The 243,793-nt window shown below is 37.3% G+C and overlaps 3 protein-coding genes and 1 long non-coding RNA gene across 8 annotated transcripts; 3 read left to right on the top strand and 1 right to left on the bottom strand.

Annotated features, from left to right (window-relative positions):
- The first annotated feature begins 243 nt into the window (after positions 1-243).
- On the top strand, positions 244-20,062 carry CASP8AP2 (caspase 8 associated protein 2). Of its 2 annotated transcripts, none has more exons than XM_026726724.2 (10): positions 244-436; positions 2,826-2,901; positions 3,738-3,815; positions 6,023-6,120; positions 6,557-6,631; positions 7,056-7,171; positions 8,454-10,600; positions 12,436-15,658; positions 17,665-17,764; positions 18,633-20,062. In XM_026726724.2, exons 2-10 carry the CDS (start codon positions 2,850-2,852, stop codon positions 18,687-18,689), a joined length of 5,946 nt encoding a protein of 1,981 aa, XP_026582509.2. In that variant the 5' UTR covers positions 244-436; positions 2,826-2,849; the 3' UTR covers positions 18,690-20,062. The 2 variants fall into 2 exon arrangements, with proteins under 2 accessions (XP_026582509.2, XP_087770340.1); XM_087914214.1 differs by lacking the exon at positions 244-436 and adding an exon at positions 906-995.
- Positions 20,063-23,380: 3,318 nt separating this feature from the next.
- GJA10 (gap junction protein alpha 10) lies at positions 23,381-26,581 on the top strand. 3 transcript variants are annotated; one of them, XM_087921925.1, is made up of 3 exons: positions 23,381-23,456; positions 23,781-23,950; positions 24,963-26,581. In XM_087921925.1, the coding sequence occupies exon 3, from the start codon at positions 24,981-24,983 to the stop codon at positions 26,577-26,579; it is 1,599 nt and encodes a 532-aa protein (XP_087778051.1). In that variant the 5' UTR covers positions 23,381-23,456; positions 23,781-23,950; positions 24,963-24,980; the 3' UTR covers positions 26,580-26,581. The 3 variants fall into 3 exon arrangements, with proteins under 3 accessions (XP_087778051.1, XP_026582319.1, XP_087778062.1); XM_026726534.2 differs by lacking the exon at positions 23,381-23,456 and having other exon boundaries at positions 23,752-23,950; XM_087921936.1 differs by lacking the exons at positions 23,381-23,456; positions 23,781-23,950 and adding an exon at positions 24,160-24,176.
- Positions 26,582-42,892: 16,311 nt separating this feature from the next.
- On the bottom strand, positions 42,893-218,807 carry BACH2 (BACH transcriptional regulator 2). Of its 2 annotated transcripts, none has more exons than XM_026726723.2 (6): positions 217,977-218,807; positions 121,604-121,746; positions 81,081-81,335; positions 57,028-58,575; positions 44,362-44,568; positions 42,893-43,686 (listed from the first exon to the last, which is right to left on the bottom strand). In XM_026726723.2, exons 3-6 carry the CDS (start codon positions 81,321-81,323, stop codon positions 43,207-43,209), a joined length of 2,478 nt encoding a protein of 825 aa, XP_026582508.1. In that variant the 5' UTR covers positions 81,324-81,335; positions 121,604-121,746; positions 217,977-218,807; the 3' UTR covers positions 42,893-43,206. The 2 variants fall into 2 exon arrangements, with proteins under 2 accessions (XP_026582508.1, XP_087770323.1); XM_087914197.1 differs by lacking the exon at positions 217,977-218,807 and adding an exon at positions 216,423-217,490.
- LOC148127757 (uncharacterized) lies at positions 49,973-199,433 on the top strand. Its single transcript, XR_015739712.1, has 3 exons — positions 49,973-50,019; positions 183,730-183,785; positions 199,366-199,433. It is a non-coding gene; the product is annotated as an uncharacterized LOC148127757 (long non-coding RNA).
- Positions 218,808-243,793: the final 24,986 nt, after the last annotated feature.

Below are 243,793 nucleotides of genomic sequence, written 5' to 3'. Positions count from 1 at the left end.
TAAAATACGCGAACAGTGCAAGCTTTTTAAAACAACCCCTTAGGAAAATGCTCCCGTACAATTTACACGGCTCGTTTCAACACTGCTCTCCAGCCCAAACGTACACACATACACACGCCCACTCTCGCGTAAGGGCGGGCTTAACATGACCGTGATGCTTTTTGGCGCCAAATCTTTTCCTGGCGGAGGTGGGACCTAGTGACGTCACGCCAGAGTACGTGCTCCAGCGTCAAGAGATTGGTTACGCTTTTCTGGCCCCGCCTATTCCCCCCGCCGGTTTGGCCTGTTGCGGGTGGGGAATCGAGGGGGGGTGTAATCTTGCGAGAAAAGCGAGAAGATGAAGTCCCGGCGGGTTTGAGGGTGGTGGTGGTGGGGTCGTCTCCGCCACGCCCGTTGAGCCTCGGAAAAGAACGGCAGGACTCGCCGCTTCACTCCGGTTCGTGAGAGGGATAGAGACTTGATGGCGGGGTCTTTGGGGGAGCTGTGGCGGGCTGGCAGGGCTTCTTCTAAACCCTCCTGTCTGCTCGGAGCATCCGCTTTCGCCTTCCCCAACCTGCTTGCCTGCCTGCTTGGCTGATGTGCCGGCCTCAGAACACCCGTCAGTCCAGCCAGTCTTAGGCTCCTACCGGCATCCGGAGGGCACCAGCTTCCGCAAGGCGGACGTACTACCCCCACGCTTCGCCCCGTTTTCCGTCCGCTTGGTCCGGTCAACCCTGGGCCTGGCCGACGAAGGAGAGGGATTTCTGAAGTGACAAAATGGGGTTTAGCCTTCCTCATACTTGAATGGGGGCCCTCTTGCGCGACGTAAACAAATATTCACGGTCCGTGAGGAAACTGACACTTGAGCAGATCGGGTCGGGCCCGTCATCTCCCCATTTTCCCTTCTTCTGTTTTCCATATTAGTTCGGAGAACAATTTGACAATATAGCTGCCTCTGCTTCGCTTCCAAAAACAACCAGCCTCTTAAGGCTCAGCTTTACTTCATTCTGTTTCTGGTGCGATTTATTTATTATTATTTTCAAATCTAATCCTAATCCCAAAGGTGTTTCTCCCCCTCCCCCAAAAGAGAGTTTGTTTTTCCTTGAAGACATTTCGCTTTCCAAGAAAAGCTTCCTCGGTTCCACTCAGTTCAGAACTGAAGAGGCTTCTTGGATGAGAAGCCAGAAGGTCTTCAAGGAAAAACAGTTGTCTTTTGAGAGGGGTGGGGGGGAAACACTTGGGATAATAACCATGACCTGGATGACTGAGAATATCATAGGCAAACCAAGTTCTAGGTTCACAAACAACATGTACAGAATGCTGTGCTATTTAAGGGGAGGGGGAGATGACTTCACAGCTGTCAAACTGCAGCTTTTTGGAAAGTGCTTTTCTTTGCATCTCTGGCAAATTAAGTGTGATAGGTAGGTATTAGAAAGGATTTGGGGAGTGAGAAGCAGAATTTTCAAAATGCTTATTTTCTACTTGAAAACTTTAATGGTCTTATGACTGGGTTTCCTCCCCCACCCACGTATACTGATGTATCAGAGTCTACTTACTGATCTAGCTAATATTATTTGCATATTAGATTTCTATCACTGTACATTTTTCATTCAGGAGCTCAAAGCCACACAGTGCTTTCTCCTATTTTTTTTTAACACCAACATATGGTTGATAGAGACAGAACCAAAGTTGCCCAGTGAGCTTCTGTGACTAATGGTGGACTAGAATCTGAGCCTTAATGCTCCTAGTCCAACGCTACAGTTGATAAACTTTTATGAAAGGATCTGATTTTTAAAAAAGATATTTATATACTTTTTAGATCGATGTCCTATCTTTTGTTCAGGAGTTCAATATGGCATACATATTGCTGTGTTCTTCTTTTTTCTTCTATTGCAATCCTGTAAGAAGTAGACAGTGACTAGCCCAAAATCAAACCAATGAACTTCTGTAGTTGCCTTTCATATGAAAGGATGGACAGTTTGCAGGTAACATGTAGTCCCTAATCATATGAATATAAGCCAATAGTGTGATATGGCTATCAGAAAAGCAAAAGTGGAAGTTTAAGGCAACATCAGTAGAAAAACAGTTCTGAATCACAGGAAGTGATTGTTTCCCTCTGTTTTTCATTGATTCTTGAGTGTTGTGTTCAATTCTGGATGTCATGTCATAAAAAAATTCAGATAAATAGAACAGATGTAGGGATAGAAAACAAATATAATGGAGGGAAACTATCATATAAGGAGAGATTGAAAAAATTGGACATTTTAGTTTTGAGAAAAGATATCTATGGAAAATTATAGCACACGTTAACTTTGAGCCACACAGAAAATGCTATGACATGATGTATTCTCTATTAACCATAGAATAATGGTTCCAAATTATAAGTCAGATTCCAGTTAAAAGTGAAGGAAAACTTCCTGATGGGAAAAACAGATATAGTTCCAATCGTGAAACAGTTGCCCAGGAAGTGGTTTGCTCTCTTTTATTTAAATAGCTATCTGTTGGGGATAATTCATTTTTTGGTACCTGACTTAGATATGATGGCAAAAGCAAGTTTTTATTCTACAATTCTCTATTGGTTGAATTGCTAACAAATTATTCTTTCTAAATCTGGAAAAAAACATTAGACAGCTTGATGTTGCCAAGTGGCATTATTTTCTAAAAATCAAGATTCATGGAGAGAAGATGAAAATCTCCCCTCACACAGCTGTTATTTAAAGTGTGGGATGGAGTTATGTGCATGTGTACAGGCATTTTCTTTCATGCTGGGTCAGGCTATCTGATGTCTGATATAAAATGTGTATCTTGTTTAGGCTGATGTCCTAATTTTTTTCTGTCAAACTTAGATGGGGAATACTTAGGAAGTTATAATGGGAACAGAGGAGGATGAGGATGGAATGACATTTTCTAATCTACATGGCAGTAAGTAAATCTGATTATTTTACTTTTGGGGGACATTAGAAAAATGCTTTATGGTATTATCTAGAAAATAGAAAATGGCGGAAAAGTCATATAACAGACATGTTTCAAAAAGTTCTATTTAATTAGATTCTTGTGTATGTCTGTGCCAGGAGCTATTCCTTCCAATCATAACTTGTCTTCATGCTCTTTTGAAAGAAGCCAAGGAAAAGGAGTTTGCTGATAAGTTCTACAATATGTTATTTTAATATTTTTTATTCAAAAGCAAAATTGTGCTAATGTTTTGATTAATGGATCTGTCAGACTCCTTCTGACTTTGCATGCTTCAAACCCCAGAAATTTCCCTGTTTGACAGTTATTTTTACTTTACAAGATAAAATATATAGATATGTCTTTCTTTGGGCTTAATAATCAGAAAAAATGCATAGGTTAAAGTCTAGAAAGCTTCTTTTTCTTATGTCTCTTATATTCCCTTTAAAATTGGTGCCAATAACTGAATTGAACTGATCAGAGATTTAATTATTAATCATATTTATGACCCTTTTCTGATCAAACAAGCCATAGTGATCCACAGTAACAATCAAAACATCAGTAAAATTATAGTTACAAAAACATAAAGCCACATGCAATATGAAATCAATAAAGAGAGTGAAGCAAAGTAGTTTCTGTTTCAGTATGTTTGGATATAACCTCTCCAAACTGATGATAGATTGGATAAAATGTTTTTTATTGTATTGTAGATTTATTCTTTGTAAAACAACTTTTATCTCTTCTATATTACAATTATTATAATACATGAACAGCTAACATCTTTTGCGGGGTGTTCTTTCTATTTGCAGTTTCTTATGAAAGAGAAGATGGCGATGAGAGTTCTGTGGATATTTATGATGGCTTAGACAACACTCCAGTTGTTTCTAGTATGTTATTTGCCTTGCTATGAAATTTCTTTTTTATTTTATTCACTTGAATTAGATGATACAGATATTTTCTTTCCTCACATCACAGACAAGCTTAGTAAAAATGATGAAAACCTGTTGAAACAAGGTTTTATAAGCTTGATATCAGCTCTAATTTTGTAGTTGACTTCTCCAGGCTGTTATTGCTAGGGATTTTAAGTTTTCTTGGGTGTGTTTTAACTCATAATTCATTCCTGTCAAGACAGCTTGACAGGGTCCTGCTTATGGAATGGAGATGGATGGGCAACAGTGAATCTGGTATTTTAAGTATATGTTAAATGTGATCTGGTAAGGGAGACATTATCAGTAGGTCCTTGTACTAATGTATTACTTTTGGGTAACTGAGATTCATGTATTAAAGAGAGACTTAGATGGTCTACCCCATATGTTTTATGAATCTCTGATTTTAAGAAGCTTGGGGAATTTCCCAGAGATTTATTGGGCAGTTTGATCAGGCCTCTGGCATACAGATGCAATAAAAGCAGTAGATAGAATTACCTCACCTGTTATTAATCCTTGGGTTTTCTTTGCTTTAGTGGTAAGCTCCAGAATATGAAACAAAGAGGCAAGATGGTAGTGAAAAACAAATCGCAAATATTATAAAATATGGATATGAGCCCAGATTAGGCTATGTACCATGACAGTACGATCAGTGGAACATTGTTAAATTTCTCATACTGCATCCATGAAATGTCATTCAGATGTGCTATTTAAAGTGACCAGAACCTTTGGTGGAATCTTAAAGTGGAAAAACTCTTAATAGATCATTGTGATAATTTGTTAAATATTTTTAGATAAAATCATGCATATTCACTGAGAGTTAGATGCTGCCTAGGCAGAGATCAGTCGCTGGCAATTTACCCAACTATAAAAAGAAGCAAGAAATGCAGCACATCTCATTAAAAGTAGTTTTAGCTTTCATCTAAAAAGTGATCTCTTATCTGGTCTATCTAGTGGGATTTACAGGTGTAATCAAAGTGCTTATCACTTATAAAGCCTTATAAAGTTTGACTCCTTGTTGTTGCCTTTGAGATTGTCTACATACAGAAGACAGGATAGGTTGAAAACTCCTTCTCTTTAGGAAATGGGTAAATTGGGGGCTTAGACATTTCTGTTATGGCCCCACCCACTTTAATATTCTCCTGCTTAAAGTAATGATTGGTACTTTCTTATTAATACTCATAATGGCATTTAAAACACACCTCTTCCACAAAGCATTTGGGGAACAAATGTCATATGTTGTATCCAAACCGTTTTGTTATGTTCTTGTTAAAACAGTTTTAAAAACTTTTTGTAAAAAATTATCATTTTGCTTATTATTTGATATACCTACTTTTTAATGTACTGGTTGTAAGACATTTAGAATATTGCACTGAAGCAGAATACAACTTTTATTAAATAAATAAGTATTTCAGTAGAGATTTTAACTTAAATCTGACCGTAATGCATTGCATTAGAAGTGGTTTGCCATCCAAAGGTGTGTACATATTGGATATATTTATAAGATTTGGCTTTCATATGTAAGAAAGACTAAAGAATATGTAAATAATAATATTTAGCTAAAATTAGGATTCTGAAACTATGCCACCTAGTTTCATGTACAAAATAGGTTTCGGAGGTGTGGGGTATTTTATGTACTTCTTGCTTGCAGTGCTTCTTTGTCTCCACAATGAATCCCCTTTGAAACTGAGGAAATGTTCAAAACCACTTTAATGAATTGAATGAGTCTCTTTATGATGGTCTTTGCTCAGGACACAAAACTATAAAACAGGAGGAATTATATGAAAACTAAACTATAACTAGAAAATAGTAAGAAAATAATTTATGAAACTGAATAGAGGTAATAACTCTCTGTTAGGTATTATGATACTACGCAGTGTCAGTGAAGATGTATCACTGTCCTTTATATTTCTGAAGCTTTCATGGAACAACTACATTTGGAGTGTTGTGGATGATGTAGGAGCTCATTTTGTTGAGGTTGCAGTATAGGGCTGGGACTGAACAAGTGTGGAGCCACACAGTTGAAGACATGAAGCTTCTCATATGATTTCCAGAGTGCATTAGCTAACCATTGCTACCAGCTTAATAAAGTCTGGTAGTCTTCTTTAAAAAAAAACCAAAGGATTCTTTTTTAAAAAAAAAATTACTTTTCATTTCTCTTGCTTTAGGCAATTGTGCTTCAAAAGTGCCAATCGAAAGTAATTTAAACCTATTTGATGAAATCCTGATTGAAGAAGAAACAGCCAAGGAAGCCACTTTCAATGAAGTATGTACTTTACATTGATAACACATCAGGGAAATAAATTTCAGTTAGATAACTCTAATAACTAACATATAATTATATTTGTGCTTATACTAATTGAAAGTATCAAATTTCAAAATTCTCTGATTTAAAAATTTATGCAATTAAAGGGAAGTTGAAGTTTGGATCCTAAGGAGAAGGAACTTGATTTTTCATTTATTAATAATAAAATTTAATGTTATCAAAAACTGAAGTATAATTAACCATTGTAACTGGAGTTTGATTTGTTTTGCTTTACAGATAGTTCCATTTGTCCATGTTGCAGTTAAAATATGTATGTGTTTAGTAGGGGGTGAAAATACTTCCTTATAACTCAGAAAATATTTGTATGATTTAGTAAAACTATTTGCTGTATCCAAAGTATGTGTCTTTATATAAGAAGAAATTTTTGTCTTGACAGTTGCAGGCTGAACATGAGAAATGTAAGCAACAACTTCAAGAGTTGACGAAGAAGCTTCAGGAAATCCAAGAAAAGGTGATAAAGCAATAAGTATTAGGATCCAAGACATATACATACAGGTAGCAGAAAGAACAAATGGGAAGATATTACTGCATAAAAGTGGTTGTATTTTTGAAAATAGTAATAAGGTAATAGTTATTATAAAGCAGTTACACTTGAAAACTAATCTAATCCTATACATGCTAACATATTCTGGTCAGTGATATTCATTTTCAGGAAAGTATCAGTAAGATTAATGGCTAAATATGCAATCCTTTATGCACTTAACTACAAAGCATTACATTAAATATGTTTTGAAGATAACATTTTTTTTAGCTTAATACAAGTGAAAATGTAATAAATTTAAATACCTATTTCTTAAATTTTATCATGTTTTTGTTCATATGTTCAATTCCTTGTTTATAATATGTTAAATGTCTATGTGTTCTTTCTTACTTAGAACTCTCTTCTACAAAGTGAAAATCTGTCCCTTAAAAAAAATATTTCAGCACTTATCAAAACAGCCAGAGTGGAAATTAACCGCAAGGATGAAGAAATCAGTAATCTGCAGCGAAGGTACTGAAAGTTAACCTACACATTGTTTTTGGAAGAGTTTAATGATGAAAAAAGAAAGAAAGGAAACCTTAAATTAAAATAGAAGTGTTCTTTCCATGCAAACATTTCCAATCCCAGGTGAAAGTTTGCTATCTTAAAGATGAATATATGCTATTAGCATTTATGTATTTATATTTCTTTAGATATTTTTTTAGGATAAAAAACTTAATTTTATGCAGAGAAAATCCACTGAAATAAATTAATTGCAAAAGTATAGCGTGACTTCTAGTAACATACTGTTACAGTCTTGTCAGCAAAGCAGCAGTTTGCTATTGCTTCTTGGCATTTTTTTTTATTGCTTCCCAGCTTAGCTTGTAACTCTCATACTCTTTGGTGATCCTTCATTTAAGTCTAAGTATTAAGCAGGCTGTGTTCTTAATTTCCAAAGTCAAACAAGAAGGTTAGTTGCTGCTACTTACTAAGACAATCTATCCATAACTAGCATCAGCTTTTTATTTCTTTATTTCTGCTTTAAATATATAATTAAGTTTGGGTTTCATTCATCATTATTTAAAATATCTGGATAATTTTTTGGGAGTGTTTATCTGCAGCAATTAGCAATAGCACTTAGGCTTATATACTGCTTCACAGTGCTTTATAACCCTCTCTAAGTGGTTAACAATGTCAGCATATTGTCCCCAGCAATCTGGGTCCTCATTTTACCAATCTCGGAAAGATGGAACACTGGGTCAACCTTGAGCCAATGAAGATCAAACTCCTGGCAGTCAGCAGACTTAGCCCTCAATACTGCATTCTAACCATTGTACTACCATGGCTCCTTAATTCATCAAATGATTGATTGCTTTCCTAGTTTTATGTTTACTACACATGTCCCTGGGTATTTAATCAAAATCCCAATTTTAATGCCGTTCCTTGGTTTGTGTCTCCAGTTGCGTGGAAGGAAGAGTTAATGAGATACATGTATTGGCCTACATGTTTACACACTACGTAGTTCAGCATTTTTGACAATTCAAATATGGGTAATAACTGGTACTTACTATTGAATCTGATATATGGCCTTCTTAATGGTTACAAAATGAAATCAAAATTAAATTCTCTATCAAAATTATGTCAATATCATTAAAATATTATTTTAAAATAATTCTATTTATAAACATTTTGTATTTTTATTGATTGTGCTTGAGACTACATTGCCTTTTTGCCAGTCTAATCTTCTATTGTACTCAAATTTTGGATAGTTATTGTATAATGTAGCATATTAAAGTAGTGTTTTTGTTAACAGGTTAACAGAAGCTCCAGTTCATCACAATCCCTACAGTAAAATATATACAAGGAATATTGAAGGATCAAAACAAAAAAATAAATCCAGTGATTTCTTCCCAGATAATAATTCAAAAACAGATCCTAAAAATAAACAGGACACTCCTAGAGATGTATCTCATAACAGTCCATCTTGGGATACAGGAAATAAGAAAGTTCATTTGGAAAAAAAAGATACTTCTTATATATCTCAATCTCATCCTGAGCAGTTTCACAAAGATGGCGTTCCAACAAAGCTGTCAAAACTTGATAGCTCCTGTGATAAAGAAAAGGAGAAAAGAGAGATAAAAAATAACGAACATAGTAAGGATAATGATTGCAGACACAAAACAAAAACACAGAGAAATGTTGGAAGTGTTGTGGATTGCAAATTGGATACTCCTGGAAAGTCACAAGTTAACCCAGAAAAACTAGTCAGAAATGAAGAGTGGAATGATAGAAAGGATTTAAAGATCAAAAGCAGTTGGTGTACAGGAATCAAAACTGATAATATCTCTTCTACTAAGGAAAAACAATCAGTTCCTAAGAATAAATTAACGCTTAAAACTGAACACATTAATGAAGATAGGCTTGAAAAATTACAAATCATAAACCAGAAGGACTTAAAAAAAGAGAACAAAGAGGAAAGCAGTAGTAGACAAAAAAACAGACAACCTGATAAATATGTAGAACAACAAAGAGCTGGTAAAACTAATACCCCTGAAAATAATACACTTGTCAGAAATCTTAAAGAATTCAGTAAAGCTTATCTAGAAGACAAGAGAAAACATAATGATTGTAGGAAAACTAAAGGAATAGATGATCCTGGGCTCCAAGGTGGGAAATCATCACTGCCACACAGTTCTAATAGAGAGCGAAAACTTAGTAACTCAAACAAAGATACCAGGAAATGTGAACCTGAATGCACCCATTTCAAATCAGACAAATATCGAACGGAAGCAAAAAGGAAAAGTGGAAGAGACAAACATAGAGAAAGCAGAAATTCTCAAACTGAAAGACGAAGTTCAAAAGAAACTCCCCCAAAGACAGTAAAGGAACACATTAAACTAAAAGACAATGCAAAGCGAGAGAAAAAGAAACCTTTTCCACCAAAAGAAATTGCCATGTTAGTTGAGGCTGCAGATGAGCCTGTGCCCATTAAGGTGGAAAGGCACGAAGAGCAATCAAAAAGCAAAGACTTAAAATTGAGCTTCATGCAGAAGCTAAATTTAACTCTCTCTCCCGCTAAGAAACAAACAGACAAATCCAAAATAGTAGCACAGGCTACTAACGAAGGTGAGATGGAATTTCCAAGTCAGGAAATAATGTTAGTCCCAAAAGAACCAATTAATACCACTAGCGAGGCAGAAATGCCATTGGGACCATGCCATAATGGTCCCCTTCAAACTAAATCAGAAAAAACTATATCTGTTTCTGAGATTAAAGCAAATATGCAGAACAAGACTCCAGTAGAAATTTTGGATAGTAAGCCATGTAAAGCATTTCCACAAAATGCGACACTACAGCATGAAATTGTTGGTAATGAGAAATTCCTTCCACTGACTGAGACTGAGATGCAAGATTCTGAGGAAGTGTATGTGACACCTAGCCCCGCAAATCCCATGGATCCAGAGATACTGTTAAATCATTCTTTCCATGACCTGGAGACTGGGAGTTCTGTAGATTCTGATACATTTAGAGTAATAGATGAAGTTAATGGGACTGATTCAGACTCCTCCATGGCAAAAGAAGAATCCAGTAATTGTGCAGATAAAAATATCGTGGAGTACTCTGAAAATGAAAGTCTACCTCTTCCCAAGACTAGTACAGAAGATGATAAAATACTGTGTGTAAATAGTTCAATAACTGACCCCAAAGCTGCAGATTTGAATCCAAGCTCTCCCAAGCATGGAAGCCAAATGGAATCATTATGCAATAAAGGATTAAATGCTGTGTCTCAGACAGACTCAAATCCAATTTCAGTTGATGATGATAACTCAATACTGAGCATTGATCTAAATCACATGAGGTACATTCCAATAGCAATCAGCCCTCTTAACAGTCCAATACGACCCTTGGGTAAAATCTTCAGAATGGAAACCTCTTTCAAAGTGACAAATTATAACACAGGTATATTTATTATATTTTTGTTGTATTGTTACAAAAGTGTCCTTTTCTGGCTGGATTGTATGCTTTTGGAGGAAATATCTTTATGCCAAAAACAAAAAAGTTCATAGTAGATTACAAGGTACAGTAGAACCTCTGGTCATGACCGTAATTCGTTCAGTAATTTCGGTTGCAACCCGATTTGGTCATGACCGGAAACGAGACTGACTGAGCATGCGCTTACCAAAAAATGGCATGGAAGGGGAAATTGGCCATGGCCGTGTTTGATACTCGATTTTTGAATTGTGACCAGATTCAAAAATGTGAATTTTTTGGTCGGAACCCAATTTGGTCATAGTCAGAAGTGTTCATGACCAGAGGTTCTACTGTACAGCAGTAGCAAACTCATTGTTCCTTTTCTTTACTTCCAGCTGGTTGGAAGTTTGGACATGGGCCATGAGTTTGAGTATTGTACTTCTTACTGTTTAATGTAATAATTCCTCATCCAGTCAAATCGCAGTTTATCCCAGACCTGCATAATATAATTTGGTCAAGCCTCCAATAGGTTACCAGTTATAGTTTTACTCTGATTTGCAATACTGATTTTATAGGATTTGTTCAAAATCTATTTTGGTGATCCAGATGTAAAATAACTGACATGTTTGTATTAAGCTGTGAAGCATGTAGGAGAAAGTCATCACAAGGATAAATAATCCGGTTTCCAACTTTTCAAAAGCTTGGTCGGGAAATTAGAATAATTATTAATCATTCTCATACATACATACATACATACATATATATATTGTACACTGACATTAGAAACATGGCTTTATTTTTAAGTCTTCAAAAGCTAATTACAGAGGTTTTTATAGATGCTTCTTATAAAAAAGCAGTTTAGCTGAAGTGGGGGAATGTTACATTGCCTTTAATATCTGTTCAATCACCTTGATCATAAATTATTCAGTTCATGTAACATTTTCCATTGAGACTTGATGGGGAGATGCTAGTTTCAAATGTTTTATCTCAGAAGCCTTGAAGGATGGCTATTAGCAAATACTGGATCTGAGAGTGAATAAATAGTGCACTAATTATAGGAACGTGTTGATCCTTAGCATATTATTTTAATTCTAAATCTGGTTTCCAGCAAAATTAAATTGCAGATACTTCAGTATAGTTGGAATCTGATTCCAAGTTAGATGGCAGCTATTGTTGTACATTCCTATACAGTAAGTTTATCATACAGTAGGACCTCTGGTCACGAACAGTTCTTACCATGACTAAATTGGGTTCCAGCCAAAACATTCGCAAAAAGTTTTTTTTTCCTCCGCAGCCGATTTCCTATTCTGTTGCCATTTTTTTTTGTAAGCACCAAATTTCCAAAATTAGGTTTGGGTCACAATTAAATCAGGTTGCAACCAAATTGTGGTCGTGACCAGAGGTTCTACTGTATTTGCTCAGGAGAGTTTATTTTCACCCAGCTCTTCCAAAAAACTAAGAATGCATCTGTAATCACCCTTGAAGTTTGTCATCCTAACAATTCTGTAAAATAGATGCAGCAAAGTGAAAATGTGTCTAGGAAAGTTACGCATTCAGCTTTATGGCTGAGTAGGAATTTGTACAGTATATGAATATTTTTGATAATCTATTATATTAATCATACCACATGTATCGTGAAAGCTGCCTCTTTAAAATGTAAAACACAAAATTATTAGCAATTATAAGTGAAAATATTTAGTGGTGAAATAAACAGTAATTGAATGGTATTGTAAAAGAAGTTTGCTTTGACATTTCCTTTTTAGAAATGATATTTGCTTTTTAGAGTGATATTTTTCACTTACTAATTATTTTGTTGATTGTAGATTTTGCACCAGATAGTGCAGTGGATTATCTGGGGATCAACCATTCAAGTGAACTCAACAAAGAAAATCAAAAGCCACTTTGCAGTGATCACAAAATTTTAGAAGAGTCTCAGCTAAACATATCTCCAGATGAATTAGAAGAAGGAGAAATTGTAAGTGATGCTGATAATGAACCCCAAATAGAAAAAAAATCTGAAAATAGTAAAAAGTTGAAAAGAAAAATGTCTCCTGAGAGGTCTAATACATCCAAGAACACATACAATCACAAAGTCAAATCTCTATCTCCCAATGAAGGTCCTGGAAAATTGGCTTCTGGGAAAAAAAGTAAAGAAAAGCCTAAAGATGGAACAATATTCTCAAAGGAAATGAAGAAAAATAAAATTTTGAGCATTGACTGTCTTGAAAAAATTGTTCAAATTACTGCTGAGCCTTCTACTTTACATGAGTTTATGCAGATGCTGAAAGCTGTAAGAAAACAAGTACGAAAAAACTATATGAAATTTAAGATACAGTTTCCAATACAGCAGTTTCATAAAATGATAGATTCATCAGTTCTGAATTTTACATCTTTAATAAAATATATTGACTTCTCTAAAATGTGCAAATCAAACGAGGCCATAAAGGTAAATCTCTGTGAAGTTATTGAATCTGAACTTAATCAGATTAAAAAAAATACTGAAATAGAATATCTATTTGAGAAACAACAATCAGATATGAAGAAAAAATTATGGAAGCTTGTGGATGAACAACTTGATTATCTATTTGATAAAATAAAAGAAATCCTTCTAAAGTTGTGCAATTTAATAAGTTTAGGAACTGAGAATGATGATGGTAAACGTAAAAGAAAGAAAGGAAGCTCAAAATGCCTTGACAATAAATTTGTTAGACAGAAATCAAAGAAACCAAACTTAAGTGCTAAAGTGAAACGGTCTGAAAATCATGTCCTTCCAAAACCAGTAGTAGGTCGTCAACTGTCTAAGACAGATCACCAGGAAATAAATAAATTAGCTCGCCACAAAAATACAGTTACAAATTATAAACAGTCCCATACAGATAGCACAAGACCATATCTCCCTGAAGTTGCACATTTTAAGCAGAATTCCACAGAGGATACTGCTTTGAAAACTGGAAAATATGAAAAGGAGGGATTGGATATGATTGGAGATCCTCACAAATCTGATATTAGCTGTGGACCTCTCACAGAACAACAAATGTCTGGGCTAACATTCAATTTAGTTAATGATGCTCAAATGGGTGAAATGTTCAAAAGTTTATTACAGGGCTCTGGTCTTTCAGAGAAGAACATTGATTTCATTGATGAGAATCAGTGGGAATTCAGAACACCAGAAAAGCAAATGCCAGAAGGTCAGAACGGTAGAAATAATCCTGAATATGAGACTGAAGAAACGTCAAGGGATATCCAGGTAGAATCGACAGTACTTGATGGTATTAAATGGCCTATAGTTTCACCTGAAAGAGATTCAACATTTTTAGCTAGATTACAAATGCCCATTGATCCAAATATTCTCGATGAAAACTGTATGTTTGAAATTCCGACTAGTCCTACCTTGAAGAAAGGGGAGGTATATGTTTTGGAAAAACAAAAATCTCTGGTTTCTTCTATTCTTTTGGAAGACCTAGCAGTATCATTGACTATTCCCTCTCCTTTGAAGTCAGATGCTCATCTTAGTTTCTTGAAACCTGATGTATTGGGATCAGTTCCTGAAGATGTTCTAAATGCACACTTCAGTGAAGATGCTCATCTAGAAGAGGAGGATGCTTCTGAGCAAGACATCCACTTGGCTTTGGAATCTGATAATTCAAGCAGTAAATCAAGCTGTTCCTCATGGGCAAATATCCCTGTTACTCCTGGATTTCAGTATTGTCCAAGCCTTCCAATGCAAGCAGTAATAATGGAAAAATCAAATGATCACTTCATTGTTAAAATAAGGCGTGCTACACCATCTATGTCACCCACTGATCAAACAGCCATACCAGATGAACCATTAATCTCTATTATTGACAAAGGGAAAAATGAAATTATATATGAAGAAAATTTTGCTACTTTAACTTCCCAAAGTATCCCTTCAGGAGAGAGAGAAATATCTAAAGAAATTATAAATACTACTGACTCTGGAAAAAAAATGGATAACCATATTATGAAAAAGCAGATTTCTCACTCATTGGAGCCTTTGAAAGAGACGTCTGTCTGTCTAGCGATTGATTCAGTTCCTGGTCTTTTTGAACCTCAACAAGACCTCCACCCTGATACTCCTGGTGATGTTATTAATACCATAGAGTCCCTGCTTCATAAAAACAGACAAGAGCAATCTTGTGACATCAGTCTTGAAGTTCAGAGGCCATTTTGTAATACAAGCCAAACTCAAAACCCTCATTTAGTTGTTTCAAATCGAGCATCGCCTAATGATGCTGCCTCAGAAAAGCCGCCTGACTTGCAAGACTCTCCTGAAGAACTAAGGATATCTAAAGTGCCTTTGGAAGAATCCTCAAATAAAATAAATCAAAATGCAGGTGCATCTGAAGTTTTTAAGCTTCCTCAGACAATCCCCATGAAAGCGTTCCAAGAAAAAGATGTACCTTCTGCAAAAATAAAAGATTTCCCAATAAGGTCAATAGTAAATCCCCCTGTGGAACAGCTACCATCTCAAAATCATTTTGATACACATATTGACTTGACTGATGTGATTCCTATGGAAAATAAACTGAATTCAACAGATCCCATAGAACAGTCTGGTTTAAATTATAGAGTGAGAAGTATATGTAAAGATCAAGAGAAACCTAAAGCAGATAGTCACTGTGAAGTAGCTGATATATCAAAGACTGAAGTTGAAGAAAATGTAAATTGGCCAGACATGTCTACAGGAGATAGCAGTTTTGAAAAAAATACTACCTTTAATATTGATGGTCAAAAATGTCCAATTAAACTTAGCAAAGAAAGCAAAAAAAGGAAAAAGGAAACAGAAGAAGCCTCTAGTGCAAAAAAGCAACGAAAGGAAAATAATGAATTGGATTTTAAAAAAACAGGCAAAAATAGCAAAAACACTAAAGAGAGAACTTCTGTAGCTTCAAGTTTATCTAATACAAAGCCAGCATCAACTAGAGACAAAGATCTATTATCCTCAACATCATCTATGTCACCATCAAATCTTTGTGCCAAAAATATCATTAAGAAGAAAGGCGAAGTTGTTATTTCTTGGACAAGGTAAGAATACTGAAAATGGGCTAGAGTTTTGAATACATTAAAAATGCAATAGATTGAGATTATGCTTTGTTTTCTAACACACCACATCATGGGCATTAGAGCTGCTTACTTCTAATTAAAGGATTTTGGAACGCTGCATAAGAATGTAGCCCTGTTGTATATCTCATTAAACATTATGGCATTTCTTGTTAGTGCCTCACTAACATTAGCCGCAAGCTCAACTTCTTTAATCTTTGTTCTGGCAGAGGTAGAGTAAGTGTGCAGTCTTCCATGACTTGCTATAAAAATTATAGCATAAGCTGAGAGGAGAATTTAGAAGCCACTCTGAGCAGATGGTACAAAATTGTTCCCTCATCTGAATAATAGGGTTCTGTAGTTTGTGTCTTGCATTGTGTGTATCTATAATAGCTAGTTTTTGTCTGGAAATGTCAGTAATTGAGCATGGTAAAACAAGTCATTATCAAAGGATTTTGCAACATTTATGGTTCCTGCTTCAAAATACATTCTTGAATCAAGCCACAATGAAAATGAATGTGAAGGTTGTTGTTTTTAAACCATCCAAATGAATAAATGAAAAAGCCTTTGTCCAACAAAAGTTAAAAACGGGTAAACCAAAGCATGGATCTTTGAGCTGAGGACTTTGTGAATCTTTTGGTCCCAGCCATTAGTTCTACATCTGAAAAGGCAAAGGCATTCCAAGAAAGGATTCCGCAAAATTAATTTAAATGTATGAGGAAATAAACAGTCTTAATCATGCATGACTTTCCCAGAAGGTGAGCTGTTAGAGATAGTCCTTGATTTACGACCATAATTGAGCCCACAGTTTCAGTCATAAGCTGTAATGGTCATGAAGTGGCCAGGATCAATTTTATGACATTTTTTTCAGTCATGGCATTGTGAAGCAAATACACCATAGTTGTGACATGAACACATTGTTCACTATGTGGTGGTTTTTGTTGGAAATTGGAAGCAAATGCCAGTTTCCAGCAAAAACATCACAAAATGGCAGGCACAAGACCCATAAATGTGGGGCAGTTGCACAAGTGCCCAGAATGTGGTCAGGTGTCCGTGGGGTGTTTTTTGTGGAGGGATGGCAGATGTCAGAACTTCAAAATCAGACCACCAGTCACATTTTGGGGTCCATCATAACTTTGAACAATTGCTAAGTGATTGGTCATAAATCAAGGATCAAGTATATCTGTGATTGCTTTCTTAAACAGATCCTACAAATTATTGTTCTATAAATGGGTGGTAGAAACTTCTGACAGTTCTCTTGATTGCAAAAGAAGTTATCAGTGATCACTTTAAGAATTGAAGTATTTTACCTATGTAGCCTGGACATTGTTGGATAGTAAATGGAAAATACTTGAAGAGAGAAAGTGAAACAGAATGGGCACAGGGACATTAGTGAAATAAAGGAACAAAAAATGATTGCTTGGGTATTATTTGTTTATTAAGTACATTTATATAGCCACCCAATTCATATACAGTGACTCTTGGTAGCATAAGACAGATATAGAATAATAACATAATAGATAATCTGTAGAGATGTATTTTGTAAATATTGTGATTGAAAATGTTTTCCTCTTGGTTACAGCTTTTCTATTGTGTATACGATTAACTCAGATGTTCCTGAGATTCAAATCAGCTAGCCAATTTCTGCTGAGAGACCATTTTCTTAACTCTTTGCTAAACTTATTTCTGAATATGATTTTCCATAAATATCTAATCCTTTTAAATTAAGAAACTTGAATTCATAAGCACTCATTTCACTTTATTAATTTAATGTAATACAGTAACACCATTCATCATGATGATCACTGTTCTCAGTAGTTTGAGAATACATTATCTCATGAAAGGACCAAATTTTCTTTTCACAACCAGTTTTTTTATCTCTTGTTTTTATTTTAAATCCTTAACATGGATGAAATAATAGTAATTGATTTATTGTCAAATAAGTAGAAGATATTCGGTGACTAAAAATTCACTTTGTATGTTTGTTATAGAAATGATGATAGGGTGATCCTTTTGGAATGTCAGAAAAATGGACCTTCAGAAAAAACTTACACTTTTGTTGCTGAGCAGTTAAAGAAAACTCCAGCTCAGGTACGTCTTTGGATAAGAATCTGTATTTAGTTGGTTTCATGCTCCATTTGTGTATTTCCCTCAATGAATAGTGTATGCCATATTCACCTAAAAGAAATTTTTTTCAAAAATTAAGATAAATTCTACCCCACTCCAAAGATTAGTCAGAAAAGCGGTTATAAACACAGGCAAAAATTCTGCATACTGTTCAACTTCTCTAATTCAGCAATAGAACTACCAACTTCAGTTTAAACAAAAGTTAGTGCTGTGCCAGATATAGTTCTGTGAAGCTAACTTATTTCAGTTAGGATACTGGAAATTGGGGAAGAGATCCTTGAAGAACAGCTATAATTTCTGTTCACAAAGAAAAAAGAAAGAAAGAAAGAAAATAGTATTTATTCTAGTCTTCAAAACAAATGGAAATACGCAGTATTTGGGGCTGTGCTTGACTTCTTAGTGGGACTATGTTATGTAATAATGGCTTAGTTAATAGGATGAATGGCTGATGGAAGTTGGCTCTGAATGTTGTGGGTCTCCATTTGAACAGTTCTCACTCTTCACTCAAGGAGAATGAATAAATTACAGAAACATGGGAGTTTTTAATCACAATTTTCTTTCTCCATAACAAAATAAAATCCTGCTAAAGCAAGAACCAGTAAGGACATATAAATAACCTAGAAATCTTCGATGAGGCAAGTAGACATTTCTGAGTCTGGTGGCATTTTTTTTCTAATTTTCCCTAATAAACAGAATTCTTATAACTACCTGGTTGCATGTCCATACAAATGTGGGGGAGGGGGAATGGCTTGAGATACTCATGAATCCCCCGGGAAGAAAACCTACTGTATAAATTGTTTTAAAATTTCAATTTTATGTTTTCTCTCCATAGGTTGAAGAAAGATTCAAGCAGTTAGTGAAGCTATTCAAGATGTCAACTGGCAGTTAATAGCTACTACAAATGAAGGAATCTATGCACATCTTTGCCCTGTGTGCATGTGAGAAAAGAGTGCTTGCTTTCCAAGTCCAAATAGCAATTTGTTCCATATCTTTTTTACTCATAATTTAAATGTTTCATTTATTCTCATAGATCTAATGGGAAGACCCTGTTTTTTATTCCGTTAGTAACTGGTACTTGTTAAATGCAGCAAACGAATTGTAAAACTCTACTGCACATTTTGGAATACAGAGGAAAAATATAGTAGTATGAGCAGCTATAAATTTTCTATGACTTCTACCCACTGCAGGTGCCAAAGATCATTTGCAAAATATAGTACATAGAACAAGGTATTTTATTGCTTCTTCTTCCTCTGTGTTGTACTCAGAACCCTTATTTTCATTAAAACTTTGGGTTAACACAAGACCAGTTCTTAACACATGAGTCATTGTTCTGAGTTGAACAATCTGACTATAGTTTGTTGATCAGAAATAAAAGGAGTGCGTTAGCACAAAATAAGTCTCCAATAATTATGAGAAAACTTAAGGAGCATTGAGCATATACTTTTCTTTTTTCCCTCTTTCATTAAGTGCGAATATGAATTTTAAAGTTTGGTATATTTTCCAAATCCTCATATATGGTTTGCTAGTTAGAATTTGTGAGGAAATAGTGTATATTGTTTATTTTACAAATAAAACACCAATATTAAGAGTTTCCTCTGCTAAAAGTGCTGTATTATTTTACAGACTAATATATCATTGTTTTTCATATCAAACTTTCACTTTTAAAGCAGATTTGCCACAAGTTAACAAAATATTATTTCTCGTTTAAATTATATCTATCTGCAAAAATACTAAGTATTTTTAATGGAGTGTGCAATTTGCAATTTAATTCCATACTTTAATTAAGAGCTTAATTAAGATTCAAATTCATGATAATCCAGTTAAATTGATCCTTGTTCCTGTCCTGATAAGACCTTATTTTGAAGGGCAAAGATTTTATTTCAGCGTGGAAATATATAAGAGGCAGCACCCACATAATACCTCATTTTTTCAAAAAATTGTCAATATTAAAATTTGTCAATTAAAACTAATTATATGCCATACTGGCTTGGGAGAGGGAGAGAGGAGAAGTATAAAGATGTGCATGTGTGTAAATTGTAAGTTTTATATGTTACTTTCCTGTAAATAATAGACTGTACAGAATTCTATATTGTGTAAAATATTGTGTTCAAATACAATTTACCTGTAAATTTTTGATTAAACAGAACAAATTTTATTTTGTATATTTTAAATACTGCATTCTGTAATATGAATCTCAATTCTTGTAAAATGAATGTGTTTAATGTTAATTAAACGTTGGTCTGGAGTTTTTTAAAATATACCTACTTTGTCATCTTTTTGAATTGCTTATGATTAGCTAGCAGATAATAATTTGCTTTCCTGGTAGCAAACAATCTTGATACTAAAAGTGCAAGGCTCAATACTTCAAATATATTCCAGTGAAGTTGTGGAGGTTAGTACATCAAAATATCCTGATTTAACAAGGGATCTCCTTCAAGATTGCCTTCTCTTCTTGGACTTTCTCCAATGACTTTTGCCTTTATATTTAATATTTACATGTGCTATTATTACTGGATTTTATTGATATTGGTGATTACCTAAAATTTAAATGTATTAACACAGTACAGTACAGATAGCAATTAGATTTATTGATATTGAACTATCATCCTATATTGAACTATTCATTCTTGTAGTCCAAAATAGTCTTAATAATTGCATCCAGCCTCCCGGTTCAGATGCATTAATTTGTCTTCATTTCAATTTTTCCAAAGTTCCAATTTTCACAGCTGTCTGTTATAAGTGGAAAACCATAGTGTTGACAGTTGTAGGAGAACTTTTGAGTTCATATAAACCAGAGATCAGCACAAATAGTTTTTTGAAGTGCAAATAGTTTATTGATTGGTTCTAGAGGTAAAGACAAGCCAACAGAGGGGAGGGGATAAACTCCCTCTTTGTAGACTGACACAAATTATGATGTACATTTAATTAGTGTGGCAAACAATTTGATTAAGTTTAAAACTTAAGTCAGGATAATGGGGTGAATGCAATGCCTTACTTGTGCTAACAAAGGCGATCTTTGAATATGTTTTGTTGAAATTTCCCTGAGTGTCCTTGCTTCTCAGCACTGCTACTTCCTGAATCAGCATTTCTTGTGTCTGAGTTTTATTGCTGAACAAGGACTCTAATTCCCTTTGGACAAGGGCATGTTAAGAGGGTATGAGTACCTTTGAAGCTGTATGTTATTTGCTTGCCCTACTATCATTTTCTCCTTTAAATTAGTGTTCTTCGTGTCAAATTCTTGTATAGCTTAGCACTTTAGTTCCACTGAAAGATATAGTTTTAAGTTTGATCCCCAAATTCTACTTCACAATACATTATCAATATCCATCCGTCCAACTTTATCTGTCCAGGGCATACTAAAAATCATTATAGACCAATAATTTACTCTTATCATATCAGTGCCTACCAAAGAAAGATGAAGGTAGGTTTCCAAGATGAATGATTGTTCTAATGAGTTGCAGAAAACCTAACTGTTGATATATTAACTATAGGAAGGGTTGATATATTAGGCTGTGGTGTATTACCTACTAAACAGCATTATTTAACATGACGGGCATATGAACGTAATTATTGCTTGTTTAGCCAATTCTTTTTTTCCTCACGCATCAGCTTAATTCAATAAAAAAGGAGACTTAAATGTGAAATTCCTAAAGTAAAATTTATCAACAATTTGTTTAGGGTTTAATTATAACTGGCTTTCTTTCTAGCTCAGTGGTTCTTCAACTGTTTGACCCAATTACCCTTTTCTCCAGTCTTGTATGGGGTTAACTCAATTAAAAACCCCACAAGTGCTTGCTAGCAGCAATCCCAAACTGGATCCTTAACTCACAAAATAATTTATTACCAATTACCCATTGCCTCCAGGATATACCAAAACATCCCCTTGTTTAAGAATTACTCTTCTCTCTCATGGTTTAGAAGATAGTGCTACTGTACATGGATGACCATTTTGTACACATACTTGGGCTTTCCTAGCAAATGTCTTCAAATTATATCCAGAGGCAGAAATAAAGAAACGGCAAAAGAAAAGATGTAGAAACTCCAAGTAATTTTGAAGAAAAGCAAACCATACTTTAATGGTAGCAAGACACGGCAATCTATGATAACTCCCAAGGCAACTTCTGATGAATTGAAGAGAAAACCAGGTACTTTAGCTGATAGCAGCTAACTGCCAAAGGTAGTGCATTTCTTTAGCCCCGTTTCTATTTAGTGCAAACACAAAGTTCCACACTGAAAGATGATCTTAACTTCCTTTTCTTCCCCACCGTCTGTATTGCTGCTGCTATATATTCCTAAGGACTGTCCACTGACAAACCATACTATTAACACTTTAGGTAACAATGAATAGGTTAATCTTCCAAGCATCAGACAGGTTTTAGTTTCCATTATCATAAAGGCTTTCTTTGGGAACAGGTAATTGGGTGGTTCGTGTTAGTAAAGTTTGGTTTTATGATTGGTTTTATTGACTTTCTAGCTGGTTATGATCTCTGTTTATAATTTACTGGTTTGTTATGTGCCCAGTTGATGAAGAAATTGGATGGCCTCAAAATTAGTAAATAATTACCCTCCACGGGCAAGGTGATATTATGAATATCAGTTTTGGTCTTCAGCCTACTTATATGTAATAATCCCATGGAAGTCAGCAGGGACCTTCTCAGAAGCAAGCTTTTACATAATTATAGCTTGATTATCCCTTTTCTGTGTGATTTCTTAATCCCTATTTTATAGCAGGTCCTCAAAATATTCTCATTGTTGCAGACAGGCTTAAAGCAAATGAAGGGTTAATGGGATTCTATAACCATCACAAGGCCCCACTGAAAAGTACCTCAGGCTATAGTTAACACAAACAATTCCCTAAACTGAAGATTTTAATATGCTTCCTATCTGCTTCTTACTCAGCAGCTAAACAATTAACACTGTTGGCTTTGAAGCTCCTGTTCTTCTCTTTTAATTGCTATCTTTCCAAGCAGCCCAGAAAAGGGAATATAATTTATACTTGTTTATTCCTTTTTGTGAATGTTGTGTCCATCCCTTGAAGTAGGTAAGGGTCTTGAGTAACCAAAGCCAATGAAAAATATGGGAAATTCGATTTCTCCTTTCAAAACTTGTTCTAGTCTGAGCTGCTGTTTCATGTATTTTTCTACCCAAGAATTTTAATCTGACCCATCTATGCTGATGTGTAATAGACTATGAAATCGGGCATGACCGATTGATCTCTGAGCATTGATTACCACGAAAACGAACAGACTGTAAAGAAAACATCCAGAGCTGTGAAAGGAGACTATTCATTTCACATTACAAAATGAATTGCTTTACTTAGCATTTTGGCAAGAAGAACTAATGAAATCCTAATGAAATAAGCAGTCGCATTGCAAGGCAATGAGGTGGACAGGAAGGCTGGGAAGATAACTTGGTTGGTCTCCATTGCATGATCATTCCAACTAGTGGCTCTGACCTATCTGTCAGCTCATCAAATTGTTCGTATTCTTTGGACTTACTGATCCCAGCAGCAAACGAATTATGATTTACAATCATTACGTCAGTTGTAAAAATAGATGTAAGTTGTTCAGAGGAAGATGAAGCAATTAACAGCGCTGGAAAGCATGTGGTAATTTCAAGGAACAAGTTTGATGTATTCCAAGAGATCATGAGCATGGTAAGCAGAATAATATCTGAAGTTATTTTAAATGTACAAAGAGGAAAATGTTCTTATTTACAAGTTCAGTCGTTAGCATGAGTCCTGCATTCTGATATAAATTGCTCACAGTTTAGTCATATTTTCAGTCTGTCCATTGTTCAAATCTATAAAGGCACTTTGAATAATATAGGTTCTAAAGCAGTGGAAACAATACCATGAAAATAGTTATTACACAGATATTAGGGTAAATTTTAATAATTTTAAAACATTACTCCTGATGGCATTTTTTCCCAAAAAGGGGGGAAAAAACCCTCTCTTACCCTTCCTAAATTTTCTATCAAGGTAAACTGGGAAGTTGGAAAATATTCTGGAAGATGGCAGTGGCACACCACTTCTGTAGTGTTGCCAAGAAAACTGTACTAATGTCCATGAGAAGCAATCAATTCTGATTTGAGATCATTCTTCATTGGTTGTGCTGGTAATTGCAGCCTTGGACAGAAATCAAGGAAAAGGTAAGAAAACTTATATGTGTATCTTTGTCTGTGTCTGTGTGGTTATACACGTATCCTTATAAAAATAAATGTCTTTTTGCAGGGCAGTCTGTTCCCATCACAAGGGGATTCTCTTCACACACCATGTTGTCAGCTTGTGGAGTTAACTGCCGCAAAATGATTTGATAGTAACTGAAATGAAACCAGATACAAATACAAATACATCAGAATCTAACCATTGTGACAGGTAATAGAACATGCTGCAATGGAGAGGCGATAATTTTCAGAAATAGGGCTATGTACAAATTTAAATTAAATTATTAAATTTTTTATGCTTTCTTTGTGAGCCTTCGAGAAAAAAATGAAAAGGAATACAAAGTTATGGTTTTAATAGGACTCTTAACAGATTTCTAGATGGATGTGTGGAAGTATTCCTCAGTAATTGTGATTAAATATGTTACATTTTTAAACTATTAGACAGGATACTTGCTTTTTTTTTTTTTTACAGAGTTAGAAACAGGATCTTGTCCAATTTTTCCTTTTTAAATATTTTTGCAAGGAATTTTTTTTGTTCACCAAAGCCACTGGTTTTCATAGAATTCCATAGAAGTTATAGAGTAGGACATGTTCTGAAATACAGATTTTTAGTGATTGGCCACACCCTCAGGGCAATCATGTTTTCAGTGTGATTATTCAGAAGTTGCTCAACCAACATGCAAAAGTTGCATTGAACTAAGGAAAAACTTGCCCTATTTAGATGTTTTCTCGAGTTATTTATCGTGGCCCGGCTCAAGCTCCAATTATCTGACCATCTTCTTGATAGCAGTTCTTCCTCCTGACTTTTAACGCCATTCCGTATGTCCTCTACACTGCTTTAGGTGATGCTTCCTTTTTATAACAGTGGGTCCCTATTGTTTGCTCACTTATTTTAATCCATGTCAAGTCAATGAAACAGAATTGCAGGCAATTTAAATTGGTACTTACACAAAGATATAAATGACTCTTTTAGTGACGCACTGCTGTTTTATTTTAGAGGGATGATCTCATAACTATGGGGGACTGGAATTTGCTGGGCAGTATCTTAGAGGAAGTTCATCTCCATTCCACCATAGTGGGCAAAATCTGGCTCACCATGCTTTTCATCTTTCGCATGTTGGTTCTCGGTGTGGCTGCTGAAGAAGTCTGGGACGATGAGCAAGAGGAGTTTGTTTGCAACACCGAGCAGCCGGGTTGCAACAACATCTGCTATGATAGAGCTTTCCCCATCTCCCTGATCCGCTACTGGGTGCTCCAGGTCATCTTTGTCTCATCCCCTTCTCTTGTTTATATGGGCCACGCCATTTATAGACTGCAAGTCCTTGAGAAAGAGAGGCAGCAGAAGAAAGCCCACCTTAAAGAGCAGCTCAAAGAGATTGAACCCATTATAGAGAATCACCGGAGAATAGAGAGGCAGCTGAAGAAGCTGGAAGAACAAAAGAAAGCAAGCAAGCCTCCCTTGCAAGGGGCTTTGCTATGGACCTATATCTTTCATATCGTGACCCGATCAGCCATAGAAGTGGGCTTCATGGTGGGCCAGTATCTTTTGTATGGGTTTCAAATGAATCCACTGTATAAGTGCACCCTTCCACCTTGCCCTAACACTGTGGATTGCTTTGTGTCCAGACCAACCGAAAAAACCATTTTCATGGTCTTCATGAATAGCATTGCAGCTGTTTCCCTCCTTTTGAATATCTTGGAGATCGTTTATTTGGGGGTCAAGAAGATTAGAAACACCCTTTGCAGGAAGTCCAAGAAGAAGCTAATGACCGCAGAGGAGGAGGCTATCTTTAATTTCCCCAAGAAACATTCAATGATGCAGCAGATTTGCAACATGAGTGATTCATCCCACCGGGATAGTTACAAATATAGGTCAGAGGAGCAAGGGAGGCTACCCGTCTCCTTGAATCTTGAAGAAGGATATGTACTTACTGAACAAAACCAGCAACAGGGCAATGGGGAGCAACAGTGGCGCAGAAATTGCAGAAGCTGGCCCAATCAGTATCCAGATAGACTGCATCCTTCTTATGGTCATCTGGGATACCCCAATGGGAATGGAGAACCTCAACACAGGCTGTTCCCCAGGCATACAAACTACATAAGTCAATGCCATAATGATGAGCATCTGATTGCGCCCTGCAGCACCGACAACATCCCAATGGAAGCAGGGCAGGCTGTCGATCTCTACAGAAAGAATGAATCCAATGCTTCAGATGAGTCCAAGAACCTTCCACACGCTTCTAAAATTTCCATAGTATCCAACCCCAGGGAGAGCCCTCAAGCAACATTTCGGAAGTATAGCTGGGAACTTAGCAGCAAGGACTTAGGAGATGATAATGGCAGCCCTCCAAACACCATGCCTTACCAGAACCACAACTCCAGCCTTTTACCCAGAATGCTGTCAAAGAGTCAGCTGGATATCGACTCAGTTACCTCAGACTCACAGAATGGTTCGGTCTTGGAAGCTAAATGGCAAGATGACAGCAGCCCTCCTGTCACACCCTCATTTCCTTCCACAAGGGGACACAGAATGGCAAGTAAACCCAAGCAATCTTTCTGCTACACTGCTATATTCTGCTATAGTGTGAATTATTGCTCTTTAGTATCCTTTTAGCCTAGGCCTCGGGCTTAGGGGTTTGTCTGTAAAAACATTCAAACATGAGAGGTGGAAAGGTTCTTTCAGATCAAGGCAAATGTTTGAAAAATGTAATTGTTTCAGTAAAACGGCATTATTTATATAATACTGAATAAAATCCGCTGAGTGTTATTTGAAAAAATGGGTGGCGGAGAGAAGGCAAGAATAATTTATTTTTTAAAATATTATGACAGTTAAGTTGTTGGACGAACCTCTGAAATGTAGGGTTTCTGTAATGTCCACATTGTGTCTTAAAAGGTATATAATAATTTAATTTAAATACTTTTTAAAGGATCTTTTCTAATGGAATTTTATTACAAGTTTGAAATAGGCATAAACTATATCAAAAAAAAAGTGGCAAGTTTGTTTGCACACATTTCTTGATAAGGCTTTTAAACAATTCATTGCACAAACCTTTATAAACTATATGCAGGTAAGAAGAATTAGTTTCTATTTTGCATTGCTGAAGAGATTTCAGCATGGGTACTTTTTAAACTCTTCTTAATTTAAATTTATATCTTTATTTTCTTCTAATCTGATATTTACTTAGTTTCATACAGTAGAACCTCAGGTGACGACCGTAATCCGTTCTGAGAATTCAGTCATCACCCGATTTGGTCCTCACCGGAAGCGCATGCGTGTAAAAAAAAAAAATGGCGCAGTGCGGAAGGGGAAATCGGTGCGGAGAAGCAAATTGCCATGGCTGTGTTTGGTCACCAACTGAGCACCCGTTCACGACCAGAGGTAAAAAATTTTGGTCGTCATCCGAATTGGTTGTGAACGGAAGCGTTTATTGAAGAATGTATACTTGGTTTCCCCATTCTGCCCAGACAACTTTTGTTGGAACTGAAAACTGTTCTTTCAAGATTATGGTTTAATTTGGATGGTGAGACTCAGAGCCCAAGTTTGTAATGATATTCAGGTTCTTGAGCAAATCATGTATATTTCACAGTTTGCTCGTCTGTTATATTCAGGTAGTCCTCAACTTATGACCACAATTGAGTCCAAAATTTCTGTTGCTAAGCAAGACAGTTAAGGAATTTTGTCTCATTTTACATCCTTTCTTGTCACGATTATAAAATGAATCACTGCAATTGTTTAGTTAGTAAAATAATCATTAAGTAAATCTGGCTTCCCTGTTGACTTTGCTTGTCAAGATTGCAAAAAGTGATCACATGATCCCAGGACACTGCAATCGTCATAAATATGAATCAGTTGTCAAGTGTCTGAATTTTGATCATGATGCTGCAAAAGACATAAATGTGAAAAATGATCATGTCACTTTTTCAGTGCCGTTGTAACTTTGAATGGTCACTAAATGAACTGTTTTAAGTCCAGGACTACCTGCATTTGTGATTTACTGAATGCCTGAGGCAACCATATTTTGATTGTGCATCTTCAATGCCTAAAGCTTGTTACCCCCTAGAGGAGAGTGGATGCAAGCAAAGACTTGTCTGAGTTCATCCCTATAGCAATGCACTCTGGTTTGGCTACATAGCTGAATTAGGCCTTAAAAACCAAGGAAAATAAGCCTTTCTAGACTATATGTGCTGTGTTTTGTTGGGAGTGGATTGTGAGGGGGCATTTCAACTGTTTAGTCTTTCCCAGAATAATAATATATAAATGCATCAAATGACATTAGCAAGCCAATTTGGGGCTGTGGGAGCAGAAAACATGATTCAGTCCTAGTTAAGGACTTCCCTTTTAATAACACATTGATTTTAGTGGGAGCAGCATATGCATTTACCTAATGCTCCCATTGAACTCAGCAGAGATGTGGAAGCATCTAGCTATGGATGAATTGTGGCCTTTTAAATCATCAGTCCACAGAAGCATGCTTAAGCTCTAGCTAGCTATTTTTTTTTATTCTGCCAGGAGCTATTTAAGATGCCCTCAATATAGAAGGCACTACTGATAATCCTCTATTTGTAACCATAATGGAGCCTGTCCATTATGGCCATAAGTCATGATGGTTGTAAAGCAGGTCATTCACCTGACTGACCCGATTTTATGACCCTTTTTGCAATGATTATTAAGAGAATGCCATACGGTTATTAAGCAAAAAATTGTTCAATTTGATCCAATTTTGCCGAAAACTGAAAGCAAATGGCGGTTAGAAAAAAACGTTATAAAATCCAGTCATGTGACTGTGGAGTGTAAAAGTGGCTGACTGCAAATGCCTAATTATGTGACTGTGAGGGGGCAGTCATAAAACTTGGAAATCAGGCCATTAAATACTCCCTGGAGCAATCTGTTGTAACTCTGCTCGCTAAGCAACCAGTCATAACTTGAGTACCTGTAATACCTTGATTAGTGTCCATTATTGAGAGTCACTTTTCATGAGTTGGGTGGCTAAATTTAATTAATTAATAAATAAATAAATACTAATAAGCAGAAGGTTCAGTTTGCTTTTGGGTTAGCTGAGCATGATAACAAGAATGCCAATTTGCTTTCGGGCCCTGTAGTTTATCAGCTCAATTTACTGGACTTATTTGATCAGCCAGTGAGCAAACTATTGACTAGCAATATTGCAACACTGCTTGGAGACTGGACCAGTGCAAAACTACTCAGAAATTCACTTTTATTTTTAACTATCATTATATTAGTAGTCTTTCATCCTTTCCACATAAATGCTAGAACTCAGGTTCATCCAAATAAATTCAGCTGATGTATGATTCAATATTGATGGAAGATTGTGTTATTTTAATAACTGTACTGTAACAGTTATACAGTACCGACAAGGTAGCAAACGGTCTTTAGCTAGCTTCCAAGGGGAAGAAATCCATCAACATTATGGATCAATTGTGACTCAGTGGTGTCCACCAGGGAACTGTCATACCCAGTTGGGTATGAGTCCTGATTGTTGGGAAGCAAAGAGCAGGAGAATGCCAATACCTGTGTCCGGACACTATGAGGAATGGGAAACTGAGCTAGAGTAAACTTGATTTGATCAAGAAGGTTGGTTCACCTTCTGAAGAAAAACAAAGAAAGTCCAGGTTTTTTCAAATGAGTAACTGACTAAAACAGGGGTGTCAAACTCGCGGCCCCCAGGCCAGATGCATCATGCACTGGCCATGCCCACCCCTGGTTTAGCGAAGGGGGGGTAAAGTCATGATATGTCACGTGATGACAACATGATGCTGCGACTTTGACACCCCTGGACTAAAATAAATCGATCAAAGCTATTTAGCTTTAATCCCCGATTGCACTGGAGTTTGTGTTTGTCCTAGAAGCTGACTCAACGTCTCCCTGTTTTCTCTTTCAGAATGTCCTCTTAGAGCTTTCTTCTGTCATGAAAAAGTAACACTAGTTTAACTGCAATGTAATGGAACAGCAAGAATCTCCCTCGTCATTAGCACACCATTGCCAATACGAAGCTGAATTATTTCCTTTTTCCCCGTCCGATCTGATGAGAAAGCAACTGAAGGCAGTTACTTAAGAATTCTACAACTTCTGTTTTCTGGGCAGTCCATGCTGGTAGCTGAGAGTGAACCATAACTGTCTCTTTCAAGTTGCACTGTCTTCTATTTTGCATAAGTAAGAGAAGCTTCAGTGGGCATAAAACAGCTTTTTTTTCCTCAGTGAAGACCATGGTGGGGGGATAGTTGATTTGTAGCACTGCCACCTTCTTATCCAGCTCAACATGCAACTTCAAGGCTCTGCTAAGATACAAAACTTCAATAAAAAAATGGGCGAAGGAAGAAGAGACTGCTTCCTTTCTTCCCCTCGCTGGACTTGATGAATAAAAAATAAAAGCTCCTCACTAGAACTTTCCACCACTACATTGCACGTCAACAAAGATGTTTTAATCCAACCTGGATATGTGCAGCTGTGTTTCTCTTCCCAGACCCTTCAATGTGCTAATCTTATATTTTTCAAAGGGCAGTGTTAGTATTATTTTGTTTCTTGGCAGTTTCCAAATGTATAAATAGATATGGGCTGAACAATTTTAATTTTTTAAAGAGGGAATGCTCCTACTTCAGAGGAGAGGGGTGTTGTTTACTCCACTTACAAGATTTCCAAAGGAACAATTTACATTTTTCCCCTACTTTGGTGGCTCCCAGTATAAGCACTTTCATAGCCTTTTTTTTTTTTGCTGCTGCTGCTGCTGCTGCTTCCTAGAGAATTGGGGGTTTCCATGCACATAGGGATTGTTCTGGGTTTTTCAACCCAGAGCTATTCCTGTCCCCAATAATATATGGGAAAACAAGGCAGGGGAGGTGGAGGGTAGACTTGCATTAAAAATAAATTATCAATAATGCACCACAAGGGAAGAAAACAGTTGCCTGGGGAGAGGGCTTCCTTATACAGTAAATAATAAAACTGCATTCCAGATGAACAGAATTAGACGAGAAAAATATGCAAAGATCTGTTACTGTGTATATATATATATATATACACAGAATTTTCAATAAGAACAGATATATATATATATATATATCCGTTCTTATTGAAAATTCTGAACATCACCAGCTAGAGGTAAACAGGAAGGCTGTTCTTAATAAGCTCAAATTACCTGAGGAGCATAACTTGGAAAGGGCCTCTATTGCAAGAAAGAAAATATTCATTACAAGCAGTCCTCGACTAACTGAGCCCAATTTGTTAAGTGACTGTTCCTCCATTTTATGACCTTTCTTGCCACATTTGTTAAGGGAATAGCTGCAGTTAATAAGTTAGTAACCCGGTTGTTAAGTGAATCTGGCTTCCCCATCGACTTTGCTTGTCAGAAGGTCACAAAAGAGGATCATGTGACCCTGGAACGCTGCAACAGTCCTAAATATGAACCGGTTGCCAAGCATCTGAACTTTGATCACATGACCATGGGGAGCCTGCAAAGGTCGTAACTGTGAAAAACGGTCCTAAGTCATTTTTTTCAGTGCCGTTGTAACTTTGAATGGTTACTAAATCAACTGTCGAGGGCTACCTGTATGAGCTAGCCTTTTCCTTTATCTTTCTGACTTTCTTTTGTATGCATCTCTTCTCCTTTTTCTGAATTCTCTTTCTTAGCGTTTGCTCCATTGTGCTCTTCTCACTTCCCCTCGGGTATCTCATCTTTTCCCCCAAAGGTGGGTTTTTTTTGGGGGGCGGGGGGAGAGGCAACTAGACTTTCTTGCTTTTTCTTTGAAGATGTTTCACTTCTCACCCAGGAAGCTTCTTCAGCTCTGACAGGATAGTGGGAAATGGAAGGATTTATATTCCTTGTAGACAGTTAGTCAACTCTAAGGGATGCAAATGACCAGCTGTCTGCAAGGAATATAAATCCTTTCATTCCCCATTATCCTGTCAGACCTGAAGAAGCTTCTTGGATGAGAAGTGAAACATCTTCAAGGGAAAAAACCAAGAAGTCCACTTGCCTCTCCCCACCAAAAAAGCACCTTTGGGACAACCATGACCTGGATAACTGAGAATCTCCACAGAATCTTTTCCCTCAGTTCTTCTGTATAGCTGGTCCTCAACCTACAACTGCAGTTGGGACCGGGTGTAAATCATTATGGTTGTAAGTTGACCTGGCCTGCAACAGTCATTAGGTGAATTTACCACAGCCATTTAGTGAAGGCCATAATTGTAGGCGCGAATCCATTCTTCCAAATGGAAGAAACCACAGGACATTGCAAGGTGAGCAGTTGCCAAGTACCAAAATGCAGTGACCATGGGGAAATGGGCAGCATAACCTTTTACAATGACCAGAAGTGCTTTACCGGCCATAAAGCACCATGGTTCCATGCCCCTTGTAATTTCAAATAGTCATTATGCAACCAGTTGTGAGTGAAGAACTACCTGTATCGTTCCTTCAGTATCTCTTACATTCATTTTCAGCCCCTAGCTCCTGACTTAATATGAAGTCTGATGCCTACAAAACCACCAGGTAGAATGAATAGCCATGGGCCAGAAGACAGATGAAACCTGCTATTGGGCACCTCTGAATCTGAGACCCTCACAAATATCATGGGCCTTTCAACAGTGTTCAAATATGATCACGGATAGACGGGGAAAGACAGCAAACTCAGAATTTCCCACAGGGTTGGAATCGGAGAAGCCCAGAATTGAGCAGTTACCCTTCTATGCCTTGGCTGAAGAAGCTGCCTTGAAGGAGACTAAAACTTGAAAGTATCCTCCCTCTTGTGAATATGTACTCCTGATGACAATCACGACAACGATGCAACTAATTCCAAAGTGCAGGTCTTCATGCTGGCAGTCATACCGACAACTGAAATTCATGGTCAGGTATCCAAATTATTTAGAGTATCTTCTTGTGTTGTTTGTACACCTATTAATTACGCGAAAGGCAGCTATTTCTCCAATTTTGACACCTGCATTTTGTAACAGTATTTTTAACACTAAAATTTTTTTTTTCCTCCTCACAATTAAGTTTACAGGATTGCAATTTTATGCCTTGTTACGTGGGATTAAAGCTGATTTCCTGTAAACGAGAGCCATGGTGCAACCTTCAGCTTTTAATTAGAACATGTAAAGAAGTGTTACCTGTGAACCAACAAGTAAAGTAGGACACATATCCTTCTGATTTCCCCCTCCCATTCTTTAAATAATGTGTTTAATGGGAAAAACTGAATGCCTGGTTATTCTTACATACAGTTGTCAGGCAATTATTGTATATGCCAGCAGATACTGAAAAACAGGGCATAGAATTCTCATCCATTATAGTATTGAGAAGAATACATTATTTAAAAAACAAACAAAATAGGAACTTGATTTATAAAATCAAGTTTGTTGAACCTTTTTTTAAAAAAATCAAGCAATTGCAATTCAAAAACCACAGCAAAATGTACTGTGTGATCATCCACTATGGAGGGATCAAGAGTGAAATAAAAAGCAACAGAAGTCCCTTTTTGTTCAAACAATTTAGAAAGCAATACAGTATGCAGCTTTGGTCCTATCAATATTTGCTTAAAAATAGGTCAGTGGGAATTAACTTCCAAATGAACTGTACATAGAATTGCAGAGTATTTGTTCTGTTTGCTAAATTACTATTAGAAAATAATATAATTCTGTAACATCTTAAAAAAAATAAAGTTTCCTTGGAAATGAACTCAACTCCTGAGCATGGAATTTTCTTGGCATTAACTGAAGTCTTTTGCCACTGTCTTCTTTCTGACTTCCTAGTCTAGTTATTCAACTCTTATTTTCCCAGGAGTTCTTACATCCAAGCCCCTAATCAGGGCCAACCCTAATTAGCTTCTCTGGTTGACTAAGTACAGCCACCAACTGTAGCACAGAGCCTGTTCAAAATGAGTAAGGTTAGCCTAATCTTGATACATAGCTACAGGCAGCGTCTTTGGAGAAACAGCAGCAAAGTGTGAAGGGAGAAAATTAGTTTCGGGTCCATCTGCCCTACCAATGAGGTAACTTGCTGGATCCAGTATGGATAAGGATTCAGCAGTGGGCCTTTGGTGAAGATGGATATAACTAGCACCTCCTGGAGTGCTTTAGACCTGAAGTTGTGCTTATGGTCCCTCACTTGTGGAGTACCTCAGGGTCCCTATTTAGCTCCTCCTGCTTAACTTCTACAGGTAATCCTCAGGCTAAAACCAGAGTCATTCAGTGACTGTTCAAAGTTATGATGGTGCTGATTGAGGGGGCACCTATGTTGGTTCCTGCCACTGAAGCATCCCGGTGGTCACATGATTGCAATCCAATCACATGGTCCCTGGGTCATGATTACAACATTGCAGCAAATCATGGACATGTAATTGTGATTTCTGACATTCCCTGCCACGAGACAAGTCAATTAGAAAGCTGGCAAGAAGTCAGAAGTCACTCCCACTTAAGCTGCTTTTTCACCAACCCATGTCTCCTAGCAACTGTCCATGGCACCTCCATTCCCATGCCATCTGTGCGCCCACTCATGCTCTGTAGTGCCTGCCTATGGTACCCTTTCCCAAGTCACTCATGTAAACACCTGCACTTTGGAGCACATGTCTGTGGTACTCTTCCCCCTTCCCCCTGTAATTCTCGTTTACAGTACTGACTCCCCCACCCCAGTCTATTTGCCCAGGACTTCTGCCTTTTCTCATTTAATGACCCACATGGTCCTGTGGTTATGACAGCAACCAGGATTGTGGGATTGCTTTAGCTAAGTGATGCTGTAATCATATGACATTGTGTTTTATGACCACTTTGCATAGTGATAGAAATTCGAAGTCCCAATTGTCATCGATACCCGGAGGTTGCCTATACAAGGAAAGACCACTGAGTGAGGTCATTGGTCAATTCTTGTGATAACAAGAGATTGCAGGTAAAACTACAAAATAAATGAATTATCAGAAAATGTTTAAAAGAATAAATGGAAATATCACTGGGAGAAAAAATGTTACCTGGTTTCTATATTTGCCTGTAGGTTCTATACTAGGGTGTGTATGTGTGAGTTATAAATAAAACAAAATGGCAACTATAATTGGGTTTTTTTAACCAACTCCCTTCTGCAGATGTCCTACATGTCAGAACAGCTACAGCTATCAAAGATCAGAGCTGTGGTGGTGCAGTGGTTGGAATGCAGTACTGCAGACTACTTCTGCTGATCATTGGCTGCCAGCAATTTGGCCGTTTGGGTCTCACCGGCTCAGGGTTGACTCAGCCTTCCCTCTTTCCGAGGTCAGTTAAATGAAGAGCGAGATTGTTGGGGAAAATATGCTGACTCTGTAAAACACTTAGAGAGGGCTATAAAGCACTGTGAAGCAGATATAAGTGCTATTGCTATAGGCAATGTTTTCGTATTATGCTACTTCTGAGATGGTGTTTTTTTAAAAGACTACTTTACTTGCTCATCACACCATGGTTTCTAGCTTAACATGAAAATCTACTCACGTGGGCAGTTACACAAGTAACTGGAGAACATCTGAACCCTATCTTCAGAATGTCAGGCAAGGAAAAAAAACATTGTCTGTTTCAAGTAGTCCTTTAAGCCAATTTAATACTGTTAAGTCTCAGCAGTTGTCAGTACCTTGAATGGACTACGGATGTTTTGACTTCAGGTACTGGGATGAGAAACTGCAATGGATAAAATACAAAAACTAATCAGAGATATTACAGTAAAAAGTACAATAATAGCAAGTCATTTCCACATTACCGCCAACTATGACTGCATAGTTTTGTCTATATAGCTACCGGATAACCTTGACTTGAGGCTGTTTTTAATTTTTTTTCCCTAACATTAAATTCAGACGCCAGAGACATTGGTACAATACATATTGGTATGTCTTTATTTCATCAACAGAAATGGTGTCTAGACAAAATTCAGTTAACACTATCAATTCAAATGAATGGAAAAAAACTTTTTTGCACAATACTGTATTTACAATGAGTAACTGAAGTCTTTAAATTTATTAGTTCATAGATAGCAATGCTGTTTTTTTTCTCCAAAAAGGTAAAAATTCTTAGTAACAAGGAATAAGCATCAACAGCCATTTCATTTATACAATAAAAATCACAAGAAACCACAGTCACCTAGAAAAAATAATAGACAAGCTTAAGAACTAGTACAATAAAATGATGCGTTGAATTAAGTTCCATTAATCACATAGAATCTGTGTAAAAAGTATATAGAAAAACACCTGATGCAACTTGTTACAGTCATTGACCAGTTATGAGAGGTACAGAAGATTATACAGGTAGATATGTGTGAGAACTGTCCATACTGTCTGACCTGGGGAGGAAGAGGAGAGGGGTTGCATCCCCTTGCATACACTGATAAAACCCTGTTTTGAATATGGCCTCTGAAGTTTGTAAGGCATAGATAGTAGAGGTGCACTTGTATCCCACTGGTTCTGGAACAAACTCTCGGGGGATTTCTTCACCCTTGTAATTAAAGATGAGCCTTGAACCGAATGGTAAAAATCAGCATCCAGAGAGCTCCAAAGTACTGAGTGGAAGTTTTGCTGATCGGAGGAGTCCAGATATATAGATATAAATGGTATTCAGCTTTGTTTGGGTATTTTCTCACGTCATTATAGTTGTGCTTTTAAAGTTTTAGCAACATTTCAGCAGAATCTCATCTGCCATCATCAGGCTTAGATTCTGATGATGAGATTCTGCCAAAACGTTGCTACAACTTTAAAAGCATAACTATAATGACGTGGGAAAATACCCGAACAAAGCTGAATACCATATATATAAATTGCCGTGAAACAAAGCACTGAACTCGAAATGTGTGGATAACCCAGAAATTCAGTCTGGCTCCTCAAATGTGAATTCACCTGTTAAAACAGAAAACAGGGAATTGGGAAGTTTCTAATCCTGACTGCCTTCAAAATTAAATGGATCACTGATTTCAAAATCGCTTGAACCATTTCAAGTTTTGAGCGACGACAGAAATGGATTTTCATCAAACTCCTTAAAGTTTTTTTTAAAAAATTATTATTATTTATAAGGCTGCAATCCTATGCACACTTATCCGGGTAGAAGCTCTATTGAACTCAGTGAGACTTACTTTCGAGTAAACATGCATAGGGTCAAGCTGAACAAACTTTCATATAATTTATTTTATTACACTGCATAGGTGTTTAAACATTATGTAAACTGGACCTATATATAAAAGAGCTGATATTAGTGAGGCATTGATAATAAAAAGTTATCTATTTTTTTTCAGTTTGAAGAAATTTGAATAATTACTCCCCACTAGAAAAAGTGGCTTTCATCACAATGGTAGAACCACATGAGCATTATAATTTAAAAACAAATACATATCACTAGTTTTATTCTGATATCTCTCTATCTATCTATATATAATATTGGTGGAGTGTAGGAAAATACTGTAATTCTTTTACACGGCAAGCAATGACATTCTAACTTCCAGAGAAAGTTATAATAATTTATTAGTAGTCTACAATCCACCAAACTATAGATTTTTTTTTAATATACATAAAAATTGTTTGAATGGATTTAACATATGTACAACTGTATTCTGCAGCATTATTTGATGCCTGTGTCACAAAATAATTCAATTATAAATATACATAATATAAACAAGCAAAATTACACATACTGATTTTATATTGTAGATAGAAATTAGCTACCACATTTTTAGCAGAGCTTTCCTAAGGCTACATCAAGTAACATCCTTTCTTATCTGTCTTCACTAACTCAAACTTTTTAAATGTACACATTTAAAGAGATGGCAGTGAAATAAGCGATCAAACAAACACAAATCCTGATCTTTTGTGTGCGTGTGAAAACTGCCTCTTGGAGTCATTGGTCTGAGCTAGATTGTTGAGAATTTCATGCTTGCATAGGCTTCACAAAACTACTTACTAGCCTGCTGCTCAAAGGATACTGTTATCTGTGTAGGCTAAACCTGTTAGAAATTATAGAGAATATTCGTAGCTCGGGGAGAGGCTAAACCTGCCTGTTGGTTTGTTTTGAAATAGGAACATACAAGATGTATAGGTCACCAATAAAAGAAAAAGACTAACAGGCTTCAGAATTAGATTAACCCATACTAAAGGTCATAAAGATTGACTGGCACACCAAAGATAAAAAAATAAATTTAACCAGTTGCTGTGAGGTTAGTTATGCTCTATTTAGGGAAGAAGAAAAAGAGAGTTAAAAATGAAAAAAAATCACCTGAAATTCCACCCATGCGGCTTTTCACATCACAGTGATGTATAAATGAGAATAACTACAATTACTGAATGCAGTATTTTTGAGCATTCAAAAACACTTTTCTTTAAAACTCCCTATAATATTCTTTAAATTTTTGTGATATTGCAATAAGCTGAATGTAATATTCAGCTGCTACACTGTCAGCAGCTGAATTGACCTTATTAAGTTTAGATTGCTCCTATTGTCTTTTTTCAAGAGACAAAAATTGGAATACTGATCACAGTGGCTTCTGTATTCCATTTTTTTTCCTCCAATTTTTACTTCCTTGGGAATAAAAATAGATGGATTAGATCCAAAAAAAGTGCATCTTTAAAAAAGCAGCATATATTTCTTAGAAAGACTTCAAATAATTTAACTGTGTAATATATAATAGTTTTATACTACAGCATCAAACTCTGATGCTTGAGTCATCGTATATTAGGCCTAGGACATAAATATCAGAATATTTTGGGAATCTGACTGAATCTTTAAAAAAAAAATCTAGCCTTTTTGTTCCAGAATCAGGTTTTAATGAACTTCAACTTTATTCAAGGCACCCCCTAGCAAACGTAAATATTTATGTATGTGTAAATATTCACCTGACAAAAAGAAGATGCCTAAATAAAATAAGTTTTCTGGCAATAGAAAGCACAGCAAAGGCAAATTAAAAGGAGAGTATGCAGACTGGACAGGGCCAAACATATATTCTTTGCATATTCCTTGCTCAGTGCAGAAGCAGCCGCTGACTAGCATGGGAACGTAAAAAAAAGCCCTCACATTTATTCATTCCTTCATCACTTAACAGCCTATACCGTTCTTTGCCCCTCTACAATGCATGCTTACTTTTATCTAAAAATAAAATTTTTGGTCAGTTCTGTCCCGCCCACCCTAATGCAGTTCAAATGTCTCAATTTGGATCCAGTTCTGAAAGTAGTTCTCCTAAGAAGTTAACCCAAGAGTCATACGTGATTCTGAAAAACCATAAAACGATAGAGACTCCAATGAAGCTAATATATACATCAGTCACTTCTAAATGAAGAGGCAAACATAACGAAAGCAAAAAGGTTGAAACAACAGGGCAGTGGATTTAAAAAAAAAATCAGAAGGGGAGGTGGAGGTAGAGAAGGAGAAGTAGGAGAAAAAGGCTCTGAATCAGTGAGCGAGCCAGGTCAATATAATAACTGTAGAACATGTTTTGTCCATTACATGTAAACCAATAAAATGAGGTCAAAAGTACCATTTGCACGTGAGTTGGTATTAATAGTAAATCTCTATATCGTGGTTAGAATCTAGCATGAGATGCTGCCAGATGAGACTTTTATTTTGCAACTACTTAGCCCTACTTATGAAATTTTATTTGAAATGAGGGAATCTCTATGTACAATCATGTTTTCTGTTTCTTTTTTATTTTCCCTTCCTACCATTTCTTTCATTGTTCAGAAGAAAAAGGTAAAAAATAGCCAAATAGCGATGGATAGTAAAAAGGAGTTCTCCATCTGGAACATCCTGAATTGTATACCCACAAGAAATACAACTTAGAGGTCACTTAACAGATATTAAAACAAAAAAGTATTGAACAATACTGCCAATAGGATAAAAAATGAAGTATTCTTAATTGCTGTGAAAAATTCACATGTTGCTTGAATTCTTAGCTTCCATCACTGACTGTATCACTGAAATTAAGTTCTCTGAAAAGCAACCAAGGGTTCTGCAACATCAACTGAATTACAAAGCCTACCCTTCATATCTACATAATTCCTCACCCCAAATATTTTATTTGAAATCTTCTAGTATAAAGTTATATTTTCAAAGTAAGTCCCTATCTAAAACATTACTCTACAGTTTGAACTAGTATCCATATGCCATAGATAAATATATGGAGAGTTAGTTATATATGGAGAGTTAGTTATTCTTTTTATGCAAATGCTTAATATTTAAATAATATATGCTAAACATATAGTATCTCCATCTGACATAGGGATGCCCCCCACTCTTTTCAGTCAATAAATGTGGAATATGCAGTATATCTACTTCCTAGTTGGTACCCCACATTTGGAAAAAGATGTGGATTCCTCTGCTGGAAAAATAACGCAGCTTTGCTGAGTGAGGGACTGTCACTCAATGTAAACAGTATCTTTGAGGAATGTGTTGTCCACGGTATACAGAAAAGCTGTCTGCATCGACACTGTGTGCAGTGATTCAGGATTAATACACAATAAACAGTACCAAACAGTAAGTGATCAAATGCCACTTTAGTATACAGCCCAGAGAAGGTTATTGTGAAAGTAAAATGTAATCTGTAAAAACAGAAGGACGGAATCAATCAAAAACAAATATTTGGCATAAATCTTGTTGGTATGCATTGAAATTACATAAATGCTCCTTTCAGATGATTTCTGAAGTGTCATGGTGGCGCAGTGATTAGAGTGCAGTACTGCAGGCTATTTCTGCTGACTGCCGGCTGCCATTGATCACCAGGCTCAAAGTTGATTCAGCCTTCCATTCCTTCTGGGGTTGGTAAAATGAGGATCCAGATTGTTGGGGGCAATATGCTGACTCTGTAAACCACTTAGAGAGGGCTGCAAAGCATTATGAAATGGTATGTAAGTCTGTGCTATTGCTATTTCCACTTACAGGTATTCCTTGACTTACGACAGTTGAGTCCAGAATTAAATTGTTGCTGTCCTTAAGCAAGGCACCCACTATTCTCATGGCTCTTCTCACTGCAGGCATTATGCGGAGCATGGGGTGCCTCAGGAGGTGGGGGAGGACCTGGTTTGCTGAACAAATCGTTGTAAGTTGAGGATTACCTGTACAATACTTCAATAGGAAAAATGTTTTCATGAGTGTGAGTACTTACGTTTGGAAGCATAGAGTTGAGTGATTTTTTTAATACAGGTTGTTCTCAATTTACAACCACAACTGGGGCCAGAATTTCCATTGCTAAGCGAAATGGCTGTGAAGTGAATCACCTCAGATGTTAAGCGCATGATACGATCATTAAGCGAATCTGGCTTCCCCAACTGACTTTGCTTGTCAGAGGTGCCTTGGGAAGGTTGCAAATGGCAAGCCATGTGACCTCAAGACCCTGCAGCCACTGTTAATACATGCTGGTTACCATGTGCCCAAATTTTGTTTATGTGATCCTGGGGATGTTGCCATGGTTATATGAGGACCAGTGGTAAGTCAAGGATTACCTAGGTTTCACTATTTTTGCAGCTATTCCTTCACTCACGTTTCATGTCTTCTATTTTGCTCAGTATTCTATTGTTGATGATATAGATGATATTTTTCAACCTTTTAAGATTCATGATTGCTCTAAATATGGTTCTCTTTACCCTGCCATTCTGTGAATGGACACTGTATTTCATTTCTCAGAGCAACTGAATCAGCAGTGTTGAGCTGATGCCAGTAAAAGGCCTGAATAATAAATCCTAATATATCACTGCAATTGGCATCTGTGTTAAGGCAGCGTTAAGGGGGATTATACAACAAAGCCAGTAGAACCATTGGAGAAAAAAATAAACACTAGTAACACAAGCTAAGATCTGAAGTGGAGGCCTTGATTTAAGCTTTGCTGATCGACATGAAGCCACTGAATCTATGCAATTTTGCCTTACACCATCTTTCCTCAGCCTGGTATCCTTCAGTTGCACTGCACAACTTTCACTATTTCCAGTCACTATATCCAACATGGGGAAAGCTGCCTTAATTCTCAGCATTGGTAATATACACTCAATCTTTTCTTCACCACACATACCTTTTAAATACCTTTTGTGGCCATAGACTATGACCAAAGACCACCAAGACTTAACTCATGATTTAAATCAGAAGATTTAACTCATTCTTCAAGCCTTCATAACCACCTGTAATGACATAGCAGGCCTGCAGCGGTCCACAGACCACAGGTTGAGAATCACTGCACTCTACCATTTGGCTTAATTGGGGGGCGGGGGGGGGGGGAAAGATAAATGAAGATAAATACAAAAAATGCCCAATTCACACTATTAAGAGGAATACCATATTTGGCAAGACTAATAATTCATTACATAATCAACTCCTGAGGTTTGTTTTTCTTAGTTTGCTGAATTAAACATAATAATAAAAAAGCAATGTATAAAATATGTGAAATATACTGAAGTCACAACTTCATTTATGAAATGAGGTTTGATCCAAAACTCAGTGCAAGTGGCAAAATTGACCATTGCTATACAGTATCTGTGAGAAAGATAAGAAGAAAATCCACTTTGCTCATACGGGCACAAAAAGTTAGAGGTGCCACAAACACTGTCCCAGATTAAAAATTCAAAAAAGTTTCCAACAGTGAAACTTTATAAATAAAGTACAAACTAGATGGTATTGCTGAACAGTGGAGTGGTGGGGGAAAATATTAAAACATATACAAGCTACTTCTAGCATAGACCAAGAAAGGAATGTTGGAATTTTGTATACAATAGAAATTTAAAATTCCAGTTGTTTTCATGAGGAAATTCTGAGCCATGCAGGGTTTTTTTTTTTTTTTTGCATATGGATATATATTTTTATATATACTATATATGTATATATGTACAGTTTAGTTATAAAACTTTGATGTGTAAAGAAGCTGTCTTCAATGAAAAATTGAACATTCAGAGGAAATTCCTGAGTTAGGGTTTTGTGACATGGGCCACTGAGAAAAAGCTGCGTTTGGGTCCTCAGAGGTGTTATGTCCATCCCTGTTGAATATTGAAATTAAAATACAGTAACAATAACAACAACAACAACAATAAAAAAGAATCAGACAGTGTTGCCACTGCTTTGTTCCCCTGCCTGAGCATGGGATAGCACCATAGTGAAGAAGTTAAACTCCTGCTTTGTAGAGAGGATGGAATACTTAAAAAACAGTATTGCTGCTAAGACCACTGTAGTGTGCACCAAGTATGTTGTTCAATATAGACAACAAATGATCGTGGCCACTGACTGACTAACTGAAGAGACCTTGCTAGGTGTGATGTAAAAGGTATACCAAACACTAGGTGTACTCCTTCCTAGGCTGCTCATCTGTTGTACACTTATCTGTCATTTCCTGACAGAAATCCATGGTCACCGCTTGGTTGTTCTGCTCCAGAGGGAGCTCCTGCTCAGAATAAGTAACTTGGTCAGCTCCATCCAGTCCTCTTGCAGCACATTTGTCAGAAATGTTGTTGGGTAGCCAGTGGGCCCCCAGCTGCTGCACTGGGCTTTGTTCTGAACAGCACTGCAAGCCTTCTCCAATGCACTGGGATGTTACTACGTTTTGCTCCACTCCACCTGATGAAGGGTTGATACTAGCTGCTGTTGGAAGATCCATAGGCCTGAGCACAGGGCAGTATCGGTGAAGGTCTTGGATCTGTTCGGAGCTTTGCATATCTCGGCATACTTCTTGAGAAAGGCAGGAGAAATTATCTAATAATTCTCCCATGCATGCTTTCAGCTGATTCCTTTCTGACAGAAGCTTCTCTTTCTCACAAACCTGTGAAATACAGAACAGCGATCGTTTTTTAAAGAGAGGTTTGGCACATCAGGCTTCAGAATTTCAAAACCAGATCTTAATTGATTGGCACGTTATCCAGAATGAGATGCTGGAAGTCTGAAGTGTATCACTAGATAGTGGAAAAGCAAAGGCAGGAAATAAGATAATAGACCTTCAAATTAATAGGAGAACTGTGGATTGGAAGAACTAATCTCGAACAAAATAAAGAGCCATTCTTCTCTTGAGGCAGCATTCAGCAACCCAAAACACACATGTAATATGAACAGATGATGGACTAGAAAAAAGGACTAGGCTCAGGGAAAGAGAAGAAGCCAAGTCAATAAATACATGTTTGTGAACAGATATGACAGAATTGTCTTTAGAAAAGCTATGAATTATTAGGGGAACATTCGATCCATACAATTTTAAGCAGTTGACCTGGACTCAATCAATCCTAAATATGATCAGAAGATACTTGATGCATTTTGTTCAAGTTTAAGAGAATCTGGAGTGTATTAAATAGAAGACAGAACATATTTAATAAGTCTCAATATTTTGTATGAATTATAAAGACAAGGCAAAATAGATTAAATGGATTTTATTAAATTGGGTTAATGATCAGTATAAGGTGAGATATTTGATAAATAATGGTATTTAATATTTCTTTAGGCTTACCAATTTGCGAATTTCACATTCTAAATTCTGAATACAGTCCAGTTTTCTCTTGCGACAGCGCTGGGCAGCAATTCGGTTTTTACTGCGCCGCCGAACATCATGGATAAATTCCAATTGCTCTGAGGTTAATTTGTGCATCTTTATCATCATCTGGAAATCATTTCTTGGAAGATCTGTGATTTGATCTACAGGAAATGGAAGTTTCACCTGAGGTAAAACAAAGCAAAAGGCAGACTGCTTATTTAACAAAGAATTTAGCAGGTTCTTTGGAATAATTATCTTTTATTCAAATAACATAGTTGAATATAGTTCAAATATTAACTTCTGCATTGTAGGCAACTTTAAGAAATACCCATTCTAACTATTATTGTTTACTATTATACAATAAAACCAGCAAGACTATTAAGTACAAACAGCTTGGTGCAAATAAATGAGATTTTTCATGTTCTCCTCAAAGTACAGGCTCCAATTCAAAGAACGGATGCTAATTAAAAGTATAAAGAATAATACTTTATATCTTATACTAAAGAATAATCCTAAAATAAAAACCATTTTTCCTTAACTGACCTTATATATCTGTTATGCTAATTGTTGAATTTAGTTGTACTTCTTTCTACATCAATGAAACCATACATCATCTAATTTGACAGCCAGCAAATAAATCACCAGATTAAGATGTAAAGCATTTCATGGCAGATTCAGATGCTGATACAAATCCTGAATATTTATTTTGTTTAAGCATTCATGCTCTTCTATGTTGTGATAAAATGTATTTATTCAATTATTAACAATATTTTTTCTACCACTATAATCAGATGATCCTGGGTGGTAAGGAAAGTCAAGGCAGTTTCTCTAATAAAAGAATGATTCATACAAAATTAAATACCAAGTCTAATAAAATATTAACATATTACTTTATTGCTATCATTGTTTTTCATAAAGAAAACACTTTCTGTCATTAGTAATACATGCTTTCATAAAGGAACTATGCTGCTATTATTCTGAAACAGTCTTATTGAAACTGGGTACCCTGATGCTTTAAAAAGTCTGATTTAGAGGAAAATTGAAAGCATTCCAAAGCAAAAATCTAAATACATGAAGGACATTCAGAAGATGGCAGAATAACACAATGGATATTTTACATCCTCTTAGAGACTACTCTGGAAAAAAAATGTTGGGAATATAGATAGATAGTTCATTAAAAATGTCAGCTGAATCTGCAGTATTGATTAACAAGTAAATGAAATAATAGAAAATTCTGAAAATGAATATGTAGGTGGCATTGCATTTTTGAAATTGGGTTGCTCCATATCACAAAAATATGCGCAGGGAAGGAGAAAAATGTAGAAAAGTCCAACTAGTATGATCAACAAAAGACTACATTCATTGTGCTAGCTTATATACCAACCTGAGACATGCAAAGGTCTTAAAATAAAGAGGTGGATCACCCTACAATGTCTGATCAATATGTGAACTGACCGACTGAGAACAATCAACCAATGGAACAGCTTGTCTTTGGAAGTTGTGGGAGCGTCATCACTTGAGACTTTCAAGAGGAGATTGAACTGCCATTTGTCAGAAATGGTGTAGGGTCTCCTGCTTGGGCGTGGGCTTGGACTATATGACCTACAAGATCCCTTCCAACTCTAATTATCTGTTATGTGATAGCCGAGGGTATAATTAAGTTTTATTACCATGTCATATAGTGACAGGTTCTTGTTTATATACTTAGATATTTTTTAAACAAAATACAACTACACAAATTCATGGAGGATAGGGTTTTTTTAATGGTTATCAATCATAACCATTGGTTTTGAATACCTAACAGTAGAAAGTTATCTTAAAGCTTTATTTTGAGATTTACAGAGAAATTTACTTTGCAAATGTTGTACAATGGATATTAAATTAGTATGACTTCAGTTTCAACCTCTGTGGCTGTTATTCTTGCCTTTGATCCTAATTCAAAGAATCAATTAATTTTCAAAATCTCAGTATATCATAGATACATGTTGTCTACATTGATATGCCCAGTAGATGGCACCATGTGTTTTAAGATTTACAATGACAGAAGACTATATTCATGCCTTCTCTAATTCAGACTTCCCAGAAGAAAACTCCTTTGATATATGAGAATAGATTTTGATACCTTGGATACAAGTCTGCCCCTTACACAGGCATGAAAACTGGGATATAAGCAACCAATAAAAATCTTTCTGCCTCGTTTTGTTTGATAAATATTGCACAAGGCTTCATTCATTGGCATTCGTTCATTCACTTTTCCACAAACAAGAATACCCCCTCCCCCAACACACATATCATGAGCAAACAATTATATTAATTTAACTATTCTTGTTTGTAGAGAAATGAATGAATGAATGCCAAACTGGCCTTGTCTATAGAGATTCTCAGTTATCCCATGGTTGTCCTAAAAGTGCTTTTTCAAGAGGCAACTGGACTTTCTGATTTTTCTTTGAAGACGTTTCACTTCTCATCTAAGAAGCTTCTTCAGCTGTGACTGGATGGTGGGGAATGGAAGGATTTTTACACCTTGCAGACAGCTGGTCATCTGCACACTTCCAGCTGTTTGCAAGAAGTATAAATCCTTCCATTTCCCACCATCCAGTCATTGTCTGTCTGTGAACCTTCACCTTCTTGTCCCACCCGTGGAACTATATAAACACAAAGACATAGCACACAGGTCACATTACTGTGACATGAGTCACCAGAAATGGCTCACTGCCCCACAATTAAACAATGTTCTGTTTAAATATACAAAAACTGACCTTAGATATGGTGATGTGGACCATTATGCTTACAGACTGCTTTCTCTGATAGGAAGAGTGCCTATTTTCTCTCTTCATACATTTTAGTCTAAAACATTTAGATTTTGCCTAATTACGTGCGTGTTCAACATATGTTCCCTCCTAATTCTATGGGAGGTTAGTTACAGTAAACATATGCCATTCCAACTTGGTTTCCTTCACAGGATCTCTGAAATTTAGAAAAAACAGTAGATGGGACACTAATTATTTTAAAAATCTCAGGGAGGGGATTTCTACTGTAACACCTCAAATTCTACAGATGCAAGACTGCTTTTACTATTTACTGATTTTACTTTTACCATGGCTTCTGCCCTCTGCAACGTTGTGCCCTTGAGGCCGAGCTCGGTCCCCATGTTCTTGGCCTTCTGAAAAGGCCTCAAAACCTGGCTTGGCCAATTGGTCTGGGGCCCCAACCGGAGCTTTAAAGCTGGAGTTGGATTAGTGGGTTAAGACAACAACCCCCCATCCACTTGGTTTGTATACTGGTTCTTAATTTACCTAATTTTTGTTCATTCTTAATGTTTGCACATTTTAAGGTTCTTGTAGTTTTGTTCTTGTGATGTTGTAAGCCGCCTAGAGTTGCTTGACAGTGAGATGGATAGTATATATATTTAATAAATAAATAAACAAACAAATAAATAAATAATATACAGACGGAATATATTTCTAAGCACTGGTGATTACACACCTCAAAGCCTGTCATCTATGCACAGGAAGCCTTGCTTTTCAATAGTACAGAAAATAAAAAAGAACTCTCACCCTGCACCACAAAAGTCAACCCTTTGTCAGTGTTAACAGGCCTTAGCTAAATTTCAAAGTTTATGCAGTTTCTTATTACATACTAGGAACAGCTATGCTTGGGGTTAATTTCTGAGCAGACCAGCCACATAGTTCAGTCTGGTTGGTCAGTCATAATATGGTTTATTTTGGCCTAATACTGGAGCAACTCAGTTACGATGGCTGGTAAGTCATGGAATACTGTTTAGCACATTGTTTACACACAGTCAGTTGGGATTTAATCAACAAATCAAGGTTGCCCAAACCATGCAATATGTAGATAAGTTCACTAACTAGTGCAGGATTGGATATGTGGTTTACCACAATGTTCTGGCATTTTTAAGAGAAATTAGAACCTTAGGCTGAACTGATATTAAATAGTTTTGGGGTAGCCCAAAGCACATGGATGTATTTTTATTTCTATACTGAAGCTTAGTTTTAAAAAGCAGTATACAACAATGCAGTGTTATTATTTCCCTCTTGTATTCTTGAGCTGGGATGGAGTCTCTTCTGTGACAGAGTAGTTTTCAATGTCTCTGAAGTTGCTGGTCCTGATAGGGGCACAGCACTGGGTCTGATTTTCATTCCTTGAAAGTATTTCCTTACATCTACAATACATTTCAGTTTCTGCTGATTGCAGAAGATTCAAGCTGTATTAATAGCTGGTTGCTCTTTTGAATACCTGAACATTATATTCAGATTTCTATACAAGGTAAGAATCGAGTAAGAGCATATAGGCCTTTCTTTTATGTTTTTCCAGTCCTATGAGCTCTGATAACACACATTACCTATACACCAAGATGGTGGCGGTGGTGGGAGAGCACACTACAATATATGGGAGTCTGCTTAAGAAATCAGTTTCAATTATCCAGGATAATGTTAAATAACGCAAAGTGAATAAGAGAGCCAATTTAATGTAGTGGTTAAGGCCCCAGGCTAGAAAATGGGAAAATTCTAATCCTGCTTTAGACTCAAAGCCAGCTGGGTCACCTTGGTCAGTCACTTTCTTGCAGCCTTAGGAAGCCATTTCTGGACATCTTTGCCAAGAAAACTGCAGGGCCTAGTCCAGTGACAGGATCCAACAATGACTTAGAGGCACCAAATAAATGAATAGAAGTCAGTCCAAATCACAAAATTGCAATAAAAAAGGAATATTTATTCCAAAGTTTGCATCTTTATGAGATTCTCTTAAAAAAAGGTTTTGTGCTTAGCTCAATTATGCTTCCACTGTTATCTTTTGATTAGCAGTAGATCAATTCCTCTTGTTTGTACATGTTATTTACATAATCTGGCCTACTTTTTTGTATTTTAAAAAAAGATGTCAAACATTTGAAAGACCTTGAAGTCAGGTGCCTGTAAGCTAAATAAAGAACATGTTTGAAAAATAAAAATAAACTTTGGTCAATTTGAGCAAGAGTTTTGTCATGTGTCTAGCTGGAAAATAGTGAGGGCTAAAAAAAGTAACAGGTCTTCATGTCATTGTAAGTACCACCACCAAGTCAGAGAAAACAGTTTGTAAATATAAATGTTTTATATTTAAGTGCCTTAAAGTGTCTCAAGAAGAGATTGGACTCTTGTCAGAAATGGTGTAGGATTTCCCGCTTGGGCAGGGGGTTGGACTAGATGACCTACAAAGTCCCTTCCAACTCTGATTATCTGTTATCTTTGTATTCTTTTTATAGAAGATACAAAAATATTTTTCCGATACATTATCTTTTCAAATGCTCAGCTGCACATAATCTTGGGAGAATTTTCTTAATAAATACTTCAAATCATGGAAGCTTTGTATTTTATCTACATGCTTCCTGTATCACAGCTATTCTCAGCAGGTTGCGTAGGTGAAATACTACAATGATGAACAGATAGCTAAATCTTTTCAATCAATAAATTAAAAATGAAACTGAATAGATAAGATGATCTAGGGGTTTCCTCTCTTGGGAGACTGCTACACAAGAGGCAGTCCAGAACTTCCTGAAATATACAAACAGTGTTTCCAAATAGTAATGAACGTCGAGCAGCCATCATAGGTTATGCAGGTGTTTTCCCTTACCTAAATCAGGTAAGCTTTTGGCAGCATCTTATTATTATCTGTCTCATCTCTGACAAAGCATTGCTCATGTTCGTTTAAGGATGTGTTTAGGGATACTTTATTTACACGGTTCAAAAGGTTTTAAAGTTAAGATTAACTCTGTATTTGGAGAGAAGTTTTAACAACGGGGCGAGGGGAAGCATTTCAACCATAAGTTCTTCAAGTTTTACAATCTGAAGTTCTGAGTTGCCCTCAAAGACTAGGATCCTGGCAGTGGTCTAATTTGAATGTTGTGAGGCATGGAAAATGAATGAAAATCACGCAAGGAATATACAGAATTGAGCTACCTTCTAATCGAGCACACTGTGGCCCAAAAGAAACTTGACTTATTGGTTAGCTCAATTTGCATCCAAGGACAGACATGTTTAAAAAGGATCACCAGTTTAACTCCTTCATAGCAAGGGAAATCGCCCATCCTTTGAAAATAGCAGTAAATAGGTCAATCTAATTTATAGATTTCAAAGCCAAGATGGAGGAATGAATAATTAAACTACAGAAGTATAGCACAACCCTCATTCTGAGAGGTCCTTGGTTCTTTCTGAGCTTGGTTGTTTTCTTGCAGACATTTCATTACTCAAACTAGGTAACACCATCAGTGCTACTGACTAGCACTGATGTTACCTACTTTGGAGAAAGAAACATCTCCAAGAAAAAAAGCGAAGTTCAGAGAGCACCAAAGACCCCTCATTTCAACTCTTAGCTACAAATATTCTCCTTTATTGAAAACTCACTCTTTTTTTTTTAAACTTCCACTTCAGGGTGCATGTATGGTATCCTAAACTTAACTGTAATCTGGGAGTTCAAAAAAAGTAGTGTTGTATTTCTTAACCTCCTGTGTAAAAAAATAATAATTTCAGAAATAAACCTCCCCTCCATGCAGGTAATGACCTTACACTCTGGCCCAGAGACACACACTAATGTAAACCAGCTCACTCTGACAGAGTTAATGTACCCTTATTCTCAAACAATGCCAATAGGCATCTAAAGGACAGATATTTCTAAGGGGCTAAGGAAGGATTTCTTTGTGGTCTCCTGTGGGAAACAGCTGCCTTGATAGATATGGCTAGTCACAGAATGGATACAGGGCTGATCTGAGGGGACAAGTAATTTATCCAAGAGACTAAAGGCAAAGCTGAAGAAGGCTCTGATCTTGAAAAGCAAAAGTATATATTTTCTCTTCTAGATCATTCCAACACACTTACATAAACCATCTATACATCTAACCCAGGGGTGTCAAACTCACATCGTCATGGTATATCGGGACTTTTTCCTCCTTCGCTAAACTGGGCATGGCCTTGGCTAGTGCATGATGCATCTGGCCCGTGGGTCCAGAGTTTGACAGTCCTGATTTAACCACAGCCCACAGTTTTACACACACACACACACATTCCTTTTCTCTTCCTCCAATCTGTTCAGCTCTTTTCTTACTGATTCTCTGCTTACATTTCAAAGCTTGGAAAATTTCGGGAAGAGTCTCTATTCACCCCCAGTTATCCTGCAAAATGCACTGTTCCTCCAACTGTCCATCATCTTCATGTTATCAGTGTTTCCAACTCCTATGGGGATTCCTGTAAGTCTAGAAGTATTCTGGTAAAATTAGATTGATGGACAGCAGGAATCATTCCTCTGTAATAGTCTCAGCCTGGAGCTCATTTTTTAAGTTGCAAATGCAAACAGAACAAGTAAGTCTCATGACAGCCAAAGGAGAGATTCCATAAGCACTACACTGCTCATAGAGGAGGGAGCCATATTCACGAAATAAAAAACAGTTTGTTTGGAGAGCATCAGCTTTAAGAGTGAAAGGCTGAAAGCTGGTCAGAGAGGAATTAGGGTTTCCAAGCCAGAGATAGCCAGGAGATGTAAACATATCTCAGTGCATCCCAAGGTGCATAAACTGTGGTGAAATTCAGAGAGTGAAAATGAAGCAGTCCAGTCCAGAAGTGGGGATCATGGAAATATTTTTTTTTAAAATTGATCCCACTTTCACAGCTTAGTTAACAGTTTTGGCTAGGAACTTGCTTTCATAGTTTTCATGAATATGGTTTCATCTTGACTAGCATCAGTGATGCATTTTTGAAATTGGTGTAGTTCTCATTTAAATATGCCATTTATGGGAGTTTTGATAAAAAGGCATCAAGCAGCCTGTTAAATATCCATTAATTCGGAAGATGAATAAAATCATATATATTATATACAACTTTAGTTTTGTGCAAGTCTGCTGATGACCCTTCAGCTATTCTGTAAATAAACACTTCTGCCTTCAAATATTACAATATGCCCTTGTTTAGCAACTGCTTTGAAATTGTTTGAAATTACAAAGGACTCCTTAAAAGGTATTTATGACATGATTTCGAAGTTCCAATGGATATATACTTGGCTCTGTGGTTATGTGACTGCATTTTGGGCGCTTGGAATTTGGCTTGCATTAATGGATGTCTGCAGCATCTTGTGGCCCCGGGAACACAATTTTTGTGGGTGTTGGCAGTTTCTGGTATATTCTTCCAGGAAAAAGAAGGAGGATGGGGGGGGGGACGACGGGAAGGTGAGGAAAAAAAAGCCCACTGGAGTCACTCAACAACCACTGCAAAAAGGTCATAAAATTGGGTCTGCTCACACAGCGAACCTCTTAATGACCACAACAACATACTGGTACAACTGTAATTCTGGGCTCAATTATGGTTGTAAATTGAGGATTATGTGTGTAGAGGTAGCTAATTATAATTCTAGCTAACCCAAATGCCTTTGGATTGTCATTCAAGAGATCTTCTTTCTCACAGGCTAACTGAATCCTTTTGTAGTAGCTCTTTGGATCTCTCATATAAAAGAAATTACCAACCTTAGAGATGAGATTCACTTGAATATTAACAGTTTTTGGATGGCAATCTGCTAATGCTTTTAGCCATTTCTTAAAGTTCTCCATAAAGTCTTTGCTTTTACTGTAAACTGTCTGAAGTTTAGACTTCACTTATAAAAATCTACAGGGAATTTCATAAAAATACCACCTCTTCTTGTAGTTGCTTTAAAGTTACAAAAAAAGGTATAGAAGAATTTTTTAAAAAAGTGGGTCAGCAAGAAAAAACGAATTCCCACTTTGCATTAATTTGTAACTAAACTTTTGTCTTCAAAGTATAAATTATTTCTATTATAAAAATTGGTTGAAGTATGTAAGAAGTTGGATCACTGAATTTGAAGCTTAAAGGGTATTTCTTCTTTTCTTTTTAATCTTTTATTCCTGCTTTTATAGAAAGAAATGCTTAATTCAGATGATAAATGTGCAACCCCTTTCCAAAATCTCTTGCTCTCTGAAGTTGAAGTTCTTATTTGACAATTGCACATATAATTAACACATTGTTTTAATTGTTTATCTTTACTTGTGTCCAAATTTTGCTAGGTTGATCTGTTTTAGAGAATAGTTGAGTCTACTCATATATCATTCTTTTGCTGGAGTTGGAGGCAAACATGGACTATATAACAACTCTAATTATACCAACATTTACTCTACTGTTAATAAAAAGCTACGCAGAAAAATAGTATTTCCATTTTGCAAATTTGTTTTATAACACAAAAATGTTAAGAATTCCATTTCAGTCTTTTGATATAGCTAATATGCACCAATTTTAGAACATGTTTCTGTAGTGTGTTGGTTCAGCATAAACTATAAGCAAAATTGAAACCTTTCACCTATTTCACAATGTGCCAAATTACACATCATCACTGAATTCAGAAATGGACAATGTTTTACTGACTATTACTAATATCTGGGACTCAATAAAAAAGGTGTTTTTTTAAAAAAAGAACTATATCTATTTTGCACTTGTGGGTGATAGCTCTATTAGTACTAATGTTTACTTTATGCTCTCTCCTCACCTGCTGTTTTGCCACATCATGGATGATAGGATTTTCAGATTGGATGGCACTTAACATGCGACTGAAGAAGAGGATCTCTCTCAAGAGAACTAATGGTGTTTATAACATGGCTAGATTAAAATCTTCAGGACATCTAGTCACTGATGTTGCCATACAAGAAAACAAACCCAAAACTGTAAACACAGAATTATAGTAGAAATATGGCATGTAGGAAGCATGGACACAATAAAACTCAACACACCGAAAGATGAAATGAAGCAATTATGAATTGAATGGACTGGGATCAGACACTTTCAGTCACGCTGGTTATTATGGCAGGAAAGGTAAAAACGGTAAAGGAGTTCCTGTGGATTTTACTATGCTAGTTGTTGCAGAGTATGAGGCAGTTTCAAGGCCGTTAAGGCAGTGCTGTCAGAAGATATTTCTGCGGTCATGTGGCCAGTATGATGTCATGGAGTGCTGTTATTTTTCCACCAAAATGGTACCTATTTATCTACTCACATTTGCATGCTTGTGAACACATAGGAGCTGGGGTGAAGATGCGAGCTCACTGTCATGAGGTGCTCAGGTCTCAAACTAAGTCTGCTGGCTTTCCAGCCAACAAGCCAGCATCTTAACAAGCCAGTCATTGTGCTGCCCATTAGAGTATGAAAAATAAAGAAGAAATGATGTTGCTTTTATAATTATGAAGGACATAGCAAGAACAGTACTTGACTACAATGCAATCAATGATCAACTAATATTGACTGATTTTACTGACAACCATTTGATATAATGATCACTCAAATTTAGGCTGCAACTACTGATGGTCAGAGGAAGAGAAGGTGGATGACTTGATTAAGTTCAATTTGAGATTGAAAGAACATGTCAACAAGATGTACTGCTTGTGATTGGAGACTGGAATGTCTAAGTGGAAAAATGAAAGACAAAAATGTAGTTGGATTGTATAGCTTCAGGAATTAAAATGAAGTAGGATCCACCACTCCAATGATTTTTTCTTAGCTGTTCTTCAGACAACCAAAACCAGGTCTCTATACATGGACATTACCAGATGTAATACAGTATATAGAAATACATTTTACTGTGTTATTGCTAAAAGAAGGTAAAAGAACTCAATTACAGCATCAAAGATATGGCCAGGTGCTGATTGTGGAACAGATCATGAACTGCTCATGTGCAAACTCCAAGTTATGCTAAAGAAAAAGAAGAAAGCCAGTCTGTTTCCACAAGGTGATCTTGAATGTATACTCTCATTTCCAAGGAGAACATCATGAATAGCTTTGTAGCTGTGAACCCCGAACCTCACTAAAAAAAACTCAGAGGAATTATGGAATGAATTTACAGAAGTAGTTAAGGATTCATATGGAAAGTGACTGACAAATATGATGAAACAGAAGAAAGCAAGATGTCAGAATGAACTGTGGAAATTGCCAAGAGGAGAAGCCAAAGTTAGGTCATGAAGCCACAGTATGGACAGAACATGGTAAAGCAAATGGGCAAAGGTTGGGCAAAAGACTGTGTCAAGGCTGGACTGCATACTCTCCTTATTTATTGAACCTGTACTCTATATGTATATTAAGGGAAGCTGGATTGGAAAAAGATGCATGTGATTTTAAACTGGAGAAAGGAGCATATATAACCTGCCCTATGCTGATGTTACTATCCTGATAGTCAAAATGCAAAGGATCTGCAAGCTCTCAAACTAAAAGTCCAAGAACACAATGAAAAATTAGGACTAAAATTAAATATAAAACACAGGCTAAACTAATGACAGGAGGTAAAACTATCAGCCTTAGAATTGACAATGAAGATATTGAAGTAGTGGGTAGATTCAGCCTTTTAGGATCAACCACAGAGTTTTGTACACTGTGATGAAAATAAGATGATGGACCAATAACTGTTTCCTCAATTGAGCCTGCAAAGCAGATAATGGTACCTTCTGGTAAATGTGTTCCATAGTATCAGCAGCGTAAGTTTTAAAATTTGCAATAATTCAAGCTTACTTGAGGCAGAGTCAGTGTTTCACAATGAACAAGCAGTAACTGCACATTTATTCCTCAGTGAATTGACTGAAGGAATGGATTTCATGCTGATAAGTATAATAGCAGGCTGGCTAACACATCTGTGCAGATATTATCAGTTTTGTATATGTCCCTTATGGCTTCTCTTGCTCACTCAATTTCTCTCTGGTTGCTTTTCTCTCTGGTTGCTTATTAACCCTTTTAAGAGGTTTTTCGCTGGTTGCAGTTATCAAAGACATTACAGATGAAAAGCTTAACTGGGTACCTATTAGAGAGTCAAATCACTTTAGGAAACCATAGAGATCAAGGATATGACTTAAGGTATATGATCAATTCTCATTTTCCTTTCTCTGAACATACTATACAACAAGGTACACATAAGTAAAACAAAGATAATGATCTTGTTATACCCAAAGCAGAAGACTGCTCTCTCTTCCCTACCTTGTTTTGCATGGATATTCTCTTCTACTGAAATTTTAGAGCTCGCTCTGATCAGGATTATTTTTGCTCCAAAAGTCTGCAAATTACATCTAGTACCCAATCAGCATACTGAATTGGTAGATAAGCTGGTATGAATTAAATATTGTTAACAAGAAACGGAGTGCAATTACTAATACCAATGATCGCTGGTCCAAATCTTAAAGGGGCAAGGACACTTTTATGCCTCAAGTGGGATGAATATAATATTGTTAACAAAAAACCAGAGTGCAACAATTAATGCTAGTGACAACTGGCCCCAAACTTAAAGAAACAGGGACATTTTTATGCTTTAAAATGGGGTGGGGTGGGGGGTGGATGAGGGCAGGGAGAGAAGCAAACCTGCTATGAGGTATTCCCTATCTCTACAGTTTCCACTATAATTAAGAGATCAAGCAGCTTTAAGCCTTTATGGGACCTTTTTATATGATGGCTTCTTACTCTCTCAGACATATTTCCAGTAATCAATGAGCTTGACTCCATCATCAATAGAATATTGGACAAAAGTGACTATTCTCTGTATTTTGAATACAAAGAAGGCCATTAGGTTAATAATGACTTTCTGAATGGGTCACAAGAAGTGTTAGCAGGTGTACTTATCACATATCCCTACCTCATGTCCTCTGTCTTGCACAGGACATGACTCACTGTCTGCTTCAGAGAACGATCCAGACTCATCGCTAGAGTTTGTTCCATAGGATGGCTCACATTTTATCTGGGGTCTGACTTGGCTGTATATTCCATCTCCCATCATGCTCGGCTCCTGATGCTCAGTGGCCAGGAATCGAGCTCCTTGAGAACAGGGGGAAGATGAAAACTCACACAGAGGCAGGCTACAGGGAGAACCACCGCTGCCATCCTCTGCATAAGAGTAGGAGGAACATGAACTGGAGGTCCTTGTTCTGGTTTCCAGAGGAGGAGACCGAGGACAAACTTTAATTGGCACTGGGCAGCTGGTGTTGGGCCGCATCCGTCCTGGGAAGTGGTCAGCTGTTTGTCCAATATGAGCATAGGTCTGGCAACTGGGAAGAGATTGGCTGCTTCCTGCCCACAGACCTTTTGGCACAGTCTCGGTGAGGTCTTTATCCAAGCTGCTCATGCCAGAATATGAATGCACCGAAGTGTTTACTTGGTCACAAACATTTGAAGAGAATATAACGGTCCTCCTGTCCACCTCACCTTCCTGCTTACAGAGACCTTCAACAAAGCCAGGACCTCTTAGAGGTGATCCCACTGTAAAATTGGAAGCATCCTTCTGAACAGCTTGGGAGAGCCCATAACTGCCCACAAAAGGGACATAATCAGCTTTATGGTCACCCTGAGTTGTCCCCTTGTCAAAAGGGCATGCTGGATTTCTGGCAAAGTGCTGTTGAGAAGTACTTGGGAAGCCATCTAAGTCTACAGTTTTTGTTCGGTTGAAGAAAGATCTTAGGCAGGAAGGAGAGGAACTATTTTTAGACCTGCCAGTTCCATTGGGACTTGGTTGCTTTCGGTCCATTTCAACATCCCCTTCTTTATCCCTGACACCAGTCTCATCTCCAGAGAGGCAAAGTGTGATGTTTTCTTCATCATTTTCCTCATTCCTAGGCTCACTTTTAATTTGCCCGACAGCAAGTTCTGGTTTGAGGTCATCACCTGAACCTTTTTCATTGAATGTGCTTGTGAAACCTGAGGTACTAACATGTGATGCGTTGTAGACATTCTTGGTACAAGCTAGCTGGTATTTCTTATACCTGGGGTACCGTGTTACTACTTCTTTATCCAAACTATCCTTGCCATCATCCAGTATTTCCGGGTCTGGCAGCATCCCTTCTTCCTTACTGGCTCCAGACATGGCGGGTTCAAAGTCAAAGGGCTCCGAGTGCATTCTCTCTCTTGAGCAAGATATCTTTGAAGTCTCTGACTCCATAGTTTCTTCCTTTTCTCCCTCTGAGTTCTCATCTTCATGCATCCGCTGATAGGTGAGATCCTTTTTGCACAGGAACAGGCCATCTTCATTGTTCAGCAGCTGGGTCTGAAGGAAGCTGAAGCAGGAATCCTCCAGGTTGTGCATACGTAGAAATTCGGCACAATGGATGACCTCTTGTATGTTCTCTCTGCTGAGTAATAGCTTAGCAGTGTAGGCAAACTGCAACAACGGACCAAATCCCTTGGCAGTGACCTGCAATGAAAAACAAAACAAAACAAAAAAATAGGGAAATTGCCAGCATTAACCTTCAACATTGCTATTTTTCCAAGCCCGTCTAGTACTGGAAAACACCTCTGCTAATTAATTATTTCGTCTTTATATTTTCATGTAATAGAATGATCTAAACAATACATTCAACAAATGATTCAAGGTCAATGAGATTTCTAGCACATGCCAGATAGTATTTTGTCTAGGAACATCCTGGATGTCAAATGTTTCACAAGTGCATAACTGTCAATTTTACAATGTTTCTCTAAAGCAGACTTTGCAATTAGAATAAAGTACATCAGCTATTACTAAATTTATTCTTTGAAAAACTATACTTTTCAACAGAAATTTAAATTTAATTACAATATTTAATTTTTTTATTGTTTAGCTGGGTCAAATTCTCTATTGCTGGAAAAACTTTAATTAAGTGTGCCCTTCAAAAAAGTCAGGATCCTTGGGAAGCATGTGGAATTTAATCTGAGTTAAGTAACAAGAATAATTCTCACTTTGCCTGTGACATTTAATCATGTGTTTAGAAAGATAATTTGGAGGTCAATTTCTCCATCAGCAATATGCCTAGGTTGCCACAACCATTACTAAATTACTCTGGTGAGGCAACCATTTGGCAGACTGAGTCAAATCAGCCAAGTTTCTAATTTCACCCCCCCCCCCGCTTCCACCCCCCCACCCCCGAATAATTTTTTTTTTTATTCACGTTCCTTGTGGAGTTTTATTCCGTCCTGCGAATACAAAACACAGCCTTGTACTTACAAAGCATACCCACTAGGTGGAAGAACTGCAAAAGAAGTAAGATGTCCTCTAATGTATTTTTAAACAGTACTTTCTCTTGATGAGGTCTAGGCAAAACATTTCATTGACTCAGAACATTCCACTGTGCATTTTTCACTCAAGCTGAGTCAAGGCTTTCAGGCCCCTAAAACTGCAGCATTCCAGACATCTGCTCCTTGTGTTTTGCTCCAGAGGGTTTTGCATGCAATCTCTTTTGGAGGAATTGCCACACCATCGTCTCAGACACAGCTGCTTGCTTTTATACATGAGGCAAAAATCTGAAGGGAGGCGGGAGTAGGGAGCTACAATAGGCACTAGGTATTATTGTTATTATTTTGAAGCACTACAGTAGGAGAATTTACAGATTCAAGAGAAGCCTTAAGCAAGGATTGTTGGAAACAGCAGAAATCAGTGCTAGTGGTTCAAATATGTAACTTTCATAATTAAAGACAAGCAAGTCTTCCTGGGAGCTACAAATGTTCAAAGCTTTGCGAAAACTGATTTGGCTCTCACCAACGTGCTTGTATTTAGAATGCTAGAACAAGAAAACAGATATTTGAGGATTATCAAGTGGTTACAAGGGGGAAGTTTAAAACGGTACATATAACCAGTATATGTTTATAATATTACAGCTATACACTGGGTTGTTGCAAAAAGATCTCTACCTTACCAAGATAAGTTTTAAGCAAATTAAGTTTTAAGAAGCACAATTAAAAGTATGGACAGCATATAAAAATGGCCTACAGTATTATTCATGATGCAAATAAAATCTATGGATTTTTTTAAAAATTAAAACAATGCATTAAAACCAATACTTCAAAGGCACTGAACTGTTAGGTCTTTTATTAAATAATTCAGCTTTTGATGTCCACACAGATTGGATGGTTTTATAATGTAAATTAAATCAAAATATGATTGGATGATTTTTGTTTAGAATGTTGGACGAACCCTACCATTATGGTTGAGAAAAAGAATTAGCTGTGGCTTTATTCATGTAATTATGTGTAAACATGGACATTCTAACTTGGCATTTGAACCTTGAAAAGTGTACATTCAGGACCAATATGTCAAAAAGCCTCCTGTCACATCTTTTTACTGTTAATCTCTATGAATTCTAGGACACTACTTCTTATCTGAGAAAAAGAGTTCTAGGAACATTGGAATCTCCATGAACCTAATTTATATTAGCTATGGAGTCATAAATATCTACATGGAACCCATACAGTTCTTCCATCTAACTAGATGCTCTTTCCCTCACCAAGACATAGAAAAGTAGGAGATCAAAGTTTAAATTCTTATTCAATTCAGTCAAGAAAGGTTTTTGCTGTCCTGAACAAACTGCTCATTTTTTGCTTGCTTGCAAGGCAGCTGAGATGATTAAAATGAACAAATGATATAATGATATCCTAACACTAGAAGAGTTATAGAAATGCATACTTCTTGAGCAAAGCAAGTCTGATAACTTAAAGGGGTTAAGTCTTTCTGCCAGATGTTACTCTGATTCAGTGAAAATTCCTGCCTCTAACTCCTATCTCAATGGATGTTCCTCTTTTTCAAACATATAACTCTTCAAATTGCTTGAGTCATCTTTTGTTAATATTTACACAAAATGTGGCATTGAAGTACAAGTGGCTTTCTGGTGCAGATACTTCACACTTTACTTCATTTTTATGCCTGCATTAAGCCCCAACTTTTATTTTATAGGATAGATTTTGTACCAATGACCTGACAGGCATTATCACAAAACTTAATAAAAGAAAATTCTAGAAGTACCAGATTTAGTTAGAATTAACTCTGCTACTTTTCACACACTTCATACTTAAGACTTTGAATGTCACTTGCTTTAAAAATTCTTTCTCTTCTTTATTAAAAGGACAAAATGTTGATGTAAACTTGACATATATACATATATCTTTGTATTTTGTATTCTTAGTTTTTGAAGTTGCCATGTACATTATCAGCTCTCTAGTAAAAAGTGACAGACAGATGTGTCTGGCACTTCCAAATGCAGAGCTGCTTAGATGCAAACTTTATCACATAATTTTTGCAGATTGCAGTTAAATTGTTTGTTTTTAACAAATACAGGACATTTGTATCCAGAGGGAAAGAATACATAAACTTTATGAGGATGAACAAGCTACTTAAAAAAAAACAAATATTCATTAGGCTAGAACGGTTTATGGTGACTTTTAAATTATGCATCTCAAACTAAATTACCATCAGTTCCAGTATCCTTTGGCAAAAGCAAAGTGTATGATCATACTTTTTGTATAGATATAGATCACTTTCCTGAACCCATGCCCCCAAGACATGTTGGAATTGCAATTCCCAGAATTCTCAGCAGCACTGGCCATATGATTGCAAATTCTGAGTGTTGCAATGCCAATACTTCTGAACTAGGTTGGGCAAAGCAAATATATGGAAAATAATGAAGGAAAGCTTGTCAATACTACCCAATCAACAGCACTTCTTTCTCCTAAATTCAGAGGGTAGAGTAGTTAGGAAAGTCAGTAAGTCTTGATGGTTCTCAAGGGCTTATATTTTGGAATAAACAAATAGTCCTGTTTTTTCAACTTTTAAAGCCTAAACAGCAGGAGGTGTGCTGTCCAGACAGTATATAGTTAATGAGGAACTGGTATAGTTAGTTAGGAATTGGGGGCTGTCGCCTTAAGGGAATGCATCATGGGAAATGTAGTTAAGGTATCATGGGAAATGTAGTCCATGACATGTGGCCACATCTGTAATCCTGATTGGTCAGTGAATTGACCCTTGGTGGGTTGGGGGAGGTTCCTTCATTCTTGCCTGAACCCAGCAACATGCTGCTGCTTCACCCCTTTGCTCCATCATTATTGGAATGAAAGGAAAACTAACCTTTTACACCAGAAAGTCAGCTATGCAAAGAGTTGGACATTGAGATGAATCTCGATGTAACCATGAGTTATCTTGAGGATGCCTGATGAACCAATAAAAAGATTTTGTATGGATGCTTTGTGGCGTGATCTGTCTGCTTTATAATCAGTTTATGGTTGTAAGGTCCAGAACAAGAGGCTGTTTATCAGAGGAAACACATAATTTAACAAGAACCTTTCTGGATATTAATGATCTAAAATAACAGCTACTTGGTTGGGGGATCAGTAGGAAGCCTTCTCTCCTGCTACCTTCAAGAGTGTCATCCCTTTTGAGCCCCATGCTTGCCTTTTTTCAGAAACCAAGGTCAAGACCTTCTTCAGCTATTGGTAATATATCCTGATGTCCTTATTGGATTTAATGGTCTACATTTTAAATAGCCACATTACACACTCAATAAGTAAAATGAAAGACAAAAAAACTGAAAGGCTAAATAAGTAAACAAATTATGGATTCTGCAGATTAATTTCTCATAATGTACTCCTGCTTCTCAAGTTTACTTCTTTTACTTTTCCTCCCACTTAATTTAAATCTTGAAGATAGGAGCCCTTCTCTAGTACAATCTAAATAATCTTCAAAGAATCTAGTAATATTATATAGTTGGGGTAAGAATCAAAATAGGGGCCATAACATGTATCATCTGCGGAGCTACAAAGGAATATCCAAAATAGGTAGTCCTTGACTTACAACCATTCATTTAGTGCTGTTAAAATTGGTTTTGTGTTTTATCAGCAAAGTTCATCTGAATTGTTTATGTAAATTATTTGACACTACATTGAAAAATGCTATTTTTTGTGAAATTAGGTCTTCCAATAAAGAGTTGTCTAATCAAAGTCTGCTGGTAAACACTCCTTGAATAGTCAGGAAGATATGGATTTTTGTGCTGAGTTTTAGGGGAAAAATTACTCTTGTATCATCTCCATCATAATAAGCATATTAAGCTGGGAGGTAAAAGCTCAGTAATACAGAGATGATTAGGAAATATGCACCTATACCATTGAGGATTTTAAAATAAGTGTATTCTTTTGAACTTGAGAATGTTATCAACCTCGATTTTAACATTTTAAACAGGGGCAATCATGCCCTGCTATTGTACCGCAACACAGGGAAAATTGTTAAATAGCTTATAGAACATAGCAACATTCCGAGCCTGAGAAAATCATCTGGACTACAGAATTAAGATATTGTCAGAAAACATTTCAATGTTTTACTTCAACAGATAACAAAAGTGTTCAAAATAATTACTTGACTGCAGCCTTATATAAAAGTTCTGCCTTCCTTCAGATCCTCCTATCTTCTAAAGCAGAAATTATCAATAATTTCCAAATTCTATTTGGGTAAACGTGGAAATAAATAAGATTTCTTAGCTAAAAATCCTCACCAGCCATGAATTGTACTGCCATGTACTGCCTTTTGTTCTTAGCTGTATTCATATTGTTAGCTGCATACACATTGCAGAGACAAACAGAAATACAACATCTGATTTTGATTTGATTGACTCTGACTTTGGAAGAGTTCAAGAAGGATATTTCCCCAGGCTAGAATGTTAGGTGAATTCATCCTGTGATGTTTTACATACTTGTAGTCCTAATTTATAAATAAAAATAAAATATAAAACATAATTATCACAATTGGGACCAGTAACTCAGTTGTCAAGTGAAGCGGTGGCTAAGTGAAACCATAACTGTGCTTAGGATCTTACTGCTGCATTTCTTTCCTTTTCAGATCTTCATAAATGCAAGAACTTGAAGCAAAGTTATTTTTTCATCATCACCATAATGCAAATAGTCACTGTATGAGGCAATCGCTAAATGAGGACTACCTGTATTGTACTGTGGGATTTGGTTTTGTTGTAATATTGTGATTTGTTTTTATGGTCGTGTGCTGCCTTTATGAGTTGGATAGCTATATAAAACTTTATATAAATAAGTGTTCCTTGGAAAATCATTTGCCTTTCTTCTTGCATGTCGGTGTAATTTTTTAATCTAATGTTCATTAATCCTGACCTACTAGATGGTGAACGGACCAAAATAATAAAAATTACACAAACAAATAAAACCAAATCTAATGGCATTGCTACTAGATTTATCTCTTGCATGGAAATGTTCAGGAAGCTGAAGATCTCATATATTTATTTTATTTATATCCTCCCTCATCTCATTCAGAGAAGTGACTCTGGAATCCGAAGGTTGGTTAATACAACGTGATAATTTTGTTCTGTATAATTCCATGATTGAATATTATGTACAGTATTAGCTAATTACTACTGGAAAGGGCATCATTTTAGCTGAGTTTGCTCAACTGAGTGAGACTATTGTTCGGATAAAGGACAGCAAGTGTAGAGGACTGTAGATGTGTGCAAGGTCAGGTTTCATCTGCTTTGTGAAGATTGTGCTCACTCTGAATTTATACTTACAGTAGATTATTGCCGTAGTATAGTGAATCTCAAACAAGAGTTCTGGCAGCTAGTATCATTACAGCTGCTCATCTTATTAACAGCATAAACAAACTTTTTGAAACACTCAAGGAAAATAACTGCAATTAGTGCTGACTGAATGAAATATGAATAACAAAATGTTATTCTATTCATTTACTTCCATATGATGAAAAACATAACCTTTGGCACAATGAATCATCTAATGTTTAATAATTAGAAAATTAATATGATTTAGTACCTCTTAACTAAGAGAGATTCTCATTTGGCAAATTTAGTAGCTCCATAATTTACTTTCAAATACCCTTTATTTTCCAATATAAGAGGAGGACTATTCACCGAGTTATATGTACTGTGACACAGCAGGTGATGTCATAAAAGATGTTAAGTCATTTTCAGGAGTAAATTACTGCAAATCCAGTGAAAAAATATCACATCCATGTATATTTAGCTACATCTGCAAACTAGTTTAACCAGGCTACAAACACAGGGAGCTAGGGGGAGAGAAAGAAAGATTCAAGTCCAACTATTTAGTTCTAATTCATATAGAGTACAGACATTTTACTTGCTGAGTATCCTTCTCTAGTTTCTATAATCAAAGCTTTTTTGGTTAATTTTCCCTGCTTTTTTGGCAGATAGCTAGCTCCTCTCTGAAGTGAGCATCTTTTTCCTACACAGCTCCAGGAAAAATTGGCTCTTGTTTTTATGAACATAATTTATTATATTGCTATTTATGTCTGAGAAAGCTTTATTCTTCTTGTTTCTGCCATTCAGAGATGAAAAAGAATCAGGAAAGGACTAAAAATTGAACACATATGTTTTCAAGCAATCATTCTAAAGTAGTGCATGGAATCTGAACATATAAGCTGGAATAAATGTTAGGATAAGTTAATTTCATTTTTAAATACTTTGGAGGATTCTAGCAAGACACACAAAACTCAGTAATTAGTTATTTTTTTATCTTCTCTCATAACTTTAAACAACCTTGTGATACTTAATATTCTTTGTTCACAAAACATCCATTAAAAGCTTGCATAAGATAATATTTTAGGGACATGCCTGCAGAAGCAGCAAAAGGTACATGGCTCTTGAATCATGGATTATGAAGAAATGAATTGGTTCATTTTAAATTTATTTAGATATTTTATTTTGTCTTTTTAACACAGATAATATGAGTCATAGTATATTTATACCTGGACTGATTCTGAAAAGGAAAATAAATGGCTGATGTTTAATGGCAAATTGAGATATAATGGGTTTAAGAGGTGTTCACAGAAAAATTGGGTTATTTTAGAAGACACTGACAATAGATCTGTAGGGACAGCAACTTAGAACTGTTTTTGATAGTGAGATAGCAGCATATAAATTTAATAAATAAATACATTTTTAAAAACAAGGTGCTTCCAAATCAAGTCTTTGGGCTATCAAAATAAAGCCATTATTTGGCTATTTTCCCCTTGCTATTCTGTCCTAGAAAAATCAGAAGAATAAAAGAAAGTCAGAAAGAAAAATCAATTTATGTTCTCTCTTAAATACTCCTAAAAATCTGTAAGTGCTATGCTTCAGAGAAATTACCCTTAACTAGAACCACTCAACATCAAGACAATACAAGGCGCTACAGAACAAAAGTTCTCTGTATCAGCAGGACTATTTGATCTGCACACTATTGAAAGCAGAAAATGTATGCGGAGCTGACTTAGTATTTTTCTTCTAGTTTCTTTTCTACCATTTGCTCTATTGTTTTCTCAGTTCCTTCGATTTCCTCTTATTTAAGCCAGTAAATTCTCCACTGCTCTATTTTTTTTGCCATTGTTTCTTTTTCTACAGTTTTTGTACCTTCCTGTCTAATCTCACTGCATGCTAATAAAAGATCATGACAAACATGATACAGTCTGAAATAAAACCAAAATAGACAGTTTCCTTTATCCAGGCTGATTATACAAATATTTTACTATGAATTAGGATGCAAGTCAACTTCTTCTAAAACCTCACTGCTGCATTTTCTGCACAGAAAACCACTGAATCTTCTACATTCTGTGTGGCTTTCTTTCTTTCTTTTTACTCCCCTTACTTCAATCTCTTTGACAGCATAAGTAAGTAGGTCAAATATAGCTCATTCTGAACAGTCATTGTTCCAGAGTCATACTGTACTTGGGTTCAGCCAGCTCCGTGGCTTGCAGTTTTATTCCATTTGGGAAGTAACTATGTCACCACTGTAGATATTTCTAATTTTAGAATGCTAAAGTGCATTGAAAGTATACTTCTATTTAGAAAAGCAATGTATTTTTAATGCAAATACAGAAAAACTCTGAAATTATATATTTTTTCTAGCACAGTAATTTCACACGAGATCTGCTTGTGAAGTAGAAGCTTAGAATTTTCTTTAAAGCTAGGGAAATCTTTTTTTTAAGGCCAAAATAGGCATAATTTTAGAAACAGCAAACATTTATTTCTATCATTCTTTCCTATATTTTTTGGCCTGTGATTTCATTATAGCTTTTATCATTATGTGAAAGATGATACTATAACACCAAAATTTAAATATTTAAGAGTTCAGTGATAATTCTGTGTTCCAGTAAGGGCTGGTGTACTGATCTACATATTGCATGTTTGAAAGCTACTTTTAATGGCATCTCCCACTCAATGGAATTAGGAAGGCCCAAGTGCACAAGAATAACCTCCCAGCAGAAGAAATACTTTTAGAAGTACTGCAAAAGAATTGCTTTCAATGCGAGCACTTTGGTGGCAATTTAGTTTAGGTAATCCAATCTCAGCAAAACAGATCTATCAGAACTACTGAAGTTCCCAAGTTCAAGCAAAAATGTTTACATTTTCAGCAAGCCAGATCTAAGCATGTAACTCCCATTTCCCTGAAAGAAACAGTGTGTCCAGTAACTTTTAAAAGTATAACACATATTTACTCATAATCTCACCTGTACTGTATGCATTATCAAGGCAATGGAAGCAGTTAACATCACCACTTTCTAGTGTGGGGTGAAAAAAAATCCTATACATAAAAAAAGAAAAACAACATGTACTTCCCTTCATGATTAAATAAGATGAGATGGGAAGCAGTCCAGCAGTTACTTCAAAAATTTAAAAGAGGGACAAGAGCAGGATGAAGGGGCGGGGAGAAAGAAATGGATGTGGCTATGGCACTGTACATTTCATCATAGCAATTAACATTCAGAGATTCTATATATGGAAAGCATTAATATACAAGATGAGACGTGGTGACACAGTGGTTAGAATGCAGTATTGCATGCTAATTCAGCTCACTGCTAGGAGTTCAATCCTGACCGGCTCAAGGTTGACTTAACCTTTCATTCTTCTGAGCTTGGTAAAATGAGGACTCAGATTGTTGGGGGCAATATGCTGACTCTGCAAACCACTTAAGAGAGGGCTATAAAGCACTATGGAGCACAATATAGTGCTATTGCTATCTGTAGATACCACCACAGAAAGTGATACTAGCAAGATCCTTATTTAAGAAAGGCTCTAGCCAACTTACTGCTACAGGAAAGTTGTTTACAAGGAAGGAAAGAAGACATGAATGCAGGCTGGGCCAGATCATTTGATCAGGATAGTATTATAACTGTGCTAGTTGAAGCCACTCTTTTGGTACAAAACAGGAGCAATTAAAACACACACACACACACACATACACACACATCAGTAAATAGAGCAAAGTCACTGCTCTGAAAAAAAAAATCTTACTAAATCCGAATCCAGGCTAACAACAAGACTGTTACTAATAAATAAAAGACCTTTGGGAAGAGTGCTGAGTGTATACCAGATCTATTTTCAGCCTGCATCAGCAGCTGCTACCCCTGGATCACATCTTTATTCAACACTATACGTAATCACTGGAGTGCTGAAACCAGTAAGATAATGAAAGAGCCCAGCATAAATCTGTTCTTGAGTGGAATGCTAAATGAGAAAAATAATACAAAAAGGGGAGGGGGAAATAAACCACATTTTCAAGTCATTAAGAAGAAAGACTTTGACATATGAAGTGTTGCAGCCATTAATAGCACTTATCATATAGAGTGGAGACAAAGAGACAGATTAATCAAACTGACATAACCGGGACATTTTATGCTAATGTGGTCTCTTGGGTTTTCGTTTGTATTCCTCTGTGCCTGAAAAACTGATACTATTACAGGGGAAGAAACTGGAAAAACAACATGCAACAGATCATAAAAATTCATATGACACATAACTACACTAAAAATATTGAAAAAGCAAGTGTGGGACCAGGGCTGAGGAACTGTTTGTGATAAGGACACAAAGTCACAAACATGTTTAGGAATGCTTTCTATTCATATCTAACAACAGTTTCTCTTATTCCATATATGAATCACTGAAATGACAAAGGAAGGCAAGGGATCTGCTGGTCAAAAAGACGTACTGGGGGTGTGGGGGAAGCACAAGGGATAAGGCAGTTTTGCTTATATCAAATTATATCATATTCTATAATAAAGGAAAGTTGTTAAAGAGTTTTGCTATTGTTGTGTTTTGAGAGCTGAAGGAGGCCATAAGTGAGAGATAATGTAACTGCTTTGCATACAAGAAGTGCCAGGTTCCAGTCCCACTGTCTAGGAAACTAGTAGAGACTTCTGCCCATATTTTTTTTTTAAAAGTAGTTGTCAGAAAGAACCAACAACACTGAACTAGTTGAATCAATCATTTAATTTTGCATAAAGCAGCGCTCTCTCTAAATTGTACTTCAAAAAGCAAGAAAGGAAGTGAAAGGCAGAGCCAATAACGATCTGATATCGCAAAGTGATAGTATCTGGATTTGGTATCTTCTAAAGCAGGGGTCCCAACCCCTGGGCCATTATTGGGCAGTGGCCTATTTAGAACCGGTCCGTGTGAGCTGTGTTGCTCGCACGTGTATGTGTGTATGCATCGGCCTGCCGCTGGTGCAAGTTGAGCTGCACACATTGGCCTGCTGCTCACGTGGGCCAGTTCCCCTGTCTTCCTTCCACCTGAGGCTGCTAAGCCACAAAGATTGGGGCCTGCTGCTGCTCAAAAGGTTTTGCATTGTGATACCCATAATCCCTTGTTATTGTCCAAGTTGCTGGAGGGGGGCACTGGGAATTAAATTCTAAAATATTTCAGGAGGAATAGATTGTGCCCAATTGATCACATGCGTGGGATTTCAGACCATTCAATCCATTTATTTTGGGGGTTGTTTTTTTTTAAAAAAAGCTAAAGTTGAACTTTTTTGTGCAGCAAAATCCACAATATTGTCAGTCATGAGCCCCTACTGATTTTCATTGTATGCCATACTTATTCAATCTTTGAACAAAACAAAATATACACATTCAGACAGGTGAGCTTTATTGCTTTCACTTGAAGTATTGATGGAGGCAAACTGCCATTCTCTAAAAGCAAAGGGGGAAGGCAAGTAAAAGTAAGAATGAGCACCTGTCAAGTTAGTAGTGGGTTAAACAAATGGTGAAGACCTGAGTGAGCAATTGCTGCAGGCGCATGTTGTATTATGTTACGTCTGTAATATCAGCATCTAGCTGTAGCTAGTAACTACAGTATACTATGAACAGTGGCCTCAGGACTCATGTGGCTTTTGGCTCTCTGGAAATATCAAGTGTATTTGTTCTTCTGATCACCACTAGTAAAAATTGATGATACTATTCCCCACCACCGAGAGATGAAAAGCATATGAGATTTGTCCTATAAATCCTGTAATAATTTAACATACTTAAAAATAACCCCTCCCTAAACCAATTTCACTTTGCATCATGGCCCTCATATAGGTGTTTGGGAAAACATATTTTGCAGTATTTATATTCTCAATCATGGTTTGCATGTTCAGGATTCCAGGCTGGAGTTAAAAAGATTTTAAAGAATACAGATGAATGAGACTTAAGAAAGTCACTGCAAATCAGAGTACATAATACTCTCCATGGAGAAAGAGAACTAGGTCCTTATAGCCTATTTTGCTCTACTCTGTGTGTGTGTGTATGTGTGTGTATGTTTGTTGTATGTAAGACTTCCTAATTTACTTTTAGCCTTCTGCCTTCCTCTGCTTCCCAACATTTCCAGTCTTCCAGTGTATTTGTAATATATTGAAATTAGGATTCTTAGCTGCCCTGGACAATTACTGTGCTTTAATTCAATTAGCAGCTGAGTTAAAACAGCTTAAGTTGAGCTGGCAGCTTAAGTGTAGTTTTTCCTATGACTGCATTCTCACATCAACAACATTTTTTACCTAAGGACCACTAATATGTGTAACAGAAATTGAGCTGTTATTTCTCTTTCCCAAATATGTTACATCTCTGCCTTGGATCTATATTGTGCCTCCCTATGTGTATATCACGAGGGGTCTTGCTGAAGCATGGAAAGAAAAGTGGGTGTGAGTGGACAGATTAGGCTTGTTAGTACTATTCAGCATCAATATATTAATTTTAAGGTTTGATGCTTAAAACTGTGGCAGAAAATACAATTTCCCAGACTGTAGAAATTAATAGGACAGGAAAACCTGAACCTGCTCTTTTTATTGCTGTCCAATGTTTGACACTAAGAAACATGCCTTGTAATTTATAATGAAACAGTCAGTTTGTGGAGAAAATATCTTTTTCTATCCTGAATCATCTGCAATTAATTTCACATAATAAATATGAGCCTGGTGATGAAAGAGATTAGAGGGAGTGAATGTTGTGATTCAGAGCTAGATGTCAGCAAAGAGTTTGGCAGAATTGCCTCACATCACTATTTAAAGATCAAGCTGGAAAAAGATGGGACATTCCCCTTATCATCATTAAATGCAAAGTTTAATATTAGTGAATTGCACTCAAACCATTGAATACTCAGACTCAAGCAGCTTTCTCCAACTTGGGGCCACTTTAGATGTATGGACTTCGTCTCTCAGGATTGTCAGTAATGGCCCTGCTGGATGGCTGAGAAATTCTGTGCTACATTATGATATTTTTTCCAATCTCATGCATTATAGTAAACTTGTACACTATCATAACCTTAAAATTGTGTTATTTTCTAAATCAAATGGTTTTGGCAATAAAAGAAGTCTAGCACTGTGCTTATTATATTGATAAAGCACTATTTTAATATACTGTATTTTGTGCTTCGTATGTTGAATTCCTAGCTTTTGGGAAGCTGAACTTTCTTAAGTTCAGAATGGAACTATGAAACTATACATGGCAATTGTGTTTAAAATAATGTCTCACAGAAACACTAGTATATTTTACCTTTTATTTTTGTCCTGTATATTCTGCCCATTTATGAAATATACCACCTTTGTTTGATAGCAATCCCTCCCATCATGCGTGTTCCACCTATTGGTTTCCACTAAAAGACTAACTTCCTGCCACTTTTTCTTTCATCACGTAGACCAGGGATGTCAAAGTCAAGGCCACAAGCTGGGCTGGATCCGGCCCATGGGGTGCTTAGATCTGGCCTGCAGGGTCACCGTGGAAACAGTGAAGGACCGGCCCACAATGCCTCTGCCAGTGAAAATGGAGCTTGGGAGGGCTGCGTGCGGCCCTTGCGGGCTCTATTTTAGCTGGCAGAGGGCTGCAGGAGGCTGTTGGAGCCAAAAACGGAGAACTCCCCCCACAGGCACCCCGACATGAGTGACATTGAGCTGGCCACGCCAAACCCAGCCATGCTCCCTGGCCCTCCAAGGTCAAACACAACCCTGATGTGGCCCTCAATGAAATTTGAATTTGATACTTCTGATGTAGCCTGAAACATTCCCGGTTATTCTCTATTTGATATGGCCTGTAAATGTATTAATTCTTAAGCAAAAAGGATTCCTATATAAGGAAATTTGCATCCAATTCTAGTGTTTTGAAAAAGGCTTTCTCCTGCATGTAATAAAAACCTTGCAAGCTTTTAAAGGAGAAATATAGTCTTACAGATGTCACAGCAGGTAACATCACTAAGCTAACTTTGGCTGATCTTGAAAAAATTAAACAGAGTCAGACATGGATATTATTTGGAAGAAAGACTACGGCTGTAGAGTATTTTATGCTGGAGTTGGAAAATCCCTGAAAGAAGATAATGGCAAACATTGTCTATCATTTCTGTATTGTTGCCAAGAAAAAAATTAAATTGACTGATTGTATACATGAAGATACAATCACCTTTTATATGGATTTTAGGTAACAATGGCCCAGAATGTTCCTAAAGTGGTTAAGTAGTCTATGGTGTATTTACTCTATAATTAAGCATCAGTGTGGAAGACAAATATATTAGGAACAATACAATAAAATCTTGTAACAGTCAGATAACTAGTACTTTTCCTAATAGCATATTCTATGACAGTATTTCTAAACTATATTTTGCTGAATGAGTGTCCCCCAGACCAGGGATCCCCGTGGCCCATTACTGGGCCATGAGCCATTCGGAACTGGACCGCGGAAGTGACAGGTGAGCCTACTTGAGTGAGCATCTACGACCAAGTGCACTAAATTTGCGCGAGCAGCAGGGACAGTTGCCAGCTGCTGGTGCAAATGGAGCTGCGTGCATGAGTACTTGCCCATCACTCACACAAAATCATCTTTTTTCCCTCCCGACCCACTGCTCTTCAAAGCTGGAAAAGTTGGGGAACTTTGGCCAGACAACAGAGGTTCTTCTGCAAACTGATCCCAAGACCTTAGAAAGGGATTATAGATCCATCCAGTTATTTAACCAATAATTATCCTGTCACAGAATGAAAAAGAGATGTTAGCTCTTTTTTTCGACTGCTACATTAAAGTAGATAAAAAGATCACTAAAAGACTTTTGGATGACAGTTCACAGAGAAAAAGAAACTTTAATTGAAAAGGCACAGGAAGTCTCAACAGCTTTTTTTCAGCATATTTTAGTGAAAGTTGATTTTTAGCTCCCACAAACAAGACTAAATATCAACCCTGACCGAATAATATACACTGATTCTTAAGACTTGCTTTAAAAATGTCAGTCCATACATTGTTGAAATATAACATACTGTGCAATTAATTCATCCCACTGATTTATAATTAATATGTTAAAAGGGATAATAAAATTTATTGACATGCAGACTTGTTTATTGATTGCCTTCTTTAATGACTGTTCAAAATTATGGATGTTAAAAAAAAGCTTTGCAACGAATTGTTACATTTACCATTGTCTCATCCCTAGTCACATGGTCATCATTGGGCATACTGCAACGGGTACATATTTATTATTGTTCCAATGTCTCATAGGTACATGATCACTATTTGTGTGCTTCACAACCAGCTTTTGACAAGTAGTGTTAAGAAGAATGTGGAAATAAAGTCACATGTTTTGCTTAATGACCAAAGGGGAAATGAAATCATAAGCCTGTCATGGTTATGTGATTTTCTGCTTAGAGATCACAGCACTTAGTGATGGAGTTGCCAGTCTCATTTGGGATCACCTAAGCTAGGACTACATGCAGATACAATCCAAGTGCACAACGATGCATGGAACAAAGGCACCGTATGCGACTTGATAGGAATATATTCAATTGGGCATGGTATTGAATGTAGGAATGTAAGTTTTTCTCTGTCTCTCATAATGTTAAAAACCAGGGTCAATCATTAAACTAAACTTGGAATGGTTCAGGTTTGATTAAACAATAGGTAAATTATGGAACTCAGTGTAATTAGATGCAATGAATAGCAATTTATACTTTTTCAAAAGGCAATTGGAAAAAATTAGTCTATGAAAAGCTATTTGTTTTTACTGATTTTTAAAAATCTTTGGGGTCAAAAGCAACATATTTTAAGTGCTAGGTAACAATGACTTCTAGCTCTCCTGTCCATGTTTGTAAATTCCAAAATGGATCTGGTTGATCACTATGGAACAGACATGCTATAGTACATACATTGCTGATCTGACCCAACAGAGATTCATGTTTATAATTCTATTTATGCAGCAGGTTTATATAAAGATATTGATGTTTTATTTTCATTTTCCCTAAAGATACTCAGCACAAAAGTTTATTATTATTTTTACCTCAAATGCATTCTGATTCAATTAGCATTTTTGAAGAATTTATTTATTAATGTCCCAAGGTGAGGATGTATCACTGTCTGCTCAGCCTCACAACATATATCTCTAAATAGGATGTTTTGTCCCAATTTTTCTTACTTTACATGTCATTTTTCTTCTTGTTTCTTCCTAAAGTTTAAAATAATTTCCAACTCATTCAACTTTCCTACAGAGTCCATGATTATCCAGGTCTCTCATTCATCTGTGTCATGGACTGCTGGGTAATTGAGCTGCTTGATACCTTTCTCAAATTGCAGCAACTGTAACTGGATGTAATGTGGTAGGCAGGTCTGACTAAGGGAGATTCAAGGGGAATTATCACCATCTTTAGGCACTATAAAGATATGACCTTGTTTGCATTTGGGGGAGAAGGAATAGAACAGATAACTTGTTCTACTGGAATGCTGCTTTGATTGACAAAGGCACTTCAAGCTACAATGATGGAAAATCAAGGTAGTTAATTTCATGAAAAGCCTTCGTGGATTAAATTTTCAACTGCAGATAGTTTGGAAATGCAAAAACGTAGTGGTTAGTGCTTATTGTAAATAACACTACAATTTTTATTTCTCATTATCTCGACTCTTTGTGTCTGTTGACACACTCTAAAGCTGCATTAGCAGATGTTTACTAAACCTCCTAAAACTTTTTTTCTCATTTACTATAGTCAAGCCAGGTGTCATTCATCCTGTATTAATGTGATTGAGTTTCCTTCATAAAAGCATTTCTAGCTGATAGGATTTATCTTATTTAATTTGGGCATTTCTCCATATTGTCAAGTTTATTTTGAATCTGGCTTTTATTAGGCATGGGAACTTTCACCGCACACTGTTTGCACGCCTTAATCTCTTACAATATACTCAGAAAGTGATTTGTTATCATCTTCACTTTTGTAGAACTGAAAGCACCAGAGCAAAGAATACCAAAAGCCAATTAAGGTTTTCTCTATCTGCCTAGCAGGGAGAGCACAAAGGATGCTATTTAATCAGTTTTCCTGCTCCAAATGACTGCAGATCCTACAGTAATAAAAATTCTCTCAACCTCCAGCTCAATACAAAAAGAAAGCAAATTTTATTTTATAGTGCTTTATCTATAGCATGTGTTTGGCACACATTTAATGCATTTATCAGGGGATTTGCAAAACAAAACAAAACAAAAACCCCTGATTGAACACCAGGAGGGGAAACAAAACTGCTGGTATGCAATTATTTCACCATTACAGCTTGCAAGAAATTTTAAATTCAGGAGAAGGAATTATAGTGACATGCCAGCAGTTCTGCAACCAGATGCTTCTCCCAATACATATAATCCTGATTACGTATTGTGCAATGATTGAAGCAGGCTAGGGAATAGATATATCGTAAACAATGCTTATAGACTGGCACTAGGAGCAGTGAAGTCCTGCATCAAGAGAGGGAGAAGTAATAGCAGTTTTCTTGAGTCTAGGAGCAAAATGGACTTTAGCAAACTTTATGTTTACAGAAAATAGCATCTTGGTTTTGATTTGAAATAAACTACAGCAGAGCCCCACCACCCCAAAAAAACTTCAGCTCCCAAACTCAGCTGATAGTTTGCTATTATATACAGCAAGTTGAGAGTTGGTATAAAGCAGAGATGAATAATCTCATCTAGAAGGGAATGCTTACAGCTTTTCTATAGCCCACTTCTGACATGTTTAGACTACTACCCTTATTGTTCTTGAAGAGCCACAAAACATAGCTCTTCGAGAGGGCATCTGGAGACAGACGATCATAATATCCTGAATAGGTTGGTTGTAATTAGCTGTTACTTAATTGTTAGGAAGTTGTATACTACTCAGTCAGTTGACTGGAGCAGCATATACATACATACATACATACATACATACATACATACATACATACATAGGTAATCCTCGACTTAAGAGCACAACTGAACCTAACATTTCTGATGCTAAGTGGGTTTTGCCTCATTTTACCACCTGTCTTGCTACAGTTGTTAAAGTGAATCCCTGCAGTTGTTAAGTTAGTAACACAGTTTTTAAGTGAATCTGGTTTCCCCATTGACTATACTTGTCAGAAGAACACCAAATGTGATCACATGGCCCTGGGACAATGCAACCATCATAAATAGGATTCAATTGCCAAGCAACTGAATTCTGATGATATGACCATGGGGAGACTGCAACAGCTGCGATTGTGAAAAACGGTCGTAAGTCACTTTTTCAGTGTTGCTGAACTTCAAAACAGCTGCTAAATGAACTGTTATTAAGTCGAGGATTACCTGTAAATGCACATGAAAAAGTCCCTAAAACTTCAGGAGTATCCCTTCAATTCCTCTACATAAGCTTTTTTATAAAAAATGCTGGACAATGATGAAAACCAAGCCAAAACCCTGATCCATCTGTCACTTAGTCTATAGATTATTAGTTAGTTCTTAATAGCAGCACTGACACTTAACAGCAGTTTTAATTCATCAACAAGGTCAAGCTTTATTATGTGATCCCCTATTTGACTTGCTTAATGTCCTACACCTACCTTAAATGCAGTCTGGACCTTCTCCCCCAACACCCCCCCCCCCAACCTTACCATCTATGTCTCTAATCTGCATTCTTTTGCAATAACAGTCAACATGGGAGATAAGTATAAAATAGTGTTTTGTCTTGACACACAGGCAAATTGGGAGTGAAAGAGATTGTCAAGCAGCTGGTCTTTTGGGTTGCCATGTTACAGGCAGGGGTGTGAGATGGGTGTAACTTTTGAAACAGACATGAGGAAGTGTTCCCCAACATGTGGTAGACTACAATATAAAGCATGAAGAGGAGTCGTGGTAGCACAGTGGTTAGAATGCAGAATTGCAGGCTAATCCTGCCAACTGCCAGGAGTTCGATTCTGACTGGCTCAAGGTTGATTCATCCTTCCAATGGGTGGTTGGTACAATGAGAACCCAGGTTGTTGGGAGCAATACGCTGACTCTGTAAACCGCTTAGAGAGGGCTGCAAAGCACTATGAAGCAGTATAAAAGTCTAAGTGCTATTGCTATTTTATATAAGCAAATTGCAAAATCTTGGGATGACTTATGTCATTTTGTTCTTAGGCAGTGATGTTTTCTTTCCCAAATTCTCATAGAGCAACTGCTTCAAAATTCCCTTCTAGAACTGTGCTTGGTAGCCATAGCCCTCTGGTTAATTAGCAGGTCGTTTCTTCTTCACCTTCTGAAGAAGAGAAGGCCTGCCTTCTTTCAGCCTGAGAGCACTTCATTTCTGCTCCTTTGCTAATGAACCACTTTTATGTGGACAGTGGTTTATTAGCTTGTACCTGAATGACCCAAGACTATTACTTGCAATGGAGCTAATTCCTGTTGTCTGACTCTGTCAAGAGCAGGGGAAAATGAACCCAGTGTTATCTCCTTCCATTCAGCTTTCAACTCACTATGACTAATGCAGCTTTGCTTTAATTGGCAAAGGGAAGGCAATCCAATGACTCAGACACCACTATAAACAGTACTGACTATTTCTAAAATAAAAGTACCATGGCACCACAAATGACTCAATCATTTCCTAAGAATTATTACTTATAGTGATGAAGTCATGTTAATTAGATAATGGCTGGCTGCCAACTAATATTGGCATGACCTACTATATCCTTGGCTCACAGCCATGCATGTCTTTCTATCACATTTTTCCCCCTCTCTGGTAATCTAGATGGGAAATGGGAAATATTCCCAATTGCTACTTTAATTCTTATCATGAATGAAAAGATTAATTAGAATGTCTTGTCAAAAGGAATGGGTTCCACACGTAAATAAAGAAAAATGAAAAGGAACAGAGATCAAACCAAGGCTATAATTTTAATCTCTTTCTTAGAAAATGACTGATTGGAATTTAATAGGGCCCAATTTCAGCACGTATTTAGAAAAGGATGCCTCCTTTTCAGTGTGCACAAGGGTATTGTAAAATCATGAATCCACTTTTTTAAGGAGAAAGAAATAGACCAAGGTACATACCATGTATTTTTAATATACAAGATTAGGGTTTTATAAGAGACTTAGATTGCAATCTTATCTACCATGTAACTCCCATAGAATTAAACAGGGCTCAATAGAATAATTGCATTTTATATGCCTAATTGGGTTTGCATCCAACTCGCAAGACTAGCATAAAATATTAATTTATTGCACATCCTTAAGGTTTAATGCATTTAATATTTCTTATCCCTTTTGTATTACAATAATCTTATGACCTTCAGTTTTATTCTGCAGCTAAGACAATAAATCTTGTCAAGAAATGGCAAGGAGTTAACTCTGACTGAGATCACCTTTATCAATTTGAAGGAGACACAACTTTGCTAGTAGTGATACTTCTGATGAGCACTTTGTGATTTGTTTAAGGTGACAATTCATATCTGAACTGGGATACGAAAAGGTACAAATCTCGCTAATCCAGTTTCACTGACTAAGATTGAAAGGAGCTCTGATCAAAATATTCTGAAGTCACCCCAAAATTAAAAGAGCTTCCTACCCATAATCGTCATAAAAGGCCAAGTAACAGAGGAATTATTAGCTGAATAACAAAAAGGAATAAGCAAGGTCATTTTATTAAAAAAAAACCTAAAAAGACCAACAAAATCTATACATGCTCCAGACCAAATTCACTGGAAGCCTTGCTGAATGCCTTCTCCTCTTTTCTAGGTCTTCTAGAGAGAAATGCCTACTGATAGCAAATACAGAATGTTTATAACCTTCTTATTCCAAGTCATATTGCCAAAATCCAGAATATATCATTATGGAAACTGGAGTGAGAATCTTTCACCCGGGTTTTTTTTTTGTTGGTATGAGATAACATGTTGAACTTTGGTTCTAGCATTAGAGAGGATCTTCTTGACCTTGGGCAACAGATTGGACAAGAAGTGATGGTCTTCATGACCCCATCTTATCTTCCTGCAATAGTAACATAATAGCTATTGCAAGTAGATAACTAAGCCAGAGGCAGGATGCACAACTAGAAAAACTACAAAAAACTATGGCAAATGCATGAATGAGGGTAGAAAGGAATTATGGTAGGAGAATCTTCAGGTGGTTTTGGTGGGAAGAAATCCTGCGGTTATTTTCAGACCTTTGTTATCAATTGACTATGCCGACACAAAATGTGTAATATATTTTTCCACATATAGTAAATTCTTGGATAAAAATGAACAAATGCACAATAGTAAATTTACCTAATTTACATATATGGTGGCACCCTATTAAGATTGCAATTTTAAAAATCAGATGCAATGTATTTCATTGTCATAAAAATATTTTTATTTAATTGGGGAGTTTGATAACATGCTGACCTTTAGTGTGCCTGGTCTATTCAATTATCGAATCTGTCAACACATTAAGCCTATTGGGACCAATATAAAAGATATATTATGTACTTTTCAAGCAAAGAAGCTTAAGCAAGCATTCTTTCAAACATTTTCAAGTATTATGCAATTACATATGGGCAAGCAAAAGTGTCCCAGTGACCCTCTCTTAACCTGACAAATCTGGGCTTGCAAACTCTTTTCCTTGACAGAGCACTGAACTTGGAAAAAGATTTGCTGAGTGCACTGTTCTCTTTGATGTTTTTTATTAAATGTATCCCCCCCCTCCCCCCCAATTCCTCTTGTCCAACCTGCGAGGTTATTTTTCAAGGTAGGATTTACAAATCACTGGGCAAATTACACCTGCACAATCGTCAATTTCAACCCCAAATCTTAGCAAGCCACCTTCTTTCCTTTAGCAATGCACCCAGGCACAAAAACATCCCAAAGGATCCCAGCACTTTGGTAGGGTAAAAAATGGAGGATCTTTTGTTGTGTTTAAGTCTCACGGAGGTCTTTCAAAGGAAATCTGAACTAGTGAAGCAGAATTAATCATCCTGCTTCTGGTTTAGCTTTGAGATGCTTTCTTCCCTAAAGTGCACAGCAATTTGGCTTAGGGTGGTCATGTTTTTACATATTCTTTTTAAAGCACTGGACGAAGGATTCACTCCGTCCATTGTGCTGCTTGGACCTCTTCCTGCTTTCCCTCTTCCTTCCTTCTCGTTTGATGTTTCCTTGCTCCTGGCAGGCTGTTTCCTTTGCTTTTGCTCTCTAACCCTGCAGACCCGAGGGTGCTTGTTTCAGCATAGCGTCCCACTCTCCTTCTCAGGATTAACACACCCTCCAGCAGAGTCTGATTTGAGCAACATGCAGAGAGCTTTGGGGATTATATTTCAAAACCGTCAGGTTTCTCTGATTCCTAAGCAGTTGGGCACAAAAGAGAGGAGCTTGTTTTCTCTCCTAGCTACCCAGTTTGAAAGGTTCTTTTAAAGTGACTGACAAACAATGGCATACTATACCTCTTCTGGCAGACTGACCACCAGGTCATTTTCTGTTTGCCCGACTAACGCCTGCAAGAAGTATTCGCTGCATGCAGCCAGCACAGCCCGATGGGCTCGGAATTCTTTGCCCTCCACAATCAAAGTCACGTCACAGAGAATATCCTGCTTCCGTTGGTCATTGAGGCATAGGAGGATATTGGTACAATGGACTGTTGACTCATACACATACATGGGGGATTCAGGCTTCTCATCCACAGACATTCCGTTCACACCCTAAAATAGAAGCAACAAACAATAAGAGAGAGATAGAAGGCCAAAGTGAGTTATTACAGTGCTTGCAATTTTTAAAAACAAAAACAAAAAGGAAGATTACATCATGATTTCTGCACACTGCATAGTTGAGCCAGCTCTCTGCAGAACTGCTGATCAGCATTTTAATTCTTAGCTACAACAAAGAATTCAAGAAATCTCTCTCTCTCTCTGGAAAGACAATTGCATTATAGGGTTTTTACTCAGTTGGCTTTTTCTTCTCCACAATGCTGAATGAGAGGGCTGGATTTTAAGAAATATTGAAAGCTATTATTAAACACTGTTTCAATAGTATAAGCTGCCTGGAGAAAAGGGGGATAGGATAAAATATCTGAGACAATCTTTGTAAAACAACAGTATTCAACCTATCGTTTTCTAGTGTTTTAGAATTACTGGCGCTTAGTGGCATTACAGGAAACGGTGGTTGAAATTCTCAACATTACAGTAGGTCTCCAGTTTTAAGGACAACTTGGTTGGGGATTTTTACATTCAAAACACATATTAGACCCCTTAAAAATGACACATGAGCAGCTCACATCTTATTATACTGGTTCAGATAGCAAAAGCCAACAGAATTATGATATAACTATGCTTAAAACCCTAAAATAGAGCTTGCGAAGTTTATCTCAGTTATCTTATATAGAATCTGAAAAGTAGAGCTGCAATTACTCAGTGCGGCTAATGGAGGAGGCCTGAGGGTTAATGGTTTGCCCAACTACATCTTGAGAGTTTGTAGGAGATGAAACTTGAATTAGGAACTTCCTGGCCCAGAACAAATGCATCTAGGCACTGCACTAAAACACATACTTACAGAAATAAGCATCTTTGGAATTCTATGATATTTAGGCTGAAGTAGACCTGAAATGTACTTCTAAATGCAGAAATTTAATAGAAATAAATATAGGTAGTCCTTGACTTCTAACCACAATTGAGCCCAGAATTTATGTTTCTAGGTGAGAAATCTGTTAAGTAAGTTTTGCCCCATTTTATGATTTTTCTTGCCACATTTGTTAAGTAATCACTGCAGTTGTTAAATTAATAACATAATTCTTAAGTGAACTTGGCTTCCCCATTGACTTTGCTTGTTGGCAGGTCACAAAAGGGAATTACATTGCCCTAGGACAGAAATATGAACCAGCCGTCAAGCATTCAAATGTAAACCACGTGACCATGGGGATGCTGCTATGGTCATAACTGTGAAAAAATGGTCATAGGTCACTTTTTTCTGTGCCGTTGTAACTTCAAACAGTCACTAAAATGAACTGTTGTAAGTCAAAGACTTATCTGTACTTCAAAAGAAATAAATACCAGTCACTTGATATAAACTTATAAGCAAGTCTGTGATACTGACAAGAGAACAAAATACATTCGTACATGAAATCTCAGTTTGCTGTGGACACCTGTGAAGCACAATTGTGTTCTTGATTGTATTACTGTACTTCATCTACATAAAATAATATAAGAAGGCTAGATGATTTTCCCCTCAAAAAAATTAGGCAGATAAATGAAACAGATCATTAATTATTTGGAAAGGTCTTTATGAAACTGAAACAAGCTAGGTCAAAGATATTAACCTAATTGAAACTTATATAAATTGACATAGTCTGGAAAAAACAGGCTTATATGTTTTACAGTCATAGCTCTACTGGCTTATTTTACAATAGTATTAAAATAGATTCTATTTTTTAAAATGGAGCAAGACTATTTAAAGACTATTTAAAACTATTGCATCATCCTTGTGACTGTTTTCTTTTCTGCACCCTGGCAAAATGACTGAAAATGATTGATACAGGGAAGCTTCCCTATTTGCAAGATGACTACCATAAAAGGCATAATCAGTTACAAATACTGCCTTAACAAAATGCAACTAATACTTCTTCTAATTGTCTTTCTTCCTTCAAAAAAACTTCCAAACTCCCTGTTTAGGTTTGTCTTTTTCCTGGGAAATTGGAAAGCATCAGGCTGCAGCTATTCATCATTTTTATTTCCAAAGAAATTACGAAGGGCCAAGCCCATTCATGGAACTAAAAGTAATGCTGTAAGGCTAGCAACATGGGAGGAGGAGGAGGAGGAGGAGGCTTTGATAAAGAAGTGCAAGGAATGCTTTTCAAATTTGCAGATAATAAACTGGGTGGAGTAGCAAACAGAAAACAGAAAATAACATTCAAAACTACCTTATTAGATTAGAAAAATACACTGAAAGTATCTGAATGAAATTTAGGTAAGTCAGACAGACACTTGTGAAATGAAAGACAAATGTGTGAAACAAGATTTTGGCTTGGTAGTAAGCAAAGTCTTCTACTTGTAGCCATAGCACTTAGACTTATATGCCGCTTTTCAGTGCTTTTACAGGCTTCTCTAAGCAATTTACAGAGTCAGCATATTGTCCCCAACAATCTGAGTCCTCATTTTACCAACCTCAGAAGGATGGAAGGCTGAGTCAACCTTGAGCCTGGTGAGATCCGAATTGCCAAACTGCAGTCAGCCGGCAGTCAGCAGAAATACTATTCTAACCACTATGTCACCTTGGTAGTTGATTGCAAATTCAGTATGAAACAATCAAGTGATAATTTTAGATCTCAACCAACAGAGGTGTAATTTTCCACTTTATTCTAGTTTGGTCAAACTCCATGCTGAAAATTGCATTTAGCAATTGGTATGGTTTCAGAGAAAGTAATAGGAGATTTAGGGTCTAGAACCTGTGTCCTATGAAGATGGAGTAGGGTTTTAGCCTTGAGAAAATAGTTACTGATGGTGGATATGACAGCATTCTGCAAACTTTTGAAATGAGCTCACTCTTTTTAAATTCTCTTTGTTCTTAAGATAGGAAGATAGAAGAATGTATTTTAGAAGATAGGATAAAGAAGAATAGATAACAGTATGTTATCTTCCAAAAATAAGAGGAGAATGAGAATGAACCTGTTTAAAAGAAAGTATATTTAGATATACTCAAGAGGAGAATAGGCTGCCATTTCTACACTGGTCAAATAGTTGAATTAAGTGGCAAAATGACTTCTTCCAGCCCACTGACTTTATAACACCAACAGGAAGACAACTAAAATGCATCTTTGCATTTATTCATGCTTTTCAAGCCATGTAAAATTAGCTATATAACTAAAATGTGTAACTGAAAAAAAGGAAATAAAAGTTATTACACATTGGCAGGACAAAGACCCAAAAGAAACCCCCAAAAGAAAGCATTAATAAGATGTGACATCCTTCTATAACTAACAGACTGGAACTGATTTAATGAAAACTTTTTTCTTCTTTGAAAGTAAGTAGTACTAAACTATAATTAGGGAGCCTTGGTGGTGCAGTGGTTAGAGTGCAGTACTGCAAGCTACTCCTACTGCAAATCTGACAGATCAAATCCCACCAGGCTCAAGGTTGACTCAGCCTTCCATCCTTCCGAGGTGGGTAAAATGAGGACCCAGATTGTTGGGGGCAATATGCTAACTCTGTAAACTGCTTTGAGAGGGCTGGAAAGCACTATAAAGCGGTATATAAGTTTAAGTGCTATTGCTATAAGGGTTGAAATCAAGGACTCAGAATATGTAGTCACAGCAGCAAAGATTTCTATTCCTCAAGTCATTTTCTAATACCATATCCAATTTCACCTCTTGTTAAGTAGTGTTATTGTGGCTGTTTCCAAAATATCCAGAGAATTCAAACTGGGAACAGTTCAGAGTAACAATGAAGGCTTCCAGAAGGTAGCACATTGAACAAAAGACACCTCCACATTTCTGGCTGTCACCAAGACTGAAATGCTGATATCAGGCAACATCATAGTGAGGTTGCCCTAAGAACTTTTAAATTCAATCAGAAAAGAGAAATCTACTATTCTCTGTGTTAATGACAGTGGGTTCCGGGTAGATGAGGGGAAACAGCAACCACATATAAATGTTTGATTAGCAATGTAAGCCAAAATCCATGGATAAAAGGGATTGTGGGAAATTAAAGCGCAGCTTCCTTCCCATGGGAAGGCATAAGTAAAGGAATATGCTGAAACATTGACAAGCTGGTTGAGAAGGTCAAGTGCGAATATTGACTGAACCAGAGCACCTATCACAATTTATTAGCTAGCAGGCCCTTTGGTTTGAAGTTCCAGCAGATATCAGCATCAGAATGACTTTGGCTATATCAAAAAAGCTCTTCAGGGATGGATCTGGTTAGCACTTAGATGGAGGAACCCAGGAAATCTAGATTGTCACAAAATAACACAGAAAGCAGCTGTGGCAAATTACTTATGTACCTTCCACAAAACTGGCCAGTCATGTCCAGGTAATTGGCAGGAGTATTTGAGAGACTCACTTACTTCACTTACACATCTGGCACAGGACAGTCAACATATTATGGCATATAACTGGAGCGAATGAATGAAGGGATCTTTATGGCAGTTGTAGAAAGACTTTTCATACAAAATAGTTGGAGGCTGAAGAACATGTTAGAGAAATGTCATACATGGTATCTTGAATTAAGCAAATAGTACCCTATTTGAAATATTTCTGTCAGTTACACATGCTTATATAGGCTATTTTTAAAGGAAATTGTATTTTGAAATAATACTCCTAACACGTGAGTTCTCTGCACACAAACTGCTTTATTTTTCTTAACTCCTCCCTTCCAGTTCCTTTATACTGTGTCACCTCAAAATATGTCCCTCACTACTCTCTGTCTAACATTGGTTCCTCTTCACAGTTAAACATCAACAGGTTCCATTTACCCTACACCACATCTCCCTTTTCTAGAGAACAAAGGGTAGACTACCTTTGTCTCACCAGACCTTAGAGGATTATTCTGCCTCTTTTGTTGAAGGTCGGTTCCTATCTAAATCCTGTTGGGAAGAAAATGTTATCATATAACTATTTACTAATCCAATACACCTAACGGTGTTTAAACTATTCTGCATCTTAGATTTCTTACTGAACTACAGATCAACATTAACTCTTTTTCACTTTCTCAGTTCACAGATTCAGTCTCTCTGGTTTAACTATAGCTCTCCCAGACCTTGTCCTTGGGGTAGCTGTCACACTAGGAAAGTTTTTAAGTATTTTCCCAGGTGATGTAGAAACTTGTTCACTGTTTGCCTCTGGCAACTCCTGCTGCTCCACCACTCCTTGTTCACTTGCATGTGTGTGTAAGGGTATCAAGTGCTGACGATTGTGTCTCACCACACCTTTAGGTACATCCACCAGATATGACCTTGGACTCATGTGATTCTGCAGCACAGTCCCAGATTCTTTTGTATCAGTGACCCATACATGCTCTCCTGGTACCAAATCACTAAGAGGTTTTGCACGATGTCTCCTGTTGTAGTATTCAGTATTCAATTTCCTCTTCTCTCTCTCTTTACGAGGAAAATGGTCAACATCTGGCAATGCTGGGTCTAGCTGAGAGGGAAGAGTCGGCACAGTGGTATGAAAACGTCACCCCATAAGCAGCTGAGCCAGACTGAACCCACTCTGGAGAGGGGTAGCTCTGTAGGCAAGCAGGGCCAGATAAGGGTCGCTAGCCTTTTTCAAGAGACTTTTCACTGTCTGAACTGCATGTTCAGCTTCTCTGTTACTTTGTGGAAACTTTGGACTGCTGGTAACATGTTTGAACCCATATGTGGATGCAAAATGAGAGAAATCTTGGCCAGAAAACTGTGGTCCATTGTCTGACATCAACTCCTCTGGAATCCCATGCCGGGCAAAGATTGACTTCAGGTGGACAATGACATCAGTTGACTTAGTGTTCGATAGCAGTGCAATCTTGATATATCTGGAGAAATAGTCTATCACAACTAAGTATGATTTCCTTCCAAGTACAAACATGTCAGTCCCTAACTTTTGCCATGGTCTTTCAGGGCACTCAGATGTCATGAGTGGCTCTTTAGGATTCTGACGCTCTTGAATACATGTCCTGCATTTGAGCAACATTTCACTGACCTGCTGACTGAGTCCTGGCCACCACACAGACTGATGAGCACGTTCTTTGCATTTCACCACCCCTTGGTGTCCTTCAAGCAGCCTCTCCAACACCTCATTCCTCAGAGTGGATGGGATCACAAGCCTAGTGTCTTTCAGTAATAATTCATCTTGTACAGTGAGTGTAGCTCGTTCTGGCCAGTATCCTCTCAGTGCAGGTTCCTGTTTTGCATGCATTGGCCATCCATCTGCACACAATTTCATGACTCGAGAGCAAATACTATCAGCTTGCAACTGCTCTTTTATGATTTCCATATATGTGTGGCTACCAGGCAAGGTGTCTACTACACAGTCCACATATTTGTTAGTGCTTTCCATTAGCTCCAGTTCTGCTTTGGACATGTGAGAGTCCACAGGTGAACGTGGCAATCTGTCTGCTGTCCAAAGTGACTTTCCAGGCACATGCACAATGTAGTAAGAATAACGCATGAGCCTCATCCTGAATCGCTGAATTCTCAAGGGTAGAAGAGCTAGTGCTTGGTCTCGAAACAAACTGACAAGTGATTTGTGGTCAGTCTCCAAGCAGAAATGCTTTCCTAGGAGGAAATCCTGAAATCTTTCACATGCCCAGGTTAGAGCCAGGCCTTCTTTTTCCACCTGTGCATAGCGTTTTTCAGTTGGAGTGAGTGAACGCGACACGTAAGCCACAGGCTTCCATTTATCTCCCCACTCTTGAAGAAGAACGGCCCCAAGCCATATGACGATGCATCCGCTGACACTTTCGTCACTTTGTTTGGATCATACATGGCCAGCACCAGAGGGGAAGACAAAGCATCTTTCAATGTCTTAAATGCCCTGACCTGTTCCACATCCCAAACCCAACAGTTTTTCTTAGAAAGGAGATCACGAAGTGGCTTGTCTTTTTCTGCCAACTGAGGGATGAACTTCCCCAGCTGGTTTACCATGCCAAGAAAACTCCTCAGTTCATTCACACTAGAGGGCTCCTTAATAGCTCTGATAGCCTCTGTTTTCCTTGGGTCAGGTCATATCCCTGCATCAGAGATGATGTGACCCAAAAAAACCACCTCACTCCTGGAGAGTTCACACTTATCCATGTTCAGAGTGATTCCCGCCTTTTCCAGGTTTTTTTAGCACTGCATAGTCGATTGTCATGTTCTTCTTGGTCCCGTCCCCACACCAGTAGATCATCAATATGGCAAACTATACCTTCCAGCCCCTGTGTAACTTCCACCACCATACATTGGAAATGTTCGGGTGCTGAGGCAATGCCAAATGGAAGATGGTTAAAGTGGAACCGCCTGAAGGGTGTAATGAATGTGGTATACTTTGCTGAATCCTCGGTGAGGGGTATCTGCCAAAACCCCATGTTGGCGTCTAATTTACTGAACATTTTAGCACCAGCCAGCATTCCAAGACTCTGTTCTACTGATGGTAAAATGAATTTTTCACGACACACATACTTGTTCAAGCCAGTCAGGTCCACACACAAACGCACCTTTTTGCTGTCCTTCTTGGACACCACTACCATGCCTGCGCACCAGTCTGTAGGCTCTTCCACATGAGTGATTACTCCCAAGTTTTCCATGCGTTGAAGCTCATCTTTGACTTTCCCCATCAATGGTAGGGGAATCCTCCTTGGGGTTTTCAAAGAGAAAGGCACAGCATCAGGTTTGAGCTTAATACAATAAGGTTGTCGAACCTCCCCTAGGCCAGTGCATAATTTAGGGTAGCTTGACTTCAGGTTTTCAATGTTAATAGTGTCCACACAAACCAACAGACCAAGAGCTACAATAGCTGGCAGTCCCAGCAAAGGCATACTCAGGTTTTTGACCACATACACCTTCTCTGTAATTTGTTTTGCTCCTTTCTTTAGCTGTAGTTTGGCAAACCCCATCACTTCCAGTGGAATTCTCCCTGGACCCAGTAGAGGTCTCTCTGCTTTTTGCAGCACCAGCACCTGTGTGTTGTGAAAAATGTTGGCGAAATTCTTTTGTGAAACAACAGTGACATCTGCTCCGGTATCCAACTTGAACGTGATGTTTTTATCTATCATTCTGATTTCCACAGTCCATGGATCAGCATGTGATGTTACAGAACCAAGAAAGAAGCTTCTCTCCTCTTCCTCAATGCCACGCACCGCCTTGCTTGCAAAACATACACATTGATAAGTGACCCTTTTCCCCACATGTATGGCATTTAGCATCCTTAGCAGGACATTCCTGTCTAGGGTGAAGCATGCCACCGCATTTGTGACACTGGGGGTCTTTAGTGTTTTTGTTTTGCCTGCTTTGAGGCTTTTCTCTATCATTCTTTGATCTGCTGAATTTTTGCTTTTCCTTCTGATGCCTGCCTTTAAACAATCTGTCCAAAGAGTTCACATCCTTTAGGTTTACAGCACTAGCATCACTTCTCAATGTGGTTTGCTGCTTTTTAATCTCCTCTGATTGTCTTGCCATATTAATAGCTTTATCCAGGTCTAGGTCTTTTTCCATTTGCATGCGTTCTGATAGCCATGTATCGACCAAACCTACTACAATCCTGTCTCTGATGAGCTCGTCATGTAGTGCTCCATAGTTACAGTGTTCTGCTAATGCATATAGCGCTGTGACAAATGCATCAACTGTCTCATTTGCTTCTTGTTTGTGCATATTAAATCTTGCACGCTCATACACAATGTTCTTTTTTACTACAAAGAATGACTGAAAGCCGTCTCTTACTTTAGTATACTGACGCTGATCAGCTTCACTGAGTCTCAGGCCACGCAGAACATCATCTGCTTCGTCTCCCATACAATAAATCAAAGTGTTCACCTGATTTTCTTCAGAGCTTATTGTGAGATTGCTTGCTTGCCTAAATCTCTCAAATCGCCGTATCCATTTTGTCCACTCATTTGGCTCCAGTGGTTGGATGTTAAAAGTAGTGCTGGGTATGCTAGCCATTCTGCTAACTCCTTCTTCATTCTGCTCATCTGCACTGCCGCTCATTTTCCTCTTTTGGGTAGACCTCGTTGTTCCATTACCGTGCTACAAAACTTCTAACATCATGTCGTATTTTGTAATAATACTCCTAACACGTGAGTTCTCTGCATACAAACTGCTTTATTTTTCTTAACTCCTCCCTTCCAGTTCCTTCATACTGTGTCACCTCAAAATATGTCCCTCACTACTCTCCGTCTAACATTGGTTCCTCTTCACAGTTAAACATCAACAGGTTCCATTTACCCCACACCACAGAAATATGAAGCCTATACAATAGATTTTGAAAAAATAAGGAAGATCTATCTAATGTGCAAAGAAACTTTTTCTTTTTAATTTCATAATTTAACTTTGCAGCTCTGTTAGAAATAACCAAAGATAAAGGAAACTCTAATTGGATCCACTCATTTACAGTATATTGCTGCCCCACAACATACTGAAAACCTGTAAATTATCAAATTGAAAGAAAGAGTTCCCACAAAACAGGTATTCACACACTTCAGGTCAGTATATTAATCTGTTTCAAAATTCTAAATTACAAGCAGACTCCACTGCAAAATTCAATACAGCGTTTACTTCTCAAACATAAATGGAATTAAAAATCACTAAAGTATATTACATAGCTAATTAATTAGGAGGAACCACAGAGTTCCTCTTCTCAAAGTTGGAAAGTCTCATATGTAAAATATACTAATGTATTTATCTATTCATTAATTTCATATATACAGTGCTTTCCTGTATATAAGTAAATCTGCACATCATTTCAACTATTACTGTAATAGAGAGTTTTAAAAATCTTTTGTCCTAGATAGCTACATGCAAATGGTGATGGTGGGAAGGCATGGGGAGATCAAGGCAAAGCAAGCTATAGTTTTAATCATAACAAGAGTATCAGTATTGTACTTCCTGGCAAATCTCAGTCATATACCAAAATGCTTACATTGAGCAATATCATTCCTATCTTCAAAGAAGGAAAATGTAAATTTAAAAATGATCTTTCCTTGTGTTGCATTTTAAAAATCAATATTTCTTGTGGGGCAGCAGTACTCATCTGATTTCAAGAATGTGAGTTGGAGCTACAATTGTTCAGATGTAGTAAGATATGCTCTATATCAGCCTTCTCCAGCTACAGATGTGTTGGGGTTGAAAATTAGGATTCTTGGGCTGTTCAGAAGCTTTGGAAAGTGAGGAGTCCTTGGTGCCCTCTGAACTTGACTGTTTTCTTGCAGATGTTTTATTACTTAAACTAGGTAACATCATCACTGTTAGTCTAGCACTGATGATATTATCTAGTTTGGGTAATGAAACATCTGCAGAAAAACCAACCAAGCTCAGAAAACACCAAGAACCCTTTATTTCAATGTTGAGCTACAAATATTCTCCTTTACTGTATTTGGAAAATCTTAGGTTAGAAAAAGCTGATCCAGTTAATTCATCCTGTAGTATGTGACTGGAGTCTTCTTTTCTTCAGACGTTTCTCACCTCATTTATTGTGTGGTACTGTCTTGAAATTCATTACAAACTAAGTAACATGAGGAGTAAGCAGAGCATTAAAAATCACTAAATGTTGAACCACAATGTAATTTATAACCACGTGAATATTTGGGCGTACTAAAAACAAAAACAAAATGAATTACTGATTACAACATCCAAAAACACAAAAGGCAGAAATAATGAAATGTAATCATATATTAATATGACTCCTTAGCTGTTGCAAATATAAAAGAATGATCTAGATTAATAATTCATTCAGCAATAAAGTATCAGAAAGAGATAATTATACAGTGCTGCAATTCTCACGCTGATTTCTGTAATTACAGATTACAATAGTATTAGCAATTTTTAAAAAGGTTAGGGAGTGGCAGTAATTTGCCATGTCATCCTCAGCTGCATAAATCACTCTTGTCTAGAGAACCAGGGATAACTGGAAATGCAATAATTGGCCAAGAAGGACTGTATGGCCTTCATTTTATGTTTACTGGCAAATGCATGCAGAAATATATTAGCAGCCACTAATCATAATACATTCAAAATGTTTACCTAGCTTTTATAGGCTCTATCAATGATAAGTGTCAATAGGACTAAAGACAAAGAAAATAAGAGCTAGCTCAGAAGGACAATGGGACCTGATAGTTTATCCCTGAAACTTGGTGTAATGATACTTATGATTAGCATATCCCACTGAATGGCTACAATCAAAACAGACTCAACAGATAGTTGTCCAGAACAGACTCAACACAAACAGTGGAGATGTTGCATTGTAAATACATGGAGAAAAAAAAAGATAATTGGACAAAAAAAGAATTAAAACATGGAAATCTTATTCACAGTATCAAACAGAAGAAAAGGGCATCACTGTAGGAGCTTATTATAGACCTGTTGGAAAGATGCAGAATAGGCTTTTCATTGTTAGATGACCAATCTTTCAGAGAGGCATGCGAAAGGGTTAATGGGAAATTCCAATTGTTTTGACAGCTGCCTAGAATCAAAGACCCATTGTTGTCTTCCCTTGCTGACAAGTTTTGTCAGAAGGCCAAATTTAAGAGTAAGCTATCCCAAACTTACCAACAAGGGAGGAGTAAATTGAAGAAGCCAGGGAAAGTAATATATTGGAGAGAAAAGAGATCATGTTAATCCTCGAATTCATAATACCCAGAAGAAGAAAAATGGGGGGGAGGGAAACCTGCATGCTAGATTTCAGAAGAGTGGATTGTGAATGAACTCTGAGGGAAGAGAGTAGGACTGATGGCCTGAAATCTTAAAGAAGAAAAGTGTGTTAGCGAAGGAAATAGAATAGCAAACAATTCCTATGAGAAAGAGAACATGGGGAAATATTTGAAAAAAACAGAATAAATACATAAGGATTCTCTAAAATGCTGATCAGCATGATGAAATATATAAAAAATGCAATGAAAGTCTCCCAATCACAGAATGCAAGGTAATCTCCAGAAACTCTATCAAATGTGCCGGAAAATCTAAAGCTCAAATTGAGCTGAGGCTTGCAAGAGATATCAAAAACAATAACAAAAAGGTTATTTGGGTACAGCAGAATCAAAACAAAAGCCAAAAAGGGTGGATAAAGCAGTAAACTGATAATGGATGAGGGAAAAGCGAAATCTTTTTACTGCCTATTCTGTGTCTTGTTTTGTCTCAGGAGGGAGAAGTTAGACAATTTAAACGAATTCAAGTTTCCAGGATGAGATGGATTACATCCTAAATGCTATTTACTTTGCTAAATAATAGGAAGGATTATACAACTACTCTTGGCTGTATTTGAAACTCTGGGTTGACTAGTGATGTCCCAAAAGACTAGAGGAATGCAAATACCACTCTTGTCTTCAAAAAGGGGGATGTGGAGGATTTGGGAAATTATAGATCTTTACATATTTAATTTTGAAACTTAACAGGCATGATATTTCCCTCTGAAAAAAAAATCTGAAAAGTAGCCAGGGGTGCCTTTTCCTTCTAACCTCACCCTCCTCCCCAAATCTAATCACCCCCCCACCGCCGACAGGACCCTGGAGGTACCGGATCCTAATTATCAACGGCGGGAAGGGAGTAAAAAAAGAAAGGGAAAAAATTCAGAATTGTTAATCAAAGGAGCTCCAGTTCCAGTCGCCGCTCCAAGCTCTTTTTTTCCCCCTCCGCGCGACTTCCCGCAGGGGAATTTTCTGGTAAATGAACATTGCTTTCACTCTCTGGAGGGAGCTGCAGCAGTCTGGCTCTTTCCACACCTCCGCATCCCCGGGAAACCTCCCTCCCCGCCCCATGCCACCCCCATCTTCTTCCCTTCTCCCGCCTTCCCCTGCCTCTCAAGGTAGGTAGCCAAGCTGCTGTTTGGCTCGTCCGCTTTCTTAACCCTGGACAGAAGCACCATCATCGCTTCCCGCCAAAGAGGAGCGCGAGGTCCTGAGCTCTCGCCTCCTTGCAGTGCTTATCTCCCGAAGCCAAAGGGCGCCAGGTAATCCAGCGCCTCCCTCCCAGTTGCATAAATCTCAAGGGATAAACGCGGAGATCCAGCGGGAATGTCCAGGGGGGAAAGAATGAGGATTGGGTGGCAACATACAGTCATCCTAGCACCTTAGCTGAATAGCTCTGACCATTCACAATGAAGTCACACTTATCTGGGGTGGTGGGGGAGACACACTCCATTAGAAGAAAAAGAAAGGGGAAGAGGCAAAACTTTGCAACAAGGTTCGCTTCCTTCCCGCATTCGCTCCTGTGTCTCCACTGCCCGCCCCGGGCGTGCTCGTTTGGGGCCGGCCAAAAGAGACCCCGCGCCATGAAATTGCACACACAACACCAACACATACACATCCTTCCTTTCCAGCTGGTGGTGTGGATCAGCTCCGGAGCTGGGCAGCTGATTCCCTGCTCCTGACTCAGGGGGCCTCCGAGGGGAGGGGAAGGAGAAGAAGAAGGGGGCAAAAGGGGGGGGCAATGAAAAATCGGAATTCTGATTTTAGTCGGAAGAATATCATGTATGACTTAAGTAACATGTTTGTGAGTGCATCTAAGAAGAGCTACTATGGTTTTATCGTGCCAGATCATGCCAAGCTAATCTTATCTTCCTTGACAGCATTTTAAAGTTTGTGAATGAGGGGGATGGCACATATGTAGTATACTATTCCAGCAATGCCTCCAACAAAATAGCTCATGACATTTTCATGAATCAAAGGTAAAATAAAGGCTAGAGAATATTACTGCTAGACTGACCTTCAATTCTGCCCAAGATTGTGCTTCAGTTTAGAGCAGAGGTGTCAAACTTAAGGCCTGGGGTGCTTAGATCTGACCTGTGGGGCTGCCCTGGAAACAGTGAAGGACCAGCCTGTGGTGCTTCTGCCAATGAAAATGGAGTTCAGGAGGGCCATGTGTGGCCCGCCCGAGCTATGTTTTTACTGGCAGAGGTTGCGGGAGGCCTTGGCAGCTGAAAATGGATCTCAGGAGCCTATTTTCACTGGCAGAGCGCTCAGGCCACGACAGGTACCCCCCAGCATGAGTGATGTCATGCTGGCCACTCCCATCCTGGCCACACCCACCCTAGCCCCCCCAAGGTCAAGCACAATCCTGATGTGGCCCTCAATGAAATTGAGTTTGATACCCCTGGTTTAGATGGAAGTGTCAAGTAGAATGTCACAGAGCAAGTTTAAAATCACTCCAAAGAACAATTCCAACTCTGTGATTCTTTAATAGCTAAAAAATAATGATTTAAATGCAGAGATAAAATGCAGAGATGGTTCTATTTGTTTAATTATTCCGATTGAAACCTATGCCTAATTCTTCACTGAAATCAGAAAGATTTAGTTCTCTCTTGCTTCGCACTCTGTTTTCAATGCCTTTTCTTGTATGCTAAAGCATTAGTGTGCAGAGCACAAGGTGGGAGTAAAACAAACACACAAAGAGACCTAATATTACACAGTGGAAATATAACTAGGGAGTTGCTAGTTGCACAAACCCAGCATAGTTTTTAACCAAACAATTGTAGGCAGTTTTTAAACAACACATTACATGAAAATTAACAGAATCAACATGTTCAGTTCACAAGGCAAATCTAACTTAAGAAATCCCCTGAAAAATGGAAAATCAAAGGCTGGTCAGCTCAAATGAAAGAGATAGTCTTCCAGTTTCTGTACCCTACACCAGCAAGCATTATTTTTTTAAATTGTAATTTTATTAAAATTACATTAAACAATACAGATAAAGAAGGTGGGCAAAAGAAATAAAAGAAAAAGAAAAAACGAGTCTACAATAAAAAGAAAAGAAAAAGGGCTTCCCCACATATAACAAACATTCTGTTCTTTCCATAGCCCAACTCCTATCCATAAGCAAATCTACAAAACCTCATCATTTCAGTCTTAATTCAGCAAAAAGAGAAAAAAATAAAGCTAGTTTAACCCTGATCAAATAAACCAACTTTATATTCCTTTCATTTACTTCTAGCAATCTTGATCTTTGGTCCCTCAAAGTCATCTTCTAGAACTTGGTTTTTTTCATCCTTTTCACAAAATTCTTAAAACCTTTGACAAGCCTCTTTTGTAAACGCAATATGGCAAAATTATCCAAAAAACTTTTTTGGTTTGTTATTTGAACATCCCTTTTAATTACTAAGACATCAGATAGTTTCTTTTGTATGTCCAATGTAACATCTTCTTCTAAGTCATTCTTTTGGCCTGTAAATTCATTTTTGATACCACTGGTATCTTGTTGGATAAAATTTGTTCTACATATCAGAGGTGGTATTCAGCAGGTTCTGACTAGTTCTGGAGAACCGGCAGTGGAAATTTTGATTAGTTCAGAGAATCAGAAAATACCACCTGACTGGAGATTTGACAGTATCCTCCCCCTGCCACGCCCACTAAGCCATGCCCGCAAACTGGTAGTAAAATTTTTTGAATTCCACCTCTGCTACATATGTCATATCTTAAATAAGTTTGTACTTTCAGACTCACAAGACTTGTAACAAAGCCTTAAAATAAAGTAAAAATTAGCTCATCTGGTTGTACTGCCTGTCTCGTTTATCCAAGATGATTGACATTAGTCTTACAAATGTAACAGGACAAACTTCTCATTGCCACTTTTAACCACCTGAACAATCTGAAGTTTCTTCCTCTCACTAATCAACTGGGAGCTGCTGACTCTGTTGCTTCCTAGGCAGCATCTCTTCCCCTCCTCCCTCAAGGTCATCCACAAATTCTATTAACCAGTTCTCAACATCCTTGACCATTGGCTAATATGGTCTTGGATCTAATTGGAGTAAGGAGTCCAACAATAACTATATATTCCTGTAAGATATACTCTTGAAAATAAGATATAAAATCTATATAACATGCCTTGCTCTGTAACGTGAGATACTTGACTTAACTTTTCTAAAAGACCTGTTTCAAGGCTTTAGATAGCTCCATTATATTTAAAGAAAGCAAGAAAAAAAGTTTCACTCATGGAATAGAAATAAACCTACTGTTTAAATTTTCATTCTGAAAAGGTGCAATAATCATCTTCCCATAAAAGCAACTTTTCAAGGAAAAAAAATGTAACTGGCTATAAAGACATGAGCAAGCTATTACCATTCTTACTACTGCCTTATTAGGATGACATCCAGCTCTAAAAGTGACTGCCTCATGAACACTGCTAATTATTTAATACTTCATAAACTCAAGTTGCTTGACAAAACAATAGATATCTCTGTTAAACATAACTCATGAACTGTACATATTTTTATTAACATTCTTTGATAGTAAGATGTGCAATTAATCACCTGCCCTTTTCACTATCTTTTAACTCGACAGCTGGAAAATGTGTATTTGGGCTTCTGTGCAGCTATTTTCAATTACTATTTAGTGTTTTGGAAATTTGAAACAGACAGCACAAAATGCTTTCTAGCTAGAATGAGCACTGTACCAAATTATCAGACAGAATACAGAATGCTACTACTACGGTTAATATGACAAGATTTATTCATGAGGGAAGCAAGTTAATAGAGCTGCTTTAAAATGTATTGATCTCTGCTATTCAGCAGCTGTTTTTTTTTAAAGAATAAGGTTCACCAATCCATGCTCATGATGGCAATGCTGAAGGTGAGCGGATGTTTGTTTTTCAGTAAGCAGGACTATATTTCCCATGTTCATGCTTTTGGAGAACCATGTTTTCCCTTTTGAACAAAATAGGTTAGAAGACTTTTGACGATAGTGATGGAAAACCTTAATAACCACATTACAATATTTTTTAAATTTAATTTATTTATATCTTTTATTTATTATTTTTATCAGTAACTTAAGGCAGTAACCTATCTAATAAACCTTTATCTTCCTGGTTTTCCCACAACAACATCCCTGTGAGGGGGATAAGCTGAGAGTGAGTGACTGGCCCAAAGTCACCCAGTTGGCTTTCATGGCTAAGGCAGTAGTAGAACTCACACTCTCCTCATTTCTAGCCCGATGCCTTAACCACTAGATTGAATTGGCTCTCTAAGAGAAGATAACAAAATACAAAAATGCAAATAGAAACAGAATGACTGTGGCAAAAGAAAGTAATGTTAATACCAATAGCAACAGGTGCCTTGGATACAATCCCGAAACAACCCAGCATCACTTGAGCACCATTGGCCATTGTTAAAATCACAACCAGTCAATTGCAAAAGGCAGTTTTAATTGGAACAGTTTGCATTCTGTGATTATATCTGTAACACCATCAAACATTCATGTCTGCCTATCCCAGGTCCTTGAGAGGGACTTGATAGGTGAACAAAAATGCCATATCCACTCTGAACATCTGGCTGCCTGTGCAACAAACCATATAGTAATTATATAATTATGTAACATAATTATATATAATAATATAATTATACTGTAATAATAGAACTACTTGTTTACCAAACCTGCCAGCTGAACTCGCTAGGTTCTATGCCATTTACAGGTGTATCTTTTTTCTTTTATTTGGATATGCCCAAAACCTTGCCCAACTCCTTTCACAACTATTTTCCCATGGGGTTTAAGCTTGTTTGGATGAACTTCCTTTGTTTACGCTCACTCTTTGAATACAATCCTTTCTCTCTCTGCCCAACATCCAAAGGTGTTTCTCTTTGCTGCTGCCTGGTTTCTAATGTAGTACATATTATTTTAAACAGTCCCTATTGGTTCCAGATTGTGTCTTGGTGTTGTAAGGTGGTAGTGCAACTCAGGTAGTTTCAATGAACTGTGTATGAGTCAATAAGTACATGTCTGCAAGTACATGTCATTAGGAGAAAGGGAAAGGCAGTTTCTTTCTTTAAACCTTGTTTCTATCTTTCTGGTAGAAAGAGAAGAAAGAAAGTGATGGAAGTAAGGGCCGGTGAAAGTAATTATTGCTGCATTCACCAGGCTGTTCTGCCTGAGTGGAATGGAGTGGTGAGATAAATTACAGCCTCCTTACAAAGGTTTTTAATTTAGCTCACAAGAAACCATTTAAAATCCAATAATAACAAATACAAGAACTCCTCAGTTACCAACAATAATTGCAATTGGGAATTCTGTCATAGACTGTAATATCACATGACTGTAATACCACATGACTATATAACAGCAATTCCAGTAGTTCCAGATTATTTATCAAATTTAGAGATGGCCCAGCTCATTCACAAAGCAACTCTGTTGCAGTTGTTAGGCAAATCCCACATGATTTCAGCATCTTGTAGTCACGTGATCGCCATTTGTAACCCTCTGCCATTTATTTTGTTTGTTGGAAGTTAGTTGTGAAGTTTGCAAATGGCAATCATGTGGGTGCAGGGCACTTTGATGCTGAAATTGTGAGCTAGTTGTCAAGTATCTGAACAGCAATCACATACCTGAGGGAATGTCACAATAGCCACAACTACAACTGTAAATCCCTCTTGTTCTTTGAACATTAAATGAGAACTACCTGTATATATTAACTGCTAGCTTCCAGGAATTAAGATACTGTTTTAAAAACAGGAATGCTCTTAGTTTTTAAAAGCAGTTGATGGCTTCTGACTAGGGTTAGAAAACCAAGCGCCTTCCTTCATGTCAATCAATTGCTTTGGACAATGGCCAAAATCTGCATAGGATCACATTTTTAAAACTAGCACCAGCTTTCCTGTTTTTAGCTCTAAGGAGGAATGTCCTTGTAATACTGTTGCACTATCATAATTCTAAAAACTGTATGCAAACATCTGCAAGAACAAGTTTTCTGATGCAGTCATTAATATGTAAAATGTTTTCATATATTCTGCCCTCAAAAGCAAACTTAAGGACATCTTCTGACATTATCTGGGGCTGGGAAATTTGTGGTCCTTCAGACTTTTCTGAACTCCAATTCCCAAGGGATATGGCAAGCTGCTGTTCAATATTTGGGGATTTACATGTTCTTCATCCTTACATCATGCCACTCCGACTTAGGCATTTCTCAAAATGAATGCCAGAAAGCCATGAGAAAATAAATAACTTGGTAATGCTAGGATGATTGCATGGTCGTGTAAAATAAGGGGAACATCTGTGAGGCTAACATGGTGCTCCATGTTGTGGGATTAAAGATATTAAATCTGATCATGCTCATAGGCACATCTTATTGAAGAGAAATATAAAGAATATAGATTGCCCAGATAGAATTCTGCTGCAGCAAATGTAAAAAAAGAGGATTTAAAATAAATTATTTAATAAGTTTTTGTTTGACTTCCAGACAGTACCCAACATTTTGGCTGTCCTGACTGATAACTTTTATCAGGAAAGAGATAAGAGAGTAGCATGAGGTTGATTCTCTTGGATCTCTAGTGGCTTTCGACAGCATAGATCATACAACATTGCTGAGATGGCCCAATGACTGAGGCCTTGAACTACAAGTGTTTCATTCCACTAGACAGCATGGCTAGTCTACTGAAGAGAACGATGAGGGGAGACATAATAGCAGTGTTCCAGTATTTGAGGGGTTGCCACAGAGAGGAGGGGGTCCTGGCACCTGAAGGCCAGACAAGGAATAATCTATGGAAACAGAACAAGGAGAAATTCAACATGGAAATAAAGAGAAATTTTTCTGACAATGAGAACAATCAATCAATGGAACAGCTTGCTTTCATCGCTAGAGGCTTTCAAGAAGAGATTGGGCTCCCATTTGTCAGAAATGGTATAGGATCTCCTGCTTGGGTGAGGGGTTGGACTAGATGACCTACAAGGTTCCTTCCAACTCTGTTAATCTAATCTTCCATTCCTATTATCTGTTACTGGACAGTGCAATGAGAGATTTTAATTCATCTCCACAGTTTTTTCATTGTGGGGGCTTACTGGATTTTATTCCTTCTTCTCAACTGCTGAATATCTACACCAAGCTGGTAGAGCTATGTGGAATCTGCTTCATTAATTCTCTCCTTTTCACATGGATCAGGAGAACTTGCAGAGTTGCCTGGAAGAAATGAGGGGGTGGATGATGATTGATAAACTGAGGCGAGTCCACAAAAGATGAGGTGTTTTGGGAAGGTGTTCTCAGGCCTAAGAACTAGGAAGGTGGTCTGTACCACACCTGTGTGAAGCATCTTTGGTTGGCTTTAATGAAGTGACACCATTTGCCTTGAGGTGACATCCTGCATTGCCTCACTGCCTCCTAGCAACCATGGCCAGTCCTGGCACAAGCTTGTAGATGATTCTGCATGAGATGAAGCGAAGCCTTATAGGCAATGAAAGTATAGGATGAAGTGAAGTCACACTGCTTCTGAAAGTAAGCTTAATGAGGTACTGTACTCAATATTTCACTGGAGCAAAACACCCTCTCAGTGATTTGCATTGCTCTTTACTATATTGTATGAGATCACATTTCCTTTGATATTATTTTATTAATAAGATTCAGCAAGGCTACGCACAGGAGTAGTTGTTTTTGTAGTAATAATAGTAATGTCAGTTACCATACACTAATAACAGACATAGGATAAAAGAACAACTAATACAATGACATACTACAATCAATTATAACATCATACTCTAAATTAAAAGATCTGCCAATGTGAATCTCATTCCCTAGAAGCAATTCTGGTATCCCTCTGGAAAGTGAAGTCTTGCTTCAGTGATCCGCACTGCAATAACTTCATTATTAGATTACTGCCATGTGAACTTTGAGTGCTCTTTGAAGATTGTGTGGAAGCTACAATTGGTGCTTGACTGAACACAAGGACTTGATGCTAATTCTAAAATCAATGCCAGCAAATTGGATCTAATTCACGATGTTGACTTTAGTCTTTAAAAACTAAAATGGTTTATGACCGAAGTATTTAAAATATCACCATTTTCAGTCTAGGTATTCAGATCAGCAAGGAGACTCTCTCTAAATGGCCCCAAATTTGGGTTTTGGTCTATGTGGTAATCAGGACTACAGATTTAATAAGTGGTGTCATGATGATGGAACTCTTTTCAAGTATAGCTGGATTCAATTTTCAAACAAAATAAAATGTATTTGTTCAACCAAGTACCAGGCTAGAAACCAGGAGACTATGAGTTCTAGTCCTGTCTTACGCACAAAGCCAGCTGGACTGCAGTTGAGTCACCCTCTCTGCCCTAGGAAACAGACAATGGCAAACCACTTCTGGCAAACTTTGCCAATGGACTTGTTCAAGGACTAACTTCAGAGCAAATTATAAAATACAGTTTCTTATGTACTGAGAGATATGCTAAATTATAAGGTTAAGTCTTCACTAGGTAGCTAACAATACATCACCTTCAAGAATAAAAATATGTAGCCAACACAGTCACAGGTCCAGCAATTTCAATCTTTCATTTGAACTGGTGTAAAGGAATGAGAGAACAAACCTATTAAAGTAATTTAGCATTCTCCTGCGAGTATTAAATTCATGAAGAACAAGATTAAGAATACCAGAAAATCTGGGATAAATGCCTCCAAGCAGAATAACAATACATTTTTTAGCCACATAAAGCAATTTACTTGGACGCTATTCCCATTTCCTGTTGCAAGCAATTCTGAATCAACTCATAAACTTGATTTAATTATAATTTCATTTCTAGAAACTGGGAATTTGAGCCTGAGACAACAGCAAATTGCTTGGGGCAGCTTATAATAACCATGGCGCCCCAGTCTGAAATTACAGGTTATCTCACAGATGGATCAAAGACTTTTTTACAGGTTACTTGGAGATTTTGTGCTCTTACTTCCCATTCCTATTTAATATATCCTTCTTGTAAAGCTTGACAGGGGAAAAAAAGGGACAATTCCTAATTGCAGTCATGTTAAGTCTTATTAAGAAAATAAAACTGAAGTGGTTCAATCATTAAATGGCAGCTGTAGCAGTTTCCTGTTACCTTAGCTTCCATGAAATTTCATTGCAAAGAAACTGAAAAAGAAAACACTTTTCCCATGATGGCTTGAACTTTTCAAGGTTAAGAATGGTTGAGTATGTTTTTTTGAATGCTGTTTGACAAGAGTTGTGTCCTGAGACTTCATCTAAAATACAGCATGCCTTCCTCCCTTACTGAAGGGAATTGGCACTGGCAGATGATTTGAATGTTTTTCTATTGTAGATTTGAGAGGAAATCACTTGTCAACTATGGCTACCCCTCCCATCCAAAAACCAAAGAGCATATCTTTACATACTTTCAATTTTTCAATAGCAAGACCGTCTCAGTTTACCTGAGAATAACCAAATCTTACAGGTAAACAGGGTAGCTGAGGAAAAATTAAATTTATAAAGGACTTTAGGATTTTCTTTGAAGATCCTTCGAAACCACAACTATCCATAGATCAGTCACTGCATTATATCTTACAACATCTTGAATCCCCAGGGGTCCTTTTTGTAGACTTCAGCTCGACATTGACTACCATCATTCCAGAAATTATTCTCTCTAAACCAGGGGCCCCCACTCACCCGGTCCAGAAACTAGTCCATGCAAGCAAGCAAAGCCCCATCTGCAGGATGCAGGCAGCATGCGAAACCACACCCCCTCCGGTCCACAGAAAAACCTCTCTCCAGGGAACCAGTCCCTGGTGCCCAAAAGGTTGAGGGCCACTGATTTAAACTAACTCAGCTAGCTATGCCTGACCGTAGGTGAATTATAAGCTTTCTAACAGATAGAAAGCAGGTGAAGCTAGATAAAATCACATCAAATACCCATTCAATTGGCACAGATGCCCCCCAGGGCTGTGTGCTCTCTCCATTACTCTTTTCTCTCTATATCAATGATGGAAGAATCCCTTGTTAAAGTACTGAAGATTGCAAATGATACAACAGTCATTGGTCTCATTTGAGACGGTGATGAGTCTGCAAAAAGATGGCAGGTTGAACAAGTGGTTCTGTGGTGCAGCTGGAACAATCTGGAGCTGAACACACTTAAAACTGTAGTGATGATAGTAGATTTTAGAAAGGCCCTTCTACTCTTCCACTTCTTATAGCAATTCCAACCAGCCTGCCTTCCACTGAAGACCCATACATATACTGTATGGTCAAAAAGAGGGCTGAGAAATTACCTACAGACCCCTCACATCCTGGACATAACTTGCTTCAATTCCTCCCCTCAGGCCAAAACAACTAGACACAAAGGCAGTCATTCCCCACCCCACATAATCACTCTGCTGAACACTTAATTCCCACAGCACTGTCTTATATCTAAAGACATTTTCCCATATAATAAGACTGTACTGCTATTATCATTCTCATCTTTCCTATTATCTTCTCCTACTGGTATCTTATGATTACATCACTTTGTTGTTTGTATGTACACTGAGAACTTATGTACCGGAGACAAATTCCTTATGTGTCCAATCACAGTTGAGCAATAAAGAATATTGTATTGCATTGTAATATGAAATACTGGTATTTTAATAAAGTACCACTGTCTGTCTCAAAATGGTATCAAATCTGTTTACCCTTTCTGAGGTTCTATATGGAGGAGGAGAAACATCTTTCATTCTATAGTTCAAAATAAATTTCCTTTTCCAAAATCAGTATTCAGTACCAGTCTGGCACTGAATTTAAGTATATCTAGATAACATTTTATAGGTAACTAGAAACCAGATAATTTTCTGGTTTTATTTTTATTTATTTATTTATTAATCAAATTAATATGGACATTCATTTGAAGGAAAGTGACTCGGAAATAGTTTTACATGACAGACACTTTTGAGATATGAGTTCACATTAATATTTCAATGACAAGTGTTTTAGTAAGAATAATTTGTATTAATGGATTTTCAAAGATAGACAGGGGAAAATGTTATTCTCCCCTTCCCAAGATGGAAATTTTTTAAAAAAATATTGTCATAGAGTGTTTTAAAAAACACAACAGTATATTTTGTATACCAGTATCAATTTTAATAATACAATTCAGTATTTACCAGGAAAAAATCCCTTGATATAATGGCATAATTAAAGAAAAAAAATTAAATTTTGTTTTGGAAAGGTTATAGGAAAGAAACATTACAGCATTTTTTGGGTAGCTGGGATTTGTAATATCATTGTAAGATCTAAACTTTCTTACTTCGATGTTACTGTTTAAATGTTGCCTATTTCTTTTTTTTTTTAAACAAAGTTTTTATTTTTTACAACAAACATACAAACAAAACATAAAAACATAAAACCCTCTTTCAATTATATACATACAGTGTGTCACTTTTGTGCTATCCTTATTTTACCATTACTCACAAGTTATATAAATTCTCACCTTATCGGTCTAGCTTGTGCTTATATAACATTAAACATTCATTTGACTATTTTTCTATCATTTTATATGAGATATTCTAATTTTCATTATGATTTAATCTTATACATTCATCCAATGGTTATATATTTTATATTGTATTCTTTTATATTGTATTATATTGTATTAACTTTTATTGTAAGGCTTACTAATCTATTTCTTTACTATGTCTTTTTATCTAACCATTGATAAAATAAATCCCATATCATATAAAATTGTTTATCCTCTTGTTCTCTAATTTCAAATGTCAATTTACTCATTTCGGCACAGTCCATGATTTTCTTAATAATTTCCTCCTGCATAGGTACTTTATCATTTTTCCAATTCTTAGCAAATACAATTCTAGCCGCTGTTAAAACCTTTACAATCAAATATTTCAATTCTTTACAATATATTTCTGGTATAATTCCCAATAAAAATATCTCAGGTTAAAAGTCTATGTGTTGTTTTGTCATTTTTTCCAACCATGTGTGGATTATAGTCCAATATCTTTTTGCATCCGAACATGTCCACCACATGTGGTAATATGAACCAGGTATCTGATGACATTTCCAACATTTATCCGATTTATTCTTGAACATCCTTGCAATTCTCGTTGGGGGTAAGTGCCACCTGTAAAACATCTTATACAAATTTTCTTTATACGCTGTTGACATTGTCATTTTATAATTTTGAGACCACAATTTTTGCCATTTATCTAAATCAATCCCATATCTGAAATTTTTCCCCCACGCAATCATTGTTTCTGTTACTTGTTCTTCCTCTAATTTAAACTCTAGCAAATGTCCATAAAGTTTTTTTATTATTTTTTCATCAGTATCTGTCAAAATTGTATCTAAATCAGTCATACTTGTCATAGATACCTTCTGTTTTAACATCTTTATCAAATCTAAATTGTATTTGCAAATATGAAAACCAATTCATTTTTACACTTTGTTCTTCCAACGCTTGCATAGATTTAAGTTCACCCTTTTCATTCAACATCTCACCATATCCGTTTGTTCCTTTTTATATATTATTGGATAGGAAAAAGCTTCAATAGTAGATAACCATACAGGAATTTTTAAATAATATTGCTTTTTTATCTTCTCCCAGTTTAGAAACAATGCTTCTCAAATATAATGTCTTCTAAAATACCCCTGTGTTTTAGTTCCCTTATACCAGAGAAAGGCATGCCACCCTAACAGCTGGTCATGTCCTTCTAAATTCAAAAGTCTAGTATTCCTTAGTGTTATCCACTCCTTTACCCACATCAGACTCATCGCTTGGTAGTATAATTCCCAACTGGGCAAAGCAAATCCTCTTCTTATTCTTGCATATTGTAGCAATTTAAGTTTTATTCTCACTATCTTCCCCTTTCAAATGTATTTTAGCACTATTTTGTTTAAATCTTCAAAAAATTCTCTCCCTAATCTGATTGGAATTGTCTGGAATAAGTATAAGATTCAAGGCAATACATTCATCTTAATTGTAGATATTCTCCCAATCAGTGATAATTGTAAATTTTCCCATTTTATCAAATGTGTCGCAATCTGTTGTTTAAGTTTGAAATAATTGTCCTCCTTAAGTGTGCTACATCTTGGTGTTATATGTATCCCTAAATACTTAACCTTGCTTGTGACCTCGATCCCCAAAACTTCCTCCAATTCTTTCTTTCGTCTTACTAACATGTGCTAAAATCTTACTAACTTGGCTAAAATCTTTGTTTTATCTTTATTTATTTTCAAACCTGCTACTTTCCCATACTCTTCTATCTTTTCTATCAGTTTAGGTGCAGACTCCAATGGATCCTCTAATATAAATACCAGGTCATCTGCAAAAGCTTGTAATTTATACTCTTCTTTTTAAATTGTCATTCCTTTTATTTTCTTCTCTGATGTTCCTATTCAGCACTTCCAGTGTTGAAGGCGACAGTGGACAGCCTTATCTGGTTCCTTTTCTTATATCTATAAAGTCTGTTAACTCTCCATTTATCATAACGTTTGCAGTTTGTTTATGATATATCGTTTCTATGGCTTGAGTAAATTTTTTTACCAAAGCCCATTTGGTCCAATTGTAACAGCATAAAACGCCAATTCACATTATCAAAGGCTTTTTGTGCATCTATAATCAACAGAGCCATTTGTTTTTCAGGATGTGCCTCATAGTATTCCAGTGTATCTAAAATTATTCTCATATTATCTTTAATCTGTACCTTCGGCAGAAATCCATTTTGATCAGGATGAATATAATTGTTTAAGTATCTTTTCAGTCTTTCTGCCAGAATTGAAGCAATAATTTTATAATCTGAATTTAATAGTGATATAGGTCTATAATTTTTAACTTGCTGTGCGTCTGTGTCCTCCTTCGGTACAAGTGTGATATATGCTTCTGACTATGTTTCGGGTATTCTCTTCTTTGTCATAACTTCATTCATAATTTCTAATAAGTGAAGATTCAATGTTTCCTGGAATGTCTTATAAAATTCCACTGGCAAACCATCTAGACCTGGTGCTTTCCCAATGTTTTGCTTTTTTAAAGCATCTGTTAATTCCATCATTGTTATATTACTTTCTAACATTGTTTCAACATCTTTCGGTATCTGGGGCAAATTTGCTTCCTATAAGTATTGTTGAATTCTCTCTTCCTGAACATTCTCTTGATGGTACATTTTTCCATAGTAATCTTGAATAATTTTTTTCTTCTCTGCATTTCCATAGCATATACATGTCCTTGTTCATTCATCAATTGATTTATTTTTCTCGAGTCTATGCCTATTTCTGAAGATTTGATATGAGAAGGTTTCAAATGTCAATGGTTTCATACATGCAACTTTCAGAAAAAAAATAAAATTGATAAAAGAACATATGGCTTCGAACAGGATAGAACCACATTTGAAAGACTAATGTACCAATGATGAGCATCTCATTGCCAAAATGTATACATTTTAGTTGAAATAAGAAATGGAAGAAGAATTAAATAGTACATGGTAAGATGGACAATTTTTTTTCAATACAATATATAAATTGATCAGTGGGAAAACATGTGGACAAATGGACTGAAATTCACAGTATACTACAACCGCAAAGAGAATTTCAATAAAATAATGGATACATGATACTTATCACTGGATATATTGTCAAAAATGAATAAAGGGACTTCAAACATATGCTAGAAATGTAAAAGTCAAAAAGGAACATGTTAACACCTCTGGACATCCATTCTACTATTAGACATGCAAAAAAGCTGAACAATATTGGATTAAAATGCACATAAATTCTAAACATTTTGAAACCTTAATATACAATTCAGACCACAGACCTTCTTGTTAGGGTTGATGGACAAAACTTTAGAAAAACTACAGAATACATTATTTTTAAACATGATAACAGCAGCAAGACTCCTATTTATTTAGCACTGGAAAGGTATCACTGTATACTAAAGGGCACTGTAGTGCCACCTTACGACTCCACATCAAGCAAATCTAGTAATATTATTGAAACGGCTATATGGCTATGCCTCTTGTGAAGATAGGGCAGAAATCAATAATCCCTCTTAGTTAAATAAGTTGTCTAGCTGTGCCTTACAGAATACAGTTCTATCAAATATGCTAGAAATAGTCTGTTGTGTCAAGACAGAAAGAGACAACTGAGGGAACAACATTTGTCACCCAAGTAGAAAATAGCCCTTCCCCAAAGCACTCCAATAGCCCCTCTCATAGAACCATCTCTAAAATTTTGTTATTTTATGTTTCCTAAAGTATTTTATCCACCCAAATTCTCTGCCCCATTAATACCCCACTACTGTTGTTTCCATCCTAATAGTTCAGACTCTGTTGATTTCAAGAGAACTCTTATGACTTCAATAGTATTTCTCAGGTAAGCAAATATTCCACAAAAAGGAAAAAGATATTTGGGAAAATTGTATTTCAGCCATGTAATGCTGCTAAGGATTCTTTTTACAATCTGTGAGTATGCTAAGTTCAAAAACTGATATATTGCAATGGCTGCAGAAAATAATGTTGTAAAACAGAAAATCCCTGTTTCAGTCTTATGTTTGCAATGTTCTCCCCTTAAGGAAATGTCAAATACAGGACTTTGAATGAGGAAAAACCTCACTCACTCATGCCCGAAATGTAAGTCCCAACAAATGAATCTTCTTTATGATTAAAACAATGAGACATAGCAGACACTGATCATAAACAACATCCTTTTTTAAAATTTGGCTTTACCCAAATGGTATGCACTGGCACCTCTGCTACAGGTGAAAATAAGTGTTTGTAATTGAAATAACTAAATGGAAAGGGACACATGCAAATTCCACCCATCAAAAAATCCTGTATGGCATTCCCTGAAAACTGTTAACATGGTTCGCCTTAGCAATGCATGAAATTCTGAACCCTGCAGCCAGTTCTGAAATAATTTCTGGTTTATGCTGACCAACTCTTTTTTTTCCCCTGTCCGCTCATTCACACACAATATCTTCAGGTCTGCCTAAGTAATGTAATTCAGTGGAGTGGAATTCCCTTGATAGTTGCCTTACTCAGTGACAATATCATTTATACTCTACACTGTCATGCCGTGACACTGATACATTGGCTTTCATCCTTCATTTGTGAAGAATGTGCAGTTTCACCTTCCACTGTGCCCTTCTGCAGCACATGTGTACACTCTTACTCCATTCACCCTCAATTACAGAGCTCTGTTGAAATGCCCTTGTTCCATTTATATTCCACATTCCAAATGTCAGCCTTATTTGAGAATTCCAATTATGCATAAGATGCATCCCTAAGCACTAAGTGCTACACAGCATTCCTCAAATGAACATCCGATGAGAAATACACAGCAAAATGCATTGTTACATATGTAGGGCTAGGGCTAAATGCTGTATATTGCTCAGTTAGAGTTACAATGATTGTCTTGAACTACAAACATCAAGTGTTATTCTGAGATTAGGTCATCTCCTATAAGTAGGCAGCATTTGTGAGTGTGTCTGGTTCTGCATACTGATGTGTGAAATGAGCACAAATGTAATATAATCTTTGGCTGTCTCTTTCTGTTATCATCCTTCATAGACTCTAAGCTGACATATATTTTATGCATATTGCCTAGAATAATTTAAGAGATAAAGCAGAAAGGCAGAGCAGAGGTTTCTTCAATTAAATAAGAGTCATAAACATATATATGCTGTTATTTCCTTTCTGTTTCTCTGTCTCATTGGGTTCTTGGCATAAAATTGTACTAATCTAGACCCCAGTGATACCTTTCTAAATTGTCTGTCTTTGTATAAATAAACAGAGTGACCTAGTATTGCAGTAACCAAGCGATTCAATAGCAAGAAAACTAAGGTCCCAAACCTTAGGTAGAAAAAACAGATGCAGATAGAAGCAACGAAGCCAAGGCAATCTTGGGTTGTGTCAACAGAAGTGTGGTGTGGAGATTCTGGGTAACTGTGGTACCTGCTTTCTGTAACATTATAACTTCAGAGATCCATATGGCTCCCAGCCTGATGATGTTCTGAAAGGCAATGAGACTTTGGCTATTCTCCTAGCCCTGTAAGATTTTGTATTGTTCTGATTTTTCTTTTTCCTCTCTCTGGATACATATACAGGTGAAACTCGAAAAATTAGAATATCATGCAAAAGTTCATTTATTTCAGTAATGAAATTTAAAAGGTGAACCTAATATATGAGATAGACTTATTACATGTAAAGCAAGATAGTTCAAGCTGTGATTTGTCATAATTGAGATGATTATGGCTTACAGCTCATGAAAACCCCAAATCCACACTCTCAGAAAATGAGAATATTACATGTAATCAATAAAACAAGGATTGTACATAGAACAATATTGGACCTCTGAAAAGTATAAGCATGCATATGTACTCAGTACTTGGTTTGGGCCCCTTTTGTAGCAATTACTGCCTCAATGCGGCATGGCATGGAAGCTATCAGCCTGTGGCACTGCTGAGGTATTATGGAAGACCAGGACGCTTCAATAGCAGCCTTCAGCTCTTCTGCATTGTTGGGTCTCATGTCTCTCATCTTTCTCTTGGCAATGCCACATAGATTCTCTATGGAGTTCAGGTCAGGCGAGTTTGCTGGCCAATCACAGTAATCCCAGTTATTGAACCAGGTTTTGGTGCTTTTGGCAGTGTGGGGAGGTGCTAAGTCCTGCTGGAAAATGAAGTCAGCATCCCCATAAAGCTCATTTGCGGAAGAAAGCATGAAGTGCTCCAAAATCTCCTGGTAGACGGCTGCGTTGACTCTGGACTTAATGAAGCACAATGGACTAACACCAGCAGATGACATAGCTCCCCAATTCAACACAAACTGTGGAAACTTCACACTGGACTTCAAGCATCTTGCAGTGTGTGCCTCCAGACTCTGGGTCCTTGGTTTCCAAATGAGATGCAAAAGTTGCTCTCATCAGAAAAGAGGACTTTGGACCACTGAGCAACAGACCAGTTCTGTTTTTCTTTAGCCCAGGTAAGACACTTCTGACGTTATTTGTTGTTCAGGAGCGGCTTGACAAGAGGAATACGACATTTGAAACTCATGTCCAGGATCCGTCTGTGTGTGGTGGCTCTTGATGCATTGACTCTAGCCTCAGTCCACTCCTTTGGAAAGTCCCCAACACTTTTGAATGACCTTTTCCTGACAATCCTCTCCAGGCTGTGGTCATCCCTGCTGCTTGTGCACCCTTTTCTTCCACCCTTTTCCCTTCCACATAACTTTCTATTAATGTGCTTTGATACAACACTTTGGGAACATCCAACTTCTTGTGCAATTATCTTTTGAGGCTTTCCCTCCTTATGGAGGGTGTCAATGATGGTTTTCTGCACAACTGTCAGGTCAGCAGTCTTTCCCATGATTGTGATTCCTACTGAACCAGACTGAGAGACCATTTAAAGGCTCAGGAACCCTTTGCAGGTGTTATGGCTTAATTAGCTGGTTAGAGTAGGACACTTTGAGCCTAGAGTATTGAACCTTTTCACAATATTCTAATTTTCTGAGACTGTGGATTTGGGGTTTTCATGAGCTGTAAGCCATAATCATCACAATTATGACACATCACAGCTTGAGCTATCTTGCTTTGCATGTAATGCAAATCTCATATATTAGTTATATATACCTTTTAAGTTGCATTACTGAAATAAACTTTTGCATGATATTCTAATTTTTCAAGTTTCACCTGTAATCTCCCTCTCTATTTTATTGTCTGGAGACACGTATTTAAATTTATGTAAATAAATACAAAACACATTCAGTCTTATGCTGCACTGATAACACTGTGCCCCCAATACGATGTTCAATTCTGATTACTCACTACACTACACACAAAAAAGTTGCAGAAGAACTGGAAACAACGCAGAAATGAGTGAGAAAGGGGCTTTGAGGCTAAATCCCATGAAGAATAACTGAAATAGGTGGATATGTTTAGTTTAAAGAAGAGAGGGCTAAGAGGAAGACATTGTAGCAGTTTGGATTTATTTTCCATTTTGCCCCTCCAATTCTTTGAGACTATGATACTTAGGGAAAATCTGATACAAAAAAGTATGTCAATCCAATATTAGTTTAATCCAATTCAAAGAGGAAAAAAATTCTTGACTACATCCATATTAATTCCAAATAAATGGTACAACATTCAGTTACATCTGTATCCAGAAATAAAATATATAATAGAGGAACATAGATGACAAACAGAAAGACTGATGGATTCAGTTACAATGAAGATGAATGCACCATTGGAAGACGTGAAAGACCAGGTTAGGGACAGACTGTCACGGAGAAACCAATAATAAAGAATTATTATTTGTAGCTTAGGGCTGAAATGAGGGGTCCTTGGTGCTTTCTGAGCTTGGTTGTTTTGTTGCAGAAATTTTATTACCCATATTAGGTAATACCATCATTACCAGTAAGTTTTACACTTATTCATACCGAGGTTTTATACTTACTAACACTGATGATTGTACTTAGTTTGGGTAATAAAATGTCTGCAAGAAAACAACCAAACTCAGAGAGCACCAAGGACCCCTCATGTCACACAGAATATCAATGTATGTGGCTGTTAAGAGTCAACACTAACATGATGGGGCATAATTATTATCAATCATCATGTATATATGTAATAGCCAGGATTATGGTGTGACCACTCAAACAAAATCAGAATTTGTAAGACAATAAACCAATATGCAGCACTTTCAGGGAACATTTGCCTTAGATATGAGTGCAACTGCTATGAATCAACAGGGATAGGATTAAATCACTATTATTGCTACTGAGAAATGTCAAGATCTTCAAAATAGCTTGTTTACACAACCATACTGTGACATATTAGCCAAAACATATAAAATCTATTATACCTGATTCTGTGTTGTGTCTAAAATTGGTTTCTTTTAATAACTATTAATGAGATTTCCTGGATGTCTCGATCAGTCAAGGAGATAAGTACAGGAATGAAACAAAAACCAACCAAGTTCAATGAGCACTAAGGATCCTTCATTTCTATCCTGAGCTATAAATATTCTTCCTTATCAGAAAAAAACAGACATTAGAAAAAAAACCATACACAATTCATCAATGCCAAACAAACTAAAACAAACAACTTAAAGATATATTTGAACTGACAATTTTCTATTTTAACAGACTGTCCATTTCACATAAGTGAAAGTTTATCACAAGTCCTCTTCTTTTTAGGCAATTCATGCTTGTATCTTTACAATTTATATTGTTTTATTTAGTTTCCTAGTATGATTTGATTGCTTATTTAATATCCTATGACTATGACTACCACTAAGTATTGTATCTTATGATTCTTGATGAATGTATTTTTATGTACACTGAGAGCTTATGCACCAAGGACAAATTCCTTGTGTGTCCAATCACACTTGGCCAGTAAAAAATTCTATTATATTCTATTCAAAATTTTCTGTCACCCAACAAAATTCTTCGAATCCCTTTCATCTACTGTGAAAGTTTCCCTTATCCTCTACCTCATCTCTTTAGCAATGATGTCCTCCCCATGACCCATTCCTTCCATTCTCTCTCTTCCTCTCCTAGTCTTGGCTTCCCCTTCTTTTGTAAGTTCTGCTTCTTCTCTCTCTCTCTTTCTTCAGTCCCACAAAACACTTGAAAGGCTTAGCTTTTATAATTGATCTATCCTAGGGCCAAATCAACTAACAAGAGCAGACTGAGCATATGCACTAAACACTTAGTGCATGCATAGGTAGGTTTAGCATACATAATTTATTGTGGAAAAAATGCAACATTCCTAAACAGCTTTCTCTCATAAGAAAGATCTTAACTCCTTTTTGCCAACAGAAATTCATACTGTACTGTACCGAAGAAGACTACAATGATCAAGTCTGCTTCAAATATGACTGTAAGAAACAAGTAAGCTCTGGTCAAAAAACAAGCCTTTCTCCTAAAAAAATCCTCTGATATGTGAACATCTGAAACAAAATTCAGAATACAGAACTTCTGAAACAATCTTTTTTAAGGTAGAGGGGATATTGAAAAGTTGCAGTTCTCTCGAAATCCATGTTTCAGCATAATACTCTGAAGTAACAGATTTTTTAAACTAATTTTAAGCCAGACCTCCCGACCCCCTCCCCCATTTTCAACAAGTTCCATTCCAGCATTTTGTTTTATACAGAATTATTCATTTGACCTTTTTAGCATTTTTTTTAAAAAAATTACAATAGGATTCATATCCCAAACAGATCTTACCAAGCCAATGAAAGAAAGACGGAGAGCTTTTGAAAACTGGCTGTGCTTCGTCCGTAGTCCTAGATTGTATGAGTATTATTTTTCAGTTGTATAAGAAAGGGCAATAGATGGAAAGTCTTATTAACACCTCTATTTTTTTTCTTGTACGCCTACACTTCCAACATCTACAAATGCAAAGGTTACAGACAGCAACACACACAAAAAATCCCAGAATGATGGCTCATTCTAACCCAAGCCTTGTCCTCACTTGCTATCTTCATCAAAGTTTTGTTTATTTTTCGAGGAATGACATTCAGAGCTCAGATCCATTGGAATTCCATAGAGCCTTGAAATTAAACTGACAAGAGATGGGTAGGAGTGAAGGAAGGCGGCATCTACCGATTCCTGGGCTTCACCTCTTTGGAATTTCTCTTTTTTTCTCCTATCTGCAGTAGCAAAACAAGAAGGAATCTAACTGAATTCTGCATTTTTCACTTGGACATTTCTTTTTTCTGTTTCATAAATTCGACCTATACAGTCCTCCCGTAATGCTTTGATCAATTCTGATGAAATCAGTCTGATCTGCACCTTTTATGTGAATCAGAATGCGGTTAACATTTCGGATTTCACTGTTCTAGCTTTACTATGCTGGTCCTTTTAAAGTAATAATATATAAAAATATTTAATAGTAAATGTCTGAGTCTCAAATCACTCAAGATGCCAATTTTATCACAGATTAATACAACAGAAGGATGGAACAAATACACATAAATCTAACACAGAAAAGAAATTTCTACTGGTTAGCTGAGAAAGTCTTTCAGCCCTAATATGCTTAGACTCACAGTAAGTACAATATTATCAAGCCAAATCTATACAAAATTAAACAGAGAATCATCAAAATTAAGTGTAATGAACGTCACTGGCTGCAATTTAAGCATACACTTAATGCTACCATTAAAACAAACAGGATGTCAAAGTGCCTATTTGTGGCTCTATTGTGCAGAGATTAAGTAATTAATGAAGGAATTGAAGATGTTGCTGGCTGGAATTAATTGTGGGAAATTGTATGAACATTCTGTCCAGAAGACGGTGGAGAAAAAGTGCCTTATACATCTAGGCAGGCTGATTCTCCATCTAAGCAGATGGACAAAAGCTCTGCAGGGTTTCAGACAAATATACTTCCCATTATCTACTACCTAATCCTCTTTCTCTGAAATTGAACCTTCAGACTTCTATAAATAAAATGGGTGCTACATCACGAGCAGACACCCCTCCCATGAAGTTGGCTATAATGAGAAGAAAATTCCAGCAGTCATAATCACTTCATAAGATACTGAAACAGTGTACAACCAAGCATGATATAAGGATTTAACATTGCATTTCAGAAATTGCTTGGCAAATTAGCCTGATATTCTTATACAGCCACACATGACATGCATGACTTTCCCCACACACTGGGCTCATGCATACCTAATTTTTTTTCTATTTCCATAAAACCATACATACATTTTAGAGCAGTGGTGTCTTAATTTGCACATGACTTCATCCACCTTGTGATTAATGATTAGAAAGCCCTCTTCCTTTTTTCATTAAAGCTATTTTTGACATCCCTGTAAGTTAGATTATTAAAAGGACATGACATCCCATGTAAATTCAGCATAAAAGTGCTTAGCAAGAAGAATGAGGTTTGGAAATGAGGGAGAGAGGGACTGGAGTTTTATCAGGCATTCATAGAGTATAGCATTGAATACTTCAGTAGGCGTCTTCCTGAGTGTTTTTCCTCCAATACTTATTTTTGTAATGAGATAAAGAATATTATTTCCCTTCTACATTCTGCCTTTTGTTAGTGCTTTGGCTTTAGGGCAAGGATCTGCAACCTTAAACACTCAAAGAGCCATTTGCACCCATTTCCCACAGAAAAGAGAACACCAGGAACCAATAATTTAATAACCAGTTTGACTGGGTGGTCATGGCCAACTCTATGTCACTCACTTCCACCCAGTCGCTTCTTGCTCTGGAATATGGAGCGAGTCTCCATCCCCGCCAGGCAAGGAGTGATGGGGAGAGGAGGGGCCAGCTAGTAGTGGGATCAGCCAACAGGGAGCCGCAGCAGAGGGCTGAAAGAGCCGCATGTGACTCCAGAGCCACAGCTTGCAGACCCCTACTCTAGGGGGTACCTGCTTTATCTTAGCAAGTTAAGCTGTTGCAATGCCATGGCTTCTTAAGAATCTAGATAAGATATTATAATTCTATTATGTCTCTTCTTTCCTTTAAGATAAAAGTCTTCTTCAAGCTGAGGTTGACCCTTGGCAAATTTTTGGCAACAATACAGAAGCAATTTTTCAATTGCTTTTTTTTTTTAACTGCCCATCTTGCAGTCCTTGTATTTCCAGTTGATTTCTTATTCACATACAGTACTTTTCAGGTCTTGATCCTCTTAGTTAGACCTTCCTTGCATTAGGACCAAAGTATCTAAAAACTGAGATAAAAGGGACAAATGGAGAAAAACAAACCTCATAGACTTCTAATATAGCCAGTTTTGAGTCACAGAAGGAAAAGTAGTGTCTCACCCACTATTAGGAGGACTTTCAGAAGCATTGTTTCTCCTTAAGTTTTCCATAATGCTTTTGTCCATTTCTTGGACTCTGTTGTCCAGATTTTATTTATTGATGGTATGCATACCCTGTCACAATCCAAATTATCTCTCAGCAGTCAACCTTGAACATCTTCAGTTTTTCCATCAGAATTCTAGAGTTGGACGAGTCACTGAACTAACACATATGAATTAATGCATTTCCAACAAATGTGTCTCTAGCCCAGGGGTGTAAAACTCGCAGCGTCACAGTGGTGTCATATGAAATATTGTGACTTTCCCCCTATTTGCCAAATCGGGCGTGGGTGTGGCCAGCACATGATGCATTCAGCCCATGGGCTGCAAGTTGACAGCCTTGCTCTAGCCATTGTCTGAACATTATCCACTGAGGGGAAGATAATTGTTTTAACTATATGCCTATCTTTCAGGTAGGAAGAGTTTTAAAAAACATTAATTTTAAATCTTGTTTTCTCTTACATAAAGTCATTTTGCTGTATTTTACATTTCAGGAATGATAGAGAATAAGTCTTAATTTTCTTGACCCCCTCCCACCAATTTTTATCCACCCACCACATTTAGATGGACAGAAGGTAGAGAGAGCATATCTCTCTCTCTCTCTCTCTCTCTCTCTCTCAAACCCTAAAATATCTTCTCATTATAGGGAGTCTGCTGAAAGGTAAAATGAGGGGAAAAACAAAACTATTATTGTGAAAGTCCTTAAAAATAAAAACATTTTAAAAAAAGATGATTTGCAAATATTCTACATTATTTGGCCTTTGAAGGTTGTAAAAAAAGCTGCTATGAAATATGGGACATATACTAACTCAGCTGAAACCACAATGCCCTCAGATCAGTTACTGAATGACTGTACCTTAGAGGCGATTACAGACAAAAGTACTGAAACTGAAGTAAAATTAAAACTTATGTGGTGAGAAGAATTTTAGTTTCACTGGCTAAGGTTAGGGAAAGTGGATTTCACTAATACTGTCATTTGAGTAATCTGACTTTGGTATCTTGAAATAAATGACTAGCACATGGCACATGAAATATTCTATTGGAAACTTTATGGTCTGTAAAAATGGTGACTGACTTAGAGGGAAATATATGTTATCAGGACCTAACTTCCCTTTATGAGATCTATCTAAAACAAGCCAGCTCAATGACATGATTAAAAAAATTTTTTTTTTTGCTGTGGCATTTTATCCTTGACAAAAAGTTAAGGTTTTACTATAACTTTTGGCTCCTTGTTCTCCCTTTATGCTTTCTCTGCATGCGTCTTCCCAATGATGAAAAATGAAATGACTCTCCTGTTAGCTGCCCCTTAATTTTGAGGAATATAAAATAGGTTTCTGAACCTGCATTAAAAAGTGGCACAGATTATGTGTTAGTCTATGAATGACTGTATCTAGAGTTAGCTTTGAGCAAAAGGTGTTAGTTGCTCTACCAGTTAATGCTGTAAAAGACATGTGGATCTGAATATAACTGACCATTAAACAACATTCAATTAGAAGCTGAGCATGATGTGGAAAAAGCACATTCCCTCTAAATTTAAATAGACACAGACTCTTAAGTATTCAGACCTTTTAATCAACATTACCTCATTTTTATATATATTACATCCAGATTTTGCATCTGCAACAACTTCAAACTGCTTTAAAATAATAAATGACAGGTTATAGCACCCTTAATGTGCCTTTTCTTTTAAAAACAGAAAGAAATTGCAAAATGATAAGGATAAAGTTGATAATGATATTGATAAATGATAATCTTTGATGTGTTTCCACTAAATGGAAAATGACCAGTTTTTTTTAAAAAAGAAAATTTATTAAATTGTCAAAGGATTTGAAGATGATAAAAATTCAAATGTAAAAGTAAGGTTGCAATATTAAAATGTTCTGAATAGGCTGAATTTAGAAGGTTGTAATATTAAAACGTCTCTGAAAATAGAAATAGAACACTTTGCAATTTTTTGGTATATGTGTGTATGTAGTTATAAGGTATATATCTTATGTGTATACATGTGTGCATGTGTTTATATTTTATATGAGCACACACATATAAAATGTACATATAGACGGTAAGACAAGTTACCCATTAAACATTTCCTGGGACAGGGAAAAATGGAGAATTTTAAAGTTCTCAGGTCCCATTCTTAGAACATTTACATTTAAAAAAAAAATCAGCTAATAATTTGAAGGATCAGCTTTTCACCTGCAAGCATTATCAACTATGTTACACTCCTACTGTACAGCACAACAACCTAGCTAAAGCCTTCTTTTCAGTATTTTAGTGACTTGATGTGCTATAAAGCAGATTCAACATATTCTTTGTTTAGAAATTACTCCTGGTATCTAAGGCCTATAATTTGGGGATAAACAAAGACACATTATTATCTAATCTGAATATAAAAGCTTTAAAAATCCTAATTATATTAAGGGAGTTGAGTTAGATGAAATTTCTATAATTCTATACCCTGAAGAAAAATAAAAAGTGCTTGTACAGATCAGTTGCAAGCAATGAAACTGTCACTAGAGGAAGGTTTTTTCCATTTCCCCCGTTTCCTCCCCTAATCTGTTTCCTATGCAGTTGGGAACATTTTTATTTTAGAACCATGGATGACATATCTGATATCTCTGTCATTTAAGCTTCACATCTTTGGGAGGGACAGAAGGCCAGCTAGATTAAGAATTTTCTCAATTTCAAATTCCAAATGACGATACTATAATAGGTAAGATTTTTCAATGAGCTGAACTAGATAGTTTAACATTAGAATTGAAAGACCAAGATAAATTAGAATATTATAAACTATTGAACAAACTCTACACATGGAGGGACATGAAAGGAAGTTCATAAAATTGAAATTAGAATTTAAAGTGAAATAGAAATGAGATATAAGAATAAGATCTAAAATAGTGCAAAGTTTAATTGTATAGATGTATATACGTATATAAATGTTATTCTCTTTTGATCTTTTTAATGTAAAATGTAAAGACTGAATGGTATGTCAAAGAAAGTCCACCACATTCAATATTTTTAATGTTTATTTTCAATAAAAAAAATCTGAATTAAAAAAAAAGAATTTTCTCAATTCCTGAATTGAGAGGTTCAGATCCTCCTGTGCTATTCCAAAAAATAATGGAGAGGGATATAAATCTAAAAATTAGCCTTAATTTATGGGTGTGGGGAAGAGGGAGGCTCCCACTTGAATTTTAGAATGAGGTTACTTCTCTAAATGTATTAAGGGTGCAACCCATTTACGGAGTTTTTAATTTTTAAAACACATATGATTTCATGTTTTCAAAACATGAGAATGTCTACTACAACCAAAACTGTCATCCAGTAAATTCTCAGTTACCATGCTTCTGCAAAATTCAAAACTGATTTCCTTAAAATGACAATGACTTAAGGATTCCACTGTTGATGAAAGGAATGAACGGATAAATGGATAAATTGTAAAAAGTATGGTTCTTTGAATCAACCAATTTTATAACCTAATATGGAAAAGTTTATGAGGAAATATATTGGACCAGAGTTCCGTATCTAACTATGCCTCATTAAAAAATTTCCACATATTAAAAAAACCTGAAGGCTTAATAACATTCCTGCTTCTAAGCTTTGCTGTCAGAAAAAAAAGTACTCAAGAATCTTACAAAACGACAAAATTACTCCATTTAGTTTTAAAGAGGCAGTAACAGTACTTCAGATTTAATTTATTCAAAGCTTAATGCTAACTGATAAATTACATTTTAAAATGCTTTCACAGGAACTACACAGATTATTGAGTTCCCTTTCCCTCCCCTTTAGGAAAAAGCCTCTTTCTATAACCCTTTTCTTTTTAATAAAACAGAAATCAAAAGTAGGACTTACATGTAATTTTCCCAGAATCTGTGCTGGCTAATACTCTCACAAAACAGGGAAGTGGATATACGGAGAAATTAATCGATTACAGAAATCCATGAAGATATGAACACTGAAAGATTCACAGGATGATCTTCTGGCTGTTCAGCAATCTAAAGTACAACAACACATTATTGAGAAAAATGAGTTTTCTCTGCCTTTACTTTCCCATATTAATTTTTAACATCAAATTAATATGACATACAGGTAATGCATTAAACCTACATTTTGTTATCTATGCTTATAGTTTCATTAAAGAGATTACTCGGTGAATTTACATTTACAGGCTATGTTCATGGTAGCAATGCTAGTCTTTTCAATAAAATGCTCAAGAATTCCAAACTTATCTTCAATAAAAAAAAAAATACAGCTTTCCTGTTATCCATTTGTGATCTGCAAAAGCTGAGTCTGTAGTTTAGCAGTAGTAAGTTCTAAAATGCCACTCTGTACAGGCACAGAATATAGAGATAGAAACAGAGAGAGAGACCATCAAAAAGAATGAACTAGCCAGGCTGCCTTTTAATATCCTGCCTAAGCATCTCAAAATGATATTAGCAAGTAGATAAAAACAGAAATTTTAATATATTTTGAAGCGTATTTCAATAACCTCATGGAAAGATGGGAAGCAAACAAATTTAATAATTAATAAACTTTAATAATACATTAAAGGTATTAATAGCTAATAATATTTCAACATAATTCATACAAACACTTTTTCACATCATCATTAGTCATCTAACTGGAAAATTCATGATGCACTGTTGTAGCACATCTTATCCATATTATGATTTCTCATTATGTGATGTTTACAAATGAATTGTGTGGATTGAAGTCTATTGAAAGACTTAATGGTTAAGGTGAAATTGATACTTTCTCTGTTACAGCTCATTCAGGCATAACACTCTGTTACTTGTAGCCACAGAACCAGCGGATACATTTCCTTGAACCATACAGCATTCAGAGTTTTAGGTAAAATTTGATATAAAAATATTCTGGTAGAGGATTGCTGTGAATCTATATGGGAAGAAAAGAAACTTTGGCTCCAGTTTGATATTTTAAAACCAAACAATCACATCTGAGCTGAAATTACTTGACATTTTCCAGAAAATATTTATGAACAGTAACTGTCTTTTTCTCATTTTTTTATCCATTCAGAAATGGAGCATTAGGGTGGGATTGGATTTAAGGGAAGAAAAAGATATGCTTGTGATAATGCAAATGAACAATCCTTATGTTTGTATCAAATGCTTTGATGCAAATATTGTATTGTTTGCATGATGATAACTGGTATGCCTGTAGTCATTCTGACATCACTTTGGCTTGTTGAGCAATTGAACTGAACAAAAAGAAAAAAAAACATGACTGAGAGAAGAACAATTCCACAGCAGCAAAACCATTATGTTTCTCTAGATAATTAATACTGGAAAATATTAAATAGAATCATTTCTACGAAAAGCACAGTTTGGTTTTGTCCTTCTTAGAATGAATGCCCGTTTAATTCACAAATAAAGTATAGGAAAAGAAGCTGAACTAGAAAATGGAAATTCTGCCTTAAGACGAATGAGATAGGGATAATAAAAATAAAAGCTGCTTTGAAAAGAATTCTCTCTGTATTGCTGTTCTCAGAATGGTAAAAACAATACATCTGCAAAATATTAAATATCTTGTTAAAAAGAAAAGTCAACTAAAGTGTTTAGTTCAGGGCTTAAAAGAGGACTAGGAGATTTTGAACACAGCTCCGCTTGCTTTCAAGAATTTGCAATTGTTCCAAAATATTGAAAGAATGAAAGAGAAGTAAATAGGAAGAGATAAACATCTATAGTACAACATTGGGCTAAAACTCCCAGCCAGTGCAGGGCATACTGACTGTAAATTCTGGAAATTTCTTTCCACACATCTGGAACACATCAGGTCAGGAAAGTCTTGTCCACCACATAGTAGTCATAAATATGGTGAGTCTGCATCCTAGCTATACATATATAGCCAAGTTCATATAACAGACATACTGTTTAGTAGTTTGAGGCCATGTAATTTTTCCCCTCTACAAATCAAGCCATACATTGGTATTTTGACTGCAATGTAGTTAGAAAATGAAAATAATCGTAACAATCAATCTTCTATTAACTATGTTCAATTAACAGTAACACATACCTATATAAACCACCAGGAGGCACTAAAAATACCTCACAGGATATACTGTATATTGTGTAAAAACTGTCCCCTTTCCCTCCAAGAAGGGTGGAAATTATATAAAACCACACATATAGGGACGGATATGTTTCATCCCAGCTCTCTCTCTGAGAGCTTAAGGGTTGGGGGCAAGTTTGCACTATTCTGATGTAGCAGACCTGTGGTTACCAGTTCAAAAGAATTAAGATTTAAGTTATATTTATTTTATTTTGTTTTGTTTATACATCAAATTTAGAAACTGCCCATCTAACTCACAGAATACAATTAAAGACAAAAAATATCAAAAACCATTTAATTATTATGGTTTATGTTATGCAGACTTTAAATACCACGGAAAGACAGATTTCAGCCATTCTTCTCTCTATCCCTTTTAAAAACAGGAGGCTATTTTATGAGACATATGATGCAGGAGGTTTACAACCTGAGAACTAACCCTGCAATGTTCTTGGAAGGATGACAGATGTTCACTGGTGTAAAAGCCTGGGATTGAATCCCAAACAGTGCACTCCCTTATTGCAAATGTTTCACTCTCCATTTCTCTCCCTGTGTCCCCTAGATATCTCTGCACTGCATTGAGCAAGCCAATACATATCAAATTTAACACATGATCAATAAAATGAAAGCTGGAATTCTCTGCTCAAGAGGTCATGCTAGGCTAAATTGTAACTTAACCAAGTCCCAAGGCATAGTGTCTCCTCTAAGCTGATTCCGTGTTTCTATTTTATACAGCCATACTGAAATATAAGAATAGCTGACAGAAATCATTTTTTTTCATGGTAAAAATAAATTACCAACCATGAGGTTATAGTTGCAGTATAGCCAGAAATATTATTTCACTAGTAATACAAGTGAAAAACACGATTTTTCATAGAAAACAGTTTCTTACTTCACAATTCAAGAGACAGACTACAGGAGAATAATTGGACAGCTTCCTTCAAAAGTCTATGACATCCTTAAAATCAGCAGTTCCCAGTCAGGTGCCCCACAGATATATTTATTCATCAACTCAACGCATATCTATCAACTGTTCTGGCTAAAGATGATGGATATTGATAGAAATTGTAGTTTAACACAAATAATCAAAAACCACCATGTGGAAAAAACTTTGCATTAAAAAATTACTTTAGATAGACACACTACAGGTAGTCGACATGTCCACAATTGAGCTCAAAATTTCTGTTGCTAAGTGAGACATATGTTAAGTGAAGTTTGCCCCATTTTATAACCTTTCTTACCACAGTTGTTAAGTGAATCACTGCAGTTGTTCAGTTAGGAACACTGCTGTTAAATAAATGTGGCTTCCCCATTGACTTTGCTTGTCAGAAGGTTGCAAAAGGTGATCATGTGACCCCAGGACACTACAACCATCATAAATATGAGTCAGTTGCTAAATGGCTGAATTTTGATAATGTGACCATGGGGATGCCACATGGTCAAAAACAGGAAAAACAGTAATAAGTCATTTTTTTCAGTGCTGTTGTAACTTTGAATGGTCATTAAACGAACTGCTGTAAGTCAAAGACTAATCTACATTAACTTTCCTCAGAACTTTATACAATGCTTTCATTAGTGAGTCCCCCTGCCTATCCTATTTGTAATAAAAGACATATAAATTAATAATTTAAAATTTACATTTTAGATTAAAGCAGAAATATGTCATTCCACACCCTCTGGCACTTACGTACCAATAGTCATTGCCTTGCTGCCTGGCAATTTCCCAATTTCATCCGCATCTCCAAGATCACTTAACAAACAAAATGGATGAATGTTATTTTTTTACTCTAATCAATACCCTACTTAAGGAACTACTACTAAGAAGAAAACCAAGTGGCCACAAACAGTGGCAGGTCGAGTTACTGTATATAAACAGAGAACAAACTCCACATTCACAAGCATTGATGATGTTACACATTGGGTAATGAAATGTCTATAAGCAAACAACAAACCTCAAAAAGCACCCAGGACTCAATCATTTCATGAGTTTCACTGAACAAGTTTAAGCATTGAAAAATATTTTTCCCACCAAGACTTTTAAGCTTTTCCCCTATAGAAATTAGCTATTAATACTAGCCTACAGAACTAGTCCTATAGTTCCCAAAGTTCTTCAAAACTTTAAGAACAAATTTTAGGTGGCTGTGTTTAAACTATAACAGATGCTCATGCTTAGATGAGCAGCAAAGTTCAATTTATTATACAATTGCTAACTATTGATCATCTCATACCAATCATACTAATTCCAACAGAACAAAGTGAAGGAAATATTCCCCTGTTCTGTTCCTTTTAGAGTTTAATAGAGAAATTTCTCTCTGAAATAACTTTCTCTGCATAATTCAGTTCAGCAAGTCACAGGAGTTTTATTATTCTATTTAATTTTGAGAGCAGTGGATAAAGGCATGTTTACAGCAAAGCATTATGTATCTCCACATTTATTTAAAGGAATTCTCACACAGGCTTTCTAAAGAAGAAAAAATGATTTAGTAACAGAATATAGCTTACAGGAACTTGATAAAAACTAATAATTTAGTTTCAGTTTTATGGCAACAACTCTGACTGGTACATAGTATTTCTTTGTTCAATGCCACCTGACAAACGAGTGTTAAATCTTGCAAAAACAAAAACAGAATGAATAACTTAGCAGTCATATATTGTAAAGAGGTTCAAAAACTGTAGTTTAAGCATAGCTATGCTATTGTAATTTTGTGGAATCCTGCCATTTTTAACCGGAAATATATTCTGAGAATTAACCTGAATGTCAATAGAAATAGATTACCCCTTTATATTTCATCACCTGAACATTTAAGTTACCCTTTCAAAGAACTGTAACTATACCTGTTGAATCCAGTTTAAACCCAAATAACATACGATAATCCGTTTAAGGTACTTAAAAGAGAATGGTTTACTTCATTCATAAAAATATGAAGTTGCTTCAGAAATAACAGGATTAGCTCTTAAGTAATGATTCACAAAAATATCATAGTGTACCTGTAATATCCTGTTCTACATGTGACATACTGGTTATCAACAGATTTGTATTAACAAGCAAAGATGTTTTTAATGCTCTTCAATTTCCTAACATTTCTACTTCGATATTAATGCAGTAAATTTTTCCCCACTGTTTGGCAATGGATTTATATACAGTATTTTGGTATACAGTAGTGGCTCAATGAGAACAATATAATTATTGTTCTAATTGAAAACATTAAATGGTTTGTGTTCATTAATTCATACAGACCTCCCTCTCTTCCATTCATACCACTATATAATAAAACCTTCACAATGCAAATTTTAAGCAGGAGAATATAAAATGTTAATAAGCAGAACAAGATTACATTAATATGTTGTGATTTTGTGTAATTTCTCATAGGAGAACCATACAATATTGAAAACAAGTAATCCATCTGATAAACAGAAAAGTTCCTTTTCTGAAACAAAAGAGTAACAAAAGTTGTATCACTTGACAGATTGGTGCAAGCAGGCCATGAACATCTAGATCAGGGCTGTTAAACTGGCAGCCTGTGGGCCAGATGCGTCATGTGCTGGCCACGCCCATGCCCGGTTTAGCAACAGGAGGAAAGTCGCTATACATCACATGATGCCATGACAACGTGAGTTTGACACCCCTGGTCTAGATGGATCTCATGGAATTATCATTCCTGGTCCTAAAATCCTTTAGCTGATGTAGAAGGTTTCTTGGTTAATGGCTTTCAAAGTATATTCATAGGACATTGGTTGTCTTTACTGCATTCTCATATGATATAATCTGATTTGTTTGCAACTTCTATAAGGAAGCATTATTTATTGCTATGAAGAGTATCTTGATGACAAAATCCAGTTCTTAAATTCTAGAACTATTAAATATCATCTGTATTTTAGAAACTCTTTTAAGGATAGTTTTCACATATTTTAAGCAGGGGTGGGATCTGACTGGTGTAACTACCGGTTTGGTGATTTACGATTTGCGCGCGCATGTGTAAATCATCGTCAGTTTGCTGCCTGGACATATGAGCAGCGCTGCGCACGGGTGCGCAGTGGTTAAAAAAGCACTTTTTTCCTGCTTTTCAACTGCAGCTGTGCCACACAAAGCAGCTGTGGGGGAAAAACCAGAAAATAAAGGTCAGGTAAGAGCCCAGGCGGGCAGGTGGTCCAAAACAGCAGCAGACATAGAACCAGTTCTATGTCTGCTGCTTTTCAGAGCTACCGGTTCTACAGAGCCAGACAGAACCGGTAGAATCCCACCCCTGATTTTAAGGGACTTGGCTTAAGAAAATACTTATGCTCTACAAATATCTTCTGCATTCTTTGTTTCTATTTTTCTTTAAAATGAGCACATTTAAAAATGTAATGATTCAAAACTTTAAAGTGGCCAGATCTGTTTTTTCCGCTTTTGTGTGAAAGCTACTTTAAACAGTAGCAGAGAGATGCTGCACTTGTGAGAGACCCACAACACTTCTTCAGAATCATTTTCAAAGCATATATTTAGGCCTAATGTTTAGTTGTTATGGATGACATCAACTTTTTTCACAGATGTGCTACTTTGGTTATGCAAATACTATTCCTGCTAGTAGCTCTGCATGATTTTGAAATGGTTCCAGTGCTGATGAAGCAGACTTCCTGCAGCTAAATATACTGTAAATCAAATTCAGAATTTAAGCAGAAAATTCTCAGTAGCAGAGGTAAACTACTATACTGAAGTTTCCAAATATTTTTGGGGGTGGGTGGGTGGGTGGGTTGCTGTACCTAAATAAGGAACGTTCAAAAGACTCTTCATGTAGTTGGTGAAAATATAAATAACAACAGAAATGAAGTTTCAATCATCTTTACAGTTCTATGAAAATGAAACCTAGGGTGTGTATCAACTATACTATGTAGTTGATGTTTTGGAGGTTTGGTGATGAAACTAGCCCAACCAATAATGGAAGAAGGGGCACCTGCCTTATCAATCCCTTCCTGAAGTTTACAATGTAACTGAAGAAGGTTTCTGCCAATGTTTGGCTTGACTCTCAGTCACTGACTTCAGTAAAATGAATACAAAACATATTTTTGAAAACAAACACAGTATTAAGTGTAGCAATATCTGGCCTTTGGTAACATTTTCAACAAATTCCATCAAATGCCATGACTGAATTACTATCACCATACACTACAAAATCATTCATTAGGAATTATTCCCCCCCCACACCAAAAAAAAATTTAGAGGAACAAGACACTGACAACTTACTTTAAATGTCATTGATAAACAGAATGATTTCTCTCCCAATCAATTTTGAGGTCCCAGATGTGTTTTAGACTATTAATTAAATGAAATTACCTGTAATTTTGTTTTTTCTGTGTGATTCAGCAAAGTATTTTGTATTTTGAGTTGACTTACCAATTTTATATATATCCTGAATGGAATAATTAAGATACGGAAGTGGTAAATTTCTGACTCATATGTTTCCTTTGTAGTGTAACAGAGAAATGTAAATTTTATTTTTTTCAGTTTAACTATAAAGGGAAAGACACATGCTTAATAGTGATGTCCTTTTGTTAGACTAATTATAATAGCAAACTCTGACAGGTTTATGGCTAAGCTACTGGTGCTCCTTTGACGGAACAAAATAAATTTAACTTTATCAAATAAAAACTATTCCTAAAAAGAAGCTAATATGAAACTGAAATACAAAAGCTGCGACAGCATTAAGTATCTGAGTCATCAAATACTTTTTCCAACTAATAATTATTAGTGAATCAGTCAGTTGAATCATCTGGTGATTTTATTTACACTTCTTCTTTTGCTGCTGTTTTAAAAACCTATATGTAAATATTTTTTATAATTTTGAAGATATTTCCAAGTCTGCTTGACTAAAAAGAATGTACCATATGGATAGAATTCCTTGGTTACTCTAACACAGTGAATTATAATATATAAACATACATAAAATCTTTTATAAATAAATATTTATAAATATTTTATAAATAAAACAATATAGTTAAATAAAAAAATGAAATGCCTAGACACTAGTTCTAGAAACTAAGACTTACTTCCAAAGAAAAGTCAACCAATATCCCACTCATACTCATACTACTATCTTTCTTTCTGAAATTTTCTTAACAAAGAAAACCTTGATATCTACCAATCTCCATGAAAAGCTGTGAATGGTTTAAGTATCTATCTGTACAAAATGTGATCAGTCTAGTCATGATTTAAAAGTAAAATAAGGTAGAGTTATTTTTTGCTTTGAATTTTTTTGTCTCTCTCTCTCTCTCTCCCCCTATAATCTGCTACTGAGGTCTTATGCTCAGAAATGGGCAGCTGCAAGGATAATTTGCTGCACATCTTCAATGCACACTCAGAAAAATAAAGGCATGCAAGTCTGACATATACTCCAAAGATTTATTCTAGAATTATTTCATAAAATATTCTGCATTATGCGGGATAAAAGTCAATGCATTATATCTTGATGGAAAAGCTCCCCAGAGGTAGAAAATTGGAAACCTACTGTGTTGGATGCATGAATTTAATCAATTTTTAAATACCAATACAGAAAACGGCCTTATGTTCTGTACAGTAAAATTGAGTTATTTATCAGGGCATAAGAGTTAAGTAGCAGGCCAATGTAAAGGCAGATATGTACCCTTACAGGTTTCTTCATGGGGCAGTCTATGTTCATGTTATAATGGAATATCTTAAGTAGTTAAAATGATGTGGGGGGGAGAGGAAGAGAGGAGAACAGTAGATCAACTAGAAAGAGAAATGTGGCTTCATCTGGTTGCAACTGGAAGAAAGTAATCCAGAAAAGCTTTGCAGAAGGAGTGCCTGAGATTAGACCCGAGGCAATGTACTCAGTTGGAAAGATGGCTGAAGAAAAGTAGTTTTCATTTCAGCTTTCTGTTTTCACATAAATGGAAAGGAAGTAGCTTTCTGCACATCTCTTAAGGATTTAATTAACTAAAATAAAATAATGGGCTAATATTGTCCATAATTAATTTTAAAGCTGTAAAAGTGCAGTATTTGCTAAAAATTGGATATCAGTGTCACATTTAATTAACTCCTCTGACTGATGGAATCAGTTCTCAGGAGAATAGGGAGAAAGCAATTTTACCCTTTTCTGTAGCCTTTCACACATGCTCACAACTTGAACTATACTTTGGGAAGACTATTGTGCACAGGTTAGAAAAAAGGTTTAGTTGTACAAGTTCAAATCTTTCACTGGATTTTATAATGGAAAACTATAATGCAATGTAATTATCATGAATGGGGTTCATATGCCTTCCATACAAGAGGCAACTACACTGAACCCTCACAAGAAAAACCATGATTGTAAGAAACTTTTGAATGTTACCTGAGAGGCTAAATTGATATTTAGCAACCTTAAAAAAATTCTGCATTATTTACACAGAAACATAATAAAAGTAGAACTAATATACACATTAATTTATTTTTTTTAAAAAAAACATCCCCTCAATCAAAATATACCATTCCTTAAAGAAATTTGTCATTGTCTGGTAAATTAGATATATAACACGTATGATAATATCACTTGAACTAGATGACCTACAAGGTCCCTTCCAACTATGTTAATCTGAATACAGATTGACTATATAACTTCTAAAATTTACAGAATCTCATTGAAAATCTGAAACCTGCCATTTTAAACAACCAGCAGCTGAGAAAACTTAAAACCGTGCACAATGTCGTTTTGTGGGCAGTAATGTTTGCTCTACATTACTGGTGCATGTTATACTCCTGCTCTGTAAATTGCATTAGTTGCCAGTTTGCTTTAGGGTGCCATTCAAGGTGCTGGTAATGACTTATAAAGCCCCTTTGGCGGATTGGGTTTTTTGAAGGACCACTTGCTCCCAAAAGGTCCAGCAGGAGGGACCCTGTCAGCCAAGGAGTGTATTGTTTTGTTGGGCCCAGGAAGACAGCCTTTTCTGTTGTGGTCCTTGCCAAATGGAACATCGTCCTCCCTCCATCAATGATCAGGTTGATCCCAATCCTGCTGGTCTTTTGCAAGGCTCTGAAAATGTCACCAATAGGCCAGGAGTGTGACAGATGCTGTACCCTAAACAGCTTTGATGGTTATTAATAGATGTGACCAGAGGTAGGAGAAGAAGCAGAGCCCAGAGGCAGACTCAAGAGAGGAATCAGCTAGAGTCGTTATAAATGATCCAAGTCTAACTCCTCTTGAATTCTGTTGATTCTCTTACTTAGCGTCAATTTAGTGCTGAACATTTGTTGACTAGGTGAGGAATAAATCTTAACTGGAAATTTAATGTGTGGCCCTGATTCTTCATGTCTGACACTATCCAACTTATTAATTTTGTAAGTTTTAATATTTTATATTGTTTTTATTGTTTTAAATTATATGGCTTTGCTGTTTTATATTGTTTATAACTGGGAACCACTCAGACTCAAATATATGAGATTGGTGGTTATACAAATAAAAAAACAAGCAAACAAATAAATGTAAAAGTAAATGAAAACATTTAATCCCTGCCAATAACAATCTATTGTTACAGGCAAGCCATTTCCTTTTTTTTTCTTATGAAAGGAAGAAAAACTTCAGCACCCAATGAGTCATCCTCTATGAGTCATTAGGCTGACAGAATATCACCAACAACTAATGGAGCATCCTCAGGCCAACTAAAAACAAGTAAATGAAAGCAATACAAACATTAATTCTTGACTTAATACCAAGTAAGGGTTTGATTGGTGGTGGCCTTTCAGGGTTTTGGGAAAACATTTTCTCTTGGCAACTGCGTATGGAATTTTAGCATATGTGCTGGTCCCTTTACATTACATTATGTCCTCTGTTTTCTCTGTGCTGTAATTTATTGCTTGCAAGTTATGTTCCCATTGGGAAGAGTTACAGTTCAATGGTAGAGGTCAGAGCTTAAATCCTTACAATTATACCAGTTAAGATGGAAGCAAGCCATACGATATATCTAGAACTGGGATTCATGAAAGCCGACACCAAGCTCAGTAGGCAAGACAGGCATTCCCTGGGTTACTTTAAGACTGACTTTATGCAAAATGTTTCTGAAAGTCATCTCAAATATTTTCAAAGATAGCCAGCATCTTTTGCAAAGTGTTTTCCTACCCCTTGACATTCCCTATCAAAATGGTCTCTTTAGATACTGCTAATATCTATACAAGTTTATGAGGCAGTTTCACCAATTGTGACTTAAACAAATTTTTGGTTATTTCAGCTTTTTCTACAAAGGTTGGTGAGAACCTGTAGTGTATGTATGTGAATATGTCAAAATAAGGACAAATACTTATCTGTGTCTTTATGTAGTACTGTATTTGTTTTTTTTTTTGTATTTATTGCAATATCATTTTTCTTGATTGCTGAAGATTTTTAAAATACCTACGTGCTAATTTTTACCCACAGAATTTGTCTTGGGGGGGGGGGAGTACTGAGTTGCTTAAAGAACAATTATCACTTCCCTGAAGTTTTCCCTATTGAACCTAAATATATATATTCTGAAACATGTTATCGTAGTTTAGAAAATATTTTACTACTCTAAAATATTGCATACAATCAATCCCAACCTGGAGTTCTCTAGGCATGTTGAGGAATAGTTACTTGCAAAACTTCCAACAACCTTAGGCATGATTAGTTGCCTCATATTTTGTTTTCCTAACAACCATTTAAATTGACTTAGGATGACACAGTAAATGGCACAAACTAACCCAAAGAGACTCACCCAGAAGAGGTTATCAGAATCAGGCCTGAACAACATATGTCACCACTATTCCTACGGAAACTCACTAAACTTTATTTATCTTAATGACACAAGGATGACATCTATACTCATTTTCTGATAACTCTACAATGGAAAGATTAGGAAAACAGATATATATCACATGTATCTTAGATGGAAAAACATACTTTGTACTCTTTGTTCTATCTAGTTGGGAATACGAGGTGCCCATGCATCAACTATCAAATGTACGAGACTAGAATGCAATAGAATGCAATACCAGACTAGAATGCAATAGAATCTCTGTGCTAGAAGAAAAATCTTGAAAAGTAGCTGGAGCTATAATATAATCAGGGTTACACTATTAATGGAACAGGGCCTTCTTTTCCTAGATTTTTGCATATTCTCTTCTTTTTTTAACAGTAGAAATGCAGGGTGAAAGTTTTTTCAAACCACACAGCTACATTGTTCTATTGCTGAAATTCAAAAACATAGTCAGAACCGCTGTGGTTGGAGGGAGCAATTTAAAACTCAAAATTTAAATTCAAAACTGGCAGTTACAATGATAAGAGCTGCAGTTTATTGCATGAAGGAGACGGCACTTTTTTTGAGGGTCAGAGTTATTCTCAGTCTGCAATCTAGATACAATACAGCATTCAGTTTACACTTTTCTCTGGTTATCCGTAGTATCAGTTTTTAAATAACCCAACTTCTGACTTTTATTCAAGCTGAAGGAATTTTTTAAAAATGTTCTCACTAGGATACAAAATAATCTGCTGTAAGTTCTTTTTACCATTTTTAATTATCTGAAAGAGAATGATAAAATCAAGACAGTTTCTATGAGTTTCTCAAGTGTGAACAACTATTACAGATTATTTTAATAACACAAACCACATTTCTGCATGTTGATCAATAATTAAATGCAAATACATGTTTATAATTGTGCGAATAACAACAATTGGACAAATACCCAATACTCACAATTGGTTTCTATTCTCTTGCACACGTGCATAAAATCAGAAATATGAGCTTCTGACTGCTCCATATCATATAAAACAGACACTGGAATTTAATTCAAACATTCTACAATTATCCCAAAAAGTTGCTCTAATTGAATTATTTTGAAACAGACATTATAACCAACAAAAGCCCTGCCAGGTACACACAGGTATCCTAACAACAAATTAAGAAAATGTTGCAAACCATTTCCTTCTGGGGACATGAAAGAACAAGGAAAGAGGACTTCATTCTGACAGTTTGTTGTTTCTGCTGTGGCAATTGGGGGGGAAAAAGTCAGTCAGGAAAATGCAGGATATACTGTGTTTACACTTGTCATGACAAGTTTCCTGGAGATTGTGAGGTTTACTGGTGCTGAGCTGTCAGTTGTTACTTTTAAATTGCTGCCTCATTCAATTGCAAGGTCATTGGCTGACCTATATTTCTGAGAGCAGATTCACTGTAAGTTCTATAAATGCTCACTTTTAAAGGGCCCTTTTGATGCAAGCCCATTCATCTGAACCATGTGAAGCTTTTACTAATCTTTCCAGTGTTTTGGTCTTATGTTCTTCATGTAACTTTTAAAGGATTTAGGAAAACTGTATGTACTGTAAATATGTGTTCCCACTTCTGCCATTGGACAGAAGTCTACCAGTACTGCTTTCATTGCTATTGTACCACAGGAAAAAAGATCCTTTCCTGGGATCTTTCCAACATCAAACAAAATTCTGAGTCTCTCTCACCATCCAAAAGCATCCCACCACAATTTATATGATTGTATGGATATTTAATTAATACAAATACACTTATGATATGCCTTTCCACTGACAACATACTAAACTCTAAAGTCAGCATCTAAAAATAAGGTTAGGTGACAATCTAAAACTCCTGTATTTCTTTCTGCTACCTAACACACACATTTTCCAAAGAGAGAGCTGCAAAAAGCACAAAGAAACAAGCTTCTGATTAATTTTGTTGTTTGATACCCAGAGTCGCTTACTTGTGAGAATAGCAGCTATTTAAATTAGATAAGTACATTTTTAAAAGAATGATTCTGAGTGGTTTTTTTTTCTCAATTTTTTTGCAATGCTCTACAAAAGAAAATATTTCCCTGATAAGAAACTGAAATATTCATTAAGGTACACCACAGAGCTTCCCAGACAAGTTGGACTGCCCCTACAGGAAGCATCAACTCTCATGCAACGTCATTCATTCTGCATGTGAAAAGCCAGAAAAATTTTCACTGACATCTTAACTCTTCAAGACTTATATGACGCTAGTAGCAAAACATTCCCCACAAGCTCAACTGCCCTCATTACTGAGCTCATCTGCCTCGATTTGCAAAATTTCTACAGAACTTCGGTGGAGCTTTTTTCACCTTTGTTTATACCACAGCTGCAATTTTAACCCTTTAACCGGCCACTCTTTTCCCCCCAATTTCATGATGAGCAGACAAATCATCTTAAGAAAGTTTCTCACCACAATGTTATTTACAAAGTTGTGGTAAGAATTCATGCATCTTGAGGTTGTTGGGTTTTATTTTACACCCATTTTAATATTTATGCATACTGCATAATTCCAGTAATCACCAGTACTTTTTCAGGCTGATTTACCCAGGAAAATGAACTATGAAAACCAGAGAATTATTGCTTGTCATGATACATGGCTCAAATTAATTTTACATTCTTTGTTTGAATGCAGCTAGTAGTTTTCTAAAATAATGTAAACAGCAGTGTGGGGAAGCCAAAGAAGTACAGGAGGTTCAGAAGTCAGGGAGAAACAGGTTACCATTAACAAACTCTCCCCACTCCCTGGCCCTTATTATTCTGATGAGTACAGTCTCCCTTTCTGTATTTATATCAGGTGGGAATTTGGCTAAAAGAATTACTATCCCTCTTACTTAATAATAGAACCTACAGGTCTAAGTGTTCTTGGAAATCATGTGATCCAACCAATCGAGCTAAGGTAAGATTTGATGAGATATTTGAGAGATACGCATCCAGTTTCTGTTTGAGGATCTTGCATATGTAGGACCAACAGGCAGAAAACTACTAGAGTGCACCCATAAACACCAATTAACAGTCAGAAGATATGACAGAAACACATGGACACTTATTTTCAACTGGGAAACTGTGCCCATTCTAGACCAAGACAAGTCCAAAAATGCTAGACAATTCCTGAAAGTCTAGAACTGTGACAAATTCATTATTCACAAGCACATAAACATAAACAACACATACATACCACTCAAAAGAGACAATCAACATGCCAAAAAAGGGAACAAAAAAAGACTAGAACATCTCATCAGCAATCAACATCTGGATGAGCAGAGATTAACACCAAGATTAACACTAGATTAACAAACAAGAAGCAAACAATATCCCAATCAAGGAACTGTCAAACAAACTAACAGTAAAGTGCCCAAAGAACTACCAAGACCACTCCCACCAACATGGATGCAGCAAACCACTACAATATAAAATAAGACCAAACCCTCTTCTCTACTAGCACTGATGACGTTACCTACTGTGGTAATGAAACATCTGAAAGAAAACAACCAAGCCAAGACTAACCAAGGACCTCTGATCTTGCATGAAGAACTACCTACTATGCATGGCAGTTTATACATTGTACATTGTAATCTTAGACTACGAGGTCAAATTAAACTTATTATCTGTTGTAAAAGAAAGTCGGAACTAATTTCTTTGTATTTTTTAAATGCACTTTTGGCCTTGTCTTTCTTATAAGGCTACATTAGAAGAATCTTGCAAGTCTGAAAATATAAACCTCCTGCCATCTCCTTTACAGCTTGATAAACTAGGGAAGGTCCCTTCTGAACCTCCTACTTTATGCACTATCCAGCTATGGGTTATGTCCTATTTTATCAGACTAAGCAACCTAGTCTTTACCCTGTTTCCAAGGTTTTTCCCTCATACCATTACAAATGATTAGGGAAATTCTTTCCTTGTTGAAAATTAGCACATCAGAGAATGTTACCAGTAGAACTCTTTCAACTGTGATAATTGGAATTGAAATTTCTGTCACTAAGTGATGCAGTTATAAGTATGACATCATGTGACTGCATCACTTAGCAACAGCAAGCCTACTCCCTGCTGCTACTGTTAAGTGATGATCGTGGGTGGTTAAGGGAGTCCCAGATGGCTTGCAAGCAGACCAGCAGGCAGGTGGCTTGTTTCTTCATACTATCAGCCTTTGAGAAAAATCAAAGTGCAAGCTAAAATCAGCACTAGATGTGACAGTCATTTGCATGTCTGCAACTCATTCCCATGGGTAGTTAGAAGCAGGTTCATGACTTAGATCAGTGAGATAAAAGCACTGAATGGAAAGGCTTAAAATTTGCCTGATGAAGAAATTCGGAGATTAGGTTGAAATCTAACATCCTATTTTGAAACTTTGAATTAGTCTAACAAAATTCCATAACACGATTCAGCAAAGACCTATTGACATCTTGTCTTTGTGTTTTTTCTAAATGTACCCATTGTTTTTTTAATGGTTATCACTCTGAACATTAAGTGAGTTAACTATAAGGGGGGGAGTTGATTTCTGAGAAATCCTAAGCTCTGTGTTCACCTAAGTTCAAAGAGATATTCTTATATGCCAATATTCAGTAAGAAACTCCAACTAAACTAAAATTCTCTAATCTTGACTGCTATTTTCCACAAATAGTATGATATATCAAATAACTCAGGAGATTTTTGCAGAATAGAGTCAGAAAACAACAGCTACAATGTCAGCAACAATGCCTGCATTTGTAGTGTGGGTAGATTATTTTTTTCAAAAGATGTTAAAGAAAAAATGTGAAAGAGACTGCTTAGGAAGATCTACAGGATAAAGAGCAAAAACAAATCTCATGATGTATAAAGAAATTGTTGAAATAATGGATTTTTTTAAAAAAAGTAAATAGTAAAACAGAGATGACAGTTAAATGGAAATACAAATGATAATCTAGGAGAACAACCCGGATAATCACTCCTTACTGGGTTTACCAAAAAGGTTTGCTAAAATCTCAAAAATGCCTTCGAGATGGAAAAAAGACAATTTGAAGAAAGATAAAATCCTATGACAATATCTGGATAAATTAAAGACCAAAGAAAGAAGCAAACAAAAAGGGAGTACAAAGTTGGTTTGTTTGACCAAGATTAAAACAAGACGTTTCTATAAAGCTCTGGGAAATCTTTATGGACTTTTTGTTCACACCAGGACTGAAATGTTAATGATTTACAGATTTGCACATGTATAAGTAATACATTATGGGAAGAAGAAACACTTGAATGTAACCTTATAGGAAGTGAAAAATTACTTGTTTCCACATCTTGTGGTGAAGATTGGAAGTCACTTCTTTAAATATTTCTTTTCTCATTTCTTCTTTGAACTATGTTATTAAAATTTTCAATAAAAATTATTTTTAAAAATTGCAAATGAGTAATTAGTCTAACCCGATACCTGACCTAGCAAAGATCACCAAAGGACTTATTTGTAAGCACCTTAAGAATAATATCACAATTATTAACAATTAATATGGATTTGTAAAGAACAAATCTCTAATTTTATCTCATGTTTTGATAGGTAACCATTTTAATAGATTGTAGAAATGGTGTAGATATAATATAGCTTGACTTGAGCAAAGCACTTAACAAGTACTGCATAATGAACTTATTACCAGACTGGATAGCATGATAATTAAATGGATAAATCACTGACTTGAAAATCATATTCAAAGAGTACCGATGAATGGTTCCTCATTAAGCTGAACATAGAATCAAGATCAGAATCCACATCATAATCATTCTAGATTTTCTGCTTTTCGATATTTGTATTAAATGACTTGGAAGAAAAGTTTAAAGGAATGTAATAAATTTACAGATGACATTAAGCTTGATGAGATAGTTAATACCGTGGAAGCCAGAAATATAGTTTAAAATGATATTGTAAGTTAAAGAAATGGGCTGAAAATAATGAATGAAACTTAACAATGTCAAGTGCAAAGCTCTTCACTAAGGAAAATCATTGCACTGATATAGTTTTGGAGATTCTTCCCTTGGAGTACCTGCATAAAAGTACTTGGAACTATAGTAGACTATCAACTATTATACTGAAATGAACCACCAGGATGATTTGGGTGCAAAAAATGCAGCAAATGCAGTTTTAAGTTGCAAATACAGTGGTACAATATCCTAAATCATTAGGAATCATTCTAAAGTACATTCTACTTTATTTTGCTTTGGTCAGACTTCAGTTTAAGTTCTGTTTCCATTTCTGGACTCCAAACTTTAAGAAGCCTTCAGAGACACTGGAGCAAGTTTAGAAAAGGGCAAAGATCATGGAATTAGAAACCAAGTCCTAATAAATAGACTGAAGGGGATGTGTATGTTCAACCTTGAGAAAAGGAAATGGGGGGGGTATGCTAGCATTTCTCAAATACTAGTAACAAATTAAATGGTAAAATGCTTAATAATAAGCAGTTCAATAGTAGAACCAGTTGCTCAATAGATTAATGGCACAAATGTTCCCTGTACTAAAAATATTTATTTATTATTACTATGATCACATACTGCTCAAGTACAAAAAAGGCTGTTAGTAATAATATGTTAATACAATCTGATTCATAAAAATGAAACAGCCCAGAGTATTTGAGATGAGAGACAACTTTAATTGTAATATCTATTTCAGCTAAAGCCTAAATAATCCCTGTATCACTGAAGCATGCTTCTTTTATCCCATGCCCAGATCAATTCAATGGCAAAATCAAAGTTAACATATAATTTTATGGTATCAGACTCTTGGAAGTAAATTCAACTAACAGCAAGCAGGTGTACGTAAACAAAGAGATCAGTATCCAAAGGCATCCCAAGATTACCATTTATTTTAGAACATTTCTCTTCCCATGGAGAAATACTTGTCTGTTTGGAAGTCCTAGATAATTTGAGAAATTCATTTAAACAACAAAGTGTTTAATTTGTAGACCCTTGCCTGTCCACCAGCATTGTATTACGTTCCTTAAGTGGCAGATCCATATTCAATTTACATATTTTTTCTTCAGTTCAATATTTAGATCTTTGCTTGCCATTTTTCTATCCAACCTATATTATTCTAAACAAAAATAAATGAAAAGTATTGGTGATAGGATTGTTTCAACGTGATTGTTAACATGTGCATAAAATGAGTGAATAGCCAGAACAAAAGTATCAGTAATTTGCATTGGATTTTGTTATTTAGAAGATTTATCATTTCTGCTTCTAACAGAAGGATGCTTTTATTGGGAATTACTTAAATGAAACCTTATAAAAGATGAACAAATTGCTGAGCACACAATTTGTATCTCAAATAATTAAGCAATTAACGACATTTCTTCCAAAGCACTTTCCTTCTGCAAAAGTTGAAACTCTGGGAAACCGCTTGATCAGCTTGGAATTAATGCACAATAAATCTCTTTCCTTTGTACAGATTCAGTTTTTTCTGATGAAAACACAAAAGGTAGTCTTGCAGTCTTTCTCTACCAATGCACAATTTTATCCCATGCAAAACAGTAAATTTATTTCTGTGCATAACGTACATGGACTAGCAATATATATTGACATTCCACCTAGATTAGTAAAGTACATTTATGCTTTATTGTGTTTTTTACTAAGCTAGGTGAAATGTTAATATATATTGCTAGTCCATGTATGGCATGCCAGATGCTGAACAAATAAATTTCCATGTGGATAAACAATGAAATCTTGAATACCCTTAAACTACTTAAAAACTGTTCAATTTAGTAAGGTTTGAGATAACTCAGAGACGTGCAGGATGGCAGTGTGTCTCTTGCTGTCTTCCTTTATTGTTTCTTTAAATGTTCTCCACATTGTCCTGGAACACTCCACTTAGTAGATAAAGGTTCAGCAGTATATGGTCTGAAAACAATGTACCCGTAGTTTAGCATTTAAAATTTTAAAAAATGTTGTCGCTTACAAGTAGATCCTTTCCAGCTCTGTTATTCCAGGGTACAAAATTTCAGTTGGGAGAAGCATGCTTACCACATTTACAACACACGTGACAAATGCACCCTTCTTGCTCAGGTTTTTACATTGTCAGTGAACCATCTGCTGTGTTAATTACAATGCTTCTCAAAGCAGGTCACTGATGTGCTGCTGCCTTTGCATCAATCATGAAGCTCCTATCTCTACTCCGTAGCACGTTTGAAACCAAGAAAAAGGAGATTTAATATAAGCAATGCATTATATTATCTAGTTTCTTCTGTGATTCAAGCTCATTTGTTACTGATAATCATGTATTTAGTCATTTATTAATTTTTTTGGCTATATATTATAAATGTATGGTTTTTGTTTAAGTTTTAACTCCATGTCATCTTTTTAAAAAAAATCAGAATTAAGGTGCTTGGCAATTGGCATGTATTTATGACAGCTGTCCTGTCCTGGGGTCATGTGATCACCGTTTTAAACTTCTCAGGCAACTTCTGACAAGCAAAGTCAGTAGGGGCAGTCAGATTTGCTTAATGACTGTATGATTCACTTAACAATTGAGTTTAATATGAAGTGCTTTTTATCATCTGCCATATAGATAATAAGATTGGTACAGACTTCTCAATATACTAAGCTGTGGTTTGTGGGAAACATGGCAGTCTATCACCAAAATTTGCAAAGGATAAACAAAACAAAGGAAAAGGTATCCAGGTAATCCCTGACTTATGACCATAATTGGGAACATAATTTCTATTGATAAACAAGGCAGTTGTCCAATTTTATGACCTTTTTTGCCAATACAGCTAGTAAGTGAATCATACTATTGTTAAGCAAATACAGCTTCCCTCATTGAGTTCTGTCAAAAGCTGACTGGGAAGCAGTGGTAGTATTCTACCAGTTTGTCCCGGTGGTTCGGGTGAACCGGTAGTAAAAAAACAGCTAGCGGTTCAGCTGAACCAGTATTTCTTTTTTTCTCCCGACAGACTATCAGCTGTTCCGATGATCAGCTGTGACGGGATTCTCCTCTTTGTCTTACTGCTTCGCCCAGAAGGCTTCCCTGAGGCTGAGGAGGCAAAAAAAAAATGGAGTACAAGGGGTGCTGCGTGGCAAAAACGGCCTCCCATGAGGCTTCCCTGAGGCCCAGGAAGCAAAAAAATGGAGCATGGAGGGGGAGTGCTGCAAAAAGAAGCCACACCCACCTAGCCATTCCCACAGATCCAGTAGTAAAAATATTTGCATCCACCTCTGCTGGGAAGGTTACAAATGGCATGGCCCCAAGGCACTGCAACCTTAGTAATACCATAGAGGTGCTATACCATAGAGGTACTAGCAATAGCACTTAATCTTATATACCGTTTCACAGTGCTTTACAGCCCTCTCTATGCGGTTTACAAAATCAGCATATTGCCCCCTAACAATCTAGGTCCTCATTTTACTGACCTTGCTAGACAAGTGGTTCTAAGACAAGGACTATTTATACTCAATCAGTTAGGGCTGTAAAACGTTTAACTAGTTATTTGTAAAAATCAATCATTTCTCACTATCCCTAGTGCTAGAAGAGATAGCAAATGGGAATACTACTTAACCAACGTCTATGTGCTTCTCTTTTAGGATATATATAACTACTGCTTTTTCTGTGCTATTTTTGATGCATACATATTAAAATGGGGTTAAAATGCTGTAAACAAAATGCATATAAAGGCATCATTGCTCTCTTTTACTCCTTGTCCTAAATATTAATGATCCTTGGTCGGCATTTATCTTTCTGCATGGAGTTGAGTTTTCTTCCCAGTGCTTTGTAATTTTCTTTGGCAAAACTTTTTTTTTGTTCTTTCCTTTTTAATAAGATCATTAAATTCTCACTCCATTGGTGACTCATTAAAAATACTAGTTCAGTTTTCATTATTGTCCCAAGACATTGCTTCCACAGCATAATTTCCTTTCCTTCTGACAGTTTTGTCTTATTTTCCCTTTCACACAGTTTGTCTACTCAGCTATATTATTGTGGGGTTTCATTAAATATTTCTGATCAGGAAGAATTAACACTTTTTTATTACAGTCATCATGTTCATGAATGTTATTAACAGCTCCAAGCTTTACACATAAAGTTTACTTGTAGTGGTCTCTAAGTGAAATCAGGAGAACTTATTCCTAATTTTAAAAAGTTACATAAAATTGGACTGTTAAAAATACTTCAGAGTCAGACCATAATGGTCTACTTGCTCCAGGTCTTCTATGCAATTATAATGATTTATAAAACAACCCTGTGAGGCAGGTTAATCCTGCTATTTCATATGGAAGGTTGCACTTGACATCATTCAAGACTACCTAGGAAACTAATGGACACTTTGGGATTTAAGCTAAGGAATATGCGGTTCATGCTTCATGCTCCTAACCTATCTATTAAAACAGTTTTCAATATAGATCTTATTCTGACCATTGCAAATGTCTGGAAGATGTTGTAGCATGAATATCAATAAACGGCAATTGTGTATGTATTCCAGAGGTGGTATTCAGCAGGTTCTGACCAGTTCTGGAGAACCGGTAGCGGAAATTTTGAGTAGTTCAGAGAACTGACAAATACCACCTCTGACTGGAGATTTTACAGTATCCTTCTCTTGCTACGCCCACCAAACCACACCCACAGAACTGGTAGTAAACTTTTTGAATCCCACCACTGATTTATTCCAGTACATAATGTATGGACAAGCAAAGCAAGCAATTGATAATAACTTGTACTAATTTTAGCTACTGATAAAATAATCTCACAGAAAGTCTATCATCTCTGTTTGCTCTTCTAAGAACTTTATATTTGGCATAGAGATACTAGAGATTAGGAAGGAAACAGTCACAGAGGAACAGTTTGGTAAGACATTTTTGAAATATCTATTCCATTCTCCCACCAAAGTTAGCTCTGGAAAGGAGAGGCAGAATTTACAATTCAAAAATGTTACAGTATTAAAAAGCCTAAAGTATTAAAAACATTTGTCACAAGTGAAACATTACTGTAAAATTCTAGATACACTATTGAGCATCCAAGTAAAAGCAAAATGAAAATCTCAAAAACACTGGTAAGACTTAAATTCTGGAAATCCTCAGGAGCCCACAGATTTGTAGTGCAACCTTTTTGTATTTTGTTTTTTAAATGCTTTATAAGACTTAAAATATGCAAACTTCAAAATTAACACAAGGAAAGTGCCTAACCATTCATGGTTCCAAAGCATAATTAACATATAAGAGAGGGAATTAAAAATTTGCTAAAATCAACTGAAAGCTCTATTTTAAAACTACTTTAAACATGGTCTATCTTGATTCTAATAACAAATGAGAGTTTGGTGAACATTCTGGGAAGCCAATTCCATAAAACTAGATCTCAGTAGAGAGGGGCAAAGACAAATATAAGAAGCAGAAGAAAGCAACCATTTGTTACTAGAATTAATATTACCTTATTTCTATTGTGCTTCTTTTTTTTTAGTATTAGGTGCAAGGGGAGCCCCATTGTGAAATAGGTGGCAAATAAAATTAACAAACAAACAATACAATTCTCTTTCTTGAGCATTCCTTCCCCTCTATTAATGAAAAAAAAACCCTCACTGTTATACAGTCTACACTGTTCCCAACTTACAATGTATTGAAGCCCAGAATTTCTGTTGTATTTATGACAATTGTTAAGTTGAAGCACCCACATGACTGACCCAAGTTTACAATATTTTTGAAGTGGTCATAAAGCGAACATGGCTATAAAGTGAACATGTTTGCCAACACCACAATCATTAAGCAAACCCATTGCCTAAAATGGACACTTTTGCTAGAAATCAGAAAAAAATGTCGGTTTCAAGCAAAAAATCTTTTAAATCAGTCACATGACCAGTTGGCCAGTTGCCAAGCACCCAAAATGCAATTGTGTGACACTCTGTGTGTGTGTGTGTGTGTGTGTGTGTCAGACACCAGAACTTCGAATTCAGATCATAAGTATCTTTTTGAGGGTCCATTGTAGTTTCAAGTGACTTGTCGTAAGTCAAGGACTGCCTGTAAGGTATTTTCCATGAAAATTATTATTAAACGGATGAAATAGGGGACATGAACTAAAATGCACAAACGGACTGGTAGTGGATTGCTATTTGATCTCAATACAAGTTCTTCTTTAACTTGCCTGTGTGTGTTGAGGTAGTAAATTGCATATTATGTACCGGTGTCATACACAAGGTTCTAATTTGTTACCTATTTCTCTATTGCCTGCATTCATACCCTTTTCCTATGGTTGATTTAGATGTGTAGGAGATGTTTTTGGAAAGACTACCCCATTACCAAGAGATCTGCCATTCTGGCATGTATGGTGAAATTCTTTTGTCTGAATTCCTCTACGGCTACAGAATGCACTTATCAGTTGGGTTTGATTCCCTCAGCCCACACATTTAAAATACTGTATTTGTAAAGTTGTATCCCCTTCACCAAATCTCAAATTAATTAACTTTATTATTTTTTTAAAAAAAGTTGTTAGGTCCTTTGAATACTCATTAGAATCGGAAGATAGAAGACAAATGGCATAAAAAAAACCCACCAGATCTCTTGGGTCTATAACAGGGGTCCCCCAACTTGGCAACTTTAAAACTTGTGGACTTTAACTCCCAGAATTCTGGGAGTTGGAAGTCCACAAGTCTTAAAGTTGCCAAATTTGGAGACCTCTGGTCTACACATCTACCTTGTCCAGTGAGAAAATCCATTTCACTTACCTTCATTCTATATCACTGCTTTTTAAAAATTTCTATCTCTATCTTAAAATTTCTATCTTAAGCTCACAAAAACTCAAGCAATTTTTTCCAATGTCCTGGTTCTGTACAGCAATGACACTAGATACTAGAAGGCCTCAGAACACACTATCAAAACTGTAAGTCAGTTCCTTTCCACAGTTTGCAAAATGTAGGAATTGTTCAGCAACACACAATGGAGAATCATCAGCAACCAACACAGAGTATTGAATAATTTCCCATTAATTTTTCTCTTTCTCTTTATAGAAGGCAAAAGAATAACTTTCTGCAAATTAAATTATCATAAAATATAAGGAACACAATGAGTCAAAAAGTGTCACTTCTATAAATAGATTTATCATGAAATCATTGTGGTTTCTATGGTAGAGGTGACCTATTTATGTCTTTATTTATTCATCTGGGTAACAAGCTATTTAATATTTAGCAACTGCTGTGAGATTTAATTTAATTAGTATTTATGAAGTATTTAATGGTATAGACAGTTATGTAAAAAAAACAACTGTTTGTTTGCTTATATTGACAAGAATGTTAAAGCTGAAATTGTTTTTTTCTACAAGAGAAAAGAAAAGCTTTAGAAAAACTTAGGTGCAGTAATTTTGCTAATTTCCGCCATCTACATAGCAATAGCAATAGTTATGTTTTCCCCATTAACAGCTTTTACTGCTGTTACTTAGAAGTCTTTTTCAGTCTCTGCAGCTGCCGCCAAAACCTCTTTAATTGCTTTCCCTTTCATTCTTCATACATCTTCATATATAACTAACTCTTGCTGTGACAAGGATGCTTCTGTTTTCCTTGCAAGACTTTCTGCTCCTTTTTCAACATATCAAAGTAACCTTTGATGTGTCAATGGTTCTTCAAACTTTTGTGTCTAGTTTTCTCCTAATAACTAAGGCCCCATTCGGAATTTTAAATCTTTAATCCTTGGTTTCTACATGCCTCAAGGTCTGCAGGCTTCCTTTTGTCCCACCATATCCTTACATTAGAAAAAGCATTTGTGTGAAAACTTGGAAACATTCATTCTGAAATGTCCCAAAGGTGTGCTTTTTCAAGACATAACTGGACTTTCTAAAGACATTTCTCTTCTCATCCAAGAAGTTTCTTCTGCTGAACCGTCTTCAAAAAAAAAAAAAAAGAAAGTCCAGTTGCCTCTTAAAAAAACACCTTTGGGACAAACATGACCTGGATGACTGAGAATAACTTTGAGAGACAGGAGGAAGAACTGCAAGCAGTGGCATGACAAGAGATGTATCCCAGAAGTAATGGGGGTGAAGAAAACATCCCAGAAGAGACGCTCCCAATTTCTCTGGACAGTAAAGACAAAGGAAAGGAGAAGTGCTTTCAGCCTTTCAAGATTTTGTTACAGTAACCTACAGTAAAGGTAGCACTGGTACTTACGGTTTGAACCACCTTGAAAAGCTGACTGTAGGCATGGAGTAATCATAATTAATGATATTATTTGGAGAAAAGGAATCTGTTCCAAGTACACTGCTTGATTAATATATATCAGTGATTTAGCTCATCCCATGCTTGATTATGTAAAGATCTTAGGAACATCAGAAATTTCAGAGTGAATGTCTATGGAGATTCTCACGATCCTTACACCTATTCAGAAATATGTTCCACTGGGAACAAGATAGGTTAAAGTAGGTCTGTGGCTTAAGTCGCAACAAAGTACAAAAATACTCAGAGTTTTAAAAATGTTTACAAACAATGTATTTATTAAAGATTCAGAATTATATCTTCAGAAGTGGGAATGCCATGCTAAAAGTACACGTTTTTTCCTCTACAAATGAACACACACTAAATGACAGAAATGCACCTTTAAAATTTAAATATATTTTTGAAATGATAATTGGCCATTGGTATTTTATTCTATGATGATGAAATTGTCTGGGTTCCAGTAAAGGTACAACATTACAGTTTGTGTTCATTTGTGGAGTACCTATACCACCCAGAATTGTAACTATAGCAGAAGTCATCTTAAAAAGTTCAATATAACACTAAAAAAGCAGATGCAGGCAATTACTTAGCATTGATTTAAAGTTATCTTATCTACATTCATAAATAATTATGCTAAGTTGCACTTTCAACATATTTGGAGGACAACAGGTTGGAAAACGGCTATTTAAGTGTCTTAGGAAATACATAACCACACATGGACAAAATAACTTTAGGTGTATTTGCTATACAAACAATATATGATTGAAACCAGGATTCTAGTTTAATTATTTTGCTGTAATGGGATGCACACTAGCATGCTATAATATTTGCAATTTTCTCTAAATAAAACAGAAATACTCAGATTGATATTCTTATTTCATATATCTACAAAAATCCCAGTCAAATTAAATGCCTTATTTAAGGCTGCAAAATAGGGTAATAACTAGAAGTTGCAACCACAAATTTCCCATATTCAGATTAGGTTTTAAAATAGTTTAAACAAAATAAAATTTAACACTGATCTGATCAGATCAGATGCCTAAGCTTATACAGAATAAAATCTAACTGCATTTATGCATCATATTGTGGTAGGATATTTTCCAGCGTGGGAGACAATCAAATTTCTACAAGCATAAGCTGCAGATAAATTTAAAACAATTACAAAAAAAAAGACACACATATTTAGCCTGACCTTAACTAAACTGTGTTTAAATTGTTGTGCACCCCAAATATCTTTTTTTTGGGGTGGGGGTGGGTAGGTCTCAACTGTTTGACCAAAAACTGCTTTGTTTTTCCTAAGTATATATTCTTATTTTCTTGGTTTATTTCTATTTCTAATAGATATTTCTATTCTTTAAACTAGATTTCCCCAACACAATTTTCTCGTAAAGGAATGTTCTTGTAAAGTTTTTCTGCTGGATATTTGAACACAATAGTTTATTCTCATGAGCAAATAGTAAAAAGAATATTCACACATTGCACTTATATAGAAGAGGTAAAGTAGCAATGTATCGATTAACACAATTCAGTTACTGTATGCTGTTAGTAGGAAAGCCCAGTAGGAAAGCACAGTATCATGGTGAAGGATGGTCTATCCAAAAGTATACAATAAGGCTGCTAGATGTCTTCCAGGGAAAAAACCCTCCTCACCCTCCTCTATCTATCTGAGTACTAAGGATCCAGATAGAGCCTGTCGATCAGGGAAAAGGGATGGTTCTAGTCAGTCAGGTACTTAAGCTGTGCCAAGGTATCCAATGCCATAGTCTGGATCAGCTATAGTTTCCAAATAATCAAGCCCCATTTACAGCAAAATGCAACAGTTCAGACATGTTATGACTAAGTTCATGAACTATCACATACCTTCGGGTCCAGAAAAGGTCACAGCTGGCATACAAGATTGGTTGTAGACTCTACCTGCTGTTTAAGCAAAACCCAAACCTCCAGTTGGCAAAGTAGTTCTGTCCATGCAAGTGAGTTCCACCCAAAGAAAGTGATGGATTTTCTCTGGAATCAGTTTTCAAAGCTACAGCAACTCCACCTTGCTAGTGTTCGCTCTTCGCTCTCCCAACTAGGCCCTAGGAACCATCAGACTTGGGAGAGAACTTCTGCCACATCACTTCCTTGCTCCAGGAATGCTGCTCTCTAACAGGCTATCAGCATATTGTATAGTTAGTTATTGGCATTCTATACTGTCAGATGGGATTCCTCAGTGGCTTGAAGTCAATGTTAAGTAGTAGAAGAGGTGAACTGATCCCTAGAGCACCTCATAATAGAGCAGGGGTGTCAAACTCATATGTCCTCACGGTGGTGTCACATGATGTATCAGGATTTTCCCCCCTCGCTAAACCGAGTGTGGGTGCGGCCAGCGTATGACGCATCCGGCCCATGGGCCGGGAGTTTGACAGCCATGCAATAAAGCATCTGAAATCTCAATCTTTCTTCTCCAATCATCACTGCCTACCAATCAGGAAGGAGAAACCCCACAGAATAGTGTCCCCTACTTCCAAGCCTCACAGTTGATTTAGATCAGGGATTCCAAAACGTGTTGCTATTATACATGCCTTTACTGTAATCTTATATATCTTCCCTGGGCTCTGCATCTCCTCAAGAGAGATTCACCTCACAATTTGGCAAAACCTGATCTAGATGGATACCAACCATGTTATCAAAGGCAGCTGATCAAAGGCAACTGTTTCCCCAGTCCTGCCACACCACTCATCCACAAAAGCATCCATATGAATTCAAATTCTTTTCTGAATGCAAATGATAAAGGGTTAGGATCATTCACTCTGGATTTTGAATTCTTAGAAGACAAGTCCAGGAATGGAGTCATACTAAATGAGGGTGTTTTTTTATTGTAATAAAAGCAACAAAATGAGTAACAGGAGAATAATATAGCTGAATCAAATTATAGGAAACCTAGAGGTATATAAAAGAACTAATAATCACTTATCAAGGAACTGGCTAACAAAGAAAGAGAGGTATGAAAACACAAGCAAAACTATGCAATGGAGCAAAGCAGTTCAAAAATATAGGTGATCCTTGCTAAACAACCACAATTGGGACCAGCAATTTCATCGCTAAATGACACAGTTATTAAGTGAAACATCACACGATCCCACAGGATCACTTGTGCTATGGTCAATCACATGCTGTCATTAACCAAGACATCATGTGACTGCAGCTTGTGAGGTTGCGGCCAGCTTCTTCGTTGGTTCCGCTTGTCTGAAGCCAGCTGAGAAGTGCACAGGTGGCGATCATCAGACAGTAGGCTGTTGCAATGATCATAAACATCCACCTGTTGGACGTGTGTTTCGATCATGTGGCTGCAGAAACCCTGCAAAGGTTATAAATGCGAGGACCAGTTGTAAAGTTACAGCAGTTACTTTACTGCTGTAACTTTGAAAAGTCACTAAATAGTGCATTTATTAAGCAAGGACTATTTATAAACAGTACTTCCTCATGCTTCTGCCTATATTTTCCATAAGAAATTTATCCTACTGGTTTGGATTTGGGAGAAGAAGGGAGTAAGATAAATAGCTCCTATGATCTTTGCCTACCTGAGGACTTGCAGTACTGACTGGCAATAAAGTAAATTCTATCTTCCTCTGAGTCTGAATCCCAACCTCACTGAAAGAGGACAGTGCTTTTACAGAGCTATCAAATATCTAAAAGTGCTGGGTAGCCCAAAAGCCTCTTAAATCAGGGGTTGCCAACCTTTTGGACCTCACGGACCACCAACTCATAATTTTAAATCCCGTGAACCACTATATAAATTTTGACTGATGGCTTGCTGACGTTTTCCCAGGGTCTCTGCAGAAAGCAGCAGACACCCTGGGAAAACCCCCCAAAAAGTCTGCAGGAAAATTCTCCACCCTGTTTTCCTACCGATTGATCATTCTTTATTTGGGACTGCAGGATACTGTCTCCAGCTCGGTTCTCAGGGGGAGGGAGAATTTTGGCTTCATGCAAGTAAAGCAGCAGAAGTAACAGAAGTCTTTCTTTCTCTCCTCCAAACTTCACCAGAAATGAATCTTTGTGAGATTTGTCATGCTGGAGCAGGATGCTTTGCAGGATCCCAAAGACTCATTTCTGGCAGAGTTTGGGGGAGAGAAAGAAAGACTTTTGCTGCTTTCCTTGCATGCAGCCAAAAGCAGAAGAAGAAAGAAGTGGAAAAAAGCAGCCCGGTGGCCAGGTGAAGCGCATGGGGTGAGTGGGGCAAGTCCCCTCCTCCGCCCTTTCCCCCTCCCCTCACTACCTCATGTTGTTCGCAATGCAAGCGACGCAAGCCTTGTGTTCCCACGGGCCACGTGGGCAGCACAGCTTTGTGTTCCTGCGCAACCTGGATTAATTGCTTTGGGGATGACATTTCTCTGGGGACCACCAAAATTTTCTCGTGGACCACTAGTGGTCCCTGGCCCACTGGTTGGTGACCACTGTCTTAAAACAACTACATGGAAAAAAGAAAATGAAGTAGACCATGATGTAGAACACCAAAAATATGAGAATTACTGCACCCCACCCTAGTGCCTTGCCCATGGCAACTGGTAGCAATGAAAAGTGAAGTTTTAAGCTTTTGTATCAATAATACTTCGCTTCTCTAGACACAGTAATGGTTGCTAATCTTTTATACATTACATTTCTCTGAAAGGATGACGAGCCTGAATTTAAATCAACTCCCACTCTTGAAAGGAAGATAAGTCAGAAAAAAAACCCCACTATTATTTGCCTCCTTTACCATATTCTCAGCAAATTTAAGATAATGTAAGGGTAAATTATTTGAGGGAAAATTATCTCCTGTTTAAGTAAATGCAGTATTGGAAAATTAAAGGATAAAGAAGAGGACATCACTGAAATGTGGGATTATTACTTTCAACCCATCTTATTCTTTACTTATTTAGGTCTTTCCGAGTTTTTTTTTTTTAGTACACTTGTGTATGTAAACTAAGATGTTAGTTTTGGATAAAAAGTGTAATGTCTAAGCTTTGAATATTCATGGATTTAGAAAATCAAATGGTTTGCAATGACAAATCATGGACCAATTAATAAAAATCAGAGAAAATCTGATTACAATGGATTGTAGCCTTTATGCACACAGATACAATAGAAAAACAGGAAAGAATGATATGAATAATACAATTTTCAGGTCAAGAATTCCAAGAGTATTTAAAAATTCTGTGGCCTATATTTTGATGATTGATTAGGATACTGGCATATTAAGGGTAAAGGAAAGATATAATCATATTTCCAAATTAAAGGCAGACTCTACATAGTTACTTATTATTTCATAATTATTTTGAATACAATGAATTTCTTTCAACCTATTTCTCTCAAAAAAATTGTTAATAGCTTTGGGAGATGCTTTGATAGTTATGTTCTGTTGCTGTGTTTAAGCAATGCCTAGTTATGAAAAACTCCAGGGCTTTTTTTCCAGGCCTAGGAGAATAATCTATTAAACTAAACAGTCATTCTTACTTGACTGTATTTAAATGGTAAATCTATGCCAACTTACATATCCAGTATTTACCAGCTCTTTTCCAATATGTGTGTAAAGAACCCAAATAGCATCTTGTCCGTCTTGCAACAGTATGGCATAGAAGACAATTATTTCTTCAGCAAGTGAGAAGATGATGGAGGGAAGAAGAGGAAAATCTTGTCCACTGTGGCCCCAACCACCCTGGTCCAGACTGTTGCTTGTCTGCCACTAATTCTATGCCATCTGCATAAAATCCCCAGAATCTGATTTTGCTGATGCAAGAAATTTGAAAGAAAATAAAACAAGAACATGTTGTTGTTTTTACAAAATTCCTGTATTAATGAAAATGAATGAGAAAAAGCAAACCTGGTGCTCTTGAAAATTTACCCCTTTCTGCACTATTGCATATAACGTATTAACAGTAAAACAGGGCAGCCACAAGTGCTGATGAAGTATAATTATTCTAGATGCCAGACTTTAGGGGAAAACCCTATATTCAAGAATACCCACACTGCTTTTTAAAAAATCCTGTGGAAAAAAAGATTCTGAGGTATTAGTAACCTTTCAGAGAGAGAGAGAAAAGCTGTACTACCAAAGTCTCACATCATGATTTTCCGTTTAGAAAGGAAAAATTTATGAATATATTTATATATATAATATATTTTGTCTACTTCTTTCCCCCACTCAGAAAAAGGCTAAAAAAAGTAAAGGTTACCCCGTCAGTCATGTCCAATTTTAGGGTATGGTGCTCATCACCATTTTTTGACTGAGGGAGACAGCCTTGTTCAAAGACATTTTCAGTGGTCATATGGCCAGCATGGCTCTAGGCCAAAGGAGCATGGAATGCTGTTACCTTCCCACCGAAGTGGTACCTACTAAACTACTTTCATTTGCATGCTTTCAAACTGCAGAAGCTGAGGCAAGTAACAGGAGTTCACCTCATTATATGGAGCTTGGGTCTTGAACCTGGGCTTCCAGCTCTCTTACTGACAAGTTCGGTGTCTTTAACTGCTGAGTCATTGCACCTCCTTAGAAAAAGATACCATGCAGCAATTAAAAAACATTTAGATAGTTGGTGTTTCTCTTATCAGTGGTGGGATTCAAAAATTGTTACTACCGGTTCTGTTGGCGTGGCTTGGTGGGCGTGGCAGGGAAAGGATACTGTAAAATCCCCATTCTCTCCCTACCTTACTTTCCAGCTCTGTTCTCCTGTGCAGGGCAACAAAAGAAGACCCAGCTGATCAGCTGTACTTGGGAGGCAGAGAATAGATGGGGCTGGGGCCAGTCAGAGATAGTATTCCAAACTACTCAAAATTTCTGCTCCAGTTCTCCAGAATTGGTCAGAACCTGCTGAATACCACCTCTGCATCTTATCCCTTATAGTATCTTCTCTCTTGCATCATGGCTACTTGTGATTGAATATAGGGGGAGTTGTTGTCATTATCACAATATTCTAAAAATAAGCACATGAAGCACAGACAAAACAAGTTTCAGCCAACTTAAAAGTTGAACCTAGGTCATTGTACAGATTCTTTCACAATCTTGCTTTATTATTTTTAATCTAATGGGGTATTATAATTCTTGCCTCCAACCCACCCACCCATCCTCCTGAAGTAAATGACAACTGAAGATGTGAATGACAGTCCAAGCTAAAACCTGTGATTCAGCATATTCTAATTGCTTGGCTTGGCCCAAGTAGGAAGGAGAGATAGAAGCAGTCCATTATCTCTATTGATTTGCACTACTTTGTCAGCACTAATGATGTTATCTTATTAAAAGAGAGAACTGCCTTTCAGTGCTAGCAATGCACTGGCTCATAAGACCCTCTGGTGAGGCGACTACTATAAATACAGCTCAAACTAAAATCCAAAGCAAACGTTTAGAAGTTAGTTGCTCTCTGCTTCCCCCTCCCCTCTTTTTAATTGGGTTACACTTTTCCTTAATGTTATCTCAGCTAAAGACATTGTGTGGGCAGAATACAGTAGAGCAGGGAACATGAGGGAGGAATGAGAAGCTTAAAGAAACAATTAAAAGAGAAATTTTGCAAATAAAAAACGATGTCATTGGCAATTTCAGAACAGTGTTATTAACTAACTCTTGAATGCAAAGTAAACTATATGGTAGCATTTATCATTGGAATATGTGACATTTTAAATAGCAACAATTATTCAGCTGCTTCCTATGCAGCAAGACTAGTACATGCATGGAAAATGATGTTTCTACTTGTTTAGTAATAAAAAATAGTAATTTACCATAATGAACGTTTTATACATAATTTCTTTCAGTGCGGACTCTTTGAAATACCCACTATTTAACAACTCTATTTACTTGCATTACTAATGCTCCCCTAGACAAACCTTAAAAAAAAGAACCACAAGTCTTTAGTGGTTTACTATTTGCCACCCTTTTCCCACATAGGTGATAGATGTGACTGCTCCAATCCTGTAACAACCATTTGATTACAGAAATAGGATTTTGCAAATAGTATGCAATTTGGGAGAGGGGGAAATATAGGCAAATTCTTAGTATGATACACGTAAAGCCTCCAATAAAATGCAATTCAGGTCTGTACTCAGAAGCCTGTTGATGCAAAGATCCTTTAAGGTATAGAACATGTATAGAGATGGTGAACCTATGACACATGTGTAAAAGATGACATGCCGTGATGTTCTGGGTGACACACCAGCATTCACCAACACCTGACAACTCTTCTCGAAAGCATGCCCTGTTCTTTCCTGACTTTTAGAAGCTGCGGACTCTCGTACAGCATCCAGTTCCTCCCAAAATGAATTTGTTTTACTTTTTTTGTGTAATTATTTGATGTTTCTTTAAGTAATACATAGCACCACAATCAAGCATTTTCCGAATTTTTGACATGCCAAGCCTAAAAGATTCTCTCTATCACTGTGGTAGTCTGGATCAGAGAGTATATTCTCACTGTGCAGAAGTGTTATCTTGATCGTAATTTAAAAATGGTTAATAAGTATAAAATAGCAATATTATGTTGTACAGTAGTACATTCAGTTTGTCAAATCAGCCCATAGATTATGAATAATTAAAACACATATTCTAGACTATTTTGATCTAGTGCAGTCCATAATTTATACAGTTATCCCAAATAAGACATTTAAGTGTTTCTATCCATGAAACATTGAAACCACTAAAAGCACATCTTGGCTGGCTCAGGCTTCGATCCTTCTGAGGTTAGTAAAATGAGGGCCCAGATTATTAAGGGCAATATGCTGACTCCATAAACCACCTAGAGAGGGCTGTAAAGCACTGTGAAGCGGTATATATTGTAAGTCTAAGTGTTATTGCTATCTTCATATCTCAACACAAGGTTCTCCTCAGAAATACATTAAGCGTTCATATACGTATACACCCAATTCATTTCTGAGGAGAAACATGGCTTCCTGTCAGTTGTTTTATATCTACTAAGGATGAACCACAATCTTCTCCTGAACCACAGTATGAAATAGTGTATCAATACAATATTGTACAGCATCTTTACGTAATTCAGAATTATGAAAATATTAGATATGAAGTTGCAAATTAAAGTTGACATTAGGACTGTGCAAGGCAGTTGAGAAAAATACTTTGCAATCTATTGCAAAGCACAACTTGAAGCATGAAAGCAGCCACAGCCTTTAAAGCCTTACATAGCTGTTTCAAAGCTGCCTTTCATCATTTATGTACGCATATGCACAAAGACTACTTCCATTCAGAAAGCCAGAGAAACAGTTGACATACAAAACTAGAAAAATGAACTTTCCTAATTAATAAACTTGTTTTATATTATCTCCTTTCCAATCATAAGAATGCCTTATGGTCACTAATAGTTAATTTCCAAGCTAAAAAAGAATCATATTTGTCTAGTAAGTTCTACTATATATTCTGGAAATTGCTGCATGATCAAACTACTGAGGATTGATACTTTGTCATATAGTACCAATTTTGTCTCTACAGCTTCTGATGTCCAACATAATTTCATAAATTTATGTTTCAAAAGTTTCCAAAGTGTGCATAAAAGAGTATACAAAAGGTAATGAATTAAATATATTGATTAATCTGATGTAAATTCATTCACCTGCTATAAAGACAAATATATGTTTGCATATATGTTCAAAAAGGATGTTTTACGTTAATCCCATATTCCTATGTACTATATGTGCTAGAATACAATCCAAGACACCAAATTCTAGATTGTATAATCTTCACTTTAATAAAATGAAATATATAGAAACTTTCCCCCTAGCATTGCAGATTAAATCTTAAAATACAGAATGCAATTGATTAAAAGACACAGAATAATGCAATTGTTCATAACTCAGAATGACACATATCTTTTTTTAATGAATTCATTGGAATAAATTTGACATTGTAATCAGTACTATACTTACACATACTAACAAATGATAAAATGTGTTTAACTTGATTTGTGACTTACAACCACAATTGAGCCCAAAATTTCTGTTGCTAAGTGAGAAAGTTGTTAAGTGAGTTTTGCCCCATTTAACGACCTTTCCTGCCACAGCTGTTAAGTGAATTGCTGCAATTGTAAACACAGTGTTAAAGTGAATCTGGCTTCCTCACTGGCTTTGTTTTTCAGAAGATCGCAAGAGGGGAGCAACCATCATAAATACGAACTAGTTGTCAAGTGTCCGTCTTTTGATCACATGACCATATAGATGCTGCAATAATAGTGTGAAAAATGGTCATAAGTCACTTTTTTCAGTGCCACTGTAACTCCAAAAGGTTTGTAAATGAAAAGCTGTAAATTGAAGACTACCTTTATATGGTCACTAGGAGTCAAGAACAACCTGATGGTTTATAATTAGTCTAATCTAATCTAATTGTCAGTGTTCCAAGTAATGCACTGTCAACCCTGAAGTGAGCCTGGCTGAGGCCATCTTGGAGGCTTCAGGGTTTCATCTAATCTAATCTAACCTAATCTAATCTAATCTAATCTGAAACATAGTCATCCATTCATAACTACCATTACACTAAAATGATTGATAAAATGGGCATTGCTGTTTCATGATGTAAACTTGCCTTTTTGTACTTTTGTATGCCAATAAGAGGTAGAACTTGTCTCACAATATTGTGATGCACATTCTATTACTTGCTCCCTTGCCACCTGCAACACAGACTAATGATTTGAGGTCCTGGGCTAATACAGAACGATCAAAACAATCCCACTGGGCACCTAGAGCCAGGGATTATCCACAGTTAATAAATGCTTTGCTTATTTCTTTAAGAGGAAGATGGCTACTTATGATAAAATGTGTTCTTGCAAGATGTTCTTCTCCTAGCATGAATGGAATATGGAGGCGTGTGAATCAGGATGATTTACATGAAGGCAACAGCATTATGGAATTTAATGGAAAGAAAAGTGGTTTAGGAATATGCAAAAGATTAGATAAATATGTACCATATCTTTCTCTCCATTTCAATTTCCCAGCTAAAGCAATTTTTCCCTTTGACTATGTTTCTCCCACCTACCTTCTCTTTCTCTCTCTCTCTCTCTCTCTCTCTCTCTCTCACACACACACACACACACACACACACACACACTGTAGGGCTTTCAAACTTTTTCAATACTGTAACCACTGATCAAGAGGCAAAGCTGTAGTGATAGAAAATTGGTTAAATTAGAGTGAGCTTTTTTCCCCTTGATGTCTCATGAGATTCTATTAAATTCATGTGGAATCCAGTAGTTCTGCAGAGCAGTTTGAAAAACCTGCTAGAGAGTTTCTGCATATGTAGGTTAATGTATTTATATTTCAATGTGATTTCTGGTTAGGATTTTAGAAAGACACAATTATTTTTATAAAGTTCTGATAGGACTGAGGACTTTCTCACAGCGGTGTACTTGTTTGGTATAGTGGTTAAGGTGCTGGGCCATAGAAACCAGGAGACTGTGAGTTCTAGTCCCACCTTAGGCATGAGACTCAGCTGGGTGACTTTGGGCCAGCTAGTCTCTTTCAGCCCAACCCACCTCACAGGGTTGTTATGGGAAACACACAAGGAGGAAGGAATATTATGCATGTTTGCTGTCTTGAGTTACTTGTAAAATAATAAATGCGGGGTAAAAATATAATAAATAAAAACAAATAAAATGTAAGAGAGAACTAGGATCTCACACATTGTAACACTTCCCTTTACAAAAACCTATGTATTCTCCTGGGATGGCTGTTTTCTGCGTGAAAGGATGTGCAAAATTTTAAAAGATCAATAAAAGTTCAAAGAAGGTAGAAAGCAGGCTTAAAAAACACCAGCAGAACGTATTTCAAAGTACTTATTTAAACAAGTCAGCATATTTCAGTTTTGCATTTAAGAACATCTCTAGATCTCTAGATACAGCTTGATCTCCTATTTTGTGCCTTTTCTCTGGCAATATGTTTTCATTCTCCCAATTTTTCCCAGCTTAAATTTGCAAAATCAAAAATCCTCAACTTGGCATCCTCCAGACGGAAACTCTTAAGAGAGAGTTGTAGGAAGGCAAACACAGAACAGAAAACTGATCTAAAGCTGTAACTACCTCATGCACATGTTAACACACACACATCCACACTATTCTTTGCTGCAATGAAAAATTCTAACTCCCTTCCCTCCCCCAATTTTGTTTAGTTACTTGCAACAACAAACAAATCCACATCCACCATCAAACGCAGCTGCCTATATGTCTGCATGAGACTACAAAATCAAATCTTTCCCTTTCCATTGTGCCATGATCATTCTTGTCTGAATGTGGTGGACTAACACCCCAACTGCTTCCTCAGTCCTACATGCCCCTTTAAATATGTAGAAAGCTTATAACACCCCCACCACACACACACACACATCACGCTCACGTTTGTATTCCAGCCTTTTCTACTACCCCCATCCCCCATATACCAAGCATGCTGGCGTCAAGACAAAGCAAACTCCTTTTTGCATCTCCACACTGGTTTTCTCCCCCTCCCTTGAATGCGAGGGATATTTCTGGTTCAAAAATACACAGTCCTGCCCAATAGTTTGACTCAATTGCCCATTTGTCAAGTGAGCCGCACCCCCCCTCCCTCAGAGGCGCACGCTGTGGCTTTTATTGTAAGTGAATAATCTGTTTTCAAGTGTTCCCTCTGCCATGGCTCCACCCTCCACTGTAAACTAGACATTACCTTAAAGAAGGCTGCATTCCTGTCTAGCTGCTTCACAGAATATTTTTTCTACACCCGCCAGCAGAGTCAACAGCGTTGCACGCTCCCTCCCTCACCCACCCACCCACCCATTCCCTCACTTACTTCTCCTCCTCATTGAACTCCCCCCTTCCCCACACCCCACACTTCTCCCCTCCCCCCTGTTCACTGCCTCACTGTGTTTTTGTGTAAATGATCTCACATGACTCAACAAATCCATCTGCCTCAAGCAGGCCACGTTTGGAGGCTTCCCAGGAGGGAGGCAGGGAAGAATCGCTTTGTGGAAGAGACCTGGAGCTTTGCCCTTTCTCTGGCTCAAATTACCCGCCTGTCAGGCTTGACGGATCTGGCTAAAAATAAAAGGAAACGGGCCATGAAAAGCAGATGAATGAGCACAGCAATTCCTTAGATAACATGGGGCCAACCGTTGCCCTCAGCCACCAAAACAGGAACTTCTAATGGCGAATTTGTAAGGGCAAGTCTACCATCCAGGTAACCCTTTGGTAGGTTAGTAAATGATCCTGAAAGGAAGTGGACTAAGCCAAGTCAGACACGCAGGGAAAACACAAGATGCTGCGTCTCAGCATGTACAATAGCCAAGCTATCCCTTGTTGCAGGAAGGGGGCGGGGGGGGGGGGCAAAGTGGCATTTTTAAAGCTGCCTATGACATCAGTTTTGTGATTTGTGCCAGCAAAGAGCTGAAAATCGTTTGTGCAAGAGTATTCTCAGAGCCCGCAGTGGGTATTAAGCACTTAGCTTGGCAATGTAATGACACACTGTAACAATCTGTAATGTGAAGCAGTCAGCAAAGCTCTGGCCCCAAAAGCTATTTCTCCTAACTATTAACCATATGTTTGGCTCCTTAGCTATCTGAGTGGGTGTCCCAGCCTACCATCTGCTTCCCATCCACACAAGCAACTGTGAAGCACAAAGAATTTCCCTCTGAAGCTGCATGCATCTTTTGGAATCTGGTTTAAAAAAAAAAACACTTTAAGCAAGAATTGCTTCCCATTCACTGATCTAGGAACACAAAGATTGCTGCTGTATTATGACGAGGCAAAGACAGGCAAAGTACATGGGATCACAAGCATCTGCATCCCTTGATATTTGCACACTTGCTTGTGGACAGAAATTCGAACTGGCAACTTGAGACAACAATGTTAAAAACAGGGGGCATTCTCAAAACAAGAGACCTTCCTATACACTCAGATTTCTCAGAAATAAGTTTATTTACACCTACACACAAGATACACAATGGAGAGCAGTATTCTGGTAATTTGTAGGTTGAGTAGAGAAGCAATACTTAAAATTGGTGAATCACGAACATCTGAGGTAGGTAATCTAGACAGGACATGCACAGGTTTAAAATTTAAAATTATGCCTCCTAGTTTATTGTCTGCATTTTAAAGCAATATTGCCCTCTCCTTTTAGAATGAAAATTCAATTCAGAATGAAGCAAATTTAGGACAAGCAGTAAAAGTGCCTTCAGTTTGTGCAGCGTAATCTCTTGCCTTACCATTTACTGTACTGATGCAAACGGCTGCCTCTTGGGTTACAACAAGTAATGCAATCTAAGACTGAGATTACAAACTGCAGACTATGACTGCGGTGGAGGAGTTGTAAACAAAGGGGGCACAATTATTTAAAAAAAAAAAACTAAACGGGAGTGCATAGTCTGTTGAAAGTTAATCTGGACCCCACTTTTTCTGCACAAACTTGCTAAATTTGAGAACTCCTGTGATCCAAATACTAACTTTTATTTAGTCACCAAATTTTCCTCTGGGTGGTAAACAACAGTATGCAAGAAAGAACAGTATAACAATGTTGTTTTAGTTGTGGAAAGATTATACCTATTTTTCTACTCCTAGCATAATGGCTTATGGTAATGGCATTGATATGAAGTCTGGGAATAATGCCTCTGAAACTAGTTTTAGAGTGTTAATAGGTTCATATATCATGAGATGGGGGTGGGTGGGCCACAAGCTGCTATTTGTTTCACCATATTTGGTATTAATACAGATAATAAATTTCTAGAAAATGGTCCTTGAATAGGAGGAACATTTTGCTGGAAAATTAGGCTAAAATGTTTACTTTGTAAACAAAATTAATATAAATCACATATATGCAAACATAAATTCTGCTTCTTTGTCTAGTGCCACCTACATTTGAAATCCCATATCAATCATAAATATATTTACACTGTTGCTGCAAACAATAACCTTTTTCATCTGATACATTCATTTGAGGAAATAGAGTGAGTTATGAGAAAATTAGCTGAAACATAATACTCGACAACAGGTGGAATTTTTAGTTAAACATTGCACAAAACTAGAGAACCTAAATTTTTTTTGTTACTAATCACTGTGTGCATGCATGTTTCTGTATGTGTTTAAAATGACAATCTTGTTCTGAAAGAGGCAAAAAAAAACCCAAAAAGACTCAGGAAACGGATGTTTCTGTAGAAATTAAATATTCTAGAGATGCAACCTTTCCCCACAAACTAATGTGTCAAGGATAAAAATTCACCTTCACTAGGTTCCTTAACATACCCCATAGGAGATTTACCATGGTTGATAAATCCAATAGTAAGAGGAGAGAACTGACATCAATTCTTATCATGACAGGCAGATATATGAATGACTGCAATTGAAAAGGTGACTGATTCTCATCCCACTACTGAAATGGAACATATGAAGCTGTTTTATACTGAAACAATTGTTGAGTGATCTAGTTCTGCACGGTTTCTGCTAACCTGCAGTGACTTTCAAAGCAGAGGTCTTTTCCAGCCTCTGCTACCAGGAATCCTTTTAGGAGGAGACAGAAACCAAGATTTCTGGGCATGCCAAGGACTGAGCTCTCCAAAATGAACATCTTTATAAAAGTCAGTATTAGCAATTCTGAAGGAGATGAAGGCGTACAGGTCAAGTAATGGGAGAGAAAAATCAAACCTCAAATGTAGAACAATGCAAATTTTGGTGTCTGACGTGCCTTTTGCCCAGAAGCATGTCTGGAAGGAAGGACAAAAGATGGTCATGGTTTCTGATGCCAACATTGTAGAGGTTCTATAAAACACACACTTGTTAAAAGGATGCCTTTCACATTTTTAGTGACATACTGGACTGCATAGTAAATGCATGAACTTTCTGTAACTTCTGCAAGTGATTGGATATAGCAACAGCAATAGCACTTAAGACTCAAATAGTGCTTTACAGCATCCTCTGAGCTGTTTACAGTGCCAACATATTGCCCCTGACAATCTGGGTCCTCATTTTACTGACCTTGGAAGGCTAAAAGGCTGAGTCAATCTCTAGCCTGTTGGGATCGAACTCCAGCCTGTTGGCAGAGTTAGCCAACAGGGCAGGTATAATATTTGCTTTTTCTTCCTAAACTCTTTCATCTCATCACTATGCTGTATATGATTTTCCTATAGTTTGCATCCTGGGGGATATCAGCTTCCGTGTACTGAAAATGAGATTTAGGCCATGACACTGTGGACTTGGAATCATGATGACTTGGGACAAGTTATAAAGATGACCATGCAGTCGATTAGTCTTTTTCTCAAAGAAATTAGGAGACCATCTGAAAATGAAGGACATTAAGATCTATCCATTGTCATGATTTGTTCATAAACTGTCTCCCTCATAGTTGCAAAGCCATAACCCTCTATTAAGGGTTGGGGTGCATTTATTAAGATGGTCTGTCTGAAGCATTTACAGATCCAGTTGGTTTCTAATGGGCATCCTCAGAGTTTTCCTGACAACTGTCACCTGACAAATATCTTGATATGGTTCTTTAATTATGCTATGGGATAGAATTATTCCTGAATTGTTTACCTGGATCTGCTGGAACTTTGCTAAGGAGCTCTGGGAGATTAATCTTCTTAGGAGATTCCTGGAGTGATCCTAGTAAAAAACCAAGGATAAACAGATAGAGGTTTGACCTCAAATTCAAGGGCATGGTAGCAAGGGCAGTGAAACATTAGTTCTTCTTTGCTTCTGTGGAATATCAGTTTATGGTATTTTTTAGGAGGATGTCCTCTCTCTGGGGAAGATAATCTCTCACATTCATTCAGATGTGTGAAGTCTTATAAATGGCCAAAAAAATTACAATTGCAGCCTGTAGCACTTGAGGAAATGGACAAAGATCTCTGTAGAATGAGTTCCAACAGTTTGGATATAGTTTCAGGCATGGATGGAATCTATTGGTCACTCATCTAGTGACTTGTAGTAGGAATTGGATGACGGTAACAGACTCTTCCTGATGCTCTTGGATCTCTCAGCAGGATTCTATGTTCTTGTTTTGGACTGCCTGAAAATTTGGAGCCTTGTTTTGTAGTGATTTTGCTCTTTCTTAAGTGACAGTTCCAACTGGCAATAGTGAGAAGGGGGGGGGGGGGTCAAGATCTTAGAAATACTAGTATGGAGTATCTCAGGGCTTGGTTCTCTTCCTGATTCTTAACATTTACATGTAGCTAACCAGCAGGGGAGATCATCTATTGGTGTGTGATACACTGATGATATCGAGCTTTATATATGCGATGGATACAGACATGACCTTGAAGAAGATAAAAGTAAAGTTTTCTCCTGCCCAGACATGTCTGACTCTAGGGGGCGGTGCTGATCTCTGTTTCTTAGCTTAGGGGAACCTGCATTGTCCAAAGACTCTTTTGTCCTCATGTGGCCAGCATGACTATATGCTGAGATGCAGAGAATGCTGTTACCTTCCCACCAAAGTGGTACCTATTTATCTGCTCACATTTGCCTGATTTTGCACTGCTAGGTTGGCAGGAGTTAGAACTCAACCTATCAGGCAGTGCTTGGGTTTCAAACCTGGGTGTTACTTTTCCAGTTGACAAGCTTTCCAGTTGCTGAGCCATCATACTCCCTTGAAGAATATATTCAATAGTTACTACAAAAATATCAGCTTGTTCTGGGAATGCAAGAGTATGAAAGAAACTCAAGATTGCCCACCCTCAATTCTCTTTAGTATTGTGGGCAAGGGAGTGAAGAAAGAGCATCTTTGTCAGACTTTCAAGATTCTTTATTATAAGAGTAGACATTCAGTAGTGCCAGTGGAGTTTATTTCTTAACTTGGCCTATCTCAAAGGACTGACAATGTCACCTCTGGATATTATAATTGTACTTATAGATTGTAGGGCCTGGATGGGGTAGAACAGACTCAAGAATGAGTTTCAGTAAGTAGCTGCTGAGACACAGGCCTTATGGCTCCATGACTGGCTTACCAAGTGCACTTAATGGGATGGCACTTCTGTTGAAGCAGCAGGTACATAATCCAAGCACTCATAGTTCCTGCTAACGAGGCAGGTGAAGGATGTGGCTAGAAGAACCTTTGCCCACTTGTCTCTGAAGTGCAAATTTTCTGAACTGAAGTTGCTGAAGACGGTGACTCAGGCTCTAGTCATCTTGTACTTGAACTATTACAATTTGCTCTGCAAGGTTGCTTTTTAATACAACCTGAAACAAAGCTCCAGCAGGCACAAAATGTGACTGCCACCTACTGACTGGTACTAATTGGTTGAATGGTTGGTATTTTGTGGGAACTACGCTGGTTGCCACTGGCTTCTAGATACAATTCAACGTGCTGGTGGTCACCAGTAAAACCTATATGTTTTGGATCCTTGTTAATTGCAGGATCATCTGCTTCAAACGGAATCTCCACCTAGTCAGGATGGAACACAACAGCTATCTAGCACACTACGCTCCAAGGGGCAAATGTCCCTAAGATGGTCTTCTCAGCAGTCTGCTTATTGGGAAATAACCCCTCCTTTTTTGGGGGGGGGGTCATTTCGAAAGCTGGTGAAAACAATAAATTTTTTTGCAGGGCCTTTGGAATGCAGTGTCCTTAGTAGCTGGCAACAATGAAAGATGTGGTTTTTGTCTTTTTTAAACTGCGTGCACTTTACTGTATTTTCATACTTTTAATCTGGTACACTGCCCAGAATCCAGTCAGTACACAGCATACAAAAACAATATAAATTATTTTTTAATAATAGAGTAGAAATTGGACACTCAATTTAAAACTGGAGTTGCTTTTCTTCTTTTGCTTTCTCTGACATTGCTCTTCTAGATAGTCTGGACTAGTTGGAACAAACTTCAATCTGGTTTTCACAGACATTAAAGGAAGATCTGGAAAACAGAGCTGCAATTTCTCTTGATGAAAGGCACGGTGAAATATTCATGTTTAGGATTATTTTTAAATTAGCGTATCTCAGAAATGTTCAATACCCTGCAGATCATCATACGTCATTGAGAATTGGCTCTTGACATCATGATTAAATGAACTGATGATTACCAGGAAGAGAATATTCTCTGTAACACCCTCCAACAGGTTGAATATTCCTAACGGTAAATGCATAACAGTCTATCTGCAGCTCTAATCCCTATATTCCAATTTTGAGTAATTTTACTGTGCTGTATGTACTTCAATAGTTTAATCTGTTGCTGCTACTGTACATATTGATTTATTGTTTAATATTTAATATTTTAAACATTAAACAATATTTTAGTTTTTGAAATCATGAAATTGCTTATCTTTATTATGTCTTGTAAAAACCAAAACAGAATCTATTTCCAATGAGAAGCTGTTCTTTATAATTAATTTCAAAATCTTATTGTATGTATCATTGCTCCAATTTTATCAGAACCCATAGTTCTTTTATAATTTTCTAAGATCAAATCTTTTTAGCATTTTATTATTTCAGATTTGTTAAATTCTTACGCTTATCATTAAAACTTTCTTTTACTCAGGATTAAAGACAGACCCACCCAGTGTTCTCAAATTTGTTCTTCTAAAAGTAGTAATGAGCAATTTCCAAAGGTGATTAGCAGGGGTGGGCTTCAAAACTTTTAGCAATGGGTACTTCTGCCTGGTTGCTGGGTGGGTGTGGCCTAGTTGGCATCCTGCACCATAGCAGGGGGTGTGTTTTTGCCTTCCCTGGGCTCCAGAGACTTTCCTTGACCCTTTGGGAGGGTAAAAATGGCCTCCCCGGCTCCAGAGGCCATTTCTGGCCTTCCTGAACTTCCGGGAGGCCTGTTTTTCTGCCTCCAGGAGCCTCCACACGTGCCCTGCACTTACCTGCTTCCAAAACGGGCTGCGCGGGGACTCCTGGGAGGGGCGGGCGGGGTAGGCGGGGCCATCCAGGAGTGGGATTTGGGGGTTCTCCAAACTGCACAGAATCTTAGCTAGGGGCTCTCCCAAACCCCTGCAAATCCCCAGCAGCCTACCCCTGGTGATTAGAAACTCAAGAATTGTGAGCTTAGTGTCTTTTAAAAGTCTCTGAATTGCAAACAGGATGGCTAATTCTATTGTCTCTCAGCACTCAAATCTGTGGAAAATGGCTACCCTGTGGTCTCCTCGAGAGGAGTAGCCACCCAGAACATATTATATTATCTTCACTTACCTGGAAAGGTTCCAAGGAACAGGTCTACTCACTGGTTCCTTGGTCTTTACTGTGGTTGTCGGCTCCGCTTTCATAGAGCTGCCTTCAGTTTATCATCTATCTCTCCCAGAAGTCCCATTATACTCATGATTACTAAATCGGCAGAATCCTAATTTATTTTATCACTCTGTCCCAGCAACTATTCTGTTTAAAGACTTTTAAACAGAAAAGCTAAGAAGTCCCACTGGAAATTTACACATCTTATTCCACTACTAGTTCTGTCTGGTGCAAATACCATTTTTTGTCATTTTCTTTTTGACAAATTCTTTATCTTTAGCTTCCCTACTTTATTTTTATAGCAGTCTTGGAAAATAAAAATGTAACAAGATTAGAAAGACAATGGTAACATCTGCCTGGAATGCAGATTAACAAATCTGGATCAATCGATGGAGAATATTAGTTTTGGAGATAATAGGAGTTATTCTCCACCAACATGTAGGGATCCAGTGCCAGTACTACTGATCTAGAAATATTTGAAAGCACAATTTTGGGCTTTGAGTGTGTTAAATTTTCAATAAAGATTTTTACCCTTTCTTCAACATCAGACAACTTTTTTTTAACTACTGGTACATTTTGTAAGGATACAGCAAAGAAAAGTAGAAAGGGAAAGTAATGGTAACAATCTCAGGGATCTTGTCTAGAAATAGAATAAAGGAGGAAAGTTTGTATTAGGACCAGAGGTGGTATTTAGCAGGTTCTGACCAGTTCTGGAGAACCGGTAGCAGAAATTTTGAGTAGTTCAGGGAACCAACAAATGCCACCTCTGACTGGAGCTTTTACAGTATCCTTCCCCTGCCACGCCCACCTAGCCACGCCCACAGAACCGGTAGTAAAAAAAATTGAATTCCACCCCTTATTAGGGCCATAACAAGAGAGGCCAATGATCTCTGAAGAAAAGCCTTCTTCTCCATCTTGTTTCTAAAGTGAACTAGTGATAAAGGAAGAAAAGGGTAAGGTAGAGACAATATGCAAAGGCATGTGATGAAGGAGCTGAGTATTAATAAAAAGAGGTAGAGAAAAAAAGCCAACCAAGGTGAAATAAGATACCATTCTGTTGCCTGCCTTGTATGTATGTATGTATGAGGTGGTATTCAGCAGATTCTGACCAGTTCTGGAGAACCTATAGCGGAAATTTTGAGTAGTTCAAAGAACCGGCAAATACCACCTCTGACTGGAGATTTTACAGTATCCTTCCCCTGCCACGCCCACTAAGCCATGCCTACAGAACCAGTAGTAAAAAATTTGAATCGCATCACTGGTATGTATGTGTAGATGTAGATACATACTTACATATATACATACATACATACACACACACATATATATACACAGTAGTATGACTTTCCTCACCAGTCCATTTAGTAGCTGCTCAGTTTTTCACTTAGTATAGTGTGTAAGACAATCCCAAGTGAAATTCCCCCCCACAATGGTTCATAAGCCCAGTGCATCAGTTGGCACAACGAAGTAAACCAAAACCAAGCCAATTTGTGGCTTACTGCTGTGTTTAAATTACGCTACAAGAGAATAGAATATTTGTAACTCAGGAATGAACTGTAGAGTCCTTGGTGCTCTCTGTCCTCAGAGAGCACCAAGAACTTCACAATGCCACAAATATGAATTTTTATTTATCTGGAATGCTCCCCAGAAAATGACCTGAGTTACACTTTCTGCACAATTCTACAACATACTGGGAAAATTTGTGGTACAGAACTGAGTTATGAGGATTGCCTCCAAAACAGCTGGGTTTACACCTCACCAATATAAGGGTTTTGGACCACAGCTTTGAGGTAAACCACAAGTTTCAACTAACTCTTAAAGTGTGACACACTCAAGCCAACAGCATGTGGAAGGGCAACTGTTTTTGTGATGTCCTCAAGAAAACTTTGTAGGTATTATTGTATATTCTAATAATTGAAATAAATCATTCTTAGCCATTCGATAAAAAACATATCACTGAAATCTGGATTTAAAAAGGTATTTCTTAATCCATTTCCTATCCAATCACCTATTATCTCTTTCTCCTAAACAAAACATTTGTTAAAGCTTAAAATATTAATTATGTTTAGCACCCACAAAAATAAGAAATTAAAAAAATTAACACAAAATTCAAAAAAATCAGTGTTGGCTAGACATGCTACAGTATTTGTTACCATAGAAACTAGACAGCAGAATTAGGTTTTGTTATCCAAAGCTATAAAATATTAAAACTTCTTAAATATCTTTGCATGTGCATATCACAACAAGCCATTCTCTAGGATAGCTAAAATGGTCCAGCATTTTAAATAGAATCTGACTGAAATTCTTCATTTTCTTTCTACCTTAAATATAATTTAAAATTATATAGAAATTTGTGATGACAAATATTAAGGGCACACTTATGAATAAGTGGGAAAAATAAAGCAGTATTCCCATAACATTTATGTATGGGTATAAGAATTAGATTTAAATGTCTGAATTTCTAATCTACTTTAGACTCAAGAATTTGAAGCCACCTTGTTAAAATAATGTAATTAGTGGGATTCCTTTGTTAGCAGGGATATATTATTTTTCCAAACTTTTTGTTAAAATATGTTTTTGTAAACAGAAAGCAGTTCATTTTATCTAAAATGTGGAGTAGCAACACAAATAATTAGAAAATATACTGATTTTCCATGAGGAAGAGAAAGGTTGACTTTGGGGATTTTGAGCATAAAAACAGGGAGAAATAATAAAGGGTCTCTTCTTTCACCTTCTCCCACCAATGTTTGCATTTCAGCTTTAATAAATATTCATTTATTTAACCAACTTATATAGCCACATATCCTGTCCAAGTAATTCTGGGCAACTCTAAAAACACATAAAAGCCATAAGGCAATGCCCAATTAAAAATAATTACAGCATCTCAGGTAATTGTTTAATAGCATAAGACCAAAACACATATTAGGTTCTACTAACATCCTGGCCCCTTAGCCTCTAAGGCAGGTGTGTCAAACTCGCAGCATCACACTGTCATCATGTGATGTATTGTGCCTTTTTTCCTCTTTGGTAAAACAGGGGTGGGCATGGCCAGTGCGTGACACATCTGGCCCGCGGGCCACAAGTTTTACACCCCTGCTCTAAGGCAAAAGCCAGTAGGGTCAAGATCATTCAGTTCTTACAAAGAGGCTGTTTCACATGGTAGATACCACAACAGAGAAAAGCACAACTCCTGGCCCCAATAAAATAATACCGTATCACAGAGAAGACCTGGAGCACATCCACACTGCCACATTTGGTAAAAAGGGTAGACACTACCAGAACTATGTGGTCCTATGAATAATCTAGTCCTGTGCCATGAAGGGAACCAGTGCAGCTCACATGGCAACAATATTATGTGGGATATTGTGGTGTACCCAGAACTGCATGTGCTGCTACATTCTGGACACATTCTAAATGCCTTTCATGGGAAGCCCCACATATAATGTTTTACAATAAACCAACAGGAAGTGACTAAGATACGAATGAGCAGGACCTCCGAATCCAGAAATGGGGACGACTAATGCACAATATAAATTTGTACAAAGGCTATTTTGACTAATACTACTACTTGATGCTTGAGCAGGAACCGTGAGTCCAGGAGGATTCCAATTGCTCACCAATTCTGTGTCGATGACTAACCTAACCTAGAAACTTTGTGAAATCCTAAATAGGAATGGGTAAGAGTGGGGAGAAAATTGGGTCTACAAAATAGGGTCTCTCTCCATGCCAACTGGCTACCTTGATGGTGGCATTGAAAGCCCCTGAGAGATCAACCTGAACACTAGACAGAGCTCCAAGTGTAACAAGGAGTAATACGTCTATAACAAAGTACTAATGACCATATCTCTCATTTCCAGATCATATTGTGAGTACCATAAAAACCAGGTCTAATATCAATAATCTAGATCAAGTCCATGGTTGTTCTGAACTTCTGAACTGTCTTCAAGTTCAGGTCCAGATAAGGCAAGTCTAGACAGCACTACTGCCAACTCAGCCACAGAATAGCAATTAAGCACAGCAGCAGCAATCCCATCTGATCTTAAAGCTAAACTTCACCACAGGGTCTACAAAACAGTGCCCATCAGTGGTATATTAACCATTAAGCAGACTAAGCACGTGCTTAGGGCACCAGGCCCAAAGGGGGCACCACAAAGTTGAGAATATGGCTTTGTTTGTACAGTATGTACAAAGGAGGGAGGCACCAAGATTTATCAGTGCTTAGGGCACCGGTGAGCCTTAATCCGCCACTGGTGCCCATGACAGCCATATCTCAAGTCCTATAAGACAAAGCAAATCAGGAAAGCAACTCCACAGGAAAATTTAGAGAATGGCTATAATAACAGATCCTTTTTATCAGCCCTCCCTCATGAATCAGGTAGAAAGAAGCCTGCCCAAATCTCTTCTGAATATTATCTCGCAAGGAGCAAGAAAGGAATGTTTCAGCCTTCTTTGTTTAGGTACTACTTTTTGCCTATTTCTCTCAAAGTTATCTCCCTGATACTATACCACTAGAGTTCCTCTAATGACAATATACCCCCACACATACTTATTATCAGAACTACAATATATCGTTTAAGCTTGAAAAGTATACATGAAATAGCAGCTCTTTGATGGTGTGGCACTGAATGAACTGTTAATCATTTCAGTAAATTAGCTCAAATGCCTGCAAATTTAATTGTGACATAGTCACAGCATGAAGAATACAAGAACTGTTTTCCTAACTATGGCTACTGCCTTTTGTACATAAGGAACATTTGATATAAAGCTGACACTATATTCTGTCCAGAAAGCATCCTTCCTGCATTATTCACAGTTGGATGAAAGGAGTAAAAATTCACAGCAGGTGCTAAAATTAGATACTAGTTAAAACAAGGATACTATGTCTAAATTCTTCCCCTGTATACAAGCTACTCAAATTCTAAAAGGAAAATGCAAATTTGGCAGTGTTGACAATATAATCAGATCTGATAAACTTTATTTAAACTAATTTTCTTCAATAGCAGAATTAAAGTACTTTTTCTATCCTAATAATGATGTGTGAGGCAATAATTGTAGAAAAAAACAAAAATTCCAAAGCTGACAATTTCTTTGATTTACAGATTTTGCAAACATACCAAATTCACAATTCCTAAATGTACAAACCAAAACAATTTTTGTTCACTATGCATACTAAAACAATGTGGAGATTTGGATTCTTTGCTCTCAAAAAAATGCTCAAAGAAAACATATTTATAAAAGGAAGCTGAGTAAAATGTGTTTGTGGAAATAGCATATACAATTACATAAAAGGAAAACTGCTTGGAAATATATGTAGATTAGGAAATGTGCTTAATAAAATGTGTAAAAATGATTAGGTAGACTTTAAGAAAATAAAACTGCAAAAATGAGGAATTAAAATTAATTTATTTAAATATATAGATCAGTAGTGAGGGGATATAAAGGAAAGAGAAATCCATTCCTTATCTTCAACAAAGAGCTTTTGAAACACCTTCAAGGAAAGTCTATACATTTTGTAGTTTAGCTTCTCTCAAAACATTTGTGACTGGTATTAAAAGGATGTTAGGAAAGAACATTTCTGAAAGCATCCAAAAAACAAAAAACTCATTATAAATTTCTAAAACTTTTGCATATTAGATTTATATAGCTGAACACAATAAAATGTTTAATTTGGTAATACATTTAATTCCATTTCACCAAATAGCTTGCTGATTCCATCTTTATTATTTGTTTGCATTTTTCTCCCTCAGTCATTCTAGAATCTTTATATTTATCATATATTTTTTGACAAAATATAAATGGTAGCAAATGGGTAAGCTCTCCCATTACATTTGCTATCTGCCAGCTTCTCAGATGAGACACCAAGAGACTGGCTCAGACATAGCCAATACTGTACAGAACCGCATTAGATTCAGGAATGGCTTAGACACCCAGGCAAAAAGAGATTTCCCCCAGCCCTTCTGTTCTGATTAAAATGTCATATATATTTTTTTGGGAATGGGAGGCAAATCCCTTGAGAAAATGAGAAGAGTAACAAGCTGGAATAAAGAAAGGGAACTAAGGGGGAAACCACCACCCCAGCTCCAGAGTCTCTAATTAAAAGTGGCAACTAGAAAGGACTCTAGAGAAAAAAAAAGATGATTCCATTGTTTCAGAAATACCAGCTATTCCTAAAGTACAGGTGAACATTTTAGCTAAGAATTTGCAATCGGGTCTTTGATTTACTGTGTATGTTGTTGGCAGCATTTCTCTCTAATAACTTCTCTCTGATTATTGTGGGTTCTTTACAAGTACAGTTCCTGTACATTTGATGCAATCTGGCATTTTTTTCACCTCAGTGTTTTCAAAAAGAAGCAAATAGGCACCATTTTAGCATTTGCTCAGAGTCTTGGATGGTTATGTATAGTTTTTGTATAGGATATCATTTTTTAAAAAGTTACCACCTGTGGTTTTGGAACAGCTCTCTAATTTTACACACTGAGGTTTTTTGCATGGAACTGCCTAAAATCAAAACAGAAACTTTTCATTTAAAAGTAATAAATAAGAAAATGTACTTAATTTTACATTATAATCTTCGTTATAACCACACTCCCCACAAGCAGGGGAGATACTTTTTGTAGCTCCATGTATCAAAGCTACAATAATCAGAAATTGCATATGTTTCACTTCTCACCTTTCTCCCTTTTTACTCACAAGACTGTGGTGTTCCATTTCTCTAACATACCATGGCTGTTTGAAAGGGTGCAATGTAATGGCATCACCGAAGAAATAGGAAGTGGCAGTAGTAACTACTAAGCAATTATGTCAAGTCAAGAAGATCTTATGTCCAGATCTTGAAACAGTGAAACAGTATTATTTTATTTGGGTCCAGAAGTTATGTTTTCTGTATTGTGGTATCTACCATGTGGAACAGCCTCTTTGCAAGAACTGGATGATCTTGATTCTGTTAGTTTTGCCTTAGAGCAGGAGTGTTGAATTATGGCCCTTTTATGACTTGTGGACTTCAACTCCCAGAATTCCTGAGCCAGCCACCTACAAACATGGTCAGTTCAGGAATTATGAGAGTTGAAGTCCACAACTCATAAAAAGGCCATAGTTCCCCACCTCTGCCTTAGAGGCTAGAGCCTCAGGGAAAATACTATAGGAATGTGTATGGGGGGAAAGTAAAGAAATAAAAAAATAGGCAAGATATTATTTACAATGATAAAGTCTGCAAGTCATTCCAAATTGTATTCATGTATTGTGATCAGGGCATTCAGGAACAATATATACAAAGCAACATTTTTTTTTTACTACTGGTGAAGTACTCAGATTCCAAGTACCAGCAATGCAATCAGGAAATCCAGAAACTAATTTCTGGTGTTGTATTACAAAGATAAGTCATTTAGGTCAAACTATGTAATATTATCCAGTATTTGCGGAGGCTGAACCCTTAATAAGTACACTTAGTATGTTTTCAGATTATTAAAAACAAAATCTAATTGTATTACTTGTCTTCAAAATTCTAACCGAACAGCCTCTTCTCAATGGAAATGTGCTATTCCAGAAATAATTGCACCTAGAAGTTGATCAAGGACATCAAATCTCTTCAGTTTGATATTAAACTGAATTAAATAACTATTATTTTCTCTCATTACATAATGCTTTAGAATAGAATAGAATAGAATAGAATAGAATAGAATAGAATAGAATAGAATAGAATAGAATAGAATAGAATTCTTTATAAGCCAAGTGTGATTGGACACACAAGGAATTTGTCTTGGTGCAAATACTCTCAGTATACATAGAAGAAAAGATACATTCATCAAGAGTCAAGAATCATAGGATACAACACTTAATGATAGATAGATTTTAAATTGTGGGGGGAAAAAGCTGCTGCATGCAACAATTCATATACAATCAACTAAGCATAGCTTTTGGGTTATTTCTTGATTAGGAAGTAGCACCTGGAACAACTCACGGGTAGCAAACATAAATGACAATTTCCCTTCAAATTATAACCAACAAAAATATTTGTTGAATTTCCTCCGTAACAAAATTTATTTTGTCAAGAACAATAAAAAATAATCAGCAAAATTTCAGTTCTTTATTTACTTATGACCTATATACAGACGTTTTGAATGCAACACTGGAAGTTTTTAAGAAGAGATTGGATAACCATTTGCCTGAATAATATACGGCAGGGGTGTCAAACTCATGTCGTTACCACTTGATGTATCAGGACTTTTCCCCCCTTCGCTAAATCAGGTGCGGGCATGGACCATCCATGATGCACCTGGCCCATGAGCCGGGAGTTTGACAGCCTGATATTGGGTTTCATGCCTAGGCAGGGGGACTAGAGGGCCTCCAATGTCCCTTCCAAGCAGAGGTGCTGTTCAGCAGGTCCTGACCAGTTCTGGAGAACTGGTAGAGGAAATTTTGAGTAGTTTGGAGAACCGGCAAATCCCACCTCTGACTGGAGATTTTACAGTATCCTTCCCAAGCCACAGCCACAAAACCGGTAGTAAAATTTTTTGAATCCAACCACTGCTTCCATGTCTGTTATTCTATTCTTGCCACACTAAGCCTATTCTACTTTAACCTAATGCATATATTGCCTGGGAGATTCTAGGGAATGACTATCCTAAATCTCTCCCCCTTCTCATGATCCAGACCTGGATTATGCTATCTTATCTTAATCCTGTCCTTCCTGGGAACCTGCTGCTTTATTGTAATCCTGTGGTTCTCAGCCTATGGTCCGCAGACACCTGGGGGGCCATGATGTCATCACAGGAGATCCACAAAACCTTGAATAAATGTTATGATTTAAATCTTGAGTTAAGTTTTGGCCATAGTCTGTTGCCACAAAGGTTTTTAAAGGGAGTCCGTGATAAAGAAAAAACTGAGAACCACTGCTGTAATTCATTATATTTTATCTGGTTAATGGAAAACAATTGATTCAAGAATATTAAATTCTACCTCATAAAAATTATCATTTTAAATTCTTTCTGTAATTATTACAAAATTTGTGTAATGTTGAAATTCTATTCTTACCACTTAAGTATTTAAGAGATGGGATTAGACCCAACTGAAGATTTTGTCTTGTTTAAATAAATCATTAAAGTATGCTAACAGAAAACATGATGATTGCATAAGGGAAACTATATAGTGTACATACTTTCCTTAAAAATTGTAATACAGATACAATGAATTTTAACCACAGAGTAAATTATGCTGTCTTTACTGTTTTCTGTTGCTGTCTCTTTACTTGCTTTTATGCTTTTTATTGCTTTACTTCCAATCTTAGGTTCAAAAAATAATCACAGACTCGCTGACATCCTTGGTCTAATTTATAAGGCACTCTATGAGGTTTCTGAGCTATGCATAAGGAAAGGAAGGGGGGAATGAAGTAAAAAATCATCTTAACCACAGAAACCTAGGGGTAAAAAATAAAGGCTTTATATGTATTCCTGTGAATTCTCAAATAAATGCATGCTAATTTGCACGCATTATTTCAGGATCCAATGCTAAGAAAAAATACCTCAGGAATTGTATACAATTTAATGAAAATTATTTAATAGAGTTGAATTGTATCAATTATTATTAACCATATAAACAAGATCTGTCCATATCTTATTCTGATCAGTTAAATTCAAATTGCCTGTTTATTTAAAACTGAAAATGAATGCCAGAATAATTTCCAAATCATTAAAATGTTGTAATAATTGTAAATTATTAACAAACCAATAGAACTAGAATATTGAACTAGCTTGACTTAATTCAATCTCAGCAAAGACAAATGATATTAGATGAATTGCAAACCATAAGGTAACTGATGAAATAGGAAATGAGACTGTTTCAAACTCTTCCGCTAATAAAAACATGTGCAACTTGAACCTATTTTTATTTTTCTAAATAAATTGTTCATTTTCTTAGCTTTGAAAGAGGAACTTCCATAGAATCCAATCAAGCTAAAATACATTGCTTATTATTGAATTTATTTCCCAAATTTCCATTTATTCTAACAGTCAAGGTGGGTCACAGAAATTAAAAGTATAACAAAATAAACGCAACTTGATAATCTGAGCAACCTGATAACTGGATTGGGAAGAAACATAATTTATGAAGACCAATTTGAGCAAAGCAGATGGATTTTACAATTATATTTCAAATTATTTAAGACCATAACTGTTCTTAGAATAGGAGAGGAAGAGCACTACCTTAATCCATCCCAAAACATGCAAGATATTAGCCTAACATAAATACCATTATATACATCCTATTAATGTAATGTCTAAATTGCTACATCATCTATCATTTTAAGACTGTGTATTAAACAAAATAAATATAAACATTATGAGTAATGTTCACAAAAATACACACATTTAATGTGATTCCTTCCCTCTTCAACTGATATAGAAATTGTACCAATCAAGATTTATATTAGAAAAATTGATAAATTGATTCTTAGGAAAACATCCTGAAAATTTTTATACGCCTATCCTAGCGCAGAGTTCCCCATTTTTTTCAGCTTTGCAGACTGGCCTGGGGTGGGGAGACAAAAAGGGGAAGGTTCCGCATGCGGTGGGCAAGCACATGTGTGCAACTCCATTTGCGTGAGTGCCAGGGCACACATGCCCACTTGCATAAGTGAAGTGCATGTGCACATGCTTGCCTGCTGCTCCTGCTAGTGAGAGTGCAGACACAAGTGCTCGCCTGCCACTTCCACAGCCTGGTTCTGAAAGGCTCAAGGCCTGGTAGTGGATTGCAGCCTAGAAGTTGGGGACCCCTGTCTTAGAGCCATTGTTTAAGTTATAATTAATGTAAACTGGACATTTGCGGATAAGTTCAAAAACAGAATCTTAAAACTTCTGTTTATTTTAATGTCTTTCAAACTTTAACAAATAATGATAAAATACATTAACAAACCAAAAATAGAATGAACAAGTCTAAATAGTCGTTCTCAGTCCAACCTATCTGTTGGATTATTGTTGTGCAGAAAGAATAGTTTCTTTTTCGTTTGCAAAAGAAAAAAATAGTTTTCATAAAGTGGGAGCTGAATTCACCTACTGCAGCAAAATCCAACAGTTATGTGCCATCTTAATACACAGATATCCTATTGTAATATGCATTTTCAGGGTTTGGATTTCATTTTACCAGATGCACTGAATAATTTACCTCTTGCACCAATGCAAGGTGGGGGGGGAAGATGCTAATTTTAATTGGTGCTGTGACAATTCAAGCAGAGCTTACATATATGCAAAGTAAGCTTCTGCGCAGCAGTGTATTAGTGATAACACAAACATCTTTGCGTTATTCAGCAAATTAACACATGTAACATATTAAACTATTAACTCTATAATGACTGAATTTAACAAAACTGAATATATAACATGGACATCTATAAAATTTACATGCCTATAAAGCTCACTCCATCAGTAGAGTAACAATTAATTTTCAAAAGCAAAAGGCGAAATGATCAAACAATTCATGGAATTGGCAGAGGTCTACTAAAAGATAAGGGCATTTTGAGCTTGTTCTTTATTACAACATTTTTGCAATGCTTCCCATATGGTTTCAGAAAGTCTCCCAACCTTTCCAAGCACTTTCTCAGGAAGCTCTAGAGAAAAAACCAGCTGATCAGTGAAAATTTCTGCTCGTGCTTACGTATTAAAAGAAAATTTTTCCTTCTGTATAAATGGTAGTGCATTCCCAAACTACCTATTCATTGGCAAAAATTGAGACAATTCTTTAAAAAAGATGACAGTGTGTTGTAATCACTCTCTTCTCAACAACTGGCAGTAAGACAGAGAAGGACAGTCTTACTTGCAGAAAGTCCTCACTTAATGACCCTAGAAAAATAGTCATTAGGCAAAACATCACATGACCAGCTTAACAATGGCAGTTGGGTAGTCCAGGTTGTGGTGGTTATTCCTGTGGTTGAAACAACCTTGTACATCTCCTCAATGGGGTGGCCATGCTTGCCTCTACTTCAATTCCCACCACCCAGCTATCTCCCCCACTCCATCTCTGTCCTTTTGGTTGCCCTGAAGTCTGCTACCTGCACTTCCCCCTCGTCCCCATTCTCCTGCCCCACATTCTGCTGTTCCTGCCATGTCCAGCTCACCATTTTTTTCTTCATCCTGCTGAGGAGGAGGGGCAGCCTGCCCTCTGTGAGGCATTGGCCGGCCATGAACCTTGTCAGCAGGTGCTTTGTTAGCAGCATGAGCAAGATTGTGAAGGTCAGCTGGGAGCAGCAGTGTTGGCAGAGTGCAAGGAGTAGAGGAGTGGGGCAGAGAGCAGGAGAGTGAAGGCAGCAAAATGCAGGCAGCGGGTGGGGCAGAGTATAGCGAGTGGAGGGGACCAGAGTACAGTGTAGGACAGCAAGGGTGTTGAGGATGGTGGAACACAGGGCAACCAAAAAGGCAGAGCAAGAGTAGGTGGAGGGGCAATTAAAGTGCCCCTTACAGTCATAATGGTGGACAAGTTGCCAAGCACCTGAATTTTAAGTCATGCGAGCATTCAGGTGTTGCAATGATCCTTAGTTTGAGGACTGAGCATCGGTAGTATTTATTCAGTGTTGTCATAACTCTGAATCATTGCTGAACGAATGGTTGTGAAACAATGACTACCTATATGTGATTACTCTTATTCTTCCGATATGTATTATTTAATCATGTATTATTTAATCTAAAAGAAATTCATCTTTGAGGGTGTGTGTGTTCCTAATGCTGAATTTTAGTTCTCTTAATCCCATTCTATAATATTTCTATTTCTTGGTACATCACAGAAACTTATTTAGTAGTTAAACAAAGGAAACTTAAAGGTGACATTCCCAGATAACCTCTAAATTTGCTTCCATCTTTATTTGACCAAATAAATATTAATGCCAGTGGGCATTTTTCAGGTGCAGTCTGGTTCCAAGAAAATGTTTACTAAGATGCTGTAACTCCGTGCATAAATTGCACACAAAATACTTTCAACGGACATATATACTTTTGCTACAAATAAGATAGTACCACTAAGTAAGGAAATGCTATATTGAATCCTAGCCAATAATGTTGCTTTACTAATTTGCTTCATCACAATACTAAATTACATTACCCCAACACAGTTTAATGCAGAAGTTCAGTTAGCAATTCAAATTGCGGGTTATAAAGATACCAGTTTTCTTCAACTATTAATATACTCTGCATCTATGAACAACTGATTTAATGCAATTAGCCCCACAGTAATCATAAGCAGGCAATCATGCAAATGTGTAGCTTATTGCTTTAAAGTATAAGGTTAAATAAGCAAGAGAAATTAAATAAAAATGACTCAATACCAGAACATACTCACGTAATACAGGAATATTCTCAATGCAACATAATCTCATTTAAGTTTTATAAATATTTAGATACTGTACATTAATCTTGTTAAAAGGTTTTTCAGAATTTCATTCTATACATAACAAGATCCACTGTGAGGATTTCTCTTTCAGGACCAAAGTATCTTAAAAATGGATTTATTTCAAATCATAATCCAGAAATAAAACAACAACAACAAGTTTGTGTTCTGAAGCTGCCAAGAGAGATTGACATGTTTCAACATTACCCATTTTTTCAGGTCTAATAGCCATTCTGAAAACCCTTCTTCATGCTTTTCTCTTTCTCTTTAATTTTCTTAAGTATACAACTGTACAATAGAAGATGAAGCTGGTGTAAAACAGAAATTTAAGAATATTTCTATCCTCAAAAGGTTCTCAACTGAATTATGAACTGACCTAGTAATCTTTTTTCAAGATATTGGAATCATGCAGAACAAATTAATAAATGACCAGCATCTATCTTTAAATTTGGTGTATCTCCTGAATCTTCCCAGTGGCATTTTAAAACCATATAGCTTCTATGTATTTCAATAAATCCAAGAAGAAAAGGAAATGTTTGTAGTGTACTTGGCATTGTACCATACAAAAGTAATGAATGGTACAATCATTAGACTGCCCCCATCTCCACACCAAATTTAAGCACTTAATTTATTAATTTATTCACTTAAATTACACACACACACACATCACAAACACCTTGGAAGCTTTCTTCTCGACAAGAAAATTCATTGAACTGCAGGATTTACAAATATTTGGCTGATTCCTTTTTAACCCCCTTTTCCAATAAATAAGTCTATCCCCGATCCTACCATAGTCAACATAACATATTCTGGCAAACCACTCTATTAAAAGAGGGGATGAGAGGCAGGCAAGGAATCCATAAATCTCATGAGGCTGGTAATAAGAAACCAAATACATTAGCTGTTAGATCATACCACTGAGCCTATTAAATATCAAACCACATTTGGAGAGAATTTCACAGGCCTGTTAAAACCATTCACTATCATGTTTTCAGAAGCTTAAATTTCTGGAGAACATTGCTTGAAATATTAATATATAAATACACACATACACGGTACAAGCAACAGAAGTAAGAATGCTAGGACTCACAAACGCCAGCTTCAAGATAGCAGCATTTCAGTTCTTTCTACAAAAAACTTGGAATCATGGGAGAGTCCAAAAGCTTATGAGCTGAGTTGCTGAGCTATTTTGAGAGAAGTAAACTAGAGGAATTCCCAATTTAGCTACACACAGATTTCCTAGCCAATAACACTCTAGCGCCTGGCATGGGATGGAGCACTATCACCAGTTTTAGAATTAAAGTATGGCCTGGCTGGCATCTGAGATGATGTTTAGAAGTCAGAGACATGTGTATTACCAAATAAGTCTATTTGAACAGGGCCAATTTCTTAGAGTACAGGTTTCATTTTTTAAAAAGAAAAATAGAGAAACACTTATTTCTTAATTTATAAAGCTATCTCCTGAAATGCAATGTAATGCAATGTGGACCAGCAAAAATGTATCTATACAGAAGACAAAGGAAAAGACTGTAATGAAAATTCTTCCTAAGACAACAAAGAAAAAAATAACAGATATACAGTAAAAGAGTTGTTCTTCCTTTTTCTTTGGCAAAGGTTTATGATTTGTGAGTGCAAAAATAAAAAATGAAGGGCAGTTTGAAAATAAATAAATTAATATTGCTATTATAGAAGATATAAGATATAAGATAGGAATTAAAATCCAAAAATAAATCATTTTTATGGCTTTTACTAAAATAATTGGTCATCAATCTTTTTTTAACCTTGTGAAAAATTATTTCCTTATTTGAACATTTTATACATAATCCTTTTATCCTTGCGTTAATAACTAAGCCATGACTGGACAATACCTTCTATATGTCGCTAACAATCTACTTCATTTATAGGATTTATTTTTCAGTACATTTCTCATTTTATTTTTGTGTAATTAGCACTGCCTATACCATACTATCTGTTGGACACAAGCATTCAGGATATTCAAGTGAGAAAATGATGAGACATTATTTGTGGTTTAATTCCCACAAAACAATAGGAAATCATGAAATTATAAATTAAATCACACTGCTTTTGAAAACTCCAGTGTAATTTTAAAGGTATTCTTGAGCTAGCCTTCCTTTTTAATGTCCAAAATGGCAGTTCTGATTAGGAATAGCTTTATTTTGTTTTGGTAATTCTTGGAAAACCAATCAATCCAGGAGCATGTTCACACCTACATTACATTCACTGAGGCCAGTGGCAAAGAAGAATTAGTTGCCTCATTTCATCTTATGGGGAATTGGGGAGCATACAACTTTAATAAATTATGGTTCGTCACACAGTCAGCCAGATGTTCAGACCAGATTTGACACTTTTGTCCACCTGTCAAGCAGTTCCAAGTAAAGCTGTATTTTGCAATTGGCTGATGATGGTGAATATGTCAATATCAATGTCAATGCAAGTGTGGTTCAATTGTTTCAGGTTGGCATCCAAAGTGCCTATTGCTACTGGTAGTACCTTTGATTTCTTTTGTTACAGTCGTTCTATTTCTATTTGCAGGTCTTTGCATTTTGCGATTTTCTCCAGTTCTTTTTCTTCTATTCTGCTGTCTCCAGGTAATGCCAATGTCTACTATCCACACTTTTTTGTCTTTCTTATCAACAATTGTTAACTCTGAGTTGTTATGTGGCAGGCTAGCTGCTGCAAGATGACATAGACTGACTACAAATGGCATGACAAAACAACAACAATTGTGCATTGGAAGTTCTGCAAGAAATACCATTTGCCTGCAACAAGGGACCATAAAGTAGAGAAAGCAGCAGAAAATGAAGAAGCCAAAGTACTCTGGGACTTTAGAATTCAAACTGACAGACACCTGCCACATAATAAATTATTACTGTTGTTGTTATTAATTATGACAAGAGCTTATTGGTAGTCCTTGAAAGTTACTCAGGAAAGTTGCTTTCTTTTGGAACAAAATGCAACTTATAAAACTTAGACTAGAACTAACAGGCCATTGCAACAACATAGTGCTGCCAATTGGTTTATTAGCATAATTTAAAGTGCTAGTCATAGAACATTCTTAAATTGTTTGGGGGAAAAAACTATTGACCATCTCTTCCCATATGACTTATTTTATAGAAATCCCCTTATACCTTACTTATGGGATGAACATAATTACATAATCTGTATAGTAATAACCATATACAAATTTATATTATTTCTATGTCTCAATTTTGAGTTTGTCATAACTTGGACTCCTAGATATTTTTAGTACGGCTATTTTGAGATACATAATACCTTTTATTTGAAGTTCATTCAATCAAAGTATCGCTTTGAATAACTCCTATGAATTCTAGTATATATACTAGAGTGTGGCTAAAGTAGGATTTCAACCAACGTACTTCAGTTTCAAGCTCTGCTCAGCAAATTCTATGCTATTCAATAACATTCTGACTAAGTAAAAGTACAGTGAAAACAAATACCGTAGCTACTCTGAAATTGTTACTTGATATAACAGCTATTTCTTTTTTTAAAAAACAAACTTTATTAATTACAAAACCAAAATATCAAACAAACACAACACACAGAAGAAGAAAAAAAGAAATAGAAAAAAAGAAAATGATTAAAAACTAACAATTCTACTATTGACAGTCTATGGTTCCTTGTTTGTTATCAATATTGGTGATACATTTACAAATATATCTTATTGTGAATATATAATTACTACCTCTTTTACATTTTACGCTGTTTACTAATATATTTTCTATTTTTGTTCTATCCAATTTTACCAGCATTCCCAGCTTCTATAATATTCTGATGTTTCTTTTTCCTTAAGTGCTCAGGTTAACTTGTCCATCTCTGCACTGTTATCTTCTGTATAACCAAGTAGACTGGTGGGCTTACTTGCAAATTCAAAATAGATATAGCCAGGACAAGAAAATTTTTGGAATTTATACTAAGGCACAACAATTAGATAAAACTTTATTAGGTCCAGATAAAAAAAATATAACTAAATTTTATAATTATTTATTAGAGATGGAATTAGAAGAGGAAGTAGTCAAAGGCAACATGATAGCTTGGAACAGAAACATAGGATGTAGCATTACATTATTAGAATGGGAAAAGGTTTGGACAAGGAATAATAAAATTACAAGATCAGCAGCATATAAAGAAAATGCCTATAAAATGTTTTATAGATGGCATCTTTCACCCTTGAAAATAGCGAAAATGTCTCCTAACATGAATCCAAATTGCTGGAAATGTAAAAAGAAACAGGGAACATTTTTTCATATGTGGTGGTCCTGCACTGAAGCCCAAAGATACTGGCACAGAATAAAAAAATGGTTAGAGGAAATAACGGTGGAGCAAATTTAATTAAAACCAGAATTCTTCCTATTGGGGATATTTAATAGACAAATTCCTAAAAATGTCAAATATATAATACCGCAAATTCTTACTGCAGCCAGAATAATCTTTGCACAGTGTTGGAAACAAGCGATATAACAGCTATTTCTGAAGCTCACCAATCCTGATGCACTAAATCAGGGGTCTTCAAACTTGACAGCTTTAAGACTTGTAGACTTCAACTTCCAGAATTCCTCCTCCAGTCATGTTAGCTCAGGGATTCTGGAAGTTGAAGTCCACAAGTCTTAAGCTTGCCAAGTTTGAAGACCCTTGCACTAAATAGTAAGTAGAAATGAAAACGACATACAAGTGTTGGGTGTTACTTTTTCAGTATTATTAGCTTGATTCTCTGAACTTTGATATTTAGCTAAGTAGTAAAAGTCTTCCTCCTAAGTAGATTGTTAGATATAGACTTTAAAATTAAATATAATTCTTCTTTCTTTATACATAGGTGACTGCTAAATATTTCCAAAAAAAATAATCTGAACTTGGACAATAAAAAATTAAACTGCAGGTTAATAACCAAGCAAAGAATGAAAGAGTGCAAGGGAGTTTTTTTTTTTTTGAGGCCAACACAAATGTTATACAGAAAGAAGTGCAATGAAAGGCAAGCAACTGAACAGACTGAAAATATCAAGTTTTCAATGTCCATATGGTATGATATTGCTGAAATAAACATTTTGGAAGATGGGACGATCATTTAAGTCTAAAATATGCCTCAAGCAAGCACAGTCAGAAAACCTATTAAAGGAGAGAGATAAATATGCCCCATAATGCATTGTTTCAGCCTGAAAGCCTTATATAATGACATAAAAACACTTTTTCAACACAACACTAATAACAACTGATGTTATTGTAGAGTAAATTGCATTTTTCTCTATTTTATGAGCTTTTAAAGAAGTTTTTCAACAAAAATAGATCTAACCACAAGAAATATTTGTATTCCAGGCTACTAAGAAATTGGTTATATACTGTAGAAAGAAAGAGAAAGATTGGGCCCATTTTGTGAAACAAAATTTATAGAAATGGAAAAATTTATTGCAAAATATTAAGACCCAACAAGATTTTCCAAGAAAATTTTAAAAGGTAAAAGAGGCTCTCTGATCATAGCAATGAGAAAAGGGGCTGTAATCTTTACACACACACACAGAGAGAGAGAGAGAGAGAGAGAGAGAGAGAGAGAGAGAGAGAGAGAGCATATTATTCAGGTTCATTACACCTCTGAATAGCAAACTCAAGTTTTCTGGCTTGAAGCAAAGTTGCTAACTATTGAAGGATAAATCAGATGTTTTCACACATTTTCCTTTGTATGAGAAAGACTGAAGACCATAAATGAATAAAGTTCCGGCAAGTACTAATAGCCTATCAATATTTAGACCCAACAATCAGTTTATAAAGAAACTAAGTCACACTATGTGTGAGTCCACCAGTTTTAAAACACAGACTGCAAAGGTATTAATGAAAAATAACTACACTCCCCTCAAACAAAGGACTGCAGAGGGCAGGAGCTGATGTAGTTGAGTGATAAAAGTCCTTACAACTTAAGAGTAAGGTTAGAAGCTGAAGGAAGCTGTCAACTAGAAGCTTCATGGTATAGAATTCAAACCATGACATGAAAGATAATTTTCTTTGTACTATAAAAATAGGATTCTTTAGTGTCCAAAATGGCATCATCCCTGTCTACCACACAACTGCAAAAGTGTTAACACGATTTGGAACTGACAGCTCAATGTTAAACAAAGGCTTAATTATGATTTCTATTCCTTTCCACTGCTGTCATCAACAAGCTTATAGTGAACAGCAATATAGGATTGCACATATTCCTGCAACAAGAAAAGCACAATGGAATGAATAAGTATTTTCCTTTTGAGAATTTGTAAAAAATTTTGAGCAGGAAGGCTTGCAACAAATTTGCATGTGCAAGATACCTAAAAAGGAAGAAGAAAAAAAGCTAAAATTTCTATAAAACTATGGCTGGAATTACCTCAAGCAACAGGTTTTGGATGTTATGAAATAACAATGATAATAATTATAATGACCGTGGTGGGGATGATGATTATGATAATAATATAGTTGTACTGTTTTTCCCTATGTGCCAAAATGACTTTATTGGCCTTGGATCTGGGCCAATTACTCATTCTCAGGTTGTTGTGATTAAGAAAAAGTAGAGGGAGTGCTAGGAATGCTACTCTGAATTCCTTGGCTTGGTTTCTTTCCACACCCATCTTCAGATTCTAATATTGTCAGCTTGGAAGTACATCCTGGAACTTTTTGGGATGACCTTGAAAAAAATTAAAGGCTTCTTTCGGTATTTCTTCTATCAAGGGATTATATAGGTTTCTTTTTTCCAGGAATCCCTTTACTACTATTTGTTGTTCTACTACCCAAGTAGCATAACAACTTGAGCGCAACACTCCGCTAAGGCTTTGGAGTTTCTCATCCTCAGGGAACTACAAAACACGTTTTTGTTTTGTTTTGTTTAAAGCATATTTGTGAACTCCTAAATAATGTGTCCGTCTGATATTTACACGGAGTACAAAGAAAAAAATGCCATCCACTTACTTATATGTAATGTCTTCCTTTAAAAAACCCTAAACCCTGCTGATATGGTCTATCAATATGCATTATTTCACACTACAATCAATCATGCATTCGACAACAATTTAAGTCCTAATGGATCTTAATTAGTCTTGCTCCAACAGCTGAAATTTAAAAATGAAGAATAGAAGGTCTCACAATATACACTGTCATCATCTATTAACATTCGGAACCATCCCCAAACCCCACAGAAAGATCACTCTCTGTGAAAACCTGAAAATGCATATTTATATCCTATTTTTCAAATTAGTAGTCCAAGGCCACGCACATGGTTTATTCCCAATTTATCTGACCAATCTTCTGTGGTTATTTAAGACTGGCATTAAACTATAATAGATCTTAATTCTCAAGAAGAGCTCTGTTAACTTTACAAACAGCAATAATTTTGGTGTTCTGAGCATAGCCAAGACAACTACCCTTCTAATTTTCCATGGCACAGCATATTCTATGGAGCTGTAGAATATCCAAATACTGGGGAAACTGTTTAGAAAGCTACTTGAGAACATGTAAGCTACTTGAAAACATCTAAGGACCTATTGTCTCCAATGCAGAGACAATCCTGATCTTGCAAAGTAGATGAAAGCTACGAATGAAAATAAAAGAGAATTTCAATCAAAGGATTTATATTAAAAGGAGATCACCACATACATGTTGACACCTCTTTCTCTTGAACTTTTTGTAGACTTACATGATATTCATGCTGTCCAGGACCCCTTCAGAGTTGAAGAATATGGTACAAAGGGTTACAAACTTAGCAGAAATCAGGTCCAATTTTGTTCAACCAGAACTGAGTATCTTCTTTTTCAAATACAGTAAGCATTAAATCCTTTCTGTATTTGAATTCCAAGTCCCGTAACTTCATAACTGTTTCACTAACTTAAAAGAGGGGGGTACAGTATTTTCAAACCAAACCTCAGGCATAACCAAAAAAGTAAATAGTGAAAGCAAAGCACAGATCAAAGTTGCTGTAGCACAAAACACATCGCAGTAAACAGTAGCAATTCTTACAATATATACCAAAGGATGTGGGTGTTGTACCTCTCCCACAGCTTCTCCCCCTTCACTCCACCCACATCTGGCCACCTGTAACTGTCTCAGAGGAAGTCAACTGTCTCCTACGTAATTTCCAGCTGCACTGCAACAACCACAGAATAAGCACACAACTAGGTGCTTATAAAGAATAAATGTAGATATGGAGTCTATCAAAAGAGTAAATCAATGTCCAGTATTATTTTGCTATTGTGTTTTAAGTCTATTCTACTTTAACTTTATTTTAATTTAAAATGAAGTTAAAGTAGAACAGATCCGATCTCTCTAAGCACTAGTAGGGCAGTAGTCACAAATGAAAATTAAACATTCAACATATCCAACCACAGGAAAGAAATATTGCTATTCTGACAAGTCTTTTCCACTTTTGAATAAACCACACTAAGCTGGATGATGATGAGAAACAACTTCCTTTTGACCTTCTGATATCACTATGATTCACAATATTTTTTCCCTCTATAAATCAGGGTAGTCCTATGCATCTCACAAAATCATTTACATAACAAAATTCCACAGGATAACAATAGAGCTTTTTTCTACTTTCTCTTTATATAAAGTTTCCTTGTGTTGTAAGTAACACTTTTACATGAATAAATTCAAATTTAATCATTAGAATAAATTCAAAGTTACAATCAACTGCATATCACATAAACTTTTTTAAAATGTCTTGTTTATGAAATATTTCCCTTCTTAAGTGAGACTAACCCTAGTTTTCCAGTAATGTAGACTTTATATACATCATAAGCAGATACCCAGAGGTAAAAATAAACCAATCAGTGAGAAAACAGCCTGGTTGTTGATAAATCAAACACTGTTTGCTCTATCCATTATCAATAATTGAGGATAAAAAGAAAAGCTCATAAATTGACTTTCATTAGTGATGAAAATTTATGACACCAGGATTTTGTTTCTACAACATTCAACTTTTCTATGTAAAATGTCCAAAAGACAATTATTGTAACATATATGCCCAATGTTAAATACAGGTAGTCCTTGACTTGAACGTTTCATTTAATGACTGTTAGAAGTTACATTGGTACTGAAAAAAGTGACTTATGATCATTTTTTACACTTATCATCTTTGTAGCATCCCCATGATCATGTGATTTACATTCAGATGCTTGACAACTGACTCACATTTATGATGGTTGCAGTGTCCTGGAGTTATGTGATCCCCTTTTACGACCTTCTGATAAGCAAAGTCAATGGGAAAGCCAGATTTATTTAATAACCGTGTTACTAACTCAACAATTGCATGATTCTGTTCCGAACTAGCAGGCTCGAAAGCCTGCAACTCTGATTGGCCCGCTGATAGCCGATCGTGATTGGTTGCCATAGACTGATGCGATTGGCCAGTAAACAGGCTGCCGCAATTGGCCCTGCCAAGAGCGGCAAACTCAAATCACCTTCATTGGCTGCCTAGCCGCAGTCAGCCCTATATAAGGGGCTGCTGCAGCTGAGATTGTTGCTCAGATCTGAAGTCATTAATAAAGAGCTGTTGCTGCTATCTGAGTCTTGCCTCCGTTCTTGAACCATCCTCCCAGATCTAACAGATTCACTTAACAAATGTGGCAAAAAAAGTCGTAAAATGGGTAAAACTCACTTAACAAGTTTCTCACTTAATATAAATTTTGGGCTTGATTGTAATTGGAACTTGAGGACTACCTGTATTTTTCTATAACTGTTACATTGGTGCCTCATTTTTCTTCCAAGAATCCTGGAGAAACATCTCAATTATAAAATTATGCAAGTAGTCTTTGACTTATACACGTTCGCTTAGCGACCAAAGTTATGACAGACCTTGCTGGTGGGTAGTTATGACTTGGATTTCAAATTCTGCTGGCTGCTCCTGATCACATTAGATGCTCAACAACCAGCCCACATATATGCTGCCATTTGCAGCATCCTGCGGTCATCTAACCCATATTTTATGACAGTTTTGCTGTGTTTGCTTAATGACTGCCTCAAAAAAATCACAAAATCAGGTTGGTCACATGGATGACTTGATTTATAACCATCACAATTTATGACCATAATATGCAGACTCTATTATGCTATTACAGTTGTAACTCAAGGACTACTTGTAATTTGAACTAGACTGATTTGACCAATAGTGATTGCTTAAGAAATATGAAGTCTAATACCCAAAAAAATCTTCCTAAAACCATGAATCTGAATTTTCATGGTTTAAGCACATTTTAGCTACAATAGAAACATGAAAAATAATTCTCAAGGTGCTGCTTCTGGGATATAAACTTAACTATTCATTGAACATAATGGTATAGGAATGAAATAATATAAAAAAGATTGAGATGATCCTGATTCCTACTATACTTTCCAGATTGCAACCATGATTCTTGAGATAAAAATAAAATCAAGCCATGATTTGAAGACCTATAAAGAGGCAACTCAGTCATTAAATAAAGTGACTGTTATGTGAAACTCCAACTATGCTTATGATCTTATTTCAGTTTTCCTTTGCAAAGGTCGTAAATGCAAAGATTGGTCCTAAAGTTACATTTTCACCACTGTTGTAACTAAAGAAGTCACGATACATGGTCAATAAATAAGTCAGCTGCTAAATAAGGTATTCTTATAAAACCAAAGCCTAAATTCAAGTCACCTTTCCACTAAGCACAATGATCAATAAGGCTAGTATCATAGAGATAAAAATCACAAAAAAATAATTTAGATGTTAATTCTTAATTAACAGTGCCTGCAGAAAGATTTTGTTAAATCAAACCACATAAATTATGATTTAGGCAAACTGAAATATAGAGTGTTTACACAATCTATGTCTAATAGTACACCTAAAAAGGCCCTCTCTTTTTCAAAGCCCCAATCTGCTTCTTTCTTTTTCTCTCCCCACCCTTCCTAGTGTAAGTGACTGACACTAAAGAAGGAGAAAGAGATGGCGAGTTAAAAAAAAAAAAGGAAAGCAAACATTTCAATGCCATTTTTAACTTCAATGCTTCATTTGAATGACTATTTAAAGTGGTGGTTTACTTAACTGAATTGAAACGCACCTGCATAGTGAATCACTGACAAGGCTGCCAAAAAGGATTTTCATCTGAATGCCTCATACAATGGATTCAGCTACAATTTAGATTTTAAAATACACACACACACACACACACACACACACACACACATTCACGTGTCTGTTAGGTTCCTATTCCATTAGGAACACTTCCAAACTTTCCAAGCTTAGATCCAAGTGAAATGAAAGAGGCTTTAGCCAAGAAATTGCCTCTTTATAGGGTTTCATTGCAACACTATATCAAACATTGCGGATGTAATTTGGAAAGCATACTAGCAATCAGTGGATGACCTCAATCTTTTTAACATTATTTCATTTCTAAAAGTGCTTGTTACCATTACATTCAATGAGCTCCATTTTGTAGTTTATCATCTTGATGCACAGAAATTGTAGGTACTAACTATGCAGTCCAGGGATGTTAAGTCCTAAAGTGCTTTTGATAAATAAGAAAGTTGTTTTTCATACATATTAGCCTATCTTGGAGGGACACTGGGTAAGATCCAATCCAAAACAAACCCTCACAGACCTCAAGAACCATTCATTCAACAATTCCTAGAATAACTGTTCATTTTGTACCATAAATGGGGAATTGGTAGCTCTGCTGGCAATGCCCAATCTTTCACGATTGGTCAGACTGACTGAGCTAATAGGAGATGGAATACAATATTTGAAGGTTTATTCTTTCTAAATAGGAAGGCTGTATATTACTGCCTTCAAAATTAAGAACAATACACTATAGCCGTGATGGTGAACTTATGGCAGGCATGCTGGAAGTGGCACGCAGAGTCATTTATGCCGACATTCGAGCTGTCGCCCAGAATAGATCCACTGCGCATGCGCCAGCTGATTGTTGGGTATCTGCCGCGCATGCACAAGGGAGACATGCATGCATGCGCAGAGGCACACAGTGCATGCGTGGGGGCCGCATACGCAGGGAAGCAGAGGAGGTTGCGTGCCCATTGCATTATGGTTGCAGGCATGCATATGTGTGTGGGCACGCACTTTCGGCACGTGACGACAAAAAGGTTAGCCATCACTGCACTATAGGTAAGAAGCTATGCAGCAAGTTTCTCTTTGGATCAAGCAGTTAAAAATGGTGGTGGGTAGTTTGTACTTTCAGGGTTACAAGATTGATGTTAGCTCTCTCCAGTAAACCAGACAGGAAACACTACTAGTTGTACTTTATTGTATGGTTTTATTAGCAGAATCCTGCAAATCTGAAAGCACAAACGTGCCATTTTGAACTGCTTGATCCATTAGACTGTTCCTGTCTCTCTTATGTGATTGCTTCGTAAAGCAGCATCTCTTCCCCTTACTCCCCAAGATCATCCATACATTCCATTAGAGCAGGGGTCAGGGAACTTTTTTACCTCTTACCCCCCAAAAAATTTATAAACGCAGACGTTACCCCTCCCGGCCTCTCCCTCCCGGCCACCTCAGGCTGCTGACACATAATTTGGAGGTCGAGGCGGGAGGAGGTGCCCTCCCCGCGGCTGGGAAGAAGGCGGGATAGCTCGCTCCAGGGAATGAAATGTCACCAGGCTTCCCGAGGGCTTCTGGGAATTTTCTCGGGGCCAAGGCGGCAGTTGCAGGTGCCTCTTCGCTTCCTGTGTGCCTGGCAGTGATGAGAGGCTTCGGGAGGGAGCCGGGCTGGCTGGCTAGTTGGCAGGCAGGCAGGGCCTGGGGCGAGGAAGCGGGAAGGAGGATGATATTTGGGAGCCACGGTGACACAAACTGCGCGCGAAAAGCGTGCGGTCATCGCAGCGCGGGGAAAGCGTCCCTTTTCCCAAAATGCTCTGCCCTATGCCAGAAGCTCGCCTTCCCCTAAAAACAGGCGGCGCGGCTCTTGCAGAATCTAGCCTGGAGTCATTTCGACCCAGGAAACAAGGGTGGGGTGGAGGGGATAAATTTGCCTCAAGGGTGTTTTAATAACTGCTGCTATGCCGATAGTTCCGCCATTGGCCAGCGCAACCTCCTCATTACCCCCAGATTTTCACTTTTACCCCATTTGGGGTAATTTACCCCTGTTCCCTGACCACTGCATTAGAGCAAGGGAGGGAAGAAGAAGGGAGAGAGGAAGGAAGGAAGGAAGGAAGGAAGGAAGGAAGGAAGGAAGGAAGGAAGGAAGGAAGGAAGGAGCAGGGAAGAAGGAACAGGGAGGGAAGGAGGGAGGGAAGGAAGGAAGATTTCTGATATTCACTGTCAACTTCCCACAAGGAAATCAATGGGAAAGCTGACAGGAAGTTGGAAATCACTCCTGCTCCCATTGATTTTTTTTGTCCACTTGTGTTTCATTAAGAAAATATCTCTGAAAAGATGCCTGAATTCTGAAATGTATAAACATAATTATAAATGCTCAAATTTTAAAATTTGCATTGTAAAAGAAGACATTTGCTGAATTACAGTACGACAGGAGTCAATCAGGTACACTGTAAGTCTCCTTAAGATATTTCTGGCTCCTAATGTTCTTGAAGAAAATGCAGAGTGAATAGAGAAGGATAAAAAGTGTAGAGAATTTTGCAAAAGAAAACAAGTAATCTAATAACTTCATTGTTATTGAATTGTAATGCATTAAACAAACTATGCATGGTTCAATTCCCACAACATATTAAGTAAAATATAAACAAATCACATTAACATGCTTAGAATACAGTATGTGTACCTGGCCTGTATTTGCTGGTCATATGTTTATTCTTTCTTTTCTAGAAGGGGCGTTGGTACTTACCTGATACGCCCGTTCTCTTTGAGCTGCGAAGAGCATCCAGTAGTGGGAGGTGCTTCAGTTTCTGCATTGTTAGGCTGAGCTTGAATTGAGGAACGCTCCTCCTCCTTCCACGTGACTCCTCTGTAGCGTTCCCCAGTTTTGCGAAGACGAGAGGAATAAGTGCTCTCATCCTTGTTACCTAGAAAGGTTCATTGGCCAAAACAAAAAGCCCACCAGATGGAAAAAAAAGGGGTGGGGCTGGATGCTCTTCGCAGCTCAAAGAGAACGGGCGTATAAGTACCAACGCCCCTTTTCCTATGAGCTGCTCAGAGCATCCAGTAGTGGGACATACCAAAGCTTGGCCTGTCCTACGGGAGGGACTCCATCTGGTTCAGAATCTCCTCGAGGTCCCTAAGAACCCGTTGCAGGACCCGTCTGCCAAATGCAGCCTCCGCGGAGGCAAACACATCAATTTCGTAGTGCCTAATGAAGGGTGACGGGGAGGCCCAGGTCGCTGCCCGGCAGATTTTGGTTATTGGTGTTTGAGTGGCCCAAGCCGCCGAGGTCGCCGCACTCCTAGTTGAGTGAGCAGTGATGCTTCTAGGCACTTGTAGGGCTTGAGCCTGATATGATCTAGCTATTGTTGCTCTTATCCAACGGCCTATGGTGGATGGAGATATCTTATGACCCTGTGTCTTGGGCTGGAAGTAAACAAATAAAGCTTCCAATTTTCTGAAGGACTGAGTGTGCTTGATGTATATTCGCAGAGCATGCCTAACATCAAGCTTGTGCCATTGCCTTTCCCTCTCCTGTGAAGGCCTGGGACAGAAGTTTGGAAGGATGAGCTCCTGTGCTCTATGGAAGGCCAAGTTGACCTTGGGCATAAATGAGGGATCGGGACGGAGAACCACCCGACTGGTATGAAAAACGCAGAGGTCTTGTCTGACAGACAAGGCTGCGATTTCCGATATGCGACGAGCGGAGGTGATGGCTACCAGGAAAACTACCTTATACGTCAAAAATTGGAGACTTGACTCCCTCAATGGTTCAAATGGTTCTTTGGTGAGAGAAAGAAGGACTCTGTTAAGGTCCCAAGTGGGATAACGGTGCACTGCTGGGGGACATAGATTGGTAGCCCCTCTAAGGAAAGAGCATATGCGAGGGTGATGAGAGAGGGAGCTGAAAACTTGGCAGGAAATAACTGATGCTAGCGCTGCTACCTGCCTCTTCAGCGTATTAGGGGATAGTCCCTTATCAAGTCCCTCCTGCAGGAATTCCAAGATCTGAGCTACAGAAGGTGAAGTAGGGTCTATTTGAGATTTACTAAACCATCTGCAGAAAATGGACCATGTAGCATTGTAAATACGGATGGTTGAGGGTTGCCTGGCAGCTAGAATAGTGCTAATGACTTTGGTGGAGAGCTTCTTGCTCTTAATCTGCTCCGCTCAACCTCCAGACGGTCAATTGAAGCCATTGAGGGTCCGGGTGTTGGAGTGGCCCCTGGGATAGTGAGATCTTGTCTGGTGGAATCCTCCAAGGAGGAGCTACCGAGAGGCTGCGAAGGTCCGCAAACCATACAAAATATGTATATAACCATATATAGAAGGAGTCGTATCTCAGTGATAATAATGTAATGAATTACAATATTATACTGTACAGAATATATTATTAATATTATAATTACTGTTGATATTGTTAAAATTATTAGTATTACTATTGTAAGTTAATACTAATATTGAGTTATGAATGAAAAAGGTACTGCAGTAAAGGAGCCACAGTATACCTGTAACACAAATTGAGAGAAAGTCAACCAATTAGCCAAATTTCGATACGTCTGAGGCCCGTAGGAATAAGAATGGGGCCTACAGCAGCCTACTTGCACAGGCAGACAAGGCCTAGGTGCCTGCTGCTGTGCCACTGAGGAAGCTGTGGGGATTAAGCCAACAAGATTCAGTGAGAACAAGGTAACCTCAAGTACAAATCGCTAGAGAAAGGAGGTTAAAAGACTCAGAGGATCTAAGGGAATCCCTCTGTTACGAGTCAAAATTCACCCACAGTACAGTAAGTTATGAGAAAAAAAGGGCCACCCTTTAAAAAAAAAAAAATGGCATCCGCTAGTGTAGATAGCTCTGGTAATGCTCAGTGGCCTCTTCCCTTTGGGGAAAACGAAACCAAAAACTCCAAGAATGGAGACGGGGAGAGAAGGGAGAGAATATCCAAAATAAGCTAAAATCGCCGTTCGAGGGGGGGGAAAACAGCGACATGACTCTCAGCAACAAAATGCAAGCTGCTAGAACAACGGGGCTGCTGGAAAGGCAAAAGGGAACGCAGCAGCTTTTAAAGAGGCAGAGGCACTATTTCTGGCTATGGGGAGGTTGCGCGAAGCCGCTACAGAGCCTCCCGCTGCCCTCCTTGGGGGCGCAACAGCGCTTCCCCAAGATGTATAAATGGACCCAAAAGACAATAGTGCAGAGGCTAAGGGGAGAGAAAAAAACGAATCAAACCTGAAGAGAGAATCAAAATAGGAATCTTTAGATCGAAGTGGTGGTTCGGCCAAGGAGCAAGTTAAAGCACTGCCTGTTTAGCACGAGGCTGAGCTAAAACTGGGGAATGCTATGGAGGAGTCACGTGGAAGGAGGAGGAGCGTAACAACCTCCTAACAATGCAGCCTAACAATGCAGAGACTGAAGCACCTCCCACTACTGGATGCTCTGAGCAGCTCATAGGAGAAGATAACTGTTCTAGTTCCTTCACTGCTCACACCACCAATAATACTTAGTTGGCAAATGGCAGTCACCCCAAAATATCCAAACAGTTCTGATATATGTTTGAGCCAAATATCACCTATAGTTTGGTCCATTTTCTTTCAAAGAAACTTCAAATTTCTCAGCTCTTTCATTTAAATTATTAAAATAAGAAAATCAATGTGTGAGTAATTTTCATTATGAAATAGCCAGCTGATGGCATTTTTGGAAATATTGCACTTTACTCATTTTATGTTTATGGGTTGAAAGATCTGATTCCTCTTTCGGGCTGTTCAAATTATTTTTAACTGCAATACTAATAGCAATGTATAACACTGATATGTTGCAAGCTATATCAGTTTCAGGAGTGGGATTCAAATTTTTTTAACAATTGGTTCTGTGGGCATGGCTAGGTGGGTATAGCTAGGTGGGCATGGCCATGTGACTGGGTGGGCATGGCCATGTGACTGGGTGTGCATGGCTTCTTTTTTTTTGCAGCACTCCACCATGCTCCATTTTGAGGCCTTCTGGGTCTCAGGGAAGCCACCTGGGGGGGACGTTTTTGTTCCCAGAAGGCTTCCCTGTGGCTCAGGAAGAAAAAAAATGGAACCAGGAGGTGGGCAGCACCCGTCCCACTGAGTTTTGAGGCCTTCTAGGCCTCAGGGAAGCCTCCTGGGGGTCGTTTTTGCTCCCAGGCTTCCATGGGGCTCAGGAAGAAAAAGTGGAGCCTGGAGGGGGCACACAGCCCCCAATGCTCCATTTTGGGCCCTTCTGGTCCCCAGGGAAGCTTCCTGGGGGGCATTTTGGAGCACAGGGAGGTGCTGCTGCTGCGCCCCCCCTCCATTTTTTGCCTTCCTGGGCCTCAGGAAAGCCTCCTGGGCGAAGCAATAAGATAGCAGGGGAATCCTAGCACAGCTGATCATAGGAACTGCTGATCGTCAGGATAAAAAAAACCTGGGTAGGGACGAACGCAGTCAGCGATGTTGGGCATGCACGATAAGGTGGGGTGGGGAGGGGTGGATGGAGAGGGGCAGGGTCAGCCAGGAACACAATTTGCCGGTTCTCAGAATTGCACAGAATCATAACAACCAATTCTATAGAACCGGTCCGAACCGGTTCTATAGAATTCCCACCCCTGATTAGCTTCCTATAGGCTTTCAGGTACAAAATAAGTGTGGACTGCTGCCTATAAAGTCCTTTTTTCATGGATGGGACCTGAAGCATACTCACACTGTCAGATCTTGTGGAATGGGCAGGCACAGAGATAGGTTAATTTCTGTGTGGGCATGTTTCAAATCTCATCCATGAAAAAAAAATGCTATCTAATGGGGACCAAGAGTTGACTGTTCTTTGGAAAAACATCTTACTCCACTGAAATTCTAATGGCTTTAACTTAGCTGGTTTTTTAGAAGGCAGATCACATTTTTTTAAAGTTGGGAAGCCATACAAATTCTTTAAATAATAAATAAAGCAATTCATCAAATGTATTCAAGTGGCCCTCCTTCCTTCACTTGCAGCTTTCTTCCTTGAAGGAGCTGATGGCTCATGAACCTGCCATCCTGCAATTAACCAGACCCCAACATATTTCAACATAATTGCTGCAGAACAAGCTTTGTTCATAATTAGCTACTGAAAATATATTCTTTTTTCCCCAGGCAGCGAAGAATACTGTAAGAGATGAGGAACCTATGCCTGTACCTTCACTCTTAAACTGCTTCCGTGCCTCTTTAAAAATGGTTTCTTTCTGCAACAGCCTATTTGATGGTTGCCTAGTAGACAGAGGCAGAAAGAGAATTCATTGGAACTTTGGAAAGATATGTATCCTTGTTGAGGGAAACAACATATTATATTTAAAAGAGAAAACTTTATTATTAAAAAGCTAATTCCAACAGATTCCCAGAACCTCAAGCAATGGGCAAGTTTTATGTATCATTTTTTTTCGTAAAGAATAAAACCAGCTTCTAGTCTAGGGCAACTATCATTTTGCATTCACATTCTATAGACTATGGAATCTCTATAAAAATGGGGATGATGACTACAGCTGACAAGCTTAATGTTAGGATGTAAGGATTCCACTTTCTAAGGCCTTTTTGTAGGCTGGCTTTAGCAAGTGAAATTTAAAAAACTGAATATATAGGCTCATAGGAATAACTGACTGGTAAGTCTACTTCTTTTGAGGAATCAACTAAAAGAGGAGAGGTACAAGGAAAAAACAGAAATATTGAAAGTGAAAAAGTATTAGTTAGAAAGCAAGCTATTTTCTGATCTCCAAATATCCGATAGTCAAGTTTTTCAATCTTTTTTTGCTTCCATTTTTGTTTCCTGTACATTTTGTTTTTGTTATTTGTTTTTACTAAATTCTGCTTTTTAGAATTTATAATATTCTTCAATGCACAGTAGCTTTTAGGCCATTTTATCAATATGATTAGCACCAGAGTGATTTAACTTAAAGAAAAATATACATAATAACGGCAAACAAAATTGTTGGAGTGGAAAAGTACAAGTTAAAGGAAGATGATAAATATACATGATAAAGACTGCATAAACTTCCATACACTGGCAGATATTTCATCTATTGTCTTAATCATCAGGTTTAAAGATGGAATTATACTATAACTCAACTTTCAAATGTGCCAGTTTTACAACCATAAACTGGAATAACTGAATATTGTTTGTTTTCTTCATACTTCTATCTCTCCACTTAAGAGCTTTGTGGTTAAATTTAAGTATTAGTCATTAGATTCCACCAGGTAGAAGAAACCTCAATTGGCAGATAAACAATTATATGAGAAAGACAAATTAATGTTTCACACATCCTACTTGAATTCAACCTACAAAATAGAGAACTGGGAGAGGCAGAAGAAAAATAAAGAAAGACAGAACTATGATTCTCTCAATCTGCTACAGCGTGGCACCCTTCCAGAGATGCATGGATCTAGCTGCCTGGAAATACTAGGAGTTGTAGTTCAATACATCTGAAGCATGCTAAATTAGACAAGGAGGGGAAATGCAAAATAATTATTCTTTGTCAGGTTTTTGTATTCATTTATTGTGATACAAGGATATATAAACATAAGGAATCTGATGACCGATCCCAGTCATCTAGAAAACATCTGTTGAAAATTTCTCTCCCCTTTCTGATGAAGTGAGGTAACAGTCATTCTCAATATTATCCCCTTCCCCAGGGGACACAGTGCCCACCCCTTCGTTGACATTCTGAAAACAGCTTAAGCTTATATGACTTCACTAAGACTTAGCCCATTTGATTGGCTGAGGGTAACGCTATGGTTATCTTGTATTTTTTCTTTTGATTTTATGGGAAGTTACTGTGATGTTGGCAGAAATCCCGCCTCTTCTATGTATATTTTGTACATCACCCAGAAACTTTCAGGATTGGGTTGTGTTAAAAGTACTTTCAATTAAATAAAGAAACAAATATTCTGAACTGCACCTTCAGTGAACAAAGTGAAAAGAAAGCAGAATACCCTGCTGTAAGGTGACTTGTGAAACGCAGACACATCATTTCTTGTGCATGAAGCCTCTTAATTAAAAATTTAGACTTCAGTGCATCTCCATAACAGGCTTACCACATTCCAAATTAATGCTATAAACTCAAGCTATGCTCTTCCAGAAAAGAGTGGAAGAACCACGCTTCCTTTAGTTCCTCTAATTGTTAGCTTACTTGTGTACAACACAGGTAGTCCTTGCTTAGTGACCACAACTAGGACCAGCACCTTGATCATTAAATGAAGTTGTCACTTAGTGAAACATCACAGTTTTACAAAATAAAGCTGATATAACCTGAGAAGGTTGAAAATGTGAGGATTAGTAGTAATGTTTTCATTACCATGATAATTGCAAGGGGTTGCTGAATGAGGACTACTGTACATCAGGCATCTGTATTACAGATAAATAAATCCATTCCTTTTCCTCCAATAAAACGCTTTGACCTTCATCACATCTGCTTCCATATTGAGTCTGAGTTATACTGTGTGTCATCTCACCCTGTCACATCTCACTTACAGGTAAATATGAACATGCACCAGTTGAGGACCGTTATAACAAAATGTATACATGTATGTGTAAATGATATTTATATACCACTGACTTCACAAGAACTGTGGGCAATTTACAAAATTCAAATAAATGTATAAGATACATAACAAAAAATCTAGGTATACAACCATTATTCTATCCCAGAACTTGTAATGTTATTGCATCCTAAATGTCAAAAGCTCCATAAGTAAACAGGCTCTACTTAATTATCCTCCTAAAGACTATAAATGCCATTCAAATTTTGAGGAGGACTCACAAACATCATATCCTGGCCTCTCAATTCATGAATGCTGGGATGGCTTCATCTTTTAATTCAGGAGCATCAAACAATTAAGATATTTAAAATAATACATATCTTTCATCTCCACTAAGATTAATACTTAGTTCTAACTTCTACACCATGTTTATTTTTAAACTTAGACAACTCATGACGCTAACATCTCATCTTATATGCAGACTTACTGATTACTCCTAGATTTGCTTCTTTGAAAATATGGACCAAATCTGACCTAAATTCCTGTCCTAAATCTTGTTATCTACTAGGAGACAATTAAAGTCACAAACTTATTTTGCTACCCTACCTGATTTGATTATATAAACATAAAAAAAATATATTGCATGAAGTTCAATGTCAGAAAGTTAATCCATTGGTCTGAATAATATATACCCTGCTTAAAAATGGTTTTAGAATTTAACTTAGACTGCACAGTAATCTAAACTTTTACTCTTCTGGATCAGCCATTATATTCCTACTAATATTTTAATACGAATTTATAACTTTGTCAGAAATGTGTGTGTGTGTGTGTTTGTGTGTGTGTGTGTGTGTGAGAGAGAGAGAGAGAGAGAGAAAAGGAGGGAGAGAGGGAGAGAGAGTAATTTCTCTCAACTTTGTTATTTTTAAAAATCAGTTATTGATGACATATTGACAGTGATGTTGGAAGGTGTTTTTTTTACTATTGTTTATGTCTAGTTTCTATCACTAGCAGCTTTCCAGTAATTAACAAATCAAGTAAAGTCAACAAATCAATTTTGTTGATGTCAGCAATTTTTTAATGTTAGGTTATGTCTTTTTCAAACAAATTCCTTTACCTTATTTCAGCAACTTTATCATAATGAGATTTAAGAAAACACACATTCTTGAATATAATTATTTTCATAGTTAATGTAACAGTTGAAACAAGAAGTGCTAGTGGTTGGTTGCAGCAGTGATTAGAAAATAAAACAACAAAATGAAACATGCATTTGGACAATTATCTCACCTATTTGGAGAAAAATAAAATAACTTTATTCTGAAACATTGCCCTAAATCAAATCAAAGCATGCATAAAAATTCTACTATTCTTTGTTTTAAAACATTACAATTAAATAAGCATGGCTACTGCTCAGTGTACTCTATTACACCTAGAATTGTATCCAGACCTTCCCATACTTAAGGCACACAGAAATCCGGAGCTTTTATTCCTAAATAATAGCCGTGGCTGCATTTTACCCATTTAATAACTTTACATATTTTATTTATATCCTATTTGCCTCCACAAGATCAAAATAGCATATACAGTTCTCAACTTCTCATTTTTATTCCAGTAACCAATTTGTGATGCAAATTAGGCTAAGATAAATGAGCTTCATTACTAGAGTAAGAACTTGAATCTGGGTCTCACCAATCTAAATCAAGATTCTGTTTATTATCCCATATTGGCTTTCCCTTAAAGGATACAATATCTAAACAAGCTGAAAAAAAAATGTGGCTGAACACACAGAATAATTCTGAAAATACACTGCATGACCAATTTAAAAGCATCAAAAATAGAATGAAACAAAATTATGTTAAATTAAGCAATTTTATCTTGCTCATATTCATTTTGGTTGATACTCCCCATTTTTATTTTATTTTTATTCATTAAATTTATATGCGATCCACATAAAGAAGAAATCATAATGAATTAAGGCAACAAGAACTTCAACTTCAGTAGTGCAATATGTAGCTATTTAAATAAACAAATATATCAAAATACCATAATAAAAAGTATTTTCCAATCATAACTGATCCTAAAGTGTGTCTTATTTACATTGTGCTTTAACAGACTACAGGTAGTCCTTGACTTACAGTTGGTCACTTAGCAACCATTCAAAATTACAATGGATCCTAAAAAGCTACATGACCCAGTTTCAAAATTATGGCCGCTGCAACACCTCATGGTCATTCAACCTTATAACTAACCACAGAAACACTACAACACACCCTCCTGCCTATCTCCTCCCATCCTGCCCTTGGGCCCTTTTACTCCACTACAACTGGATCCTTGCAGGACTTGCACAAAAGATACAAAGCACACTGGAAGTTAAAGTAATAATAATGCACTACAGGCAAAATATTCAATTTCAATCCAATCAAAAATGTTTCTACCAATCCATCAAAGGAGAGACTGTAGTGAATCAGTCAACATTTGACATGGAAGAAACAGTGCAGTTTTGGGTGCAGCTATGGGACAACCCAAAGAAATGCAACAAGAATGCAGCTTGGATAAAGGAGGTAGATAAGTATATAAAAGAAGTTGAAATGAACGTATTCGTAATAACAGCAAAATGGAGGAGAAAAGAACAAGGAAGATCAAGAGTTGGTCAGTACTAGATGAAGATGAACTGCATGATTTTTGGTTGAAACAACTGACAGGCCTACACTCACAACAACATATATTTAACATTATAATGCAAGGACGTGAAACTGAAGATTAGTTAACATCTGGTAAAGCCTATCTGATAATGAAAAATCCAACAAAAGGGGAAGGACCAGGCAACTATAGATCAATGTTCTGCTTAGCAGCAACTTTCAGATTGCTAACTGATGTTATACTTGATGCAGTGAAACAGCATCTAGTTAAAAACAAGCTGTTTCTATCCAAATAGAAAGGAAAGGACTCAAAGGCATTCATACACAAAGACATGTGCAAAGTATGGGGGATATTCAATGAGTCAAATGTGCCTCTCTAGTGCCTTGAAAATATTTTGGCTGATTTCTTTCCTGTCCCCAAACAGTATGCACTATTTTCTCCAGCCACCATTTATAACAAAAAAAAAGAGATCTAAGAAAAAGAGATTTAAAGCAGTGAATGGAGAAAGTGACATATTATTTAAATGCCATGGAAGAAACATATTTACCAACACAATGTAGAAGTTACTGAATGCTTTGTTTTAAATAAAAAGTTTTTATCAGGTTTTCCAACCTTTCCAACCTGAGTTTTTACCATAGATTATGAAAATTTTGCTTGGATTTATTTTTAGAAGTAGAAAAACCTTCTGAAACCAATCAGTCATCTGTATCAGCAGAAACCAAGAATTCCTTTTCTTCCACAATTCTCAATACTTATATTTACCTTCCATTCATTAATAGGCAGGGACTGTATCAAAGCGGACTAGTAACAAGAAATATTCCCTCTGCTTCTTTGGATCAAGCAATTTTGTTGACTAATCCATAAAATAATGCTTACCCCAAAGATAAAGGCTAGGTAGAGATCTGGATTTGAAGGGCAAATGTGATTTGGAACATATTGTCACATAAGGAGCACCTACTGAGAATATCTTAAAGTCATATTCCACCTGATGTGTAAAACTTCTATTATATATTGTGTTTACAGACAATAAACAAAATACATTTTCAGTTTCCAGCCGACTGTTTGGTAGACACAATGAATCCAATGTACAATCCTATCTAACTAATTCTATTTTAAGCAACAAAGAAACAGGATACTTATAAATCAGAAAATATAGCAAAATTGATGAAACTAGTAATTACGCTATTAGATTCCATTTTCAGTCATTGCTGAAACAAAATCTATAGAACAAATACATTGTTACTTTGGTTCTCTTCAGTTATGAATGCATGCAAAGATAATATGGTAACAACACCACAAACATTTTGCAATTATTTGTATGCATATCATAAAAATTCCATATAGTAAGATATACTATATGTCTCAGTTACATAAATATGGCACACATCATATTTAATGAGAAAAGATAATATGAAATTGAAACAGAACAGACAAAAGTATAAATATAATTATTTGAATTGAAATGAGATAATCAAAATAAAATTGAGAAAATTAAAAGAGGAGAAAAACTATATAGAAAATGTAAAATAGTATAAGATATGGAATAGAATACAAAAAGGAGCATGAAATTGAGTTTTGTGTCTGTATAAAGAAGTTCAACCCGGGACCATGTTATTTTCAAAAAAGATGTTTTACTTGTAGTTTGTGTGTGAAAACCCAAATAAAACTTTATTTTTTAAAAAAATCTACTATTCTTTGTTTTAAAATATTACATAATGCTAGTTCATTTGAAAACAAAATAAAACTCAAGACCTTGGTGATTTACAGCTTTATAACTAAGAGTAAGCAGTGCAAATTCTTCATATGATTATGTGAAAAAGACTGCTAAATAACTACTGAAGGTGACGCCATATGAGTGAAAGGGTACTTAGTTTTAATCTATTGCAGTCAGTTAGAATTAGACCTATAGTTCCAATTGCTGCCTAGGCCCACTAAAAGCAGAAAAACGTTTTAGTGCAGTGGTCCCCAACTTTTATGACTTGGTGGCCCAGTGTGGGGGAGGAGAACAGGCCTGCACAAGCAACCTCCATGCTGGCCTGCTGCTCATACAAGTCAAGTGGTGCACGGATATGTCGCCCTGCTCACACGACCCAGTTTTGAACAGAGCACAACCCGGTAATGGGCCACTGCCTCGGGGTTGGGGACCCCTGTTCTAGTGCCTCTGTTTCCTGCAGGCCATATTTTATTATTATTTTCTATTTCAACATTTTATATTGTAGGCTGTCTTGAAAAGTGTTTTCTCACATGCACACAAATCTAATGGCTCACTCTTATGGAAATCATGGGCTAGGAAAAAGCCCCAGGAGTTTTCAAGCATGTGAACAGATGAATGCTAGGAATAAAAACCTTCTAAGTGTCCTAAAATTACATTCAGATGTGCAATTCTTCATTTAGAAGTCTAAGTGTCAGGACCCATTATGGTAACAAATGGAGAAAACATACTAGGATCAAAAGGGGGAGATAAGGCCAAAGAAAAAGAGCAGTAACAATTTATAATTATCTTGTAGTTATAGCGCTTGTGAGCTAAATAAAGACTCTTGTGCAAATCCATCAACTCTATTCCTTGCTATACAATGTTCCCCCCTGAAAGTGTGTTATGTATGTGCATTCTTAAGTATAAATACAAAATTTCTTGCACTTTATTAGTTTAGCATAACAGAACATCTACCTCTAACACATCTACAATTCTGAAGTGTGAATAGGATAAATAGATTTGAAAGAGGTCCACTCTGAAAGATAATACTCACTTTAGAACTCTTGTCAATTGTGTATTCCTAGTCAAATTCAGGATAGCTGACACCAATTGCCCACAGTACAAACAAATTTAAGCCCCATTACATGAAACTTGACTGTAAGTGACATTCCAGAAGGGACACAGCAGATTTTTGCTCCAAACACACAGCCTAACAGCAACCTTGTTGAGGGGAAAAAAGAGGAGGGTGGGGGGAAACTACACTATAAAATGTAGGGCATTATTCATTGAGGAAGGAAGCTTCGGCAGCATAAAGAATTTCTTTCAGCAACAAAGCACTTCTCTCACAATAATCTTCAGGTGGGTACTCTCCTATTGCAGATGACTTAAATTAAGGTAGGCTGTGCTGCAGTCGAGTATGAGTCAGCAAGAGCTGCTTGTAGGAAACTGCTGACATTTTTAGAAGGCTCACAAACAAAAGTGTGTGTGTGCGCCTGTATGCTCATACAGACACATGGGTTTCTTCTCAGGAAGTGTGGGCACACATACCATTAACATGTAGAAAACCAGTAGTGCACAATTCCTCATTTCCATGTCCAATTCAAAGAACTCACCCTGAATGTTAGCTATAATTAGAAGCTACTTTAAGTCCTTCAGAATCAATTTGTTTAAGCATATAAAACAGATCAAACAAAAGTGTTTGAGTAACTTCTCTTTTTGAAAAGTGAAAATCTGTCCTGCATGAAAGCAATGTGTCCTTTTTATTTTTAATGAGTTGGGGAACTTACTTTGAATTAGAAGACTTAAAAGTATTTAATACTTCAGCTGGGAGATTATTTTATAAGCAGAGGTGTAAGGTTAATTTCTAGAAAGATTGATGCTGGGACACAATCTCTCTTTATAACAAAATCTTGTGACCTAAAAGACCCTTATCTAATGAAAAATGGAAAGAAGGTCACACTGACTCATTAATAGAGAAAATGCAATCTGTACTTGCAGATTATTACAATGTCACTCAAAGTCTTCCGATTTGAGATTTGCCAAAAAGGCAAGTGAGAACAGGAATATTGCAAAATATAGCTCTCTAAGATCTCGAAGAGCTTTGCTTTAGAACACAATTTCAATATACCCCACAATATACAGGGTCACAATATACAGGGTATGCTGCACAGTATACAGGGTGTTCTTTGAAAAACAACAACATGCATTTATGAAAGATGTACAGGTACTGAAAAGGGCACTCTACAATCTGTAGGAGAATTGGTATAGCATAATGGATATCCAAGAGATGGAATAGAGAAGTTTTTCAGAAAAATATTTCCACAATCCTTTTTTAAACTAAAAATGCACTGTTGATGAGACTAATAATGTAACAATGAATTACTACATCTGTTCAAGTTCAGCTATTTCAGTAGTGCAAATAAACCTGCCTCCGGGAAAAACATCGAACTTACATATATAAGTTCATAAACATCTAATATCAGCCCCCAATCAGAAAAGCCCATCTGGAAATGTTTGTTCTGGTGGATAGAGCATCCACAAAATATAAATGTAATCCACATCAAAACATATTAGATAATCTTGGACAAGCAGTTGTCTTTCTCAGTTATCTTAAATTTAAAATACCTGGAGTAGTCATTCTTTGAACAGAGTTATGGAAACCAATAGGGCAACTTTATAATAAATTACTAGATTTTAGTGGCTCTACTCTATGTGTGAGGTAAGATCAGATCCAACCACACAATTGTAAATTATTCTCCACCTCAATAGACAGGCATTCAAATACTCTTGAGCTCCACACAGAAGGGCAGGATTGAAGTGGAACAAATAATCATGAGACATCTTACAATGTTCATCTACAAAAGCATAATGAGATAATGAATATTGCTACCCTAAACACATATTTAATACAGCAGAACTTATTTTAGAGAAAATAAGGTTGTATTATAATTTGAAAAGCATTTCTTCTCATTACTGATCACAACAAAATATACACATTCCTCTGCTTCTTTGCTTGCTTGTTTGCAAATGATAATTTCTGTTCCAGAACAGGCAGACTAACTTTTGATGCTTTTCAACACACCACAAAAACGCTTTACTCAGTGGTAGTCAACCTGGTCCCTATCGCCCACTAGTGGGCGTTCCAGCTTTCATGGTGGGCAGTAGGGATTTTGTCCCCTACTTTATAAATCACCATTACTGTGGAACTGGTGGGCAGTTAGAAAATTTTACTACTAACAGAGATACAAAAGTGGACAGTAGGTATAAAAAGGTTGGCTACCCCTGGTCTAACTAGAAAACAGAATGAGTATGCTGAAACTCAGCTGGCTAAACTCATTAATTTTATATTTTCTTGAAGCAAGCTTCAATATGGATATTTAGTTCATGCAGCTGCCAAGGGAGGAAGAAAAGCAGATATTCAGTGTGCATGAAACAATGGGCATGTTTTGCAACTGCTGAGTAAACATTATCATTACAGATGTGGCAAACTTTAATCAGATTTCAGAATGGAAAGATGGGAAATTTAAATAATCCAGAATAATTAATAGGAAAAATATCAATATTGCTAGCATATTAATTTTAACTATTGAAACATCCTATAGGGCTCAGTCATCCAGGTCATGGTTATTTCAAAGGTGCTTTTTAAGAGGCAACTGAACTTCCTGGATAAAGCACCTCTGGAACAATACTGAAACACCCATATCAGTTTCCTAGCAAAACTCATGGTGCTAATTATTATTGCAGGCTATTTCCAGATTAGTCATTATATTTGAAGGAAGACTTAGCTGATCAGAAGGCATAACAACAGATTCATAAGGGATACGAAACATTACATGTTGCAACATTATCTTCAAACATTACTTAGTATGAGACAGCAAAAAAAAATAATAATGAAATTTTTCAATAATGAGAAGCAAGCTGATGCCATGCTTCAAATTAAATCAAAGTCTGCCTGGAATTCTGGTGGGAACAAACAAGAGCATTTTGATCCTATGAGGATTTTGAGCAGAATAAATTTGGGCCAGCACCTGTCATCTGAACAATTAAAAAAATGATGCAAGGACAGGTTTTGACTTGCATGGTAAAGTTTTTAAAAATGTCTTCTTTTCTGTGTTTTTTTAATGCTCCATATTTCTAAGAAAAGACCATCCATTTAAGGCAGTCAGGCACCAGTTATTGGTAAATGAAGGCTTTATTATTATTATTATTTAAATAAAAGGGCAAGGAACCTCTCAGTTACCACTTAAACTTTTTAAATAAGTCAACTGCTCCAGGTTCTGACCCATGGAGTTTCTGAAAGTGGAAGACTAAAGAGTGGGTTTACCTCAACCCTTCTTAATCCCTTTATTTACATTTAGCAGGTGATCCAAAATTCTTAATGTTATTTGAAGCTTTAAAATTTTGGGGACATTGTGGGTGTGGGTGAGAAATCACACATCTGTCTACTAGAAGAAATTGGGAAAAGTAACCTATCTCATATTTAACTCCTATCGCAGGAAATTCTATTTTTCCCTGGAGCATTTGTATTACAGATCTCATGATGCATAATTTGTTCAGTTTTTGACCTTTTTCTGGGACTTTGCATCATTTTAATATTATCAACATTAGATATTATAGTTACTCTACTCAACAACGTGTGCAGTAATACCACATTCGGACTCATTCCACAATCAGGTGTGATGTTCAACAAAAATATCCCTCTTGGGAGCACTGGTGTTGCCTTGCTGGGAGACAGCTATCTGAAAATTATATTAAGGCTGTGTTACCCATAGGGCACTCCTGGGTGCAATCAATCAGGAACATTCCTCCAAGACAATATATAGAAAACAGTTTAAAAACGTATTTATATTTTTTTAATCTGACAACATTTCAATTGAAAAATAAAATAAAATGTTTCATTCATGAGATACTATATCTTCCCTTATCTTGGAATCTTAACCCTTCCCATCCTTTATTATTAACCTTAGCACTAGGAAATATTAACATATAAACCTCCCCAACTGAGGTGGGGAAATGTATTTCCCATGCAGACATTTGCCAAATTGTAATCATATTTCCATACCATTCATAATCTATAGAAACCAGTTGTTGCATTAGTTCTAACAACTCCTATACTTCGAACATAGCGTCTAAACACATGCTCTAAATACACATACCTTCCCACTCACATTTTTATTCATATTAATCTACAGTGACCAGCAAATTTCCTACTAAAGAACCAAACATTTGAAAAAATTCTCATGTGAAAATAAACCAATAATGCGATGCATCTGAGAATCTAATACTATATATAGTCAGTGATCCGCATTATTTTTGTGAAGCTATGATGCTGCTCTGTATATTGGGGTATAAGGACAAACAAGGACCAAATATAGAAGAACAAAATGATAATAAATTTAACACCAGAAGATTCATAAAGACCCTCTCTTCTAGCATTCCATAGCTAGTTAAAACAATTGTTCCATAATGCTTTCTGCCTGAGCTACTTCGTAAAGCACATTTCTCTTTGGGAGGGAGGAGGAATTGGATTTTTCTTTTAAAATATATTTTAGTCTATTTCCCTCTTAGAATATATTTTTAATATACTACCTAATGCCTTTTGGGATTTAATTTAATTAATTATACAAACAAAGCAGAGGTGGTATTCAGCAGGTTCTGACCAGTTCTGGAGAACCGATAGTGGAAATTTTGAGTAGTTCGGAGAACCAGCAAATACCACTTCTGACTGGAGATTTTATAGTATCCTTCCCCTACCATGCCCACCAAGCCACGCCCACGGAACCGGTAGTAAAAAAAATAAATTGAATCCCACCACTGAAACAAACTTACAAATAATTATGAGACCCGACCAAAGCTCAGGCTCGCATAAGTGAGATTGCTATTAGCTATATTCTTGAAGTGCTCACTGGCAATATAACAAGACCTGAAACTTAGTGTTCAGTTTCCAAAAGCTACTTGTAAAAACCTAGCAGGTTCAAAAAACGTCGATAAAGTTCTTGATCCTGGTACCAAAATCTTCAGGAATCAAGTTCCTGAGGCTTCAGAATCCTTGTGACTCTGAAGTCTGGAAAACTATTATTATTTTTTTTGAGCCAGTGAGAAAGAGGAGATGGTTATGCTGGTGGTGAATAAAGTTAATTAGATATCAATTTGGAATATCAAAGAATTTGGTTGTAAAATTCCAAAATGGGAAAGTTCAGCTCTAATCCCTGTTGTCTAATTGAGCAATCTAAAGTGAGAAATACCAGTCCAGGCAAAGGGAAAATATCAAAGATATATTTTAGGCGCACAGAAGTTCAGAATGCTTTTTTCTAAATACTAAAGTTCATGCAAACTCACACAGCCATATCAGTAATATTTTAAAAAACTTTTTACCCCTCAGTTTAATTTTTTTTTTTTTTTGCTATGACATACTGGATAGGCAACGGTATTTTAAAAAGGCACTCCAACCTCAACTTTGGACATGTGAAAATAAAGGTAGGATTTTCGGCAATATTTAAAATACAATACATAGTTACATTTATTTCTGACATCATATACACTGTTTCAATATACAGCAAATTTAAATCTGAAACACTTGAGAACTCTTACAGAAACAGGTGCTGTAACTTCACTTGACACCATAAAGCATCAAACATTCTATTTGCGCTCATTATTCCACCATAAGAAAAAGTTTCATTAACATATATTCCCATTTTAGATTGCTATGATTTTATAACACCTTGTTGGAAGTGAGTAAGCATGCACTGGATTGCACTGTAAAATTTCCCACACATCTATCTAGTGACAAGCAGCAGCAAGGAGTCATTCTTCCAGTCCTCAACCCGTCTCCCCCGCCTATACTTTCCAAACATTAATTAGAGCTAGATTTTTATCGCAAATGTTGTTTGCATTTCTGTAGTGTAGCTCATCAATGGAACTCAACTGAAAACACCCAACATCTCCACACCATTGCTGAAGGCACTATTTGTGCAGCTTGAGAAAAGGAAGCATGTCACAAAACAAGTTATCCTCAAAACTCAGGATACAATCAATCCAAACTCTTATTCCCACGCTTATAAAGCAGTGAGGTTTTTAAAAACACCCTTCTGATTAACAGTGTTGATATTAAGTATATGAAATTTCCAGTGCAAAACCTGATTTCTGGTTGTACTAAGAGAAGTTTGTAAATGTGAGGCAGATGCGATGCCTTCTAGTAATGTCAGCATTCTTTGAAAAAAAAAATCTGTGTTGCCATACTTTATTTCACTGATGTAAAATAGCCTAACATTTTATGATAAACATTTTCTTAAAATCCACACATGGATTTATGCAGGTGAATGCAACTATCCAAAATGTTATAGTATCAATTCTCATACAAATCAAATTACATTCTCATATCAAAAAGATACATGAATGACTTTCAAAAGGGTGAAACAATTTCAAATGTTTTAAAACTAATCAAGTAAATTGTTCAAACAATGGATTTAACAAGAGATTCATGTCAAGGAATTCAAAGTATTTTTTAAAAAATCGTAAACTATAATTTATGTTTAAATTCAGGGTGTAGATTTTATGGGTCACTTGCCTAGGACCATGGACAAATACCCTGTCTCCCCAAAATAAGACCTATCTGAAAATAAGCCCTAGCATGTTTTCAAATATGTGCCTAATATAAACCCTACCCCCAAAATAAACCCTACCTAAGAGCCTGCCCAGCCATCCACTCCATGCTTGTGCCACAAGGCAAGGTGGGGGATGGAGCTGCCCCCCACTCCCTGCACCCGCTTACCTCAGGTCTCCTGCAGCCAGGTCATCCATATCCCAAGACTTGTCTTGCTGCAGCAGCACCAGCAGCCATATGAAGCAGGAGTCCACATGGCTGTCGGCCCATTTCTGCTTGATCACAGTTGCAACAGAGCAGGAGGTTGAGTGGTGTGCCGCGAGGCAGACATCGGGGTATGGGTGGCCTGACTGCGAGGGCACTCCCCTGCCTCACGGTGGCACTAGTGCACCATGCTGCCTCCTGCCCCAGCCCAAGCATGCAGAAGAAGTGGGCTTCCTGTACATGGGAAAAAAATAAGACATCCCCCCGATAAGCCCTGGTGCTTATTTTGGGACCCTCCCCAAAAATAAGACCCGTTCTTATTTTTGAGGAAATACCGGTATTGATTCATTCATACACATTTGCATACAAAGTTGAGAATGCTAGGCAGATAAACTTTCTCTTCTTACTTACTCCTCTCAGCCTGCTCCTTACCTACAAATTTCGCAGCTGCTTTCAGTTGTCATGCCTTCAAAAGATTTTTTCAAATCCCACCTGGGAATTGCAAAATTTTGCCCCAAATTTAAATTATGGTTTTCAAATTAAGCAAGGCTGGTTCTGGCTTGTTTAAAGTTTTAACTTCAATTAAATAACATCCTGATTTTTAAATACACTACAGAGAACACTTCTGCTTTAAAATGTAACAATCTTCCCTTGAGAACACAGTTCTTGGTTAACATCCATTCATTCAGCAACCAAAGTTACGCTGAATGAGGAGACTTATGTTGCAGCCATTACAGTGTCCTGCAGTCACATGATCACCATTCTTAATCTTCAACGGTAAGCCTAGTTAATGGGAAGGTGGTCACAAATGGCAATCACTTGACATCACACTTAATAACTACGTGGGATTTGCCTAACATGCTTAACAACAGCATTGCTTAGTGATAGAGTATGTTCCCCTGTGTCCAGTTCTTGTTAACTGAGGGACAAATGATTACGATTAGGGAGAAGATATATGCATTATATTCAGCTAACTCATTAATGTAATGCTAATCAAACTTTAGTATAATTCTGGAAGATCCCATGACTACTTAGGAACAAAACATCTACCTAATCAGTATCTTGGTATACACACAGGATTGTAGATTCAGCACAGTAAAAACCATTGCATAGGGAAGGCAAAAAGTAGATAATGCGGTGGCTTATTCGTCACAGTGTGCATAGACACCTCACTTAACACCCACAAATCTTACAGTAAAAATAAAGAGGTGGCATGATGTAAAATAAAATCTCAGCTTCTGACACTACATTTAATTGTAAGAATGCACCTGCACTTTACACAAATCTACAGACATATGAAGAACATTCAGGTGCTGGGCAACTGTAGACAGGGATTTTGTTCGCAAGGAAATCCACCAAATCAAAGTTGGTGGTAGTAGAGAGTATCATTGGAGCACAAAGAGGATGGTAAAGAAAAGTTACTCTAGTACAATTTGTTTTGATTTTTGTGTGTGTGTGTGTGTGTGTGTTCTGTGACTGTGCAAGTATGAGAGATGGTGCCCATGGAGGAGGAGCTGGTGTGATGGACTATAGTGAATCAGCAGTTTCACAGGAAGGAGGGAGCACATTCCAGAAAGGGGAAAGGGACAACAAGCAGCCCAGCCCAGAACTGGATAGACAGAGGAAGAGCGTTAGGATAACCACTGCCAAAATCTCCCATACGCATATATCCTTTAGGGTGAGAGTAGTAAGGGTTCAATCTGGCAAGATTCTGCCTCTTGTGTGTAAGAAAATAAAGAACTGAATTGTTCTTTGCCATCCTTGAGCTTAGCCTTACAACAAGCCTTGTCATAGCAGCAATTTTGCAAGAGTTTCCACAAAATTCCAAATGTATCTTTATTGCTGTACAATAATCCCTGAGATCCATGGATATCACTTCACCAAGCTTGTCAAGAATTGAGTTTTTGAATATTTGTGTCATCAACCCTATAATCTAGCTGCCCTGTGCTCTTTTTCAACCGCCTTTGATTTTTGAACATTTTAGCATCTCTTCCAATGATTCTTATTTTCACATTATGTGCCCCAAAGACTGAAATTAATGTTAATTATTAATGATTCCACTTTAGCTTCTAGTTTTATTTGTCTCCTAATAAAATCAATCCAGATATCTACTAGTACAAAAATATTCCTTAAATTGGGGGTATTAATTTACTAGACTCCAGGGGTCCTCTAAGTAAATTTGCATGCTGTCCAATGTATGGACTTTAGCCTGTCTTTAAATGCTATAACATGTTAGCTTGCAAATACTACAGCTCACAATTACTTTTCAATATAATTTTGTAAAATTGTGTTTCCAGCTGTTGCCTCCGTTGAAAAGTTTATTCCAGATTTGTGTAGATTTCCATCACTGAAAGCCTGATGAATTCTTTCAAACTTTACTTAAAAGCATTTAAAAAAAGACAGCCACTGTATCACAAAAATAATCTGTTCCACAAAAAGAGAAGCATGGTTTCATATTTCATAAGAGGCACTGCAGTTAGCTATGTGGTTTATATGTTACATTTGTAATAATCTGGGAAAATCATTGCAGTTAACATCTCTCACCTTGTACCTGAGTCAGTGGGGGAAACGCAGAGTCTTTCATTAGGCATTATCTTCTTCAAACATCCCATGAGGCAAGGAAGATATTGCAGTGGGAAGTAATTACCCTTTGCAGAGCAACTCAACAGATTAAAGTTATAGAGAAGCCACAATTAAAAACTAAAGACTGCCTATTGTAGGACAAGAAGTACCCACCTATTCTCTTCACAAAGATGCTTCCTCTAATTAAAATCACTTTGCAGCTCAGTTGGTATAACTAATCAATACATCAAAAACTTAGCAAGCAGTGGCCATGTCAATTGCACTTGCCAAGAGAAGGAATGAATAGGAGGAGAATAATAAACAAGCTCCAAAAAACAAGCTGTCTTTATAAACACACTGGAAGGTGTTGAGCAATTGTAACTTCACCTCCCCATGAAGTGGTATGTGTGTGTGTATGTGTCTGAAGGAACCAGCGCTGACCAGACTGATATCACAATGCATCTCAGAATGTGAATCGGAAAATCTAATGGGAGAACTGGGATCGAAGCCGCAGGAATAATGAAGCTGGCTTTATGTGCCTTTGCCTGTACAGGATAGCTTGAATGGCTTATCTGGCAGGAAGCATTTAGCCATCCTGACTGAATAAACCAAACGCACTCTCACCCATCCTTCCTTCTCCCCCAGCCCGTCCCTATTATTCTAGCCAACGCCAAAAGGAATCTGAGCAGTTCCCTTACAGACCAGCCCCCTTTCTTTATTGCAACTTGTGTCTTAAGGCACGGGTGAGCTTTTCCCACCACGCCGTTAGCGAAGTCCTCTAGATCGAAGGACCAAACTACAAGGCGTGAGAGCGTAAAACGATCAGTCCCCATTTGCTTGCAATGGTAGCTGGCGTCTCTGTCCTTCCTCCTTCCCGGCTGGATAAAAGGACTTCGCAACCTGACAGCTGCTGGGGGGGAGGGAACGGTCTCTCTGACCTCCCCCCCCAATCATTCCTTCTGATGCCAGATTTACTATTCTGAGCTCCTCCTTCTGCAGCTCCTTCAAAACAGCCACCCCTCTCGCGCCTCGGCTTCCACTACTCTCACTCATCACTTTTACTCCAGCGCGACGGGATAGAGGCTTGAATGCAATTAAAACTGACCCGCCGTAATCCGCTCTCTCCCCCCCACCAACACATATCCCATCACTGTGCTCCTCCCCAATCCCCTATAAAAGCTACCCTTCCGCCGCTTCGCTAGTAAAAACTACATCGGTATCCGTCGCGCCGTCCGCAGCGGGGTTGGCGAACGCGCCGCACCGCTCAAAGCGTGGCAGCATTTTCCAAGCCACGTCCGGCAATGCAAGCGTGCCCCTCTCTTTGACCCAGGCGCACCTCCCGACAAGCCAAAACCGCGCGCGCGCGCGTGTGTGTTGCGTGTGTGTTGTGTGTGTTTTTGTTCCCGTTTCCCCCCACCCCTCAAAAAAGCGAAATCGGGGATATACAAACTTTACCTCTCGCCTTCGGGGGTGGGGGGGTGGGGGGGGCGGGACGGGAAGAAACCGGGAAACGGGGCGGGGGGGAAGGGGGCTCACCTCTTAAGCACCGTAACTTTCGCTGGCTCCGCGCGTTTCCCGCCAGTGTTTTCGAAAGGGGCGAAGAGAGCCGGGGTGGCGAAAGCGCGACCCCAATCTTCTTTTTGAGGGGGCTCTGGTTGCTGAGGTGGTTCTATCGAAAATGTGCATCGAAAGAGTCACGAGCCGATTGCTTTGCAACAAACCAGCAGCAGCAGCAGCGACCAAAAACAAACCCAGCTGCCTGCTTCCCGAGGCAAAGTCTTGCAGAGAAAAAAAAAGGGGGGGAGGAAAGTAACACACATGCATATAAAAAGGGAGGGGGCGGGGAAGTGGAAGAGGGAAACTAGAGGAGAAAGGAGGAGGCGGAGGCTGCAGCAAGAAGGGTGAGGGGAGAGAGAGCGAGAGGATGGGTGGGAAGGGGAGCCGGGCAGAAATTGCTCTGTCGCGGGAGCCCTTCGGGCACCGTCTCTGCGCAAGGCGGCGGCTCGTCGCTGCTCCTGCAGCCCCCGTTCTGTCGGCTGCGCGGACTCTCCCTGTGGCTCGCGCTCTTCCCAAAGGAACGCCGCCTCCTCGCCTCAATCGCTACATTGTTGACATTCGCGGGCTGACATCATCCTCCTCCCGCCGCTGCCGCCACCACTACCGCCACACACACACACGCTCGCGCGCACACACACACACACACACACACACACACAAATATAGGAAAGAGTTGGAGCACCCCGCCTTTCCCCTTCATTCACAACAACGGTGCGGAAATCGCGTAGCGCCTGCTCCTCATGGGGAGGGAACGGGCTAAAGACGGGCGTAAGCCTTCTTTGAGAATCGGGGTTCCTGCGTGGACAGTTCTCTCCGGCGGTTCTTGTCGCATGCGCACTCCCTCTCCAGTTTCTCCGGCGCGACGCTTCATCGTTCTCGGGCTCCCTCCTCCTTTTGTGTCGGTGCAACTTTTGAGAGGCATACTGGGAATTGTAGTCCTTCTCCCCCACCCCCCACCCCTCCACCCCACCCGTGCTGCATGCAGTTAGAAAGAAGCTCAGTTGTGATGCTCTGGAAAACAGTACCCGAAAAATCGTTGTTAATGCCTCCTTGGTATTAGTTTTCTTGGATTCTTTGATGTAGGGATAGGCAGCGTTGCGCTCGTGGCCACTAATACTCCTCAGAGAGCTCCTTTGTTGCTTGGAAGGCTCTTTGTCCCGACTGACATTTTATTATTATTTTAATTGAAAACTTAAAGAGAAACCTGGTGGTATACTATAAAATATAGCCCAGCCTTGTAGCAGGTTTATTCGCAGGAATAATTTTTGGCTTCACAAAGAACACACTGGATATGATCATTCTCAGCCTTTGATCAAATTCACCTTCTGGTAATTTGTGTGTGTGTGTGTTTATGACCAGCCATAACTACAATAGCAATAATTGTGTGAGTGTGCCAACAGCATGGTCTCAACATTTGTGCACTGGGCCCTAAATGACAGCTTCCCTCTGGATAATAAAAAAAAAGCATGACAATAGTTTTCAGCATCAATTAAACACTTAATAAAATGACTCAGCTTAAAATAAAACATAAAGTAATAAATGTTACCATAACGGATATGTCTTGATTAATAAAAGCCAGTATAAATTGAGAAGGCTTAGGACAATAAACATCAATGGCATGAATATATATTCTTCCTGACCATTTTGGAATATTTAGAATAAGGACTTATTCTAAATGGTTGGATTAAAAAACTTTCCCGCCACAAAAAATAGATTAAAAAATTTGTATTATTAAGCACGGTAACAAAAAAAAAGGGGGGGGGGGCTAAGCCAAAACTAAGGTAGAAGGCTCCAAATTATGTTGAACTCCAACTGTTGCCCCATTAACTAGAAAAAGTAGGCTTAGAATCTGGAGTTTTAGACTTGCTATTAAGTTCTTTAATTTATAAATTAGATGTCTTTTGTATAGATTATAAATGTTCCTTTAAAAATATTTGGGGAAATATTTGTTTGTTTAGTCCTCACCACTCAATATCAGAAGTTTGTTTTTAAAATATTAACATCATGGCTAGTAGGCATTCCTTCACTTGGAAGAGATCATCTCTTTTGCTGCAGCATATATGCATCATCATACAATGCCAGCAGATGGCAGGCATCATCTTAAAAGAGGCATTCCTATCCTGCCCATATAAATCCTTTTATTTTAGAACCTGCTTTTTTGTGATGACACAATAATTTATATCCTTTATTGTACCATTAGTTTTCTGTAGCTAGTATTTCATCATTGAGAGTGTGCTTCTAAAACTTACGACAATGCAAGAAGCCTTGTAAATAAAATACCTGAATTTTTCCTCCTACTAAATATGGCTAAATTCGACATTATATTTGTCTGTGAAACATGGCTTTGTCTGTGAAACATGGCTCAATGCATCTCTCCCCGACTCCATTACCACAGTAAGAGACTATCATGTTTACCGATCAGATCGTGAAATTCGTAGAGGAGGTGGTGTTGCTATCTTCTACAAAAAGTCCTTACATCTAAAAAATATCCAAGTTACCCAGGAGCTTGCTCTTCCTGAGACCATTATCTGTGAACTGTCCTTAAATATCACAATTCGATTCTTACTATGTTACAGAGCACCTGATTATGACATTGAACATGTAAACAAGCTAAATACACTACTAACATGGGCAGCATCCTGCCCATACCCTTTTATCTTTCTTGGTGATTTCAATCTGCCTCATATTGACTGGACCCTAAATGAATGTACAACTGAAACCATACATGCAACCTTTTACAATGCTGTTACAAATCTGGGACTGGAACAGCTAGTATCCAACAACACTAGACTAAACAACTGCCTCGATCTCATCTTCTGCAATAGTTTGAATTTAATTTATGGAATACAAACTAAAGAACCCTTTTCCAGCAGTGACCACAATATGATTGACTTTTGTCTAAACATACGTCCACACAAAAAACACCACAATGATGTGATCCCCAATTATAATTTCAAAAAGGCAACTATGATCTTATAAACAACGATCTCTCATCCCTTGATTGGCAATCTCTATTCAATGGATGCAATACTGTTGAAGACCATTACAACATATTTTTACTTGAAGTCAAAAGAGTCATCAAACTATATGTACCAACAACTACTCCCAAAACAAAACAAAAAAACAGATTGCCCATAACAATAAGGAAACTTCAATCCAAAAAGAGATCACTCTGGCGGAAAAACAAATCTGGTCACGTTGCCAATTTCAAAAGCCGATACAAAAATTTATGCCACCAAATAAAGACCGAATGCACCAATTATCATATTAAACAAGAGGAAAACCTTCTAAGCACCAATTCCACCAATGCTTTTACAATTTTGTAAACAACAAACTAAAAGATTCAAGGTCCATCCCACCCCTGATAGGACCTAATGGTAAAGACTGCAATGACGACACCATTAAAGCCAACATCTTTAACACATTCTTTGGCTCAGTATTTGTAAACAGCAATGGATCATGCCCAGCATTTCCTAGCGAACCACAGATAACTACAGTGATCTAATACATATCGATTTTACAGAAGACAATGTTGAAAAAGCACTACGCAATCTAAAACCATCCCTATCTATTGGACCGGATGGAATATGTGCCTATCTCTTAAAAAGTTATCCACTGCCATAGCGAACCTCTAAGCATAATCTTTGAAAAATCTTTCAGGACCAGTTCCTTGCCTAACCTATGGTCACAAGCCACAGTCATCCCCATCTTCAAAAAGGAGACCCTTGCCTAGTTGAAAATTACAGACCAATCTCCTTATGCTGCGTCACCTGTAAAGTCATGGAATCAATTATTAACCAATCCATCATCCTCCACTTAGAGACAAACAACCTACTCTCCAATAAACAATTTGGTTTCAGAAAAAGCTATCCTGTAATCTGCAACTCTTACACTGCAAAAACATATGGACTACACAACTTGATCAGGGCAAAACAATAGATGCAATCTACATAGACTTCTGTAAAGCCTTTGATTCAGTGGTACATGACAAACTACTACTAAAAATAAAATCCTATGGTATCTCTGGACAACTGCATAACTGGATAGAAGCATTCCTGTCAAACAGACAACAAATGGTCAAAATTGGGAGTGTCCTATCAAATTCTGTACCTGTCAATAGTGGTGTCCCCCAAGGCAGTGTTCTAGGACCAACTCTCTTCATACTCTACATAAATGACCTCTGTGATCATATTAAGAGCAACTGCGTTCTTTTCGCTGATGATGTAAAGCTGTTCAATACCACAGACAATACTGCTACCCTTCAAAAAGATCTTGACTATGTATCAGAATGGTCAAACAAATGGCAACTTCAAATCTCAACAAATAAATGCTCTGTCTTACATATTGGCAAAAAAATCCGAAAATAAAATACAAGCTGAATAGTCAAGATCTTGTTGATGATCCAAGCTCTGTAAAGGACCTTGGAATACTCACCTCTAATGATCTAAGTGCTAGTGCCCACTGCAACTACATAGCCAAAAAGGCATTAAGAGTTGTTAACCTAATCTTACGTAGCTTTTTCTCTGGTAATATCACACTACTAACTAGAGCATACAAAACATTTGCTAGACCAATACTCGAATACAGCTCATCAGTCTGGAACCCACATTACGTATCTGATATTAGCACAATTGAGAAAGTCCAGAAATATTTCACAAGAAGAGTTCTCCACTCCTCTACTCGTTGTAGAATACCTTATGCCACCAGACTTGAAATTCTAGAACTAGAAAACCTTGAATTACGCCGTCTTCGGTCTGATTTAAGCATGGTATATAAAATCATACATTGCAATGTCCTACCTGTCAATGAATACTTCAGCTTCAACCATAACAACACAAGAACACACAACAGATACAAACTCAAGGTTAACCGCACCAAGCTTGACTGCAGGAAATACGACTTTAGCAACAGAGTGGTCAATGTCTGGAATACTCTACCCGACTCTGTAGTTTCTTCCCAAACCCCAAAAACTTTAACCTTAGACTGTCTACTATTGACCTCACCCCTTTCCTAAGAGGTCTGTAGGGGGCGTGCATAAGCGCACCAACGTGCCTACCGTCCCTGTCCTATTGTTTTTTTTATTTTTCTTTTATTTTTCTTATATGTACTCATTTCATGTATTCATAATTATGTATACACTTTTACTTATCTCGTAAACAATTGACAAATAAATAAAATAAATAAATAAATATAGAACTTGTGGTTTGATATGTTCAGAGATATATATATCTGAGATACATGCAAACAGCAAAGCCAAGAATTATGATACACGAAGTCCAATAACTTTGGAAGGATCAGATATGACCAATTTGCAACAGTCATGAAGACTGACCACAGACGTTAAATTAGTTTAGCATAGAGCCAAGAAGATATTGACCAAGTTTTCAGATTATAATAAACCACAATTTATTCAATGTTCATTACTTGGGTTCATAGATTGTGAAAGCCAAAACCCATCAAACTTCCTTTGGATGTAGTGCAAAGGGTGAACCCAGTCAGACCCACTAGTTATTGCTATTTTAACTAGCCCACAGTTTTTACACTGAACTTTGCATAGAAATGCTGCATAGCTTTATGTGAACGAGGACAGGGAGACTGTCTGGTTGGCTGTAAAAAGAGTGTCCTTCCAGAGTTAGAGGTCAAAAGCCATAAAGTAGCAATCAATGAGTGTGGGCATTGGAAGATTTGGAGTATTGGTGGACACCCAACCTCCTATGGAAAGACTTGATGCTCAGATCAAGCAAGACCTGCCTTACTGCATTTAGCACTTCTGAGAAGAAGTGAAGTGGGATAATATGTCATTTTGGAAATGCTGCAGCATGGAAACCAGGGTTGCTGTTACTTTCATGGCACTCAGACTAACATGCTTCATTTTTGTTAAATTCACATGCATGAAGAAGGATGGTTTACATGTACATTAGGATGAAATTTATGACCAAAAAGCTTGTTTATTACCCTTTGTACTAAAAGTGATTATAGACAAGAGATTCCAGCTGTGCTCAGAAACTTCACCCCAAAATATTTAAAGGAAATATGTAATAAGGCTAACAACATTTGAGTGGAATTAGGGCAGAAACCATATATGCATCTATTTGTGTGCCTTTTCTGTTGGAGACACTGAAAACGTCTGAGCACATCTGAGTACAGGTAGTCCTCAGCTTACAACAGTTCATTAGTGACCGTTCAAAGTTCCAGTGGTACTGAAAAAGTGACTTATGACCATTTTTCACACTTATGTTCTTTGCAGCACCCACATGGCCACATGATTTACGTTCAGATATTTGACAACTGGTTCATATTTATGACAGTTGCAATATCCTGGGCTCAGGTGATCACATTTTGCAACCTTCTGACAAGCAAAGTCAATGGGGAATCCAGGTTCACTTAACAACCTTGTTACTAACTTAACAACTGCAGTGATTCCCTTAACAACTGTGGTGAGAAAAGTTGTATAACAGGGCAAAACTCACTTAACAAATTTCTCACTTAACAACAGAAATTTTGGGCTCAATTGCGGTCATAAGTTGACTGTATATAGTGTCTTAAAATTGTCTTCGGCATTTTCAGGGAATTTTCAGTTCAAAATTATTTTTTTCTGCATTTTAATTCATCAAAGCTTTTGCATTCAATTTGTTCTTCCTGCAATTTCACAGAAGAGCAGACATTTTGCTAAACTTTAATATGAACAAGTTTGGACTTCCTTCCTTCCTTCCTTCCTTCCTTCCTTCCTTCCTTCCTTCCTTCCTTCCTTCTATCCATTCATCCATCCATCCATTGTTATAACTATAGCAGATGGGAAAAAACTATTTGCAAAGATATGGAGATACTAATGAGGCTAAGGCAAAAGGTTGCAATAATAAGACTGAGTGAGTAAAAAACAAGAACTGATGTAGATCAATGAAAAGAGGAAATTGGTCAATTATAATATGGCTTGATTTATGCTGGCAAAATCAGAAGGGAGGGACTAAGATAACTGTAGCTATGATGCAAATATTTGCATTTTTAGAATGATTCAGAAAGGGGGAGCATTTTACTCTCTATGCTTTGGCATCCTTGGCCAATGCATATTTAGTCCAAGCTGGCCCTAATAGTAAGTCTAAAAACATTCTCTTTTTTTCCTATTAGTTACAGTTAATCCACAGACTGAACAAAAGTGAGATTTTAGCAATAGAAAAAAGGCCTTCAATGTAGGAACGCTTCTTTGCTGCCTTTTACAGTGCTTTTATGAATACATGATAGCTCTTAAAGTATATGAATATGATGTGAATAATTTTTTACAAATTAGAAAAGCATATATATACTGTATAAACATTTTCCCTCTCTCTCTCTCTCTCTCTTTCACACACACACACACACACACACACACAGAATGGTGCACTGTGATCTTACTATATATAATCCCCCTGGTAACCATGGATGTGTTTCTATCCCTGAAAAAATACTTCATACATCTGCTGAAATGGTGTATATTCCATGAATGCTTAATGCCTTAATAATGTGGCTAGTCTTTAAAGTATTGTAATAGACTTCACTGATATTTAGGTGTACATGATTGGACTGTTATGTGTGGTTTTTCAGTAGATTTTGCTCGCTTGTTTTTTCTGTATCTGTATGTAAATAAGTGTGTGATAGCAGACAAATGTGTCTGTGATTTGATGATAATTTTCAGACAACTGTAAGACTCAAACATATCTAACTCAAATCTCCTTCTTTCTCATACATAAAAGTCCATGTACATGTCATTCTTTCACATTAAACATTGTCTTCTACATATATGTGGGTAGGGGAAAACTTTTCATCCCATCATGGGTGCCAACTGCTAATGGATCAAGTTGAAAAGCCACATGGATACAGTACATACATGATGCATAACTTCTTGTAGACTGTTGGAAAGTCTACTACTTGTGGATTGGCCCACACCATGTTTATTTATTTTATCAAATTTATTTGCCTCCCATCTTGTAGTTCAAGGTGATATTGTCTTGAGCTGGAATAAATAAACCTGAACATTCTCAGTGTAGATATGATAACTGAATGGAAGAAAATCTGAAAGTCAGCAGAAGATGTATGAAAAAAGTAACAGAGGCCAAAATGATGAATTTTAATTTCACTAGACTAGAGTAATGAGTTAAAACAGTTCCACACAACTGAGAACATCCGATGAGATAGAAAACATATCACTATTATGTGGTTATGTATTAATTTTAATCTTAGATCTTTTGGGGATCTGTAAACTGCTCAAAAGTCAAACATGATTGGAGTAGCAATTATTAAGTGTATTTCATTTTCTTTTATAAATTTCTCATGTCTCTCATCAACTCCATTCAATTCCAGATGTCTTATTTTCCCTTTCCTTTTGACATGTTTACTCTTTCTTCATAGATATGTTTTGTGATTTGGTCCTCAGTCATTCTCCTTATGGACAAGAACATCTCTATATACTTCTTGTGCCGTAAATAAACTTTTTTATTCTACCCACATTCATTCAATACCAATTCCCTATTTACCCTCTCTCTTCTTGTTCTCTGTCTTCTTGTCCTGTCCTTGTTCTCCCTCTTCTTGTGGTTACATAAATTTCTTAAGTACCTCATTTCCACTATATTCATTTTATTTTGAAGTTTCTCCCAATATATTAATTTCCATATAACTGGTAACAGGCAGATCTTTATACACAGACATTTTTGTTTTATGTGTTTGTTTATTAGATTTACTGTATATCTCACTTTTTCTTCAGGAGCTCAAAGCAGTGTTGCCACACTCTCTTTTCTCATTTTTCTCTATAACTGCCCCAAAGTAACTCACCCTATCTTCATGGTTTAAGATGAACTAAAACCTGAATCTCCTCAGTGTTACTTCTTTACCTTAACCACTTGACCACACTGGCTCTCTGACAAACACCCATACTACCTATTTCTTTTCTATTGGCACTGGCACATTTAAAACATTTTCCATATAGTTTCCCATCTGTAGTAAACAGTGTACAAAAATACACAAATTAATCTATCTGCTCTAGGTTTTTTTAACCATTCATACGTAACTTTCAATTGTTAATTTCATTTTCAACTGCTCTAACATAACATAGACTAAGATAGCACATTCATGTTCAGAATCTTTAGATCCATGTTCTTGTTGCATCATATACAGTCTAGCATTAATTATGGATCATTTGAGTTCTCAGCCAAACAGTGTTCGGCTCATAGAAAAGTACTTGTACATACATGCTCCCAAACAATACTCCTAACTCTAACCCTCAACTGTGTGGGTTGGGTTGGGTTGGGCTAAGAGAGAGTGACTGGCCCAAAGTCACCCAGCTGGCTTTTTTTTGCCTAAGGAACTAGAACTCAATCTCCTAGTTTCTAGCTAGACCAAACATACATTTAGCATATTGCATAGTCATTCCATTAGAAAACCACATTCATTCTTATTTTAATATTTCTTAAATTGCCTCATTTGTATCTGACAATTTTTAAAACATCTTCACAGCATTTGTGTCTTCTTTCAATTCCACTTTTGACGTAGCATGTCATTCCCATTCCAAATCTCCAAAGTACATCTTACACTATAGCATTTCTTCCTTCATTTCAGTTTCATATCAAATAATTTCAACACTTTTAATTTCATTTACTGAAGTTTTTCACGGATCCATCTTCACCTTTTATAACATCTCAGCTTTATCTGAATTGAAATTGCATTTTCTGTGCCTCTTAATCACTCCTTGCCTTCTTAGGGTATCCTTTTGCAATTATTTTTTCTATATCTATTATGCAGTATATTTTCTGATCCTCGTTTTTTGTGACAACTGTTCTCTTATATATCTTACATATCTTTTTTCATGCAGCATCTCTTTTACTTCAACATTCTACCAAGCACCCTTTTTGATATAATTCCCATTAACATACCCATCAAATGTCTGTAGCATCCTGTAGCTTAATTCTTTTCACTGTATTCCAAAGTAGCTTGCACGTCCTCTCTCCTTATATTCATTTTTCTCCATCCGGTTGAAAGATCAATCTGTTGTCTATTTTTTTTTTTTACTGCTTTCCCCCATGGAGAAATTGTACTTCTCTTCCTGCAATCATTCTGTTTTCACTTATTCATCTCTGGTTAGAACTAAAAAAAAGATGCTTGGTACAGAGAGAGAAAATAACAAACAAACATAATTAGGAATAATGAAATTAAACAGTACTTGGAAGCTAGAAATCTTGATTCTATAACCTGCAGTTTTCCTTCAAATAATATGATTAAGCTTGTAGAATACTTCATTCTCTTAACCAAGAAGAATATTTTTTGGTAACCGCTTCAGTGATTAATCTAAATACAATACACAAGATTAATGCCTTTTTGTGGGTTTATACTGGGCTAACACAATTACAGCAACCTTACATTATATGAAACTCGCCTTGTTGTTATGTTGTTTCTGCTTTTATTATTGTCAGACTCTTATTACTCAAGAAAAAATGTCAAAATATATTCCATATTTCAAATTGAGAATTTGCCTAGCACAGCAACTTTTTTCAGTCAATATTTCAGTATTATAAATGAAGCAGATTTTATTGCGCACATTTTTCCAGATAATCATATTTACTATTGTAATTTGCTATTCCTTCCTTCCTTCCTTCCTTCCTTCCTTCCTTCCTTCCTGCCTGCCTGCCTGCCTGCCTGCCTGCCTGCCTTCTTTGCAAACAAAAAAAAGAAGGAAGCAAATTTGATGGGATATATATTTTCTTAGGATTTTAATCTTTGAAAAAAAATGGATAGTAACAGAAAAAAAGAAGTGTAAAATCTGGTTGGAAAGGAAATAGATGGGATGAGAAGAGATACTTGTCCCTAAATGCCTACTTGCAGTATACAATGTGACACAGTTACTGCATTTGCATTTCCCCATGCAAGACTTAATGCATAGTGTGGGGTCCTCACAGTTGTTGCTTGAAAGGCAGCTAGAAGTTATCTGTGGTCAAGAGGACTTTTGCACAGGTGCACCAGTTGCACCTGTTCCTGGACGGAGAGCCTCTTCAGATAGTCTTTAAAGTCTCTCAAGCGGACTATTGTAAAGCACTCTAACAGAGTGGCCCTTAAAGATCACTTGGAAGCTACAGTTAATCCAGAATAGAGTAGCATGGCAGGAATGCCGTGTAATGATATGAACACATGTCTTTCCTCTTTTGTGAACTTCATTGGCTACCAGTTGGTTTGTGGTCCATTTCAAGGTATATAAAGATCTGCTTATAGGAGCCTGCCTGCTTGTGAGATTACTCCAAATATTTCTGCCTAACTGGTGAGGTCAACTAGAGTAGATGCACTCCAGGCCCCATAAGCTAAGCAGTGCCATCTTGAAGGACCCAGGAAATGTGCTTTCTCAGTTATGATTTCTGCCCTATAGAATGACAATGTTCCCACAACTTTTATTTTTGGTTAAAGAGCTGGTTGTTCTCCCAGGGTTTGGATCAAGATGGAATGTGATTTCTCCACTCACCCACCCCTTTAAAACCTGTTTTCTGGTCAGCTATATTTTTTTTCTTTAATACGTGTTGTTTGCTTTTTTAATTTTTAATTATTTTTTTAATTATTTTTTGTAATTTTAAGACACCAGTGTCATTGTGTCAAGTGGCCTTGAACTTGAAATAATAAACACTTTATATGCCTTTGTAGATTCAAGGCAGCCTAGGACCTGATATATTAGTTCCATGCCAGCAGCACTTAGCTTTTTATTTACTATAGCTCAGCCTACTGGAGGCTTTCTAGTCAATCCCAAGCATTACTAGTTTAAAAACAGGCTAGATAAGAATATATATTCCAGCTGTTAGAAGAGCAGTGCCAATCGGCATAGTAAATACTATATTAGATGATTATATTTGATCTATATAAAGCCCTGTAATGTAAGAGACAGTTTCTGACATTACTAAAATTAAATTTAGTAATTTACAAAATTACATTTACACCCTTGCTATCCAGCTGGTCTAAAGATAAAACTGTCTCTCTCAATCCAGTGCCTTCCAGATTTATTGAGGCTAGAACTCCTTAAAATAAATTCAGTCTACTCTGGGTGAAATATTAAGAAAGCATTTCCTAATCAAGGTGACCAATCAATTATGGTTATTGCCATCCTTCAAGCCAACCAATCAATATTTTCCTTTCCAGTGTTCTATGGGTACTTATCCCATAGCAGATGAACATTCATTGATTCTGAAACTGGTGACCAAACTCAGTCATGTTCCTCTCTCGACGAAGGAAAGAAAACGAAAAGACATGCTAGTAATTTTATTCTCCTTTCTTTCTATTTGCCAACCTCCTTTTTCCTGTTACATTGCAAATAAAACACAAGAATGTTGGAAAGCATCCAGATGCTTTAAAGCTGCCATCCAAACAAGGTGAAGGCAGAAAAGATCAACTAATTGAGTCCATTAACTAAAATAGCAGCCCACTGGAACTCTGACAATAAATAAATAAACATTTTGATAAGACAAGTTCATGAACTGTAAATGGAACCTCTTGAAAATTTACACATAGTCTTGATAGAATTCATGGAGGATAGAAATCACAGAGCAGAGGCATAGTGAACCTGAAAAAGGAAGAAGCTGAGGGGAAAACACTTCTTCAGAAGAAAACAACCCTGGAGAAATTGCTCCCAAGGGTTGGGAAAAGATTATATCATGTAGGCAGTGAGCTAGGTTTCCAAGGAACTATTTCCCTCGTGCAGTGAGAAAAGGCATAGGAAAAGGATCTGCAAATATTTGAGTGCTTCTTGTGTCAGCAGGATAATCAATACATTCTTTATAAAGAAAGCATTTGCTTGGCTCAATAAAGTGATTGTTCAGATGACCTCATTGTCTGCCCTAATTATGTATAATCTAATAATATATAAAGAAGCAGGCAGTGAAGAGAAGAAGTTAGAATGGAAAAAATATTTAAAGAAGTAAAATGGCAGTACTAGTAGAAATAATAGTAGCTTTAGCAACCAATTATGTGTAAATGATAAGTTCTTTATTTAGTCATCTTTGTATGTCATCTTATATGCCAAGATCCAGCATTGTGACCTCAAAATCATAAACAATTAGCAAGTGTTTCAGTTTAGTTGGTAGACTTTTTGCAATTGCTTCAGCTTTACAAACTAGAGTTCTTGGCCATGGAAGAGGGAACATCCTACCACATAATACATAAGTGTAAACCAAATGTGAAATTAAACCTTTTCTCACAGGAAATCATTTTACTTGATTAATCTTGTTACAGATAAAAAGATGCAAACATGGCAAAAATTATTATAAGCAAATTCTGAAGCGATTGAATGAAACTTTTGAATCGGCCTATGAACTCATGTTTTAACAACCTTTCCAGCACTGATAAGAACTAAGCTTGTTATAAAAGGAGAGAAGGAAAGGCATTATTAAAGCAGGCCTTTGATTAGTACTGGATGCAGGAAGACGTGTCACCATGTAAAAGGCCAAGTAAAATAAGTTGCTGTCTTTGAGGGGAGGAAAATATTTATTGAAATGATCTCTTTTCTTACATCCTGATAAAATGTCATTATGATGGCACTCAGAAAGGGCTGAATGAAAGCCAGAGGAATTTCAGAGATGAGCATTTGTGCACTGGAAAGTTCAGTGTTATAATGAAATGTGCTAGCACCAAACAACTCTTTGATGGATGTGACATATGGTAGTATTTCATATACACATACCCTGTTTCCCTGAAAATACAACTTACCCTGAAAGTAAGTCCTAGCTTGATCTTTACACTTGCACTCAATATTAGCCCTACTCTCCAAATAAGCCCCAATTAAGATCCCATCCATTCCAGAATGTATGGCTAAAAATTTAGCTAGGGTAGGATGGTGGGTGGTAGAGCTGCCCTACTACTTACCTTTGGACAGTTGTAGCCAGGCCTCGCACACCCCAACACCTGCCTTGCCAGCCCATTTCTTCTGCAGCTGGCAAAGCTTTCCTAAAGGCCTCTGTAGCTGATAACAAAGCTCCGGATCAATCCGGAACTTTATTATCCACTGCATAGGCCTTCAGGAAAGCCTTGCCAGCCGCAGAAGAAGTTCCTGAAGGCCTCTGATGGCAAAAAGGAGGCCGGGGGCAATGTGTGCAAGTGAGATTATCAGTGGATGACATTCCCCTTCCTGAAAATAAGACCTGGTGCTTTTTTGGTGGCAAAAAAATATAAGACAGGGACTTATTCTCTGGAAAACATGGCATATACCAATGTACATATGTCTATGGATTCCATTCAACAAGCATCCTGAACAGACATGCTTCAGTTTAGCAGCAAATGGAAGATAAGCTAGATCAAGATGATCTAGTCCCATCTTTTTCATTAACAAAGAAGTTTAATAAAGTGATAGACTTTGAGTCTATAAGAAACATTAGAAAATATTCAAGGAATTGATAGGATATTAGGAAGATTCTCTGACTTCCATTTCTATGGAATTCAGATATTCCAGATCTAGGCACATAGAAAAACAAGGTACAGAGAAGTTTTTCTTCTTTTTTCATGATATTATGGTAGAACTTGGTATACTTAATTAAAGCTAACAAATTCAGGGCTGAGAAAAGAAAGCACTTTCTTACCTATTATCTACTATCAGTGATAATAGCACAAGCCAATGTGTTTATTAGGTATCTATTAATATGAGGCAGCATGTCCCCAATACTGGTTGCTATTTGGTCTTTGTCTTTGGATTTTGAATTTCCTGGACACTAGATATTACTGTGATTTGGTTCAGCAGGCACCCTTTCCAATCCGAAACATCTCTGCCCATTGCAATCATACTTACCATAGTTACATTTACCCAGAATGTGAATGGCTGTCCCTTGCTTGTATGGGAGATGGAGTGAGATGGGAAGAAAGACAGTTTTTAAGGACAACAGCTTTGGGGAATGATGCTAAATTATGGTACAGGGGAGCCTTGGGTTGTGACCATAAGTTGTTCCAGGATTTCGGCCACAACCCGATTTGGTCGTGACAGAAAGCATGACCGTTTGCGCATACGCGGGCAAAAGAACTCCACAAAAAAATGGTGCCAAAGGGGAAATCGGCACGGAAAGGGAATCTTTCCACACCGATTTTGTTTGCCACCCGATTTTTGATTTGTGACCCAATTCAAAAATCGAGTGGATTTTTTGTTCGCCACCTGATTTGGTCATGAACAGGAGCGTTCGTGACCCGAGGTTCCACTGTACTTGCTAATAGTGGCACTGACATTTGTTTGAGATGTGTGCTAGGTGGGAATAACCCCCGCTCACCCCGAAATAACAACAAAAAATGGGTTGAGCAATTGCATTTATCTCCTTTGCCACCCCACTTTTCATGTTCTCTATAGTGTTAAAATGCCAGCTTGAAAAATTTATTGAATAGACCTTGTCCTTTATTGTTATTCTGCACTGTACCAGCTGGAGATTTAATGACAAGATTAGAAAGTGTTAGTTAGTACATAAGTTAAAACCATTCTTTTTTTTTTAATGCTTTCCGTAAGAGGAAGCAGATTGTTGATTGTTTGCAATGTTGATGATATATTTTGCTCTGTCTATTGTTACAAGGCCACATCATCACCTATATGATTGGTTCCATCTGCTTTCATGGTATGTGTATGCAAGTGAGCGAAGGATTGAGATAGAATACTTGCTATCGGATTGAAGCTTCTGGCAGGAATTTAAAATAGCGAAGAAGAAAAGGAAGGGAAGGAGCAGAGACATTTTGCTCCCCAAAGTGAATAACAAGATGTCTCTCATCCTTGCTTTGCTTGCAGCATCTGAACAGACTGTCACACATTGCTTCAGTGCCCGGTAGCTTGCCACTCTTTCTTACTTGCTGATGCCAGAGAGGACTGCCTACCTCTGCCAATGCTAGGAGGGAGAAATAGGATTACTACATACGTAGGAAACACCCAGCTAAATCTCAAAGGTGTTAAAGGGTGGAGAACACAAGGAAGAAATTAATCTGCCAGAATCTGCATATTAAGGGGATGTCCTTGCGGTAAAAGCATTAGTTGGAAGTAAAGCTACCTTCAGGGAGTTTTATGACCATGTGTGACAGTATTGGGATTCAAAATTTTTTACTACTGGTTCTGTGGGCATGGCTTGGTGGGCGTGGCAGGGAAAGGATACTGCAAAATCCCATTCCCTCCCCACCCCACTAACCTGCTTTCCAGCTCAATTTTCCTGTCCAGGGCAACAAAAGAAGACCCAGCCAATCAGCTGGGACTCGGGAGGCAGAGAAGAGATGGGGGCAGGGGCAGTCAGAGGTGTTATGTTCTGGTTCCCTGAACTACTCAAAATTTCCACTACCGGTTCTCCAGAACTGGTCAGAACCTGCTGAATATCACCTCTGGTGTGTAATGTTGCTGCCACTTAAGTGAAATATGTGAAATGTCATAGACATCAGTTACTTGCACTGAAAGACAGATCCAGGTAGTCCCCAACTTATGACTGTTTGTTTAACAATGGTTCGAAGGTGTGACAACCTCAGAAAAAGTGACTTACAACCCATCCTGCAGTTGTCATTTCACCCTAGGTCACATGAGTGCAATTCAGATGGTTGCCTATTGGCTTACCTTTACAACAATTGCAGCACCTTGAGATAATGGGACTGAGATAAGTGACCTTCCCAGCTGACTTCCGATAAGCAAAGTGAAGTAGAGAAACCTGATTTGCTTAACCACGACTTTAACCTCATGAGTCATTTAACAATTGAGTGATTTGTTTAATAGCCATGGCGATTTGCTTAATGATCTGGTAAAAAGGCTGCTACAATTCGGGTGATTATATGATGACTCACTCCTTGACCATATCGCTTTGCGAAAATTCTGCTTCCAGTTGTAACTGTAAATTGAGAACAACCTGTATTACTATTCCCAACCATTCCCCATATATTCTGCTAGGTTGTGCCTTAATGTTGAAAGAGCTTGTGCAAAAGAGGGCTGTATAAATCCTTCCAAAGAGGCACTTCCGAATGCATGATTGGGAATCTGGTAATGAATTCTTGAATCTCTAAAGCAGGAATGACAAACTCAATTTCGTTGAGGGCAGTATCAGGGTTGTGTTTGACCTCAGGGCCTGGGTGGGCGTGGCCAGGATGGGCATGGCCAGATTGACATCACTTGTGTCGGGGGTGCCTGTGGCAGTCTGAACGCTCTGCTAGCAAAAATGGTTTTTACTGTTTTTACTGGCAGAGGCAATGCAGGCTGGTCCTTTGCTGTTTTGAGGGCGGCCCCGCGGGCCAGATCTAAGCACCCCATGGGCCGGATCTGGCCCCCAGACCTTGAGTTTGACACCCTTGCTCTAAAGCAACCTTGTCTTTATCTGCTTTCAGAGCTGTTCATGGCAATTTTCTGCAAGACGATGAATTGTGTCCAGTGATGTTACCCAAGAGGGCAGAAGGTTGGAAGCATTATCGCATCCTTATGATGCAAGTCTCTCCCCCTTGTATGTATTTTCATACAAGGACAAAAGAGGGAAAGCTTGTAGCATGTGGCTGTTTTCATGGTTTTAATGAAAGTAGTGAATTCCCCTGACAGCATATATATGCATACTTGCTTGCTTTGCTGGACAGAGAGCAGGTGGAGACAACCACAACGGCACCCATACAAGCCCAGAAGAAGATTGCTTTAATTAATTGCACAGAGAAGCTCATGTTTGTATTCCTGAATGTTATGAAATACCCTTTACCAAAGCTGTGCAACATTACAAAGATCCACACCAATAGGGCGGCATTGATTCATTTAAAGGCCCTCACCGTAGTAATAATCTGGTGGCTTAGGCCTGGCCCTGTAATCTTCAGCAAGTCATGGTAATTCTATGCAAAATAAAGTACCAAAAATATGCTACATTTATTCATTTAATTTTAGAACACATGGATTTTTATTTTCCTGTGACATTAACTTTTATTATAAACTTTTAAAAGGGATTGGATTTTCATTGTTTCCTTGGCTTTAGGTACTGCTAATGTGCCTAATGCCATGATGGTGAACCTATGGCATGCATGCCAGAGGTGGCATGCAGAGCTCTCTCTGTGAGCATGCAAGCCATCACCCCAGCTTGGCTCTGCTGCACATTCGTGCATGCCTCCCACCAGCCAGCTGATCTTTTGGGTCTCTGCCATGCGTGGAGGGGGGCACATGCGCAGAGGACGAGTGTACATGTGTTGGGTGGGGCGCATGCACGAGGTACGCATGTGCATTACATTTTGGGGATGCAAAGGTTGTAACTGTGAAAAACGGTCACAAGTCACATTTTTCAGTGCTGTTGTAACTTTGGAAACAAATGATAAATCAAGAACTACCTGTACTTCATCTTGCAAAAAGAAAGCGATGAGAAGAAATTTCCTAATACATATGCAGCATTTTCAAAAAATAATAATGGTAACAATGCAATAATGTTGGGTGAAGGAAGACATTAACATCCAGCTTCTAGTAAGAAAGAAAGTTGGCTGATTGCCTCTTTAATACTATGAACAAAGCACTCCAATATATTGTGTTCTACTCTAGTATATAAATCACAACACAAAGTGCAAGGCAGTGAAGATGTCAGCTCTTTCTATTGTTCCAGCCCCCTCAGTGCTATTCAGTGCTGATGAGTATTGGCTTTGTGTGCGTGTTTGTGTGTGTGTGTGTGTGTGTGTGTGTGTGTGTGTGAAAAGCTATAGGCAGCTCTTTACTTATTTAATAAAGCTTGTATACCACTCCAGTCATAAAAACAATTCTTAATACTAGGAACCGAAAATGACAATTTGTGAATTTTGGGAAATGGCTCAAGTGTAATTTCACTTTCTGTTCACTTCTGAATATATTTCAGTTTGCAAAGTGCAAAAGAATAAAATTTCTGTTCTAGGAAGTGGACTGTTCCTATTGTTAAGGTTTAAAATGTGTTGGAAAATAAAAAAAATATATTTTAAACATATTTTCAATAGGATTTGCTTAAAATGAAGAGTATGTTTGTTGTTACTTTGATTATTAGAAGGAATAATGCATTTAAAGTCATTTTTAATTTATATATTGATGACATTTTATTTTAAAGAGCTTTTAAAATAAAATCAGGTTTCTCCATAATTTGTTTTAAAGAAGCACTTGTTGACGGTAGCCAAGATATTTCTTTGTTCGAGAAAATCAGCTAAAGTTAGCTTGGGGCAAATTTAGAAAATGCTGCAGACTTATTGGTTGTGAGTGGGGGAGAAGTAATTTAAGCATTAATAGTACTCCCCCCTCTATTTTGTAGAAGTAAAAAGGTCCAAACCCTAATGCAAGGGATTTGGGAAGTCTTTCCCCCATCTTTTCTTTCCCTTTTTGTAATAACATAATTTATATATTTCTCATATGTGATACAATGCCAATACATTTTAAAAAACAACAACAAAGATGGCCATTCCCTAAATTATACAATTATACAATACAGCTTTTCTTTCATTTAGAGATGACAGACAGAGGCTCATTCTTTTAACTTGTTAATTCTGTTCCCTCCTCCACAACCCAGGCTCACATGTGGTTGAACAATATTTGAAGGCTGATGTGTAGAATTTCCTGAAGAAATTTCATGCTTCATTACCTCCTTTTATGAAAGCAGCAAAGTAAATTGCTGTAATGTCAGCTAATGTGATGAAATGTATTCACATTTTTAAGAAAGAAAAACCATGCTCTAATTTGCCAAACTCTTTCAATTTTTTTTGGCAATCACCTGTCAGCCTACCTTCTTGAAGAAAATATCAAGGTGTTACAGGTAGTTCTCAGCTTATGGCCAAACTGAGCCCAAAATTTCCACTGCTAAGCAAGGCAGCTGTTAATGAGTTTTGCCCATTATATGACCTTTTTTGCCACAGTTGTTAAGTGACTCATAAAGTCGTTAAGCGAATCTTGCTTTCTCCATTGACTTAGCTTGTCAGAAGTTGACTGGGAAGGTTACAAATGGTGATTGTGTGTCCCTGGCATAGTACAATTGTCATAAACACATGCCAGTTGCCAAGTGCCCAAATTTTGATCATATGATCATGGGGGGGATATTGCAGTGGTTATAAGTGCATAAAAGATCATAGATCTTTTCTTTCAGTGCTTCAAATGGCCATTAAATGAATGGTTGTAAGTTGTGGCTTACCTTTCCAACATGACATCTTAAGAAGAAATGTCTTTGGGGAAACCACACTCCTTGCAGAGATCTGCTCAGTAGTAGAATGTGGTTAATGTTCCATATTAGCATTCTTGGAATACCCTCACCTGATTGGCCAAAACGGACTGCTCTGTGATTGGTGGAAAGAACCACCGTGATTGGCTCATAAGGAATCAACCGCGATTGGCCACACCATTCGCGGGAGATTCAAAGAGCCGTCATTGGTTGCGAGCCGCCAGCAATCCCTATAAGAGGGGCTGCCGTGGATCACAGGTCCAGCACAGACCTATATAACAAAATAAAGAGCTGAACTGTCACACTGGTCTCAAGTCTCTCCTTTCCCGTGATCTAACACTGGTGATGAAGGTGGGATTTTGAGACAAGAGACCAGGCGAGCACATGGCCCACAGAGCTGAATGACTGACAAGATGTCCGGCAGCAATGTGCCACCCACACCCTACGACCAGACAGCCGAGGACTGGGAATCATACATTGATCGATTCCTCATGTTCCTCGAGAGCACTAACCTGAAGGATGCCAATGGCCAGAGAAAAAGAGCTGTGTTCCTGACACACTGCAGGTCCTCAGTGTTCAAGATGGCCAAGGCACTAGCCAAGCCCGAAGACGTGAAGGAGATGGACTGGGCAGACCTCGACCAGATTCTCCGACACCACTACGCACTGGCCATCCCCACCCTCATCCGATGGCATGATTTCTACCGATGGGACCAGAAGGAGTGCGAAAGCATCAGCGATTTCGTGATGGCTCTCAGGAGCCTCGGAGGTATGTGCAGGTTTTCTGACATGGACGAGGCTCTGTGAGACTGCATGGTCCTCGGGCTAAGGGATCCCATACTACAAAGCCGGCTGATGGCCCAAGCAGACATTTCGATCACTGAGGCCATTGCCGAAGCGACCGCAGCCAAGGCAGTGAAGCAGTCAGTGGCCAAGATGAGGTAGTTGTACACGACGGACCGGCAAACACCCACCGAAATGACACCAACCCTAGAAAAAAGACCAGAAGCAAGCCACAGAGCCACAACCACAGACCATGGCGACATCGACTCCTTCTCCGAAACTGAGCATGACGAGGAGGAAATCCACAGAACGCACTCGGAATGAGACCAGCAGGAGTGGAGAGGTCGTAAGTTGGGTTTCCACTGTGCCGGCTGCAGAGGCGATCATCCCCGATCAGAGTGCTGGTTTTTAGACACCATTTGCCGGCACTGTGACAAATGGGGACACATCGCCAAGGTATGCCGAAACAAAAGAAACCACAGTCCCAGATGACGAGACGGCACCCCACCCAGAACCAGAGTCCAATACGCAGAGAGCCAGTAGAACCGAGAAGGGAGAAGCAAGTGGCTCAACGAAACAAGGCGGAGAGAGGAGACACACCAAACAGTCGTCATCGGGCACTTGACCACAGCCGATGCCTGAAAAATGCACATAAAGGTAAACATCGAAGGTCTACCCTGCAACATGGAGGTGGATTCCAGATCCTACCTCTCCATGGTCTCCTGGAATACAATTAAGCGCCTGGTACCTAGCATACGGAGGCGGGAATTGGAAAGCCAGAGACTGACCCTGAAAGATTACCAGGGGAACCGGATCCCTGTGGTCGGAATCGGACACTTTCAGGTGAACTTTAAAGAACACAGAGAGATCCTGCCATTAACTATCGTGGATAAAGACCGCCCAAGCCTGCTAGGACTGGCATGGTTCGCGCCATTGGGGATTGAGGTGACTGGCATCAACCACATCGCCGAAGCAGATTGGGAGGAGACCCTTGTAAAGAACTTCCAGGAGGTTTTCAATGGTGAACTAGGCAAGTACCGGGGGTCCCCAATAACATTTAACTTAAACCCCAATATTGCCCCAATCCGCTTAAAATCGAGGCGAGTGCCATTTGCCCTCAAGCCAAAAATAGATGAGCAATTGGATAAGCTCATCGCGCAAGGGGTCCTGGAGCCGATAGACCATGCATGATGGGAGACCCCAATAGTCACCCCAATAAAGCTGGATGGGTCCGTAAGAATCTGCGGTGACTACAAGGCCACCCTCAACCACACGCTTCAGCAGAGTGCTTACCCCGTCCCGGTGGTACAGCACCTCCTACACTCACTGGGGGGAGGAAGAGTCTTTGCGAAGCTCGACCTGGCACAAGCATACCAGCAGCTACCGGTCAACGCCGAGACTGCTGAAGCGCAAACCATCGTAACCCACTGGGGGGCATTCCGGTGCAAGAGGCTCCAGTTTGGAGTCAGTGTGGCCCCAGGGGTGTTCCAGAGCTTAATGGAATGGCTATTGCAAGGGATAAAAGGTGTGGTGCCCTACTTCGATGACGTGCTAGTGTCAGCGAAGAACAAGAGCCAATTGGGGAGGCGCCTCCGAGAGGTCCTGCAGAAATTTAAAGACGCAGGACTAAAAGTTAAAAAGGAGAAGTGCCAGCTATGCACAGAAAAAGTTGAATTCCTGGGGTACTTGGTCGACAAATACGGAATACACCTGACAGAAAAGAAAGTTAAAGCCATTAAGGAAGCCCTAAGACTGCAGAATAAAACAGTGCTGCAGGCATTCCTGGGGCTGATTAACTTCTATAACGTGTTTTTACCCCAAAAGGCAATAACGGCAGAGCCTCTCCATAGGCTACTGGACAAGACAGCCACCTGGTCCTGGGGCAAGCAGGAAGAAACCGCATTTCAAAAAATAAAAGACTTAATAACCTCAGAAGCAGTCCTCATTCAATACAGTGAGACCCTACTGTTAACCGTAACCTGTGACGCCTCAGCATTTGGCATCGGAGCCATACTAAGCCACACTCTGCCAGACGGGAGAGAAGCACCCATCGCTTTCTTCTCCAAGACATTGTCCAGGGCAGAGAGGAATTACAGCCAGCTGGACAAAGAAGTACTGGTAGCAATCACTGGCGTGAAGCGGTTCCATGAGTACCTATACGGTAGGAACTTTTCACTTATCACCGATCACAAACCACTCCTGGGGATCCTGGCAGGGAACAAGGCCACCCCTAACATCCTGTCGCCATGGATAACGAGGTGGTCCGAGTTCGTTGCCACCTATAACTATCAATACACCGCCCCGGGAAAAACATTTCACACGCAGATGCACTAAGTTGCACCCCTCTGCCAGACCTCGAAGACGATCCAGCACCCACCACATCCACCCTGCAGATAGAGACACTGCCCAACCCACCAATGACCACGTCAGACATTGCCAGAGAGACTAACAAAGACAGGAAGCTGGCGCGAATCTTGAGCTGGGTAGAAAAAGGATGGCCGGAAACCGATGGGGGTGACCAGTTTAAACCCTTCCGGAACCGGCAGACTGAACTATTCACGCAAAAGGGGTGCATATTATGGGGGGACAGAGTGGTGGTTCCGGAAACAATGCAAACAAAGGTGTTGGGCATGCTGCACGAGGGTCATCCAGGCATCGTTAAGATGAAATCCCTAGCCAGGAGCTACGTCTGGTGGCAGGGGATGGACAAATCCATAGAAACATGGGTGGCAACTTGCAATAAATGCCAAAGATCCAGACCAACCCCCCCCGCCACATCGACCCTCGAATGAGAGACACCCAGGGGACCATGGTCGAGGGTCCACATAGACTTCGTGGGTCCAACTAAGGGGCACACATTCCTAATCACTGTTGACGCTTACTCAAACTGGCTAGAGGTGAGTGTCATGCAATCAACCACCACGGAAGCAGTCATAAGAAAACTAACCAAACTGTTTGCCACCCATGGGCTGCCGGACCTGCTAGTGTCTGACAACGGCCCGCAGTTCACGGCATTGGCATTTGAGCAATTTCTCGCTGAACGGGGCATACGGCACACATTGACATCACCTGCTCACCTGGCAGTGAACGGGAGGGCGGAACGAATGGTTAGGTACACAAAAGAGGCATTAGAAAAAATGGACACCGGAAACACACACGACAAAATTAATAAATTACTGACAATACAACACATAACACCTAGCACGAAAACCAACAAAAGCCCAGCAGAACTCCTAATGGGCAGAAAGCTACGATCGCACCTAGACAGGCTGCACCCAACATATAATCCCGAAAAACCACCGGACTCATCTAGCCGCGACTGCACATTTAAACCAGGAGACACCGTATACGCAAAAAATCTTTCGGGAGAACCACTCTGGGTACCAGCCATAATAACCCAGGTGACAGGCCCCCAGTTGTATCGACTAGACACAAAAGACGGAAAAAGCTGGAAACTACACATCGACCAACTATAGTCGAGAACACCCCCAAACACAAGCAACGAGCAAATAGACCTCGATGAAAATATCAGAGGCAGGGGGAAAATCCCAAATATTATCCAAGAGGGAAGAGAAAATCCACCCAGAACACAACCCACACCAATAAACAACAAAAGAAACCAGCAGTACTCACCTACAGACGACGACAATAGAAGGGAACCCACAGAAGACTACCAGCACGAAGCCTCGCCTGGAAGAAGCAGCCAAGCCAGTTCAACCAGCCCGGAAAACCCACGTGGGAACAGCAGAGCTGACAACTCGACCGACCCCGGTAGACCTGGTATGGCTTTTAAACCATGATTTGTGTCTTAATGAGGTGGTATAATTAATCCATTTTCAATCTATTTACTGAGGAGGGGGGTAATCTTTTTTCAGGCTGAATAACTGATTAGTTATCAAATCAAATTTTCTGAAACTTCTAAAAACAAGAGACAAGACTCTGGTGGTGGAGATTTAGTTGCATTTGAAAGTGGCCTTTAAGCCTTTTGGGGTTTTTTTACTTTTTCATGGGGCCCAAGTTCCCATAGGACACAGCTGAGAAACCCTCCACTATAAAATTCTGGTTAATAAAAGTAATTTAGTGCAATATGTATGTCACAGACGGTAACTATATCACTTCCTTGAGTCTTTTTCAAATACATTTCAGGCTTCAATCCTGGCAGGTTAGATTCTAGAATTTGGTTTAATTGCTGTAATAGTTATATTACTAAGTAAATATAATGAAGTAGGGTAAAAAGGTTGGTATTATTCAGATTTTATGCCCACCAGGTGGCAGCACTGACCTTGGCTGATTTTAAAAATCAAGCTTGTTTGGACTGTTAATACTTGGATGGGAGACTATCAGGAAATCCTAGGGCTATATGCTAGAATGAGAGGTTAAATATTAGAAATAGTCAATGCCAAATTACTTGTTGCCAAGAACATTGATAGCCAAACTATTTCCCATTAGCTGAGTTTTACTTAAGGGAGCCTCTTCCTTATTAAGTATATCACTAAATGAATATAAAGGCATATGGGGCTTCAGAAGTCGTTTAACAATTCCTTGGCACCTGCTGTGACATACATATTGCACTAAATTAGTTTTGTTAACCAGAGTTTCTTAGTGGAGGGTTTCTCAGCTGTGTCCCAATGGAACCCCAAGGTGCCATGAGAACTTGGACCCCAGGAAAAAGTAAAGAACCCCCCAAAGGCACTTTTTCCAACCTACAAATTTTATTAAAAGGCATAAACTGGAAAGTTTGGAAAGTCTAATTAGGAAAGATGCCACCAGTCCTCTGATTTTCTGGATAATGTGATTCTACTCGCAGCTGAAGCTCCAGATTCTATTGGTAAAGATGAACACCACTCATTTTTATTCATTTATAAAACAGTCAACCTGCATATAAGAAGTGATATTTAATTGGCTGATT

The sequence above is a fragment of the Pseudonaja textilis genome, chromosome 1, assembly GCF_049901715.1.
Source record: "Pseudonaja textilis isolate UNSWEBS1 chromosome 1, rPseTex1.2, whole genome shotgun sequence".
Taxonomy (NCBI): Eukaryota; Metazoa; Chordata; class Lepidosauria; order Squamata; family Elapidae; genus Pseudonaja; species Pseudonaja textilis.
Note: the sequence above shows the minus strand (reverse complement) of the source record. Positions and strands in the feature narration are given on the sequence as shown.

Bases quoted from the DNA above. Each gene is read 5' to 3' on its own strand.
- CASP8AP2 (XM_026726724.2), top strand. From the start codon at position 2,850: ATGGGAACAGAGGAGGATGAGGATGGAATGACATTTTCTAATCTACAT. The intron at 2,902-3,737 runs GTAAGTAAATCT...TTCTATTTGCAG, and splicing joins ATTTTCTAATCTACATGGCA to TTTCTTATGAAAGAGAAGAT. The intron at 10,601-12,435 runs GTATATTTATTA...TGTTGATTGTAG, and splicing joins AGTGACAAATTATAACACAG to ATTTTGCACCAGATAGTGCA.
- BACH2 (XM_026726723.2), bottom strand. From the start codon at position 81,323: ATGTCTGTGGATGAGAAGCCTGAATCCCCCATGTATGTGTATGAGTCA. The intron at 58,576-81,080 runs GTATAGTATGCC...TTTTCATTGCAG, and splicing joins TGGTCAGTCTGCCAGAAGAG to GTCACTGCCAAGGGATTTGG. The intron at 43,687-44,361 runs GTAAGCCTAAAG...TGTATTTCACAG, and splicing joins AATGTGAAATTCGCAAATTG to GTTTGTGAGAAAGAGAAGCT.
- GJA10 (XM_087921925.1), top strand. From the start codon at position 24,981: ATGGGGGACTGGAATTTGCTGGGCAGTATCTTAGAGGAAGTTCATCTC.